The sequence below is a fragment of the Aulonocara sp. 'chitande type north' Nkhata Bay genome, linkage group LG10 (genome assembly GCF_057382095.1).
Source record: "Aulonocara sp. 'chitande type north' Nkhata Bay isolate Kocher_YH1m ecotype deep benthic linkage group LG10, A_spYH_male_GT1.1, whole genome shotgun sequence".
NCBI lineage: Eukaryota > Metazoa > Chordata > Actinopteri > Cichliformes > Cichlidae > Aulonocara > Aulonocara sp. 'chitande type north' Nkhata Bay.
The window spans coordinates 17256644-17536139 of NC_141353.1; the positions used below are offsets into that span (position 1 = coordinate 17256644).

At 41.1% G+C, this 279496-nt stretch overlaps 24 protein-coding genes, 1 long non-coding RNA gene and 3 other non-coding genes across 52 annotated transcripts in view; 8 read left to right on the forward strand and 20 right to left on the reverse strand.

Annotated features, from left to right (window-relative positions):
- LOC147320617 (transcriptional coactivator YAP1-like) overlaps positions 1-1480 on the forward strand; it is a 12459-nt gene extending 10979 nt beyond the window's left edge. For both annotated transcript variants that reach the window (XM_086308721.1, XM_086308722.1), the window contains one exon: positions 1-1480. This exon is cut by the window's left edge and continues 2603 nt beyond it. The gene's annotated coding sequence lies outside the window, so the exon portion shown is untranslated.
- Positions 1481-5390: 3910 nt separating this feature from the next.
- Positions 5391-13159, forward strand: birc2 (baculoviral IAP repeat containing 2). Of its 5 annotated transcripts, none has more exons than XM_086308725.1 (13): positions 5391-5450; positions 6813-7643; positions 7723-8003; positions 9018-9320; positions 9482-9770; positions 10520-10619; positions 10766-10844; positions 10941-10989; positions 11384-11626; positions 11737-11835; positions 12212-12367; positions 12474-12515; positions 12648-13159. In XM_086308725.1, the coding sequence occupies exons 2-13, from the start codon at positions 7550-7552 to the stop codon at positions 12839-12841; spliced, it is 1929 nt and encodes a 642-aa protein (XP_086164851.1). In that variant the 5' UTR covers positions 5391-5450; positions 6813-7549; the 3' UTR covers positions 12842-13159. The 5 variants fall into 5 exon arrangements, with proteins under 5 accessions (XP_086164851.1, XP_086164850.1, XP_086164849.1 ...); XM_086308724.1 differs by lacking the exon at positions 5391-5450 and adding an exon at positions 5872-5971; XM_086308723.1 differs by lacking the exon at positions 5391-5450 and adding an exon at positions 6035-6536.
- Positions 13160-15405: 2246 nt separating this feature from the next.
- rpl23a (ribosomal protein L23a) lies at positions 15406-17945 on the reverse strand. Its single transcript, XM_086308728.1, has 5 exons — positions 17837-17945; positions 16711-16891; positions 16288-16464; positions 15662-15731; positions 15406-15470 (listed from the first exon to the last, which is right to left on the reverse strand). Exons 1-5 carry the CDS (start codon positions 17904-17906, stop codon positions 15456-15458), a joined length of 513 nt encoding a protein of 170 aa, XP_086164854.1. The 5' UTR covers positions 17907-17945; the 3' UTR covers positions 15406-15455.
- On the reverse strand, positions 15547-15615 carry LOC147320620 (small nucleolar RNA SNORD42). Its single transcript, XR_015131347.1, has one exon. It is a non-coding gene; the product is annotated as a small nucleolar RNA SNORD42 (small nucleolar RNA).
- LOC147320621 (small nucleolar RNA Z17) lies at positions 15804-15875 on the reverse strand. Its single transcript, XR_015131348.1, has one exon. It is a non-coding gene; the product is annotated as a small nucleolar RNA Z17 (small nucleolar RNA).
- LOC147320622 (small nucleolar RNA Z17) lies at positions 16596-16668 on the reverse strand. Its single transcript, XR_015131349.1, has one exon. It is a non-coding gene; the product is annotated as a small nucleolar RNA Z17 (small nucleolar RNA).
- Positions 17946-18544: 599 nt separating the features above from the next.
- On the reverse strand, positions 18545-22842 carry ddx52 (DEAD (Asp-Glu-Ala-Asp) box polypeptide 52). The gene is made up of 15 exons (XM_086308730.1): positions 22695-22842; positions 22213-22459; positions 21932-22071; positions 21596-21781; positions 21354-21497; positions 21089-21200; positions 20937-21009; positions 20608-20811; positions 20426-20516; positions 20162-20284; positions 19918-20068; positions 19759-19834; positions 19402-19473; positions 18989-19285; positions 18545-18699 (listed from the first exon to the last, which is right to left on the reverse strand). The coding sequence occupies exons 1-15, from the start codon at positions 22779-22781 to the stop codon at positions 18663-18665; spliced, it is 2040 nt and encodes a 679-aa protein (XP_086164856.1). The 5' UTR covers positions 22782-22842; the 3' UTR covers positions 18545-18662.
- Positions 22843-24021: 1179 nt separating this feature from the next.
- Positions 24022-31919, reverse strand: heatr6 (HEAT repeat containing 6). The gene is made up of 20 exons (XM_086308729.1): positions 31610-31919; positions 31259-31366; positions 30384-30524; positions 30184-30299; positions 29871-29985; positions 29686-29787; positions 29426-29590; positions 29119-29336; positions 28830-29004; positions 28545-28751; positions 27667-27766; positions 27185-27573; positions 26981-27103; positions 26786-26872; positions 26036-26170; positions 25827-25949; positions 25588-25712; positions 25372-25468; positions 25051-25255; positions 24022-24898 (listed from the first exon to the last, which is right to left on the reverse strand). Exons 1-20 carry the CDS (start codon positions 31901-31903, stop codon positions 24288-24290), a joined length of 3636 nt encoding a protein of 1211 aa, XP_086164855.1. The 5' UTR covers positions 31904-31919; the 3' UTR covers positions 24022-24287.
- A 774-nt stretch (positions 31920-32693) lies between these two features.
- Positions 32694-34343, reverse strand: dynll2b (dynein, light chain, LC8-type 2b). Of its 2 annotated transcripts, none has more exons than XM_086308735.1 (3): positions 34206-34343; positions 33508-33652; positions 32694-33414 (listed from the first exon to the last, which is right to left on the reverse strand). In XM_086308735.1, exons 2-3 carry the CDS (start codon positions 33637-33639, stop codon positions 33277-33279), a joined length of 270 nt encoding a protein of 89 aa, XP_086164861.1. In that variant the 5' UTR covers positions 33640-33652; positions 34206-34343; the 3' UTR covers positions 32694-33276. The 2 variants fall into 2 exon arrangements, with proteins under 2 accessions (XP_086164861.1, XP_086164862.1); XM_086308736.1 differs by having other exon boundaries at positions 33508-33648; positions 34206-34339.
- Positions 34344-36031: 1688 nt separating this feature from the next.
- On the reverse strand, positions 36032-44927 carry LOC147320626 (serine/arginine-rich splicing factor 1B-like). 4 transcript variants are annotated; one of them, XR_015131279.1, is made up of 4 exons: positions 43017-44927; positions 38149-38324; positions 37886-38058; positions 36032-37601 (listed from the first exon to the last, which is right to left on the reverse strand). XR_015131279.1 is itself a non-coding variant. In XM_086308734.1 (4 exons), the coding sequence occupies exons 3-4, from the start codon at positions 38015-38017 to the stop codon at positions 37419-37421; spliced, it is 315 nt and encodes a 104-aa protein (XP_086164860.1). In that variant the 5' UTR covers positions 38018-38058; positions 38149-38324; positions 40614-40763; the 3' UTR covers positions 36032-37418. The 4 variants fall into 4 exon arrangements, 3 of the variants coding, with proteins under 3 accessions (XP_086164860.1, XP_086164858.1, XP_086164859.1); XM_086308734.1 differs by lacking the exon at positions 43017-44927 and adding an exon at positions 40614-40763; XM_086308732.1 differs by lacking the exon at positions 43017-44927 and adding an exon at positions 40552-40763.
- A 545-nt stretch (positions 44928-45472) lies between these two features.
- Positions 45473-48774, reverse strand: LOC147320627 (serine/arginine-rich splicing factor 1B-like). 2 transcript variants are annotated; one of them, XR_015131278.1, is made up of 5 exons: positions 48324-48774; positions 47652-47857; positions 47376-47548; positions 45831-46146; positions 45473-45509 (listed from the first exon to the last, which is right to left on the reverse strand). XR_015131278.1 is itself a non-coding variant. In XM_086308731.1 (4 exons), exons 1-4 carry the CDS (start codon positions 48512-48514, stop codon positions 45934-45936), a joined length of 783 nt encoding a protein of 260 aa, XP_086164857.1. In that variant the 5' UTR covers positions 48515-48773; the 3' UTR covers positions 45633-45933. The 2 variants fall into 2 exon arrangements, 1 of the variants encoding a protein (XP_086164857.1); XM_086308731.1 differs by lacking the exon at positions 45473-45509 and having other exon boundaries at positions 45633-46146; positions 48324-48773.
- Positions 48775-52173: 3399 nt separating this feature from the next.
- pigs (phosphatidylinositol glycan anchor biosynthesis, class S) lies at positions 52174-58117 on the reverse strand. The gene is made up of 12 exons (XM_086308737.1): positions 57957-58117; positions 56601-56740; positions 56393-56504; positions 56219-56308; positions 56019-56110; positions 55568-55808; positions 55348-55490; positions 55149-55263; positions 54902-55047; positions 54709-54809; positions 54419-54629; positions 52174-52697 (listed from the first exon to the last, which is right to left on the reverse strand). The coding sequence occupies exons 1-12, from the start codon at positions 57973-57975 to the stop codon at positions 52419-52421; spliced, it is 1689 nt and encodes a 562-aa protein (XP_086164863.1). The 5' UTR covers positions 57976-58117; the 3' UTR covers positions 52174-52418.
- A 2755-nt stretch (positions 58118-60872) lies between these two features.
- aldocb (aldolase C, fructose-bisphosphate, b) lies at positions 60873-70790 on the reverse strand. Of its 3 annotated transcripts, XM_086308738.1 has the most exons (10): positions 70658-70747; positions 69266-69378; positions 64517-64633; positions 63996-64207; positions 63488-63542; positions 63229-63389; positions 63021-63104; positions 62751-62925; positions 62146-62345; positions 60873-62035 (listed from the first exon to the last, which is right to left on the reverse strand). In XM_086308738.1, exons 2-10 carry the CDS (start codon positions 69342-69344, stop codon positions 61943-61945), a joined length of 1176 nt encoding a protein of 391 aa, XP_086164864.1. In that variant the 5' UTR covers positions 69345-69378; positions 70658-70747; the 3' UTR covers positions 60873-61942. The 3 variants fall into 3 exon arrangements, with proteins under 3 accessions (XP_086164864.1, XP_086164865.1, XP_086164866.1); XM_086308739.1 differs by lacking the exon at positions 69266-69378 and having other exon boundaries at positions 70658-70790; XM_086308740.1 differs by lacking the exons at positions 69266-69378; positions 70658-70747 and adding an exon at positions 68906-69258.
- A 1059-nt stretch (positions 70791-71849) lies between these two features.
- On the reverse strand, positions 71850-80175 carry rskrb (ribosomal protein S6 kinase related b). Of its 2 annotated transcripts, XM_086308741.1 has the most exons (14): positions 79893-80175; positions 77906-78196; positions 77681-77764; positions 77450-77518; positions 77018-77087; positions 76055-76162; positions 75740-75780; positions 74540-74590; positions 74438-74465; positions 74122-74211; positions 73876-73964; positions 73605-73715; positions 73413-73526; positions 71850-73320 (listed from the first exon to the last, which is right to left on the reverse strand). In XM_086308741.1, exons 1-14 carry the CDS (start codon positions 79920-79922, stop codon positions 73084-73086), a joined length of 1413 nt encoding a protein of 470 aa, XP_086164867.1. In that variant the 5' UTR covers positions 79923-80175; the 3' UTR covers positions 71850-73083. The 2 variants fall into 2 exon arrangements, with proteins under 2 accessions (XP_086164867.1, XP_086164868.1); XM_086308742.1 differs by lacking the exon at positions 74540-74590 and having other exon boundaries at positions 79893-80173.
- A 1005-nt stretch (positions 80176-81180) lies between these two features.
- Positions 81181-87972, reverse strand: cct8 (chaperonin containing TCP1, subunit 8 (theta)). 2 transcript variants are annotated; one of them, XM_086308744.1, is made up of 15 exons: positions 87807-87970; positions 87216-87306; positions 87049-87128; positions 86805-86954; positions 86525-86705; positions 86366-86427; positions 86151-86288; positions 85884-86062; positions 85460-85526; positions 85288-85375; positions 85092-85207; positions 84598-84669; positions 84324-84488; positions 83170-83289; positions 81181-81463 (listed from the first exon to the last, which is right to left on the reverse strand). In XM_086308744.1, exons 1-15 carry the CDS (start codon positions 87864-87866, stop codon positions 81392-81394), a joined length of 1641 nt encoding a protein of 546 aa, XP_086164870.1. In that variant the 5' UTR covers positions 87867-87970; the 3' UTR covers positions 81181-81391. The 2 variants fall into 2 exon arrangements, with proteins under 2 accessions (XP_086164870.1, XP_086164869.1); XM_086308743.1 differs by lacking the exon at positions 81181-81463 and adding an exon at positions 82596-82746 and having other exon boundaries at positions 87807-87972.
- Positions 87973-88820: 848 nt separating this feature from the next.
- Positions 88821-93536, reverse strand: pimreg (PICALM interacting mitotic regulator). 3 transcript variants are annotated; one of them, XM_086307477.1, is made up of 6 exons: positions 93418-93536; positions 92406-92723; positions 91965-92266; positions 91628-91723; positions 90919-90957; positions 90339-90468 (listed from the first exon to the last, which is right to left on the reverse strand). In XM_086307477.1, the coding sequence occupies exons 2-5, from the start codon at positions 92697-92699 to the stop codon at positions 90927-90929; spliced, it is 723 nt and encodes a 240-aa protein (XP_086163603.1). In that variant the 5' UTR covers positions 92700-92723; positions 93418-93536; the 3' UTR covers positions 90339-90468; positions 90919-90926. The 3 variants fall into 3 exon arrangements, with proteins under 3 accessions (XP_086163602.1, XP_086163601.1, XP_086163603.1); XM_086307476.1 differs by lacking the exons at positions 90919-90957; positions 93418-93536 and adding an exon at positions 93183-93321 and having other exon boundaries at positions 88821-90468; XM_086307475.1 differs by lacking the exon at positions 90919-90957 and having other exon boundaries at positions 88822-90468.
- Positions 93537-96719: 3183 nt separating this feature from the next.
- tmigd1 (transmembrane and immunoglobulin domain containing 1) lies at positions 96720-116770 on the reverse strand. Of its 2 annotated transcripts, XM_086308748.1 has the most exons (8): positions 116715-116770; positions 116442-116631; positions 115439-115573; positions 105290-105374; positions 104882-105160; positions 98140-98427; positions 97904-98007; positions 96720-97819 (listed from the first exon to the last, which is right to left on the reverse strand). In XM_086308748.1, the coding sequence occupies exons 4-8, from the start codon at positions 105351-105353 to the stop codon at positions 97808-97810; spliced, it is 747 nt and encodes a 248-aa protein (XP_086164874.1). In that variant the 5' UTR covers positions 105354-105374; positions 115439-115573; positions 116442-116631; positions 116715-116770; the 3' UTR covers positions 96720-97807. The 2 variants fall into 2 exon arrangements, with proteins under 2 accessions (XP_086164874.1, XP_086164873.1); XM_086308747.1 differs by lacking the exons at positions 115439-115573; positions 116442-116631; positions 116715-116770 and adding an exon at positions 106158-106251.
- Positions 105321-130166, forward strand: slc47a1 (solute carrier family 47 member 1). Of its 2 annotated transcripts, XM_086308746.1 has the most exons (18): positions 105321-105410; positions 108712-108915; positions 109271-109372; positions 119387-119455; positions 119573-119721; positions 120080-120122; positions 120372-120416; positions 122368-122465; positions 123028-123125; positions 123215-123328; positions 124313-124380; positions 124481-124589; positions 124684-124759; positions 124844-124913; positions 125043-125175; positions 127505-127599; positions 128933-129037; positions 129131-130166. In XM_086308746.1, the coding sequence occupies exons 1-18, from the start codon at positions 105321-105323 to the stop codon at positions 129494-129496; spliced, it is 2034 nt and encodes a 677-aa protein (XP_086164872.1). In that variant the 3' UTR covers positions 129497-130166. The 2 variants fall into 2 exon arrangements, with proteins under 2 accessions (XP_086164872.1, XP_086164871.1); XM_086308745.1 differs by lacking the exon at positions 105321-105410 and having other exon boundaries at positions 108634-108915; positions 129131-130164.
- A 4477-nt stretch (positions 130167-134643) lies between these two features.
- LOC147320635 (multidrug and toxin extrusion protein 1-like) lies at positions 134644-148134 on the reverse strand. Its single transcript, XM_086308749.1, has 17 exons — positions 147969-148134; positions 147666-147855; positions 142889-142990; positions 142647-142715; positions 142369-142517; positions 142206-142248; positions 142052-142096; positions 141776-141873; positions 141511-141608; positions 140549-140730; positions 139926-140034; positions 139661-139736; positions 138482-138551; positions 138249-138381; positions 138058-138152; positions 136851-136896; positions 134644-136777 (listed from the first exon to the last, which is right to left on the reverse strand). Exons 2-17 carry the CDS (start codon positions 147852-147854, stop codon positions 136539-136541), a joined length of 1743 nt encoding a protein of 580 aa, XP_086164875.1. The 5' UTR covers position 147855; positions 147969-148134; the 3' UTR covers positions 134644-136538.
- Positions 148135-186626: 38492 nt separating this feature from the next.
- On the forward strand, positions 186627-192792 carry LOC147320636 (uncharacterized). 2 transcript variants are annotated; one of them, XM_086308750.1, is made up of 2 exons: positions 186627-186919; positions 189092-192792. In XM_086308750.1, exon 2 carries the CDS (start codon positions 189121-189123, stop codon positions 191149-191151), a length of 2031 nt encoding a protein of 676 aa, XP_086164876.1. In that variant the 5' UTR covers positions 186627-186919; positions 189092-189120; the 3' UTR covers positions 191152-192792. The 2 variants fall into 2 exon arrangements, with proteins under 2 accessions (XP_086164876.1, XP_086164877.1); XM_086308751.1 differs by lacking the exon at positions 186627-186919 and adding an exon at positions 187676-188212.
- A 12201-nt stretch (positions 192793-204993) lies between these two features.
- On the forward strand, positions 204994-206697 carry LOC147320637 (uncharacterized). The gene is made up of 6 exons (XM_086308757.1): positions 204994-205174; positions 205343-205481; positions 205612-205771; positions 205917-205990; positions 206232-206462; positions 206554-206697. The coding sequence occupies exons 1-6, from the start codon at positions 205134-205136 to the stop codon at positions 206596-206598; spliced, it is 690 nt and encodes a 229-aa protein (XP_086164883.1). The 5' UTR covers positions 204994-205133; the 3' UTR covers positions 206599-206697.
- Positions 206698-206820: 123 nt separating this feature from the next.
- Positions 206821-212890, forward strand: LOC147320638 (F-box only protein 39-like). Its single transcript, XM_086308754.1, has 7 exons — positions 206821-207415; positions 209403-209939; positions 210061-210232; positions 210870-211178; positions 211392-211616; positions 212203-212382; positions 212474-212890. The coding sequence occupies exons 2-7, from the start codon at positions 209494-209496 to the stop codon at positions 212597-212599; spliced, it is 1458 nt and encodes a 485-aa protein (XP_086164880.1). The 5' UTR covers positions 206821-207415; positions 209403-209493; the 3' UTR covers positions 212600-212890.
- A 474-nt stretch (positions 212891-213364) lies between these two features.
- On the forward strand, positions 213365-218033 carry slc25a1a (solute carrier family 25 member 1a). Of its 2 annotated transcripts, XM_086308756.1 has the most exons (10): positions 213365-213767; positions 214160-214267; positions 214344-214443; positions 215151-215289; positions 215370-215454; positions 215553-215657; positions 215783-215898; positions 215979-216052; positions 216152-216275; positions 217612-218033. In XM_086308756.1, exons 1-9 carry the CDS (start codon positions 213536-213538, stop codon positions 216264-216266), a joined length of 1074 nt encoding a protein of 357 aa, XP_086164882.1. In that variant the 5' UTR covers positions 213365-213535; the 3' UTR covers positions 216267-216275; positions 217612-218033. The 2 variants fall into 2 exon arrangements, with proteins under 2 accessions (XP_086164882.1, XP_086164881.1); XM_086308755.1 differs by having other exon boundaries at positions 216152-218033.
- A 971-nt stretch (positions 218034-219004) lies between these two features.
- nle1 (notchless homolog 1 (Drosophila)) lies at positions 219005-225080 on the reverse strand. Of its 2 annotated transcripts, none has more exons than XM_086308752.1 (13): positions 224927-225080; positions 224228-224382; positions 223855-224075; positions 223600-223679; positions 223434-223510; positions 223250-223347; positions 222251-222443; positions 221366-221501; positions 220975-221021; positions 220688-220890; positions 220390-220549; positions 220236-220306; positions 219005-220124 (listed from the first exon to the last, which is right to left on the reverse strand). In XM_086308752.1, exons 1-13 carry the CDS (start codon positions 225078-225080, stop codon positions 220112-220114), a joined length of 1608 nt encoding a protein of 535 aa, XP_086164878.1. In that variant the 3' UTR covers positions 219005-220111. The 2 variants fall into 2 exon arrangements, with proteins under 2 accessions (XP_086164878.1, XP_086164879.1); XM_086308753.1 differs by lacking the exon at positions 224927-225080 and adding an exon at positions 224722-224854 and having other exon boundaries at positions 219006-220124.
- Positions 225081-229370: 4290 nt separating this feature from the next.
- Positions 229371-236163, reverse strand: inpp5kb (inositol polyphosphate-5-phosphatase Kb). Of its 2 annotated transcripts, XM_086308758.1 has the most exons (13): positions 235437-236163; positions 234964-235068; positions 234648-234756; positions 234157-234273; positions 233668-233843; positions 233467-233578; positions 233285-233394; positions 232883-232909; positions 231756-231969; positions 231536-231673; positions 231351-231434; positions 231159-231263; positions 229371-230942 (listed from the first exon to the last, which is right to left on the reverse strand). In XM_086308758.1, exons 1-13 carry the CDS (start codon positions 235655-235657, stop codon positions 230874-230876), a joined length of 1587 nt encoding a protein of 528 aa, XP_086164884.1. In that variant the 5' UTR covers positions 235658-236163; the 3' UTR covers positions 229371-230873. The 2 variants fall into 2 exon arrangements, with proteins under 2 accessions (XP_086164884.1, XP_086164885.1); XM_086308759.1 differs by lacking the exon at positions 232883-232909.
- Positions 236164-244622: 8459 nt separating this feature from the next.
- pitpnab (phosphatidylinositol transfer protein, alpha b) lies at positions 244623-269265 on the reverse strand. Its single transcript, XM_086308760.1, has 12 exons — positions 268736-269265; positions 263982-264012; positions 260783-260928; positions 259628-259719; positions 259020-259027; positions 258453-258527; positions 257979-258062; positions 257788-257865; positions 250076-250186; positions 249106-249228; positions 248143-248225; positions 244623-245077 (listed from the first exon to the last, which is right to left on the reverse strand). Exons 1-11 carry the CDS (start codon positions 268798-268800, stop codon positions 248178-248180), a joined length of 861 nt encoding a protein of 286 aa, XP_086164886.1. The 5' UTR covers positions 268801-269265; the 3' UTR covers positions 244623-245077; positions 248143-248177.
- Positions 269266-271568: 2303 nt separating this feature from the next.
- The window catches only part of slc43a2b (solute carrier family 43 member 2b), an 11108-nt gene continuing 3180 nt past the window's right edge, over positions 271569-279496 (reverse strand). The window contains exons 3-15 of one of the 2 annotated variants that reach the window (XM_086308763.1): positions 278889-279183; positions 278708-278763; positions 278524-278600; positions 276422-276514; positions 275945-276078; positions 275544-275740; positions 275304-275447; positions 275151-275168; positions 274468-274600; positions 274179-274311; positions 273621-273694; positions 273335-273458; positions 271569-273258 (exon numbers count right to left, since the gene is read on the reverse strand). In XM_086308763.1, coding sequence (XP_086164889.1) covers positions 273097-273258; positions 273335-273458; positions 273621-273694; positions 274179-274311; positions 274468-274600; positions 275151-275168; positions 275304-275447; positions 275544-275740; positions 275945-276078; positions 276422-276514; positions 278524-278600; positions 278708-278763; positions 278889-279183 — 1640 coding nt within the window. In that variant the 3' untranslated portion in view covers positions 271569-273096. The remainder of the gene's footprint in view (positions 273259-273334; positions 273459-273620; positions 273695-274178; positions 274312-274467; positions 274601-275150; positions 275169-275303; positions 275448-275543; positions 275741-275944; positions 276079-276421; positions 276515-278523; positions 278601-278707; positions 278764-278888; positions 279184-279496) is intronic. The other variant, XM_086308764.1, reaches the window with a different exon arrangement.
- LOC147320644 (uncharacterized) overlaps positions 276729-279496 on the forward strand; it is a 14515-nt gene continuing 11747 nt past the window's right edge. For both annotated transcript variants that reach the window (XR_015131280.1, XR_015131281.1), the window contains exon 1: positions 276729-279201. This is a non-coding gene — a long non-coding RNA (uncharacterized LOC147320644). The remainder of the gene's footprint in view (positions 279202-279496) is intronic.

Consider the following 279496-nt stretch of genomic DNA (forward strand, 5'->3'; position numbering starts at 1 on the left):
TTTATTCCCATGATTTTGTGCACACAGAACTGGATTGAAACTTCACAAGTATGTGTTAGAGATTTGTTATACTGGATTGCGTAGCGTGTGGCTGCTTTGTCCACTCCTTTTCTTTGTTGGGTTTTTTTTCTAACAAATTAAATCATCTGCCAGCATTCCTCCAGCTTTGATAATTAAACTGGTTTATTCCCTTTTTTGGCTTGAGGCAATCCTAATGATTCTCCTCGTATAACACCAAAGCACCACCTCCACACAGAAAAAACGTGCAAGCCAAGTTTGAACTTCTCAACTGCAAATCAGCTACAATTTTTATCATTGCTGTTTATTTTTCAGATGCACTTTTCTACTATTTCAGGCATCCAGTCTTACCCCTTAGTTTCCTAAATTGCAAATGCATCAAAATTAATGGGGAGGATGTCAAAGGCTAATTGATTTTCTCATATTCAATGAAACGATAAGTCATGTGTCTGATTTACATTATATTATTTTTAGAATATCTTGTAGAAGATGCAGTCTTTCATTTGGGCTTGTTGTTTATTAACCAGTAAAATTTACTGCAACAACTAACCTGTTTCACAGTCTACAGCTACTTGATGTAGATTAGATGGTTTTACAGGAAAGCAGCATCATACCAGCAGTTTTGCATGGATAGGAATGCATTAGATGCCTGGAATAGTAGGAAAAATACAATATTATCATAGAGAAATAATCTTTTTTTAGTGCTAATAAGATATTGATTTGCTGCCACACTGTAGAGTTAGAATTGTTTGTGGATCAAGCGAAACGTGTCGTGCTTCATAAAAGGACTTCAGCATAAATCAAAGATCCTGTTCTGACTTCTCCAAAAAGAAAAATACTAAATGCGGATGCTGTGTTTGTAGTATATATTGTACTCTAACTGAAAAGGCTATCTGAAGTTGCAATGCAGGAGGCAAACATCAGCTGGGGAGCAGTTTAATTCTCCCTTATTAGTAAAGCTATGTAAGAAGTGTATAATCTGTTTGGTTTTTTTGTTGTTTTTTTAACTGCTCGGTTGTTTCTGCAGTGTGTGTTTGTATATTTTATCTAAAGTTGAAGCTTTTAATTGTTGGTGAAAGAATTTCCTCTAACCAGCATTGTTAAATATATCTATTAGTATACAGTATAGAGTAAAAAGGTATAATTAACCCTCCCCCACAGTCAACGTTTTGTGATGTTTCCTAAAATTTAAGTACCAAACTTACTGAGCGGCTTACTGCTCGTACACATAGTGCAACACACTACCTAGCCTAATATTTATCTGAGGATGCATGACACTTGCTATGTATGTTACATATAATGACTTTTGTTATCCTATTTACAGAAAGTTTGGATGCAATCAGACTTATTTTATACCTTTTTATGCATGCGATTTATATAAATGTTCTTTGTAATCATTTTAAAGGAGTTTCTGTTTAACAAACTTTTATGTACCCCTAAATAAAAACATTGTTTCTTGTGATGTGCTGAGTTTGTATTGTACTTTTCGTACCAAACAAAATACTCTCCCTTACAGTTCTGAGGTTTTTATGTATTAAAAAACAATAAATGTAATAAACTTACTGCTTCCATAGGAATTAAGAGGGTATGAAATTCACTAGATTAACTGATCATCAGCAGGTGTGGGCACCTCTATAAAAGCAGACGTTTTGGAGCATTCAGGTGTGTATTAACACAATGCCTAGAAGGAAAGACATCAGCAACGATCTTAAAGAAGCGGTTGTTGCTGCGCATCCATCTTAGACCGCCTTTATTTCTTGTTTTCAGTAGCAACCAATGCCTATGATTGTCCCAGAGCACATTTTGAACAACACCATGGGCATTTCACATTTCACACAGGTGGCTAGTTGTTACACTCTGGAAATGAAATGAAATGAAGGTGAGTGTTATTAACTCTCTGGGGTTGTATAAGCGGTTATAAATCATTTTGTAATGACATTATGAAAAAAGAGAAAAAACCCTCCTTTCTATTGGTGGAAAAATGTACCATGTCAACCAGTTTAACATGGTTGTTTAGGAAGAGGGGAGATTTTTGGGAGTGATGGCAGAGACGCATAGAGAGAGCAAGTTTCGAGATGTGACAGATTTGTGACGTTTAGCATGGAGTGTACAGTTAGTGTGTTGTGTTGTCTTGTGTAGTTAATATATTCGTTGTTTCGTTTTGTGTGTCAGTAAGGCACTAATGAATGTCACAAAGGTAGATTGCAATGTAAACACTGTCCCCAGGTGGATGCTGGAGACAGTGTCTGCTGCTGCCTGCATGCCTGCTGCTGTCAGGCCTGCAGGTTTTAGGCCAGATGCATTTTTAGATAAATAATTGTATATACAGTGGGGCAAAAAAGTATTTAGTCAGCCACCGATTGTGCAAGTTCCCCCACCTAAAATGATGACAGAGGTCAGTAATTTGCACCAGAGGTACACTTCAACTGTGAGAGACAGAATGTGAAAAAAAAAAAATCCATGAATCCACATGGTAGGATTTGTAAAGAATTTATTCGTAAATCAGGGTGGAAAATAAGTATTTGGTCACCTCAAACATGGAAAATCTCTGGCTCTCACAGACCTGTAACGTCTTCTGTAAGAAGCTTTTCTGTCCCCCACTCGTTACCTGTATGAATGGCACCTGTTTGAACTCATCTGTATAAAAGACACCTGTCCACAGCCTCAAACAGTCAGACTCCAAACTCCGCCATGGCCAAGACCAAAGAGCTTTCGAAGGACACCAGGAAAAGTATTGTAGACCTGCACCAGACTGGGAAGAGTGAATCTACAATAGGCAAGCAGCTTGGTGTGAAAAAATCAACTGTGGGAGCAATCATCAGAAAATGGAAGACATACAAGACCACTGATAATCTCCCTCGATCTGGGGCTCCACGCAAGATCTCATCCCGTGGGGTCAAAATGATCATGAAAACGGTGAGCAAAGATCCCAGAACCACACGGGGGGACCTGGTGAATGACCTGCAGAGAGCTGGGACCAAAGTAACAAAGGTCACCATCAGTAACACACTACAACGGCAGGGAATCAAATCCCGCAGTGCCAGACGTGTTCCGCTGCTGAAGCCAGTGCATGTCCAGGCCCGTCTGAAGTTTGCCAGAGAGCACATGGATGATACAGCAGAGGATTGGGAGAATGTCATGTGGTCAGATGAAACCAAAGTAGAACTTTTTGGTATAAACTCAACTCGTCGTGTTTGGAGGAAGAAGAATACCGAGTTGCATCCCAAGAACACCATACCTACTGTGAAGCATGGGGGTGGAAACATCATGCTATGGGGCTGTTTTTCTGCCAAGGGGACAGGACGACTGATCCGTGTTAAGGACAGAATGAATGGGGCCATGTATCGTGAGATTTTGAGCCAAAACCTTCTTCCATCAGTGAGAACTTTGAAGATGAAACGAGGCTGGGTCTTCCAACATGACAATGATCCAAAACACACCGCCCGGGCAACAAAGGAGTGGCTCCGTAAGAAGCATTTGAAAGTCCTGGAGTGGCCTAGCCAGTCTCCAGACCTCAACCCCATAGAAAATCTGTGGCGGGAGTTGAAAGTCCGTGTTGCTCGGCGACAGCCCCAAAACATCACTGCTCTCGAGAAGATCTGCATGGAGGAATGGGCCAAAATACCAGCTACTGTGTGTGCAAACCTGGTAAAGACCTATAGTAAACGTTTGACCTCTGTTATTGCCAACAAAGGTTATGTTACAAAGTATTGAGTTGTATTTTTGTTATTGACCAAATAGTTATTTTCCACCCTAATTTACGAATAAATTCTTTACAAATCCTACCATGTGGATTCATGGATTTTTTTTTTTCACATTCTGTCTCTCACAGTTGAAGTGTACCTCTGGTGCAAATTACTGACCTCTGTCATCATTTTAGGTGGGGGAACTTGCACAATCGGTGGCTGACTAAATACTTTTTTGCCCCACTGTAACTTTGTTTACAAAATGTGTACATAGGTTTTCATAATTTATTATTTATTATTGCATTTCAAGTTATGAAAATAATTTGCTAACTATTACTAGGATTTGTTTTTTGTGTGATTTCAGATCAGTTGGGATAATACAGTATGTCAATGGAAAAATAACTGTAAATTCAGACATGTGAGATTGAGCTGAAAACAATGATACCAAGCAAGGCAAGGTAAAATAAATAAATAAATACATAAATAGAGAAAACAATTTGAAGATAAAAATACAAATGTAAAACCAAAAGTAGCCAAAAATCACCAATTATACCCTGGACCTCAGAAGGTTAACTCAAAAAAAATAAATCATCGGGTATAAATTGTTGTTCATGACTTGTGCAGGTTTCTGACATTTTGTGTAAAATTACACATGTAACAATCTGATTTTATTTTTTTTTAACAAACAAAGTATGAAACTTAAGTTAGAATTGTTTTTTGACTTGTATTTGTAAATGAACCGCCCCATGTTGTGGAGCTTTCTGGATTTTACATTTATTGGGCTACATATTTATTTATTATACAGGCTATACGATACATATCACATGTGAATTTGGATTTTATGTCACTGAAATGTTTAATTATGTGGGCTACAGAAAATAATTACATTATGGACTATATTTACCACCCAATTTGATTTCCATGCCATCCTCATGCCACACTAAGAACATTTCTCCAGGTCTGCCCTTGTGAAACATTGGAGTTGACAAAGGGTTTTGTTTCTTTCTTTCTTTTTTTAACCATAAAAGACACATTAATGGCAACTCATTCCACTTCATAACAACTGGCAACACAGATGCTATCAACCATCCAACCCACAGCCATGAGCATTGTGCATGCTCCTCTTGTGCTTACATGGGTGGGCACTCCAGCTTCTTCCTACAGCCTAAAGAGGTGTGTGTGTGTGTGTGTGTGTGTGTGTGTGTGTGTGTGTGTGTGTGTGTGTGTGTGTGTGTGTGTGTGTGTGTGTGAGAGAGAGAGAGAGAGAGAATATGTGTATGAAAGATTGCCTAACTGGCAACCTGTACAGGATGTTAAATACAATAAAAAAAGATTAGAAAACATTTTTTTTTTTATGTATAAATACTTAAATGGTGATTTTAAGCTGCTTGATCACTCAGTTATTGAATCAACACCACTGTCAAGTGTACTTGCTTTGTCTCAGACAGCATTTGGGGCTGTCTCGATTCTCGGTACATTAATGTGTTAAGCAAATTTCCCCCAAGGGGGGGGGGGGGGGATTTGCAGAACAGTGAAACCTTTATTCATACTGAAATTTTAAATTATTCAGAAAAACAAAGACTTTGCCGTTGAAGGGAAATTTGACGAAATTTTAAGAACTTCACGCTGTGACTTGTGGGGGCGTGGTGTGAAGGGAAAGCCCGACCCACATGCATTCAGTCATTCACGGGTTTAAAATGATTCACTGCATCGAAACGACTGCCTTGTGTTCACCAAGCCCTCTATGTAAGTATCTCATTTAATGGAATTTTTAAAAATGATTTTTATTTTAATCTAATAATCCTAAAATGTGACAAGATTTAAACTTGTGTCAGACTGTTGTTGGATTACGAATCTCCTGTAAATGTAAGAACATTTCTATATTTTTAATTCATCCACGAAGTCTTACATAAAAAGGTGAGTAGTATTAATAAACTAGCTCATGTAATGTGGCTCTTTTTGTGTTGTTTAATGTGAGCTGACACAAAAACTGATTACTGTAGGGTCTGTTAGTGTATCAGTGGATTTTTAGTGGATTTTATCAGTGAAATACGAGCGAGAACATTTTTGACACAAAACATGCCGTTTTTAGTTTGTTATCCATCCAACGTGGCGACCTTTGGGACCCCAAGCACGACTTTCGGATGTAGGGACTTACCTGTGGGATATCTTATCGATTCATTCATATTTTGGTTCGTTTTAACCGGAAGTAAACTCGTGGGGGCGTGACCATAATTTTCGGGACTTTCCGAGCATATTGGAAAGCGGTGAGTTAGCACAACAGTGGAAAGGACATATCACGCCACGTTGCTAATAACGTACCGTCTGGCGTTTTGCGTCACGGACATCAGCTAGTTTTTATTTCCCTTCCTCAGTGTTGTGGCCCCGCGCGTTAACGAAGCGGAAAGTGACTGCAATTCATGTTAGCAGCCGTTAGCATTAGCAAGCTAACGCCCGTTGCAAAGCTTATAATCATATCTTTCTTTAGCTGCTTGCTAACCGTGCGTTTTGGTTCATACTTTGATTGTGCGAAAAAAAAATGTAAATAAACCAAGTGCCCTCCTAACCTGACATGTTAATTGTTAGGACACATTAAATGGCTAAGACAGGAACTCTGTTGCGTAATTACAGACAGCTGGTGTGGAAAGTACCTGGCGGAAATACCGTACCTGCCACTGCAGTTTACAGCAAGTCTTATCCCTTTTCTCCAAGAATGAGAGCCCACGTTTGAATGCGGGCTCTCCTTGTCAATCTTCGCACTTTCAGTTTTGATTTATTAAGAAGTCAGTGTCAGGTGGGTTATAGGATCGCTCCAGCGATTTTCACATGAAGGTCAGTAGATCTGTCACAAGGTCTAGCTGCCATTTGTTGTGTAATGGTTTTGCTCCGAAACTGCTCTCGAAAGTGACAGGAATCGATCCTAATTTTATGTTTCAAATATATCACTTTGGAGACTTAAGCTTTAGCATCAAAACAGTTTGACATTTGTTTCTGTGACCTGCCGTGTAATTTTATATCAACTGAGCCTGCAAGATTTTCACTGCTGAAATGGCCATGAAACATAACTACAGCATGTCTTATGTATGTTTTTTTTCTTGTCATTTACAGATTCTGCTGATATAAAGGAGGCACTCGTGTTACCCCTGGAGGATTAATTTTTTTTAGTGTTTTGTTTTTATTGAATTATGAACCCTTAAACACCCCCAAAAAGGGATGTCCAAGATGGGGGGAGGGGTTTGAGAGCAGGAATTCCTTGGTCTGTGTGTGTGTGTGTGTGTGTACACATCTGCTAGAGGCAAATTTTTAACATGTTTTGTTTGTTCGCATAACCATATGCTATATGTTTGAGTTGGAGCGGTTTGGTGGCATGTCAGATATGTGTTTCCTAAGCGTGCATAACGATCCTGGGTGATGTCATGTTTACGTGTGCATTTTACTCACCCTGTGTCATTACTGCAGAGGATGGATTTTGTTTGACGTTCATCTGCGTTAACTGTGGCTAAAAGAGAGATGCTGACATTTAGGCAGTTAAATGTTTAGGTTCAGGTGTACCTCTTTGCTAGGCATAGGTAATATGCATGCAAGTAAAGATTGCATCATGGTTGTGGTGAAACTAAGATTTTTTTTTTTTTTTTTTTTTTTTTTTGCACAAGAGCTCTTAAGCTTTAATTATCTTGATCTCGCTAAGAGCTCCCTCCTCTTTTGCATCCTTATCCATTCGTCTGCTTACCTCTTCGGCATTACTGAGTGTGTTTGTGTGAGAGAGCAAGACCTTGGGTTTTCTCAAACCCCTCTCCCTCAGAGGGACATCTCTTTTTCCTTATCTACTGCACTAAATTCCCAAAATGGAAACTCTTCTTCAGCTTAAAAACAATCAGTTTTTAATGGGTCTGTTTCGCAATGGGCCTCCACCTGAACTGCAATATGATAACTCCTCAGGTATATATGTACATTTTTTTCTTTTGAATTTATTTGTATCTTACCTTTGAAACTCAAACAATTTGTTTTTAATCTCTAGAGCTCTTCCGCATCTCAACCTTTGCTCGATTCCCAACATCTGCGGTCACCGAACGAAGTCTGGCGAGAGCAGGTTGGTTCTACACCGGCGTGGGTGACCGCGTGCAGTGTTTCAGATGTAACGTGACAGCTGAGGGCTGGCAGCCCGGCGACTGTCCAACAGAGAAACACAGACAGCTCTCTCCTTCCTGCTCCTTCATCCAGAGCCTCCCATCTACAGCCAACCTCCTCTCCTCTTCTCATTCCGCCTTCTCCCCTCTCCGCATTGTCCCAGCGATACCAGTAAGATCATCAATGCATGCTTTTTCAAATAAGAGTTATTACCACTCAAATTTTGGAGTCACTTAGAAATGGCTTTTTTCAAACCTGTGGTCTAGAGCAGGGGTAGGGAACTCGAGAGCTGGTGGCCAGCAGGTTTTACATGTGTCCTTGATCCAACACAGCTGATTTAAATGGCTAAATTAGCTCCTCAACATGTCTTGAAGTTCTCCAGAGGCCTGGTAATGAATTAATCATTTGATTCAGGTGTGGTAGATCTAAAACCTGCAGGACACCGGCTCTCGAGGACTAACGTTTCATACCCCTGGTCTAGAGGATCATCCTTTGTGGATTTGATCAGTCTAAAAGTTTTCTATAAAAATATAAATTATAGTAAAGAACTTGCCAGAATATTCTTGAGTCAAGAAATTAGTTATTCCATCAAGTAATTTCCAAAAACATTGAGAACTTTAACACAACTCTGTGTACTGCTACTTTCACAAACGAGCTCAGTCAGCCTTTTAGCGGTATCATTTAATGAGACTCCAATGTGGGTGGTACACCATCTTCCACATTTTCCTATTCTAATTAGAGGTAGTTTTTGGTTTTCAGTTGGTGGTAGTGGTACGCATTATTAGAACAAGAACCTTTGAGGAAGTGGGAATTTTGAGGCTCAGCTGGGCAAATTTATTGTTCTATTATCAGAACAGTTCTCAGCTGTGCTAGTATAATTGACAAAGGGTTTTTCTAATAATCAGTCACCTTTTTAACATGATGACTCACAGGCAACACAATGCCTTGTTCAAAGATGGATAGATTAGATTAAATTAATCATTTACAAGTGTTATAATCCCTTTGATGTTAGATTAAAGTAACCAGCTTTTTTTTATTTTTAAAGTTTTTCTTATTGATATGTTACATTTCTCTCAATTTCTTTTAAACAGTTATTCTTAATAGTTCTTCACAGTAAGATTAATAGATTAGTGCCCAGAGGCACTGAGCTGTCTAAGTTTTTTTTATTTTATTTTTTTTATCTAGCTTTCTGGTCCCGGCCCAGCTGCTGCTAACACAGCAGTAAGCCAAGGTGAAGAGCCTGTTGGCTACCTGAATATGGCCTTCTCTGCTCCTCCGCCCTCCAGCCCACTGAGCTCGCGAGGTGTTGAGGACATGTCCCACCAGAGACCAACATGCCACAACCCAACCATGCGCAGAGAGCAAGACCGCCTGGACACCTTCCATTCCTGGACGCTCTCAATCATCATGCCTGCTGAACTCGCCAAAGCTGGCTTCTATTACCTAGGGCAGGGCGATCGAGTGGCCTGCTTCAGTTGTGGAGGACAGGTGTGTGTGTTGTTGTTTGTACTGGGTTTATTCTGCTTAAAGCCCTTTGTTAAAACAGTTATTTTACAATATAAAAATATGAGGCAGTATTATAAAGATGGGCAACATCATTCAGACACCAAACTGATGAAGTTTGGTTTTGTCTTTCTTCCCCTTTGCAGCTAAGTAACTGGGAGCCAGGGGACAGAGCATTATCTGAACACCAGAGGCATTATCCAAACTGTCGCTTTGTCCGAGGTGACAGGGCTGACAACGTGTCGCTAGCTGGTGCAGCAGCAACTGCATCCTTAGCTGCGAATTCCCAGATGTCTTCAGGAGCCACGGTCCTCACCAATGTGTCCAACCCTGCCATGCAGCAGAGTGAGGAGAGGCTGCTCACTTTTGTTAACTGGCCATCACGTATCCCCGTCCGCCCAGAGCAGCTGGCTAAAGCTGGCTTCTACTACGTAGGTATGGATGCTGTCAAAGAGGCACACCTGTTCAGTGACCTTGACTGATTTACCTTCATTAATTGACGTGTGGAACTTTTTATTGGGAGGTTATGCTACTCATTGGCTGCTGTCTGTAAATAAGGTGCTGTATTCTTCTAAAGTGGCCAAAAAGGCAGTTAATGCTAGTTTCAATATAAAAAATTAATATGGTTGAAAAACCATATTAATTTGTATGTTTTTAGTGCCAAAGTCAGACCCTTGCACGTGTAAATCACAGATGAAAAAGTTTCGTTTGACTTTGGTCATTATAAGAAATGCTTACTAGGTGATAATGTTCCTGGAAATTTACTCAGAATCTTTCCCTTACATGAAGTGGTTGTAATGCCAGTAACTTCGGAGGGTTTTCCTGCTGTTTTTGAGGGAGTTCCACAGAAGAGTTTTTCTTATAGAGTTTCTCTGATTTCACTGGAAAGTCCTCAAATAAAATATATCAAGGGGGACACCTGGTTATAAACTCAAGTGTCATAACGAAACTAAAGCATCTAAATGTGATGAGATCAGTGCTTTCGAGCTGAAAGCAAAATGAAAGAAGTGAAAAGAAGTGTGTGTGTGTGTGTGTGTGTGTGTGTGTGTGTGTGTGTGTGTGTGTGTGTGTGTGTGTGTGTGTGTGTGTGTGTGTGTGTTGTTTTTGTTTTTCTTCCCCCCTTTCTTAAATTTGCCCAAAGCTTCTTACTGAAACTGAAAGCTCTTTGTTTGCCCCTCCTGAAGGTCGTAATGATGACGTCAAGTGTTTCTGTTGCGATGGAGGCCTGCGATGCTGGGAGTCTGGAGATGATCCATGGGTGGAACATGCTAAGTGGTTTCCTCGGTAAATACTGCTGTTGTAAAGTCGATTTGTCGTCAGTTTTATCCAGAACACAGTGTGCTGTAGAAAAGCGCTGCTTAGGCAAATGGTGTGCGTACCTGCGGTGGTTCATGAATGTTTGTATTCTTGTACCTCTTTTTTAACTGCAGGTGTGAATATTTGCTCCAGGAGAAAGGACAAGACTTTGTTCACCAGATCCAAGCTCGATTTCCTCGGCTTTTTGAGCAAGTTAGTAAAGACAAACACATCTGAGATTTAGTTCAAACATGTGGTTTGGAATGAGTCATTAAAAAAATGCTGTTTTCTCCCTTTTTTCCACAATAGCTTTTAACAAATGGAGACAATAACTCCAGAGAGTTTGTGGATCCACCAGGTGAGTTTGGAAAATGAAATTCTTTACATTTTTGAAAGGTTTGTTAAAATCTCCCCAAAAAGAATATTTAAGAAAAGAATAAACTTTATTGTCCCACATAGGATCTTTAACCAGCAAAATAAGACAAGATAAAAATGAATTCTACCATAATATACTTGCAGCAAACATTCGAGTGCACAACAATGTGATTCCGGACCTTTTAAACTGAGCAGAGTCCTTATTTAAAAGTGAAATAGATGTTGGGAGGACTGAGAGCAGAGAAACGATATAGGATTGTTAACAATTTTATGAGTCTGATGAATAAAAATGTTCTCATATTCTGATCGGAGAGACTGGTGCTCTTTGTTTTCTGTTAAAACTGAAATCCATAAATGTCTGCTTTCTCTTCACTCAGTGGTTCACCTCGGTCCTGGAGAGGAGCGGTCTGAGGATGCCGTCATGATGAACACCCCCGTGATAAAGTCTGCTTTAGAGATGGGCTTTGAGCGAAGTCTAGTCAAGCAAACGGTCCAGAGCAAAATCCTGACCAGTGGAGAGAACTACAGGACAGTCCAGGAGCTGGTCTCAGACCTGCTGAGTGCAGAAGATCAGAAAAGAGAAGAGGAGCGAGAGATGCTGGCAGAGGCAATGGCATCAGGTGGAGTTGACATTGATACTGTTCTCACTCCCTTAATTTATGGAAATGTAAAATCAAATCGGTTTAGGTGTTCCGTTGCAGTGAAATGATAATCTTTCCTTTCCTTTCAGATGGCTTCACCTTTGTGAAGAGACACCAGGCAGCTTTGATCCAACGACTAAAGAGTGTAGAGCCACTGTTTGAGCATTTAAGAGATCAGAATGTGTTGAGTATGTACATTTTTCAGCCCTCATATCTCAACAAACACAATTTTTGTCTGAATTCACATCCGTTCTTGGTTAAATAACAAATGAAAATCGGAAACATAATTTTGTCAGCAAAACCCTAATCATAGAGCCAGGGTTACATTTTTGTGATTTAAAAACATGGAGACGAAAGACCTGCACCTGGTGCCGATGCACAAACCTAGAGTGTTTGGTGTCAGGGGCAAATACTGTTAAATCAGATGGTGGATTTCTGGGTAGCCTCTGTTCTCAGTTTTAAATAAAGGTACAACATAACTTGAGGTGCAACAGTGTAATATTTTGTTGCATCTTTTATTTCAGCTGCTTAAAGTGTTTCACGTGTGCCCTTCTTTACCTGCAGGTGCTGAGGAGTATAGCGGTCTTCTGGCTCAGACATCTGCTCAGCAGCAGACTGCCAGGTTGATAGAGCTCATCCTCACAAAGGGAAATGCGGCAGCTGAGGTCTTCCGCAACTGGATTCAGAAAAATGACGTCCACTTGCTCAGAGATCTCATGGGTATGTGTGTAAGCAGTTCAAATACAGACGGGTTTGCACTGGAAACCATGACGGTGATCAAACTGTAGCTCAGTGGTTAAGTGCGTGCTGTCTTTTCTGCTTGTAGCTCAGTCGAACGAAGCTGCATCGCCAAGCCAGGATCTTTCAGGTATGTAGCCTGAAGCAGAGCTCACTGTCCTGTTAAATTGTTTTGTGTTCAACTCACTTTACTGTTTAATTACCATCTCTTCATTTACCTAATTTTTTTTTTTCTTTTTTAAAAATCTCCTTTGTATTACAGACCTCCCAATGGAGGAGCAGCTGCGGCGCCTACAGGAGGAGCGTACATGCAAGGTGTGTATGGATAAAGAGGTCAACATCGTCTTCATCCCCTGTGGACACCTGGTGGTGTGTAAAGAGTGTGCGCCATCACTGCGAAAGTGCCCGATCTGCAGAGGCCTTGTTAAAGGCACAGTTCGAACCTTTCTCTCATAAGCAGGAGATCTGCTGTCACAGTTTTATCATGTAAATCTAATTAATAGGCTACAGTTTATATTTATTGGAAAGGGTGGCAGGGTAATTGCACACCTTTTCTTTTTCCAACTTGTATGACTCACAAGTTTGTAGATTTATCTACATAACGAGATGAAGCTCGCAGACTAACCGTATCTGAAAGTGATGTAGAGTTGTAATGCTCATGCTTTTACTTATACTTTACCCTAAACTTAACAAGTCAGAAAATAGATGAAAACACAATGTTCAGTGCAATCTGTCTACAAATGACATGCTTGAATTTTAATAAAACAATCACTTTCAGAGTTGCATCTGTTATTGTGGTCTTTTCATTCATGCAGTAGATGTGTTTGCTACTGAGATAAAAAGGCACCTTTCTTTTAAATCATGGATTCTATCAAGCCCGATGATGATAGCTGTTAAACAACGATCATGACTGTAGTGGCATTGCTTTCACTGCTGTTGATATATTAATTGTCCTAGTTTGTCAAACATTAACCTGCATGTGCCAAAGAAAGTGTCAGTGCAAGCTGAGTGCCATATGTTCACTCTTTAAATTAAGCCACAAAGAGAAACTGCATCAGATGATTACAGGGGAGTCATGTACAGTAGGTTGATGCTTTCAATACAGAAGTAAAGAAAGTACTGTGATTGTCTGGTGACAGGAACAATTACAGAGGGCATAGATCAAAATGTCCTCAGTCTCTTCAGCAGCATGACAAAACAATAACAAATAATGCAACAAATCAAATAATTGATTAAAAACTAAATACTGTCAAATTCATGGCTAAAGAAAGTGTAATTGTTCAAATAGCATATTGTCCTGTTTAGACATAGAAAGAAATTGTCACCATGATGTGTTTTTTCAAGTGTAACATTTCTGTATAGACCAGACACAGACTGATTCCCAGAGTGAGTCTGCAGCACTTTGGCTCTGCACACATGCTTCTGGGATTCATGGCGTTCACTGAGCGTGCTGCTCATGGTGAAGTTCACACTCCCAAGAATCCTGTCATCTGTAGTCAAATTTATTATTAAAAACAAGCACAGCTGTGACAGCAAGGTATAAATGATGAACCATTCAGCTAGCTACAATTAAAGATTTTCTACATAGTGTACATAACACTATGTACACTATATATGCGATGTTTGGGTTACAGGAAGCATTGTGGGGGTGTGTACAAGGGCATCGTAATAAAATATAATAAATAATTAAGGGTGGAAGGGCTATGGTCGTTGAATGATGGAAATTGCACATCTGCCAAAATATTGCACGGAAACAAAAAGAAACACCCACAAAACAACATAATAAATAGCAAGTAGCAGCAACAGAATGATTGTAAAAAAAACCTCTTAATTTGCATTTATGGTTCTGAGAGCCCATGGGTAAAAGTTGTACTTGAGTCTGTTGGTTTTGCACCTAATGAATCGGAACCTTTTTCCAGAGGGCAGGATGTTGAAGAAGTGGTGGTTAGGATGGAGGTGGTCTTTTATAATTGCCCAGGCTCTGGAGAGACATCTAGAGCCAACAATGGAGTCCAGGGTGGAGAGTGGACAGCCGATCATCTTCTCTGCAGTTCTGATGACCCTCTTTATTCTCTTTTTATCGGCTGTTGTACAAGCAGTGTACCACACGGGGATAGTGTGCACCAGCACACTTTCGATTGTGGCTCAATAGAAATACCGTATTAGGTCAGTCTGCAGCCTTTCAAATCTCAGAACCCTCAGGAAATGGGAAGCGCTGTTGGGCTTTCTTCACCAGGGCTGATGTGTTTGTGGTCCTCAAATATGTGGGTACCAAGGAACTTAAAAGAGGATACCCTCTCCATGCAGTCACCCTTTATGGATAGGGGAGGGAGATCGGCTTTTGGGATGCAGTCGCTGGTGCAGATGGTGTATAGGAGAGGACTCGGCACACATCCCTGTGGTGAGCCATTGCTGAGTGAAAGGGTGGTTGACTGATTGTGATACTTCTGTGTGTACCGCCACAATGTGCAACAATGCCTTGTCACACTCTTTTGCTGTGGAGTGAACCAGGAATGGGTGAGCACTGCTAATATTATGTATAACTGACAAATATTTAAACTGAAAATAGAGCAAGCAGATGTTTAAATCACAAATTTCCCCTCTTCTTACTGTTCTTTTGTGCTCCAAAAATATCATTAACATGTATAAACTTTTATAAAATGCGTAAATACAGTCAGTAATCTCAAACTCGCTATCAGGAGAGCTTAAACTAATAAATTTAGCAGGTTCTCATCGTCATCAAAGCAGATTTGTACTAAAAAAACTAAAATTAGAAACTGCTATCAAATGTAAGTGTTGGCATAAAAAAGGGATCACAGCCAATCGCTCACAGGTTGATAATTAAATGTAAGTGCTTAGATAAGCACTGATTATTTCCTATGCTGGAGAAAAGTGCATGCATTTCACTTTCAGGATGGAGCAGTATTTCCACAGCTTAACTGAATCATAATTACAATAACTCAAGTGTTTGTCAAAGGTGTAAATTACACTCCAAAAAACACACAAGATGACTGAAGAGCTTGTTTATACAAATATTTATTTTTATTCCACAAGTCTCTTCGACTGCTGTTTAGATGATGCCAATCTGCAAATAAAATAAAAAAGGATATTAATTACACAATGTTCATCAACAGAGTCGTCACATCTGTATCTGCACTGTTTTGCATCAGTGGTTCCTTTGAATGCATCACAGACATTCAGAGCAAATATAAAGTTTACATCACATGCACATGACTGATATGGCTTCAGAAAGTCAACAGCGGAATAAAGGCTCACCTTGTTTGCAACATCCAACGCATCGTAATCAGGTGCGAGACGGACGTACGCCTTCTTCTCACCATCAGGCCTGCACATAAAGGCATGTTTATTCACTACTGCTCACTACAAACATGTTTAGAATGTTTTTTGTTTTTAGATTGGTGCATCAGAAGTTTAAAAAACTGGAATCATGCTTTTTCATACTTTGATCGCTATTACCATCATGTGCACCAAATTGGCTGTTATTGGCTGTCAGATGTGGCAAATTCAAATTCATTACTGGGACATAGATGGACAGATATCAGGCAAATCATTTACCAGAAGGCTAAAACAAATTATACACACACACACACACACACACACACACACACACAGTCATTTCAATGCTATACAAAATTAATGGGTAAAAAAGGGTCCCATGACCCCCTCCACAATAACATCGGTTGGAAATCTTCCTGTAATATCCTGATGTGTTGGTTTGTCTTGTTTTCAGCACATCCACTTAAATGTCATATTTATCCAGATACTTGCACAGCGTATGATGAGTATATATGAAGTCAATGCTTCCTTCATGGGAAAGTGTAAAGGACTGAAAAGGTCTGTATGAAGTTGGCTTTCGGCTCAGCCTGTGTGAGGATTTCTACCTGATGAGTGTGTTGACTTTGGCGACGTCAATGTCGTACAGCTTCTTGACAGCGTGCTTGATCTGATGTTTGTTGGCCTTGACATCCACAATGAACACAAGTGTGTTGTTATCTTCAATTTTCTTCATAGCAGACTCTGTTGTCAAGGGGAACTTGATGATGGCATAGTGATCCAACCTATAAAATAAAATGCATAAGTTCTTTGGTCAGAGGTCCTCACTTAATTTCAAAGTCTCTACAATATAATTAAAGGTTAACTGCTTATTAACTATTGCTCACTACAAACATGTTATAAAAAATTTAAGATTGGTGCATCAGAAGTTTAAAAAAACTGGAATCATGCTTTTTCATGCTTTGATCGCTATTACCATCATGTGCACCAAGGTCCATGTTTGTGACCTGCGTGAACTGTTTGTAACTCACTTGTTCCTGCGAGGAGCACTCTTGCGGGGATATTTGGGCTGTCTGCGGAGACGGAGGGTTTTAGGGCGACGGAAGGTGGGAGAAGTCCTGACTTTCTTCTTCCTGTGGCTGTGTACGCCTTTCAGCACAGCCTTCTTGGCCTTCAGAGCCTTTGACTTGGCCTCAGTCTTGGCAGGGACAGCTATGATTGGGAGAAAAGAAAGTTACCACTATTAGACAGTGGTTCATTATTCTAGGCTTTGTCAATATGGCAAAGAACACTTTGGAAAATATCACAGCACTGTCAAGTCAACCTGTGGCCCACATACCACATACAATGTACACAGCAGGTCATCTACTGAATACTGTAATGATTTGTAGCTGATCCAGTGAAAGCCACATTTACACTGACACAAATACTAAAATAAGCATTATATACAAATGAAGCTGAATGGATCTGCCTCACAGCTATTTCAAAGTTAGACAGTACTTGCATTGAATCATGATCTTAAGATACATGTGCTTAAAAGACATGGGAGTTTACTTCTTACTGCTCAGTATGCACACAACCATATCTGCCGTCCACACAGTATTAACACCCAGAAGGCAGATTACTAGCACACCAACACGCTCTCAGGGTTTTTTACGTTACAGGAAGTATCGCTGACTACAACAGCTAAAACTTCAACAGTCAAATTTTCAATAATATCAAAGAAATTTAGAGATGCTCTCACGCGCTGCTAATGCAACGTTTTAAAGCCTGCTCAGGCCATTGCTAACATGAGCTAAAACACCTAATCCGCAGACATATCTGAGTTAATGAAGCCATAATGAGATGAACTAGCTAAGCCGTGTCCATAAGAGACAACTTAACAAGAAAACATTAGATAAATGTAACTGTAAACACATGCGATTTCATCAACAGCGGCTTGATTTAGCTTAGCTTAGCCAGCATCACGTTACAGTCTACATGCCGGACCCACACTCTTGAGATATCCACATATTTACAGCTCTGACAGCAATAACTTGAGCTCAAACAAAACAATTTCACTATATTCCTTTATACCGTACACATACGGTATAAATAGAGGCACCAAGTCAACTAAAATATACGATTTATTCATTCAAAACTGGTAGATTCACGAACCTTCCTTCTTCACCTTCGGTGCCATGTTGAGAAAGGAAGACTGAACGGGGTTTCCTGCGGTATATTGCATGGGCGAGATCTCATAGCAAATGTATCGCGATAGTTCGGAAATTTGCTTTTTTGCTATCACATTGATGAAAAGTTGCTCCGAAAATACTTTGTTTGCATGACTCTCAAATTTATTACAATAATCTTTTCTTTCTTTATATAAATTCATGAAAAAATAATTATGTAATTAGATAAACATATCTCCCCTCTCTTTAAGCACTAGACTGTTGTTACAGTGCTGTATGTGTAATTATTGAAGGAAAATAGGTTTCAGTTAGGTTTCAACAGTTTGGACTGGCAAGAAATATATTTCAAATTTTATATATAAAGACATTTATATTTATAAAGAAATTTCGCCTGATTTAATAACAGTTATTATATCTGTGTGTATGAATACCCATTTTTTTTAAAGTTACCCTTAAAGTATTAATCGAACACTAAAAAAAAGTCTGGTGAAGGGTTGAACAGAAATGGTACATTTTAGGGCACCGTCTGTTATAGCTGGCCCTCAAGAGTACAATAACTTACAGTTTATAGTTTATTTCTAATCAAAAATACCCAGTTGCTATTTAATGTACTTTCACAGTCATCATCTTTATTAACAAATATACAAAATTCTGTTCAGTCAGGTGAACAAATGTAATAAAATGCCAAAAAAAGTTTATACACATATAAAAGTTTATTTTATACTCTCATATTACAAAGCAGAAATGTAAAGGTTGGCAATAAATCAGACTGCAAATGCATCTTCTCATCAGTCCATCTGCATCGCACTCCTCTAGTCTGCCTTCAGCTTAGTTTTCTTCCCCTTTTTCCTGTTGAAGAAGAAAGAATGAATATTAGAAATATTTTTATTCAAGTGGGTTCAATTTCTGGCTCCATACAGGCCTCTGTGATATATTTGACAATAATGTTTCCTACTTTCAACTTTTCACAGATTTTCACTTTAATGGTATGCTAAGGAAATTGGTTTATGTTGTGTACAGAGTCATTTATCATATATGTATGGGTTTTGTTTTTGTTTTTTTTACATAACAGAGTTTGATAAGATTGCAGTTTGTAGTTTATTGGACTGGATAAATGTGCATGAAAGTCCTTCCCCACCTTTGTAACTTGGTTCCTGAAGTCTCTGTTGTTGTTTTCTGAGACACTTTCTTGTGTTTTTCTTTTCCTTCTTTCTGTGTTTTATTTCCTTTCTTCAGCCCCTGTCCTTTTGTCTTCTTTTCCTCTTTCTCCTGGTGTGATGTTGTTTGAGCTCCGTTTTCTCCTTTCTGCTCTCCTCTCGCTGCTCGCTTGTTTCCTTTTTTCTGATCTTTGCCTTTGGTCTTCATTAAGAAGCGAGGAGTTGTGCAAATGGTGCTTCTCTTGGGAGGTTTCTTCTCAAGTCTCCGCTTTACTTTGCTAAACAAAAAGATAACGACCAGACCGCTCTTACCAAAACTCAACAGGGAGCAATTAAGCATTAAATCAAAGGAAACATTTCTGTAAATGTGCAGGCAATCATGGAGCTTTCTTACCTGTGTATTTTCTTGAAACCAACCATGTAGTCTGGTACAGGACAGCCCGCTTGTTTTATAACATTAGCAATGCTGTTAAAGAGAAGCATAGGGGAAAAAAAGGAAAAACTACAGGCTCAGTATTTAAATTCAAGGTGCTTTAAAAATAAATTAATGGCAAGAAGTGACCTAAACTTGCAATCATTGTGCTGCAGTGAAATTATTTTATTAAAAAAAAGCAACACCAACGATAGAGACCAAGAACCAAATAGGATGGTCCATGGAAAATCCAGAAAATCCTTTTAAATTGTGTGTTAACAGCTGGATATGGGTTTGAATGAAGAAAAAAAAAACTAACTCAGTTTGCTCTTTTCCTACCTGCGCAACAGAGGTTTGTCATTCTCTGTGAAGAAGGTGACGGCCTTCCCCTGATGTCCAGCTCTCCCAGTACGACCTGACAGACACAGAGTGTGATATGCGTCAAAGACAAAGTGGAAACATCAGGCTGATTATTTGTGGATCACTGTCCAAACCAACCAATGCGATGGATGTACTCCACAGCGCTGGTAGGGAAGTCGTAGTTGAGTACGAGGTTTACGCCTTTGAAGTCGATTCCTCTGGCGAGCAGAGCGGTGCAGATCAACACCCAAATCTTCCCGGAGCGGAAACTGTTCACCACGTTGTCTCTCTGACACATAGGAGCAAACGATGAGGACGAGAGCACTCAATAAATAAACTGAAATGGAAATAAATGACAGGAGTGGTAGGTGTGTTGATGTACCTGCTGCTGTGTGCGGTCTGCGTGGATTACATCCACGTTGATGCCTTCATACACCAGCTCATGGAAAAGCTCCCGTGCCCTTTCTATAGTCTGAACAAACACCAGCATGGGCGGCAGGAAGCCCTGAAACACAGAAAAGAGGACTCTTTTATTTTATCTTAGCTTGTAAGATAAAATAATCAGAAATTAGAAATGATTTAAACGGGTGTTTATGCAATAACCACTAATAAATCTGTTCTATTTGAAATCAAGTAAGCTCCTTACTTTTTTGATGATATCCCTCATTGCCACAAGCTTGCCATTCTCTGTCCCGACAAACAGCAGCTGCTGATCTACTGTATCCACAGCTGTATTTCTAAAAAAGATGAAACACCCATGTTTCTATTGTGACAAAAAAAGAAGGCATGAATTTGCTGCAGTAAGCAGTTCTTCAGCTAGAGCCGTACCTGTGCCCGATGTTTACAGAAACCAGGTTGTCGAGGTTCAGGCGGCACCACTGTTCTACATCTGCCGTGCAAGTGGCGCTGAAGAAAGCCCTGCGCACCTTTGGACCGGAGCAGGCCAGAAAAATGGTGGCCAGCTGCTCTCTGAAGCCCGTCTTGCCGTCTTCAAACAGCTTATCGGACTCATCGACAATCAGCCACTCCACACTGAAAAGCAACACCCAGAACATCATCGATCTGTCTTCTTTTTTATTTTTTTTTAAGTAATAAAGAGACAAATAGAGTGGGTACGACACACAAAAACCATCAGATTTGAGCAGATCAAATGTCACCTGCTGAGATCGACAGCTGGAGGATCCTGCTTGAGAAGGAAGATGAGTCTGTTTGGAGTACTGACGAGTATATCTGCACACAGAAACGTCAGGAGTTAAAAGCCAGTGAGATTTACTTATTTTTCTTCCCCTATGAACCAACGATCTCTTACCGTATTTTTTGTTTGACTGTGGTCCGTATTTCTTAGCCGCTAGTGACGCTTTGTCTATGATGTGAACTCTAAACCCGACTCCCTCTGACAGACGGAGCAGCTCTCTGTAGGTCTGAACACAATTCAACAACAATGACCAAATACTGCTGAAAACACAGGAAGTCAGTCACTTATCATCCTTTATCTATCACCAGCTGCTGTTGTTCACATCAGGAAAGGCCTCCTTACTTTTTAAACAGATCACTTTCTAATTTATGGTGCATACCTGGCTGGCCAGCTCTCTGGTTGGGGAGATGATCACACCTCTGAAGCCCTGATTGGCTGGCTGCTGCAGCTGAGCGAGCAGTGGGAGGCAGAAAGCCAAAGTCTTCCCAGATCCCGTGGGAGCGCAGGCCAGCAGCTCCCGACCCTGACAGACAAACCAAACCAAGAGTGAAACCCTCAGAAAAATCACCGTCTGTGCACTAATCCCAAATCAAAGAAATGAGGACGAGCGTGCGTGCTTACATGCATCATGAGGGGCATCGCCTGCATCTGTATCGGCGTTGGGGAACTGAGCCCGGCGTCTCTGAGGTTCTGAAGGACACGCGGGTTGAGGCGATACTCGGACAGCAGCTCCTCGAATGTGCACACAGGGTCAGGTATGTCACAGCCGTGCACATTTATGCGGTTTTGGGCGCGAATACGATTGACCTAGAATGAAAGAGAAATACCTTTTTCGATGGCGGATAGGGGGACAGCAGTAGTTCTGCACAGCATTTCACCACTAAGAAGAAGTTTTAAAATGTATCAGAATCTCTTTATTTTACTTCTTTGTGCTATAAAATGTAGCCCAGTAAGGACCTTTTCCTGATGAAGATGCTTCAGCCTCTTCAACGAAGATTTCTCCTTCCCGTCACTCGGCAGGTTTTGGATCTTTCTGTCCAAAGAAGAGGTCCAGGTGATGCCAGTTCCCTGCGTCTCTTTCAGCAGTTCACCGCCAGCTTCAGCCAGACAGAAGACATCAAACAGGAGTGAACAGCTAGATCATGTTCATTCTAAACGTCACTCGAAATTTTTGTAATAACAAGGTTTCCATAGTGAACACTTTAAAACTGCAACCTTTACTACTACAACTTCTTTACCTTTCACCTCCGCTTGGTTGCTTTTGGTCTTTTTCTTCTTCTTTTTGGTCCTCACTTCTCTCTCCTCCTCTTTGCGCTTTCTTTTGCCTCCTATGTCGGAATCTCCGTCTTCACTTCCCTCATATTCTTCCCTGCCCTCCTCTTCCTCCTGTGCCTGGGTCCAGCTCTGGGCTCCATTGGCAGTGGCAAAATAATCAATCGCAGAGAGAGGATCGGGAGAAGCTTCTTCTGAGTGACTCCTCACGGGCTACAAAATAAAACGATACACAAGCGTGTGTGTACATGTATGTGTGAGTGTTACGGTTGTACAATTCTTCAAATACATGTATTAAGCACAACAACTTGCCTAAAACGTTATACTCCTACACAAGCAGGACAGCAAAACTCGAGGTTAGCTAAAATGCATTAAACCATAGCGATTCGTTAACAGCAGCATGAACTGTTTTCATCCAGTACGTCATCAGCTACACTATAAAGCTTACCTTAAACCGAGCGGCGTCCTGACCAAACCTCTTCAGGTCAAATCTAGCCCCAACTCCGAGTTTCCGAAACAACTCGAACGCGTCCATTTCTACAACAGCGTGGTGTGCCCCGATCAGGCATCACTAATCAACATCCGGATCATCCACCTCTCGCGCCCCCTATTGGGGGCTGTGAGTGTTACAGCGAGTGAGGCAACTTTACACTAATTATTCTCGTGTGTGTGTGTATATATATATATAAACCATATTATCCCAATTCTGGCCGATTTAGAAGAAAATTGTGTAAGAGTTGCTTCTTCAAGGATTTTCTTTATTTGTTACAATTCATAATCATACAATCACAGGTCAACCACGTGACCTGTGAAAGTGACACTAACAGATGAACATGATTCAACAATCTGAAAGTACTAACTTTACTGTTTTACTTCCATGGTGTTGTGAACAGCTGTTCAAAGCAACTGCCACTCATTCTGAGGACTATAATAAAGATGCTCTCCTGATATCTTGAAGTGGACTAAAAACTAACACTTCTGCACAGGACTGTATTTGATGAAACTTTAGAGTAGAGCGTATCTCATACATTCTGATTTTTGCAGTAGCAACCTTTAAGGTTGGATAGTGACCCAAAGTAGCAATTTTTTTTATTTTATTTTTTTTATGTAACATCAAATCACAATTTTTTTATACACTTTAAATTTTAAGGTATCAAATGGTAAGCTCTCAAAGGATGCCCCGATGAGTAAGCACTTGGCAACAGTAGGAAAAGCTCCCTTTTAACAGTAAGAAACCTCCAGCAGAATCAGGCTCAGGAAAGGGCAGCCATCTGCTGCAACAGGCTGGGGGTGAGGGGCAGGGAGACAAAACAAAAAGTACACTATGGAAGAGAGCCAGATTAATAATTAAATATACAGTGTGAAGAAGAAATGCTTAGTGCATCATGGTAAATCCCCCAGCAGCCTGATCCAGCCCGAATCTTAAAAGCAGAGAGGATGCCTGTCTCCTGAATCCAAACTGGGAGCTGGTTCCACAGAAGAGGGGCCTGAAAGCTGAAGACTGCCTCCCATTCTACTTTTAAATATCCTAAGAACCACAAGTAAGCCTGCATTCTCAGAACTAAGCGCTCTATTGGAGCATTATAGGTCTGTAAAATGGGCCCGATTATTTAAGACCTAGTATGTGAGGAGAAGAACTCTAAATTTGAATCTGGATTTAACAGGGAGCCAGTGAAGAGAAGCCAATATGGGAGAAATGTGCTCTCCCTCCCTCCCTCTCCGGAGCATTTTGGATCAACTGAAGGCTTCAGTTCAGTACATTTCTTGGCAACATGTTTCAAAAGAAAGTTTTTATAGTTTAACAAATCCAGACTGCAGGGAAGTACATGCTTACACTTAAAAATCTTTAATCATATTAGTAAAATTAAAAAGACACAATCATCCTCTAACTAAGAATGACCAAAGTGGTATAAATGCATGAGATCAATACATAGGATTCAATTTATTCTTTTTCTTCCTGAAAATATTTGTATTTTTTCAGATTTCAAATATCTTTGAACAGATGTTCAACATTATCAGTCATAAATCACTGCCCAGCAGTTCATACATGATCCGCTTTGCTTTCAGTCACCTCTCTGTTAGTTTGGGTGTTTTCCCAAGTCTCTTCACAAATCTTTATTAAATCCTCCAGGAAATGACTCACCATCTCCTTACCCCTCTCCTCCTCCCCTTCCACCTTTAACCCCTTTATCCTGATCAAAATCTGCTCCACACTTCCAATTCTCTCCCGAGGGTGCAAACTTTCCCCCCTTATATCCTTCTCTGCCTCCTCTCCTCCTCCTTCCTCTGCTCGGAGGTACTTCATCAAATGCTCTCTGATGCCCGTCCCCTCCTCGCTGGCCAGTGACGTGCCGAGCCCGAGCATGTCCTGTGACTGGCTTACGCTGAGCAGGTGTAAGAGAGCCTGAGAGAGTGTGTGTCGCAGGCTGGCGCTGTAGCGGTACTCCAAGAAGTCGTTGGTGTCTTCGCTGTTCTCAAGGGCTGTTGCGAGGGAGCACCACACACGGGTGAACCGCTCTGTGTCTCCATAGCAGCCGCGGTGGGCGGGAACTGCAAGGGCAGCGGCAGATTTGATCCGCACTTTAAAGTTCTTACAGGAAGTAACAACATGGCAGAGCGCAGAGAATGCTTCGTGAGACCAGGCAGCTGAGTCTGATGAAGAGATGGACATGAGCAGCTTTTCAAAAAAACTGAAATCCAAATGAATCACTGCTGGAGACATTTTGCACAACAGCCTCCTTCAAATGTAATGCATAACACTGACAATGTATGATGCTTTTACAGCCCTGTGGTTAAACACTTACCTAGCGGCAAGGCGGGGTTTCTGAAAGCATTTCCCAAAGCATAACAGGCGTTCCATCTGACCTTCATCGTAGCCTCTGATTGGACCGTTTTAACCAGAGCACGCACTGCATCTTCCAGTGGCTGCTGGAACGCGGGCCTGGTCATCTGACTCTGCCGCAGGAAATGAAGCAGATTCCCGAGAGCGCGCACTGCATTAGACTTCACCTGGTAGGGATCGAGGGAGGACGTAAGTACACTCTACAAGATCTAACAGATGAATTCGGGGGCGTTTTAAAATAACCTGCATGTTTGTGTGAGTGTGAAAGCGTAGCTGCTCGCACCCTGTCTTTGTCTGCTGCTGCTCGCGTGGCTGCCTGCAGCATCTTGAGCAGCAACATGTCTGATAACTCTTCCTGGAAGTCCACACCTACACTCTCCCTGGTTAAAGAGAAACAAGATCAACTGTTTATAGGCATTCGGTATATTTTATTCTACCCTTTTAATATGATTTCAGTCTGTTCTGAGATTATATGTGTGGTACATCCATGCTGTCTTACATATTAACAATAAGAGTGTCTGTGAGGTTCCCAAGGGACCAGGCAGCCTTGGCACGCACATTTGTAGATCGATCATCGAGCGCAGCTAGGATAGTGTTTGCAGTATCAGCCACAAACATGACATCCTGAAAAGAAGAACATAATTGTTCTATTTTTTTCCAGAGGTTTACATATCTTGGATTCAAAATATCTGATTTAAATTGTAAATTGTGGTCATAGCTGGTGATCAGCACACCTACCTCTCTCAAGCAGGGGAACAGTACGTAGATCCCCAAAGCCCTGACGGCTGCCGTCTTCACCAGGTAGTTTTCAATATAGGTGAGTCCCAGCAGCACAGTGATGCACATCAGCTGGGTCTTGTCCTTAAAAACAACAGTACACATACAGCGCCGTGAAGCTCGGCAGCACTAGTGCAGAAAAACAAGTCCAATAAAAGGGGATAACTCACAGGCAGCTGTGCAAAGGCCTGCGGCAGAATGGAGGAGAGCGTGTCACAGGCGCTCGCCTGCAGCGTGGGATGTTGCTCATTCTGCAGCGCTCGGTTTAACGGGCCGCTCAACACTTCTGACCAAAACTGCACCACCTGTATTGTACACACATTGATTAAATTACCACACATTAATGTGGATTAGAGAGATTTTTTTTTTTTAAATATAACCTGTTCTTAATGCCTCCTTTTACTGTTGCTAAAGCCTGCACAGAAATTATCTGTACCTCAGTGGCAGCAGCTTAACTCTCAGTCTGTGCTCGACCTGTAGCTCATATGAAATCATGCTCCTACCCCTGTAAGTATAAGTATTTCAGGAAACTGTGGTTATCTTTATAATTACAAAGAGATTTTCCATCTAAGATCTCTGGGCTCTTTGAACTCAGGTTTTACACTTCTGAAAAATTATTTTACAATCTCTTAGAAATGCACATCAGTGTGTGAGGACAGAAAACATGACATTAGTGTCAAAGTCTGAGAAAAGTTTGCTTAAATGCTCTAAAACGTTACATAAATATATACTTTAAACCTGTCTGTTACATATGGATATTAAGAATAGCACTTACACTTAGATTTTAACCCTAAATTTGCTGAACCCATCTTTGAAACAGGCGAATGAGGATTTGTCCAAAAAGAACGAAGTGCATTTGTTTAAACCTCTGTAATCGTATGCTGTGTGTAATGCACTGTGTAGAAATGATCTGCATTTACCTGGCTTATGGGGACCCTTGAGCTCTCAGGCACGTTGTTTTCTGCTCTGTACTGTTGAATTATTCCCGAACCAAACTCCTCTAGCAACTAAATAAAAGACAGATGTTATTTCTAAATATCTGATACTTGTTTTATTGTGTACTGTTGCAGGATCAGTATTCAATTCATACTACTATATTATATAGAGGGCATTACTTTTGCTCCGTGCAGCTGTATGGAGGTGTCCGTCTCCCCAAGACAGCGTGTGCTCACTTGCCCAATCTCACACAGGTAGTGTTGAGTTAGAGGGAAGTAGCCACGCACCAGGTGAGACAAGACCTGAAACACAAGAGATTAAAAACATCTTCAGACTTTAGAAATGCCTGTTTGGAGCTTCCTGTCTGGCTCATTATTGCTCACCTGCAGAGCTTCAAGTCGAACAGGAGGTGGCTCTAAAGCAGCACCCCCTCCCACTCCTTCGCTGTCTGATTGGTCCTCTCTGGGTTGAGTCACTAGTGTCACACAGAGCTGCAGCAGCCACAGTCGCCGGCTGTCCTCTTCCCCTGGTGTGTGAGGAATGTGTGGGGAGTGTGTGCTAGAGCTCCGCTGGGAATGTTTGACTGGTGTACGAGAGGGTGAGGACACCCCGTCTCTTTGTCTCCAGCTGAGGCCCGAGTCCTGTGGCGTGAACACACCCATGCTGCTGCTGTGATCTGGCTGCTGGAGGAGCAGCTGCACCTCAGGGAGAGGAGCCTGCGTGGTCACCAGAGCGCCATAAAGTGTCAGGACTGACACACGCACATTCACATCTAAAGAAGGACAGATAGTTGTGTGGACGGTAACAGACTTCAGTGTCTTACATCCTATTGGCAGTTATTTCAGCGTGCCGACAACATACAGACCTCTGTGGCGCACATACGGACGAATCTGCTTCCAGAGCTGAGTGAGCAGGCCAGGTCTGAGGCGGTGATAGGGAGCGTTGGCTACCAAGTAGGCCAGACACTAACAGACGGAGCAGACGGATATTTACAGTGTGGATAACAAAGATGCATGTCAGAATTTAGCACTCTCTCAGCTCATTTCACATGAAACTCATATTGTAATTTACATCCTGATAAACACCACAAAAAAGACAAACAGTGACTAATCCTCTTATTTATATGCACACACAGACTGCAAACATGTGACCTTACACAGTAAAGGTATGTGAAGTTATTCAAAGTGTTAGCAGGCAATATGCAACCATCTAGCTAAACTGCTAATTGTCACAACAAATTCTGTTTATTTTTCGCTTCAATACTGAAAAACAACAACAACACTAATACTGCCCAGACTTATTCTTAATTCTATTTTTATGTCCGAATTTGAAAAGCGCAACTTTTAAAGACTATTCCAGAGTCTTTTCAGAACTTTTTAACACTATAAAAATCACTTAGCATACTTGTTTACTTTTGCATTATAGCGCATTTCATTACTGGAACCTGAACATATCGCATGTAATGAAATAAATGTAATTAAACCCTAATGGATTCATTAAGTTATCAGTTTTCGTCATACTTTATGAGACTGAGGGTGTAATTCCGCTGAAATTAAATGGAGTTTAAATTTAATTATGTTTACCTAATGAGTTTTTACAGCAAAGAAAAAAAAATCATTATGCTATAGTCTGTAACATCCGGGTTTATATTAAAGTTCAACAAAGAAATATTGACAGTAGCTGTAACCCAAAAGAGAAAGAGATGAAAGATAAAAAGTGTTCGTGGAGAGCAAATAATCGTACCTTTATGACCTGTGTGAGAGTCTGAGGGGAGGTCTCGGCCAGCAGGGCCAGACTGAGGGTGCGGTGCAGCTCTCTGATAGCAGTCGCCAGCGTGAAGGAGAAAGGGGTGTAAGATGTTCGAGGAGACGCCGTATCTTCAGCCACAGCCAGGAACTGCCGGGAGCTATCCAGCATGGCTGACAACACCTGAAGTGCACACAACCTCACCTGGAAGGGGGGTCAAGAGAGAGATGTTACAATCGTATCGGTCCAGAACTGCACAGTGTGTGTGTGCGTGTGTTGTACCTTTGGAGAGAGGTCCTTCAGAATAATTGTGACGAGAGTAAGAGGCGGTGATCCCCCGATGGGAGAGTCGGGGATGAAGGAAGACCAGTAACCGTACAGAGTTCTCTTCTCTACTGCTTTCACCACAACTAACAAACAGTGCAGCGCCCCCTGACGCACACGACCGTGGTTCACTCTGAAAGAGTGTAAACAGTAAAAAAAATTAAAAAAAAATTAAAAACATCTATTGATACTTTTAAAAGATACACATGCATGGGAGAAAAATATTTAATTAAGGGTCTTTCTGTACCTTAATTTGCTCTGTGCGTTGCCCTCTAGGTCGGAAAATTCAGAATCAGAACTGTTTAGTTTCCAGGACGGGTAGAGAAATGAGGCAGGCTGTTTTTCCTCCGCCCTGCCTTTCAGAAGTGCAGGCACAGTCTCTGCATCTCCTTCCTCTCGTTCATCCCCTCTGCTCTCCTCAGTTTTCGTCTTCTTTCCCCTACCTTTAGATTTCCTCTTTTTACTCTTTGGAGAGAGAAATACATTCAATTAAAAATCAGAGTTTCCTCAGTGTTTTTAAATATGGCCATTGCTGGTATCAACACTCTTCTTACCCCTGAAGCTTTTCCTGGCACAGCGACATCCTTTGGTGGCTCTAATGATTTTGGTGATTCTGCAGTTTTTGCTGCGGAGAGACTCTCGTACTGCGGTAAAGGTGCTGGATAAAGTACAGCCGGCCACTCCACAATCACACCTGGAGCCCCCTGGAACATGAGTCGCTGCAGAATACATGAGCAGGACTCCATATTAATACTCAACTCAACAAAAATTAATCAATTAATAATAACTGTGCACATGTGGTGAGATTTTACACCTTAAGTGCAGCCAGTACAGACCCGAGCTCCTCCCCTCCACCAAATTTCCACTTCCCACCTGAGAGACAACACTGAAGTCCCTTTAGAGCTGCTTGGATCACCTGCGCAGATTACACAATTTTATATAAGCAGGATTGAATTAATCTGTTTCTCGTTTAAATGTTTGTTGTTGAGTATCCAGTACCATGCAGTAGAAGAGCTCATCAGTGTCGGGAGGTTTGGTTGACTGCAGCGTTTTCAGGAAGGCTTGGAAGCACACACTTCTGTACTGATCATCCAAAGGCGGCTGACCAGGTATCCTGCAGGGACAGATGCAGACGATTAGAGCGACAAATACAAGCTTAAAGATGGAGAAACTGGCACTGCGTCTCATTCGAGTTCCAGATTCGAAGCAGCTCTTCAGAAATCAGATTATAGACACTACATCCAGGCTTTCATATAGCCTGCAGTTTACACAGATAAAAATGGCTACTGGCTCAAGCATGTTGTAGCAGTACCTGAGACAGATGTTGGCCATGCAGGTAAGAGCAACGCGGCGCAACTCCATGTTTGACTGAGATGGAGAACTATACTGCAGGAGGAATCCCTCTTCACCCAGTAAGTCGCTGAGGTGCTACAAATATATATACAAAAAAAATCTTGACGTAAATAGTCAACAGTTAGGGCACACTTTTCGGAAAGTGCACTAAATATCTACCTGGTGGCACTGAGGTCCATTCCCATAGACTACAGTGGAGAGTGCCAGGAGGACGTCTGTGTGGGTCCACGTACTGCATACTTTCAGTGCACCTGCAGTATAGTTCACCAGTACATCCAGCGTGTGCTCATACATTATTACCTTAAAAATAAAAGACAAATGTGGCTGTAAGTGCAGTATATCCCAACAACTACACAAGCTTTTATGACATCCCATTCTGTTAGTATGGAGTTGGTTGTCGTGATATAAGAGTTTCCACTAAGAATCCTCTACAGGCTTGTAAATTTCGTCCTCTCATCCAGAAGAGCATTTATGAAGCCTGATGCTGATGCTGGAATCTCTGTTCTAGTTCATCCCAAAAGGTGTTTGACGGTTGGATCAGTTTGGCATATTCTTCCGCATCAAACTAATCCTAGCACATCTTTAAGGAGCTTGCTTTGTGCACTGGGGCAGACCCAAGTTGGCACAGTTTCCCTAAAGCATTAAGATATGCCTTTACTGGAACCATCAACCCAGACCAAACAAACTTTATAGATGGCCCACTGCTGTCCGATATTTGGTGATGCAAAGCTGCTTGGCCATAGAAACCATGCCACGAAGCTCTCTATATATGGTTTTAATGCCTATTGAGGTCTGGATGTCTGTGGTTATTGATTTATTGCTTCCACTTCGCAATAATACCATTTAGTTGGCATCGGTCATCCTGTTATAGTACCACACTCGACTTCACCGATTTTGTTCATCTGTGGCAACGAGACTGAACGAAACACCTCAGTTCAGTGACAACTCAGTACTTTTGTCCATATAGTGTAAATGCGACAAAAGCAGTCCTAACAATACATAAGTGTACATGTGGCACAAGCATGACCTGTTACCTTCAGCTGGTTGAGCAGATGATGGACAACCTGGCAGAGTTTGATGACTAGATGCTCCTGAGTCAGGGGCACAAGACAGCTGGCATGTTTCAGCAGAGAACACACGTCCTGAAATGGAAATAATACACCAATACAGAAAAGAAACAAAATGCTGATGTCACAGTTGTTGGTTTAGTTTAGAGCTAGTCTCTTATTGGTTATATGGTTATCCTCGGGGCTCTGAAGTGCGTGGGTTTATGGCTATTTCAGTGTTTATTCATCCCAGCTCTGCTTCTAAATACAGAGGCGGCAGACTTTTATAGAGTTTGTGTCGCTGAAAACAGACTACAGGTCCAAAGCGAGTGTCCGTACCTCTGGACGGATGTTGACAGCGGGCTCGAAGGTCCTGTTGTAGTTTTCGGACAAGAGTTGGTCAAAGAGCAGGTTGAGCTCCTCTTTGAGTTGGACCGAGTCTGCTCGCAGGGCTCTCAGTTTTATGGCGCAGTTGGAAAACAGTTTCTCGGCCTCCGACTGTGAGCCGGGCCCCCAACCGGACGGCTCCATGGGAGTGAACGGAGCGGCCTCAGCGGACAGAGGCACCGGGGGGAAAACAGACACACCACCGCGGACAAGAGCCGGGTGTGACAACCCGCTCTGAGCCGCCATTACTTCTACTATCTCCTCGGTGGTTATTGGGCTTTCTTTAAAGCATCATATCCAAGAGTTCAGCTCATTACCGCCCCCCTGCGGTGAAAACCAGAAAAACAAAACTATCCATTTTACAGCGTTTACCGCTGTTGTGCCAAAAAGTGATTGTCTGCCAAAAACTGTTTTCCAATGTTTCTGTGTGTTTTTTATGTGTAATATCTTTACGTATGTATGGAGGCTTGTTTCTTCCACTGAAAAAATACAATAAAATAATTAATTTATTTTTTCTGCTATCCAAAAGCAGAAAATTTCACATTAGGCAACTCAAAATTTTGAATTAGTTAAAGTAAACTTTTGCCTGCATGCGTAGTCAACTTTATTTCACTGGCAGACATTAGCTTCCACGTAGTTTGATTTGCCATTTATTTTTTCTAAAACTGTGCTTAGCTTTACTGTAATTTTTTTTCACAGGAAAGCAAACGGTGAGAAAAGGCTGCAGTACACCACATTACACAAGAACTTAAGTGTTGAATAAAGGTGTTCATACCAAATACTAGCTTTTAAGATCATTTGAAACTGTACAAATTCGGTTTTTGCCTTACACACCGCATTGTAAATGCACAAAAAAAATTTCTGCATTTCCAAACAAGAGGTACTCTATATCTGCCTATTTGCAGTTATGTCAGAGCACCTAAAGTTTAGATGCATCACAATGCTTCAGAATACACGGGAGATAAAGTGCTCGACAGCCCAATAGGGTGCCAAGCCATTAATAGCTCATGGAAGTGAAATGAATTTAAAGCACACAAAGCATTTTGAACCAATTTACTGTCGTCAAAGTTTTTTCTGGTCAATATGAAAATATCACAATGACTACTCACTGAATTACATTCCCAAAGATCTACAACAACACTACAAGTGTCAACAGGAATGTTTAGGCATGTACAAAACCCTTAAAATCTCAGTATTTTGCATCCTTTATTTCATGTAAGCAACAGTCTCAGCATGGTTTGTCAGTGAAAATCAAAAGGATAACAAAAAAGGCTGTTGCTCATTTTAATTCAATGAAAATAAATTATACAGTCATGTGAACTAACATACAAAGTCTGTGCCACCACAACACAGCAAATTACTGGGAAGTCATGAGCCACAATGAGTCTGTTAGAAGTGCAGAGGCTGACTGAGTGCTGTCACCATAAGTCATTTTATATTGGCATTTTCTATGAATGACACATCACCAGTCCAGGCATTACACAAGCTCAAAGCACCAGCCACTGTTGGTAGTGTTGCAGGAGACAAAAATAATAACAGGCTGAAGACGGCAAGAAATTAGGAGGTAGTCATGTAGCAAATGGGAGAAGAAATGCTGAAATAGTTTAGGAGCCCACGTCTCAGCCAGACTTGAACAGCAGAATAGCCACTTGACCCAGGTAGAAGTAGATGAAATGCTTCGTCTCATGTGTCACATAGCTGCCAAAGTTCCTCCCAACAATGCAGTGCCATGTGGGGTTGTACTTCTTGTCAAACTCCTGCAGGGGAAGACACAAGTTAGCATCTTCTTGGCAAAAATGCATGCAACAAGTTTGCGCTACTCATTTTACTTTGAAGCAACAGCAACATACCTTTTTGACATAGGCGGCGATATCCTTCTCAATGTTATACTTCTCCATGGCCTGCATGGCACAGTCCACTGCATCCTGCTGCATTTCATCAGACATGTCTGCGTTCTTGATCACAGCCTTCTTGTCACCCATGTTGGCTTTCTGACTGCAGGAGACAAAGCAATCTTTACCGTGTCCGCTCAGCTCTTACCTTCTCATGACATCACTGTTATCACACAATGTGCCTAAGGAAGCGGTCACTGGCTGCAGGGGTGCCTTTTATTTACTTTCATTTTGAATAGATGATTTACATGATTTGCAAGTGAGAGCTAAATGAAACCAGGACACTATCCAAAACAGCTGATGGAGATAGGCGTCCCTTTTATTGAGGTCCCTCGTGTAATTTAAGACATTAACATAAAGGGCCCTTTATGTTAGGATCACAAGAAATAGAAGCCATGCGTCGCTGGCATCATTATTTGGTAAATGTTGCTCGAATAGCCCAGTTTAACCATTGCAACACGCAGTATCGCTAATTTAACCCAACAACGGTGTAAGTGCTCCGATTACCAGGTTTGCAAATAATGTGCAGCAAGTAAGGTAAGAGCCTGAGAGCGTGGATGAGCACGCGGGGTACAGAAACCTCACCCCTCGCGCTGACCTGCTCACTGTGACAATTCGCAGCAAAGGTTAGAACCAAACGTGCATTTTACTCTTACCGTCTTTCAAGAAAGTCTTAACGTGCAACGGAGTGCGATGAAGGGACCGCGCAGGTTTTTCCTTTATTTATGCAAGGAAGTGTGCCCCCGTGCGTTCCGCCCTCCACTTCACATTCACCACGTGATTGGCTCGAGCGAAGCCTCCACCCTGCCAATGGCGTGGTTTTACTTGCGGACAGCACCCCGCATCTTATTTCCACCCAGAATGCAACGTTTCACCCGTTCCCTCCCCCAACTTGCCTCATTGATCCAGGTGATTGATGTGCAACCCCCCTCGGGCCCAAAATATGCACATTCATAACTAATAAAATAGTTATGAACAAGATTTTAGTTTTTTCAAATCATATAACAAACACAGGTTCAAATTGTCCTGGTTTGCTTTTTCTCTTTTTTCTCCCTTTTCCACAGTCCTCAGTACCTCACAGTAACATTAAATTATACCCGTTATGATCATTTTCAACTTCATATGTTTTATTCTTGGGCTCCCATTGCATGACTCATAATCATCCTTATTTATTCATGCTGGTATGACTGTAATTTTATTTGGTGTCCATTTCTACCCTCTTTCAGAAAGGTAGTGTAGATAACCAAGACCCTAAACTGAGGCATTGCAAATGTGCCCAGAAGTTTACTTTCACTTATCACAAGCATAAACATCACAGTCCTTTTGTGTGTTAATGATTTCTTTGAACTGTTCTTTTTCCACAGTGTAGTGATTTTACAGCATACATCTTTAATGATTTTAAAGAAACAAGTTGGAATTATTTTGGATTCTCTATAATCCACAGAGAGTCAATTTTGTGCACACACTCGCTTAAATCATTTAAGTTGTGCTGAAAGTTCTACAGTGTTTTTTTTAACTTGATAAGACCTATTAACTTCTCATTGATTGTCACAATTGACTATAAATGGTAGTTTCTTTGCCAACACATAAAGTATTTATTTGACAGCAGTTGGTGGATTGACCAATGGGGAAGTCCAATGGGAAAGTCCAAGGAACTCTTCGGTGAAGATCTAAGGAAGAGGATTGTAGATCTACACAAGTTGAGAAGGTCTCTTGGAGTGATTTCTAAACAACTGCAGGCTCCAAGATCATGAGTTCAAAGTACATAAGTACAAGTCATTCAGATGTGTCACCACTTTTCCAGTGTCTGGAAGAAGACCCAAACTGTCACTGAAATTGGTTAGTACGTTCAAGGGAACCTCCAAGGCTCAAGCAGGCCATTAACTGGAACTGCTGGAACACCATGGTGACCCTGCAGGGTCACTGTCCACTGTCACCATTAACTGAGATGTCAAGCTTGACTGAAATTTCCAGCCATGAACAAACCAAATGCCTGGAGATCCTTCATACCCCGTGAACATACCCCACGGTATGACACGGTATGGCCAACCATAGTGATGGTAGCATCATGTTCTGGGGTTGTTTAGCTGCCACTGGTACTGGTACACTGCACAAAGTGGATGGAATCATAACGAAAGAGGGCTACCTCCAGATTCTTTAACTTCACCTCAAATTAAGAGCTAGATATTTGGAACTTGGACCCAACTGGATGCTTCAACAAAAAAATGAACGCAAATACACATGAAAACAGGCTAACATTAATTTTCTGGACTAGCCTTCCAAAGTCATGACCTCAACCTCAGTGAAAATTTGTGGGATATGCTTAAAAGCTAAGTCCATGCCAGAAACCAACCAACAGAAGAGCAGTCAAATATCAGGCCAGAAATATGTCAGAAACTTGTAGACGTACTGTGTAATCTGATAAATCTGCAGAAATTGTACAAAAAAGAAAAACAGGAAAACAGGAAACTGTAAACTGATTTTTTATTGAAGCTTTTCAATGTACTGGAGATTATATTTATCCTAATGAATATGCATCTTCTGCAGAAAAGCGCTGACCTAAGAGAAATGTGACATACATAAAGTCACATTCTCCTGTAACCTCCCAGTCTCCCCACCCTCCGTAAGTGTGTTCATGTTTAGCTTTACCACTCTCCTTATGTGCGTGGATCCATCCTGCACCTCCCAGCCCTCCTCCTGGATTACACCAAGCTTTGATCATGTTAATTTAAAAAAGAAAAATAATTCTCATCAGGAAGCCTTCCCGTGTGGAAAGAAATTTTCTTTCTGCTGTTTGAAGGCCAATTTAAAGTTTGAATATTTCTACAAAATGTTTCCACTTTGATGGGGTTATGTGGACAGGGTCAGGGGTGGGGATCCTCTCCCGGTAAATTGCTCCCATGCTCCTGCTCCATGTATCCATCCTGAAGCCTAATCCTAATCCGGCTCCGGAATGGGGAGACAATGAGCCCAGTCCAGACCTTCAGAATACCAGCAGAACCAAAGAGAAGGAGGCAAGTTAGAATCACACCTTCAGGAAAATGCTTAAAGAAATGTCAACAAATACAGCTACCAGGGACAGAACCATCACAGGACTTTATAATGTTTTAGAAAAATCTGCAGGGACTACTGAGAAGAATCACTGGACTTTAGGGGCTTGTCTAACCTTGCCAGTATGAACTTTAGAATGTGAGCATGCAACAAACAAAACCTTTACTACAACCACAAACATCTCATTACAGTAATCAGCTATGTTCAAGCATATATTTATGGCTAAAATGGACTAAAGCCTTATCTTATGCAGATTTCAGATATAGAGACCACAGCCATTGGTGCCATATCTGACTCCTCCTCCTCCTGCTTATCCTAATATGAACAGTCTCCTCTGTTCCCATCCTATCCTGCTCCTCTGAACTCTGAACAGAGAAACACGGGAAAGGGTCAAAATACAATTTTATAAGCAATGCTGGTAACAAATATATGTATATTAATATATATACATCCATAACAACCCCAGTATAAAAACCAAAACACAAAGCATACAATCCACACACAGGTTGGAACTGGAAGAGGAGGAGTACACACATAGGAAGGGACAAGTTTGCAGGAAAAAGGTTTAGATCATTGTGCGTGAAAAGGGTGAGAAAAGGATATAAGTAAAGGGGACATACATAAACCAGGAAAATTCAGCTGGTCTAAAGCAAAATAAATCCCGCAACAGAAATCTGGGGGAAAAGAAACACACAAGAGATGCAGGAAACAGTTAACACAGCAAATGGTCCATGGAGATCTGTTCTGTGAAGTCTGTCGTCTCCACTCTGAGACGAGCTGGTGGGATGAGCTGGTGGTTTATGTCATAGGAGGGGCGTCTAGGTGCGAGAGCGAGAGCGGGAGCGTCGGGGAGAGTAGTGAGGAGATCCTCTGCTGCGATGTGGGGAGTAGCTGCGTGACCCGCTGTTGCTCCGGCTTCGACTATGGCTACGAGAACGTGAGCAACCGTAGCTGGGGCTGCGAGGGCCGTCCATCTTTATGCGAATGTAGGGCGTCTCACCCTGAACATACAAACAGAAGAGCGGGAATGGCAAAAGAGCTGCTTGATTACATTAATTGTGGTTAAAAACATTTGGAAAAGATTGCTGCCCTCTTACAAAGAATCTCCACGAAAGAAATTAAAAATGGTCTTAACATTGTACACCATCTGATTAGTGTCATTAATGTAGAATTTCACCATTTTCCTCACTCTCCCTGCTCGAAATTTTGTATCAGGACTTACCTTGGAAAATTTAAATCCTAAAATTTACTCCCAGAGCTATTCATTGCAGCGACCCTAACCTACCTCATGGGAGCAAAACTTGGTGTTATCCAATTTACGGATGGCGTAGGTCATGTCTTCCTTGCGTACAAACTCCACCACGCCAGTGCCATCACGGTACACGTCAGCATAACATACATCACCTGCCTCCCGCATGTGATCCTTCAGGTCCTGCCAACTCCCGCTGGGGGGAAGGCCTGACGTGAAGAATAGGGATGTTATAGGAAATGTAACACATTAAGGTGGGGAGGTAATAAGATGCGAGGTGACAAGATGCACGCGCCTACCTGAGACTATAACCCTGTACTCGGAGCGCCGTGACAGGGGACCATACCGTCCCCTTGGGGCTCCTAAAGCTCTGCCACCACCTCCCCTTCCACCTCCACTTCAAGGGAATTCAACACGCAGACGGTAGCCATCATAGTCGTAACCATCACGTCCATAAACAGCATCCTCTGCATCCCTGAAGAGTGATACTGACACTCACGCACTCCTCGGAACATGACAGAGGGTACCGACTTTTGACTTTTGGACTACTGAAGAGTCAACATATCACTTTAATGTGTTAACGTAAAACTGAGCCAATCTAACAACAAGCATACAACTTTTTCTTAAGATTCAGAGAGGCAATTTGATGGTCTGTTTTCATTATCTCATTTGTAGTGCAGACGAATTAGAGTAGTCTTGTTGTCCAGTTTACCCTCAATGATAAAAAAATGGTAAGGACAAAACAGTATGCAACCACAGACAGTATAAAATGTGTTGCCACCTACTGGCTTCTGAAGTCTGGGTTAAAAAGCTTGGAGGTGGGGATTTTTGCACAGTCAAGCTGGTGCTTTGAAATAGGATGTGAGGAAAGAAGCTTCTCTTTGTGAAACCACATGCTTAAGTGGTTAGCCAATGAGCATTACCTTTGTGAAACTTAGTATGAGAAAGATTTAAAACCGTGACTCAATTTTTTAAATTCGGTATTACCCCAAATGAGTGACTGAACCCATAAACTCAGCAAAAAATTGCTTAGAAAGGTTAAGTAAGAAAGCCAGTTTCCCGTAGATTTACATAGGAACCCAAGTATTTTGAAACTGCAGTTATTGCCCCCTAGTGGCAATCAAATAGAATGCAGATTTAATTGCTTTCACTTTTCAGACTTGCAAAGCACATCTGTGTTTTATATTAAACCCATAAATAACCGAAGGCATTAAAAATATTGCTTCACCCAAAATAAAATTGCAACATTGGTCTTAATTTACTTTTACAACATTATCTAAAATTGGCATAATTTTCTGAGGACACTTCTTACATGGAGAGACCAATACAGCTGTGTAAATAAATCACAGTGCACATTAATTAGACATGGGAAGTGTTTTTAGAGAAACGTCATTTCTTTATTAAAACACTCAGACCCCATCAGTCCCAGTGTCACTCTCCATGGTGCTGAAACAGCAAACTATGTTCTGTCTGTTCAATCATTTTTTAATTGAAACACACACTTTTACAGAAAAGCTGGAAATAGAGCTGACCGCCTACTTCCAGTGGTATGAAGGATTTCATTAAATACAAATGGGAAATATCAGGGGGACTTACAGGGACGTTTTCAATGAGGTTTCAAGATATCTTGCTCATCTTACTTCATAATAGCTTTATTTTACTTTTAATATAGTGTTTACTTAATTAAAAAAATTATTTAACTGTTTTAGCTAAATTCTAGTTACAGATGTTTATTTTTCTACTGATAAGTTCAAAGAACAACTCTCCTGTAAATCATTTTGAAGATAAATAGTTTAATTTGGTCAAACTTTGTGAAGCAAGTGCCAGGGATACTACTTTAAAAGGCTTTGCAAGGTTTACTGTTCAAATTAATCTGTTTATTATAATCTATATAATAGGGTCTTTGTGCAGACCTTTGAAAACATCTCTGGATAATACAGGTGGGAGTAGACCTGTGTACCTGAGATGACCATATTACAAATATCTGGTCACTATGGCATAATACAGAGCCAATAAAATGAAAACATCTGAAACCCAGCAGTCTGTATCCGGAACCTGTGAAACTAGTTGGTTAAAATCTATGGAAACTCATTTCTGCCACTTTCTAACTCATATTTTGGAGAAATAATACCAGAAACTGAAAAAGAATAAGGACATTTTGAGGTATTAAGTTGGAGTTTTGACTTATGAATGGCATATGTCAAAACTCTTTGTTTCTTCCTCCTTAGTGGTAGAAATAAGATTTCATAAAAAACTGAGCTTATAATTTAAAACCAATATTATCTTATTAACACCAGGGGCAAATCTACAGGGGGGGAGGGTTCAAATGTCCCCCTGGTGTAGAGCATTGCCCCTCAGCTTTTATATCCTTAAAATACTTGTAAAAACTAATTGCTTATTTATTTATTTATTGGGAGGGGGTTTTGTTGTCTCATTTATACCTAAAACTGTCTGTTTTCTTAGAAGAGATAATGATACAATATATAGTTTTAAAGTGTTTTTTGTGGATATTTTGTTGACTCCATACACATACATTGCCCCAAAAGTAATAAATACAAATAAAAAACAAAACATTTTTAAGCACAATTACCTACAATTGTCACCCAAATTAACAATGACAACCATTTCAATATACATGCTTATTCTGAAGTACAATTCTAAAGTGTGGGCATTAACATGAATCTCTTTGGCTTTAAAATCACCTTTAAAGTCTGTCCTGATATTTCGGTGTAAACATGAGTTAAAATGTGGCACTGCAGCCCACCTCGGGTCCTCAAATTCTACGAAGGCAAACGGCGGACCTCCTCTCCGGTTTTTCAGGTCAATATCGCGAATGATTCCGTATTTATAAAACACGTCCTAGCGTGCTAGCGCTAGCAGCGAGCTAGGGTGACAGTTAAACGTCTGCGGCCCGAACAAGGCAAGGCAAGGCAAGGCAAGGCAAGTTTATTTGTATAGCACAATTCAACAACAAGGTGATTCAAAGTGCTTTACAGAGACATTAGAAACAAGAACAAATAAAAAGCATGATTTAAAATTGATTAAAACAAGCAAATAAACTAATTAACAAACAAACAAACAAACAAACAAACAACAGTATATGAAATCAAAACAGATAAAATCAGAACAGTAGATAAAATCAGTAGTTAAATGTAAGTTTTGAAATTTAAGCTTAAAGTGTGGATTTGGTGCTTTATTCAAATGCAGCTGAGAACAGGTGAGTCTTTAACCTGGATTTAAATAAACTGAGTGTTTCAGCTGATCTGAGGCTTTCTGGGAGTTTGTTCCAGATATAAGGAGCGTAAAAGCTGAATGCAGCTTCTCCGTGTCTGGTTCTGACTCTGGGAACTGATAAAAGACCGGATCCAGATGACCTGAGGGATCTGGATGGTTCATACTGGGTCAGGAGGTCATTGATGTATTTTGGTCCTAAACCATTCAGAGCTTTATAGGCCAGCATCAGAACTTTAAAGTCTATCCTCTGACGGACAGGCAGCCAGTGTAAGGACCTCAGAGCTGGACTGATGTGGTCCACTTTTTTGGTCTTAGTGAGGACTCGAGCAGCAGAGTTCTGAATGAGCTGTAGTTGTCTGACTGATTTTTTAGGTAGACCTGTAAAGATGCTGTTACAGTAATCAAGCCTACTAAAGATGAATGCATGGACTAGTTTTTCCAGGTCCTGTTGAGACATCAGATCTTTTATCCTTGATATATTCTTGAGGTGATAGTAAGCTGACTTTGTTATTGTCTTAATGTGTTTTTCCAAGTTTAGGTCTGCATCCATCACTACACCCAAATTTCTCGCCTGGTTTGTGGTTTTTAGATGTATAGATTGAAGTTCTCTGGTGACCTGTAATCGTTTTTCTTTGGCGCCAAAGACTATTACCTCAGTTTTGTTTTTGTTTAGGTCTGCATCCATCACTACACCCAAATTTCTCGCCTGGTTTGTGGTTTTTAGATGTATAGATTGAAGTTCTCTGGTGACCTGTAATCGTTTTTCTTTGGCGCCAAAGACTATTACCTCAGTTTTGTTTTTGTTTAGCTGGAGAAAATTGTGGCACAACCAGTCATTGATTTCCTCAATGCATTTACCAAGAGCCTGTACAGGGCCTCGGTCTCCTGGTGACATTGTGATATATATTTGTGTGTCATCTGCATAGCTGTGATAGTTTATTTTGTTGTTGTTTATAATCTGTGCCAGTGGGAGCATGTAGATGTTAAACAGAAGGGGTCCCAAGATGGAACCTTGGGGAACTCCACATGTGATACTTGTCTGCTCAGATGTGAAGTTACCTATTGATACAAAGTATTTCCTGTTTTCTACGTATGTTTTGAACCAGTTTAGTACAGTTCCTGAAAGACCTGTCCAGTTCTCCAGTCGTTTGAGTAATATGTTGTGGTCAACTGTATCAAATGCTGCACTGAGATCCAGTAAAACTAGGACTGACATTTTTCCACTGTCTGTATTCAGACATATGTCATTAAACACTTTGGTCAGAGCGGTTTCAGTGCTGTGGTTCTGTCTAAAACCTGACTGGAAGGCATCGTAGCAATTATTCTGTTTTAAGAAGTAACTGAGCTGTTGAGAAACTGCTTTTTCAATGATCTTACTTAAAAACGGGAGATTTGAGATCGGCCTGTAGTTGTTCATTTGTGTCTTGTCAAGATTGTCCTTTTTCAGTATAGGTTTGATTACAGCAGTTTTTAGTGATTCTGGAAACACACCTGATAATAAAGAAAAGTTGACGATCTGCAACAGGTCTGACTCTAAAGTCTTTGAGACCTTTTTGAAAAAACTTGTTGGCAGGACATCTAAACAGCAGGAGGAGGAGTTCAGTTGACCTAAGATGTCCTCCAGGTCTTTGCTGTTAATAGGTTGAAACTGTTTCATGGTGTTTAAACAGTTTTTTGGTGGACACAGTACATATCCTGGATCTGCTGTTGATGTACCAATTGCTTGTCTAATTTTTTGGATTTTTTCAGTGAAGAATTTGGCAAAGTCATTGCAGGCCATGGTCGAATGAAGTTCAGCTGCCACTGACACAGGGGGGTTTGTTAGCCTGTCAACTGTAGAAAATAAGACCCGAGCATTACGAACAAGCAGTTAGGGGGAAAATAGATAAATAAAGACACAGCTTTTATCTGTAAAAACAAAATATGTGCTCACAGTTTGACTGGACTGGTGACATGAGTGCCAATACTGAGGAAGACCATCATGACGCTACTGAATGGAGACCAGGGACAGCGTACGTCACACGCACACGTAATAAAGCGGCAGACCGCTTCTACAAGTGCGAGACAAAACGTGATCTTAGATAAGAGAGCGAGAGACAAAATAGTTCTAGTATTTATACAAGTCGTGTTTCAGCACCCACTAGATTTTCAGCCATCACAGTTTAAACGTGCTGGCACAGACACAATCAAATACTTGCATTTTTTTTCTTTTAAAGAAATGCCTTTATTTAAATAGGTATGTGATGATGAGACAAGAAAGCAGGAAAGACTGAAGCTGAATACGAACCCAGTTGCTATAAATGACCCTGAGGCTCAACTACTTAAGTAAACCAACACCTGAGGAAGTTATTGAATAATAATGAATATCGTTAACCCCACTCTCAGACCTGGACAAACGGGAAGAGTTCTGTCAGGAAAGCCATTTGGCATAAAATCTGTCCAAGACCAGATTACCAACAACTGCCTCCAGAGCTGTTGCACAATAATGTGCCTGAAGATGACAGAAGAGTGGGGGAAGATGTTAATCTTTTCTTCTCTCACTGCCTCCTAACACTAACAAGAGACAGCACAAGCAAAGAAGACAGAAGGCAAAGATGGAGGTGGCAAAGTTGAAGTTAAGAATGTCATTGAAAATTACCAGAATGGACAAAATTAGAAAGTAGTAGATCAGAGGGACGGCTTAATTTGAAGACAAAGTTAGGGAGACAAGGCAGAGATGGTTTGGACATGTGCAGAGGATGCATAGTGGGACGATTGTAGTTCAGGGGGTTGAGAAGCTTATCTGTAACCGGAAGGTTGCCAGTTCGATCCCCAGCTCTCTGTCCTGGTTGTTGTGTCCTTGGGCAAGACACTTTACCCTACCACCTACTGGTATTGGCCAGAGGGGCCGAGGGCACGATATGGCAACCTCGCCATTCAGTGACTGAATTGAGAAGCGCTTTGGGTGCCTAGAAAAGCGCTATATAAATGCAATCCATTATTATACTAGACAAATGAAGATGGAGTTGCCAGGCAGGAGTAAAAGAAGACCTCAGAGAAGATTCATGGATGTAGTGTAGGATATACAGAGGACTGATGTCATAGAGGACAGGGTGAGATGGAGGCAGATGATCCATTGTGGAGACGTCAAAGTGGACCAGGCAAGAGGAAGAAGAATGAGGCAAATCTGGCTTCATCATAAGAGACAAAGAAGTGTAGAGTGCGGGACTGAAAGATCTGAAAGAGGTAGCACCTTGGCAAACAGTGCTCCTGCTAAGCTATGAGATTTTTAAGACAATGAAATTAACAGCAGCCACCTAGAGGAATATGTTCAAATACTCTGTACACACCATTTTTAATGCAGTGAAAGAAAAAAGTCAGTTCATCTAATGTTGTAGAACGTTTTATTAAAAGAGAATAAAGCTTTGAGATAATCGAGATCATGTGTAAGAAAACCAGAAGTCAGCCACCGCTAGAAAAAAAAAAAAAAAAAAAAACTGGACCAAAAAGAAAAACAAAACAAAAGAAAAAAAAAAGATACAAACCACATTAAAGTTACGATCCCTTGTCTCCTCCCAGACTTCCCTCTTCACCCCTCCCTCCCTCCTCCACTGGTAACGGTTTTCCACTATTTACCACTCCTTACGCGTGTGGATCCATCCTGCACCTCCCAGCCCTCCTCCTGGATTTGATCCATGCTTTTCTCTTCTTTTTAATTATTTAAAAAATAAAAATAAACGGTGCGGCACTGTGTAGCCAGTAAGTCTGTCTGTGAGGTCCCACACAAAAAGGGAAATTTTGGAAAATTCGAAAGCCAATTTTCTCTGAATATCGCACTACAATGGTTCCGGTTTGATGGGTTTATGTGGACAGGGCCAGGGGGTCGGGATCTTCTCCCGGTAAAAACGCTCCTATGATCCTGCTCCATGTATCCATCCTGAAGCCTAATCCTAAACTGATCCTGAATCCTGATCCAGCTCCGGAATGGTGAGACAATGAGCCCAGTCCAAACCTTCAGAATACCAGCAGAACCAAAGAGAAGGAGGCGAGTTAGAATCACACCTTCAGGAAAATGCTTGAAGTAATGTAAATAAATGCAGCTACCAGGGAGTTTACTTTGAGAAAAAGGAGAAAACCATCTATAATCAAGCCCAAAATACAAAGATTTACTTTGTATGATAAAGGATGATAAAAAGCACCAAACCCCCCCCCCAAAAAAAAAACCACCAAAAAAAAAAAAAAAAACTTAACTACTGAAAACATTCAAACTGGGCCCTATTGTCAGATTTATGCTTTTTGAAAAAAGAAAAAATGAACAGCCTTATAATTTCACAGTTGACAAGGCACAGCCATCATACCATTGGTGCCACATTTGACTCCTCCTCCTCCTGTTTATCCTAATATGAACTGTTTCCTCTGTTCCCATCCTATCCTGTTCCTCTGAACTCTGAACAGAGAAACACAAGAAGGTCAAAAAGACAGCAGTATTTCGCCTGAAGGAAGGAAAAAAAATAAAAAAAAATAAAATAAAAAAAAGAATCTTTGCAAATGAAGCAAAAAACATTCAACACTCAACCAGGACAATCAGGAGAAGAGAGGTACACAGATGAATTAGAGATGACACAGCAGAAGCAGAACACGTTTTGAGAGAAGAGAAGAAATAATGGAGCAAAACTCGGTCATGTGCACGCTCAACTGGTCTGCAAAAATTAGAATGGAAAATAAAACTGCAGGTGGGTTGGTGTCGGTTAGGGAAGGAAGCACACACCATGACAGCATACATAGGTGACACACGAGATGATCCTTGATGAATACACAGGATTCGTTGAGTAATGTGAAGATTTCCACTCTGGCTCTTAGGTCAGGCTTGCCTAGGTGCGAGAGCGGGAGCGAGAGCGGGAATGGGACCGGGAGCGGGAGCGAGAGCGGCGGGGAGAATATCGGGGAGATCCTCTGTTGCGGCGTGGGGAGTAGCTGCGTGATCCACTCTTGCTCCTGCTTCGACTGCGGCTACGAGAGCGAGAGCGACCGTAGCTGGGGCTCCGAGGGCCGTCCATCTTCACACGGATATAAGCCGTCTCACCCTGAACACAAACATGAGCACACATCACCGACCATTCCTTTTCCTGTTATATGAAACCCACATACAGAAATAGCTAACCACATTTTTTCCTGGTTGATGTATTAGTCATAAATAAACAGACATACTGCTGCACAACAACCCCAATCCACACATCAGAATTTTAAATTGCATTCATAATCAGCCAATTCATCATTCAGTAAGATCGTTTCTGTTAATATAAAACAGATAAGCCAATTATTGATTCTTATCACCAGGAAATCTTTACAGTTGAGCATTTTGCTTTACTTACTGCAAATTAACTGTCACATTCCTTACAATGTTTAAGTAAGCTTTTCAATGTCTGTGTTGGCTCTCAGTCATCTGGGTAATGGTAGTCTTAACAGCTTTAAGAGATTGGAGATAAAGGAGGAAGAAAAAAAAAAAAAGGCATCAAGACTTCTTTAGGTTTGCAAAGACGTTTCACTTCGCAGCCAACAGGCTCCTTCAGTTCTAAGTGATCCTGAAGGTCTCCTACCCATCTGTGGTAGCAATAAGGAGCAAGAAAAAGCATCAGTGCCAACTGATTCACAAGGTTGGAACGATGATTGGCCAGAATTTGGAGGACGCTCAAATTGCTCTCCATCTTGGACAATCCATCTCACCCACTCCACAATTCCTGACATTTTCTGTGAAACTGTAACTAACTGTCTTTCTGTAACAGGCTAATTTTTATTCTTTATCCTGCCGCTGTAACAAAACAATTTCCCTTGTGAGATCAATAAATGATATAAAACAAATGGTGGAGAGTCCCGGGTAATTAAAGTGTAGCAGCATTTGTTCCCTTTGGCAGTGGCTCCAAGTATCATTGACCCATTACTGATCATGTGAGTCAGCACATGAGCCAAGGTGGGTTAATGCTACATTTTGTTGTCAAGGTATGCTGCCTATGAATTATTTAGTTCCTGGGTCTGGTCTGACTTTACAAGTGGCACATCCAAGTTCAGGGGGTGTTCCAGATTAAATTTCTGACTGGAAAACAGAAATTCTGACTTATTCAGGAACACACCATAAATATCTAACTATTTGTTTTCCGTTTGATTAAAGGTGAAACCTCTTTGCAAGCCTCATTCACTGCCAGCCATTGGCAGTGAATGAGTTAAACCCATTGACTCATTCACTGCAATTGACGGCTATAGACGTCAATGGCAGTGAATGAGTTAAGAGAGTCTGACAATGTGAGGATTTACATACCTCATGGGAGCGAAACTTTGTGTTGTCCAGTTTACGGACGGCGTAGGTCATGTCTTCTTTGCGTACAAACTCCACCACACCAGTGCCATCACGGAACACATCAGCATAACATACATCACCTGCTTCCCGCATGTGATCCTTCAGGTCCTGCCAGCTCCCGCTGGGGGGAAGGCCTAACAAGTAAATAACAACAAAAGTTTTGTAAGCTTTACACATACAACTACACACTTTTAAACTAGAGACCACAACCTTCAGATAGAAAAATACACCACTCACCTGAGACAACCACCCTGTTCTCCGAGCGTCGGGATGGGGGACCATACCTTCCCCTTGGGGGTCCCATTCCCCCTCCTCCTCCTCCCCCTCCTCCAGCACCACCACCACCACCACCTCCTCCTCTTCCACTTCTAGGGAACTCCACACGCAGACGGTAGCCATCGTAGTCATATCCATCACGCCCATAAACAGCATCTTCAGCATCCCTGTGAAATCGAACAGTGAAATGAATAATCTAATACCAATAATGCAAACAAACATGCAGTTTTACTCGCATCTCAGTCTTTGTCATAGACCATTTAAAAATGGGGAGGAAATTAGCCTCTTATAGTGGACTTATAGATGATAGATATTTTGTTAAATCGTTTAATTGGTATGTTGATCATTACCCATCAGCTAAAAAGTGGTTTGGTAGTAGCCCATTTGCAAGCACATTCACAGGTACTTAACGGGGTAAACCGCCAATTAACGTGGCCTCCTGCAGGCCTCAACAACACACATTTCACGACAATCCAAAAAGAGCTCCAATTACTCGACTCAAACCTTCTCCTAAACCAAATTCTTGCTACAGGTTATATCCCGTCAACTCGCACGTTGTGTCCCCTTATTTGGGTGTAGCTGGCTAACTGTGGAGATAACAGGCAGACGTGGCGGCGGGACAATGCGGCTCACCTCGGGTCGTCGAACTGCACGAAAGCAAACGGTGGTCCTCCTCTTCGGTTCTTCAGATCTATATCACGAATACTTCCGTACTTGTAAAATAAGTCTTCCACGTCTTTTGAACGTATGTCGGGAGGGAGATTTCCCACATATATCCGACAGTCGTTACTCCCCGCGGGTCCTCGAATAAGACCGCCAGACATGATGGCGCAACGCGAGGGAAGTTAGCAAGCCGGCTAATAGATCAACTTTTGGTAAAAAGATGACTAGAGTGGCGCCTAGATAGTAAGCGGCATGTACGAACTACGCGTTAGAGATTCGGTTTAAGCTACACCTTAATAAAAATTGAAACACTTCGAAGCGGAATTCAAACAGCGAGATAAGCAAGGGCTAAAAGTTGCGAGCAGAAGCTACCGATAACGGATTCTTCTTCACAGGGTACGTCTAGCTTTAAAAGGCGTATACCGCCACCTATCGGAGAGTGGGGTTACAGTTTAAAGCGTAACCCGTAACCTGAGCCACTATGGAACGCCAGGACTGCCATAATGAATTAATTAAATACACCATTAAATAATTAATTAAATGTGGCAATAATTAATTAAAATTGGAATTAATTAATTAAATAAATAGTTATGACACATGTAATTAATTAATTATTGACACATTTAATTAATTAATTATTGACACATTTAATTAATTATTTGTGTATTTCACATTTTAATTAATTATTGACACATTTAATTAATTATTTAATGATATATTTATTTATTTCATTTTGGCAGTCCTGGCGCCTGGCTCTCATCATGAAATAATTTTATCTGTCAGCCTCACCCATCAAACTCAGGGGGCGGGGTTAACGCTGATCGAGTCAAAACCATTGCTTTGGCCTGGTGGCCATTGTTTCTAGCACACAACAACCGGCATGTGGAAGCTAACAGAACTGAGCTTTGAAAAACCCTGTTTGTGTGTCACCAAATACCGTTTTAATATTTTTTTAGCCGAGAATGTAGTGGTTTAATCTTCATGTGTCTGGTCGGTTTGTCAAGATACAGCCTCTTTGCAAAAGTGTTTCGATGATTTCGGAGATGTCTGCCCAGTCTCACGGCAAAGCGTGGGATAGACCCGCTCGCCTCGCAAGCAATCCCACCGACAAAGCGCAGGCCCCGGTACACAGCTGTAGTAACCCCCGCTGACTTCTTTTACTGAGGTTATATTTATCGGTGTTTTATTTCCTGAAGTTCTTATGTGTCCTACGTGTTTCAGTCGCCAATTCTGAATTATAACTAACATTAAAAACATGTTTAAGGAGGAGAGAGAGCAAATAAATCTGTTTAACATCTGATCTTTGGGTTTTTGTTCAGTAATCAGCGTGACCTGTGTATAAACACATAAAAGAGATAAAGTTGGTGTTTCCGTCATGTAGTAACTGCTGGCTTTAACTGTACAAAGGTTGTTCGACACTATGAAACACATACAGACTTCATGATGTTCGGCTAATATTTTTATTGTGAATATTAATCATGAGGTTAAACGGCCCTGTACACCACGGAGCGAGGTCAGCATATCCACGATATCCTCAGCTCCATGAGTTAACACAAAGTTTCCCAGCTGACTATCTAACTGCCAACTATTCCAGAGACGTGAAAATATACAGCATAAAGAAAAGTGTTAGAGACTCAGCAGCAGATTAGAATAACAGTTATACATTTAATAAATCACCAAATGAATCCAAGAAACGAGCAAACCTGTTCCGACAGTTTGAGTTTGTATTCCCTCAGCTGCAGACTCGCTGCTGTTTAAATGTTTGAAAAGGAAGATTAGATATAAACAAACGTATAGTGGCCTCAGCAGGCTATTACTGAAATACACGTGCTATATCATAAACTATGATATAAATAGGGAGGTCCTATTAACATGTTTTAAAGGACACCTTCCTGCCTTTAGTCTCATTCATGAGCAGTATTAGTTTTCTTCTAACATCCAGAAGTCTGCACGATGTGTTTCATAGTTTGTAACAAGCCTTTGCCAGGTAAACATAACATGACCGAAAAAGCAAAAAAAAAAAAAAAAAAAGGAGAGAGAGAGAGAGTATTGACGTAAGAAGAGAAAATGCTCTCAATTATGGAGACAGGCAAATGGTTCATTTATGTTTGATGTGTGTTTATTCCTCCCTAAATATCGTCGCTGAAGTTTGCCATGCACGTCAGATTTTCCTGCGCATTTTTATACCTCTGCCAACAGAGAGAGAGAAAAAAATCACATTCTAACAGACAGGTGCTTAGAATACAGTTGAATAACTATTAAAAAACAGATGATATTTAGATGATAGTTCAGTCTAACACATGTGCCAGTGAACCATTAAACGTCTGTGAAACTATGCAGTTATGAAACATAACTTTAACCTCAGCCAAACCGATTTGCTCAGTTGTAAATAAAACAGCGAAGTAAACGTGACCCGACAGACAGAACCTGAGTGAATGAAGTCCAGCGTTTAACCACTGAGAGCTAAAACTCAGCTGAGGTTTCAAAGCTGTGTGCCGGTGATTGGACATCAGCCGCCGATGAAGCTGTTCGCCTATAAAGTGCTCTGTAAGGAAACAAGCTCCAGCAGCTCTGCGCTCGGGGAAAACACTATATTTACTTATCTTGTGCAGAAAAATGCGCTGACATTGCGTTATATTGAGCACCGGCTGCCCAGTTAAACTGTGACTATCACCAGGTAACTAGGCGTGTTTCTTGAATTAGCAGCAGGTGTTAAACAGCTGACAGATGAGGAGGAGGATGCATGCAGGTAAACTGAGGGTCTGTTGAGCTGATCGCTGGTTTCGTGAGAAAAATGTCAGCTCGTTCTTTATGTTACAGAAGCACAGAGACACAAGACCAGGCGGAAAGAGACGATCGTTCGGTGAAAATGAGAATCTGCGAATGCAACATGTGGAACACGGAGAGTGGAATATGTAAACAAACCGGTTAACGTAACCCCCTCGGTGCACTCTGCATGCTAATTGTTAGCAGAGCTAGTGAAATCTCTGAAAACATCTGAGCACTTTTGCAAACATGTTCTATGTTGACAACCTGACCAGACATACGGCGCGACATTCGCGGCTAAAACACTGTTAAAAGTGTAGCTGGTGACAGAAAAACGGGGTATTTTAAAACTACACCACCACCATTGCTGCCTGTGATTTGATCTGCATTCTGGGATACCTGGCTGCCCCAAGTCTACACAAGCAATCGATTATCTAGGATCGACCTGTTTTGACTTACTTTGCACGGCAACCAATCAAATGTTAGAGAAGCTGCATGGGCAGCGTTAACCCCGCCTCCTGAGTTTGATGGGTGAGGCTGACAGATAAAATTATTTCATGATGAGAGCCAGGCGTCAGGACTGCCAAAATGAAATAAATAAATATATCATTAAATAATTAATTAAATGTGTCAATAATTAATTAAAAAGTGAAATACATAAATAATTAATTAAATGTGTCAATAATTAATTAATTACATGTGTCATAACTATTTATTTAATTAATTAATTCCAATTTTAATTAATTATTGCCACATTTAATTAATTATTTAATGGTGTATTTAATTAATTCATTATGGCAGTCCTGGCATTCCATAAGCCACAGCTGTTCAGATGGTAGGGTTATCTACCAGTCTGAAGCTCAGTGGATTGATCTATAAATCCTCGAGGAAGATCCTAAACCCAATTGATTAGAGTGTGAGTGAACGTGTTAATGTTAGAAGGCGTTTAGGTATAAATACCGAGTGTATGAACAACTGTATAATTGGTAAATGTGCTCTGATTGCTCAGGCGCCCAGCCCATTGTACCAGCCCATTAGGTATTGTGCAACAACAAAAGACGGAACTTTAGTTTTTATTTCTTAATAACATGAGAAATAAAATAAATAAACTGAAGCTTTCAGCCATGCAGTGTCAAACAGTCGCTGCAATCACTCAGTACATCAGGCATAAATCCTTGTACAAAACAATAGGAGTTGTAAACCCCAAACCACAATGGTTCACATGAGCCTTTTCAGGCCACTAACGAAATGGTTTGTTCATACAGTTTCTTTGTTCTTCTTCTCCTGCTTGAGTGCCTCTTATTCCTTTTTGGCTTGCTTTTCTCTGCGTCTCTGCCTGGCCTCCGACACTATTTTCAGCATTGAGAGCAGAATAGGCACGCACATGGGCAAGAAGAGTGGTATGTAGATAGCAAACTTCTGATCGTCTGGAAAGTAGAGCAGGTGAAGGAGCGAAGGGTCGAAGAATGCTTTCTCCGAAGCCAAGATGGCCTCTTTGCTGTACTGCAGAGCAAAGCCGAGGTTTCCGACCTCCAGCTCAGCCATGGCCAGCTGCAGGGACGTGACAGCACTGGACACCTGCATATTAGCAAATTAGATCACAGGTTATGTATTATTATTGTTATTATTATGAAATTAGAGGAGACTACCTAATTGTTAGCCGTAAGATACCACTCTGATACCGAGACTGAAATGGCCTTTTGTTTTATTTGGGTTCATTCGGTTTGTCTTTGTGTTCATATATGCAGTCTTCGTGTGATATGAAAGTGTTATTTTTTGGTTTTCCATAGGGCGATTTTTTTGTGTATCTTTTCTTTAAAAAAAAAAAGAGGCATTGACAAAATTTAGAGTCAGAATTTCTAGGTGTGCACCCAAGTGGCAAAAAGCTTCTAATTTTGTGGCTTCAGGTCCTCATCTTTGGTTTTTGCATATGATGTGGTTCATCAGGTGGTCGCCTCCAGTTCACTTTGGAGCAGTTCACAGCTGCATGTGATGCAGCAAGAATGAGAACTAGCACTTCTATGTCTGAGACCACAGATCTATGCCAGGTGGAGTGCCCAGTCAGGGTTAAGCTCAAGTTGCTGCCCCAAATGGGGGATTTTTCAGTATATCGGGCTCTTGTTGAGTGAGATGCAGACAGAGGCAGACAGAGGGACAGGTCTGCAACTTTGTCCACTAGCTTCTCGGTACTAACTCAAAAGAATGAGAGCATGGATATAAGCAATATAAATGAGCTTTCTCCGAATGTTGGCTGACCTCTCCCTAGAGACAGGCAAGGGTTTCAGTCATCTAGGAGGGGCTCAGAGTAGAGGAGCTGCTCCTCCACATTGCAAAGAGCCAGCCAAGGTGGCTCAGCCATCTGACTAGGATCCCTCCTGGGCATGTCCTGTTCCTGGCCTGTCCTTCTGGGAGGATGCACCAGGGCAAACCCAAGACATGCTGTAGAGATTACATTTCTTGGATGGCCGAGAGACCGAGGGTATGCCTCTGTGTTCCCCGGGCTGCTGCAATGGCGATCTGGACACGGATAAGTGGCAGAAGATGCATGAATGGGTTTTATTATTCTATTAGTTTAGGGAGAGAGGTTCTGGGTCCCACAGCCTCCTGTGTGGCTGGCCTGGACTCCTTCCATGTTTATCTTACCGTCTTCCAGGCCTCCAGACCTTCATTCTGTTTAAATAAAATAAGTATTGCTGACAAATTCAAACTCTGGTGTGGCATCCTCTTTATATGTTGCAGTCACTGAGATTAATTGAGCTTTTTGGGGTTTTTTTTACTTTTTGAGCTGGCTGTGACAACAGAAATAGTTTCTGATTTTGTTTTTTATGTTTCTAATTTCAGCTTATGTAGTAAGATTGCTGATGTTGTTCCTGACTTCCCCCAGCTAGGATCTGATTGTACTACATTAAACAGATGCTCTTCTGGCCAATCTTTGTTACCTGCCAGTGCAAATGAACCAGAAGCCCCTCAGAGTAGAAGCTTACTAACTAACTTTAGTTTGCGTCCTCACTACTATGTCGCTAGTACAATAATACAATTATTAAAAGAAGGATGAATTTTGGATTTTTGTCTTCAGGTGATGAGCAGGAAGTAGCTTGTTTATTGTTGATTAACTGACAATAACAAAGTATTTAACAACAAAATAAAGTCACATATGACAGTTTTAAATTTAAACTGAGAAACCAAAACAATGACATAAATCTCCAGAATCAAAGTTAAGATGTGTTAAGAAATCTACGCACATGCACAATTTTGCTACATGGAGCAAACGCATAACTACTAAAACACCTTCACCTTACCTGCTGTGCAATGTTGTCATTGATAACAATGTTGCCTATCTGGTCCAGCAACTGCGCCAGAGAGGTGATGGTGGTGGTTGCTGTTGCAATGTTTTCCACACTACGACTCCACATGAGGCGATCCAGCTCCCAGTCAGCTAGTCCTGTGCTACCACACGGTGCCACGAGGAAGCCAGGTGGGGGGCTTAATGACTGCACGCCCAGCAACAACCTGACAGGACACGGCACATGAAGGTTACTTTGTGTCGAGAGGAAAGAAAACGACTGCCGCACTGCGGGTTAACACTTACCGAAGCTGGGCGAGGAAGACTCCCATCACTTTAGCCATGTTAATGTTGACGTGAACAGGGAACTCCGTCTCCGACCCATAGAAACCATTCACGTTATAAACCTGCAAAAACATGGATAAATATAGGTTACAATACCCAACATAACAAAATAAACATGCAGCTCTCCCTCAGCGTTGCTCTTCGTTCTTCTTACCATGATTCCACCCCACCGTGGAGAGTGAAACGCATTGGAAGGGACTTCCTGTTTCCTGTGATCGTGGATGTAAAGGGGTGAATGACGAATATCCGGGACATACAGCAAAAAATTTAACACAGGGTTAGAAGATGCCGCATTAGAGCCTGGAAGTCAAACGCAAAAAAAAAAAAAGAATTAAAACATACTGTATTTAAATACAGCAGAAAAAGCTAAACCATGATCATTTAAAAAAGCAGACTTTTACCAAGTCTAGCCTCCACCGGGTTGATGACATGTGCAAGGCTGTCAGCATTGAGCGTGTAAGCCTCGAAGCTGCTGTCAAAGCGTGGGGTCACTCCGAGCATGGTGTAGTACAAGGTCTATAAAAAAGGAAAGGTAAACCTTAACTTCCAATAATTGAGCATCTTTTCTTTGTCATAATAGGGACTGTGCATTAACAGCACCTGAGAGTCCATGCTAAAGTTAGCCAGAGGGGACAGTTTTGTAAGCAAAGGCTGGATGTATGTCTGCACGGCACCCTCAATGTCCCAGTGCAGCTGGTGTGACTTTGGATCAGGGTTTAGCAGACTGAATGTGATCTCATAACCTGACAGGAAGATAAGAACAATCAAAGAAAAGACACAAACGTGTTCTCAGAGTTAAACCTGGAGCCAAATTACCAACCTGGGCTAGATTTGAAGGCTCTCATGCTGTCAGCAATGCTCTCTTTGTTGCCAGGTCTAAAACGGACTCTGTCGCTGAGTGCAACAGTGATGTCAGTGTGGCTAAAAGACATCACTTGGAGCACCTGCTTGATCTGGGGCTCCAACTGAGCCAGCAATTGCTCTAGTGTCTTGCCCACTCTCATCTGGGCGCTGATACGCACCAGGGCTGTCCTTCGCTGACCGATATACACATTCACATCCTGAAAGGCATGAAGGTGCAATGCATACTTTATTATCTTTGTCTTACCTGGAATATAACAAATAATTAATTGTGTTTCAAGCTCTGCAGAAGGTACTCTATTTACAATCTGTGACAGTAAATTATATTTTCTTCATTATCCTTTTTTCTAATAGTAATTAGCATGGAGTGATCACACTCATGAAATACAATAAAAAAGCTTCAGTTTTACCTCAGGCAGCAAAGAAGAGGACTCCGGGATCACATACACAACTAAAGAACCGCACGGACTCTCACTGAGCATGTGCAGAGACAGATCTGCTTCTAAAGCAGAAAAATTATCGTGATTATCAGCTGTGCTTTCTTTGAGAAAAAATGTCAAATGTCAACATCTGAAGTACCACAAGTTGGATTTGACAGGCTGCTGCTCACCTGCAGCAGTCGGCTTTTTCAGGGCATCTTCCTCCATGATTGTAGCTGTGCGGTACTTTGTTTCATACCTGTACCTCAATGTTGTGTCCTCTGGAAAGAAAGTTTGAGAGTCAAACGACCTTGCAGGCTTCATATTCTGTGACCGCAGAATCATAAACTGCATGAGCAAATCACCATCCACTGTATGTTCCTCATCCTGCGTCTGCGTCAACGGGACCTTTTTCTGCTGTTCTGGCGTGACGGTGCCGCGTGCAAACACAACCTCGACATCAGCGCTCAAGTGCAGCTGCAAAATAAGAAATAACGTAGAGATAAGAATGTATTACACAAGGAAGATCAATCAACTACAAGGCATGAGAGATAAATGGAAACACTAAAAAACCTGCAGTTTAGCCAGATCTTTGATCTGACTGACAGGTAACCAGGCACGGTATGTCTCAGTTGTTCGCCACCACAAAGGGACTCCCACAATGATGACAACGGCTGCTATGGATAGAGCAGCAAGCTGACCTCGTCGACGCTCTGGGAGACAAACACACAGTATTGTTGTTTGAAAGATTTTCACTGATGATAAATCTGCTAATTATCTATCAATTAAAAATGGAGTACAGTAGAAATTAAAGTATACATTTGAAATACACCCATTTTAAATTAAATAACAGCTTAGTTAAAATAAACACTGTTTCACATTAAAATGACTAACTGTAACAATCGATCTATTACCAAAATAACTGCAGTAAAACTTCATTTAAACAGATAACTGACCAATTATTTCAGCTCTAAATGCCGACATTCAAACCTAACTTGGGATTCAGGCTAAAACAAAATCAGATCATTTATATAAGCACCAGCAAACATAATCAGAGTTTACCATGGTGTTTAAACTAAAAATACTCAATTGTTAAAAAATGAAATAGTTTTGGGGTTGTTTTTTTTTTTGCTTCTGGAAATCATTGAACAATATGTTAAATATAATATTTTAAAATAGGTTACACGCACTCACTGGCCACTTTTTTAGTCACAATTTGACATCAACAGCATAAAGGTAGGGATCCACCTTGTCTTGTATCAACAGTACAGGCATCTGGTGGTGTAACTGGTGTGGGGGATATGCTCTTGGCCCCTTAGCACCAACTGAGCCTCGTTTAAATACCATACTTGAGTTTTCTTGCTGACCATGTCCACCCCTTTGTGACTACAGTGTGGGATCGAACTCAGTAGTCTCACGGTGTACCTAATAAAATATCCGGTGACTGTATATTATGACAGAGGATTTTATCCCAATCCTTGACCCCTACGTACCCTCGATATGTCCAGACTGGTGACCACTGACTGAGTAAGACATTTGTGTCTATCATGCTGCATCAACTACAGTGTCTTACATGGTTGTAAACGAGGCTCAGTGTAAACATTAGGCATATTACTGCCCTTTGTGGAAGCTTTACTATCGTAAGTATTCCTTTAATTAAAAAAATATATTTAAAAACACAAAACAAAAACAAATCATGTAGTAAACAGCAGGTGTTCTTGCAGTGGCAGGGCATCACCCCTGCAACTGGGGCTAGCTAGCCATTAGCTTCAAAGGGTCATAACATGGAGAAAACGGCTCCTGTTAGTCCGCTATGGTTGCACTCTGTACAAAGGTTCATGTTTAATAAATCTAACGTAAACCAATGAAAATGAAACACTTAATAAGAATTAAATCATTTACACTCATTTCAGTTACGAATCTACTCACCCACTTCCGTGATAGCCATTTCTTCCAATGAACTGGGAGGGAGCACTCGTGGATGCCAAGCAGCCAGCAGCACCGATCACATGACCAATTTTTAAACGTATCTAAGCGGTTCTTCGCGTGAGGACGAAAACAGAACCGTGGTTCATACAGATAGCTTACATTAAATTAAATAGGATCAAATATTTGCATAGACATCTGTCTGCCCGTATAGTTCTAAAAAGGTGTTAGGGCTGTACGTTGTTGTGCAAAGGATTGCAGGAGTGAAAATGACCGTCGGCGCAACCTGTAAAAGAATTAAACGCACAAACACACTGTGATAAATGTGGGTATTCAGCGCCATCTGTGGTAGCTTTAATTACGACAGGCTCAATTCATCTTTGTGAATGCATAAATTCCTTGAGCAACCAACAAAAGTGAGTATGCTTAGTGTTATTTACACAATTAACACATATGATCCTTAGTCTGCTGCCCCAGCAGCATGCCCGCAACATGTGGAAAAACAAGTCCACCACAGCCCTGTACTCTATCTCATCACTCTCGCTATTGCATCCAACCACCACAGACTCATTATAAAACTGATGAAGATACCAGGTCTCTGTGCAGTGGCTGAAGTCCGTGGTGTAGAGGGTGAATAGAAAAAGGGAGAGGACAGTTCCTTGTGGTGCCCTGGTGTTGATGACCACTTGTCAGACACCGAAGATGCACATATTGTGGTCGTTCTGTCAGGTAAGGACACTAGAGGGACATCCACCTGCATCACTGCCATCTTCCTCAAGCTGTCCAGTAAAACCCAAATCTGATCTGATAACCCTGGGATGATATATGGAAGTTAGCCAGGGTGCTCAAGGACACCCAGAATAGGCAATAAGGGAGGAAACAGCTGCTCTCTCAGTTATGTATTTACCCTGCTCTGATTTGTCCAGCTGGTCCTGGTGTTAAACAGGTGACCTCATTACTTTTAGGTCAGCTTTGTTAAATTTGGGTGATTTGTGTGGTGACCCTTGGACTCTACTGGACACCACAGATACCCTTTCATAAAGTGCATATTTCATCTAAATAATTTTAAGAAACTGGTAGCATCAGTAATGCTAGTGAAAATGGTGATACACAGCTTGGACCCAACATAAGGTACACTTTAGACCTCATGTTAGCACACGACTGAATGCTCTGTCCTGCCTCTCCATGACGGCCTTATTGACATCAGGAGATGGATGGTGATAAATCACTTGAATTTTAATGAGAACAAGATAGAAGTCACGTTGTTTAGATTCAGCGGCACCAGCAGCAGCCCCTGTATTGACCTTTCCTCATTGGCCCCAAATGAGAAATCCATTATCACTAATTTAGGAGTGAAAATGGATCCTTCTCTAAAGCTCAAAGCTTATGTGAACACTGTAGCAAAAGCCTGCTTTTTCCAGTTGAGATGACTGCCAAAGGTCAAGCCACTCTAGTCCAACCTTGAAACATTAATACTTCTGTTTTAAAACCTCTTGTGTCAATTACTGCAATGCACTTTTCATTGGAATTGGCCAGGCCAGTTGGTCACCTACAGCGCCGCTCGATTTTTTTCTGGTGCAAGGATGCAAGAGCACATCACTCCAATTTTAGCTTCCAGTTAGTTTACGAATCCATTTTAAAAATCCTTTTATTTGTCTTTAAGTCTCTTAATGATTCTACATAATTTTATCTGTCTGAGCTATTGCACTCTTATGTCCCACCTCGTTCTCAGGTCAGCAGACCAGAGACTTTTGCTGGTTCCAAAGACACAACATAAACTCAAGAGGTGACGGGGCTTTCGAAGTTGCAGCTGCAAAATTGTGGAGCGATTTTCTATATTTTTTACCTTTTGGCCCAAGTTTGTCTTTTACATTTGGTGAAGCAGACCCCGTAGTTGTTTTTAAAAAGGCTTTATAAATTCACACAGACTCACTGTCCACTGAAAGAAATTTTAGCTGGTGTGGTCTTCTGCTGCGGTAGCACATCTCCTTTAAGCCACATGATGTGTAGTGCATTCATAGATGCTCTTCTGCATATCTTAGTCAATGGTGCAATAGACCTCAATACTTGAAATGTGCAATTCACTTGTATTTTTATTTTTATTCCTATTTATTCTATTTATCCCCTTCGTATATTTTATTTATATTTGTCTCTGTATTTATATGTGTGTGTATGTATATATACATATATATATATATATATATATATATATATATATATATATATATATATATATATATATATATAATATTCTGTAACTGTAACTTCTGTCGGTGCTGTGCTTTTGGAAACCGAATTTCCCAGAGGAACCCACCCGAGGGATTAATAAAGTTTTATCTTATCTTAGCTATTGAGTGGTTATTTGAGTTACTGCTGCCTCTCTATCAGCTCAAAGCAGTCTGGCCAGTCACCTCTGCCATCAAAGCATTATCATCCAGAGAAATACTGCTCACTGGATATTTTTTCCCTTTTTTTGGACCAGTTTCCGTAAACCCTGACCAAAGTAATATCCTACGTGTTACATTCTGATCTTTAGCTTTAACTTCAGCAGGTCATGCCTACACACCCTGAGCTGCTTCCATGCGACTGTCTATCCAATCTGCAAGATTGAGCGCAAAACACATGACTTTGACTCAGAAAGGGGGTGCATGTAGGCATATATACACCTCCAGGAAACTGAAAATAAAGTTTAAATATGCAGATTAGTGTTGGCCATTTAATTTCAAATCACAATAAGCTGATTGTGTAAAGGTAATGATATCAGCCAACTAAATATAATTAAATACTCAACATTGATTTCTAAAATGTAGAGGCAGTAAAGATTCTAAATAATAAAGTAGCAATATTTGACTAACATGTATAACTCTGTCATCACCAGTATCAGGACAGGTGTAGAAAATTCCATCACACAAAAGCATCTGATGTTTTAAGGTTTTAGTTTATTTTTCTCCACTATTTGACACACCAAGTGCTTAAAGAACAATATTAAGACCACAAACGGCACAGTACTCCAACACAGCAGCGACCGTTTCCCCGCTGCTGACCCCACGCCATTGGTCCATTGGATGTGAATGTCGATAGAAACTAGTCTGGTCGTTCGGTAGGGCAGGCAGGGGGGAAATCAGGTGGGAGGATGACACACTAGCATCACATAATATTGACACCTTCACACAACTGAATACATCGATTACTGCATGTAATGTTAAGCTAATGAACAGACACACAAGATGGTTGTTTGTTTTAAAATTCAATAATGGTGATAAGGAGCACAAGAACAAAAAAAAAAAGAAAAAAAAAAAAAAAAAAAAAAAAAAAGGAAGAATCCTGGTGTGTAGTGGCTTATTACAGTATAATGTGCCTGCTAACATCTACTAGATATACATCTGTCTGAAAGCACAACAGAGCACTCCACACTTTTGTTCAAAAGATCAACTCGGCTCAACATTTTCACCTCGTCTGCCATCTTGCTCCTTAACGCATGTTCTGATGCCACTAATAAGCAGTTGGTCCCACTTGGTGTCAGTGCGGATGTTAGTAGAGCGTTTCAACAATGAACAAATGCCGTTCTGACAGAAGCGAAACACTGACACAAACATGCTGATCTGGCCTGCTTGGGAGTGATTTGATATTTTGTGTGAAGTGGGCAGAGACAGCTGCGTGAAAGAAGGAATGTGGAATGAATACTGACTAAACATTTTTGATTATCCTCCAACTGTTTAACTTCAAATTGTCTCAAAACTAACCATTTGTTGAAACTGGGGGGAATTAAAAAAAAAAAAAAAAAAAAAAAGACAGATGACCCATGTCTGTTTCCTTTTGTACTGTGATGTCACATGATGGTTTCAAATACACATATCTAATAATGTAAATTTAAGAACTCTAAAGTAAAGCAGACAGCACAGGCCTGTGATTGATGGAGGAGTGAAGAGGGGAGACAGAGCAGATAGAAGACTATAACTATGCCACAGCTCAACGTGGTAGTTTGCTGTTTAATAGGCGTGATTAGCCACGTAGAGGGACTGGGCTGCGGCGGTGCCACTTCCGGAAGACTCGTACTTGCCGAGTGCAGCCAGACCGTTAGCCTGGAGAAGAAAAAAAACAAAACAGACATAAGCAAAAGAGCAAAGAAAGTTTTGCTTTTTTAAATTAGCAGTACAAAGGACACATCTGATGTCCCTTCCTGTGGTCTGACCTCGGCGCGCTTGACGAACTCCTCGGTGGCGGCCTTCTCGTTGTTCAGCTGTCCTTTCCAGGCGTTAAGAGCTGAGGCCTGCAGGGCACGGCCGTAGGAGAAAGTCAGGGCCCAGGGCTTGGGGAGTGGGCAGTTGTTAATGGCATTAAGGTTCACGCTGGCCTCTTCCTCAGACTGGCCACCAGACAAGAATGTCACCCCTGTTTATACAAAAGAAACACGAGTTACCGATCTGCTCATACCTGATGTCGAGGAAGATTTTAAAGGTTTTCGAAAGCATCTTTTCCTGCATGTTTGCACTCTGCAGGTAGATATAAACGAGTGAAAGAATCTAGAGATTTAAGTATTACTATTAGGAAATCAAAGCAATCTGAAAAATGCCAAGACTGCCAATTTACTAGTCAACTCATCCAAATTCCAAGGGATGATCTAACTGATTTTATACATTCACAAAAGCATGTTTCAGCTAGCAGTTTATCCATGATAACATATAATGGTTTAACTTTTAAATATGCTGCTCTATTAAGTCACTTGGAGCCCTGCTGTTGCACACAGATACTGTCCCACTCCCTGAATTTTTCCTATTATATACACAAGTATCTTGCCTGGGACAGCAGGAGGCACTGTGCGGCGCAGAGCAGTAACAGTAGCCATGGCGATTTCTTCACTGCTGTACTTAGTTGGGCAGGAGTGTCCAGCTGTGACCATGTTGGGCTTCAGCAGTGTCCCCTCGAGGTACACGTGGTGGTCCGACAGAGCCTTGTACACTGCAGCAAGGACCTAACAGCAGGAGACAAACGATAGCACGCAAGTCCAAACTTGAACTCTCCAGAACAGATAAAGGTGGCAGAGTTCCACATTCTGCAACATGTTACCTTCTCGGTGACGTACTGGCAACGCTTCAGGTCATGATCTCCATCGGGAAGGATCTCAGGCTCCACAATTGGAACAATACCATTCTGAAAGAGATTACAGAGTGTAAATTTAACACCAGTATTTTAGAAATATACAATACTATCATTTGATGATCACTAGTGTCCTTTCCAAAAAAAGGAAAGGAATCCTCTATAGTACCACACTAACCTGTTGGCAGATGCTAGCATATCGTGCCAGCACGTTGGCGTTCTCAAAGATGGCCAGCTCAGACGGCGTGGTTTCGCTGATCTTCAGCACACAACGCCACTTGGCGAAATCTGCGCCGTCCTTCTTATACTGCGCGCATCGCTCGGACAGCCCATCCAGACCTGCACTCAAACAACGCACAGAACCAGCCATGAGAAACACACAGGGCTTCCGTGAAGTTCATTTCAGTTCTCAAACTTGTGTGTCTACTGTCTCCTACCCTGAGTGGTGGTCTCTCCATTTGTTCCAGCGAGGGGTACAACACCCTTGTCAACCTGTAAAGACAAACAGAAAATGTTCTGAATTTGACCTGAAATAACTTTAGCCCAGTTGGTCCTAACAACATGATCTGCTGTTATGTGTGGGTCTGAGTGTATGTAAACACACTGAAAGCGTGGTTTTTTTTGGTTTAAGAAAAAAAAGGAACACCTTTCAGGTTTTACCTGCTAAACGATGAGGGTTTACACTGCCTGCTAAGCTGAGTCACTTGACTGCATTATATCAACAGCGAAGTGATGATGACATTCAAAACAAAAGGAGGTTGAGATTTTCAGCACTCAGGCTCTTGTGTTTTAAGGTAGACTCTGAGCACAACAAACTATGTAAACTAACACGTAATGGCACAAACCAGGCAATGCAGCAGAAGCATAATGAAACTGAGCTAAAACTAATTTTCAAGAATGCACCAGGGTAAACTGATTACCCAGCAACGGCAATCCCCTGCCTACCTTGATGCCAACGACAATGCCGCGGTCTTTGATGAGCTTGGCGAAGTTGACGCCATCGTCAGTGTTCTGGTAGAGGGTTTCATGGAAGAAGATCACACCTCCGATACAGCTGTCGATGCGCTGGTCGGCTGTGAAGAGCAACTGGCGGTAGCGGCGCCTGTTCTCCTCAGTGTTCTCGACCCCAATGGGGTTCAAACGCTTTGCCATGCTGCCTAAAGAGCAAAAAACAAGGACATGGATTTAATAAAATACACACAGACGATACAAATGCCATTTATTTAGCATCATTTACAGTATAAAATGGCCTACAGCAGAAGACTAAAACTGCTTGTTTGCAGTAATCTTATAGAAACAATAACATGCATCTTTATTTTATGATCTCTTTAAATAAACGCACAGCAATTCTAATTTCACATGCAACTCACTGCATGTTCAGTGTACTGTATGTTGGTATTCAACCATGTTTAATGTTGCGTTTCAATCAGCCACCTTTGCTGAAACACCGACACACCAACACATACCGGTGGACTCATCAGCTGCGAGGATGCCTTTGCCTGGAGCTACTATCCTGTGAGCAATGTCCTGCAGCTCCTTCTTCTGCTCAGGGGTCAGTGCGGGATACTGGTGAGTCATGGTGGCTGAAAGAGAGCGAAACACACATACTGCTTCACTATGTGCAAACCTGGATGACTGCCCAGGGCTGGCCTCATTTAATGTCTCCATTGTCTGCAGCTCAACTATACTGTTATACCAATGAGCTTTTCTAAGTTAAGTGCAGCCAGATTGGTGAAAATGGGCAAACTCCTACACGATGGCACTTAATCACACCATACAAGAACATGACATGTGTGCAAGATGCGAGCAGTACATTTCCTGTTTCCTGAGAGTTGAAGGGGGGGGGGGGAGAAAAAAGAAAAGGAAATAGAAAAAAAGTAATTCAGTAAAATCACTTATTGTGACTAGAAGCAAACACCCCATCTTGTTGACATTCATTTTCATGCATCATCTGGTGTCAGTCATTAAAAACAGAAAGCTTGGTGGCAGTGACCAAACTCCATAAACAGCCTTCAAACCAGATTATTTAATTCCCCTTTCCCTTCCTCACTCTTCCATAAATTAGCAGTTACGTAACCCCTCACCTCCCCCATGTGAACCACACCAGACGGATGGAGGGAGGGGGAAGGGGTTGTGTAATAACGCTCCTATAGACTCTGCTGCCAGTCCTCATTATAGCTGCAGGCCTGGATGCAACACGGCTCGTTTCCCCCTCCTCAGCAACACTCTTTGTTTTCCTCTGTCATTATACACCTCTCTGCCAGTTACACCTTTAGTTCTTCGCCTGGAGTGACACGTCACGCATCCATTTAAGCGCTGCTGTTCTCAGACTACAAATTATTTCTACTGGAGCCATGCGATATGAGTGCATCAAGGATTTGTAAATTTCCGTTCTCACTCCAGCTAATGCACTGTGTGCCTGAGAACAAGCTGTGACTTGTCTGTTTGGCTATATTGGTATCCGAGGCGCTCCCGCTGAACACAAGGCTGTAGCTTTGTGCACAACGCTGCCGGGTGTGGGCCACAATAGCAGGTCATCCATTGGAGAATTCGATAGACTATTCATTTATTCTACTAAATGTTCCTCCACAGCAAGCAGTGTCAACTAAAAGCTGGAATTGTCAGTATATTGTAAAGGCACACATTCATAGGAGGCTGTAATACAGCTTAATGATAAAGTCAGGGAGGCTGGTTTATTGTGAGAGCACACCGTCTGATATACTCCCTGTACCCTCTGTGTTAATCCTCAGCTTAAAGCTATGATATAACCTTTACAGTACACACAGGCCTCTCAATGAAATCAGTGTGCAACTCTTATCACACACACTCACACGGCCAGGCCTGCAGGGCATATCGTGTCCCCGAGGAGAATAGCTTCAGCAGGGGTACAAGCTGCATACTTCACATCTCCAGTGAATAAAAGGAAGTATTTACACGTGATAAAAGCCAACCTAAGGGCACAGGCATGTGTGCCCTCAGCTCTGCTCCACTGTCTGTACCAGCCAAAAACCATGCTCAGCAAATACCTGCCCTCCTTTGTGAAGCAGTACGACTCCACCGTGGTGGAGTTTCGCTAAGGAAACATTGCACAACAAGCTAACTCAATAGGAAATCTACAGTTTATGCAACAACTGGACAAAAAAAAAAAAAAAAAAAAAAAAATATAACGGAAAATTACTAAAGATGACAACTTTACATTGACTGGAGGCTTACGCTGAAATCACGGCTCAGCCCCAGCAGCCTATGGAGGCCTGCTTACCCACAGAGAGCGTCGGTGGAGGGAGTGTACCAGTATACTACACAACTATGTAGTATAACTGGTCTGCGGGCTACTCCTGGTTATTCTGTTATTGGTCCATCAGCTCAGGACAGAGTAGAGGGAAGTTACAACATGAAAAGAGCTGAAGTGAAACAAAGTGTCAAACACATTGAGAAGTGACCACCACAGTCACTGCCTGTGCTTCTCCCAGTCCCTGTGAATGTCGCCACGTGTCAACCAATCGGCATTAAACTGACACATAGGTCATCCGCAACCAGGGACATGCATCCGGGATTTTGGACGAGTGCACAGGAGCACGTTTGCAATGGGTGAAACCCTGTCTTTTTACACCGTCCATAGGGAATTGCATACACAAATTAATACAACCCCCTTAAAAGAACAATATGAGGCAGGACTCTAGCACATTATCAGCTGGGGCAAGTTTGGTAGTAGTGCACTAGAGTTTATGCTTGGAGGGTTATTAGCTTTAAAAAAAAAAAAAAAAAAAAAAAGATATTGGCTAAATGTGCAAGTATAAAGTTTTAGAATCACTACTATGCATCAATGCAACAACCACAGAGAGAGAGTGTGTGGTGTCAAGGACATTTCTCTCTTTGGTAAAGTAACCTGGGAAAATATTTGTCACATAGGATTATCCTTCTGTCTCTCTTAATCTACGATGGCTCCCAAATCAAAAAATGGGAGATTGTCAGAAGGCTGTGGCTGAACTGCTTTAGACATAATCAGGTGATGACAACTCAGCTTATGTTACTCACAGCCAAAGGAGGTACTAATCTTATGTTTTCCATTTTTGGGTTTGCTTCTTGAACGTCTCCAGGAAACAGTCCCAGAGGAGGCCATTAGAACAAAGACAACTACCTCACTCTGTGCCACACAAGCACCACTGCAGGGCCTTGCACCACAGATGTGACACACTTAAAACAAACAAGCCCAAAAGGTTAAAAAGACAAAAAAAAAAAAAAAAAAAAAAAGTCCATTATTCAGAGCATAGGATGTTAGGGAAATGGCCTGATCAAGAGAATTAAAAGGAAGGCTTTTCATTGGTGTTTGAGTTTAAATATTTCTGCTTTGCATATTCCTTTAGCTTCATGATCTATTCATGAAGTCAAGTGATTATTTGAAACCATTTTGTTTTGTTTTTTGAGTTAATATTAAAATACAGAAATTTTTTTGAGTTCGGTAGAAGCCTCAACTACCCAACTGTAGCAGATTTAAAGAAACTATAGCACATCCTATAAAAACTGCAGGACATTACAATTGGGTGAACCTGCGTCTTCATTTGTATTGACTACCCTGAGCTACAGTATTAGGCTAAGAACTCTTTAACCCTGGAGAACCCATGGAGTCAGATCCGTCCCCATTGGTTTACTAGGGAAACCATGGGGTCAAATTTGACCCCATGGGTTCTCCAGGGTTAAAAAGATCTTCCTGTGTTTCCAAAAAAAAAAAAAAAAAAAAAAAAAAAAAAAATAGGAAGCTAAAACTAGAGCAGCGTAAGCGCTATCAGAATCAAGTAGAGACCTTCCAGTAGCGTTATCATCAACACTGGTGATAACCGTTATCTTCCAGACAGTCACATACACATAAAGTTACCAATAACATACACTGTTCAGTGATCATGTTGCCCCAGTGGCCAAGGACATTTATCTAATGCGGCTTTCAAATATTTTATAAATTATGTGCACAAGGTTCTAAGGCTGTTTGTGTGTGTTCGTGTTCCTGTTTAGCCATCTTTGTGAGGACCGAAAGCTGCATTCTACTATACTTGTAAGAACCAACAGTCACTTGTGAGGACACACACACTGGTCCTCACAAGTTTGAAGGCCTTTTTGAGGCTCAAAATGTGGTTTTAGTGTCAGGGTTACAATTAGGTTATGGTTAGGTTTAGGATAAGGGTTCGGTTGAGGCATTCATTTTTAACGGTTAGGGAAACCATTATGTCAATGAAGGTCCTCAATAAGATAGTTGAACGGGCGTGTGTGTAGTAAATTCGAGTGCATCCTATTGATTGTCATTCGTGAGATTTATTGATTTGGTAACTGCAATTAGAAATTCTGCTTGGAGGTCAGATTCTTCATCGATTCCTGATCAATTTCCTGTGTGGCTAAAGCAGCTCAAAAGAATAAAAAACAAAAAATAAACAAAAAAACCCAAAAACCCCCAAAACAAAACCATACCATCACTAAAAACTGATAAGCCTGAAGTGATATGACTGAACAGTTTAAAGCTGGTTCACTGTTGTGAGTAGACTGCATATGCAGGCTTTCATGACACGTAGCCCAGCTCTCTATATTTTCTGATCTTTGATCCAGCCTGTTGAAGTGGTCTGCTTCAACAACACTTCTGCAATGCGACATGAAGATCAACTCCCTGCTGAGTCACAGAGAACCACTTGAAAAAACAAGAAGACCGGACTCACACACACACACGCTCTTTAGTTGTTGTTAGATGGAAAATGACACATCTAGATTTGTACCAGGCTGATTTAACTGTGATGCTGTCTGATTTCGATTGAATTTCAGGTTAACAGAAGAAAAAACAAAAACAAACAGAGGGGCCATCCAATGCTTCTCACCTTAAAACAGGAGCAGCCCGGCATGCAGTGAGAAATCACAAATACAAGAAAAACATCAGAGTCCACATTTACAGCCATCACGCTGCAGCTGGTCTTCTTTTAAGCATTGCTGCAAGCATTCAACTACAAGGTCTTGAGCTTGCATGCTAGATTTACTGCCTATGTTCATAAGCATGTAGGGGGAGGATGAGGATTTTTTTGCCGTTTTGTCTAGATCATCAGAACCCTCTGGAGGGTGCCACTTTTTTTTTTTTTTTTTTTTTTAATTCTATTTTCAAGTTGCATGAGCTTTGCGATGAAATGGCTCCTGCAGGACAGCACTAAAATAAAAAGCCTGCTTTCAGTGCTGTGCTTTGTTACCAGACGGGCCTCTGGCCTTGGCGTCGCATCTATCTTCAGGCCTTGATGCTGCAGCGGTAGCAGGAGCACTGTTACCCATGCAGCTCAATGGGAGCCTATTACAGACCTCGAGGCTGCGAGGGTGTTGCAGTTCAAAGAAAGGTGGACATTGATGAAAATGTGCAGGTTAGACTTCAGAAACATGTCCATAACAAACGTCAGTAAGGAAACCACTCATAATTAAGAACACCTGGTGTATGATTGTAAAAATACTTTCTGGACTGGAAACTATTAGTTTATCAATGGAGAATTATTTAGCAACAGCAGTTATTGATTAAGGGTTTCGATTTGTTCATTGATCCATTGCCTCATTTGTTTTTTTTTTAAAATTCATTTTACACGTGAAGTAGTAGCGTACAAATCAACAATGAAAACACTTATTTAAGAATTACACTCGTTAATAATGCAAGAGAATAGTAAAAAATATAATTACTAAGTGGAAACTGCCGTTTGTTTTGTTTTTTTAATTATAAACACTTCTGCAATCCAACCCTCATCAATTACATCCCCACGTGATAAGGGCTAAAACATATTTGTTATATATTATCATGATTATTGTTGATATTAGTATTTATTTTACATTCTGAACTAATTTGCTTAAGTTGGTTAATTTTACGCCACTTTTCTACAAAACTAGCATATATATATATATATATATATATATATATATATATATATATATATATATATATATATATATATATATATATATATATATATATATATATATATATATATTTTTTTTTTTTTTTTTTTTTTTTTTTTTTTTTCAGGCCGCTATATGACTTCATTAACACGTGTAGCTTTTTCACGTACTCTGCGGCTCCGCCTCTCGATGTCTACGTGCTTCGGGACAGCTACACCCTGACGGGAAACAACCTCGTCACAGCCCTCACCCATCACCGCTGCCACCCACGTTTGTACCCGACAAATCACGCATAATCAAGCACATGTAAAAACTGATAGCGTCGATCTGAAGCGAAGGAAGGCGCAACAGGCTCGTCTCCTCCACTTCCATCCTTGAAGGTCATCACTTCTGCGCCCTTCCTGTTGCGTACTTCGATGATGGGGCCGAAATGCGCAACTCTAAAACGACTGTTTTTGAGAAGGTGATAGACTTTTAGGAGTTGTCTGTCAAATTGAGATGACATAGCATCAGTGATACAGCTAATGACGCTGTTTGTTCATTTATGGCTAACAGGCTAGCTTTTGGAAGATACAGCTAGCTGTAGGTTCAGTCAACAGCATCACATCCGCATCACCATCAGAATGACAGCCATCATGGCTGACGCGCTCAGTAACACACAATAAACGTTTAAAATTTAAACAATTTTTGGATGAGGTGACTCTTACCTGCTGATAGAGATCAAGTGAGGTGTGCGCAGAGGATGCGGAACGGTCTCCTGTTTCACTGCTGCAGCGCGACGTGACCTTTTAGAAAGCCTGGGCGGAGCTTAAACCAGGCGTCACGGCACGAAGCGACGGGGCGCATGCGCCGCAGAGCTCCAGAGTGATTGTGCATCTTTTTTTCTTCTTTGTGGAGACAGTTTGTCCTCTGTTTTCTAAAAGTACCAAGGTATTTATAGATGATGATGGTAAAATTGACAAAGCGATTGTGAACAAAGGCGGAACTTCGCCTCCTACAGTGCAAACTGTTCAATAAGATAAAAATAATTTACTTTAATTAAATATACTCTGTATTTGGTAAGTCTTTTTTCGTCCTAGTGCTAAATAACCTCTGAAAATGATTAATACTCATGTTTTGCGGCCTAGTTATAGACAAAGCTGAGTGAACTTTTATGACTTTCACATATGTTAGATTTCAATTCATATTATTGTTTATGGTATGTTCTGATACTTCGGTAATGTAATTTGTTGAGAGGTTTCTGTAAGGCATTTGAATTGAGCATTAACAATAATATGACCTTAAAAGGAATTTGTTTTCATAAGTTTTTCTGAGATGCTGAGCTCCCCCTGGTCAAATGCAGATCTGCACTTGGTGATTTGCCCGCATACCTCTATTTTAGTTGTGGCCTAATATACATGCTCCATTTATAGTGCATTTTGTACATGTGTGTTGTTTCTTTCTTCTCACTTTGTGTAAAGATGACACTGTTGGTGCTAATGCCAACTTTCTATTTTGTGGTCATAGAGGGATGGACACTGTCAGAGTCAATGCTCAGCTAGGCTGGGCTGTTTAAATGATGCTCAGTTGGTACTAATTTTTCTTTTGCTAGCACATGGTGTGTCTTCTGCCCATCCGCTTCAAGGTTCAGTGTGTTGTGCGTTCAGAGATGCTCTTCTGCATACTTTGGTTGTAATGAGTGGTTATTTGAGTTGCCAATGCCATCCCGTCAGGTCTGATGTCAACACTGCATTTTTACCCCAGAGAAGTGCCGCTCATTGGATATTTTCTCATTTTTCTGTAAAACGTAGAGATGGCTGTGTGGAAAAGTCCCAGCAGATCAGCAGTTTCCAAATTACTCAGACCAGCACGTCTAGCACCACCAACCACACCACGTTCAAAGTCACTTTAATAACTTTCTTCCTCATTTTGATGCTTGGTTTGAACTTCAACAGGTTCCACCCTGACAGAACAAACCAGCAGAACTTTGTACAGTCAGAGTTTAATATTCCATCTGTGCTACATGGCAATTACAAAAATACATCATAACATAACATATCAAACATCAAAGAGTATTAAAAAAAAAGTCATATAAACTTTATAAACAGGAATATATACACATCAGCATTCGGTGACCAGAAATAAAGAAAGGTCAAGGATCACACACGAGGCATTCTGGGCACACATTAGGGCATACTTTACAAAAATAAATAAATAAATAAATTACACTATAATCAGATGAGCAGGTAAGTGCATAAAGGTGAGATCACTGGCAAGGGCTTACCACATCCACAGACCGTAGAAAAAGCCCTGTATCGATCAAAATGTTAAGTGGAGGTAAACGGTACTGCTGTTCCAGTCCCAGCTCTGATCTGCACACTTTTGTACAGCTCTTGGAGTCAAAAATCAAGGCTGAATGGGAAAACCACCAAGCGCTCCCCTGAGACGTAGGTTATAAATGATGAAGCTAAATAAGGTGTTGAAGGCATACACATTTGAACCTGATACTGTGTCACTTGCTCGAGGAGATGATGTAGCCAAGGTCAGGTTTGGGAAAGGTCAGATCGTGGCATGAGCAAAGGTACAGACTATGTTTCAAAGTAAAAGTTGCACAGATTGAGGCAACGAGTCTTCCATCCGCTTCTGCTAAAATAACTGCAACATCTTGCAACATGAAAATAACAGCAGAGATTTTGAAATCAACTAACCTAGCTGAAAGGATAACTATGGTTTGCACACTTAAAACAAAAAAGAAAAAAATATTATGATCTATAATATTATGATCAACAAGCATGACATTTCCACAAGGGGTAAATTTCACAGCATTTGTCCACTATGTATTAACACGGCAGCCATGATGGTTTACTGGAAAGTGGATGCACAACAGTGCAATCTTTCTTGCACAACTGTTGGGCAAACAAGTGTGCAAGAAACTGTGCAGCGGAGAAAGGCAAACACATAAAGGAAGAATAACTTGTATTAAGCACGTCACAAAACATAAAAGTCATTGAAATATGTGTGGAGAAAAAAAAAAAAAAAAGGTGATTTCCATTAAGTCAGTAATTTTAAAGTTTAGAAAATTTTTAAAGGCGCACCAATTCAAGGGTGAACAAATGTGCACAAGTGTGCCTTTACACTGTAAACTCAGTGTCTGTCAAACAAACACTTCTCTGCGTGGACCTTTTTCCTGAGCAGGATGCAGTGGGAGTGCTGGGCCAGGCAGCGGTACAGCTGTGTGAGTGTTTGCGCTGGGATCCTGCTGCGAGTGTGGCGTGGCGGGTGGGCTGAGGAGCGAGTCGTAGTCGAAGCCTTTGAGAGGCTGTAGGGACAAAGTGAGGCCTCGTCGAGCTTTGGCCGCTCGGTCCGGTCTCTCCCGCAGCTCCAGAATCACCTGACAGCAACAGAGAGGAGAAGTCAAGACTCATGCTTCAGCTTACAGAGGAAACAACCAAACCGAGGACATTCAGACGTCTCGTCTGTTACCTCCATGGGCTGACGCTGCAGTAGGTCGAGGTCAAAGGTTGATCCGCGGAAGAAGGTTTGCCGCTGGAAACGATCAAGCGTCCTCAAGCGACGCGAGGGAGTCTTGCATAAAAGCTGGACAGGAAAATGTGCAGATGATGATCTGACCGTTCAACTGGCTCGCTGCTTAGCAGATATACAATAAATGATTACCTCTGTTATTAGCAAGGCCAGTGGGGAGCTGAGGCTGAGGGGCATCTCATAGGGGAAGCTCCTCACTTTCCTCAACATGCTGCAGTGGTCTGGTTCAGGAGCCACGGGGAACTGACAGAGGGAAAATTCAGGGGATGATTCATCTTTTGCTACTTTGATAGATTAATACTTCAGCATGCCAGAACATTAAATGAACACAGTCTTTCATGCTCATGTGTCACTGAGAGATTAATCGAACTGCTGACCGTGCAAACAGGCAACAATAGCTAACCTTCCCAGTAGCCAGTGAGAAAAGCAGAATTCCCAGTGACCACCAATCAGCTGCATGGTTGTAGGGCCCACCACTCAGCACCTCAGGAGCTGCAGAGGACAGAGAACCCTCACAATGTTTTTCCATTCATAAATTCACCTCCCAGTAAAACATAATTAGATACGCTCTAAATGCTTCCAAATCCCAGCATCTGCAGCTGTGGTGGGATGAGCTGCAGGGGAGGTTAAGAGTGGATGTTTTCCTCACCCATATATTGGATGGTTCCACAGATGGTAAAGGCTCTTCCCCCTCTCTCCAGGCGACGAGACAAACCAAAGTCAGCTAGCCGGATGTGTCCTAGAAAAGATCATTTTCTCTATGTTATGATGAGTATGAAATCCCAGGCTATTTTTTTTTTTAACTGACACAGGCTGGATTTTTATTTGTATCATAATGCTCCCTCATAGTTTGCAGTGATAGGTATTGATTGATAGACGTGCACAGCTCTGTTTTCTAGAAGCTTCTGTGCTTTTCCCTCATACCAAAGCTATGCTGCTCTCTGCTGGGGACAAGATTTACTTACCATTGTCTGTCAGCAGGATATTTTCCATCTGCAACAACAGAGCAAAATAAATAAATAGGTGGATGAGATTACACTCTTGCACTGAATTCTTATGCCACACACCGTGTCTGCCATCGGATTACTGCGAAACACTGATGAAAGGAAACCTGTAGCCTGTAACAAAATATTAAAACAAAACAAAACTCTAAATACGGTATCTGATAAAAACACAAAGTATCAAACAAATTCTACTTCAATAAAATATTTTGTGGCAATTTAAACATTTTTAATGCATTGTACACATTGTTGTGTTCATGCATTGACTAAAAAACAGGAATGAGCAGTTTAGAAACTTTTTAGTAAGTATTCAGTATTCAGCCTTACAAAACCAAAAACAGCCTTTGTACGTGTGCATGATGGAAAAGGAAGCTGAGCTTGCTGTTCTTATATGAGACGCAAAAGTAGGACATCCAGCTGGAAAGGTTTCAGAGTTAAGACAAAAACTCTTCATGATAAATGTTAGGCTTGCAGCATTTGATATCCTTTATTCTAGCCTATGGTATTCCTATGGATACCTTACTCCATCCATGGGAATGAAGCAGCTAAGTAACAGCCTGATAATCAAGTGCACTTGATTAGCTGATATGCAATGCTCGGAGAATTTCCCAAAAACCCATTTCAGACTCTACAGGCCTCAGTTAGTATGTTAAATGTTAAAGTTAATGACAGCACACTTAGAAAATAACTGAACAAGTATTTGGAAGGATTGCTAGGAAAAAGCTTCTTCTCTAAAATAAAGAAGCATTGCTTAGTTTTGCAAAATTCCATCAAAACAACGCTTTCTCAGCTTTCAAGATTTCTCAAACAATGCCTGGAGTGACCGAAGTGGAATATCAGCTGTAAAATATCAACTGTCAAACACTGCGGTGACAGAGGGCTGATTTGGGCTTGTTTTGTAGTTATTGAATCAATAATGAATTCATCTGTATACCAAAGTATTCTAGACACAAATGTGAGACCACATGTCTTACAGCAAATCTACAGCAGAATGGCTGAAAAAAAAAGAACCAATGAGCAATGTCAATGTCCAAGGTGGTGGGACCTTAAGAGAGCTGCTGTGAACAACTTCCCACAAACATCATTAAACTCAAACAAAGTTGTAAAGAACAGTGGGACAAATTTCCTTTCACAATGATGTAAAAGACTGAGGACTGCAGAGAGTCCTGTGAAAAACCTTGATATGAATATGTGTTGCCTGAAATGATCTAGATGCCTGTGCTTAACATAGGTTTTGTGTCATTGTACAATTTTTTTGGTTTTTACCTTCACATCTCTGTGGATCACCCCAAAATCGTGCAGAAAGCCTGTAAAAAAACAACAACTAGTAAGCAAACAGGTTTCAAATCCATGTCTTCGTACTGGCAAACTGAACCATCCTGACTTTGCTGTGTTGCTGGTGGAGATCCTTAGAGAGCTCATCTGTTTTTAATAAGACCACCTCTGATAATTACTTCCAGTTAAATAACTATGGAAACGACGCTTTGAGCTAATTAAGATTTCTGAAGGGAAAAGTTAGGCTTACAGTACGGATGAGGGTTCACATCTTTCATTTAATTAGTAATGTAATAGCATACACACCAAGCGCACATCCCAACTCTGCAGCAAACACTCGCACCGTGTCCTCTGGGAACTGACCAATCATCTGCCAGTAGGTGTAGAGGTCTCCTGTGCTGCAGTAGTCGCACACTGTTGGAGAAGAAACAGGATCAAAGCATGCCTCTGTGCAGCGGTGCGAGATGTGACTGGGAAGTGAAGGTCAGCGGGAGGTGGAACACAACATTGCTCAAGTTAGGGAAGAGACAAGAGTGAAAACTGTCTTTCTCTAGGAAGCAAGCAAGGTGGAATTTTAAGGCTGGCTGCCTTAATGGAGCATGACTTTAAACTGCATGTGTGTGCGTTTGTAATAATGAATCACCACACTGTAACTGAGGATAGCCATATTTATTTAACACTGTTACATAAGGCAACATAACAATTAAGCAACTGTTTAACCTTAATTGCTTTAAAATATCTGCAGAGATCTTCATCGGTTTGTTGTGGTGACTTCCATGTACTCTACATTTCAGGCTCAAAAAATATGTGACTCAGTGATGATTCACAGTATGTTCAGCATCTGGTTTTCGGGGGCTAACTCGTTCTCTTTTTGCAGGGGGTGGAGAGGCAAACAAAGTGGGTCACACTTTCTGAGTCAGTGGCTAATTTGGAAAAAGAGGGTAAATGCTCAGGAGGAAAGAGGAAAGAAGTCGAAGAAGCTACACGATGCAGAGGGAGTGGTAGACTGGGGTTGCAGGGCTGGAGGGTGTTTGATAAAGGTGCGATTAAACGTGGGGTACAAGCTCAAAAGACCCTGAATTTTAAAGTCTCGACGGGAACCTCTTTGCCTTTTTTTTTTTTGTTCATCGTGTTGTAGGAGCTGGGTTTGGGTGGGGCTGTGGGTAGATCTTGGACCTAGCTGCCAGTTTTGAGGTGAGAAAAGGTGAGGTGAAGTAAAGGGAGAGTGGATCTGGGTTGGATTGGGTCACCGGTCTCTGTCTGACTCACTAATGTAGACGTGGCGCTGTGTCTGCCAGCAGTCCTGGAGGTCATGGACAAATGGGTGGCGCACCTGACGCTGCAGGCAAAGGTCAAAGGTCAGCCTGGAAAAGCTCAACCGACCATTGTTTCTGAGAGATCACGTCACTCAGAATCGCATTAACTTCAGACTTTACAGGCACACGCCATTTTTGTGAGAAGGCAAATAAACATAAATGGTTCATCACCATCACAGCAGATTTTTTCTACCTTCTATCAACATTTCTAAAGTTAAGAAATCAAAGAATAGCACAATATTTACATGAGATCTTATCACTTATTAACTGTTAGCAGTAATTATCACTCACTGACTATTATGTGTACTTTAGAAAGCCTTGGTTTGTTGAGTGCTAACTGTATGAAATGCAAATATAGTGCCTTCGAAGTTAACACAAAACCCACCTGGACTACAACTTCTTCCTTTGACTGCTCCAAAACCCCGAGTCTTAAAATCTCTGCTTTAGGTATGACCTGTGGGCAGACACAAGATGAAATCAGGCCACTGTAATTATAAATGAACCATGAACACAATTATCTCACAGCTTCAGTTTCCTGCAACAGCCTGATTGGTATTTATGTTAGAATTTAAACGCAGAAAACCTATATGTTAAAACCCAGATAATCAACACTCACTTTAACAGCATATGTCTTCTGTTTGACCTTGTCCTTCACTTTCAGGATGGGTCCAAATGAACCTTTGGCGATGTAGCCCAACACCTAGTGAGGCGAGAACAATGCAGACACAGATACAATGGGATGGTGTCTAGTTAAAAAAAAAAAAGTAAAAGCAGAACATGAGAAAGCTTTGTTCAATCATAAGACGCATGATGTGGCGCTGGCGTTCAAAATGACCCTCACCTGAAAGTGTTCGTGGCCAGGCACAGTTCTGTGGGGGAATTCGGGGAGGAACATGGTAATAAACCCCGGCAGGCTCCACTCCGCTCTCAGCTTGTGGGGGCCAACTCCTGCCAGCCTCAAGACGTGGTCAGGGATCTCGGGGGCTTTGCCCTGGAGCATTCGACGCTGGCCCAGATGAAGGGCAGACGGGGCAAGGCGACACAGGCCTGCTGGGACAGACAGGCCAATGTTTGAGAGGAAGCCACGCCATCCAGAAGATAAGTGCTCATTCTCCTGCCCTTCGGAAGGCCTCTGTTGGGGAAACAAAAGATAAAGACACAGTTTTGTAGATGCTACAGAAGAAACAGGATAAAAAAAACATTTAGATTGTCTGTTTTTATTACACAAACTCCTGGAGAACAAAAATGAATAGACTGTTCATTCAGAGAGTGTTTTACGCAAGGTTAAGTACCAACACTTATCAAGGCAGGCGTGCACTGCTGAAAGTGCCCTTCTGCTTTCACTTGACCTTTTGGAAACTAGAACACACAAAGAAAGTTGGCACAGGACAACCTGTACTGAAAAATGCTTTGTAAAAATACAGAAGAGAATTGCCTAAATGCTGCTCTAAATTTACAGACTAAGTCCAAACACAACTTACTGTAGCAATAACTTGAATTAGTCGTATTCTGTATGACTTTATCAGTCTCACACGTTGCTGTGGAGGAATTTTTGCGACTTTTTCTTTGTATCGTTGCTTCAGTTCATTGAGATTTGCAGGCATTCATTTATGAACAGCACTTTTAAGGTCCCACCAAAGCATTTCAATCAGGTTAAAGTCTGGATTTTGACTGGGTATTGACACCTTGACCTCAAATTAGACTGTAATAAACTTGGGTATAAGAGGACTTTGTGGTCAACTCAGCGACTGCAAAACAAGCTCAAATCATCACCCCTCCACCGACGTGTTTGGCAGTCGGTATGACGTGTTTGTGATGTTACGCTGGGTTTGGTTTTCATCTGTCTAAAGGACATTGTTCTAGAAGTCTTGTGGTTTACTGAGATTCAGCTTTGCGAGCCTTAGCCATACTTGCAAAAATGTTTTTTGTAGAGAAGTTTTTTTTTCTTAGTAACCCTCGCAACAACTTCGTTCAGTCTTTTTTTCTAACTTTTCCTCCTTTATTTGTACTCTTTGTTTAACATCTACAGCTCTTTTGTGATTCTGTATCTTTTATAGTCTCTCTCTCTCTCTCTCTCTCTCTCAAACACACACACACACAGCACTTGTGAATTTTATCTTAGTGTTTGTTAAAAAAAACAAAAACAATGACACATGTATCTGGGGTTGTATTTAAATAATTTTACAACCTGCCATAGATTTGAAAGACAGTACACAGTATATACTTGATTTAATTTATAAAAGGTTGCTTTCCTAACGATTGTGGCTTACTGTACAAGACATCAGACTTTGCTATAATACAGCCCCATCTTCATCCCTCAAATGCCTAAGTGGAGCCGAGTGGTACAGCATTTTCATGTAACCATTCCTGCTCTCATATATAAAAACACTCCCTGGTCTGCATCCAAAGTGCAGTCACCGGGTCAACAAGCCCCCTCCCCGTGGGGCTCCTGCTGCACATCTCTGCAGCTATGTAATGCAAGATGCGCGTAATCAGCCATGCAGAGTGTCATTATCATCCGAGCAAAATAAAGGGGCACATCTACTCCGCTGTCACTCTGCTAAACAGCTTCGACCAGTGACCGCAATCTGGGGAGTGTCAGACTTTTGTTTGAAAAGTGACGAATTTGCATTCAAAGTGAATGGTCTCACCCCATATATCGTAACGTGGGAATAACACATTGTAATACTAATTGGCGACTTTTCACCGTTACGCAACTTCAGCACACTTTTCAGGTCCCAAGAGATTGCGGAACCCCGTCACACAGGGAACCCCCACCCCCACCAAAGCACGTGCCTTACACCTTAGCAACCAGATATCCAACTCACCTTCCTGTTCTTACTGCCGTCGGCCCCCATCTGTGTGACAGGACATCAGCGCAGTGTCCTCATACCGACGTCTGCTCTTCATTTAGCCATCCGCGCTGTTCCGCAACCTCTCCACGAACAACGGTGTCGGGCTGCACGAACACAACGCTTACCTTTCGCTAACAATCTGCAGCTGATCGGGCTACGCGGTGTAAAATGTGACAGATATGGCGATATAAAGAAAACAAGTTAATCCCGCGTATGGGCAACGTCAGCGTAAATCCGCCCCCATCACTACCGTCCAATGAGAGGCACGCTTCAGATCCCTGTGCTGCTGCTTGCGGTAATCAGAGCCGCACACATCAATTATACACGTCGGTGACAGTTTCTGTTAGGTTTGCATCGGCGTGACTTGTGTGCACAAAAGCAAACGTGTAACAGAAAAGCTTCCTGTATCTCCCGATACATTTTTCAACCCCCCATTCACTTGTTCTAAAAATAAACCCATGCATGCATAATATGTGCTGTCTTAGCATGTTTGGAGGAAATGTGAATGCTGAATGCAATTCATTTAATTAAAAATGCTACAGCGGGAGCACTGATACAGAAAAGGAGTGCATCTTTCTCCCATACTGACTTCTCTTCACTGATTCCCTGTTAAATCCAGAATCAAATTTAAAAGCTGTATCCTCACAAACTAGAACCTCACAGTAAGATCTCACAGTATCTTATCACCCCAATTTCTTCCAGTGTGTTTTTTGCCGTGTTCCTCTCCTACCCTGCAACCCATTACAGCAGATGGCGACCACTTCCTCAGCCTGGTTCTGATGGAGGGTTTTTCTTTCCCACTGTCACCAAGTGCTTGCTCTTTGGGGATCCTTTATTTCTGTTCATATTTTGAGTTTGTTTTTAGGAATTTTGTAATGTTCTTTAAACACTTGGAAGCATCTGGTAGGTTAATTAATTGTGCATGTCCTATATTAGATTAGATGCTGATCTGACTACAACACATGGGGTTTTCTCTTATTATATCTTTAGTGTAGAATATGAAGCCCTTGAGGAGACTGTTGTGATTTGGCACTATATAAGTAAAACTGAATTTAATGCATGTTTGTATCATATCAAGAAGCAATGTACAATGTTGGCCATTAAATATCATGGGAAACACACAGCAATTTGAAGCGTGGTAACAGTACATTTTCTCGTTCTTTTTGAGTCTCAATATGTGATGAAACAAAGTTAGTGATCATATGAAGTACCAAAGAAGTTTATAAAGCAACGCTGGGCAAAAAGTAAAAAACAAACCAAATAGTGACAGCACAGGTGCCTTTTATTTGGGACTGAGAACATAAAAAGCAAAACAGAGCCATTGGTATGATTTTTTTTTTTTTAACTTCTGTTACCAATGTATGGTCATTTCTACAAAATAAACCAATAAACAGGTAAGCTTTAAATAAGTAGAAAAGTTTGGGAATCCATGTCAGAGCGTTCAGGGTTAAAAGGAGCATCTGCTGGACATTTTAGTCGTCCTCATCAAAGTCTTTCTTTCCCTGGGGAGGTTTGGGTCCTCCTGCTGGTTTGGCCATGATGATCTATAAAGGAAGAAAACAATCATTTCATCATAAGATCCATGCAGCTGAGTGAGTGGGCTTTATGGCAGAGTGGAAGCACATCACCTCTGACCTTCATAAAATAATTGATAGACAAACATTAACCACAGCATCCAAAATGTGTTCAATCTTAAACTGCTGTGCTTATTTATAAATGAGGGGACTATATTTTCAAAGTAAAAAAAAGACCATTTAAATCCCTACAGATATTCCAGAAGTCCATTTATAGTGATTAAACATTCATGAGCACACGTGGGAGTACCGTATGTTGTGCTTTAAGAGAAATTCTCTACACAGGAAAATGTACTTGTGCACAAAACGTGAACACTTAAAATCAAATAAATAATTAAAGAAAAAAAATGAGCTGAAGAAATAATAATTAAACTCTGGGTCAGTTACTTAAGGCACTTCATGTTTCACAAAACATCTTCAACTACATCTAAACTGAATTAATCTTCTCTTAAAATAGATTAAAAAACAAAACAGTGTTTGATTTGGTACTTGCACTCACAAACTGCTTGCGCATGCAGCATGCTATCACACCACACACACTATCTGCTCTGTGCAGGTTTAGGCAGTGGCACATCTGGGTTTGTGTAATGGTAAATGGTAAATGGCCTGTATTTATATAGCGCTTTTCTAGTCCCTAAGGACCCCAAAGCGCTTTACATATCCAGTCATCCACCCATTCACACACATTCACACACTGGTGATGGTAAGCTACATTGTAGCCACAGCCACCCTGGGGCGCACTGACAGAGGCGAGGCTGCCGGACACTGGCGCCACCAGGCCCTCTGACCACCACCAGTAGGCAACAGGTGAAGTGTCTTGCCCAAGGACACAACGACCGAGACTGTCCAAGCTGGGGCTCGAACCGGCAACCTTCCGATTACAAGGCGAACTCCCAACTCTTGAGCCACGATCGCCCTGTGATGTGGCTTCCAGTTAACTACATCACAGGTGTTTTACACCTGTGATGTGGTTGAATCCAGTCAGTAACGCAACATTTCTCCAGTGTTAGTAGTGACAGGTAACACATACATATTTCAACCTCCTGTGAGTGACTGAGCACACCGGTGCAGATTTTTGTTTTGTTTTTAGTTAAAAGCGCACACACATTCCAAAACCTACTGACTGAGCGTTTTGTGTGTGCCCTCTAATGGTGAGTTTCAAAATTATCAGGCTCTTCATCCCAACCGTCCTTGTCCCAATGGCCTCTCTGCTTGGGAGCCTTGGGTCCCCCTGCAGCCTTAGCCATGATGATCTGGATCGTACATATATGCACACTTAATTTATCCACCAGTTGCTTTAAAGAACATAAAAAAAAAATCCTAAAAAGAATAATACAAAACTCAAAATATAAACAGAAAGCAAACATCTGTGAGATGTGATTTGATGCGGTCTGTCGGATCTCTGGAGTGTGGCATTAAGTTTGTTGATTTGCCTCAAAGCCTAAATTATTCAGTTAAAAACCAAACCGATACATTAAAAGCCGTTTAATAGATGAAGTTTTGTAAACAGGTGAAAAATAGTCCTAAAGGCTCTTACTGTCTGACTGATTGAAGCAGTTTTCTGTCTCAATCAAAAACAAAAAACACAATTTCAAAAGTTCATAAAATATTCTGTATGAGGCTGGCTTTCATTACATATAGAGCTTGTGTGTTAAGAATGTTTTGTTTGTACCCACCTGGTCCACCCTCAGTACTGTGATAGCGGAATTGGTAGCCAGTTTTATGCCCCAGTATTTGACCAGGTAGGGATCCAGAATGCCGGCTTCGAGCATGTCCTTCACAGCAGGACCATCACTCTGCAAACGACATGACAACCGCACCGTCAGTCAAGAATATGAGACGCTTCAATAGAAACGGGTATTAAAAAAATAATTTCAAATTTTGGATTTAAGGGGGAAAAAAGGATGCCACAACACAAATTTTAAGATGTCTTTTATAGACCTAGTCTGCTCAACTTAACTCGACTGTTTCTAGGGTTTCCCATACTCAGAAAACGAGACGTCAACAGACTGCATCCCACCGATTGGCTAGTCAGTGGCGTTCCTCAATTAGTCATGAGGGCGTCTCCTTCACAAAAATCAAAAGCATAATTTTTGAAACCCGGAAATTAGGGACCTGGCTATGCAAAAAAAAAAAAAAAAAAAAAAAGGAGGCAGCAGGTATAGCATCACCTCAACCTCCTCCATCGTCGTGGTGTTTGAGTCGCCATTACTTCGTACTCGACTGTAAAAGAAACCGTCCGAAACCGAGTTGAGCCAAGATGAGTAGGTACAGGTGGGAAAAAGGACTGTTAGTGTTAAGCTGTGTACCCTAATCTAAAAAGTGGTGTGCATCTACCCAAGTTAACTGGAAGCCAAAAAAAAAAAAAAAAAAAAATCTAAACTGTGATTCGCCTGCTTGGTAATTACATACGATGTGAACATCATATTATTTAGCTTAAAGATCATGTGGAACAGGCTGTATCTGTCTCCATAGCGCAGACAACACAAATGGACTCGGTGGGAGCTCAAGTCCTTCCAGCATTTCAGTCAAGGTAACTGTTTTTCTCTCAAAGGCCAACACATGAGCCAAGTTTCTCTTGTGATGACAGAATGATGTAGTGCATGTTTTTAGTGCAAACAGCAGTGTTAGCTCCTCTGGCATTCACTGTCACGTTTTGGACACCACTGGTAATGCGTTAAGGACCAGTGTGTAAGGTTTAGGTGCCTCTTGCAGTGCCGTTGTAGATTGTAACCAAGGAAAACACAGGCTGAATATTTTAAACGATTCACATCTGAAATCAAACTATATCAAAGCCATCCACACATTCTTCTCATGCATCCATACATACCTCAATGTCAAAGCCCATGTTTTTGTTTCCCTCATGATGCGCAGAATACAGCTTTGAAATAAGCTCGCTCCCCTTCACGCCGGAGTTCTCAGCGAGGGCACGTGGCAACGCCTCGAAAGCTTCGGCAAACTTTTTAATGGCATACTGCTCGAGACCAGGGCAGGACTGCAGAAAGGCAGGAAAATGGTGTATCAGTCAAAATAGGACAAAACGAAGACGAGAGATAAGTGTGTGGACTTGGAATATGTTAATTAATTCACTTGAATGTGCATACCTCTCCATATGAGGTGATCTGTTTGGCCAGCTCAATCTCAGTGGCTCCTCCTCCAGGTACCAGCCTGTTGTCCTAAAGATAATGAATGACAGAGAGACTGTAGCTGTTGTGCAAACTAAGTAGTACATAAAAAGAAAACCCCTTGAAATTTGTGAACTGTAAGATTCTCAATAACAATGTTTAAAGGGAAAGTTTTGCTCATAGTGAACACTGATAGCATAGTTTTAGTTTTTCAGTTCCTAATTCTATTTTAATATTATTATTATTATTATTATTATTATTATTATTATTATTATTATTATTAAGTAAACAGGTGCTCAACACCGATGAGAAAAAAGATAAACATCAGCCTGAGTTTCTTTACAATAAAGACAATAATAATCTTTAAAATATAATTTGTGCATCCATTTGTTAAAACTTGTGATTCATCTAAAAGTAAGAAAAAAATCCCAACAACAACAAAATAACCCCAGTGACTTATAATGTCTACTTACCCTGACCAGAACTTTAAAGGTGTTGACTCCATCATCTACAGCCCTCTCAATATCATCCATCAGGTTGTCAGTGGAGCCTCTGATCACCACGGTTGAGATGGCACCATCCTCTTTATCTGTGTCAACACCAACCAACATGTTAACTCAGAAAGGTTTAAAATTAAGATTCACAAGCCTGAAGAACGGAGTCATTTACCATGTTTGAAGACCACCACCTGAGTGTCTCCCACCTCAGTCAGATATACATCATCACAGTGACCCATCTCATCCGGAGTCGGAGCCGTCTAAGGATGACAAAAATGTATTTATAGTTAAAAATGGACGGCTCTTTCGAATACCTGATCTGATAAAAACAAGTGTACACTCACCATCTTGGGCAGAGCTACAGCTCCCACAGTCTTGCATAATCTCCTGAGGTCCCACTTGGAGTTAAGCCTGACGAGAAGGAAAAAAAGAACGTTTACGGCTGGGAAGCACACAATGCCAAAGATATACTATTATATATCATGTAATATTTAACATACGGCCATCATATATTTATTTAAATGTCCCAAAAAATGCAGACACAGTTACATCTTGCAACTTCAAAATAAAAGTTTTAGTCCTAGGCCATGAAAGGACCATCTGTATTAGCAAAAAGATCAATCTTTACTTGGGAGAAATGTGATCTCTTAAGCGAGTTACATGAAACAGTAAGCTCAACTAGAAGAAACTCAGGCTGAATTTGCCGTAAATGTCTAGCTCTTTGTATATGATACGTTCCCTGCTCACTTAAGGTTTTGTAGTTCTTACCTGACCACCATGAGTTTGTACTTGTTGGCGTAGTGCAGCGCCATGTCAGCCACTTTCCCCCCAGTTACCACCACAGTGGCACCAGCCTCCTTGATAGCCTTCACGTTAGCTTCCATCAAATCCTCCTCTCCTTTACTGAAGTCCATGAGCTCCTGTGCATTATTTATCAACACTGTGCCCTGTGGAACAGACGGGACTATTGTCAGCACCGAGAGCAATGTCAGCATCATCTTCATTAAACTTAATATATCGGTCACCTCCACTTACCTTAGTCTCTGTCACCATGCAGTCGAAGGGGCAGGAGAAAACGGCGATCTTGGCGTCTTTCACTGATGAGATGTCTCCCTCTGCCTCCTTCTTAAAAACCATGCCATGAAGCATAGAGGATGCCGTCACCCCACAACCCTAAAATGACCACAAATGTTAATAGAGGCCAAACTGCATACGCACACAAAATAAAACCAACAGAAGATGCTGCTTACCAAAATCTTGCATACTCTGACGTTATCAACATTGAAATTGCCGGTCTCTGGGAAGATCGATACTGCACGAAGAGGGGAGAAAAAGGAAGTCAGAAAAATACCAAGGCAATGCTAAAATCGAGACAATCAACTCTGAGATAGTGTGCACTTCTGACTCACCACAGGCCTCTGCAATGAGGTTCGCAAGGAAGTCTTCATTGCCGTACTGTTTACTCATGACTGCTGTACGGATGAGCGACTTGGCTTCATTAATGTCATGGAGGTTCTTGGCTGAGGAGCAAACGCAGTCTGACAGGATCTCCAGAGTCTTCTTACAAGCCTTCTCGTAGCCTTCAATCACCTGTGGCAAAGAAGAAAAAGCAGGCACTGAGAAAATGCACCAATCATAGCACATGTTTGACATCAAGCCATGCTACTTTACCAATATTATCTTGTTTACCTCTGAAACAGACAAGCCCATTCTAAGGAGCTCTTCAGCCAGCTCCAGCAGAGCTCCAGCAAAGACCAGGACAAAGTTGGTACCATCGCCGACTTCCTGTTCTTGCATGTGGGACGCCATTACAATCATTTTGGCTGCGGGATGCTGCACCTATAAAACAAACAATTTACATAAATAGTTAAATTCATACATTTATTATGCACTCAGCTGAATTTCAGTGAGGTGCACAACAACATCTCCTCACCTCAAGCTCTCTGAGAATTGTTGCAGCGTCATTGGTGACAAACAGCTTCTCTAAATGGTTGATGACCATTTTGTTCATGCCTAAAAGAAAACACTTCATTTAACGGGTGCTGCTTTGATATCTTTACAGAGCACAACCCTAATAGGCTGTAGGCAGACCAAACTTACCGTTGGGCCCATAGGCAGTGCGGGTGGTTTGAGAAAGTTCCTTACAAGCTCTGATATTACGGAAGACAGCCTCTTCAAGACCTGAAAAGTGCTGTAACAGACAAGAAATCAACTTTTCAAGACAGGTGCATTACCGTTCATTTCCATGTCAGACTAATATATTTAGCTTACTACCTAACAATGAATATGTTAAAAGCAAATAACTGGATATAATATGGATAGTCTGAGAATGTAAACATTTCATTAAGCATCAGCATCACTTTAAGCTGACAGTACTGTTAGCTGAATGCTAGCTGGGTGTGACTGCAGTATGGCATCCCGTTATAACAGCAGCTCAACTTCTGCTGCTGCTATATTTAGCACGGTTTAGACTGAAGGGAGACAGTGAAATATCAAGAATAAGCATTTCATCTTCCCTAACAGACCTTCGTCCAGCAGCCGGCTGGGCGGCCTGGCTGCTGCTTTCTAGAACTATCCCTCATGACTCTGAATGAACATGCTAACTTAGCGGCTAACGTTAGCTAGCACGCTTCTTCACAACTACTCAGTCAAAGCTCATCTACGAGCCCAATATTCCTAATTTAACCCCACCTTGGCGCCATCCTTTAACATCTGGGCAAAGCCCGGAGCTTTTGGGACGTGGAGGGCCATTTTCAAATTTTTAGCAGCCCCGGTATCCTAGAGAAGGTAGCCGCGGCGTGGGTTCAGCTCTGGGTACAAAGCCGGAGAGGCAGAGGTGGAGCGACTTCAGCGAGGCAGCGAGCTACAGACGGGTGACAACAAAGGACAAACAGAGCAATTCTCGTTTCACCGCGCAGTGATCGTAAAACACCACGCGGGGGCAGTCTTACCGACGTGTTACTATAACGAAATCCAAGTCTATACTAAGTGACTGACTTTTCAGTGAATTCCAAATAATTTAAGCTACCTCACCAAAGAAACACAAGTAAAGTACGACAGATGGCATTTCTGATTTCCTGTTGTTTACTTGCTTTGTCAAATTTCTATCATTAGTCATGAAATATTACAAATATAATGAATTATTGTCTTAAATGTGTAGTTGTTTTAAATTAAAAATGTATTGCCTTTACCAGTTAGTTTTCTATAGACTGTGCCTTGCATATTATACAAATATAATATATACAAATATAACCATGCTATCCCAAATGATTTACCCACTAAAAGAATTACACAAATTTTCTACATACAAATTAAAGTAGTACTAATCTCATATAAAGTACTTAATCACAAATGTGTAACATAATTTAATTTTAGGTCAGCGGTTTGGCAACCTATCCAGGGTGTGCCCTCCACTTGCCCTATGTTAGCTGGGATAGCCCCCCCACCCCATAACAATAAGCAGAAGAGTACAGATGTATGAATATTACAATTATTCTAAGTTAAAACACAAATTATAGTACCAGAAGAAGTTCAAACTGAGCATCAGAAAGAGGAAGAAAGGAGATTTAAATGACTTTGAACATGACATGGTGGTTGATGTGAATATTTCAGAAACTGCTGATCTACTAAAATTTTCCCACATAACCATCACTGTGATCTGAAAGAGGCATGAGTTGCAGTGTCGCACAGATAAAATTGGGCTGGAAAAATGTTGCCTGGTTTTTATTAATCTCAATTTCTGCTGCAACATTCAAGTGATAGGGTCAAAATTTAATGCAAACAGCATCAAAGCATGGATCAATCCTTCCTTGGACTGATCACTGGTTCAGGTTTGACGGTGTTCATTTAATGGCATGGGAGTGTTTTATTGCCATAAATTGGGCCTCTTATTACAAACTGAGTGCCTTCCAGCACCATGGTGGATCTGTGCCATTAGGCAAGCATTAAGGCAGTACTAGCAAGGTATACCTAATGAAGTGGGAAGTTAGTATACTGGCATATATAGATTTCAATACCTGAAAATGATCTGAACAGAAAGAAAAAAACAAAAAACCCAAAATAGTGATATAAACACATTTTTCCACTCCGTTTCTAAAATCTTCAGTTAGTTTAATGAACAAATGTGCTGTAAAACTGACACCAAATGATAACCACCATCATCAACATCATGATGTTGAGGAAAATATTATTTTAACCCCCCCCCCCAAAAAATGAAGAAAAGAAAAAGAAAACACCCAACAAAAATGATGTGAAGAGAAAACATGAAACGGATATATATATGCATTAAAAAGGGCAAAGTTTTATTTTTTCACATTTGGACAGTTGTTCTCCTTTAAAAAAAATAATAATGCAGAAAAAGAAAGTATCAAAAACAGAAAAACAAAACAACAACAACAACACACCCACAGAAGAGCTTTGCTTAATTTGAGGCTGGTAACTTGAGAGTCACTAATAAGACTCGGGATATCTCTTTATAACATCATCATTATAGCCATCAACTGGTAATGAGCCACTAAATCTTTTTCCCCATCACATTATCAGATGATTTGTGTGTACAATATCAATGCATGAATCATCCACAGGCCATTAGAAGTGCCAACCTCTGCCTCAAGGAATGTTCACATTTAAATACTGTTTTAGAAAATACACTTGATAATTTGGTATAATCAAATGATATTTAAAAATAGTGTAACAAGTGTTAGAAACATTATTGCATACATATAAAAATAGTGGAAAAAAAAAAAAAGATTTCCCCTCTGTCAGAAAATTTAGTGTTCGTTCAGCAGATAACTGCAGCTCTTGTTCGCGATCCCTTTAGAGTACATTTCATTAACTTTCTATGCAGAGAATGAGAACACAAAGTACAATATTAGTATTTTGAAAATGTAACTAAATGTAACATTTTGGTTGTAACAGCTACGACAGATGCAAAGAAAATTCCTCTGGAAGCTACAGTGAGGATATTTTACCCACAACAAGCTAACCTGAGACATGTAAACACACAAGAGTCACACAGATGCTCACAAAGATGCAGAGCACACATAAAAAAAGACAAGCTGTAGCATAATAGTCTCCCAGTATCATAACGCCACTGTGAATATGTAACAGTGACACCACAATAATAATGAGTATAATAAGTGTAAAACATGGCTACAATAGGTCCTGCATTATACACACAGACATGCATGTAGTTCAGTTGGGTTTGCGAATAGTGTTCACAGCTGTGTGGGCCCAACTGCCCAGCGTGTCTGAGACGCGTGTGGCTCTGCGTGTGACATTTGAGCGGCTGAGTTTACCGCTGGGATCCAGCTTTCTCATCATCGCTCCCCCAGAACGTTCCTTTGGGCCAGATCTGCAGAGACAGAGAGACACTACTCAGTGCAAAAAGAGACTGCCATTAAAACCATATAGGTTTACAACTGTAACATCAGTTAGTTATTTAAAAAGAAAAAGGCAAGTGTTAAGCCATCAGGCAACAAATGAAAATTTTCAGTAACTCATTTCCTGATCTACAATTTGAATTTTATTACTTATCATTTTAATGTGTAAATGGCCTTGTAGACATTCAGGTAATATCAGAAAAGGTATTTGGGAAAGTTTGGTGTCAAGGAAAATTTAAAGCAGGAGCTGTAAAGTCAGCAAGAAAAAGTGTGAGCAACATTTGTTCAGACAGCGAGTTATTAATCTGTTTTTCTTCCAGATTGCATGCATCCGAGAAGCTCTGCCATGCACCTTTGTGTTTACACTGAAAGCTATGTTCTCAAAACTCAACTAGTTTTACTCTTTGGAAAGGGGATTTTACCTTCTGTATTACTCCACAATTTGGGAATAGTTGAACTGCCTGTTGCAAGTAAAAAACAAAACAAAAAACTGATCTCAATTAAATAAGAAGACGTCTATACTCCGTGAGGAAAGCCTCTGGGAGCATGTAATGTGCGCAAATAACAGGCAAGATCACCATTACCGAGTGCTCGCTTTCCGCACTGAATATCATCGTTTACAGGACACAAATATTTTAAATGACAACACAGGAAGTGACGCAAATTTTCAAATGCATTCTGTCATGTCATCTGGCTCCAATTCCCACATCCACCTCCTTTCCCCCTTACTCCCTCCTTATCTGAATACCAGAAACACAGGCCCTGTTTCAAACTGAGGCGGGAGGAATGTCTGGAGGGAGGGGGAGGAAGTCTGGGGACCCACAAGCTGGGATTCTTTGGGTGAGAGGGCAAGGAGGACAGAGACTCCCTTCCTCAATACAGAATATGCATGAATACAAGGAAATGGACTAATGGCTTCTTCAGTTACACAAAACTTTAATTTACCAACAAAACACTTCTTTAGTTGTGATTATAGAAAAAGGTAACAAAACATGTCCTTTTTCTGTTAATTACCCAATCTGGGAGAAACTAATAACACGCATAATGCAAACACTTTTTACAATTTTAGAATTTACCACCCAGTCAATGATCAAGATATCAAAAGAATTCACTAAAATAAAAAAATGTTACCTGCTGTCTCTCCCAATGATGTCATCAAAAGCCTTCGACAGATGTTTGAGCCTCCTGAGTCCACTGGAAACTGACTCCAAATCTTGGTCAAATTTCCTATTATAGATCATAAAAACAAAATATTTGGCAGAAAAAGATAACCACCAAAATTCAAGTGAGCTACTCTCAGCTGCTCCACATATTTGGTTGAGTTTTTTTTTTTTTTTTTTAAATAAATAAATGGTGTATGATCGTCCTGACACATCCTCAGAGGGATCCAATGAAATAAAAGCACTCAAACTTATAAACTAACAAAGTCCTAAAAAGCAAAGTTGCATAAAGAGTGAATCAAACTCACTTCCTCTGGTTTTGCGTATTTGGAGAGGCAAAGGGACTTCGTACAGCAGCCATGCGGACCAGTTGCCTCCTGCCACCTCCTGTTTTCACTCCTCTTACGGATGCTTCAGGAGTCCTGCGTCCTCTGGAGCCTGGAGTACGCCCAGGTGTACCTGTTGCTCTGAGTGTGCGTCTGGGTGTTGCAGCCCGATGAGGTGTACATCCTGGGGTGCAAGAATTCGATGCTCCAGCATTTTCTCCATCACGACCCGGGGTCGCTACCAAACACTCTTCACGGGAAAATTCTCTGGTCCTCTGCAACCTCTGAGAGAGAGAGAGAGAGAGAGAGAGAGAGAGAGAGAGAGAGAGAGAGAGAAATAACTCTAGAATAACTGACTGGTGGCTTTTGTTGAGACTGATAATAATAAAAAATAGGCAATTTCACACATAACAGTTAATCTACCTGATACACTCCGGTGATAGAGTTACGAGCACTACGAGTAAGTTTGTGGACTGTGCTGGTCTTTGGTTGCTCCTTCATGGTTTCCCAGGTCGGATTCTCAGGGAGGGAGTTGGTCTGGACAGATCGCAGTGGGAGTCGCTTCCTCAGTGACATTCTCAGAGAGTTGAGTGAAGATGAGGACCGAAGTTTGCGGAAACGGTCCGGGGCTTCTGGGGAGCTCTCTGCTCCATCAGACTCATCCAGGACTGTGTGTGCCCGCCAGACTCCAACCACGGCTTTACCAACACCATCCATGACTAAACAGGCTATATGACCGAGCTGAGAAAAAAAGTGATCTGTATGAATAAGTTTTATGAAAATAACATTTTTAATACTACAGTTTCAAAATCTCACAATATAAAAAAAACCTATATTCTAATCTGGCTCAGCATGCTATGAAATTTGAATATTTCTTTGGACTGATAGACCAAAATAAGAAAAAGTTACAAGTTAAGACAAATCTTTCTTTTTTTAATCCTCGAATTTGAGGAAATTATTTCAGAGTCCCTTTGTCACTGTCAAAAAATTTGAAAAATGTCAATGAACAAAGGACGGAAAAAGTGAAAAATGAGCCGTAACAACCATACAATCAAGCAGCAGTAATCGTGTTAGTAAAAGCTCCGTGGCTTTTGTTAGATAGGGACAATGCTCCTGGTCAAGTGTCCAACTTAACCCAGGAATGGCTTGCCCTGAGGAGGGAATAACAGCCTTAAGCAACAAATGAGAATTAAAGTTTACCTTTCACTTGCCGTTATATAAAAACGCTGTCAAATTGTGCCATTGTTGTCAAATGCTGCCTTTTCCCATAAAATTCAGTGAATATCATTAACAAAACAAAAGAGGGCTGTGCCCCCGAAGCCACGGTTAGCTAGGAAAAAAAATTACTATTTACACGACAAAACATCTACTCAAATAAGTATAAAAACTTAAAAGAAGAACGTCTGCTGGGACACCTGCTGTACAGAGAGCTTACCTAAAAGTATCAGTTGTAAAAGTAGCCGATTCTCTGTGGCTTTTAGGCGGCTGTAGCTCCCGTTTCTTCTTTCGCTGTTTGAATTTGGCGGCGGACCACAGAATCCACAAAGGCACGCGTCACCACGCCCTACGCAGTGTTACGTGACGTAAAACGATGCGTCACTACGTACAGTTTTACGTTAATGGGATTCACGTTGAAATGTGACTAGGATTATCGTGTCCGAATAAGATTCCAAGTTGTTTCTTCTTGAAATATATATTTTAAAATGATCTGTTAAGGTCTGTATTTTCAAAATAGTTGTAAAAAATACTTAGGATCACAAGTTTGTAATACTAGATTCCTCTATGGCTTGTTGATGCCTACCAAAAGTCGTGTTGTGACTTGCAAAGGGACATTTAGCTAAGTATTATTGGGGGTCTATGTTTATATTTGAGCCTGTATGTGTAATTGTGATCCTGTGTGGATTAGGGAAAATCCAAAATAAATTTAACATGTGCACCTAATTCTTTTTTTAAAAAGTCATTAAAGATTTATGTTGCACAATCATTTCACCCTGGAAAAATAACAGCTTAAAGAAATCATCAAAAGCCCCAAATTACCATGGCATTTATGCCCATGATGAGTGTTTGTAAACTGTCTCTCAAACACCGTCACATTTTCTAGTAAAGAAAAATTACGAAATGTTTAGCAATAAACCTTATCTTTTCCAGGTAATATGTCCAGTTTTTATTGACTTGGCATGAGATTGGTGTTGAAGCAACTAACAGGGGTGTTAGTAACGCTCTTCTATTGCAATACTGTTTTACCACCCAATTTACAGATAAAGGAATACATACAAATACACGTAAGAAACACTTTACAAAGCTAAGTATAACAGTGCCTTTGGACTTGGTGATGTATATCAAATATATTTAGCTGCTGGGAAATGCTAGATAGTTTGCACAGTTTTTTCCACCAACAGCACAATTATAACAGGTCACTAAATACTGTTGCTCATTTATCAAACACCATAAGGTTTTTCTTTGCTTTTGGTTGCACGTGTACACAAAAATCCACCATTGTGGCTACAAAGGGCTTGGTGACCAGCAGATGTCACTGCACACCTGCACATGAAATGCTTTCAGTATTTTGAAATCTTTGTCTTGTCCACCTCTGTAGTGATTTAGTAAAGGCATTAACAAGGCTGTAGAATAATTTATCTTTAACTTTGAATCCATTTGTCCTTCACTGATATCACTCTGTTTTATGTGTTTTAAAGTGTTTCTTTCTTTATTGGAAAGAACATAAAGAGGAGACCTTGACCCTAACAACCTAGCAGCCACTGTCCTTTTGTCTCATTAAAAGTAAATGTATAACATCATTTTAATGAGCTATGGCTGTATAGTTGAGTCAGGAGGTAAAGTTCAGAGCAAATGCAAGAATTAGATTCTGAAGCATTTATAAACATTTCACAGACATGTTTATTTCTCTGGTTTGACAGCAGTATGATAGTTTTACACTGGGTATTATCAAAGCATCAGCTTCAGCATTGAGTTACTCTCTTTTAAGCAGCTTTTTGGTTTTTAACACAATTAGTCTGACAATTATCTGTCTCTTTATTGTTTTAAAAAGCACACTGATTAATATGCAGAAGCCAGCATGAGCTATATATCAGAGTAAGTGCATGCATTTCTCATACAATAGCAGTTAAATGTGACAGTGTGAATGGTGGTTTCTGTCTGTGTCTGGTAATATATATACAGTGGGGCAAAAAAGTATTTAGTCAGCCACCGATTGTGCAAGTTCCCCCACTTAAAATGATGACAGAGGTCAGTAATTTGCACCAGAGGTACACTTCAACTGTGAGAGACAGAATGTGAAAAAAAAATCCATGAATCCACATGGTAGGATTTGTAAAGAATTTATTCGTAAATCAGGGTGGAAAATAACTATTTGGTCACCTCAAACATGGAAAATCTCTGGCTCTCACAGACCTGTAACGTCTTCTGTAAGAAGCTTTTCTGTCCCCCACTCGTTACCTGTATGAATGGCACCTGTTTGAACTCATCATCTGTATAAAAGACACCTGTCCACAGCCTCAAACAGTCAGACTCCAAACCCCGCCTTGGCCAAGACCAAAGAGCTTTCGAAGGACACCAGGAAAAGTATTGTAGACCTGCACCAGACTGGGAAGAGTGAATCTACAATAGGCAAGCAGCTTGGTGTGAAAAAATCAACTGTGGGAGCAATCATCAGAAAATGGAAGACATACAAGACCACTGATAATCTCCCTCGATCTGGGGCTCCACGCAAGATCTCATCCCGTGGGGTCAAAATGATCATGAGAACGGTGAGCAAAGATCCCAGAACCACACGGGGGGACCTGGTGAATGACCTGCAGAGAGCTGGGACCAACGTAACAAAAGTCACCATCAGTAACACACTACAACGGCAGGGAATCAAATCCCGCAGTGCCAGACGTGTTCCGCTGCTGAAGCCAGTGCATGTCCAGGCCCGTCTGAAGTTTGCCAGAGAGCACATGGATGATACAGCAGAGGATTGGGAGAATGTCATGTGGTCAGATGAAACCAAAGTAGAACTTTTTGGTATAAACTCAACTCGTCGTGTTTGGAAGAAGAAGAATACTGAGTTGCATCCCAAGAACACCATACCTACTGTGAAGCATGGGGGTGGAAACATCATGCTATGGGGCTGTTTTTCTGCCAGGGGGACAGGACGACTGATCCGTGTTAAGGACAGAATGAATGGGGCCATGTATCGTGAGATTTTGAGCCAAAACCTCCTTCCATCAGTGAGAACTTTGAAGATGAAACGAGGCTGGGTCTTCCAACATGACAATGATCCAAAACACACCGCCCGGGCAACAAAGGAGTGGCTCCGTAAGAAGCATTTGAAAGTCCTGGAGTGGCCTAGCCAGTCTCCAGACCTCAACCCCATAGAAAATCTGTGGCGGGAGTTGAAAGTCCGTGTTGCTCGGCGACAGCCCCAAAACATCACTGCTCTCGAGAAGATCTGCATGGAGGAATGGGCCAAAATACCAGCTACTGTGTGTGCAAACCTGGTAAAGACCTATAGTAAACGTTTGACCTCTGTTATTGCCAACAAAGGTTATGTTACAAAGTATTGAGTTGTATTTTTGTTATTGACCAAATACTTATTTTCCACCCTAATTTACGAATAAATTCTTTACAAATCCTACCATGTGGATTCATGGATTTTTTTTTCACATTCTGTCTCTCACAGTTGAAGTGTACCTCTGGTGCAAATTACTGACCTCTGTCATCATTTTAAGTGGGGGAACTTGCACAATCGGTGGCTGACTAAATACTTTTTTGCCCCACTGTATCTATATTTTATAATAACCAATAAAAATGATCTTACACACAAAGACAGTTTATATTGCATTGATTACATTGGAAAGATGAGCTTTACTAGCTGCATCATTATTGTTATTAATGTTTCTGAACATATGCAGCTACCATTACCAGACAGTTAGCACAGTGTAAGACAGGAAACATGGGAAACACACTAGTCTGGTTTTAACCAAAGGTAACAGGACATTTAACTGATAAGTTATACCCTGATTGTATAACACATAGAAAAACTAACATACTGTGAGTTTTATGAGTTGATTACAGTTAGACTAACACTACCTAAGTGTTTCACTGAAGTTTCACTCTAAGCTAAACTAGCTAGCTGTTTACATAACAGAAATACACTATATGGACAAAAGCTTTAGGCCACACCTATTAATCTTTAAATTCAGGTGTTTTCAGCCCTGCTGTCACAGGTGTATAACATCAAGCACCTAGCCATGCTGTCTCCCATTACAAATATTTGGGAATGAACATGTTGTGCTAAAGAGCTGAATGTGAGTTTGATCGGATATTTCTATTACAGGAAGTCACTTCCTGAAGTTGTTCTCCATCTAGATAGTACACAGTCAGCTGTAGTATTATTGTACAGTGGAAGTGTTCAGGAGCCACACAATGTAGCAGATCATATGAAGTTACAGTGTAGTGCATGAAAGTCGGCAGTGCTCTGCTCGCTCAGTAACTGCAGAGGTCCAAATGTCCTCTGGCATTAACATCAGCACAAGCTGGGAGCTACATAACGTGAGTTTCCATGGCTGTGCAGCTCCTGTAGGTGTAATGTATATGTAGCCCTGCACTTTTGTCCATATAGTATATATGTATATATATTCATTGTTTATACATTGGGAAGAAAACTTAAATGTAGAATAGATGTATCTCTCATCACATCACAAAATTAAATAGAAGGACACAATAATGGATAATCAGAGTCTTTTACACACAGAGTAGTGGCGTTATCTTCATGGCTTGTCTCGTTTGGTGATGTAGAGAAGACTGGTTATTTTGAGCACAACTTACTTGCAGCACTGTTAAAAGAGATTTAAAATATTAGAAGGTCTGGGTTGTAATCAGTCAGTCTCTGTACTCCACACGTGTATTCTGTGCGTTACCTTTACGATTTTCCTCCACCTTGAAACAACAGCAAGAAGAGCAGTGAGGCCCACAACCACCAGCCCAGCTATCATGGGCCCCAGTGGGAACTTCAGGGTTTTGTCTGTAAAAATGAAGATTAAAACATTAATAACCAAGCCATAATATCATGCACTGATTTTTATAATCCACTTAACAACTTAATGTGGAGATGTGGCTTGGGTAGCATTGCAGAGTGCTGATCTAGTGAGCTCACCTGTTATTGTGACTTGGAAATGCCTGCTGCTACTTCCATACATAGGAGAGTCCACTGTGCATGTGTACATGCCTCCATGCAAGGTTTTCTTCACTTTGCTGGATGTCAGCTGACTTGTTAAGCCATTATTGATCACAGAGAGGCCATCTGCTAGTAGATCCACCAGGCTTCCATTTAGTGACCATGTCACAGAGGAGACAAGTGGATTGGCCCTTGTGTCACACTCCAAGACAAGGTCATCCTCTTCTTCAACTGTAACTTCCACTGTTTCAGAGATATTTGGGGCGACTGAAAAATGATCAGTGCAAATATTAATGCTTGTGAGATTATTGAAGTAATTTTTTCCAGATAGATGCACATCAACGTAACCAACCTAGCAGCTACACTGATTCAAACCGGAATATTCCATGACCAGCCTGCCATTAAAATTTGCACAGGTATGTTGGGTGTGTTTGTATGATTCCATCCCTCCCTCCTCTTAAAATGGAAATTCCCTGTTAAAGTGCTGTTGTCATGCAGGAATGTGACCACAGAACAACTAGTTCAAATCTTTTCAAAAACCCAGATGTCAGTTTACTATAAAAACCCAAACGTTGTACTCATGATCACTGATAATCGTGGACAAATCAGGGCTAGAATAAAGATGGGATCGGGGTCAGTTCCTTCCAGTCACGCTTCCTGCAAGTCCACTTGAATGGTCCATGCGTAGTTTGGTGTTCTCCATGGTCGAGACTAGTCACTCCACTCCGAGTGGGCACGAGGACTACTAGTATAATATGTTAAAGATCTACATATTGTGGTGCTGTACTTTTTCCCTGAGATCAGTGAAAAATATATGAACTAACAGGTAACGAACCCTACTTTGGTTGGTCCTTTAGTTTAAAACCTGTTAAATGCTAATGACCCCAGTACTGGGGGCAAGATGGAAAACATCAGGTTTCACGAGATGTGCCGCCACATTTGTTTTTTAAAATATAAACATCTGTGGCATCCACAGAAAAATCAAAATGTTTTGTGAGCTCAAGGCTCAAAAACATTTTCTACGATCACCAAACACAGCTAAAACATATAATTAAAGAGCAAGTAGACATGTAGCAAAACTGCATGTTTCATCACGCTCCAACCAAAGTTCTCTGAACCAGCAGCAAAACAAGACCAAAATTATGCATCCCACTTGAAAAACATGATGAATTTTGTCCTACCTTTGCTTTCTTTCTTTCAAAACAAATCCACATAAAAATGCATTTCCTGAATACTTCCATCTTTCAATGTGCTTTGTGTTCTGTCTTATTTGCTTGTTTACACACAGATAAATTACAGCCTATGGCAGCATATTTTCTTCTATATTCTGTTTTATAGAATATAACCCCTCCGTGTCCAGGATGTGCACATCAGCATCACTGACAGGGTGGCTGCTGGCCTGTAGGTCTAAACAGACTGCAGAGTCCTGGCCTGATGAGGTAGCTTTTCTGTGTTGTGTCATCAGCTTAGAGGTTGTTTGATTTCACTGATGTATAATTTTACAAAAATGCTCCTTGTACTTAAACACATAGACTAGATCCTTGGGGTGGAGCAATTTTCTGACGTAGCATGTTTTTTGGTTTGAAAGCCACAGAGACGCATTGTTTAGAGAAAATGTGTCTCAGGATCACCAAAAGGTTTTCGTTTAGGCATGGGTTGTAATTCTCTCCTCAAGTATTCTTTAGGTGGCTTCCTGGCTGGTCAAATGTCCAACTGGGAATGTCACATCTACCCAGGGCCATTTTGATATGATGTTCTTCTGCTGCCCTACCCGGCATGTTTGCGAGGATGTCGTTCGCTCTGTGTTGTAGTGTCCTGATGACAACCTGTTTATGCTCCAGAGTATGATGACAATCCAACCTTGAATACTGATACATATTAAAGATAGTGGTGCAACGGATCCAAAATCTCACGGTTCGGATCGGATCACAGTTTTAAGTCATGGATCGGATAAATTTTCGGATCAGCAAAAAAAGACAAAAAGACAAAACTCGCCATTTACTTATTTAAGTATTTTTTGGCTATTAAAAAACATTCAACTCAAGACTCATTCCACGCAATTATATAAAAACAAATTAAGGTGCAATATAGGGCAGTACAGGGCTTTGTATTTACCACTCCACTGTGATATAATGAGCAGTCACGGTCACGAAGCTTTCCGTTGCCCTGGAGGTCCACCCATTTGTAGTTAGGGCAACAGAAGATGCCTGGAACAGTTCAGGCATAACTTTAGACTTTTCCTGCTCATACATGCTTGGAACGATCTTGTCACTGAAGTGGACGCGCAACGGGATATCATAGCGTGGCTCAAGCATGTTCATCATAGTTTAAACCCCCTTTTTTGCACAACGGAATACGGCCTTATAATAGTTTTAGCCCGGTCGGACTGGGCAGCAAAGGGCTGCTTAAATGCTGGAAACTCCTCTGCTCCTCCACTTGGACTGCTAGCGCTGGCCATAACTATGGCTTGACAGACTGACCACGCACACCATACACATACAGTGATCCGTTGCCCCACTATTTAAAGATCATAAAACTGAACTCAGTCAGTCAGTGTGATAGTTTTGGTCATTATGCAGTTATATTGTTTCTGATTCCTAACTTGGCTAAATAATTTCAAATTCATCTAAAAGTGATTCAGTATTGGCTGGGAGTATTAATATATAAATACAATAAACAGATCAGATCAGAATTCTTTTTTTTTTTTTTTTGTGTCCCGTTTGGATCTTTAGCCATCAGAATTGTTGTCTTAATGCCAAGAAAGATGCCAAGCGGATTTATTTTGCCAAGTGGATCATCATGACCTTGCCATATTGGTCCATTTGATTGACCTTTATTATAATTATGAATTTATTTTATTTTCGGATGCTACAAACAGGACAGACATGACTGGGGGATAGGACAGGGAGAAAGAATGAAAGAAAGAGAGGGAGAGAAACAAAAAAAGAGGGGAGAAGAGAGGGTGAGAAGGGGGGGAAGAAAGAAAGAAAAACAAACAAAACACCTGGATCACCTGTATGGAGAAAAAAAAACAGAAGAGAAAGCAAACAAAAAAAAGAGCAACATCACCATCACAATAAACTAGCTAGCAGTAGATAACAGTAGATACTGAATATTAAACGCTATTGTGCAGCACGCAAGAAAGGCAGCGCACAATGTGCTTTGAGGCAGCAGCCAAGAAGGGTGTAGTCCGCGTCTGTGAACACCCGTGTGTACACCTGTGTGCACACCTGTGTGGATCAGCATGCTTGTATTACAAAGGTTTCTCCATGTAACGATCTGCTAGGGAGTGTGGGGAGCCATAGCCCCGTCCCCCAGGGTATGAAGCAGGTATGGAGGAGATCCAGGCCCCAGATATCCAGAGGCCCCAGAGTACAAGGACCCGAGGAGGACCACCAAAAGGGGGGGAACCGTGCCACCGTCCTGGGAAGAGCTGAGTAGAGCCCCAAACGAGAGGTCACCCAGCAGCTACGGAGCAGAGGCCAGAGGGGGTTGCAGTGGCGTGCCCGCGGGCTCTGCCGGCAGCCAGCTGTGCCAAAGAGGACCGAGCTTCAGGCCCAGAGGCCAGAGGCCTGAGGGCACCCCACCCCCCGGAAGGGGCTCAGCCCAGCCCCAGTTGACAAGAACCACCAACACACCAACGTCTGAGGGCATCAGCCACCGGCAGGGAGTGTGGTGAGGGGAGATAGGCCTCCGTACTTAGGAGGGCCTGAGATGTACCCAGAGAGGTTGAGTCTAAGACCCAACCTGACATATAGACACAGACGAACAGGCGCACGCGGACACAAACGTGCATTCCCAGCCCCATATACACAACCAAATACTCGGCACTCACCCACGTGTAGACAGACACAAATAGACACTGCACAGATAGTCACACTCCCCAAACATACTCTATATCCCAGGTCCAGGTACCCCCGCCCCCAGAGGGGCAAGCCGCACCTAGACCCAGGAGATGTTACCCTTCTCTCTGGGGTGGAGGCAAGTGGACCACCTCCTTATCTGCAGTAGCCGGGAGGCCCCGCATCCCGGACCCCAATCTGATGGCCAGCACCTCCTCCCAGCCCCCCAGCCCTGACGGCTAACAGAACCGGGCTGAGTGAAGACCCCAAACCTCCCTACGCCCGCTCATATGTAGTGTTGCTGTGTGCTGTTCTAAAGTGCATTTAAAACATCAGAGAGCAGCACGGCTCCTCCCGAAAACCTTTAGTGTCTATATGCATTTAAAATTGAGGGTAGGGCACCAGCGCCAGAGGTGGGTTGGAGTACACCGACCATCCTCTGGATGCAGTAAAACGTGCCCACCCCCAAGGCCCTATATGTATGTGTTATGTGAGAGTGTGAGTAATGTGGATGTCTAGGTTGCAGAATAAAATTGAGGCACAGGCGGCCAGAAGGGGACAGAGGGGGAATGCCTCCCCTGCACCCTGGTGACATACCTGCACCCCAAGCCCTACGTGTGTGGGTGGGTGTGGTAGAGCGGGAATAGGGAGGCAGCTGAGGATGGGGAGGGAAGAAAGGGAGGGGCAAGCGGCCCCTCCCTGGGGCCAGCTCCCCTGCTGACCCCAGTAGGCACCCCCACACTCTGGAACCCACCAGGGCAAGGGGGCCCAGGCCCATCCGGACTGGGGCCCGCAGCAGCAGCACCGCCCAGCCCCAAGACAATAGACACCCAGGCTGAGTTCATTCTCTACCTCTCCTATATCTCTCCCCCACCTGCAGTGAGGTGGGGTGCAGTGAGCTCCTGTAGAGAGGAGACCACCTGCAAAGATATAACAACCTCCCCACCAGTTAGAGAGCCCCCTAGTTGGGCCGATGCACCAGAGGTCCCCTGCACTGGGGCTGAGCCCCCCTGCACCCACCCGCCCACAGCTCCGGCAACACAACAGCCAGGACTCAAGCCCCCAAGGCCCAGCCAGCACCCCAGACCGGGGGCGGAGCACCCCCAGACCCCCAAGCCTCCGCGCGCGTCCCGGACCTACCCAGGGGCAGCCAGGCTACCAGGCCAGTAACCAACGTCCGCCAGCACAGACCCTCCCCCATCTCCGCTGTACGCAGCCACAAGGAAAACACCATCTAAGAGCCATCAGGGCCCCTACCCAGGTCATGGCCACATCGCCCGGGTTAGGCCCTCCAGGGAAAACGTCCCTAGGGACTCCCCAGACGCCGTAAGGCCGTCCCTACCCCCATATCAACCACAATAGTGAAGGCAGGACCAAACCATGACCCCCCACCCCAACTAGGTGATTAAGTCGATCAAATGAGCCCAAAGGGATTGATCAAATGTGATGGCAGAGGCTGTATCAAGATTAATGTGATCTATTAGATGGTTTTTATATTGGTTAGAATTAAGATTATTTTTATTTTTCCAGTTAATGAGGACCATTTTCTTGGTAATGCATAGGGCCGTAAAAACAACGTGGGCTGTGTTTATTTCTGCAGTGACCTCATCCAAGTTGCCCAGCAAGCATACTAAAGGGGAGGCTGGAATGTTACATTTCAGACACTTTGATAAGTCTTCACATATCTCACGCCAAAACTTCTGAACTGGTGGACAGAACCAAAGAGCGTGGATGTAATTGTCCGGTGTGTTTGCTGTGCAGTGTGAGCAGTTGTTGGAAGGCGTATTCATAATTTACCGTGTTCATAATTTTGCAGGCGAAGTCTTTGTACTGAGAATGTATTCTTTTTATTAATAATTTCATTTAATTCTAGTTTTGTCTTGCATATTTTGTTTAATATTTCTTGATCTTGTTGTGACACATAGGCTTTTTCTAAGAATTTGATGTTTTTTTCTAGTTCCTGAATATTTTTGTTTTCTTCTTTCTTCTTATGTGATGAGAAAGAGATTATTTTACTTCTCATCACGGCTTTCCCTGCTTCCCAGAGGACAGATGCTGATGTTCCTGGAATGTCATTAAAGCCTAAGTATAGAGTCCATTCTTTTTTAAAGTATTTGATAAACTCTTCGTCTTTGGGCAGTGATGTATTAAATCTCCAGTTTTTACTTGGTGTAGTATTATTCTTCTGTATTAGTGTTAAAGATACAGGAGCATGATCACTGACAGCTATAGGATGAATCTCATTGTCTGAAATGTTACTTAGCAGTGAGCTGCTGACCAGAAAACAATCCAGACGAGAGTAGGAGTGATGGACATGTGAGAAGAAAGAATATTCCTTACTGTTGGGGTGAAGGGAGCGCCATGCATCGCAAAGACCAAAGTCGCTCATATACTGTTTGATTATATTTGTGGACTGCCAATTACGCTGAGTTCCTGCTGTATTGAGCCTATACATTTCTTCATTTAGTCCCAGGTTGAGGTCTCCCCCAAGAACAATTGTGCAGTCTAGGTGTTCGGAGAGTGTACTAAAAAAACCATGGAAGAATGAGGGGTCATCAACATTTGGACCATATATACTTACAATACATAGCTTTTGGTTAAGTATAGATAGTTTGACGATTAGGAATCTGCCCTCTGGATCTATAACTGTATCGAGTACTGTGAAATTAATATTTTTATGTATTAGAATTGCTACTCCTCTTTGTCTAGAATTATAACAGGCTGAGAACACATTAGGAAACTCAGGTGTTTTAAGTTTATTCAAACCTGTGACAGGCATGTGGCTCTCTTGTAATAAAACAACGTCTGCCTGTAATTTTTTAAGAATTCTGATCTGTATAAAAAAAAATTACAGATTAGAATTCTTTAAGGGGACTTACATGTGACATTCAGGGTGACAGAGACTTGATCTGTGGAATTGCCTTTTTGGTGGCAAGTGAACTTGGCACCATTATCTTCATAGGTTGGTGTGACACACAGACTGCTGCGATTCTTGTTGTTCCCTTCCTTCAGAAGAACTGCTGCATCATTCCTCAGCCAGACCAGCTCTTCTTCAGCTTTAGTAACACCAAGCGTACAAACCAGCGATACAGGGTCATTGAGCTTTACCTGTATAACACCCTCATCGTTGAATGCAGGTTTAGACTGGATATTAATGCCTTTAGGATGGGGAAGAAAAGGAAGTTGAGTAAGATCGGGGGAGTAAATCTTGACAATATAAATAGTGACAAGAAAACTGATTGAGATACATTCCCTGTGACCAGGTCTTTCTAAAACAACAAACTTACCTAAAACGTGCACTGCATAGAGGACGAGGAAATGGAAAACTGCGGCTCTGAGGATAAACTTCATTTTGCTTTGCCTTCAATGAACCTGGAGGAAAGGAAGAGATCATTAGAAAAAGCACTGGTATGCAATTCATTTACAATTTTAAGCTAAAGCATTACAAGTTTTTTCAGATGTGGCATACCACCAGACACCGCATTCTGTTGTGTTCTTCATCGAGAGCTAGTAAGACCTCTAACCATTTACTTAACAGGACAAACAACAAACCAAAAATACGTTAAACATTAGTCTCTCGGAATTTTAGCCTCAGATTAAATTTACATTCCAGACAAAAGTGCAAACATTTTCTCCTCTGCACTTCTAAAAAAAGAGAAAGCCATCAAAAAACATTCAACTTATTTATCCTTCTGTAACCTTAAAAAAAAAATAACTACCTGATCTGAATGACCTGAAAATGTCTGTGTTACACAGGTTTTAAGCAGATGAGCTGCTGTGTTAAACTGTTGACTGGCTGTACATTTACAAACCTGGTTTAAAAATCAGCTAGCATCAAAATATCTCAAAATCCGTCTACAGAAAAAAAAAGGGATTTTTCTGATTTAAGTTTAAATCAGACTATTTCCAACTCTGGCAACCAGAACTTTATGACTCAGAAAGGAAACACATTTGTTTAAAAATACTTTTTTTTCAGCATTTGTTAGATATTAAGGACAGCATTAAAAATCCTAAAAAAACCTCTCCAGATTTAAAACTATAAGAAAGATTTTAGGAATTATACTATATATATATATATATATATATATATATATATATATATATATATATATATATATAATGTTTCGCATTCTGAGATGAGTTAGACGAATTTACCTGATGAAGCTCGTATCTTGTCTGTGTTACATGAGGGTATGAATGACTGTTTTAACCTGGATCAGCTCCTAGTCCGTACTTCGCAGGTCCCTTTTTATAACTACCGTCTCGTTCAAAATGCCTTTCTTATAATAGTATTTGCCTTCATGTCAACACCCTTTAAATCCTCCCACCCATGACTTTTTTCCATCTTTTATTGTGGACACTTTTAACACAAGGAAAACCTTTATTGGCTGTAGCCATTACAATGGCACTAAAAGTAAACTGGGTGTGTGTGCCAAGTTAAAAAACACCCTTTTTAATAGTTAAATTTTTATTTTATCACAAACCCTTAAAATCAATGGTTGGAGGGATTCAAAATTAAATTAAAATTCTTTAAAATCAGTGTACTTCTACACATTTATTTATGAAGCAAGTTACAATGGAAGCCCATTAATTATTTCTAATACTATAAAATAATACAAAATATATAAATTACTTATACATTAAATTTGTGTGTGTCCTTGAAAAGGAGCGGAAGGCATTGTTATTTTGCTGTGGGAAAAGGGATAAATGTAACTATAGTGTTTGTGGATTTACTTCCTTGTCAATTTTCCTGCCTTTCCCGTTAATGTCAGATGAGTGACGGTAAACGCAGATCAGTGCAATGGAAGTTTGTGAGTATATAAAAACATGTAAGAATTTTTTTTTTTCTAAAAACCTAACAAATGTTAATGAGACGTGACGTGAAATTTGAACTGTAACAGAAATTTCAAAGACATGGGTTTACTGCTCTGTAACATGCTAATAATTCAGGGTTGCCCTAAGTTTTTTTTTTAAAATCAGCATTTCTGAACCAACTGCTGGACCGACAACAACAAAAATGTGCTAATTTAATGAGCATTTGTGAGGAATGCAAATAATGTTACTACCCTTACTGATAGCTTGTGAAATATGCTTGGCTAAACTTTGCTTCAAAATTTTCCACTGTTTGCTGAGGCATAGATTCTGATGCTTCAGCAATTAAATTTGTTAAGTCACAGTGCTGTGCATGCAATGTTTGACTCCAGGTGGAGTAGACGTCTAAAAGTAGCTTTAAAGCAAGACCTGCAGCGGACACACTACGCCTAGTTATTACTTTACATCAGAAATAAATCAGAAATCAAATTTGAAGCAGGAAAAAGGCCAGCTTCCTCTCCCTTTTATTCTTGCGACTTAGCACATATGCTAAAGTGCAAGTTGTAATAATAACCATCGCCTTCACGGTTGGACCGTCTTCATTCATCTATTTCACCACTGCCAGTGCTGTACTTTTTAATCTATGACAGATTTCTGCGCTCGCTCTTTAAGAAAGCCTTATGTGATCACACAAAGATCAAAGGTTAGCTGCAATTGCAACACAAACAGAGGTGTAAAAAGACACTCTTTATGATGCTGTTGCACAATTGACTGGATCGCACACTATGGACAGGAAACTCTTTCTATCCATGTGCAGGCACACACACACACACACACACACACACACACACACACACACACACACACACACACACACACACACACACACACACACACACACACACACACACTTTTCAGCTCTACTGTGTAAACTAATTCTTTAACTTCTGACTGAGCCCATGGCCAGGTTAAAATCAGTTTGATCAAGTGGACATGATATGTATTAGGTGTTCACACTGTGCCTTTTTGGAGTTTCAGTGATTAAATCACCATCAGTCGTCAGGCAATTCATTAACATATAAATGTAAGTTTATAGGATTTACAGGTCCCCATGTGTTGTGAGAGGTGGTCTATTCTTTATAAAGACTATAAAGTCAAGTTATCTGTAAATGCTTGTGAGTAAATGTTTGAGTTGTAGAGCGGTCGGGTTTTTGTGCTCATGTGACTTTGTTGATTTATGTGACACGAGGAAGGACAACTCCAAAAATCATTAGTCAAAGTCCATTCAGAGGGAGCTACAATCAATGGCTAATACCAGCACACACAAACACAAACAGCATGACTGCCCTGCACCAATTACTCAAAGCCTGCAGATCAGATGCCATCAAAATTCCTTGTATACACTGAAAAACAAGGCATTCCTCATCAGATTACCACTGAGCCCTGCAAGACCACTCAAACGCGCAAGTAAACCCACACGACAAAATATGCCATGTAACATATTCACAAAGCACGCAGTCGTACACTGCACACAGAGCAAATACTCAAACACGTTGCATTCCCTCCCCCAACTTCAAGACACGTTTGTCAGCCCTGTTTTGATCCTTGTATCAGAAAGGTCTTCTGTTCTTTTCCAAAACCTCTCCAGCCGTCACCTCCCATGTTTATTTTCTCTATTTTGTTTAATCTGTTGTTTCCACCACCACATCCCAAAACCACATAATTTAATCAATAACTTCTAAGAAGTGCATGTGTCGCACTTCTAAACCCAGATAGGCCAATTGCCTCTCTTACCCCACTCCCTCCCTGCCACTCTCGCTCCCTCCCACCAGTGCTTTCTAACTTTTCTCTCTCCTCTCTCCCGTCTGTATTCTCTTTCTGGGTTTGAATGGAGAAGCTGGATTCACCGGAACCAGCACACCCCTTGCCCGGTGCAGGGCCCGTTGCTGAGGTTTCTGTTGCTAAGACGGCAGGGGCTGTGGAAGACGAGGGTGCATCATGGGTGAGATCCAAACTCTTTGAGTGTAGTTGCATGAAACGCTTGTTGCCGCAGGCTTACAGAGAAGAACTCTACCAAGTGTTACAACTCACAGGCCCACTGGTAAGTAGCAGAAAGTGGTCTTCTTTTTCTTCTTTTCCTTTTTAGTTGGGGGATCCCATGATTATAATACGCACAGTCAGCACACTCCTGCAGTGCAGAATTACTGTTTTTAGTGCAGGTTTACATAATGTAGTGAAACTAGTCACTATTTCTCAAATAAAACTGAATATACTGCATGCCTAAGAAAAAATGTTGTCTATACTGACTGAATATTAATGCAGACAAGTCTGTGCCTTGTGATTTCACAACACTGCTTTGCCAAGTACTGACAAGTCCCCTGGACACAGTTAATGGCAATAAATCACTGTGCTTTCACCGTACCAGCAAATTATTAAAGTCCTGCTTGTTTCTACAGCTGCTGTCGCGGATTCTGAACTTCCTCCTGTCATTTGTTATCACCATATTCTGTGGTCACATTAGCAATGCAGCACTGGCTGGATATGCACTGGCCTCAGCGGTACGTACTGTACTCCTTTTCAGAACAGTTTATTTTAGCACCACTGCTTTGTCTGCTTCTTGTGGGTTGTTATGGTAGCGCAATAAGACCACTTTCTCTCTAAATTGTTTGTCTTTTTGCATACTGGAGGTGATGCAGGTTTGCCTGAATGTACTGGTATGTGTAAAATACAGTGCAGGTCTACATCTCAGCTGAGTGACATAGCCAAGCAGCAACCTCTGTGGATGAGTAGCCACTATGGATGGCTCCATAAGCAATTCAATTCACCAAAATTAACCAAATTTAAAAACAATATGGTAAAAAAAAACAAAAACAAAACTTTGTAGCTTATGCATCTTTTCAGAACAACTATACAGGAACTTTATTATAACTTATTTGCAAAGCAGAAATTCAACTACTATTTTGTTCATTGAGTGCAACAGAAGAGACAAATCCACGTGGTGAAACAAAGAGCAGCAACATAGCTAATAACTCTTATTACTATAGTGGTTTCTATAGTTAGTTATATGAGAAGTGAGAAAAGAAAAGGAAAATCAGAACCACTGATGCATGCAGTGAAGGGATCCAGTGGCTCTGTTACGCTGTGAGGTCCTGTTACAGGTATGAGTTGGGTCCAGTTGTCACCTCAGAGGGAAGGGACACTGCAAATTAATTTAAAAACAAACAACAAAAAACAAACAAACTGGCAGTTGCCAAGGCTACCCCTCAGCCTCCTAGTAGATGTGACAAGTGGTCTAAATGGTATAAATCTGAAAATCCTAGGAAAGGACCTATAACCTTGAGGTCGAGGTCACCAGGATTCAAAATCATCCAAGATTTTTCGTAGATACGTCTAAGATATGAATTTGAAACTCCTGGTCACCTCATTCTCGAGTTATTGTATTTACAAACTTGGGTGTTGACGCTGCCTTCCCACCTGCCCAGCGAGTGGATAAAAATATCTCATCAGCCTTTTACAGCTGAGGGGTAAAAAATACTGAGTTACTGGGTTTAGCCTGTTAAGCAACATTTCTAGCCTGTTCCTACGTACACAAGGCATGAAGGGTTGATGAATGGTTCCTTAAGGCAAAACTTTAATTTGTGATAGGCTTTAATTGTACTTATTCATAATGTTAATGAACAGCCTACTTACAGTTCTGACTGCACTTAGAGGGCAAACACTTCACTTTAAGCTTTTTGGGGTTCACTTTTTTTTTTTTTTTTTGCCTGTCCTGTTTGGCTCTTTTGCCATCAGAATTATTGTCTAAAGGTGAAGAAAGATGCCCAATGGATTTACTTTACCAAATAGACCATCCCAGCCTTGCCGTAATGGTCTATTTGATTCACCTTTTATTATTTATTTTATTTTATTTTCACTTGCTAAATACAGGACAGACTTGACTGGGGAAAAGAAAGGGGAGAAAGAAAGAGGGAAAGAAAAACAGTGGAGAAGAGGGACGGGGATAAAGTGCAAAAAACAAAAACCAACAAAATAAGCAGACAAAAAATACATATATCAATCACCTGGATCACCTGTTGAGAAAGAAAAAAGAGAAAACAAGCAGAAGAAAAAAAGAAGAGCAACACAATAAACAACATCACGATGATCTATGGGAATATAACAGTAAATACTAAATATTAAACACTACTGTGTAGCACGTAAGATCGACAGCGCACAGTGTGCTTAGAGGTAGGAGCCAAAAAGGGTGTAGTTTGTGTGGGTGAGCACCTGTGTGTACACCTGTGAGCATGAGCGCGCTTGTATTTAAAAGGTTCCTACATGTAATGATCTGTTAGAGCAGCGGTCCCCAACCCCCGGGCCTCGGGCCGCGAGAGTTGAGGCTCAGGTGTGAAATGTATGGTTTTCAGGGTTTTTATCGGTTTTCAGCGTTATTTTGTTATCGTTTTTATCGTTTACTCGGTTTTCCTGGGTCTTTTCACGTGTGTTATGAATAAATCTTCTTTTTTTCAGTACCGGTACTAGTTTTGTTTTGTTGTATTTATCTGCGACACCTGAAAATATTGTTGGTCATAAACCGGTCCGTGGCGCAAAAAAGGTTGGGGACCGCTGTGTTAGAGGGTGTGGGGAGCCACAGCCCCGTCCTCCAGGGCATGAAGCAGGTATGGAGGAGATCAAAACTCCAGACATCCAGAGGCCCTCAGAACACAAGAGACCAAGGAAGACCAACAGAGGGGCAGCCGCGCCACTGTCCCAGAAAGAGCTGAGGAGAGCCCCAGATGAGGGCTCACTCAGCAGCCGCGGAGCAGAAGCCAGGGGGGGGGGGGGTTGCAGTGACATGCCCGTGAGCTCTGTCGGCAGCCAGCTGTGCCAGAGTGACCGGGCCCCAGGCTGAGAGGCTGAGGGCACCCCACCCCGGAAGTGGCCGAGCGAGCCCCAGGCTCCAGGCCCCGACAAGCAGCCACCCGGAGTGAGCCAGTGTGTACCTGGACGCCCATCCTTGGACACAAACAACCACCAATGCACCGATGTCTGAGGGAGTCCGCCACTGGCAGGGGAAGTGGTGGGGGGAGATAGGCCTCCATACCTTGGAGGTCCTGAGATGTCCCCAGAGAGGTTTCATCTGATACCCAACCTGACATATAGACACAGACATACAGGCACACACAGATACAAACATCCATTCCCACCCTCATGCTCTCATATGCAATTACTCAACACTCACCCAACGTGGAGACAGACATAAAGAGACGCTGTACACACGATCACACTCCCCAAGCGTACTCTATACCCCAGGTCTAGGTACCCTTGCCCCTGGAGGGGGAAACTGCACCCAGACCCAGGTAGTGTTACCCTTTTCCCTGGGGTGGAGAGAAGCAGACTGCCCCGACTCGGCAGCAGCAGGGAGGCCCCACATTCCAGACCCCAATTGGATGACCAGCTCCTCCTCCTAGCCCCCCCGCTCCAGCAGGCTGCAGAGAACGGGGGTGTGTGAAGACTCCAAACCTCCCTCCACCCGCTCATATGTAGTGTTGATGCATGTGTGTTCTAAGGTGCATTTAAAACGCAGGAGGACATGGAGCTACCTGCTAGAGAGCAGCAGGTAAGCGCATAGCCCCTCCTGATAGCCCTCAATGTCTACATGTATTTAAAATTGAGAGGTGTGCAACGACGCCAGGGGTGGGGTGTACACCCTGATGGTAATTTGGAGTCCGTGTAGCGTGCCCACCTCTAAGATCCTATATGTATGTGTAATGAGAGTGTGAGTAATGTGAATGTCTAAGTTGTTGGATAAAACTGAGGCACAGGCAGCCAGAAGGGGACAGATGGGGGGGGGGTGCCTCCCCTGCACCCTGGTGACACACCTTTACCCCAAGGCCCTGCATGTGTGGGTGATTGTGGTGGAGCGGGAAGAGGGAGGCAGCTGGAGATGGGGAGGGAAGGAAGGGAGGGGTAAGTGACCCCTCCCTGGGGCCAGCTCCCCCGCTGACCCCAGTAGGCACCCCCATTGTCTGCAACCTGCCAGGGAAAGGGGGCCCAGGCCCATCCGGACCGGGGCCCAGTTCAGCAGCACCGCCTGGCCCCACAGAGCCCGGGACAGCCCACCCGACCCCACCACAGAGAAAACTGCACCCACCCCGTCATCCACTCATCTTCCAGACTACACAAGACAATAGACGCCCAGGCTGAGAGCTTCCTCACCTCTCCTATATCTCCCCCTCCTGCAGAGTGAGTTCCTGAAGAGAGGAGACCTCCTGCAAGATGTAACAGCCTCCCCCACCAGTTGAAGAGCCCCCCAGATGGCTTGATGCACTGGCGGCACCCTGCGCCAGGGCTGGGCCCCCATACACCCACCCGCCCACAACCCCGGCAACACACCAACCAGGACCCAAGCCCCCAAGGCCCAGCCAGGGCCCCAGCCCAGAGACGGGGTTCACTTTAACATGTTAACCATTTTGTAATTTAGAGCACTACCCTGGGCTAAAAGTTGATGTTGGGTTGTTTTGGCTGTCGTGTGCACAACCTTTCTGACTGTAATTGAAACCTTTTCAGTTTGAGATGGCGAGGCACTAGTTGGATATTGAGTTTCTGAATGTGGCTTGTTGCACATTTAACCCTTGTGTGGTGTTCATATTTTTGTTACTCAGCCAGTGTTCATGGGTCTGGTGGACCCGCTAGAGTTTTGGCTTTCCAAATTAACACTATCAAACAATTTTATGTTAAATTACTGAACAGATGTTTACTTCATCCCAATTACAAGACATGTGAACAGCAAACATGGTTAATTTTTTCCCTTTACCTTTGTTAGATCACATTTATGAATTAATGTGCTCCTCGTTTTTTTTTAGTTTTTTTTTTTATAAAATGTTATAAAAAAAATAAATCAGTTATAATCAAGTGGAGTGAGTGGAAAGACAACACATTTACACGTGAAGCAATATGTTCCACAACTAAATGGGATCAGCTGCTCATCAATGGTGACATTAGGCCCAGGGTTGTAAAACAGGGGAGGTGGTGCACACACTTATCCCACACTGTCCTGATGGCAGCTAGCTTGTCTCTTTGCCGTCGAGCTGGTCTGTCATCTCGGTTATCAAAACGGATAATCCTGGAGATTTTGTGGAAGTTTTCCAGAGTCATTGATGCACGGAAAGGTTCTTGCTGGTTTCTGCATCCCACAGGGATTCTGTCGATTCCCCTTTGGACCTGAAAACTCCTGCAAGGATAAGAACCCCAAAGTAGGCCTTTGGGGTTCTTAGATGAATTTGGTCCATCTCCTTCGACCTCTCTCCAAAAAAACACCTTCCTTCTAGATTACTGCAATCCAGAATAATTTTCTGGATGGAATCTGGGATGAAAAGCTCAAATGAAGACTTGATGTCCTGCACATGAGTAACTGTCAGCCGTGTTGGCCCTGGCTTATCCCAGTAACAGCTCTGCAGGGTGGCTCATTTCTTGGGCAAGAAGACCATTCAATTTCACCAGTTATTGACATCCATGTTTCTTCACTTGCTGTCTGGTGGGCTTGTTCTGGTCCTGGAGCTGGCTGCAGATGGGGTACTCGTCTTCGTTTTGTTACTAAATGGTGCTCAACCTCATCCTCTTCTTCAAAGTCACTGTCAGACTCTGAATTTTCAGAAATGTGAAATATTCTGAAACCTCTTTGTCAACATCATCATCCGAAGCCCCTCTCTCTTCCAAAATCAATTGGATGGCCCTCGCAGCAGATAATCTTTTGCCATCTTGATCAGTTGGGATAAGGAACCACACTGGCAAAGTCTTATTTATAGTATTATGCCCCTAATTTGCAGGTGGGACAGGGTATGAGAAAATAAAATTTGGATCCCTCAAGAAAGAGGGTAAAATGTGCGGGAATGTCAGAGCAGACGGTGTTGATAGTTGAATTTTCAACAATGTTGCAACTTTGTGCGGGAGCAGGAGGGGAAGAAAACACTATCAGCAGCACCAGAAAGGAGGAAGACAGAGTGTGGGAACACAGGACCTACACTTTCAACACTTTTATTAGACCTGGGTCCAGTGGACCCAAACACCTTGTATGTAATGTAAATGCGTGGGGGGAGGTACAGTATGAGGTCATTGAAAATTAGTTTGGATTTGTGTTCTTCACAGAAAATAAGCCAAAGCCAATGAATTTCAGGTTGAAAAAATAATTAATTGTTTAATTTTTCTTTTGAAAAAAACTGAAAATGGGTCTCACAGACCAGAACACCATACAAGGGTTAAAACACAACTGAATGAAATATTTAGAAAATTCAAACTTCTACTAAGCACTGGTTAATATCAACTAATGAATCATGTACATTCTCTTAGGAGGGGCTGTCGCCTGTACTCTAACTGAAAAACAACGTTGTTAAGGAAACAAGCACAATAGCATACCAAATCTAGTTATTATCAAAAACAAAATCTCATGCGTTTATGAATTTTAAGAATGCACATAAAAGTGATACTGTAAAATATTAGATTGATCTTATTAAAAAAGTGTTTTAAAGTCGACTAACTGCGCTACAAAAACAAAACCCCAGTAGGTCATGTCACTGTCCGAGGTGCTGAAGCGGCAAGGAGATGGGCAAAGAGTAACCAGCCAAGAAAAATATCTACTTACTCACCTGTCCTTGCAGAAGAAGGACTTTGCCTTATCCTTCATTGTAGCTCCAGCTCTCGTGTAACAGAGGATGCCTTTATCAAGTGGACAGGAGACAGGTGTTTCCTTTCTAGCTTTTCGTGCAGGAACAAGTTGTTATCTGGTCCAAAGCAGAAGCAAAACTCAATCATCCACCTCAGTGATAGTGCTGTCCTTTCAGCTCAAATGCTAAAGCTTGTTGAACTTGCTTCGATGAATTAATGAATACTTCCTTGTATTCTCAGGGATGTCAAACTCATTTTACATCATAGGCCAAATACACCACACTTTGATTTTAAGTAGGTCAAACCAGTGACGCTGCACTTTCTTTCAGTGTAAAGACATTTAACTATACATTTAATCCCTGAGATATCCTAATGTAAGAAAAAGAAGTGCAATTTCAACAGTATGTGTCAGTTTTCCTACATAACAGAGAAATGCTGGTGTAGTAAATGAAAGCACAAATTTTTGGATTGAAATTGAAAAAAACAAATGTGTAAAGTTACAGAGAAAGTTCAGGCAGCTTATTGCCCAGGCTGTCCTATAATTATAAAACAGAAATTTCATAGAAAATATTTAAATGTAGAACCACTGTAAAAACTACAGTATACTCTTAAAAAACAGAATCTTTTCTGTCATTTATTTGCTTATCTTCTACTGAATTACTTTGGTGTAGCATGAATGGCAGTAGAGGAGGTCTTTCTCAGTAAGAAATTTTTAAATATTATGTAAAGATAGTTAAAAGTACAAAATCTATAACCTCTAGCTGTCCAGTGGGCCGGATTGGAGCCTGTAATTATGTTTGAGACTTGTGGTTTAGTGTTTAAAAGTGAATGAACTGTAGTTGCTCCATCATATCTTTGATATGGTGTTAGCCACTTTAACAGCTCTGAAATGACCCTACACATTTCTCAATATGCCAGGAATGTAGTCGTTAATGCTAAGTGTTCTGTTAGCATTATTTTTAACTTGGTAAAAGTTTACACTACCTGCATAGTAGTCCACCTCCTGCACGGCATGCCTGCTTCTGGCCTGCTATCCCTCTCCTTCACTCGATTATACTGTACCTTGCTGATTGCAACTTGATCCATCCTTGATCCTGCAACATTTCAGTCGGAGCTCCTGTTTATAAATGACTTCCAGACTCCAGACTGGGTGTGCAAGCATCCAGGTAGCTGCCTGACCGGTACAACAAGAGGCAAGTCCGGTTTAGCTTAGTGCTTGAAAGTTTCCATCTAAAAATGACAGAGCTTCTCCTTTACCTTTGCCTGTGAGTGCGGTCCAGTCTCAGGATTTGGTTTTGGTTGAGTTTCAGTTCTTCAGTTGGTTATAAAGCAGTTTAATCTTTTCTTTTCTTTTCTTTTTTGTTCGTTAACATTAAGCCTAAAAAGTAAACAAGCAAACAAAAACAACAACAACAAAAAAAAACTGGTTGAATGATCTATTGCTGCTTGCTTACTAGGTTGTAAGCCTTAGAGCTGTTAAGAAACACCCAAAAGGATCATTTCACTGACTATCAGACAGATCAGAGGAGATCAGCTAAGCACTAGTACAGTGCACTGTGTGAATTGTTTTTTGTCCCTTGCCGCCAGCAAAATCAACTCAAAATGTCAAAGGAACAATTAGCAAGGGGACTGCAAAACTCAGTAAGAATTAATATATTGTGTTTTCTGTTAATGGGAGATTAGGTTTCCTTTCCTTTCCAGTAAGAAAAAATCAAACTATATTTTATTGTTTAAAAAAAAAATCAAGATTATTATTATTATTATTATTATTATTATTATTATTATTGTTTAACTGAAATGCAACCAGAGGCTGTAGTTACTAGGATCTGCTCCTTTTAGGGGTTGTCTGAGCATATCATCTGCCACTATATTACCTGGTCACTAGCATCCTCTTCTGCACACCAACCCTCTGCATGGCCTCCTTCATTGCATCCATGAATCCTATTTGTGATATTTCTCTTTTCCTCATGCTTTGTCCAGTAGAGTCAATTTTCAATTTTTTAACTATGTCTCTAAACTACTCAGTCTCAGCTCTCCCTCTGATAGATTAATTTCTAATCTTGTCCTGGCCACTCCCTGTGAAAATCGTAGCATCTTCTTTGTCTTTTCTTTTCTGTTGGTATCCCTTTCATTTTTGATAACTAAGTACTGACTTCCTGTTAAATTTAGAGTCGATTTTAAGATCCTGGTCTTGACCTACAGAGCTGTGCACGGACTGGCTCCTGCCTACATCTTTGATCTGTTACAGCCCTATGTCCCTAGCAGGTCTTTGAGGTCATCTGATCAGGGCTTACTTGCTATAAAAAATACTAAGAGGAGGACTAAGGGTGACAGAGCTTTTGCCACTGTGGCCCCTAGACTGTGGAACTCTCTCCCCCAAGCATTAAGAACTGTGGACTCAGTAGCTGTTTTTAAAAAACAACTCAAAACTTACCTTTTTAAAACTGCTTTTGGTTAATTTTTTGCCTGTTTTATTTTCTCTTTTTAAATCTTTTATGACTTGTAATCTTATGTGCAGCACTTTGTGATTCTGTCTTGAAAGGTGATATATAAATAAAAATGTATTTATTTATTATTTATTTATTTATTTATTACTCTGCATGATCTTTTATGTTTGGATTGCTGAACAAATTCAAAGAAATTTCATTCTCCAGGGACAATTTTTTTTTAGCACGATTTTAGTACACCTCGTCTGATTCATTTAAAACAATTTGGAAGTAAACAGAACTTTATCTATCAACGCTTTAACGACCTTTGTTTTCATCTGAAAATCACTCCACTGACACGAGGTTGCTCACTGTTGTTTCTGGCCTGTAACTTGAAATTAGGATCATTGAAGTGCAATGTATCAGAGATGAAAACAGCTCTTATTTTCTCTATGTATGGCAGAAAATCTACAAACATTTTTGCTTTTTCATTTGATCAGTAAGAAAGTTTTTAAGCTCTGAGCATATACTCCGAAAACGGTCCAGTGCTCTGTGTTTGCTGAATCACCCTACATCTTTGTGAGGAGCAAATCAAGTTGCACTAACCTCAGTGATGGATGTTTATAATAATAATAATAATAATGGATTGCATTTATATAGCGCTTTTCGGGGCCCTCAAAGCGCTTTACAATTTCACTACTCATTCACTCTCACACACTGGTGGAGGCAAGCTACAGTTGTAGCCACAGCTGCCCTGGGGCAAACTGACAGAGGCGAGGCTGCCATATTGCACCACCGGGCCCTGTGGCCATCACCAGTAGGCGGCAGGTGAAGTGTCTTGCCCAAAGACACAACGACCGAGACTGTCCGAGCCGGGGCTCGAACCGGCAACCTTCCGGTTACAAGACGAACTGCCAACTCTTTGAGCCACGATTCGCCCCTATTGTTTTTATATTGTGAGTCTGTCTCTCTCTCTTTCTGTGTTCGTATGTGTCACCATTTTAAAATAGTGGGAACAGCTCTTGGGTGCTTTTCAGTACCTTTCCAGGTGTTTTCTGTCTGTGGACCAATTTGTCCACTCAGTAGCTTCACAATCATTTAAGACTACTGTATAATGTAAGTAAGCTCAAAGTGAAGTCTGTGTTTGAAGACGGGTGTTGCCAGAATGGATGGTGTGACTCCATCTCAAGATCTGGTCTCATTTTATATTTTATGCTGCTTTGTGGCATAAAATATACAAAGGAATGGAGTACATGACACATTTCAGTTTGATGCAACATTAACCCAACTTTCATCTTGGTGTGCAAAACTGCCTCTCTTTGACTTGATACGTATTTTGATTGTCAAAGGTTGAAGTGTAATACATTTTTAATTTAAGAATAATTTGAAGGTGACAGCAACCCATGATCTTAAATTTATTTATAATACAACTTCAAGTTTTGGACATAATGAATGTATGAACTGTTTACTAAAGTGTGGCTTTTTTTATTCTTCACCTCTCAGACCGTTAATTCGACCACAGTTGCAACAGGCCATGGCCTTGCCTTGGCTTGTGATACACTCATCTCTCAGGTGAGCAAACCACACTGTGCGTGTGTATTATTGTTGCAGCGGTTTTATCCACGGGAAGGTTATAATTTCACTATGGAGTCAAATCCAGTTCCCATTAGCATTGTTTGTGTTTTGCAGACTTTTGGCAGTAAAAACATGAAACGTGTTGGAGTGATTCTTCAAAGGAGTTCACTGATCCTACTGGCGTTTTGCTTGCCATGTTGGGCTATTATCATGAACTCTTACAGCCTACTGATCCTCATGCACCAAGAGGAAGAGGTGGCGAGGTAAAATCATGGTTTTTAAAGCTGATGTAGCATCTTTGAATATATAACTGGAAAAAAAGGAATACAAATCTATATTTTTAGTTCTGTTGTTGGCATTTTTATCAGCAGTACTAATACTATTCTGTGCTTAGAAAACTTCAGCTTTATATGTGTTTTCAGAGTTTCTGAGTAAATTTGTATGAGATTAAATTAAATTTGATTTCAAGGGACTACGATTGAAAACTGATGTAATGTGAAGACAGTGCTGATGCACTTTCCCACAATGAATGAATTTACAGATGCACTTTTTGCAAACTTGAATGATTGTCTTTATGTTTGCTTCACTAAATGAATATCATTTTGTTTGCTTCCCTTTCAGAATTGCCCAGATATATGTGATGGCATTTCTACCAGCTGTTCCAGTGAGTTTAATGAACTGAGACTGAGACTTAGTTCACTTACTTCCTAACCTTGACTGAGATTATTAGTTATTGTGTACTTATCAGCTGCAGTGTTTCAACATCTGCATTTAGTAACACACATGCAGCAGTTTAGTAAGCGCACTAGTATTGAGTTGTTTAACCCTCATGTTTGAGAATTATTACTGCCAATTTAATTTAGTAAAAAACAAACAAACAACTAAATTCATGTTGTCTTTCTTTCTGCTACAGGCTATGTTTCTGTACCAGCTGCAGGTTGCCTACCTGCAAAACCAGGTAGGTTCATGAGATGAAACAAGTATGCTTCTGGTGTGTAGGAGTCAGACACCTTCCAGGGGAAACTAAAACAGAAAGGTCATGTTGTTATGTTGTTAAGTGTGGTATCTACGAAGGAGATATCCTCCTTCTCCTTTTACTAAGAAGTACAGCAAGCACTTGAAGAGGTATACCAGGAGAATAAACCAGAGGTTGCAGACCACAGCAACCTCTCTGAACAGGGGCCAATAACCATCATAGTGCAAACATCCAAGAATGAATCTCCAGTCTGAATAACTGGCAGCACAAATAAATCAGCTGCGAATGAACAAGAGACACCCGTAATGGCTAACTGAAGGCCAGACAGTCCTGATTCCCAAGGATCCCCAAAAGGGACCAATCCCATCCAACTACCGGCCAATAACCTGCCTCAGTACCAAATGGAAGCTCCTGTCAGCCATCATAGCCACGAAGATGAACAGGCATCTTCGTGTTAGAAAAAAAAGGTAGGATTATTATTATTGCACATTTACCAAGATATTGCGCAGGAAATTGTCAATAGCAAAAACAGAATGACTGTATGGGAGAGGTCTGCTTGCACGTGCATACCCACGTCCACACACACCCACCCTCCCATGCACACGTACACACACTCAAGGTTACCATAAGTAAACAAAGGGGAAGACTGCAGAAGTGTGTCAGTGTGGTGTCAGTGTTCTGGTGCATTGAGACTTCTGTCAGCCCACGGGAAGAAGCTGATCTTTAGTCTGTTGGTGTTGCATCTGATGGATCTGAACCTTTCTCCAGAGGGCATGATGTTAAATAGGTGGTGGTTAGGATGGAAGTGGTCTTTTAAAATTGCCCAGGCCCTGGAGCGACATCCAGAGCTGGCAATGCACTCCAGGGAGGGGAGTGGACAACCGATTACCTTCTCTGCAATTCTGGTGACATTTTGGAGTCTCTTCTTATCAGCTGTTGTTCAACCAGCGTACCACATGGCGATGGCGTGCACCAGCACACTCTCAATTGTGGCTCAGTAGGACACTAGTAGGTCAGTCTGCAGCCGGTTCCATCTCAGAATCCTCAAGAAATGGAGGTGCTGCTGGGCTTTCCACCATGATGTACAGCAACAAGATCGGAGTGTCATTCGGACTGGAGAAGTGTAGTCGGATGGAAACAAAGAGAGGGAAAGTAGTTAGAACTGAGGGGTTGGAACTACCAGAAGGGAACACCACATCTTCCTGAGAAGAACTTGAGACAATGTGGATCGTGAAAGTTTCCGTGGTCCCAGTGATTGCCGGAGCACTCGGTGCAGGGACTCAAGCTAGGCAAGTGGCTCCAGCAGTTCCCAGTAACAACATCTGAGATTGATGTGTAGAAGAGTGCAGTCCTAAGAACAGCAAATATACTGTGCAGGAACTTCCAGCTCCCAGGCCTCTGCTAGAGGACCCGAGCTTGAAAAATAAAGACTGCCCACAGGAGCAAGAGGGGAATAATATATAAATATTCAGATATTTATATGTATATTTGTATATATATGCATATATAGACACTGTGCCATGTTGTGCCATTCCAGCTGTTTACCCACACTATCAGCTAATGTTAGCACAATATTATATATAACATCGTAAAGCGCCCTTTTAAGGTTCAGACTTGTGATTTTCTGTGACAGAAATGTAATCATGCACATACTATGAAATTTTTTTGAAATCCTACATTGTCCCCCTTTTGTCTAGTTCAACTGTCAGGTCTATTTTTTTTTTTTTTTAGCACCAAATACATCATAAGCAGCTAATGTGCAGTTTCAGTGAGATAATGTCTTATTCTAGTTTCCACCAGTGTGCTACACTTACCTGAATTTGTCTTTGGGAAAATAGTAAAGTAATTTAAGTAAATAAATACTCTTGCCGAAGGAATGGTGGCTCTGCATACTGGATTGCTAATCATGTCTTTTAAAAAAAAAATCTTTCAGGGGATCATATTGCCACAGATGTACACAGCGGGAATAGCGAATGTTTTAAACTTGGGCTTCAACTACGTCTTGATCTTCACCCTCAATTTGGGCATCATGTAAGTGTGTCACACTGCCTCATTTTGCCTTTTCATTTTTTATGTACTTTTTGATGGTGGAATAACAGATACAATCTATGAATAAAACAGAAAAAAGCCCTCTGTCACTGCCATGTTCACTACACTGTTGTCCAAAGAGGGGACTGAGAGGAGAAGAAAATTTGTTTTCTGTTAAATGTGAGTCAGCAGTGCACTGATGTTTATTATTTTTGAAATTTATTTAAGTGAGGGGGGCAGTGTAGGGCAAAGGAAGAAGAAAGTTCTCTGACAGGAGTTATTCCAGCTGGAAAAACATTTGATTCATCAGGCAGATGACTCAACCCAGGCCTCAGTCTGGGCCCTGTTTCTCCTATCCCTCACATTTACCAAGCACTCACTCCTACTAATTGTGAAAAGTCTTTCCTCAGCTCATGAGAAACCTAGTGTGCCAAACCACAGTCTTTCTGTTAGTTTTTTGGTCCATGCCTCCTCAGCGTATTCCTGTGTTTGTTAATGTTGTTTGTTAGTGGTCATTCCTCTGGCAACCACAGGTATAAATACGTTTTATCATCTGTGTTTTCAGTGGATCAGCAATCGCTAACAGCCTCGCTCAGATCACCCTATGCCTGCTGCTGTACGGCTACATCAGAATAAGGAAGCTCCATCAGAAGACATGGGGAGGTGAGTGCTACACATGAATAACACAAAGTGAATGATACAGCTTTTCAGACATTAGTTTTACTGAATTGAGTTTTCTGTAAACCTTACAGGTTGGTCCACTGAATGTCTGCAGGAATGGGGCTCTTACATGAAGCTGGCTGTTCCAAGTTTACTTATGGTCTACTTTGAATGGTGGCTCTGGGAGATTGGCAGTTTTCTCGCTGGTCAGTGTTATTTGCCAGACAAACAAACATGCACGTAAACGGCCGATTACACACACACTCATTTTACACTTATTTTCTCAAGAAGAAAACAAAAATCAAGCTATTTTTTTCCTTTTAACCTAGCAGTTATCACTATGACAGAACATCTCTGCTGTGCACAAGTCACAAAAATACAGTGATCATGTCTCAAAAACCCAGATTCAGACTTCCAGGGTTTCATATGGAACAAATCTAAAGAAAGAGTGCATAATCTTGCTGGTTTAGGCTAAGTTGTTATAACTGGTTTCTAGGAAAAAGATTTATCTATCATTAGCAGCATATCATTAACTGTGTGATAACTTGACCTTGATATTACTGTTGGTGCTTCTGGTTGTTTTTGTTCTTCTATTAATCCAATATTACACTATGCAGCATAGATTAGAATTAGGGTGACTGAACAGAGATGAGCATGCTCATGCTGGAGGTGAGCAGAGTTGGGGAGGAGTGCATATGCAATACTGATAGATCTACATGTAAAGGAAGCAAAGGGTTAAATATGATAAAATAGTAAATTCTGATGAAGGGGTTATGTTTCAGTGATTTAATAATAACGATTAAATCTTAAACCTTTCTCAAAAATGCACTAAAATGTTTACCAGGGTTGTCTTATCTTTCTGTAAACAAAAATCTATACTCTAATCAGTGGCCTGATATTTCCGGTTAGAATCTGTTCAGTATCAGCGATATTGTAAATTATTACAGTCGAAATGCTGTTAAAATATATTTACTACTTTGCAATTCTCCCATCTTCTTTGAGGTTATCTCCCCAGATAATGTCCTGGTTTTCACTTTTTTTTTTTGCAAAAAAATCATCATGGAAAATGGAAAAGTTTAATTCACAAGATCTTACCTCACTGTAAAATCTTTGTCTCAAAAGTTTGTGTAAAAATGTCGCATTCGTGCACAGCAGCAAAACCTTTCATGAATCTCTCTAAATCATGTCAGGTTTACTTGGTGAGGTGGATCTTGCTGCTCAGCATGTGCTGAATGAAATAGGAACCATTGCATACATGGTACGGATCAGCCATTTACTTAGTTGAACACAGTCATCTTATTATTTAACAGCACTTCTGCAATTTGGGAAAAATGCTTACTCTGGTCTGGACCTTGTAGATTCCTTTAGGTATCCATGCAGCTGCTTGTGTGCGTGTTGGGAATGCTCTGGGGGCCGGGGACACCACCAGAGCTTTGCTCACCTGCAAAGTGACCCTATTTCTGTCGGGTATTAGGATATTTAAACATTTCTTTGAAAATTCAAACATATGTAATACATGATAAAATAAGGACACATGGACTTATATGCATTTTCTCTATAGGAACGCTTGCTGTTTGCCAGGGTATTGGTTTTGCAAGCTGTAAGTCAGTTGTTGCCTTCATATTTACCTCTGATGTGTGAGTATTACAGCAACACACACATTCAAGCCTGTAAAATATTATCATAACACTGTTTTAATACTCTTTTTCTGCTCTCTGCAGTGAAATTGTGGCGACCGTGTCTGAAAACCTCACAGTGCACATTTTTGTACAGTTCTTTGATTCACTTCTGGTATGCCTTTACACAACAAAAAACTATGTTCTCATCTCACTTTACAAAGACTAGTTCCGAGAGCTGGTTGTCTGCTTGATCAAATCAAACCCTCAACTTTGTTTCCTTTTATTCTGTGTTCCATTTCAGTGTGTCTGCTCAGGAATTCTTGTAGGATCTGGGATGCAGAAAATTGCTGCCATCTCCAACCTGTTGGGTTACTACCTCATCGGCCTGCCAGTAGGAATAGCTTTGATGTTTTATGCCAACCTGAGGATATTAGGTAATACTTTTATTCTATTGTAGGCATCTTTCTACAGACAAGCTATAAGTTGCTGTAGTGGTGCACACGTTTTCACTTTTGCCTCACAGCAAGAAGGTTTGGTAGTCATAGCTCTTTTTTTTAAATTTTTTTTTTTACAAGTTTGCATGTTCCCTCTTTGCCTGTGAGGGCTTTCGGCTGCCACAGCCTAAAATCTTTCATGTTAGGTCAAGGGTATAGGTGTGGATGTGACTGTTAGCCCTGTGTTAGCCAGGGTGTACTCAAGCCCCTTTAACAAAGTCACCTGGGATAAGGTGCAGACTCCTGGTGACTGTAGTTGGATAAATGATTAAGAAAATAGATGGGTGGACTGATAAGTCAAAATCAAAGGACTCAACGGCATAACATGAAAAAAAGTTTTGAAATAGGCTTCAAAGCCCCGAGATGCAGTCTTTACTTCAGGCAAGAGACAGTCAGGTGCACTCAGGAAGTTGATCAGAACAGGCAAACCAAGTCTGACAGGGAAGAGCAAGGACAAAAACCAGGATACCAGGTAGGTTCAGACTCACAGATAGAGCTTCATGGAGAAGAAAAGGCAGGAATTCTCAATGCAAAGATAATTTGGCACAGAGACAAGGAACACAAAATACACAGTGGAGAATGCACAATTTGACAGAGGTCATATGACATTAGGGTGAGACAAGTAATAAAACAGCCGATAACAATGTCTGATACCAAGATTTATCACCAGTGGCACTTAAGCCGGCACATAAGAGCCTGTAGGCAGCAACACTGGGTTTCTAAATGTAACTACATGTAACTGGATTTCAATTATTTACGATTAGTTTTGCAGTCTGATAATTTTTAATACTAAGATATCCCATTACCCACAATGCACTTCAGCTGCTGTTGATTTAGGATTTAGTTGTATAACCCAGCCTTTAGTATCAGTCTGATAAAGAGCCAGCTATAGGTCACACTCTTCACCTCAACAGCTGTTTTGTAACATTTTCCACAAGAGCTGAAAAACCTTGATGTGTAAAACTGGATGGATATAGATATGATTAACTTTCAAAAAATATTATTAATTATTTATGTTTCTTTTTTTTAATCCAAGCTGATTAAATTAAATTCTCATTCACTTAAAAACAGTTGCACACAACACACAATTAAATATTATACAGTATTGTGCAAATTTCTCATTTCTTAATTTTTGCTTTCAAGGAGTGAGACTTGTAATTTTTAAAGTGTTCTTAAACACATCTGATCAAAATTAATGGAATTATGAACGCAAAAAAATGCCATCAGATTATGATTCACAGTGCAGTGCCATCTTGCCAGCAGCTTAATTTTTCAACACGACAATGATCCCAAACACTCTGACAATGCAGTAAAAGGATATCTGGACAGAAAAGTACACAGTGAAGCACTATCAGCCCGCAATATTATTAAAGCAGTGTGGGACTCATGACTTTTGCACAGTATTGTAAATAAATCTGATTATCCTAATGTACATCAGGGATGTGAACTTTTAATCAAGTGTGTCTGTTTGTGTACACTAACACTTTTTCACTTTTTTGTGCAGTCTGTAGGATTTTTAAAATTTTTGAAGGAGACTTTTTTTGACCCCAAAAAGTTGATTCTGTTCATCTGGACATAGTGTTTTCAGTGGGAGAAACATTTTGTCACTCAACCAAGTGACTTCTTCAGTCTCAGCTGACTGCAGGTTTCCCCAACCTTATAAACAGTATCTTTGCATACTGACTGAAACTAGCACCACTGAGTGAACAATGAGCTGTGAGGTCAGTTCCTGGATCCTTAATGTGCAAATTGTCATGACCATTAATCAAAGACACTCTTGACACTCCTGCAATGATGAGGATGTACGCATCCTGGACAGGGAGGAACGCTGGTTTGAGCGCAGAGTCAAGGAGGCCATTTACGTGAAAAGGGAAAGACCATCTCTGAATCGAGGAGGGGGCCTAAGGGTACATCTTTCACCATCTTACAATGCTGTGATTGCAGCCATTCCCCAACTCTCTGTGAATGGTACTCATGGCTTTCATAGTGGTTGTCACAAAAATAAAATAAAACAATTCAAGTACCATGGGATTGCAAAGATAGTTGGAAATTCTGTACACAGGCACAGCATCCGAACATGGAAGCACAGTCTAGGTGTGCTGTCTCTACTTTATACGAGCATATGGACTCATAGTCTACAGCTGTGAATAAGCAGAGTCGACTGTCAGCTTGGCTGTGTCTTTAAAGACCATTGGTATAAGCAGTTTGATAGCTTGATAGCTAGACTACTTCTTGATGTGTTTGTTTGAATTTCTGTTCCTCCTTTCAGGTTTGTGGCTGGGCCTACTTGTATGCCTTTCCCTCGAGACAGTGTTATTTCTGGTTCTGATCTTTAAAATTAACTGGAAAAAAGTCACTCAGAAGGTAAGACGCTCATATCTTTCTCTAAAAGCATAGATATTATTTCAATCTTCCAAAAAAAAAGTATGAATGTAACAGGTGACATTTCTGAGTTAAATCTTTGGAGGTCTGTCAGTAAGTTTTTTATCTGTATATCGTTATTTTAGTTTTATTCTTAGAACTTTTTCTTTTTTTTGTTTAGCTTTAATTTTTTCTTACTTTCAAAAAAATAGATAAGACATAAAAGACAATATGTACTCTCACATATCCCACATACTAATACATTTAATTATTTGTGTATAAGCTTGCCACAGTGGACTGAGCGGATTCAAGCGCAGACAGGGAGAAAGGTGCAAAAGGTTTATTTACAACAAACCGGGTGACTATATACAAGTACTGAGGGGAGGAAAGGGGAAGGGCAGCCACAGGGAATGGTGAGGGAAATTCCACACACGCTCCTCTTCTGCCACGCCACTCAACACACTCCTCTTCACTTCTCTCCATGCTTGTAATTAACACTCACACTCAGGTAGTCCAGGGACGCGAAATAAGGATGGAACCAGGGAATCTAGGTACGGAGACAGATGAGAGAATCAACACCAGGAAAGATACGCAGGAAACACTGGAGATCATTTTACAGCTGGGCAACGCTAACGATAGTCGTTTAACGTTCCAGCGACAAGAAACTCCGAGCCACCATCTTGAACGGTGGCTGGGAGAGGCAGGAATAATGAGACACAGGTGAGCAGTCGCTTGCAGGTGTTTTGGCTCACCACACATTGAGCTCCGCCCAGGCGAGCGAGACAGAAGAGAGAGCGAGCTAGGGAGAAAACAACAAACAACAACAAATACCTGTAGCCTGTTTGAGCCGGCTAGGGAGACAAACCTGCCACATCCGGCTGCTTTAGCGAGCAGAGTAAAGATCTTAATGCCCGGTTGTGCCAAACACATTTGTTTGTCAAGAGTAGCTCTATAAACTCTATATAATCTCCTTGTTTTTGTCAGTTTCTTTTTATTTACATTTTTTGCTTTTTTTATTATTATTTTGTTACTTATAACATGTATGTAACTTTGTAATTTTAACATGTTGTCGCCTCTTGGCCAGGACTCCCTTGAAAAAGAGGTTTTTAATCTCAATGAGACTTTTCCTGGTAAAATAAAGGTTAATAATAATTATTATTCATATTATTGTATAACGATGCCAGAGCTGACAGGTGAGTAGTAATGTGTTTGAAAACAGCAGGAAGAAAGCAGAGGACTATATCTGTTTTTAGATTGTGGTTTACTTTTGTGGATTTATACCCAAGAGTTACCAGATTTTTATTTGCTTCTTGAACCTCGCTCTGACATGTTTTAGGCTCAACTGCGAGCTGGGAAGAAGTTATTGGTAGGACCTGGACACCTTCCTGGTACAGGGCTCAATGAAGCGATGCTGCTGGATGGTCCTGTCTGCCCAGACTCAGTAAGTCTTTCAACACAGCGTGTTTTTTTGTATCTTGTCATATCATAATGGAGCCACTCACACATCCATTAACTGCATCTTTGCACTGTGAAGGCCCAGTCGGATGGTGGAGAAGCTCCAAAAACAGATGGCTACAGTCCTGTCAACACCCTGGATCAGGAGATGAAAGCTGCTCAAGAGCCAGGCATCATCAATACTAATGCAACACCATCTGAGAGGGACACTGAACATAACGAAACCACCAAACCCAAAGTGGTGCTTTCTACAACACAGCTGATTTTCCGTCGGGGAACCACCTTACTGGTTTCGCTTCTTATTTTGATTATAGGTGTTGCTTGTCATATTGCTTTCCCTGTACCAGAGGAGAGTGCACAGAGCAAGGCCAACTTTACTCTGAACTGGGCCAATGACTCCACTCCCACGCCACTGGCTCCTCTGAACTTTACACCACACTTCTGAGATATTTTTAACTTCCAAATATTGACTTGTCATGGCTGCATATAGTAAGTGTTAAATTCCTTCCTAGTTGCACATCTTCTCATAAACCAGGGGTCTTATTTTCTAAAACTGGTGCTACCTTGTGTAGAGAGAAAAAAACCCCGTCTCAGTGCTGCACTGCTGAGCAAATCCACAGAAAGCTGGAAGCAATATCAAATGAGAGGGAATCTGGCAGGATTAACAAAGGTCTTGTTACAAAGATCGTGTTTTAACCAGCTCAGAGCTGAGATTTCTTAACTGGAGCAACAAGGTAGGTTACAAATCCTCACAGGAAAATCATGTGGGCATCAAGCAACAGATGTTTTCCCACAGATAGCTTTTTGTTTTTCAACCTGTTCTTGACTTAATTTACATGTTGCACTGTGAGGTGTATATCGCAGCTTACTGACCTCAAATCATTCTCTCATTTTTTTAACTTGAAGATTGACTGTAAATATGTGATGCTAAATTTGACATGTCTGTAAGTGAAATATCATCGTCACATAGTCTTTTACTGTTGCTCTGGCTCTGTTTATTTTCAGGACAGAAGTGAATAATAAATAATAAGCTATGTGTCACTGGAATACATCACAGCCTCTAGTCTGAACTCTTTTTTTTCTTTACAAACAAAACACGAAGACTCATATACTAATATGCAAAAGAACCATAGTTCCTTCTGTTATAGATGCTCTACTAATACCTGCAAAGTGACTATCATCACATGAAAAACAGTGTGGAAATAAATCCTTTAAATAATACACTATATTGCCAAAAGTATTTACTCACCCATTCAAATGATTGAATTCTTGTGTTACAATCACTTTCATGGCCACAGGTGTATAACATCAAGCACCTAGGCATGCAGACTGCTTCTACAAACATTTGTGAAAGAACGGGTCACTCTCAGGAGTTCAATGAATTCCAGCGCGATACCATTATAGGATGCCACTTGTGCAACATGTCCAGTTGTAAAAATATTCAGTCACCAACAGCTGACTGTTGGTTATAATATCACCAACAGCTGATATTATATGGTGATATTATAACAAAGGGTCAATGATTGGGAACAGCAACTCAGTCATGTAAAATCACAGTGGATACTGAAGCGCAGAGGTCTTTCTGCAGAGTCAATCCAAACTTCCTGTGGCCTTCAGGGTAGCTCAAAAACAGTGTGTAGAAAGCTTAATGGAATGGGTTTCCATGGCTGAGCAGCTGCATCCAAGCCCTACATCACCAAGTGTAATGCAAAACGTCAGATGGACTTATATAAAGCACACTGCTACTGGACTGGAGTGATGAAATACACTTCTCTTTCTGGCATTTCAATGAGTCTGGGTTTGGCAGTTTGCCAGGAGGACAGTACTTTTTTGACTGCATTGTGCCAAGTGTGAATTTTGGTGGAGGGAGGATTATAGTGTCGGGTTGTTTTTCAAGAGTTGGGCTCTGCCCTTCATTTCCAGAGAGAGGAATTCTGAATGAAAAACAGTTTTTACCACCAAGCCATATGACACTTCAACCACAACACTTAAACACACACAACACACAGGACGCACTCAGAAGCTACCTTGCAGCTTCACAAGTACTCTGTTTAATCTGCACTGGTCACTTTATTGTTATTGATATTTATATTTAAAAAGTGCAATACTGTAATTTTCTGCTGCTCATTCCTGTGCAATATCCCATCTGCCCCCCCATCATATTTCTTTTCAAGATTTTCTTATTTAATCACTAGTGTACATATATTTATATTTATAGATACATATATATTTAGTTATCTTTTCTCTTTTACCACGTCTCTCTAATATTTTGCTCTTTACTAATTTTCTATTTTTTTTAATTATTTTATTTTATTCTATTATATTTTCTTCTACTGTACCATGCTGCTGAGTGACTGCTGCTCGTCAAACACATTTCATTGCAATGTTGACCCTGTGCTAACTTGCATATGACAGATAAAACTGAATGCTTAATCACACCAAGACATATTGCACAATTTAAATGCTCCCAACTTTGGTGGAACAGTTTGGAGATGGCTTGTTCCTGTTCCAACACGACTGCGCACCAGTGCACAAAGAAAGATCCATAAAGATGTGGAGGAGCGAATTTGGTGTGGAGGAACTTGACTGATGCAGGTAAGACTGAAACAAAGCTCACACCCCAATCAATAACCGCTAATGTCTATTACATATTAAAAAGAAGCTACAATTGTTTCTGGGCCTAACATACCCATTCAACCTCTTAGCACACAGATACTGCACAAGCAGCACAAATGAAGTATTCAAAAGAGTGGCAGTATCGAATAGAGCTTATATGATATGCACTCTACACAAAATAAGACTAGAAAATTGTGTAATCATGGGGACAAATCGCACAGGTAATCAGGTTAATTAGTGACAGGACTGGGTATGAAAAGAGAATCCCAGAGAAAAAGCCTAGAAATAACACAGCAAAAAAAAAAAAAAAAGTCATTGTCACTGATTATGGTTTGTTTGGAAATAAAAGAAAATAAGAAAAAAGAAAATAGAAGAGTATCAATATCCAGGAGGGCATCAGGGTGAATGAATGCTCATAACTGCAGTACTGTGCAAAAGTCCCTAGACACTCATTTCATTAAATTTTGTTAGGAATATTGGAAACAGGTGCAGAGATTTACTGACATATCCAAACACACATTGAAAGACAGTATATAAAAAACCGAGTTTATACAAGTCAATGTGGTAATCCGGTTGTTCAGTGATGACGCGACGAATCCTACTTCCGGGTCTAAAGTAGTCTGCGTTTAATATGGCTTTTGTGTTGTTAACATGTTTAATGCTATGTATTTTCTTCTATTTGATCTCAAAAAGCTCCTAAAACAGTCAGTGATCACTGTTGACCTCCCTCGGCTTTTATTACCGCTAATCATTTATTTAAGCTCAGTTTTTAAAACCTTAGGATGTAACTACAGCCCAGCCCATGCAGCAGTATATGAATGACTAACTTTGTATTGTGGATGGATTATCTCAGTTGTTCTCCTGGCTGAAGTTTGGTCCTTTTACAGCATCCTGCCATGCGATTACATTTGTTTCTGACCACCGAGAAAACTCACGTTAACTTTTATCGAGTGGAAAAAAAGTTAGCTTGTTTATATTATGCTAACATAGCTGTGTCGCCAGCGGTCACGTAGCACATCATTATATACCAGCTAGCCAAACTTCAGTAACCCTACAAACGTCACTGCTGTTTAGTTTTCTGTCTTCATTTATGCTGGAAGTGATAAGAAAGCTGTATGTTTTAATTTGTTTCCAAAACCCCGCAGTCAGGACATGCTTTATTGTATTTAGATAGAAGCTAGCGAGCTAACTCCCTGCTAACTTCTAACTCTGTTAAATGTCATAAATTCCGTTTTCATGGATGCCTGGATGTTAAACTCAATTGTTACACCTGGTAGAGCAGAACGCTGATCATTTTATTAAAGATGAAAGACTTTAGACAGTTTTTCAACTCTCAGTAATGCCACAGTGATCGTTTGATATATGGACCTGCAACGGAGTTTAGACCCAGACACGGCTAGTGACGTCAGACTGAACAACCGGATATTTGGTATGACTACCTGTATTCTTCAAGATAGCCTGAACTCTCTTAGCAAAACTTTCTTGTAATTTCTTTAAGTAGTATTCAGGAATACTTCCAGGTTTCTTGAAGGACATTCAAAGTTCTTCGTTGGTTGTTGGCTGCCTTTTATTTCATTCTCTGCCACGATGACACCACACTGCTTCAATAACATTGAGTTTCAGGCTCTGGGGAGGCCAATCCATGACTCTTCCAGTGTGTAGTTCAATGCAGTATGCTTTTACTGCATTTGGGATCATTGTCATACTGAAAAATTAAGCTGCTGCCAATCAGATGCTTTCCAGATTCTTGTATCCTGACTTCATAAGCATTTGAAATTTCAAATTTGGATTTATCACTCCATCAAACCTGTTTCTCCTGATTTTCAGTCAAGTTCTTATGAAATTTGGCATATCAGAGGACATGACTATCAGGTGCTGTTCATCTGCTGTGATAGTTTTTCTATATTGGCCACTACTTATTTTTTCCTCCACTTTTTCACATTACTCAAATATTTTAAGTACAACAAACCGTGCTTTTTACCTCTTTGAGAATCACCTTGTTAGTGCACATAAAATACTTACTGTTATCTTTGTGTTATCCTTGGCATTTGTCATACCGTTGTTCGAACATACAAGAACAAATTATGTGTTTTTTTTGAGAGGCTGCTTGTAACAAAGTGCCAATTTAAATGGTTCTCTTTGCTAAGTTGTCCAATGTACCAGTTTGTCCCTTGATATATGCCTTTCTTGTTAGTTTTTGTGCTTGAATGATTCATAGTGTTAAGTGCCTTAAGAAAAACAAACAAAACCTCTGAAAATGGTGAACATAAGGTCTGGAATGAAAATGAATGAAAAGCAGACAATATCCAAAGAAAAATAGTAAAAGACTTTCATAAAGCCTGGGAAACGATTTATATTTAAACACCACAAATTAGGAGAACGTTTGGTTCCTTGAAAACAAAATATAAAGTAATGAGAGGTGCTTCAAGACTTATGCACAGCACTGTACTGTTTTTGCAGGTTTTGGAACAGCACTTGTTGTCCTGCAGATGATGTCTTTTTTTAAGAAAGCCTTGCTTGTGTCTGTGAGATAGTGCCAGACAACATTATGCAGGTAGACCAAGGAGACCACTATGGCAAACTAGTGCAGGTAATAAATGGCCCTGCCTGCAGTCCAAAGCTGTCTCCCCTTGAAACATTTTGTACATTATGAAATGAAAAATACAACAAAGGAGTCCCCGAATTGCTGTGGAGATGAAATTCCAAGCAACAACACAAAATCATTTTGCTTTCAAAGCTACAGCTGCTGGCTTCCTCAGTTATCAAAAGTGTAGTTTAAAAGTACATGTATAGCCACATAATGGGATACATGCCCCCATCCCAACTATTTTAAAGCATGCGAACTGGCATCGCGTTTAAAACGAGAATGTATTTCTTAAAAAACAAAAAACAAGCAAGAAAATGTGTTCGTTTCAACATTTATTACTATTTCTATTTATTTCCATTTAAATTTGAACATTTAAACTCAGTCCCGGCTTTATATTGTTGCATTAATTGGAGTCATAATTTAACTGAGGTTCAAGAATATTATTGTGCTTTGTGGTTACAACACCTGAAAAGTTATTATGAGACTCGTAAAGAGACTAAGTTGCAGTCTAAAGATACTAACAGCAAATCTTTAGACAGTCACTTTTCACTTGTTAATGACGCCGCAGCGTGTTACTGATTGCAGTCTCTGGAGGTGAGCAGACCAAGATTATGGTCTCTGTGAGGAGCCTGTGGCAATACCTCCACTGATGAGCAAGACTGAAGCTCAGATGACGATGTAACCTTGTATGAATCAAACCTGATTTACATGTTGAATAACGATAAATTAATATGCAAGTTTTTTTTTAACCGTACTGTTGCAAACATCAAGCTGTAGCAAGTGCAGGGCCTTGTGTGACCATCCATTAGCTGCTTAACATCAAGGTTTAGCATTAGCACAAGTAAAATAAAAGTAATGTAGTAGGGGAATACGCTTGATGAGAAAAAGCAAAAATAAAGCTAGAGCAACCAAAACCTGTTCCCCTGTTTTCTATTTACTTAACATGTTATGAGCGTAATTTGGGAACTTCTCATGCTGGTTGAGTTCAGATTAAAATCAAATAAAAATCAGATTTCTTATTTACTTGTTCTTGACTTGCTCCAAAAAAAGAATTAATTGAAATCTGGCCCAAACACAATAGCATGTCTTTGCTTTAGGACAGACTGTACAAGGAGGAGCCAGGCTCTGGTATAGTCACTGGTCACAATTGAGTAGATAGTGAGCTTTAGAGGTATTTAAATGCAGATTGTTAGGGGTTGTTATCTTTGAGCAGTGATTCCTCTTTCTAGCCTTTGCGCTAACTGATTCCAGGCTAACCTTAGATATTACAGACAAACAGTCAATTTATTTAATTAATAGCTGTGTACAAACACCACATATACATGCCAAAATCCCACATGGTTGACTGTTCATTGTTAAGCAGGTTGAATCCTTTATTTATGAGCAGGCTTCAGCTGTGAGCTGGTTATCTGCTCGGGCAGAGGGAACAGGTGGTTGATTTGCTCAGGGTGACATGTCTTTATCCAGCCAGCATGTTACAGTGAGCACATACAGGCCTTTCATTATCATCAAATTTGGCAACACAGATCAAAGGAACGCAAGATAAACCAAGCAAGAGAGTAGCATTTCTGCCTTTTGATGATGAAAGCACCCTTCCACAGATGTGCTGTAGCCTAAATATAACCTTTAATCATGTTAGGTTCTAATTGCGGCACCAATTCAGGCTATGAATTGTAGGATGGGAAATTTTATTTATTTCACAGTCTCGATTGGTGCTCAGCTTACACAGCATGTTCCTATAAAAAAGAACGTCTTGTCTATACAGTAACTATTTTCAGTTTGGCTTTTCATTTACTATATTTTTCCGACTATGGATTAAATTAGATCTAGAAAGAGCTAGAAAACTGACCTCAAATACTACTACTGAAATGGCAAGCAGATAATATTCTGTGGCTTTAAAGACATTTTGATTGTGCAGTAATGTCAGGAAATGAAGCTATAATTCAGCCCCAAGAAGCGTGTTTGACTTTTAGAAAGCTCAGTAATTACTGCTCATTCTAATGCTGCTATTTGCCATCTCATGCACTAAGTGCAGAAAACAAAATGGCCTAAAATTGTGTAAAAGTTGGACTGAATATTTTAAATGATGAATTAGTTGAGATGGGGCAATTCACAGTCTTCACAGTCATCCTAATTACTTCATATTATGGGTGCAGACAGAACTTCACAGCATCCTGTGATAAATATTAAGCTGGTTTATAAGATATGCTTTACTATGATACATGTCACATATACTCCTAAAGGCAGACTTGTTTGTTTGTTTTGTACTGCACACATTATTCAATCACTTTTCAAGGCGTCTGATGAGAATCTCGCTGATGATAACTCCAGCAGCAAGGATGACGAACATTAGCAGCACAGTGGCACCACGTCGTAACACCAGCTGCCTGGTGGATAAGGCCATGGCGCCCAAGGCCCTCTCATCTGAATTGAGTGGCTCTGGCCTTTCTTCTACTGGAATCACAGAACTGGATTGGCTGGTCGTTATGCATTTTTCCCTTGGGTCCAGGGTGCTCAGGGAAACTTTAAAATCACGGTAATCTTATTTCCCAGAAAAATGACCAAAAGCTACTGAAGGAAATTTTTTTTTGCTTACCATTAGTATTCCTCTCTGTAATTTGGACTCCTGCTCTTACAAGTGCCTATTCAGAGATATTAAAAAACAAGAAAAAAAATAAGTATTTTAAAAATAACACAGATCCCAGATTTTACATAGATCGTGTTAACATTACAATAACTACATTTCTTACATTCACACGAAAGAGAAAATGCCCAAAACGCATAAGCTAGGTCTCTGACTACACAGGCCTCAGAACACTGAGAAAAACGCTGAACAAACATGGCTTCTTTGGAAAGGTTCTCAGAAGAATCTCTGTAATAACAACATAGCAGCACAGCTTAGGTTTGTAAAGCTGTATCTGAACAAAGCACAAAAACGTCTCTCTTTTGGAGAAAAATGCTCTTATCTCATCTTGAAAGCAGAGGAACATCATATCAGAAAGGCCCTGAGTGAAAGTGGTTATTCCAGCTGGACATGTTGTGAAAGCTGGGAAGTCCCCTAAAGAATGCTCCACACATTCCAGAAGAGAAGAAGGACAACCGCTGCCTAAGCAAAGAACTTTGGTCATCCTTTGTGTCAGGCTATTTCAGAATCTTACAATGCTGTTTTTCTAGTCATTCCCTAATTCTCTGTGAATGGCCATTAAGCAATGGTCTTGACAATTTGCATGTTAATGATTAGGAAACTGTGCTCATGGCCCAGTGTTGGTCAGTGGTGTTAGTTGGGGAAACCTGCAGCCACGTGAGGTTGAAGGGGTCATTTGGATGACTAACAAAATGGCTTCTCCCACTTAAAACACTACATCCAGATGAAAAGGATCAACTTTCTGGGACCTCATACCAACTGTCACGCACTTGTCACTGTCACTTGATCCCAAGCACAGCAGCAGATCTACAACAGAAAGGGTAAAAAACAACAACAAAAAACTAAATCCGAATCAAGGTGTTGGAGTGACCCAGTCAAAGTCCAGACCTCAGACTGATTGAAAATGAAATTTGGTGGGACCCTAAGAGAACTGTGCATAAACAAATACCAGCAAGTCTCAAGAAACTGGAGTGCTGTTGTAAAAAAAATCCTCCACAACAACATGAGAGACTGAAACTCCTTCTGATAAAGTCACATTGAAATATATTACTTCTAGTTCTTGCTACTAAAAGTGGCTCTGGAAGCTTTTTTCACAGGACTTAACATGTTCTTTTTTACATGACTGTATCTTCCTCTTCCTCACCCAGGACTTACTCACCTCCTCAGTGGCTTTCGTCCAGTTTAGTTTACACAGGAAAGTTATAAAAAACATGGACTGTAAAGAAGTACTAACTAAAAACCCAGTCCAAAGCCCTGCAACAGAGATAGAAAGTCATCAGTTAGTTGTTAGTGTAAATATAATTTAACTATCTTTTGTATATGCTGCAAAAATATATTGTTGACATTAACCAAAAATTCCCATTTTCACAGGGAACATTAAAGATACTCCAATCGGGAACCCAATGAGGTAGTATCCCACCAAGCTGCACAGCGCACCAATCTTCTGCTTCCCTGCCCCCCTGACAATGCTTCCTGACACACCCTGTGAAGGTAAAAAAGCAAATAAAAGTTTTCTGTCGACACATCAGGCTGGTTTTGCTCAGCAGAGGGAAAAAGTGTTTTTGAACTGGGAAGGATCTCACCGCAATAGTCTCAGCAACATGGATGAAACTGTATATCTTCATGATATTAGCCACCCTCTGTATAATGTCTCTGAAATAGAGGAGTAAGTAGGAGTAAGCCAATTTAATTAGATTCAGTTTCATTTATATAGTGCCAATTCACAACAACAGTCTCCTCAAGGTATTTCATATTGGAACGTAAATATCCCACAACAGTAGAAAAAAACTCCAACCCCAATCACGTGACCCATTATGAGCAAGCAAGTGGCTGAAGCTGGGAAGGGAACAAACTCCCATTTAACAGGAAGAAACCTCCAGCAGAACTGTCTGCTGTGACCGGTCGAGGGTGAAGAGAATGAGAAGACAGCAGAGAGAATCAGGACAAGACACGCATCTAAAAAAAGCCAGAGTTCCATAATTATTATTGATTGAATGCAGAGTGGTATATAAGCACAAAGCACATGGTCAGTGCATCACGGGAACCCCCCAGTAGCCTAGTCGTATTGCAGTGTAATTAATGGATAGCTCAGGGTCATCTGATCCAAACTGGGAGCTGGTTCCACAGAACAGGACTCTGAAAGCAGAAGGCTCTGCCTCCCATTTTACCTTATTTTACCTTCAGCCACAAGTAACCCAATAAAGAGAAGCTAATATGGGAGAAATATTGTCCCCCTTTCTAGTATCAGTTAGTATTCTTGCTGGAACATTTTTTACCAACTGAAGGTTATTCAGGGAGCTTTTAAAGCAAGCTGATAATAATGAATTAAAATAGTCCAGCCTAGAAGTAATACATTCATGAAGTAGCTTTTCAGTATCATTGAGGTAAGCCAAAGAAACGCCTTCTAAAATAAATATCAGGTTATAACCTTAGTTATGTCTGAATTTAGAAGTATGAAATGAGAGGTCACCCAGGCCTTTATGCCATTAAGCTGGATGTCAGCTGCATAGCAATGAAAATGTTATTCAGTGTCAAATAATATAATTCAAATAATATTATATAAGGGGAACATGTATAATGTAAAGTATTGGTTACCACTACAGACCCCTGTGGAACTCCATGACTTACTTTTGTGTATTAAGAAGCACAGATGGATTAGTACTGAAGTTAATACATGATGAATTACTCATGACTGACATATACTCATAGTTTCTGCACCAAGGATAAACACACAAGTTTATTCACCTCTCTGTATTACTCACCTCTCTGTGGTAAATATGTAACCAATCACATCCTTGGCTATACCAATACCGGCTCCAAGGAAACATGAGACAATCACTGGATTGGATATAAGAAAGGCGTTTTTTAAAATGCGAGCAATAAATTAACTAGGCATATAATTATTTTCTTGCTCTCATTTTTGAGATATTTTTCATTTGACAACAGCATACTAAAACAGGAAATTCTGATTTTGGTGTGACATCCCAATATAATATAATGTAATGTGCATGTAATATAATTTCATACATGCACAGAGAAGGGAGACCTTGCTGGACAGCTTAGCTTGTTCTGTGTTCCCACCACCAAGAGCCTTTCCAACCCTAACACTGGCAGCAGCAGAAAAGCCTACAGGAAACTGTGGAAGAGCAAATGTTAGCAATTACTTCACAGTAACAGAGTAACATTTTGCTCATGAAAATCATTTAGTTACTTTAGAATTTATCAATAACTTTATGTAATGTGTGTAAAATAAACTCAATATACAGGCTCGCCAATGTGGCAAAAGATCTTTTTTTTCACAATTATTCACCACATGAATAAACATGAATCAATAATTTTAAGTAAAATGAAACTGAAATATATAAAAATATTTAAATAATTAATCATTAAGCAAAAAAAGAAGAAGCTTAAATTGAATTTATACCAATCAAGTACATTTCATTTGACACTGCAATAATGTAACAAAACTATGTGGAGAATTTACATGTAATCAAATAACTTATATCAGCATTTTGGGCATAAATATATTTTGAGTGTGTGTGGATTAGTGACACAGTGTTACAGTTATTATCAATAAGCTACTCAGTTATGAGCCCTCTTGCACATACCTTTAAAAAATGTTTAAATAACTATATCAAAAAACGAGTTACCATGAAAACGACAGCAGACACTTCATAAGCTACAGACTGAGCCGCCAACTCTGTTTCACTGATGACACCAGCCAGGAACCCTGCAATCTCATACAACCACCACTCCAGACAGTACATCAGCATACTGGGGAGGGCCAAGTGGAGGAAGGAACCCCATTCTTGCAGGCAATCTCTAGACCAGCCTGAAAGATAACAGAAGGTATGAAAGGTTTAGCTAAATGCTCACATTTGCCTTCTTTACACTGTGCTGCCATTTAAATTACACTTCTTTCAGTATCTACTATGCTACAAGGCGTTTCTAGCAGTGTGTTAGCATGCTAGCATTCCTTAATTTTTAGGAACTTTATGTATCACACTTGCTTTGAAGGACAAAAATATGCCTAAATTATTTAAAATTGTAATTCTTCTACCTCAGCTATGTTGCTCTTTAGCTAGCTTAAGCACGTTAGCTAAACACTGAAACCCAAATGTCAAAAAATTTGACTTTTACATATATAGACAAGTTTTCAACTCAGCACATATTAAGGAATAAAAACTAAATAAAGTAATGATTTAAAAAACAAACAGCTTGTACATGTTCACCGACAGCAAAGCTGATGTAATTTAATGTAACGATCATGCCACAAATTAATAACAAATCTATAATTAAGGTGTAAATGTGCTTTTTAAAAAAAATAGGTTTTTCAAAAGTATTTGCTGGCTTGTCTTTTAGTATTTTTCGTGTACACTCTGAGGACAATTTAAAAATATAATAGCATCACAAACTAAATCCTCCATAATGATTGTAATGTGGAGTCCAGTCAGTTTAAATAGCAACACCCTTAAAGAGTTTATGCACAACTGATTACTATAATTGTAATGAGGAGCAAAGTATTAGTTCCAAGAGAGTGGCTTTGCCCTTTCTCTGATATCCTGTCACTTAATTTGAAAATTTGAAGAAAAAGTATATCTAGTAAACTTGCCATCCCATGTAGGTATGTGCAGCCCTTTGATGTAGATGCATAAAAACAGGAACACAGCCAGGGAGTACTGTGAGATGGCATTGGCAGCTGCGGATCCGCTTGAATGTTAAGCAATAGAAAAGTAGAAAAGGAAAGTTGCACATACAAAGACGTTCCCAGATTAAGCATTCAGCTGACTATCAGTAATCAACATTATATTGCTTTCCAAAGCTGATTAGTGTAAAATATTAACTAAGGGGAGCAGGGAGTGATGGTGTGTACTTACGCAATCCCCAGATCCAGAACACTGAGGAGGATGTAATTGATAACAGCATTTAAAACATTTCCTATGGCTCCGGATATCACCTGGGGCCACATGATGCCCTGTGAGCCAAAGCAAACTGTATGAAAAACACAGGGTTTTGGTGCACCTGCTGTTATTTTTGCTATTTTTCCCCAAAAAATGTCTCTCTAGCAACACACAAAACAATGTCATTGCATACTCCAAGACATCTCATTAATATTTTGTTTCACACCAGTGTTTTGCAGTCATCAAATGCACCTGATTCTGAAGATACCTCCCCTGCAGATAGTACATGAAGGCAGCCTGCCGAACCCAACGTGTTGAATGGGGGTTAATTAGACTGATAATGCAACACATTATGGAAGGAGATACAAAAGACATTTGGGAAAAGCGTGGTGGCAGCTGAACTCACTGGCAGAGCCGGCATAAAGATCTTCACATACAGCTGTGACAGTCTTTATGGCAGAGAGAAAAGGGGAGATTGTAAGTAAGTGCAGAACCCATACTGAATAACTTTGTGAGTAATAAGTGTATATGTGCCATTGATGTCAGTTTGATTTGTGTAAGAAGGTCACCTTGCAACCTGCGTGCTCTGCTTGACAGCCAGTAAAATGGACTGAGTGTTAATAAGGAGAGCCCAGCAGGGGAAACAGGCTAAGAGGAGGATCAAAACTCCTCTTTGGAGTATCACTCCTACACGCTTCAGGTTACCACTTCCATAAGTCTGAAAGCAAAATGGTAAAAAGGAAAATCTCATAGTATTTGCTGAGGTGCAAGAAAAAGGTAACCACAAGTCTGAAAAAGCAGACTGTGTTTAAGACTGACCCGATTAGATGAATAAAGTGAATTGTACCTGGGTTATGAGAGTATCAAATGTTGATATCAAACCATAGCCGATGGAAATACTTGTGATATTTATGACCTGCATTGAAATTAAACTTTATTACATTACAGAAGAACCTCAGGCTCACAAATGAAAAGCTGAATGCGTGAGTATAATACTTATTTAAAGGCAAAAAAGGCTATTGAAGCGATTTTCAACATTTCACAATAGCAAAAAAAGTAGAAACAAAAAAACGCATCGAGATAGCTTACTGCCATTGCTAACATCATCCCTGCCAGCTCCGTCTTTCCCAGGTGACCGCAGAACACCGCGCTGACGAAGCCGATCAGGAAGCTCATCAACTGTGAAATGAACTGAAAAACAAAATCAAGTGCTTTCGTTTTTATAACAATAAAAAGATAAATGAACGTCGCCAAAAATGAATGAAATGTTACACTTAATATTCAACACATAAAGTTGCTGGCTGGGTTCTTATTCATAAAAGAAACATTAATTCAAGAGGCCCTGAGATAAGAAAAAAAAAGTTCTTATTTGCTCTGGCAGCTGACATGTGTCATGCTTTGATTTTGCTGCAGTTCCTTTGTATTTCTAAATGTCTTTTACGACTTCTCCTTTCTTTAGAAAGTAGTTCTTATGATTGCTGGTGTAGGTTTTTGACAGGTTTTTGGCATCAAAAGGTTTGCACAAAGGAAACTAAATGCCCTCATCTATCAAGTTCTGGCTTTGTGCAATGAACAGCACTCAGTGAAAAGTGGATACATGTTGGGGTTATAACAGTTATAATTTTCTGTTGAGGGGGCACTTGTAAATGTGCCTTATTTTCTGTGGAGACTATTGTTTGAAAAATATCTGTGATTCCACATTTGCTATCGTATTGCATTGAATTTGATGGTAGATGCATTGCAAGGTGTTCAGGGTAGTGTTTTAATTTAGATTCATTTACATTTTGTGCATGACCTGGAACTTCTAGAACATTTTTATATACCCGGCCAATGCATCCAAGAAATGTTGCTGTGTTTGTTTTCTACTACAGTGCTAAAAATAAATAAAGGGAACACTTTAGCAGACAAAATCAGTTAGACTTTAGGGATATCAGCAGTGTTGGGACTAACGCGTTATTAAGTAACGCGTTACAGTAACTACGTTATTATTGTGGTAACGAGCACGGTAACTAGTTATTATGCCAAAATCAGGAATGCGTTACTCGTTACTGGGATTTAGATAGGCTCGTTATTCGTGGCTTCCACAGATTCAGTAACATTAGCAAGTGGTGGAGGCCAGCAGGTGGAGGAGAGAAAGGGGAGGCAAGAGGAGAGACCCGAAGCGGCCGCCGGTCCGAGTGTCAGGTGAACTGAACTTCAGGTAAGAAGTTATGACCTGCAGTCTATCTGGGTCAGATATAAACCAAGTTTAGTTGGAGTTTATTTTCGTTGTGCTGACTTTTTCGTACTGCGTGCTAGCTAGCATGACGGGGTTTCTATACAGCTGGGTGGTGCTATGTTACTGATGTTGAACTTCATTTTGTTCATACGGTTAATTATTAGAGTTGCCAACCGTTCCCTAAAAAACGGGATCGTCTCATATTCAGAGAAATTATTATGCGATTTGTATTGAGGTGAAAAGGAACAGTTTGTCCCGGACTTCAGCTACAATGAAAAAGACACAAAGCTGGAGTTATTCTGTCTTTGCTGCACAGCTGCCTCTTCTTCTCTCATTCTCTCCCCTCCCTCTCCTGTTGCTACTTCAATCATGAAACTGTTCAATGATCAGCTGATCGGCTTTTCCCTCTTGTTTATTTATCGTCCACTTTGCGCCAGAAAGAGGAAACCACCGGATGTTGCGTTAAACAACAGCAGCACGTTTGATCAGCTGTTGTTAGAATTTATTTAATATTAATTTCTAGTATCAGCTGATGTTTGCTGGAGCCACAGCTGTAAAGCTGCTGGTCATGATATTGGTTTGTATATCTGGTGAGTGGGAAACATGAAGATGAAACCAGGAGATGTCCTTACTGAATCATCAGAGCTGAACAGGTGATGGAAAAACAGGTTCACCTTTTAGGTGACATGAATGAGTTGAAGGGAAGTTATGAACTGTTTCTGAGAGACAAATAACACCAGGATCCTTTTCTAAGTAGCTGACAGCTGGTAACTGTGCAGGGGCGGATCTAGCAAAGTGTTGCCAGGGGGCCAGGTAGGGCATTAACAGGGAAAGGGGGGCACAAAGAAATACTTTCTTATTCTCATTTCAAATGTCTAGCTTTTAATAAATAATTATCTGAGTCTTACAACAAATGATTGAAAGATTGATACATATATACCATCAAGACAGTGTACATCACTGTCACAACAGTGTTTGTTTTCATTCAAAGGCTTTATGATTTTTGCTATAATGGCGGGCCAGTCTCTAGTCAAAATGCCCGGGCTGATTTTTTGTCCCAGTCCAGCCCTGTATGCAGCTCATCTACAGTCTGGTGTTGCCTACATCTTCCTATTCAGAAGGCAGAATTTCTGAGTACAATCAAAAGCACCACGACTGCAGTTTTTGTGTTGGATGTAAAAAGCGCACATGACGCTGTAACGTAGGCTAGAATCATGGCGGCGGTCAACGACGGTCCAGGCGTGGGATTTCTCTCGTGGAAATATGCACATAATTTTTTCCTTTGGTAGGTGGCACAGTGCACTTGTGGCAAGTAAGCAAGCTAGAAGACTGGCAATCTTGCTGGGTATCCAGTTAGCAACACATTAACAAGAGAAGTCTGAGTAAAACCAAAGTTACTTTCCCTAGTAACTAGTTACTTTGAAAGTAACGAGTATCTTGAAGTAACTGGGTTACTTTTGATGGAAGTAACTAGTAATGTAACTAAGTTACTAATTTAAAGTAACTTACCCAACACTGGATATCAGTTATCAGATTAGGAAGCACAAACCAATGTGAAGGAGTTTCACCTGTTTTGATGCAAATTAAAATGCAGATGCACTACAGAGGTAACAATAAGACCTCTGAATCGTTTCAAGAAACCATTCCTCTCTCCTTATTCAATTTGTCTCCAGTGTTGCTTTTTTTAGTGTCCTTGTGACTACTGCTAGCAGGGGACAGTAGCTGCAGCTCATTCAGGTTGCACAAGTAGTCCAGCTCCTCCAGGATGACTCATCCATATGTCAAAAACAGGTTTGCTGTGTCTCCCAGGACAGTTTCTATTGTGTGAACGAGATATCAGGAAAGGCCATAGAAAGGCGTCAACCCTGCAATAAGACTGGTTTCTGCTCCTTTGTGTGAAGGGGAACAGCAGGAGCACTGCCAGTGCCCTACAACATCACCATCACAGGGCTATTCATGTGCATTCTTTCTGACTAAACTGTCAGAAAATGAACCATGAGCATGGCACAAGATCCTGATATCCTTTAGTGGGGCAAGCACCATGCAGATTGATTGGCATGTGCCACAGATCCACAGAACTGGCAGGTCCACCAGTGGTACCCATTTTCTTCATCGATGGGAGCAAGCTCACACAAGAGTCAATGCTTTGGCAAGCATTATGATGCATGCATCTTGGAAGAGAACAGGGCGCCAGAGGTGAACCCTCTGTGGCTGCTAATTGAGCTACTTGATTGTGAATGTGTCCCACTAAAAAACATCAAGTCCTCACGACAGTCTAATGGAGGCTATTTCTGACAGTTTTATCAGAAAGATGTACATGAGTAACCTACTGGAGGTTATTTTAGGGCTTTAATAGTGCTACCCTTTCTCCTTCTTGCCCAGAGGAGCAGATACTTGTCCTGCTGGTTCCTTCTGTCCAGCTCTTCTGGCGTAACAACCCAACTCCAGATATCTCTTCCACACTCTTGAGACAGTGTTGAGACATAGCCAGCCTTCTTGTGATGCCACATTAGATGTGCTATCTGGAGGAGCTGGACTACTTGTCCAGCCTGAATGGGGTCCGGTTAGCGTGTTATGCTGTATTGAAAAAGATCCTAACAGAAAGTGAATGTAGAGAGAAATCAGTCAGCAGGGATAAGGAGACAGCACCTGCTTTTTGAGGGTTGTCTTGTTGTTGCCTCTCTGGTGCACCTGCTTTTTGAGCAGCCTATTTATCTGTCTTGTGTTTAAAGTGATCAGTGTAAGACTGCACAAGTTTGAAATAAAACATTTAAATAAAATAAAAAATACATTACTGTGCTGTATATTGCTGCAAGGAGCTTGGAAAGAAAAGCGTTTGGACTTCTTTAAGTTCCCTGAAGCACCAGTTGCTCTTAGAACTGAAGAATCAATCAGATGAGGGTTGAAAGATCTTCAAGAAACTTAAAGAAGTCCAGAAGCTTTTCTTTCCAAGCTCTTTAGACTACGATGACCTGGATGACTGACAAACTTCACAGACATATACAGCATAGCTTCTTTCTAATACCACACAATTTCCATTAGTCATCAACAATAAGAAAAGATCAGTTTAGTAAAATAAAGGTCAACATAATAACAGGAAGGTATTTTTTGGTTTATTTTCCCTAAATAATTCATATTAATTCAACTTAGTTTAACTCCATATTTTATCCCAAGTCTTCTACATCCACCCTGCAGTGATTGTATCCTCCACCAGGGGGCCCACCACACAGCCTGAGAGCCACTTCTCTAAAGCATACAGTATACTATATCTTAGGTCAGTAAAAGGGTGAAATTAGTTTTAGTTAAAGTGCTATCATGATCATACTTTTATCACCATTGGATAATTATTTATCAGTGAGCCTCAGTGGTTTGAAGCAATTAACCTGTTCATTACTGTTTTAATAAAACAGGTGTCACATTAAAAATAATTACTGGTCTAAAACGAACCCCAAGTTAAAGTAACAAACTTCATTCATGACAACTTGTGATCTACACTGCAAACTGCTCAGTATACACTAATAATAACTAGAGAGCTGTTCCAGCATTTACAAAGATTCACATTCAAATTGGAGTACCTTAGTACCGTTAGATTCAGTCATACAGACAGGGTAAAACTTTGTCAGCTGCTTCAGCTAAACACAGTCTTACCACAGGACCTGCAAGTTTTAAAAGCTGAACCATTTCATGCTTGTAGTCCAAAGGCACCCAGCGCTTGATGCTTTTCAGGCAGGATCCGCAGGATGAGTCAACACTGAGAGCAGCAGAAGGAGGCAATTCGTCTGTTCTGGACTGACCAATTACCCCTCTACATCTACTTTCAGATACTAAATCTTCCATCCTGAAATGAGATTTGGCAGAAAACAAAACTCAGTCCCAAACTAAATGATGTTCGCACAGTGCATTCCCTTCAGACAATGTGAAGGAGGCTGAAAGCAATCAATAACCAATTACCAGAGTATTAATCAATAACCAAGGCTCTTCTTGCCCACGTTGCTCCTTGTCTCTGAAAGTGGACATGCACTGTAAATGGCAGCAGGGATCTCACCACCTCTGTCCCACCAAAAAAGCCAGGACACTGCAAGCTGCATCACAAATAAGGTTGATCATTGAAGAATCACTGGTCTTCACCGCATCAACAAAGCAAAAATATTTCTTCAGTCAAAGTGCAAGTTCACAGTTCTATGGTTAAACACTAACAGGTCAAAACAGTGTTCATCCTGTTTCTCCCTGTGCCTTATTGGTTATTACAGGGGTGGATTTCACAACTTGCTATATAGAAGAAGTTAAATCTCCAAGGTGTTACGATTTAGTCTAAAAATAAATGCAGATCAAATAAAGAGAGAGCTTTATTAAAATCTCATAAAGTCTAACAGTTTCAACATAAAAATACAAGAAATGAAAAAAACAAAAACACCCCCCCCCCCAAAAAAAACCCCAGACATAACAAAACAGAGGACCTAGGAATCCTGATAACTCACACTAGGGCACACTAGGGAAAGGAAATAACAGGGAGGATTGGACTATTTATACACATGGGATTGATAAGGGAAGTGGAAACAGGTGGGGAAAGTAGACACAAATGCAATCAAGACAGCCGTAGACAAAGAGGTAAAACTCAAAACAAGATACAAGAAACAATTAGCAACAACCATAATTTAAACATATATGAAGTAATACATTGGGTAACATCGGAAGAGGAGAAAGAGTGAGTAGTAGAAAAGGAACTCAAAATATGAACTGAAGCCTAGTAGGAAAAAAACAAGGATTCAAAACTTACACTGGAACAGTAAATCATATTAACACGATTTCGATTCTGTAAACACTAAACAATAACAAGACAACAATGGGAACTAATGCATAAAGTGAAATCAAAACCTTAGCCTGACTATAATCAAAAACCAAAAGCACAAGAACAACGAAGAAAGCCAACAAAAACACAATAATCCAAAAATGCAATAGAAACTGAATCAGGACAAAGGGAGCATTTTGAACACCATCAAAGAAGAATTAAACAGTGCAGGTAAATGACACATTATCCTTGGTGCTAGATATGTATTGAGGGATTAAAAAGACACTGTCACTGGTTCCAAAGATTTAGCCTGCTCTGGATTTGGTCTCTTTTTCTTTTAGGATCCAATGCTGCCATTTGATATAAGCTTTTCTTTTTCTGTTTTCTGTTTTGGCATTGATAAAGCCAATAATAATAATAATAATAATAATGGATTGGATTTATATAGCGCTTTTCAAGGCACCCAAAGCGCTTTACAATGCCACTATTCATTCACTCTCGCATTCACACACTGGTGGAGGCAAGCTACAGTTGTAGCCACAGCTGCCCTGGGGCAAACTGACAGAAGCGAGGCTGCCATATTGCGCCATCGGCCCCTCTGGCCAACACCAGTAGGCAGTAGGGTAAAGTGTCTTGCCCAAGGACACAACGACCAGGACAGAGAGCCCAGGGATCGAACCGGCGACCTTCCGGTTACAGATGCGCTTCCCAACTCCCTGAGCCAAAACAACTAACGGCAAAATACTATTATATTAAGATGCTGATTTTACCATAAAGCTGGGTGATAATATACAGTCACGTGAAAATGAAAGTTATCACATGTGTGAGCAATTTTATAAAAAATGAAGTTTGGGTAGTTTGCAGGACTGGAGCATTCAAGTGTGTTAACATGACACTACAGTCTTCCTAGGAATGGAAATCGTACCACATTCACAAGATCACACTGTCGGATGCTCAGAAAAAATGCAAACATGCAAATATTTCAGTTAGCATATTAAATGTTATATGTATCAGCACAAATACCTCATACCAACTGTCAAGCGCAATGGCGGAGGGGTGATGATTTGGGCTTGTTTTCCACAGTACTTGGGCATCTTACAGTTGTTGATTAAACTTGAAGTTTATATACCAAAGTATTCTAGAGTCAAATGTGAGGCCATCTGCCTGACAGCTAAAGGCTGGCCAAAACTGGATCACGCAAAATGACAATGACAATGACAGCATGAAATCTACACCAGAGAGGAGGCTGATAAAGAGAATCCAGGTGATCCAGTCAAAGTCCAAACCCTTATCTGTTTGAAATTTTGTGGCGGACTTTATTCCTGCCAGAGAATTTGCCCACAAAGCTCAATGAAGCAACATTATAGAGTAACATTTCCTCCACAGTGATATGAAAAACCGATAAAGTTACACTGCATAGTGTCCTGTGAAAATGTTTTTTATACATAACATCTGAGAGATTAAAAACCAATCTCGCCTAGCAATATACCACATTATCTCAATATGTGTGTTTACCAATGTAGCTAAAAGTTTAAAATCAAGACTTTGCTATATTTTTGTGTCTGATGCAATCATGAGACCAATGGTCTTTGAGTGGAAGTTGCTGGACAACAGTGTAAGGTTGCATTGACAACCATGCTGACATTTGCCAATTTGTTCATGAATCTGACCTGAATTACAGTTTTTAAACCTTCTCACTATAGGCTCAACATCTGTGAATCACCATGTTCACTATCAGCTAAGGGCAATAATTGAAAAATCAGCTCACCAATAAAAACTGCACTGTAAAAACTATGTGCCTTTTAGTCAAAGGAGAGACATAAAAAGAACTGGGTCTGTGCTTTTCAGAGACAGACTACATTTTGTTTCCCCCCTCACTGAAGTAAATCACTGAGTCACTGCTGCTGTAAAGCGTCGTGCATGCTTGTATCCTGTCAATTTTGCAGCTCATTGCGTAGTATGTTCATGTTCTTTTCTGCCCTAGTAACACCTCTCAGTGAGGCGTTCCTCTCTCCAGCTGTGGCTATGAAAACCTCCCATTGGGTGGTGCTGTTTTGCTCTTGTGAAAATTCAAATGCACAAAATTTCTGGCACCAGCACCAGACTGCTTAACTGAACTTTGAATGGATTTCTTACCATATAATAAATGTAAAAAAACGCCCATTTGTTTATTCTTCAGCTGCTTTAAATAACTGAATACAGTTAAAGAACCCTGTAACATACTGTCGAACATACCGTCAAACACTTGGATAGTTTTTGCAGTTTTAACTGTTTTTCTTCACCTTGGGGGCCAAAAGGAGATGTGAATTAGAGGAAAAAGGAATGAAAATTAGCGGAGACCAATGAGAGAGGAAGGGGTGACATCTAATGTAGGTTCTCATTCATTTTCCTGGTTCAGTGATGCAGCAAGGCCCAACGGGTCCACCCACTCACCAAATTGTATTCCTCTGTCTCCCCCATCCCATCCACATGCACAGAATCACACACACGTAAATATTCTCCACCAACCAGCGGGGCCGGCGTCCGCCATGACGTCACACTGCAGTTCTTCTCGGGCTCCACTGGATGACAGTGGCAATTCGCCGCTTACACGCGATGAGCCGTCATTCTTAATGGCGACCGCTCAGAGTGTGTGTACGTGAGTCCATTCGTGTATGTGTTTGTGTGCAGTTTGGGTGGGGTTTGTATCGGATGGGTAGCGATGGGGTATTGAGGAGGTGGAGAGGGTTTATTGGAAGGGGGTAGGTGGGTTGATGAAGGTGTAGGAGGCGGGGGGCGGGCCGTAAAAATCGCAAATGAGAGGAAATTGTTTTGAGTCAGAGCAGATTTGGTGGAGGGAGATAAGGGCTGATGACGGTGGCGGTGGTGTGATTAGGATTAGGGTGGGGGGTAGGGGTTTGAAAAGAGTAGAAGGTTGTGGAGGTGGTCGTGGTGGTGTGGGAGGAGGAGGAGGGGGAAGAGGAGGACGGTGGGGTTGGTGGGTGAGAGCATTTGCACGCACGCCCTACGACTGTGTGTGTCTATCTACGTCTAGGTTGTGAAATTTTTCCTCCTGAGCGTCAGCGAGTAGAATTGGGGGGAAAGATGAGGAGATGGGTGGTTTAGATAATGGCCGCCACGGAGAACGGACGAGGGCAGAGGGTGTCACGCTGAAAGATAGAGTGTGATGGAACAAGAAAGCGTGGACGAGACAAACGTGAACATTCGATAATAGAGAGGTGAAAACCCCCCAATAAACAAAAAACAAAAAACAATAAACACAGAAAGATAGAGTGGAGAGGGTGTATGGGAAGTAGGGTGGTGGTGGTGGGGGGCTTGGAGGCCTGGATGAGAGGAGAGACATTGAAAGAGTGCCAGAGTGATTTTTGTCATGTTCTCCACCCTCCCTCCCTCCCTCCCTTCCATTTGTTGGCTATGTTGTGGGTAGCTTTGGCGGCAAGAGCTTTAGGGGCTTTGGAGTGAACAATGACGTAGAGGGACCCGCTGCGTCTGCTCCAGGTGATAATGATGATGCCTAAAAACGATAACGATAATAAGTAGCTTCTTGTGGAACCCTAAAACCGCCGGCACGTGACGCTATACGTCACAGGCTATCACACGCGACGCGCCGGACACGCAGACATGACTATCTCATGTTGGCAGAGTGTGTGAGGGTGGTCAGAGGGAGCGAGGGAGACACAAAGAGAGACAGAGGTGGAAACAGAGAGAGAGAGGGAGAAAAAAAGGGGCACGAGGAGGGAAAGAGATTAGAGCCTGTCACCTGCATATACTTGACATTCGCGTATGGGACGAACGTGTAGGAGCTGAAATGAAAAAACAAAATGAAAGCATTTATAGCTCCCTCTATTGTATGTGGGCAATCTTGTGTAATTTTGCTTTTATCAGTACAGAGAGAGAAAGAGAAAAAAAACACTCAAAGGCAGCCACTCAGAGAAAGCTGAACCCTACTGGGAAGCATTATTTTGAAACATGGTAAAAGCTGAATGAGATGGTGGGAGGTGTCGGGTGGGTCCGAGGGAGGTGGGGTGTCGGGAGGTGGTAGTGGTGGTAGAGGGGGTTGTCTGACATCACTTTGACCACATTTTCAGTTTAAATCCACACGATGTCAAGCACGTCATTTGAATTTTGGACTTTGCTAAAAATAAAAAAAAGGGAACCCATAATTGAAGCGTGGACTCATCTGACTGAAAAATGACGATACAGATGAAAAGTAATTCAGCCATGACTAAAGCAGAAAAGAAATTTTGCTGTCTGCCTTTTGATGATGTACGAGCCATTGAGTTTCTTTGGTGAGTCATATAGAAATTACTTGAAACAGTCACAGCAATCAAACTGTAAAGTAGGCGCTATAAATACGCTCGGATGTTTTGGGAATTTAAACTCCCGTCAGCTCGGTGAGGACGGACGGCAGAGGATGGCGGAGGATGGCGGTGGTATTCTTCAAAAACAAATTACACTCATGACATGTAACTGCGGAGCCTCTCAGGTAATTAGATTAGACTATGCCTTAATCAATTCCATGTCTGACCCGCTGCAACAGGCATCAAAAGACCACATTATAATTCCGCTCTTGATTTAGCAGTGCTGTCTTAACGCAACGGACGAGCCTTCTCAAAATGCCACCAACCCTGATTTTTCTTCCATGACTCATCCAGCCTCTGAAACAATGCGACACCATGCCACACACTCCCTCATGACACACTGTCCTTTCCGTAGCACCCCTGATGAAGCTGCAAGGTTTGTCCGCAGGGATAAACGCAAACCGACAGCTCCAAAGGGTATCTCAGGGACTTCTCACATGGGGATGGTCAAGAGCAGGAAAACAACCCAAACCTCCCCCAAAACAAAAAGAAAACACAGGAAGTGATAAGAGGTAAACATGTTTTTGCGGACATCTTGCATTAGTCAGTCAAAAACCTCTCACTGAGCCCACATGTGACTATGTGCATGACAGGGTCGGCATTATTGATGACACATTTATAATAGGAAGTGATTCGGTGCTTTGTGGACTCACAGTCTGAAGAGGCTCATTGACTGTGGCAGCTGGTTGACCTTGGTGAGAAAGCAACCTGTTTCTCTCACTTTCAGTTTGAACCTCTGGAGCTTTCTTGTGCGTGCCTTGTCTGAAGGAGGGAAACAGAAGATATTCGTTCTGACGTGAGAGTCGGAGGTGAGAGGCACCTGGCCTCACCCTACGGTGCATTATATCTAATGCACAGAAGTGATGCCTTACTGATGATCTCAAAGTCTTTCAGCTCTTTAGACTCATGGTAAAGTATGAAGTATGTTTTGTTGAAGAGGGGGGCATTGTCCTTATACTGGCATGGTCCTGATTACCCAGAAAGATAGTCTTTGATTCGGGCTGAATCATAGCACATGTGCAACCTTTAAGCTTGAAACCTTCACTTGTACACTCACATCACACCTGTGAAACAAAGAGTAGGGAGGGCAAACACACTCCACTTTTTGCTTGAGTTTTCGACATTATATCCTGTAACATTTGTTTGCTGCAAAAAACAAAAAACAAAAACAAAAAACAGACAGTGGTACGTCTTGAAGTTTCCTGAATGTTACATTTGAAATGCGTCACTAGAATTAAGCAGATGGCAAACAAAATGTGCTCCATAAAAAATAATAATAATATGGAAACTGAAAACGTAATGTGGCCATGCAACATGAAGAGCTCAAAGAAAGGAGATCAGTGACTTGAAAGACGAGCTTTATAGCTCCAACATCATCCATTTCACCCAATAGCTTAAACTTACGTCATAAAAATACATTTCAATTAAACTTAATTGAAACACTAAGTGTCCAGTGCCTTTTTTTAAACATTCCCTGCCTTCTAAGACTATCTACGGTGCAACTACCATCTGTAGGTTACAATTATTTGAGGAAAAGGCGGCTTATAGAACATAATTTATGACAGCATTATCATTACTGTTATTGTTTAGCAAGTTAAACCAAGAACTTTCTAAAAATATCGCCTCGCCTTCGTCTTCATATTCAGACAAAGTTACTCATATAGGAAGCGTGGACACAAACAAACATACTGTGCAGTTCATTGAAGAGGGTGAATCAGAGTCTTCCTTTCTTCCTTTTTTGTGCTTTCATCTTGATCATCTTCATTCTCAGTGACTTTATGTAACACGTTTTTGCATATGACACAAAATTTCAAATCTAAGATGTAATCACATCAATTTTTATTTATTTATTAATCCTTTATTTATCCAGGTAAAAAATCTAATTGAGATTAAAAATCTCATTTCCAAGAGAGACCTGGCAATTACAAATGATGCGCTAAGAAACCAGAGAATAATTCACGTCATTTTAAACCTCTTTTTGTTTCCACACAATTACATTAGAGCGAAGACTAAGAGTTGACATTCAGCAAGTTAAGTATTTCAGTTTTTCAGCGATTTGTCTCTTTTTAGACTTGACTGATTAGGTTTTGGACTAAATCTGTGTGATGAATCTGCTCTCCGGCTTGGGTGAATCTCAGATTTGGTCCAGTGTGGATGTTTGTCCATGTACGCATTGTGTTTGAACAGGGTTCAGCCAAATATGTGGTCAGACTCTAGAGTTAAAGGTCACCACAGACTATAAATAAGAGCCTGCTGCACACAGGTGCAGGACCCGGTGTGTCTTAAGTTTGAAGAGATAGCAAAATAGTAATAATCAATATGTTCGTCTTTGACATTGTATGGTACTGAAAAAGCTAAATCACTGCACTAATGATTACTGTTGTCTTTCTCATCTGAATGTCTCCTGTCTCCTGGAAGCTGCAGAAAGCATGTAACTAAAACATTTCAGAAATGGAAGATGCATTTTTACAAGAGGATAAATTGTGCAAACTGGAGCACAGGCTTTTAGCTGCATGCATGTTTATATATCAGAGTGAGACCACAGCACTGAGGTAATGCTGTGTGAGCGTACAGCAGACAAGGAGCATGAATTTATAATTTTTTTTCCACTGCTGTTAGGGAACCTAAAGGAGCATAAACAGCTCCTGCTAATACAAATGGTCTGAATTAGTCTCATTCTTGTTCAGGAACATGAGTGTGGATGGAGGAAATTGGGGAGGGGAGGGAGGTGGCAGGGCGGAGCGGGGGAAGTGCTGCGTGTTGGTGATGAGGCTTGAAAAGAGATGAAGCCGTGCGGGGGGAGGACTAGAGAGTGAGAGTTAAACGCAAAGAGAATTGGAATGAATGATGACAAGATCTACTCCTTTTTCCCCCACATCTGTTTTGTCCTCATTGTCGGAATTCGATGGGCATCGCCTCACGACCCAAACTTTGCAGCAGTCAGACGTTTCACATTCAAATAACAAGGAAATTTTAACATCTGATGATGGATTGGCAGTTTGGAAATTAGCTAATGTTGCTGGTGAAAGCTCACCTGATTTTCTGTCAGGCAGCAGTATGAATGAATAATGAGCCAGCTCAACATACAGAGTCGTTTAGAACGGAAGGAGACACAGTTCAGAAGATGAAGCGAATATTTGTGATAATCAAACCAAAGCAAATCCAGTGTTGGGCTCCACAAGATTTGATAAAACTGTAGCAGGAATTTAATCAAATCTACAGTGAAAGTCAAATGTTTTTCCCCCCTCTGTTGTTGTCATTTTTTATGAGGATTTTTCCTTTTTGATTATTTGCCATGAAATGTGCTTTCCAGTTTGCCCCGATTTGCTATCACACAGGAGGGCTGAGATATTCTATTAACCCTTTTAAAAGTGTCAAAGTGAGGTTGTCTTTAATTTTAGCAGTGCAGATGGTTACTGTATCATTCTAAAAATAATAACAATAACACTAAATTAATTCTTTTAGTTGACTTTTTTAAAAAAAAGCTAATATCTCCAGATCCTTTAAACAAGATAATCAAATGCTTTTTAAAGCCTTCCATTATCTATTTTTGAGTTTTAGGCATTTTCTAGGGTCACCTTGTGTCGTAGGATGTTGCGTTGGTTTTATAGTTTATTATAGACCAAATGATTCATTGAGAAAATAATGGAAAGATTAGTCATTAATGAAAACCATAATTAGCTGCAGCTTTAGTAATTGTCTTTAGTGCATATGTGGTGTGTCTGTAGGTTTGATTATGAGTGAAAAAAAAAAAGAATGGATTAATCACACTGATGACAGCATATTTGATGCAGTTTTTTGTTTCACGCCCTACTCACAAGAAGAGGAGCAGAAGGGGTGCAGAAGGAAATATGTATACAAGATGCAGATGGCTGATTTAATCCACAGATTTGTATTTTAACTAATTACAAGAGCAACAACATCGTTGCTGCAAGTAAACCATGTCTTTTTTTGCTGCCTTTCATTAACATTTTGTTCGGCGGTTGACGTTAATTATCGGGGCGAGATCTCGAATTCGCCAGCAAGGCTGTAAAAGGTCGAATCATTTTGCAGTTTGATTCCATCGTTTCACTTTGGTTCTCACTCTCAGCAGAAGATTGCATTCCAGATTTGACAATGCAAAGCTCTCAGTAGATGCAGCTCATGAAACAATATGGCATTATAAGTACAGAGATGTGGGCTGTGATTGCAAAGCCTGTCTCTTTTGGGTTAGTGCGCATTTGTGTGTGTGTGTATGTGTGTGTGCATGTTGCCTACAGGTGACTCATCGCACTGCAGATGACCACAATGTTTTTCTGCTGCTTGAGTGTTCGTGGCTCTCTTTCTACCTTTGCCTCTCCTATGATTCTTAGTCCCTTTCTTTACTCTATTTTTGTAGCTTCAGACCTCTTGCTATCTCCTTCCCTTTGGTGCTTTTAAGCAGCTTACAAGCCTCCAGATTACACAATGCGGGATCCCATACAGTTCTGTGTGTGGATACTACAGACATGAAATGCAAATAAAAGAGATAAATAAAAGAAACATTTACATGTTGAGCTAAAGATCTTTGTTTTTTTTTGTGTGTGTCTCTGAGAAGGCTGGCCACTTGCAGCAGACGGTGCAGCCCAGGTATAATGAGCCATAATGTCACGTTACGATCTGATTGGCATGGTGAGCGTCACAGAGAGGGGTGGGACAAGGGGACTGTTGACAGAGCTCGAAAAAAAGGAGCGAGGGAAATAATTATGATGGTGATGATGATGATGAGGGTAATGATGAGGGGCGATGAGCCGAAACAAAGGCAGAGTGAAAAAAAAGAGGTGTATATCTCTTTCTCTCTCTCTGTCTAACCCTCCTAGTGTCAAACTCGCATCAATCATACATTCATTTACCCCGTTCCTCTCTCTGCCTCTCAATAATACTCTCCCCTCCATTTTTTGGTCACCCAATATCACAGATTTCAAGCGCTGAAAATAATTTAAAATGTCTATTCTCTCTTGCAGTCTAAACTGTTATGCCTCTGTGATGCCAAATCTGAATGCTTACTGAGCAGAAAAGTAGCTGAGCCTCATTTGGACGGTAAAAAGGCCATCAGAAAGCCAGCATGTGCCCGTATTGACGTTTCCAAACATGACATGTAGCCATTGCTAAACTTTATTGGAAACTTATACTTTGGTAAAAGAGGAATTATCTAAAAAATCTTCTTAAAACCTTTCAAAACAAACCAAATATAGCAGCAGGATTCAAATATACAGTGTACATCTGATATGTTTAAGAAAAGAAATGCACAGAAAGTGAAACTGTCCACACACATGCATGTAAAAAGGTTCAAATAAGTGGCTTTCCCCCCCTTTTTATAAAAAGTGTGATTTTTACCATCAAAATCAAAATGTACAACTATAGATTAGCCTAATCTTGAAAATACAGGCAGGAGGCCCCTCCTTACACACACACTCGCACACACACACCCAAAAGGAGCATTTACATTGTAATTACCCCTGAGCCTCTCTCCAGGTCCCTGTGGGACCTCAGGCTGAAGACGGTCTCAGAAGAGTCCCAGTTGTCCCATTGAGGAGATCATTAGCCTGGTTAGAGTAATCCACAACAGCCTGTGTGTGTGTGTGTGTGTGTGTGTGTGTGTGTGTGTGTGTGTGTGTGTGTGTGTGTGTGTGTGTCACGTGTGTGTCACATGTGTGTCACATGTGTGCCCATGCGTTAAGTGGTTGTTAAATGGACTCCATAGCCTTTAATGTCCGTGGACATTAGCTTTATTGGTGTGATCTGAAAAGTTATTTAGTGACAGCTGGGATTTCCCTCCCTCGGGATGTAGCTGCTGACAACTCATGATAGGAGACATGAATGAAAGGGGAAATAGGCGTTAAATTGAAAGACCTGGAAAACTGCCGGGAAGAAAAACACCCTGAATTAATTAAAAACAAAACAAAACCCAAAAAACACACACACAGTAACAGTAAAAAATATTTTTTACAAAAGTTATTTGTGTCAGAGTGCTTTTCTTCTGCAGAACAATAAAAATAGTCTGGTTTACCTAAAAATGTGATGATTTTATTATTGTTAATAAAAAATAACATTTTAATAAATGTTTGCTAGATTTAAGCAATTGCAAACCCACATTTTTTCAGACATTGCAGACAAAAGACAGAAATGAAACGCTGGAGAAATACACGTGCATATTTACTAGTATGCAAATGTAAGCTGTTATCTTCTTCCGGTTCTTTGTCCTGGGATCATTTTAGTAGATGTGATTGTAGCTGTGTCTTTGTATATTTTAGGCTTTATAGACTCTGTGTCAGGGGTTATAGAGCAGCTGTGCATTTGCCTGTCTTGGCTTAGGACAGCAAACATCTGTATGCGTCGTTGTATTGTCAGATGTGCCTCTAGACTCTTTGAACCAACGTGACCTGGCCGATCAGCAGTCCCTCTCTCTGCCTTTATCTCTTTCTACCTCTCCTTTCTCTTCCCTCTGCCATTCTACTCTCACCGCAGTTGTTTGGAAAAAATTATCCTCCCTTTGCACTCGTTGCTGGAAAAGAGAGTGAGTAAAGGGGCACAGAGGGGGAGAGGGAGTGAGGGCAACTGATTGCTCCTATTGTTTAAGAGTGAGGCTTGCTGCCTCTTAGGGGATAATTGGCACACAAGGAGGGTAATGTGTTTGGACAGGAAAGAGGAGTCAAAAAAAAAAAGGAAAAAAAGAGTGGGGAAATTAAAAGGAACGTGGCCCTTATGCCACAATGAGAGGATGCAGTGGATCAGTTAAATCTGAAACATTTGAAATTAAATTTGAACCAGTGAAAGCAGCATATTCTGAAATCGGTATTTCATTTATTCTTTTTTTGCCCTGGAGCTCTTTTCTCTTTCACATGTTTTTTTCTTTAATTTCTTTTTTTTTTACTGCCACATCAAAGTACAAAGAGGCCTTGGAATCAAATTTCCCCACAGTTTCCTGTTGGATGAAATATAACAGAGAAGGAAAATAGTATATTTAATATGTTTAAACCCATGACAAACACAGGAAACCTGGAAATGATAGCTGATAGCAGGATGTTGAAATACAAAAATAACTTCTGCTGCTTTGAGTTGCCTTTGTATTTCTGTGCAAGTCATGGCAATTTTGAAACATTATTTGTTTTTATCTGTAGACACAGAAACTGAAATCATCAGCAGATATTATCTTTATTATCTTATCTTTTTATTTCTTATTAGCCTAGTTGTTGAACATATAAAAATCACTACTATTTACATTAATTACAATTTTTTATGTTTTTTTTTAACCTGCTTTAAGTCTGTAATAGAGAATCCCTGTAAATCCCTGTAAATCTACTGTATTAATGCTTTATTTACATTTAGCTTCCTCTCTTCTGATGCTTCAACAACACAAAACAAATATTACCAGAAATACATGCAGTGAACGCTGCACGAAGCAGCTGTTGCATTTTCTTCTGTTGCCAACAGCACGCTCTGCACCCATTTCCTAATATTCATGATGTTCTTGTTCTGTGTCTTGCTTCCATTTCTATCTACATGTGTCCTTTGTTTCTCAAAGTGGCTGATGGAAAGCAGGTGTTAAAACTTGACTCGACTATGCAGCAGGGAACTGTGCAAACAGCTCCTTCGATGTAAAGAATGTGATATTTGGAGGGGTTTTTTTCCTCCACAGTTTTATCCTTTTAAAAAATCTCTCAGGTGTGGCATTTAAAAATAACAAGCTCTCCATGTCTTTGTCAAAACCACACAACCATGTATAATACAATGAATAAATAACAGATGATGCAGAAATCCTGCTCTTACGGGGCTGACCTTTAACCAGCAGGACAACTTGTATATCACGCTGCAGCGGCTGTGTGGTGAAAACTCTCAAGCGTGCAGGATTTTTCTGAGAGAAGAGTTTGCTTTACTGCGTCATCAAAGCCAGTCCTGCACGTCCCTCTGTATGTCTCTGTCTCTATTTCATATTCCAGTCACAGGCTGTGTGGTGCAACTGCTCAAAGGGTACGATTTTGTATTTTGGAATTCTTTATTTTTTTGGTGGTGGTGGTGGGGGTGGGATTGATAAGTTTTGTGCCTCAAGGTCTGTCTGGGATGGGGTGGCTGCACACAGTGAACGTGCATGCTCAACACGCCCATGACTGTAATCGTTTTAGCTCGATACCGCTGACAACAAAAAAGGGAATGCAGAAAAAAAGGGAAGGGATGTAAACATTTTTACATCCAGCTTGCAAGTAAAACCCAACGATGTCATGTTTGAGGCGCTCACAGTGCGCCCTCCATCCACGTATTCCTACGTGTTTGTGTGTCACCAATTAGGGTACTTGCAAGACTATTATTTGTGATATTATTTTGTGCAAGTGTGTGTGTGTGTGTGTAGGTGCGTGTGTGTACAGTGTGTCTAAATTGGAAGGCTGTAATTAAATGCGTAGACCTCTCCACTATCTCCTCCTCCAGCCAGCGCCAGTGACGCACAAACCGCAGCACAGCCATGAGTCATCAGGCCCCCAGGATCACCACCCCTCCTTCTATCTCTCTATCCCTGCCTCCATCCACCTCTACACAGCTCTCTATAACCCTCTCTGCCTCTCACTACACATTCCTATGTCCCACTCTTTCTAAATTACCCACCACCCTCTACTCCCTCCGGCACATGCACGAAACCAGCCGCTTTTTTCCATGAGCACTCCTTGAGATTCGTGCTCAAAATCCACCTTGATCCGACACGCTCCCGTTTATCTCTCCACATCGGGCCATCGATCTCCCTACTGCACCCCCACCACCGTCCCCTCTTCACTCGATCTGTCTTTGCCCTCTTTATCTCCCCTGTTAACCTCTCCACGCCCACCCCTGAACCGATGGGTTATTAAGTTTGCCACAGTTGCAGGCGGTGAGGGGACAGAAGGCGACATTGGGAGGAACAAGAGCGAGAGGGACTTAAACGGGGGTAGACAAAAGAGATGGGCTCAAATTTTGAGGAGAAAGGAGTGGGAATTGGTGAGCAGAAAAGAGCAGCAGCGACAGTTCGTGCGGCGCAGAGAGCAGGGACGGCAAGTGAACAAGTAAAAGGAAACGAGGGAGCGAAAAGGGGGAGAGCGTGATTTGAGGCATTTGCCACCTGGCGTCCTGAATCATTATCTGACTCATGCTAATCTCTTATCTTCTCAGCCAAACACACGCACACAGACACACACAGACGCGCAGATTATTTAAAAAAAAATAAAATAGTGCAAGGAGAGTCAAAGCAGCACTTTTGTGTGTCAGACAGCGAAGAAGAGAAGAGTCAGGGGGCACCGGCGCGTACGGACGAGAAACACTCAAAGGACAGAGAGGAGAGGATCTCTCTCAGCTGTCTGACGAAGTCTCCCGACGCGGGTAAAGAGGAAAAAAAGGGGATGTTTCATTTCCATCCCTCTGAGTGTTTATGATATGGGTAGGAAGGGAGAGCATATTAAATGTATGACTCATAAATGTGCGCGCCTCTGTGCCCCACCAACGCCCTGCAGAGAGGGTTTGCATCCACTGCTGCACGAGGGATAAAAAAAAGGCAATTTCGTGCTTTAGTTGGTGTGGTTATCCAATTAGTTACACAAAACATGTGGCTAAGCGGATGTATGCCAACATGCTTCTGTTCCTGATAGATGTTTTATCCCCAAGAGAAACCTTCACGAATACGTAGCAAAGCTGTCTGATGAAATATTACATTTTGAGTGCAATAGTTTTGTATTCGGCATTAGTTGTTTCAGTTTGACAGAGGGGATCCTGCACTGTTATCCTCTGAGCTGGTTATTCCGCACACGGATGCCGTAAGCTGTGTGTTCATTAACAAAGCCAAGCGGCTTGACTGTATAAGGGTTTCCCACAGACCAGTGTTATTTATTATCTTGCTCCAGCATGTGCACATTAATCTTCTGCACATCCTGGACACTCCTGATAAAGACACCGTCTTTTTTTCACCGTGTGAATGAACCACAAAAATGATGTGTGGAAATCTTCATTTAGAATAGACCTTATCTGCCAAACATGCTCTAATATGGAATAATCCAGGAGTATTTCCTTTAAGAGACAAAAATAACTTGTATGCCACAAAAATCTTCCTGTCAGTTTTCAAAGTTTGGGGATAATACTAGTTGCATATATGTATATATACATGCAGGCAACACTCTCTCCTCAGCATTTATTATTCAGAATCCAAGAGCCAATGACTCAGTGTTATGGCACTACATACTACTCCATCAGAGCATCCCACATTTATTTCAAACATTTGAAATATTTATGACTTGAATTGGAAGTTGCTGAAAGCGTATTTTGAACAATGCAGACTTTTAATAGCCTATGACTGTGGAGATGACAAAAAAAAAAAAGAAAAGAAAAAGGAAAAGCTTAGCAAATACTGTGGTGTAGTGATACGATCACTGTGAGTAGGATTTAAAAGATTGCCTCTAGTCTAATTTCTGGCTATATCCCACTGCCAAAGCTACACAAACAAAATGATATACTTGATATAAAGAAAACTATTAAGATTTGCAGGAGCTAAAATAAAATTTTTATACTGAGAAATTCACCATTTCACTCCTGCTAAAGGTTGTTTTGAGGCACAAAGGAACAACATAAATCTGAGTTAGTTTAACTTTAACTGCTTTATACTAGAGTAGATCCAAGATTCTTATTACTACTACTCATCTACTCTATGTAATACTATGATATAGCAGCTCTGAACAAGACCAAGAAGGAATGCAATGTAATTTAACCTCTTCTGTTCTAGTTATATATGATATATAACATTTCTACAATGTTCCTAATGCCAACAAGCTAGAAATATGACCTCACTAAAATGAAAACTGTAACATCAAAGCACAATTCTAAATACCACGTTCAAGACACTAAAAGTGTTGAGATGTGCAAATGTTTTAGACATTTAAAACAGGAATAGGATACCCTGTTATAGGTGCCTATGTCTTAATTGTAAACCAATGACAGCATAAAAGATGGACGCTACCCTGACGTCCTGATTTGAAGCCTTGAGATGAGCATAAACTTGGGCAAAGAAAATACAATGAATCATAATTTTATGATTGAAAACTTAGAACAGAGCATAGCCCAAAATTGTAAAGACTTGATTTTTAAAGATTTCCTTTTATTTGTTTAATATGACCCAAAACGAATGACTGAATCCAGCAAAGTTGGAAAGTGTTTACAGAGGTGATGTCAGAAACATGCTATATTATAAACTTCCATAGGACTCGAAGTCTTTTTTTGCAACCACAGCTATCACCTGATGTATACGCCCATGTTGTATACTGTCTTTGATGGAAACATGATGTGGTGTCACTCATTGGTTTGTGGAACGCTTTTTAAAGACATAAGTTTTCAGCTAACGCTAACAAATTTGGAAAGGAAATGTAATGACTAAACTGGTGCCCAGACTTCGTGATTGACCTGTTTTTACAATTAATCACACACTGTGTCTCTTCATTTCTCAGGTAATAGCCTTAAAATGACAAAGTATCCAGTTTGTCACTCAAAATGGCCAAACCTGCATAACTTAAAGCCTTAAAACCTTAATGCAACCTAAGCAGGGTTTGCGAGTATTTTGGAGTTATTACTACATTATTGCATGAGTATTTAGTCCACATTTGTCAGATAAGCCGACAAAATCTATCCACAGACTAACAAACATACAAAGAGCGGCTACAATACTTAAAATGATGGTTCCTGCAGCAGTGGGTGTCTCTAGCACCATTTCTTTGCCATGATAACACACATACACACAAACACAAAGGTTTTTGTTAGCTTGCTGATAAAGACACGTGTCATAAAACAGCAATATCTGCAGTTTGAATCCAGTTCGAGAACTTTGCTGCAAGTCATTCACATCACTCTTCTAATGTTTCTTTATTCCTCTCCGCTGTCAATAAACTCTCAGATGCTTTCAAAGTTGCATAAGAAAGTATAAAAAAGGCCATTTGATTCATGTGAAAATAAAGCACTAAAACCGAAGTGTTGCATCACCGTTTTTGCTTCTTTTTTTTAAAAAAATCAGCTTTTATTTATAATAATAGATGTGGAACACATGAAAAAGTGGTTATTATTGTGATAGCTGGGTTTCACTAAGTGTGTACAACAACTGCTTTGCAAATTCTTAACCAACAATACATAATGAGCCACATTATGTCCATCTTGTCCTCCTGCTGTTTCCCAATTTGTGCTGTTTAGCAGATCCTATTCTACTCCACATGTTGCTGAGCATCCTTGGATCCCATGATGATAGCTACTTATCTACCTGCAGTCAAAATGAAAGCTGCAGGTTTCCCAACTGGTTGTTATTGTCTTTTTAATAGCTGCATGTTTTCCAAGTAGTCTCCAAGGTAGACTCAACTTGTCAAATGTGCCAAATGTTTTGGAAATCATTCCTAAAGCCTCAAAGCTAAACCATTCCTATTTAACCTAATGCTCCATTTTTCTCCACAATACATGTTCATCTGAGAGTTTTTGCCCAATATCATAATTCGTGTCCTATCAGGACATTATACCAGATCATGGAGGCAGGTGGGCATTTGTACCCTTTGTGTCAGGCGGTTGCTGAAGCATTGTGAATTCTGATGTTCCAGCAGTCTTTACAATAGTCTACCGCCTTAAAAACAAGCGTGCATCACCGTTTGCTGGTTTTAGTGTCTAAATGCAGGCTAAAACAACCCTCTGATTGTGTATTAAGTGTGTTTGCCAGTTACAGATTATGGCATCTCTCATTAGAGTGGTGACTTGAATTCACGACCCTGACTGACAAACACCCTGTCCTTGTCGGTCAGGGCAAAGCAGTGTGTTCCTGTCATGACCCAGGGTGTCGGTCATGTGCCGTTGCTTGTTGTTTTCCTGTCCGGAGCTCTAGCCTCACCTCCGGGTGGAGTTCAGGGTTTCCACTTCCACCTGTCTCCACCTGCAGCTCATCATCAGCAATCAGCATGGCAGTCTTAAGGACCGGTTCAGGCCTTAATTCTTCCCCAGATCGTCAGCTAAACCATAGCTGTAAATTGGACTCCATGCTTTGTCTGTTCAAGTTTTTCTTCGTGTAAACTCATGGTCTCATTTCTCCGGTTGCTTGCACCCCTGGTTCATTCTCCACTTACTGCTGTAACTACCTGGATTTCCCCTGACACTGTTCCTTCGCTCCAGTTTACTTCCACCCCGATTCTTCCTCCCAGCTGCCTCCACACCTCCTGTGGAAAATCAGGAAACTCACTGGCCTGCCCTCTTGCTCATTGCAACCATCCACAACTTCTAGTGCCTGGGCATTCTCGTTTCACTCCCTGCTAACTTTGCCATCACCCCCAGTGAACCACCCTACCCTCAATAGCTTCTTTCCTCTACCTGCCAAGTAAGCACTCTTCTTTTATCCACCTCATCATTAAACTCTCCTGTAGTCCACTGCACTGGAAATAATGCCTCTCTCCTCCCGTTGCAGTGGATCCAGCCCCTGTGAAGTTTCCTCTGAGCCCTGCTCTGCCTTTGATAATCCCTGTGTTAAATAAAATCTGTTTAAGTTTGAATTCTTCGTGTATTGAGTCTGCTTTTGGGGCCACCTTCATACCAGCCTCTTAGCCTTTTGACAGTGCATTTTCATGCCAGAAAATGCCAGACTGACGGAACTACCATTGCAGAGGTTTTTTTCAGGAATTCAACAAGTGATTAACAAAAGTGATAGGATTCTTCTGCCTCTTTTCTGTGGTTACAACTGAATATAACTGCAATGAACTCCTCCAACAACAGAAAGATTAGACAAACCTGCTATTCAGCCGTGTTGTTTACTTTTAAAGAGACTTGTTCTGTCAGTAAGCAGTCCGTCCAGATCAGGACAGGCACAGGATATAATGTTTCAATTACAGATAACACTCTCTGTACGAACATAACATTAAATACATCCCTGAAGTAGCTCGGCTCTCTAAGTCTTTGACCAAGACAGCTGAGCAAAGGTCTTTTAATGCCAAGTTACAAAAATATTTATCAGCCTTGTGCATACCAAGTGCAGTGCATTTTGTCTTTTAAGAAACAACACGCGTAGCAGAAAGAAAATATAAAATATTTACGGCTCTTTGATTTATTTATAACAGGTGGAGATTATTACATATTGTGTTAATTGACATGTAAACTTTCAAGTCTGAAATTAAGAGTATGATAAGTATAATAATATGAATTTTAGAATGTTAAAAGTAATGAGATTTAACAAATAAAGGCCAGAATTATTCCATATCTTTGTGCTTAGACCATCTTCATTTTCTGCTGCAAATGCTGCCTCATGGATGCAGGCAGGCACTCAGAACGTATAGAGAAACACTCTTGGAAAACTGAAATCATAAAAATAAAATGCATGCAGCCAGAATAGAGGAGGTGATGAGCTCAAATGATAAAGGAGAAATGAGTTTATGACAATCAGTTACATACAGAAAGCAGAGCTTTGTTTCAGGAAGATCAGTGTCTGGATTAGCAGAAGTGACAGATAAAGAAATGGAAAATTTCATTGTACACTGCTATCTGGAAAATGGATTTTGTGAATACTGAGCTAGCTGAATATAAGCTTTATTCAGTCCCTCTCTGGCTGAATCCTTTTACACTGACAAGCTCAGGTTTTACCCCTGGCTACAATGAGGCCCTTTTTTCTGTGACACGCTCTACAGCTTGTAAAATAAAGTATGTGTACAAAGTTTAACATGGACCTGCAAAACGTGTTATTTGTCTTTTTCCCAAAGTGTTCCGAGTGGGAGCCAGTGAAATAAATGCCACCTGCTCATGAGGAGGTGCGCTTTGCCAAGATTTCATAATTTACAATGACATTTCGTGTCAAGTAAATAGTCTTTCCGCCTGTGGAGAGAAGCAAACTTTTTCTATAAGACTTCTAGTAAAGGTCTGGGCTGCTCCTGAGTTTTAGAAATTGTCGAATGCCACAAATTTTCTTGAATCAGATGCACACACCACAGAAATGTAATTGTATCTATGTATTGTATGAATGAAGTAAAACAGTGCGGTGGCCACATTGGCGAAGTTGTGTTGTTTAAGGTACCAGTCCAGTTTCATTCAGTTCTCTAACCGGATCAGGCGCCATATGTCTAGAAGTTGTGAGGGCGTTAGCACACCTATAGTTTGTTTACTCTGGTCCAAATCAGTTGAGAAGTTTGAAAAACTGGAGCTTTTTCCTGTGGTTTGGTTTGTCTACATACAGAGAAACGTCCAAGTGAACTGAAAGTAAAACAAAAAGTGTCTCTACAAAGCACATGACAATGTTCACTCTGCTCATTGGCCAGATGTGTCTGGGGCGGGAGCAACAAGAGTAAATGCAGGAAGAATATCCTGAGTTCTGGGCTATTGGAGAAATAAGGAATCTACAGACTAGAGATGGCACGATACCACTTTTTTATGTCCGATACCGATACCGATATCATAAATTTGGATATCTGCCGATACCGATATGAATCCGATGTAGTGTTTTTTAATCAACAACTGTTTTTTTTAAATATCTTGCTGCATTTTGTATATAAGTTCATACTCAAGTTTAAAACAACAACTACACTAAAGCTATTCTGTTATACCTGTATGCAAAAAAAAATATTTCATAGTTCAGCAATACTGATCAATCTAATAAACTTAAACCTACACCATCCTCCCTATTCTGGTATTTTAAAGAGTACTTAGCATAAATATTAAGCAACCTAACTAATAGGGTTCCAACTCCCAGCAACAACAAAAATAAAAAAATAAAAAATAGGGAACCACCCCTCACGCTCCACCTCATGATGCTTAATCGACGTAATCAACCTTAATTTGATGCAGTGTGAAAAAAAATGCACAGAAATCAATTATTTTTCAAGAAATATTAAATAGATTCAACATCTTTCTTCAACAAAATTGCAGACTGCACAGATGGTACCTTCCCAAAGGAAAAAGTACTATAGCTTACTAGGGTATATACAGTATATATATATATATTAGACTTAATAGTCACTATATACAGTAATTGACTTCTATTCATTTTACATCAAATTAAAACTTTGGGTGTCAGATAATTAATTATTAAAAGCTAGACATTTTAAATGAGAATAAGAAAGAAAAGTATGTCTTTGTGCCCCCTTTTCCCTGTTCATGCCCTATCAGCCCCCCTGGCTAAACTTTGCTAGATCCGCCCCTGCACAGTTACCAGCCGTCAGCTACATAGAAAAAGATCCTCGAGTAGAAAGTAATATTAAATAAATTCTAACAACAGCTGATCAAGCTTAAACGTGCTGCTGTTGTTTATCCACTGGTTTCCTCTTTCTGGTGCAAAGTGGGCCAAAAACAAACAAGAGAGACGGACTCGTGACAGAAAAGCCGATCAGCTGATCATTAACCAGTTTCATGATTGAAGTAGCAGCAAGAAGAGGCAGTCGCTTGTTAAGCTTAACGCAGGAATGCTTTACAAACATTCAGAGATGGACTTACACACTTTTTTTACTTCTCTCGGGGATAACTTTGTCGGAGATGAAATGCCGGGTTGCTAGTGAAGCTCCAAATGCTATCCAGAGCACCGACAGGTCCCGCATGCCACAGCCGCTCTATCACGTGATGCATACTACTCCGACGTGCTAACATTCTGAGGTGAGTTACGGCGTGTTGCAAGTTTTGTGAGGTGCTTTCGTGATATTTAATGGATCGGATTACATTTTTTATTTTTCTCCGATATCCAATCCAGTAATTTAGGTCAGTATCGGACCGATACCGATACGTAATATCGGATCGGTCCATCTCTACTACAGACCTTGAACATCTATAGCATAGGTGTAAAACTCTGGCCCGCGGGCCAAATTTGGCCCGCAGCCTAATTACATTTGGCCCGCAAAGCCATACCAAATTACTATTAGAGCTGGCCTACTGGTATTATACAGCTAATATATATATTGTTTAGTATTAAGCTTTGCTTGTTCCATATTCAGTTTTTCAGCAAAACGTGTTTGAGTCCATAAGAAAAGATTCATTCTTATATCTGGAGGAATAAATATATTTCAATAAATATTAATGTTAGCCTGCGACTTTGTTACAGTTTTGAATTTTGGCCCACTGTGTATTTGAGTTTGACACCCCTGATCTATAGTAACTTCCTGCATTGAGAATACACAGCATACATAACTATGAGACATTTTTTAGTTCATACTTGTAAAGCACACCCAGTAGTTGGTTCGGATCAGGGTCGGATTATGTTCACACCATAAACGAACCACTCATTAGTTCATTTGGGACCGTACCACCACCTCCAAAGGGTCTTGGTGTGGGTGTTTTGGTCCACACTCAAATCTGATTTCTGTCTTCAATCCTGCACAAATGAGGGGAAAACGAACTGAGTTCAATTTAAACTGACTAAACATCCTAAGTGAAAGTAAACAGTTCCACTAAAGACATACACGAGGAGACACAAATATTAGCAACATCATAAAATGTTTGAAAAGCTTGATTAAGACAAGAGGACAAAATAAAAGTGCTGATATAGAGAGTTACTTGGGAACTGGACACAGGTGAAACAAATTCAACACAGGTGAAACTGAAGAAGGTGGGAAGGAGGGAAAACTGACAAAGACAGGAAGTGAAACAACCAGCTGTGGTGCACGCTGTGGGGCACACTGAGGCGTGAACAACAGACCGTGTGCAGAGGATGCCCGGCATTGTTCATAATGTCCATCAGTTTCTTTAAGGTCCTCTTCTCTGCCATTGTCACCAGAGTGTCCAGCTTCATGCCGACCACAGAGCCCGCCTTCCTGATTAGTTTCTCCAGCCTGGATGAGTCCTTCTTTGCTGTGCTGCTCCCCCATTGAAATTGAAACAACTCTTAAGCTGAAACAGGCTGTTTTACAGCTGATCAAAAGTTTAGGACCGCATGCCTTTAAAAGGCCAAATCTGTGCAAAAATGTGGATTCATTGTAATTTTCTGTCAGGTAGTCAGACTGTCATGACGTTCTGATAGCAAAGGCAAAAAGCCATCCCTTTTTGAACATGGTTGGGTTGTTGAACTGCATACGCAGGAAGCAGGGTCTCTTGCAGTGCGCCATCAGTGCTGAGGTGGGACGTGGTCAGACAGTAACTTGGAATTTCTTAAATGATCCTGAGGGTTATTGAACAAAAAAGTCAAGTGGAAGACTCAAAAGAATTGCCCAGCACTGAGCCGGATCTACTTGACTGTCCAACGGCTGCTGGCTGTGTCCAGATGTTGCAGAGAGCATTCTTTATGACTGAGGTCTCTTGTCTGTGTGGTAACGAGTGGGTTTTCTAACAGGACAACGCTATAGTACACAATGCCCGAAGGACAAGGGACTTCTTCCAGGAGAATAACATCATTCTTTTGGACCATCCTGCATGTTCCGCTGATCTAAATCCAATTGAGAACCTTTGGGGATGGATGGCAAGTAAAGTTTAAAAAAATGGACATCCGTTCCAGACAGTAGATGCCCTTCGTGTGGACATCTTCACCACTTGGAGAAATGTTACTACTCACTTCATGGAAAGGCTTGCATCAAGCACACAGCAACTAATTTCTGAAGTTATCAACAGTGACGGTGGAGCCACTCATTTCTGAGAACTTTTATTTCTGTTTTTTTTTTTTTTGGGGGGGGTTACATTGTTTTGGAAGTGTGGTCCTAAACCTTTGATCAGCTACAATATGGGCTGTTTCAGTTTGAACATTGTTTTAAATAAATTGCATGCTCAAAGCAATGTTTTGTCTCTCTCCCATTTCTTCATGTTCTGTGTTGAAGCTCTACTTGGAACCTTGGTTAAGATCCAACCATGCAAAATGTGATTTTACCCCATTTTTCAAGTGGTCTTAAAGTTTTGATCAGGACTGTATATCCCTCTCATCCTTGCAGCTGTTAAAACAGTTTGTAGGAGATGGTAGAACTATGAAGATAAGCTTAGCTATATTGTAAAAATATCCTTATTTTGCACTGAAATGAACAAATAAATCTTAATAGAGATACAAGAAACACCTTTCATTAATGAATTGTGATTTACAGCTTGTCCTCAACATTGTCCTTTGTGCATGAAAGGGCTCCGGCTTTCCAGCCTACCACACTTTTGGCAGTTCAAATAAATAATATGTACTTTTATTCTTTCTTCTTAAGCAAATGAAAGCAAATTTGAATTTATTACAGAAACAGTAAATTTTTTCTTAATAACTCTGATGGTAACTACTGGAAAAACCAAAGTCTGAGCTTCATCAGCTCACAGGGATTACCTATACAAACAACAGTGATATTATCCTAAACTTTTGTCTTGTTTAATATGAGAATTCACTATGATAACCACATAAGGAAAGGAATATTGCCTCCACTTACAAAAATAAAAGGTTGCATATGTGCCTGAACATGATCGCATTACTGATATTGCCCTATAAATCCTTATCGGAGCTTTTGAAGGTGTCCAACCCTGTGGAAGTCATTAATTTCACAGTTTAATTCAGTGATTTAAAAACAAACACAGGTTGGGATGTGAGGATTAAGGTTCCACACTTCAATGCGATTATCAAAGTCAGGCATAAATGAAGAAAAAAAAAAAAAAAAAAAAAAAAAAAAAAATATATATATATATATATATATATATATATATATATATATATATATATATATATATATATATATATATATATATATACATACATACATACATACATACATACTTGTACATAAACAATGTATACTTACCCATTTGTCGACTTTTTGCACCAAATTTGGCATTTCACGAGTGCATCATTATTACGTTGTGATATTTTTATCTTTAAATCTCACTCCCACATGTTTCTGAACCATAAATGTTATGCACACTTTTAAGACCCTTATCAGATGAAGATGTTTAACAGTTTGCAGGCTTATCAGATCTCTGAAAACTCTAAAGCCCTTGATACAGCAAGATAATCTAATGCTAATCTCATGGTGTGCAAAATAGAAAGGTTGTTGTGAGAGTGTGTTTAATTTAATTTTTTCATGCACAGCACACTTTTTTGCAAAAAGCCTTCAAGAGTTTCCTTGAGTCACTGAGTGCATTTTCACCACCTTCAGAGAAAACGCCTCTGTTAAACTGCAATCAGCAAGCAGGTGATAATGATTATACTGATTACCTATAATTGGCAGCTTGTACCAGCAGCATTTTGTGGTATCTTCACTGGGTAATGTTAACCTTTTCTTACGCACGGCAACATTTCAGAGACATGTTATAGCATGTCGCCTGTTGCTCTCACTCCTCAGTGATGATCCTTACAGATGTAACAGCAGGGTTGGTTAGCATTAGCCTAGCCAAAAATGCTAACAAAGAGAAACAAATAGAGAAATAAAAACTTAATCCTCTTAAGCTTTCTTCTTTAAAAAGACTAATTTTATTTTCTTTTTGTCATCCAAACCTTGCAGTGTGTTCTGCTTTAGAGCGGTGGATAAATATAAATCAAACAGAGCAGGTGGAGGGGAGCGCTGCACAGCAAGAGCTGAGATGACCGTCAACTGTTGTTAATGTCACACAGATCCATGAGTAGAGAACCAGCTGTTTGAGCTTTTGGCTCAAAGGGATGACTTAAATGTGCAGATTTTTGTTTTATTTAACAGTTTAACAACAAATATACAGGCAGAATTTAATATGCAGAAAAAGGACAAGCACAACAGTTGCTCTCACTTACAACGAAATGTAAATTCTCTAATTTTGTGGTATATTCAATTTAATGGAGAGAGGCACAATACCAACCAAAAATCCTGAGGAAACACATTACATAAAAGTTATAAATTGATTTATATGTCATTGAGTGAAATATGACTTAGACCTTGGTGGAGATAGGAGGTGGGATGTGTTTAATATTACAGTTGACAGATGACAGGAGTAGTACCCAGTGTGGGCTTCTGCTGCTGTGTAGAGAGATGTTCTTCTGCATACCTTGGTTGGAATTTGGTTATTTGAGTTACAGCTCAAAGCAATCTGGTCATTCTCCTCTGAACTTTTAGACAACTGTATGTAAACCCTAGGGATGGTTGTGCAATAAATTCACAGTAGATCAGCAGTTTACTTAAACTAGCAGGTCAAGTGGTAACAACCATGAGACATTCAAAGTCGTTTTAATAACCTCTAATCATAATGTACATGCACTGAGTTGCTACCATCCAATGAGGTGATCTGATATTTCTTGTAATCAGCAGTTGACAGGCTAACCCAGGGGTGGGCAATCTCAGTCCACGAGGGCCGGTGTCCCTGCAGGTTTTAGATGTGTCCTCCAACCAACACAGCTGATTTAAATGGCTAAATTAGCTCCTCAACATGTCCTGGAGTTCTCCAGAGGCCTGGTAACAAACTAATCATGTGATTCAGGTGTGTTGACCCAAGGTGAGATCTAAAACCTGCAGGGACACCGGCCCTCGTGTCCCTGCAGGTTTTAGAGATTGCGCACCCCTGGGCTAACCTAGCAAAGTGTTTGGCGAGTGTAGAATAGAAGTACATGTAATACTGTTGGGAATAACACTGCTCATTGTGTGATTTTCTTCATGCCACCGTGGCACTCAGACATACAATAACAGTATATGAGTTACTCTGTGCTTGATAACTCACTGTTAAAAAATGAGAGAGTGTTGTCAAACCTTTGCAGTGCCTTAGCAATCTTTGAAAAACTTTTATTCTACATGGATCATGCAGTAGAATAAAAGTGGATCATTAGCTGACAAGCTGGCCACAAATCACCTGGCTTTGTTAGGACTTGAAGTGTTTTTGAACCCGATGGCTTCACAGTGGATACTCGATGCAGTACCTGGGGCTATGCTTACTGTTGATGACAAGTATACTGTATACCTCCTAACTGTAGGCTTTCTATGGTATTAAAGTGTCTCGCTTTTGATTTCAGCACATGTTAAATGCAGGAGACGTGTTCGTATGATTATTAATATTATTACGAGTCGCAAAGTCTAGTGCTTCATGCAGTGAAAGCCTTGTTTAAGGCCTTCGCCCAACACAATGAAGCATGATATCTTATTTTAAATCTTGAGCCAAAATTAATCAGGGAGAGATAATGATTAACAAGTGAGAGACTGATTACATTCTTGCCTAGTCATAACCCAACATTAATCATGATAATTTCCGTCACCCTGACACCTCGAGTGAGCGTGCCCTATTTTCTTTGATGCCATCAGGTTGTCATCAAAATCATATTAACTGGACCCCGGCTTCCTGCCTGATATGGAAATGTAGGCAGTTTATTTTATATCTCAGCCTTGTGATATCATTTAATACCCACAGCAAGCTTGTTCTCCTTTAATGGAAAGTCCCTAAATATTCACAGGACATTTATAAATAGAAAGACGTGTTGACTGTCGGAACAATAAAAGGGTTCGTGATCCTTTTTTGCAGTTGCAGACACAGGAGCTCAAGTGCATTTAATCAATGAAAATCAAAACAAAATAAAACAAAACTTCATGTTTTAATTGCATCAATTAAAGGTTAGCAAGTGGAGCTTGGAGCCGGACATAAAAGATATTTTTTACAATGATGCAGGAAATATGATCCATAATTATTATGATTGAAGGTACATATCTTCTTATAGCTTTCTATCTATTAACCTCAAATGCCAGCTTGCTGGTTTATAACACACACGCACACACACAGTTATGTTACCCCCATTCTTCCTTTAGAGGATCAGAGGTTTTTGTCGCTGTAGGTGTCAGCGATGAGTCACACTGGCAAATTACTGCATTTCAAACGGCTTTCAAATTACTTCCCTTCCAGTCGGGTGGTGCGCTGATAACTGATAACAGTTTTCACTTCAACAAGGAGTTTTGGAGGACTCATCCTTCCTTCTGTTTGTTTGCCTCAAGGTATAGCAGTGGTACAGCTTGTGCCTGTTTGCGTTTGGTCTAGACCAGCAACACACGCAGGCAAGCAGTGAGCTGATGGGAAATGACCGTGTTTCTTTCCCGATCAGTTAGGATTCACAAAGGAGGGGTTTTTTTTTACTTTATAATCTAAAATTTGTTGGCCCTGCAGCCGAAACAAAAAAATATCTGTTGTACTATCATAAATGAGATAAGAAAGACAATATTAAAGCTACAGTGGGTAGAAACCTAATGTTACAGCCAGACGGTTGGTGATCTGTGAAAAATGTTTCGCAACGAGATGACGAGGGGTTGCTGGCAGTTTAAAAAGAGTTTTATTGATTGCAAAGAAAATGCTACACCAAGAAACTCCTTGAGATTTCATCAGTCACTGAAGAGGTTGCTATGGTTGCCAATAGTTTGCATGGCTGACTTGTCTGTAAACACTCGCCATTTACTCTTTCAGCTGTAATGAAACTTGAAAAGGTGTGACACAAACTGGAAACAGTGAACGTTTGACTTCAAAGTAAACGTTGTAAAAATTTCGAAAGGCACAACTTTTACTGCAGTCAAGTTGGCAATCTTCTAGCAACTAAAGTAATCTCAAATAAGATTTTGGCTCAGCACTTTATACCCCTTAGTGACCAATTTCACACTAGCGACTGCTAGCATTTTTGAAAAACACACTTTTCTCTATCGACTGCTGGTTGCCAGGACATCAATGACCAAATTTAAAACTGTAAAATGACCGTAAAATTTAATCAATACTACATTTTAGTGTTACAGTTGGGTTGAGAAGTCAACACTTTAAATGGTCAAATAAGAAAAGCATCTTCACAATCAGTGACAACACTAACAAGGTCACTTAAAAATGAGCAGTCTAAACAAAACACGAGGAAAGTAAAGACACAAGCACCAGTCTGATAGCTGAAATGCACTTGGTGTATATATGTGTGTATATATGTGCAGTATTAGCAGAGATTATATCAGCATTTTTAAGTAAAGTTAAAAAAAAAAGAGCCAACATAGCTTTAGCTATGCCTTTCACCATTACTAGTAGCCTGAAGTCTAATGCTCTATTTTAATACCAATAGAATGAATAATGTAAAATCGTGCAAACAAACAAATAAACATCTACTGTTTACTAAGCTTCAGAATTCAGTAAAATGACAACTGCAATGGCATCTTTTTTTTCATGAATGTAAATGAGGAACTTCTATGCATCAATATAGCTACAGTAAAAAAATAAAAGCTGCATTTTTAACATTGCATTTTCTTGTTTGTATATTTAAACACAGTGTTTCATTGTTTGACTATTTTGGATCAATGCATAAGGATAAAATTGACCACATGTTATAGAGAAGTTCTGCAAAACTGCAACTTGCCTGCCTTTAAGACTTCAATTCGTGGCTTTGCCATCTGTGCTTTCTGGTGCAGTGATTACAAATGACGTGGATGCTAGCTATTACTCTAATAAAGTCTCAGGTTCTACTGTATTACATTAGAGGCATTTGGCTGCAGGCCGAGCATCTTGTCATCAGGCTTTGCATTGCCCTGTGTCTGCATGTGTTTTTGTCAGGGTTGGGTTCAATTCACTTTCAGTAGTGTGTTTGCTGATGCATGTGCCAGATGTCTACAGGGAAGAGGCGAAGAGATTGATGGCGAGCACTGATGTCGCGCGCTCCGATATGAGTCGCCTCATCAACCTCAAATTCATTGCCTGCTTCTGGCCTCCAACACCATCCGTCACTGACGCCACCAGTTTCTCAAAGGTTGCAATGCACATTTTACAGCTAATATTCAAGTGGGTAAATGATTTCTGGGTAGCAGACAGTGAGAGAGTAGGACAACAATCACCACAATACGCACACATTATTCACACAGAATCCACTTCCCGAGGGGTCCATGGAGTCCCACCATAACTCTTTTGAAAGGTCTAATAGGTATTTGGCATTCAGTGGCTGCTCGAACTATCATTAATATTGGTTTATAGATTCCAATATTACCCTTAACACATATTCATCAGGGTAGATGCGTTAACCTGTCATGGATTACTTATGGAAGGATGGTGTTCATTCACAGGGCTGCACAGTGTGAACAGAAAGACATTATTCTTTGCAGGGCTGACAGAACCGATTTAGGCACCTGGGAGGATAGATGCAATACAAATATTAGTAATATTTGATTTTTTAAAAAATCCTTTTAAGGTATTTTCTTAAAAGCCACTAACATGACCATATTGATTTTGCTGATTGCTCCATTTCTATTTTATTTATTTACTTTAATATCAGCGTGACATGTCATGTGACAACCAACATCCTTGAGTGCACCCAAATGCAGGACGCCAGAGGCAGATAAAAGTTCAAATATCCAAATCTTTAATACTAGGCTTAGGGCAATGGACATTAAGGCAGTCAGTGAGGCAAGTAAAAGAGGCAAGGGATGGCGAGGTCCAAAAAAACAAAGCAGCCCAGGAATCCAAAAGCACACCATGCATGAAACATTCTGAGTTAAAGGTCAGTAAAACAGTACAAAAAGATATAATAAAAAATAAACAGTCAAAAGAGAAGTGAAGAAAATTCCAGAAATACAAACTTAAGTAAGTCAAAGTTTTGGGTTTGAGGAGTAAGGAACTGGTGCAACTGGATAAAAGACAAATAGGAAGGAGTGCTAACAGAGAGACACAAATTTCACCTATGGGCAAATTAGAATCACCACAATTAACCTAACCCCACTAACTGCACATCTTTGAACTGTGAGAGGAAGCCAAAATATTCAAAGAGAACCCACGCAAACACGGGGAGAACATGCAAGCTCCTCACAGAAAGACCCAGCCAGATGGTACATTTGAACTCAGGACCGTCTTGCTGTGAGGCAACAGTGCTAATACTGATGCATTTTTTCCCAGCATGCATTAGCAGATAAAAAGCAGCATGACACAAGCTGACCAGAAACGTTGGATATTAGCTGCTGTGCCCACTTTGGAAAGGTAAATTCAAAGATGTGCATACTGTAAGAAAACGTAACGCTACAATTACATATGACTACATATGACTTCCTGCATAACATGTTTGCTATGTTGCATGTGCAGTCTCCACAAGCATTTCTGTAACAATGCAAAGGGAAAAGTTGCATCATGTATTACGATGACATTAAGTCTGCAATACGGCAAAAACCAGGCTTGACATCGGTGTTGTTTAACGCTCGTTAAAGCCGGATTTGGTTGTAATATCACCAATTAATCTGGAGGCTTTTGAGGGCTACCGATGGGACAGGGGTTTTAAAAAATTCCGCTGTCAGGCTCTTCTACCACGTTACTTTCCATATGTAAACACAGCTGCTTAGCTATAAAAGCCAACAATAACAATGCAGCATAACAGCAGTGTGTCACCCAGCCCCAGTAGAACAGATGTTGTTGTGCGACGCTGCGTTGAACCTTCTGACGCGAACGGTATTTGACTCACAGAGAACAACGTGGGAACGACAGGGAGTGATTCAGCTCGGTGGCTGGAAATGGCTGCTTTCTATGAAACTGGGCCATAAAGTGACAGCATCTACTTTCCGTATCCTGAGCACTGACAGAAAACTTTTGATCAATGGATGTAAAAGATTAACCTAATAATCCGCATTATTGTAAGAAGTGTCATCATATGAGTCTCCTGTGACTAAGACACGCAACATGCATATGCAGATATGTGTGTAGGTTAGCATAGCTCGCATAAAATGTTAACTTTAAAGCACATGTGAAAAAAACAAAAAGCCTCTGCCTCGATGAAACGGAAGATTATAGTGTGGGCGCCGGGGTCCTGCACACATCATCGAGTCCCAACTAAGCATTGTGTTGTAGGAACCTTATGGTGCAATTACTTGTCCTTCCCTCCCCTGACAAAATGGCGTGGGCAGAAAAGCTTCTGTTAATCAGGAGCTCTATTTTATCACTTCCAGGTAGAGACCCTTTGCTGTGCGAGGTAGCTGCATTAGCACACTTGCCGAAAGATCCCCAGCCAGCCATTACTATAATTGTGGCCATAATGTCAGCAAAACCTGGGGAATTCACCAATCCGTGTCTGCGACTGTTTGAAGCGTGTCGATTTTTCAGCTCTGCCTCGCAACCCTGCAGCTCTCCTCAGTCCAATACCAACAGTGGAAAGAAAAAGTTAATTAAATGGAACAAAAGGCCAGCCACGTGTTGTCATTGCCTCTTGTCTTAGCGGTTTGTACTGGGAACCATCAGTGACAGCACGCCCCAACCTCCTCCAAAGGTTCGTTTGTCTGTAATGTACATTACAGTAAGAGAGGGGCGAGTGTGTTTGTTTCCCTGCGTGTGTGTGTGTGTGTCTGTGCGAGCGAAAAAGACCACATAAATGGAACTATTACTGCGAGGTGTATGTGTGTGTTCTCCAGTGTGTGTATTCCATTAAATGCAAGCACGGTGTACCAGTGTTAAACTATGTGAGTGGCCAAGCAGGCGGTAGAGTGTGAGTCAGTGCGGGGGTGCGGACATGGAGTGAGGGTAAGGGGCCAACTAATGCTGAGTGGCAGTTGATAATGCCAGACCGTTATATCAGCATCTGCCCTCCGGCTCCATGCTTACCTCTCTGAGCCTGCTGCTGCCGTCAAGCATTTCAACAAAGACACACACACACAGACACACACACGCAGGCGCAACGACACGGCTGCCTTGCGAATGCTTCACATTCTGCAGCAAACAGTCGCTCGCGCAGAATCTAATCAAACAGAGGTTATGTGGTGCCTCAAGCCATTGTAACAAATTACATTTTCATTTGATGTGTGCATATCTCATCTGCAAACACAAAACATATTTCCACACAAAGATGAGTCAAACCTCACTTTAAAACAGAAACAAAGCTCCATTTTATTTTCCAGGTAGGCTGCGCGGGCTATGCGGTTGATGAAAGAGGTTTGTGAATTACCAGATTGAGTCCATCAGTTTCACTGATTTACTCATGCAGCGGGGATCTGATTTTCATCTAAGACACAGTCACGAAACACAATCTGGCTAAACTAATAACACACAAACACTTGTACTTTTCATGCCTTTAATGAATACACTGAGCAATAACTCTCGGTGCAGGCGGGAAAAGATAAGTGAACCTCTGTGCTAATGACTTCTGTCTGGAGTCAGATGTTTCAGTTAGGGAGATGGGATTGGAACTGTGTTTTTCTTGTTAATGAAGACACAAATTGTGATTACTGACAAACTCAAAAAAAAAGATAGGTTGGTGTGAGCGCATCTCAATTTCACCAACTTTTACAGGACATTAGAAAAATCATTATAGACTGCAGCAGCATTTTTTATGGCTGGATGTTCATCACAATAGAAATCTCACTTGGAGTGGGTAACATAGAATAAACAGACTAGGCAGCTGCTTGGGGCCTCCAAACACCCAAAGTGAGTGCATCTTTTTGTGCATGTGATATATTAATCATACAAGTAATCATACAGTAATCATACAAGAGAAAGGGAAATGTTTTAATAAATATGTTCACTGACTGACAAATTGTTGCTACTGGTTTAATCGTCTTCACTGTGAGAGCTGAGCTGGGGTCACGTTCACGCAAACTGTAAATGTTTGCAAGTAGATTGTAGCAAGTGTGTCTTGAAAAAGGATTTGTCCTTCTGAGGCTTAAAAGAAAATAAAAACAAAAAAGAGCGCAAAGAATAAAGGTCCATGAATAAAGGTCCATGTTAGGTGTTTATCATGAACTTTCACTAACAATAATGTTAAATGAGAAGCTCCAAACAAGCGTTCAGCTCAGGTGAGGTGTGGTGATGTTGATGGAAACCAGAAGCAAACTATTGTTAGCTCTCTAGTTAGTTAGATTCCATTCAAATTAATTAATATTGTCTGTTTTTACATTTGCATTTGTTATGTTAAAAAAAGAAAAATATTCAAGCCTATGTTAAATTCTTTGTGGTCGTTCTGCTCTTTAAATGGACTGATTCTTATAACGTGCTTTCCTGTTCTACCTGAGCGCTCAAAGTGCTTGATACAACATGTCTAACATTCACACACCAACGGATGCATCGGAGAGCAACTTAGGGGTTAGTATTTTGCCCAAGTATGTTTAGGATGCAGTCTGGAGCCTCCAGGGATTGAACCATCAACTTTAATATTAGCAGATGACCTGCTTTACCTTTCAACCCTATTGAACCTGCTTTTAACTTGTTTGTAAGTTCCACTGTCTCCTGGTTTATTGGACACCTTTTCAACACACACACAAATAATCAAGCGTGCTAGTATAGTTGATGTGGCCAACGGGTTTAGCTGGGGGTGGAGGCCCAAAATCAAATTCTGCCCAAGGCCCCATAAAACCATGGGCTGGCCCTGCATGTGAGGAAGCAAAGAAAGACTTGCTGCACAAATTTCATAAATTTCATAAAACACTGCACTTTATACCAGCACCAAAACCTCATCCCAACTGTGAGCATGGTGGTAGCATAATGATCTGGACCTTACTGACTGCCAGGTGTTTGCTACCTTAGGGAAAAAACTCAAAGTGTAACCAAACTGCTTGATATTGTTTTATATAACCTGACCAGAGATGTTTAATGAAGAGATGCTGGGAATATTCAGGAAGTGAAACAGGCTTCTTTTTTTTTTTTTAGTGACGAGTGATTCAAAAGCCCTACTCATAAGTCCCCCTAAGCACATGCAGGAAATGTCAGAGGTTTGGCAAGTTACTAAATTCAAGCGCTGACTTTATTTTTTCCAGCCTTCCCTGTGAGTAATTACTCAGTTAAAAAAAGACATGAAAAGTAAAAATGTTTGTGCTGTATTAGTTTAGATATCTGGAGGAGATCAGGACTAATTTCTGAGTAAGAGCAGAAAATTCAGCTAATTACAGGACTGAAGACTTTCAAGACTCTAAATAATATTTGCAATTCTCTGTCTGTAAAAATAACGAAGACATTTTGAATCAGGAAGCTCGATAATTGCTCGATAAAGTTGGCCACATGTGACATCTGCTGCTAATATCCAATTAACCTCAAAACATCAGTGAAAATACCAAACCCCTGTCTGTGATTAACTGAACGTACAGCGCGAGGATGAATCAGACACACATACAAAGAAAACACACCCATAAACACATGCACAAGCCTTAATGCAGTGAAAACCCAACCTGTACGAGGACTGACAGCTGAATTTAGTGGCGCACAAGGCCAGAGCAGGGGCTTGTCAGAGACAAATGAAGTGTATGGAAATGAGGTTGGCTTAACGTTGTGAATCAACTTGTTTCCACGTTATCCGGCACATAAATGCTAGTAATAGCAGTGCAGTGTCTTCCTTTACCTTCAAAACAACAGGAAAACTGAATGCCAGAAATAACTTTATATTTATCTGCCCTTGAGTCATTATGTACAAAAATGCCCCATTACGGCAGACCTTGGGAATGACTGGTTGACAGTGGAAGTGGAAGCTGTTTCTGTAATAAATAAAGTCGAATGGAAGCTGGAAAAAAAGAACAAACATTTCCTCTACCACCTGGAGTTGTTTACCCTAACAGAGCTTTGATTCTTATCCTCATGTTTCAGGCAGAGGTAGTGAGGTTTAAACCTTTTGAGGGACAGTGCTGCTGCAATGCTACGCCTCTTCTTGTTTTAGTATTGATAATGGAAAGCTTTTTTGCTAAGAGTGCAGTGTGCTTAACTAATGCATGAGTCATTATCGTTTAATAAGTCGTGCATTAATGCAGGTTGTCTCATGACACCCTGTTGGTCACTTTTGAGAGGTTTATGTGATTAGTTAACCTTGAATGGTAAATGGTAAATGGCCTGTATTTATATAGCGCTTTACTAGTCCCTAAGGACCCCAAAGCGCTTTACATAACCAGTCATCCACCCATTCACACACACATTCACACACTGAATGAATGAATCATCAGTTAATGAATGTTGCTTTATACATATGCCACCAAATTAGCCCGGATCCAGTTACACTTTGAAAAGGCCCCTGTCAGATCTGTGCTCTCGCCTATAGTAGGAAGAGCCCTAAACTGTTTTGGCGCAGAGGCCAAACTGCATCAGTGTAACTTCTGCAGACTTCACATGATTCACAGTGGCCCAAAAAACAAAACAAGTGAGAGTCCTTCAAAGTGTACATCTTTTCAGCTACGTGCGGTCAGTTACCCAGAGTAGGGTGGTCCTCTTCACACCACTTCCTTGTGATTGCCTTCTTGATTGCTGCTAATAGAGTGCGGTATCAGTCCTCGTGTTGTGCATTTTTGTGCCGCAGGTCATCTAAATATAGCAGCGCACACATCTCGAGTTACATTTTTCTCACCACAAGTCCTCCACAATGACAGTTGTGTGGATGAAAATTGTTGCTAGTGGTAAAAAAAAGATGTTTATTTTCTGTAGTGTTTAAACTTACTCTGTTTTGACATGATCTTGAGATTTCTGTTGTATGCACAGTGGTTTGGCTTTCTGATTTCTTAGTGTATGTGCATATTTGTCACACTTACAAGTTTCAGATCATCAAACTAATTTTAGGCAGCAAGAACTGCAACCAAGCATTTGCAGTAACTGTGAATGAGTCTATCACATCGCTGTGGAGGAGTCTTTGCTCAGTGTTCTCGGCAGAATTGTTTTAATTCAGCCACACTGGGCCATTTTAGCCTTGTGCATTTCTTACTGTTGAATCATGAACTGTGACCTTAACTGAGGCAAGTCAGGTCTGCAGTCCCTTGGATGTTGTTCTGGGTTCTTTTGTGACCTCCTGGATGTGTCATGGATGCACCCTTGGAGTAATTCTGGTAGGCTGGACACTCTTGGGAATATTCACCATGAATCAGAATCAGAATACATTATTGATCCCGAAGGAAAAGGCTCTCATTACAGATTGCTGAATTCCTAATGGGTTAGAAATGGTTTTGTAACCCTTTCTATACTGATTGGAATGGGAAGTTCCCCAGTTTCTTTCGACCTTGATGTGCTGCTTTCTTGACATCTTTTAGTCTTCTTCACTTTGTCAGAAATGTTCTATTTAAGTGATTTCTTAATTCAGCAGGGCTGGCAGTAATCAGGCCTGGGTGTGGTTAGTAAAAGTGGAAAAAAAAAGAGAGGGAAAAGTGGTTCATCACAGTTAATTCTTGGTTTAACAAGTATGGAGATGGAATTACTTTTTCGCACAAATCTCTTTCTCTTAAGAAATAAAATCATCATTTAAAAACTGCATTTTGTATTTTCTCACAAACGGAGCACTATGTATTGTCATGGGGTGTTGTGCTAGTGAGAAATTTGCACATTTATATCTTGCGAATGCCACGAGAAAAACATGCCCATGCAGGACACATCGAGTATAGAAATATCTGTTCTTCTTTTCATCTTTGTCAAACTGCTCTTGTCTTTGTGACGGCTGCACTTTGTAGCCATTTCTGAACTGTACTGAATTCCTGGGACTAAGCAATTTCCTTCCATTCTTTGTAAGATATTGGTCCATCTCACTGAATCATCATCCCAAAAACCAAGTCTGTCCATTCTACAGCGATTTGTCCACTGGCACTAGCTGTATGTGCTGGAGCAAGCTCCACTTCAACAACAGAAACATATCACGTTAAAACACCTCAGCATCCTGTGACGTGAACAAAGACTGCCGGATCTTACAGCAACGTGTAGGTGTCTTCGCTTCTCAGTGTCACAAAATAGCCTTGTGTTTTTATGAGAATGCATATGGGCTCCACTTTCAGAGGCCCATTGGACGCGTGGGTCTGAAATGCACTTTTTTTGTTGCATGTGACTGCATTCCAGCTAATTTAACGGTATCAACTAAATTAATGTATGAAGTTAATTGCCTGATCACATAAACACACAGCCACTTAATCATTCCTGAAATGGTGAACATCAGGAATTCATGATACATCCCGCATTCATTCATGCACATAATCATGACATATTGCTTCAGCACGTGTTTGCCCTTATCGTGAAATGTTACTGATTTATGTACAAATGGTCATTGGCTCGTGTCTCCGTGGCGCAAAACAATGCTGATGAGAGGCCACATTAAGAGCACACTGAGCCGCTGACAGATGGAGAGCGGCTAGAAATGACGGGGTGGGTAGAAAATTGTGCAATCCCTGAAAATTGAGAAGAAATCAAGCAGCAAAGTGCGGCTGCTCCCGCCGTAGCCCATGAGCTACAGATGATCCGGGGCCACCTAAGACCAAAACCAACAAGCAAACTGCGGCGAGACATCGGCCTCTTGTCATTGATTCTTGGGAGAATGTCACCAAATGACCCTAATTGATAGCCTGTGAAAGAGGTCACTCTATTTTTTCCCCTCCCACTCTTCTCCTGATTCTGAAACAAGCCAGAGCAAAGGAAGGAAGCAACAAGGGAGGAAGATGCAACACACCACCCTTTAATATGTGAGAAGGAAAATGGCTGTGTACCAGCTCTATCTCTACAATTTGCTCCTTTCATTGAGGAAAAGTACTATTTCATTCATGCCATTTCCGTTCATTCATCAGCTGGGGCCAGCCTAGACTCACAGTGCCATCTCCACACCAACATTCTTATCAATGGAAGTGACGTCAGCACTGCCTGCAGCTGGGGGGTGGCGGTGGGGAGGATCACGTGGTCCGCCGAGGGTATATACAATAAAGTTGCGCTGACCGTGGTGCTGAAAACATTCACTCAATTGTACATTAGCACCAGTGCTGCCGCCATACAAACACCTCACAAATAAATAAAGAGACGTTAGATTCTTTTTTGATTGTTATTTTTTTTTCCTTGATGCTGGTCACAGGCTGAAGAGAGAGAGAGAGAGAGAGAGAGAGAGAGAAAGAGAGAGGGAGGAAAGCCGAAATTCTCTCAGGTGCTTTCACTATTCATGAAATAATCTTGGCTTTATCCGTGCGTTGCGAGTTTCACCACTTCCCCACCCCCCAGTGGGACTTCAGGTAAGTGGAACGAAATCTGTCTCTGCATCATTCACAAACCATACTAACCAGGTAGATTAGGACAATTTCTGACTGTTATTCAGTTCGTTATAATTCTCTGTTCATAATTACGTTTTTTTTTTTGTTAAAAAATAACGAGAAATAGTTCGTGTTTTTTTCTTTTAAATTTGCATCTTCATCGTTAGAATTAATCTTTGTGCGACTGTTGCTCGTCTGATTATGAAGTAGACATGAACTGTGGCCGTTTCTATATGGTGCTTAAATTTAGACTAAACTGTGTATGATTTCAATTCTAGGGAATCGAGTAATACATATATATATATATATATATATATATATATATATATATATATATATATATATATATATATATACATTCTAATTTTCTTTCTTTTTTTTTAACAATGTTATTATTGTGACATTTACGAACAAACCCAGTTCTTATGAACGTATAGGCATGATAATAATTATTAAATGCAGTGTAAAAAAATCCCCAGTAAAATATCAAATTTTGTATGTTGTTTATTTCACTCACTCAGTATAAATTAAGAATGAATCTCTGCAATGTGAAGACAATAATATTTAATAAACATTTCTAGCTGCCTCTCAGAAGATCTTGGGAAAATTTTCACGCAAAAACCTTTGAAGAATTCGCACATTTGAAAAAATGTGCACATTTTTACGATTTCAGTATTTTTTCTTTTAACAAGCACGATTTAAACAGACGGTTTTCAGCTATTAATTCGAAATAATTTAGAATCCCAACCATTTGTGAGTAGGTAGTTGGCCCTGATAAGTCGAATAATTTCGTTTCTCTTGATTTAATAAAATGAAAAAAAAAATCAAATTGGGTTGTGCTGCCAAAAAATTTGCGCTTATCTGCATTCCACCGCTGCCAGTGAGGAGAAACATGCTCACGCCACACAAGGACAAAGCCCTGCATCCTCACTGGCTGCGCCCTCCTGTCTTTGCGCAAAAAGGCTTTATCCTCTCAAACTTAATGCCCGGTTAATTTACAATTTGGATGGACCACTCAGGAACCGTAGGGTTAAATAACTCAACCGTGGCCACCGGCTTTACGCATGACTTCCCCGAGCTTGCAGCTTTCTGTGCCAGTGTCTTGGTGACATCGCTTTGACGCATGGAATACCAAAATCACAGCAATTACGGACACGCGAGCTCGGACCAGTTTTTGTTCTCAGTATTTCCTTTCTTTCTTTCTTTTTTTTTAAGAACTAGACGTTAGAAAATGGGAGGTGCGCGCGATTTGGATGGGTTGGCTTGGAGGAAGAGGTGAGGCATTTTTAACATATACCAGAAAAAAGACGCAAATCAGTTACCGAATGCGCATTTTCGTTGCTGTTGCAAACAGTTTGCTCAGTTAAATCAAAATGCGCCAGGGAATGTATTATTCCCAACCAGGTGATTCGTGCGGCTTAAAGATAATGAGTAGGTAATGAGTGGGTTAACGCGCGACTCGAGACAAAAAAAAAGGCACGATGTTTAGAATCGAAACGCAGTTTCTTTGTGCGGATTATCCCCCATCCCTTCAAAGAAATGCGCAATTTTTTTTTCTTTTTCTCGGTTTTTATAGGTTAATTCAACGACTCACGACCTGGTTTCTCAGAGCTTCATCTTCATGTTTTCAGTTGTATCCAAGCTGCACAGCAGTGACACAACTGGAGCTGGAAATGTTAGAAACCACTTTTTTTTTCAGTCAAAAACGCTCTATATCGAAAATAAAAGAGAGGAGAATTTGTTGCATTTTGCTGCTACGTCTGCCTGCTTTTGTCCTCAATGGTTTCTACAATAACTGGAAAACGGTTTTTTGTTTTTTGTTTTTATATGGTGGCCTCTTTGTGGTAAAAATGTTTTGTTTGAAAAACTGGTCATTTTTCCAGGTACATTTTCTTTGAAACTTTATGGCAGGCTGTGGACTTAATGAAATATTTCTTACCAGTCAGTCCTCTCTACATTTTGGCTTTTTCACCAAAGCTGTATGTTATTTAAATGACACCAATGCTCACATTGCCACTGGGAGAAAACAATAAAGAAAATAAAGTAACAACAACACAAAAAAGCAAATTTGTGATTCCAGAGATAAGAAATGATATGTGAATAAATTCTCATCCTTCTTCTGTCCTTCTCTCTCTGCCTTCTCTCCTTCTTCAGGTGCTTAACCTCCCTCCTGCCAGTTCTGCATGGTCATGACCTGTCATCACGCCCCTTCCACAGCCCACCTCATCCTATTGGTCCTGCTCATTGTCATTCCACAGTTAGCTGACACCGCCCCTGTGTGGGGTGAGGCAGGGGAGGGTGGGGTGGAGGGGCGCACCCGGACAGATCGTAAAGAGGACAACCTTGCCCCCTTTCACTCGCCCCAGCCCCAGAGCCTCTCCAGCCCTGACAACGTGTCCCTAGACTGGGGTCGGGGCCCGGGTCAAGACAGCCAATTAGATAAAGTGACGGACCCTGCGCAGGTGCTTGCAGTTCTGCTTGAGGCCCTGGACCACCTGGGGGACAGTGAAAAACAGGCTAGCAAAAACAGAGACTGGGAAGGGGATCGGAGTCCGGAGCTGCCCTCTGCTGAAGGCTCTGAGGGTGGTGAGATAAGGAGAACAGAGCAGCCACAGGGAGAGAGGGGGGTGGAGGCGGAGAAGGAGGGGCGAGGGGCCGATAAGGCTATTGAACAGCTAAATGTAGGCCATTTGGCAGCTGCTCAGGGGGATGACTTGAAGGAGAGGGAGGGGGAGGAGGATGACAACACAAGGTCGGAGGATCAAGGGTGGTCTGTGAAGAATGTGGGAACAGATAGCGTAAGGGAGGACGAAAAGAAAGACGAAGGAGAGGGGCAGGAGGAGGGAAAATACTCAGAAAGTTTCTTAGATGAGGCCATGCCAGGCTCCACCTCAGAGGGAGATGACCCTTCCCTGCAGCGCAAAATAAGAGGCTACTTCCAGAACATTGACTTGGGTCTCCAAGATAATGAGATCCTGCCTCCTCTGAAGGGCTACAAAGCATACAACACTCAGTTAGCACGTGCAGGAAAGAAGCAGCACTGGCAGGAGAACCCGTCCCGCAACAGACCTGTGAAGGGGGGCAACTTCATGGATGACTTTGAGGATGAAGGAGAGGAGCTGGAGGAGGAGGTTGAGGAAGAAGAGGAGAGCCTCTCCCACATGGAGGAAGAGGCGAGAGCGCGGGCGGAGAAACAGGAGGTGCTCCGGCAGCAGGAGGAGGCCGAGCGAGCCAGAGAGGAAGAGCAGAGGCTGGCAGACATCGCCTCTGACATGTTGCTGCAGTACATGGGGAGGAAGCAGCAGTCCTACATGAAGCCCCGGCAGAAAAGCAGCATGGGGGCCGCCGGCAACACGGCTGAGGACAAACGCTCAGAGGAGATCCTTCCTGATGAAGATGACCTGGACCAGCAGATGATTGACAGGCTTATTGAGATCAGCAGCAAGCTGCACCTGCCTGCCGATGATGTGATTGAGATTATTAGTGATGTGGAGGAGAAGAAGAAAAAAAGGAAAGAGTTACAACAGCTGCCAACCAACAGCAACCCTGTTGCCCCACGCTTTAGGCCTCTGGTACCTCCTCCTCTGGTTGCCCCACCTGTTTATCACTACACAGCCTCAAAAAACCCCAAGAAAGCCCCTTATAGGTACAACAAGTCCAACAAGAAATGGCACAAGGATAAAGTCAAGTCATACAAGCAGGACTATTGGTATAAGCCTCAGAAGCAGCTTGACTACTGGTATAAGCCCCAGAAACAGTTTTTAGCCTTCCCCTCTTATCCATATTACCAAAAGCCATATCGAGCATACTACCCAGTTTATTTCCCATATCCCAAACCACAATATTATGGGAAGCCCGTCCCCTCCAGAGACCAGACCTTCGGCCCCCAGGAACTTGACCTCCAGGCCCCGAGACGCAGACACAGGGGCGGGGTTAAGAACCGCGGACAAGGCTGGAAGCAGCAGCCACCACCACGCCTGCCTCTTACCCCTTATATCTCTAACTATATCCTTCCTCACCCACGGACCTACCAACCCCTGCTCCCTCCCAAACCGATAACCACACCCAGGAGAGGCAGGCGACCCCCCTACTACTATCCACAAGTCACACCGGGAGATGACTATGAGGAAGATGGGCTGGTGCCTCAGCTGGACAGTGAGGAGGAACTAGAAAACTTTATTGAGAGGATCTACATGAAGCGCAGAATGTATTGAGAGACTTTTTTGGACACTGTCCGCTCAGAGGGACTCACAGATGTGGGATAGTTATACAGTAGTGGGAGAAAAGCTAAAGCAGAGGTGGGGAAAAAAAAAGATTCAGAGAAGGTGTGTTTTGAGCCTGATGAGAAATTTCAGAAGTAAAAAGTTAGATTTATGTTGGTTTAATCACTGTATTTTTGTTGATTTTCTCAGTCAGGGAGAGGATGAAGGTGTCCTAGTTTAAGCTCCCTGTAACCATGTTCAGCCTCTTGCTCAGTTTACATTTTGAAACAGAACATACCATGGTGTATGTCTGCCTCCATTCAGGTCAATCTCTGATGTTCTTGCATATTTCAGAGATCTATAGAGGACACACGCAAACACACACACTACACACACACACACACTTACATAGAATCACATTGTGACACATTCACAAGCAGATGCGGCCATTGTAAGAGAATCATGTTTACAACATCACTTTGTATCTTTTGTTTTATATTCTGCACGTCACATTACAAAACTAAAGTAGTTCAATTACTTCTTATCCACACACACACACACACACACACACACACACACACACACACACACACATGCGTGCACACAGAGAAAAAGAGAAAGAACACGGATATTGTCAAATGTTGACAGTATACTTTTTGTTGTATTTGATGTGTGTAGTTGCCTTTCTCATTTCTGATTGGATCAACCTTAAACAGCTGCAACTTGCAAAGGTGCCAAATACACACATTTCAGTTCGTTTTTTGTTTTTTTTTCAAACTCAAGATTCAGATTTTTGCCTTACAAAGCACCATGGTTCTATAAGGGAAATATCATATTGCATAATTCCCTCATCATCCCAATGTAGAAACCCTGTGGACTCCAAAAGCACAAAGTTAAACACTAAACACTTCCAACCTGGTGGACTAAGGGGTTTCAAGCATTCTGGGATCCAGAAGTTATTGTGTCAACATATTTACGGCAGATCCACCGTCGCCACATCCATGCAGCGCTCCGTGACTCTGCAGGAGTGCTTCATGTTTTGGATCATTTTCTCATTGTCCATCTCCAGTTCACATTTACTTTGTTTTACGCACACGCGTCATATGTATTGTATCTATTTTTTTCCTTTATTTTAAAAAGAAAAAAAAAATACTTGAAATCACGCTATCTGTTCTGCAGCCTTTTTTTTTAAAAACAAAACAAAAAAAACAACTGATTTCCACCAAGAGGCTACAAAACATTTTGTTCATTTTTCAGAAGAAATTCATTGAAAAGTTTCAGGCCGGGGAGTCAGGGATTGTGCTTAAACCGTTAAATGCACGTCTTTCTACTTGCATCTTAAAAAATGAACAAAAAAAAAGAACAAAAAAAGAGGAAAAAAATAAAACAGTATGGAGAATTCAAAATGGTTGTCTTCTCTGAATAAACTGTGAACATAAAAAAAAAAAGAAATCTCAAAGGAAGAGGGCCACTGTGTCCACAGTGAAGCCATCTGTCTTGTAAAAGGAGAGTGTTGTTGTTGATGTCACTTTAGCATTGTAAGATGTACAGTGTGAAATAAATATGCCCGTGCAATGTGTAAATAACAGCATGATGATTACTAGTTTTGCTATATGATAAAAAATAAAAGCAATTATTTTATTAAAGTTCAGTTTTTTCATGGCTTTTTGGCGAGTGCTCTGTTGTATTTGTGCCGAAGCAAAAACAGCACGAACACTTGGTTCTTTAGCTTAAAACAAAAAATAAAACACTAAAGAGAAAGACAGTAAATCTCAGTGACAGCCACATCAATCAAGTAAAGAAAAACCCATAGAGGGACTTTATTCTATCTCAAAAAAATCAAAATGAAGAGTAAAAAACAGGGAGGGAAAAGGCAACAACAGCCAGACGGGAATGAAAGAGAACTAAAGAAAAGGAAAATTTCAGAAGAAGGCAGGGAAATGGTAACTGCAGTGATTGATGAGTCACATGATTGGTGGATGAGTCATCCATCTGTACACTTTACTGCGCAGGACCACACACACATACACACACACACACATACATATTCTCTTTGAGCTGTATAGTAATTTAGCTGCTGGCATTTAAGATAAAGATTGAGTCATGTTGGCTTCTGCCTCGAGGCTGCCAGTCGGCCGGTGGAAAGGTGTTTGGTAGATAGGTTTCCTGCCATATCTTGTTTCCACACCTCCCCCTCACTCTCACATCACACAGGCAATATACCCTTCTGGTATAATCCCTTGAAGTGCTTCTGGTCGCCCGCTTTTTTGGCATCAAAACAAACTTTATGCATGCTGTCAGCGGTACAAACAGTGACAGTGATTAGCAGGTTGTCAATATGTTTTAATCACGTGTTATCTTGTGAGCTTGCGCCTCGGTTTATTTGAACAGTGCCTTTCATGGTGTTTCTTGGACACCATTTCATGAATGCAGACATTGGGTTACAGCTTGTAGTTTCTATCTAGATATTCACAGAATGATTGCAGGAATTATGTTTTCATTTGTCACTTAGCCACTTGCCTTTAGGCAGCAGTGCTAGAGAGACAAAAACCCTTGGACCCTCGATCCTAGCAGTGAGGTGATTTGGTGATCCCGGTGGTGGCGAGAGCGATGTGGGCATGCTGGTTGGTTGGGATGATGTGGGAGGATCAGTGAGTCACTTAATTCTTTGGCAAATATGACAATGAGATTGTAAACCAGTATGTTAGCCAGGCCCTCCACCACCACCACCACTACCACCAAAACAGCAGATGAGAAAACATCTGACTCTTAAAGACTGAAAATCAGGAGTCCCGGAGAATCAATGGCGAGGGCCACTGAAACTGTTCAGCACCTCACTAATGGGCTTCATGGTGCTTTAAGAATATCAAAAGAATAGTTTCACATTTTAAAGAGTTTATTGCCTTTCTAATTTTGGCTAAACATAAAGAAGAAATCACAGTCACTTTTTTTATGATGCATTTTACACGCTATATTTTTATTTACGGGTCACGGGGAATAAAACAAAGCTGTGTGAGATCTGCTATGTCTCTCACCATTTCAGTCAGTTTCTGTTTAGACACATGTGAAAAACATTATTATAGCGATGCTGGTGAAGAATACAAGGAAAAATGACAGTTTGTTTGTTGAGTGCTCTTTTAAGCAACTTTAAGATGGATTAGTTTTATTTAAATGTAAAATGTGATTTGAATGAGTTTAACTCATAGTTTAAAGCAACATGGAAGGAAGTCTGAGATGGTTTTGACAGGGGGGGCGGGGTAGGTGACAAAGGATGATGAATATGGAGCTGCCAGGCACGAGGAAAAGAGCAAGTCCATCAAAGAAGATTCATGGATGTTGGGAAGGAGGATGGTTGGTATGACATAGTCAGGATAGGATAAGATGGAGACAGCCGAAAGAAGAAGAAGCAGGTAGTTTAAGCAGTAAACTACCTGCTTCTTGGAGGCAGCAGAAACAAACACTAAACACAACCTTGACATATTGTCTTTTAAACTGATATTTCCCTATTTATAAGCCCAGATAAACACAATGCAACTCTATTATTCAGTTGATGCTTCTGGCCACCCGGCATTTAAACTGGTTTCTAACCTGAGGGTGTCACAGTTAGCGGAGAAGCCGACTGTGTGGAGAGAGGAGGTGGACCCAATTGCAGACACACGAAAACTAAACTTGATCTTAAATAAGGGTTATTTTTTACTGGAAAGGACTTTATAATAAAGTAGGATTGAATTGGATTGGATTGAAACTGTGAGTCGTTTATTGTAGGCTGGTAAAACAGTACAAAAACAAAAGGCAGAGACAAAACGAAACAATAGACTAAACTGGGAGAACGAAGTCTAAACATAAAAACCTCTGGAACGTGAACATAGAAACCTGACGTTTGGCATCAATTCATAGACCTTGAAAGATGGAATCACACAGCAGGATGAACAGACAAGGAATGAATGAAAACACACAGACTAAATATACACAGGAGGTGATATGGGGAAGTGGAAACACATGAGAAAACAGCTGATTAGAATGAACATAATGACACCACAGGGGAAGTGAAACTAAACACACTAAACATGGAACACCAGACCTCTTCAAAATAAAACAGGAAACATGATGAGACGCAGACATGACAACACAAACTTGACAACATAGGACACGCAGACATGAAACATATAACAGATTGTCTGTGAAGGGCCTTGTAGTCTAAGGAGGTTGGAAAGAAAAGCGTCTGGACTTCTTTAAGATTCCTTGAAGACGTTTCACCTCTCAGCTGAGAAGCTTCTTCAGTTCTAAGAGCAACTGGTGGAGAATCCCAGATTTAAGCCCTATGGGAGTGTCCCCAAGAGGGTCATGGACCCCCTATTGATCCTCTACCTAATCACATGAGCCAAGGTGTGAAAATGGGTGTGGGTCACAATCAGCCAAGGTTTCAGGTGAACCGATTGTGAAACTTAGCCTCACCTTACCATGTGATTTCCTGAGGTCAAATGGCCCAGGATGTGAGTGGGCGTTAAGGCGTCTGGGAAGGGATCTCAAAACTGGATTATAGATGACAGACAGTTGGTGTCGTAAACCACCGCCTGTGTTCAAAGATGGCCGTTCACAGTGAACATAGATGGCTTCTTTCACTCCTCTTTCAAACCATCTGTCCTCTCTGTTCAATATGTGAACAATGGCATTGTCGAAAGAGTGACCTTTGCCCTTTAGATGCATGTCAAGGTGGCTCTTCTATATATGACAGATTAAGACATGCAGACTTAACATGGCGAACCAACGAGGAACATGCACACTATAAATACATACAGAGGGAAAAGGGGACTGGGGAGGAGCCACTGACACAACTAAGCACAAACAGAGCATGATGGCTAGGGGGAAACACACGTGACAGAAGTAATGGGTCACAAAGGGAAAACATGTAAACGAGTAGGAGACAGGATGAAGGGTGAGGGAGACCTAAACACTGGGGTCGAAGACACAAGGGGAATCTAATAAACACTGAACTAAAATGGCAACCTAGGCAAAATAGAATGAGCTGAAGATAACTACATGATCTTAAACATAAACCATAAACATCAAAATATAAGAAAACTCAAAACACTGGGTCAGACGGCCCTCGCAGGGCCCAGTGGACAAAAACAGTACACAGAAATATGGATGACAGCTGGGCCTGTCTCCCTTCTGCTATTAGATTGCTATTTTCAAATGCTATTTGTCATAATTTTCTTATAACTGCCAGAAGCAGACATCCCGGTTCTACTTTCAAGGGTGATTAGACTCTCAAAGGAAGACTCCAAAGCTTGTAAGTAGTTTGAAGAAACCCCTAAAATTGTGGCACATGACATCTTAACTAACTCCTTTCAGTCATAAAGCATTTAGGCAATAGAAGTAGGCCCTAAGTGTTTCACTCATACTAATGGGCAGTATATGGGGACTGGCAGGACACATGACACCCCCTCGCTGTAATTTCTCTCCACAGTTACCTAGACCATGGGCTTGACTGGCCACTGCACTGACTTTGCACCAAGATGCTGGAGGGGCAAAGTCTGTTTAATATCCCATCTGACTGATTTGGACATTTTAAAAAAATTCCCGGCCATCGTTTGAATGTGAAAGATGATTGAAAGATGCTCAGAGGCTGTACTGAGGCTGTACTGAGGCCTCAGTGAGATCAGTAAAAAAGGTCAAATTTGCAGTGCAAGTTTGAGTTAATTTTTAAAAAATGTTATGTCAAATATTAAATTCAAATACATCATTTTTTCAGTATGATCACTGATGCATGCTGGTCACCTCATAACCAGCACAGTAAGTAAATTAATTCAGAAAGATGACATCATCATGACACTCGGGGTCGATCTGACCCCAGAGCCCTGCCCTTTAAATGATCGATTTGATGACATCTAGCAAAGAACCAAGAGGGATGTCCTGTCCTCTGTATAGTGTTTTTTTTAAGTACATGTTTTTATGGACGGCACTTTAAGATGTCATTAGGACATTTTTTAAAAAACATCAGCATGTAGCATTTTTAAATTGGGAACTGTGGCCCAAGTCCAGCAAGATCGTTCCACAAATCAAATTTAATCTAACCTGATAAAGGCAGCTAATCCTCTCAGTGATTTTCTTCTGTGTTCCCATTTGTTTTACACTGCTCTATCAGAATTCAAGGCTCTGTGAGTTAGCAACGCTACACGCATGGCCTATAATAACTGCCACACATGCTGGCCCGTATTAGAATAATTGCCTAATACAGACAAACAGCTGTATAAAGTCGGTGTGATAATGTATAATTTACAATGTCTGAGTGAATCCAGTTCAGTGTTTCTCAGAACTGACACATGACGACGTGACTAAGCATGACCGCTCTGATCACGCGTCAAGTCTGTGCAGAGGATGCAGCTTATGAAAAAAAGGAAGCTTCCATGAAGTCCTCTTCTCCCACCTTGTTGCCAAGCGGCGGACAAAAAGAGAATTGTTGGGATGTGGCTATTTACATTCCCTCATTCATGTTTCTGTGACATACTACACAATCGCGATTTACATTTTTTTTTCCAGCACAAAGGGATAATTGTGTGTCAAGCTTTAGATCACATTACGTCCTTATAGTAATCATTTATATGTTGCCTGGTGGGTGTGCTATAATTAAAATGCTATTTGAATCTTTCAAAAGGCTCCAACTCTCACAGGCACAAAATTTGGTATACATCCAGCTCCTGGCACGGAAGAGTCTGACAGCACAACAATTCATCAGCAATGGCCCCAAGAAGCCCATGCATTCACAGAAGCAGAAATGTGAGGAAAAATGTCAGCCACTGTGATATAAATATTGAGTAGCCTTCAAAATCTGATTAAATAACGCTCCTGGAATTTCTATAACAGTCGGACTTTGATCCCACCTTTAACTTAAGATGTCAGCATGGTATTAGCTAAACAGAATTCACGATATGTATGTATGTGAGGTGCAGGGCTTAAACTCTATAGTGTTTTAATGACCAAATCCCCTTTACAACCACTGATATTAAGCTGCTAACAGGACATGGTTTGTGTTTTCTTCTTGGGCCAATTAAATATTTCTATGCCTTATTTTGATGTATTTTTCTTCTCCCGTTGCTCATACTCATGCTGGGGCTGTACTTACAGTGAGGTCCATAATTTGTTAAACAAACACACAGTTGTTTTGTAGTTTTGCCTCTGTACACACCACCAGAAATCAAAAGATCAATGAGTGACTGAAGTGCCGACTTTCAGCTTTAATTCAAGGGGTTTTAATTAACTGTTTAAGAATTACAACAATGCCGGCTCTTTTAGGTATCTAATCTTGCCAAAGTGTTCTTGAGTGTAACCAGTGGTTTGCACCATGTTGTAAAACCATCTGTATTTCTATTCACCGAGATTTCCCTGGATTGTAGAGCTGAAAAAGGACATCAACAAAGGTAATAATTCTATCACTGTGCACTTTAGTTGTTTTCTGTGTTTTTTAGGGTATTTTGGTGTTGCTGAGCTAGCCACTGCATTCCTTCATTTTTAAAAATGTTGTCGATTGTTTAGTCAGCCGTGCCTTAAGTTTGCTTTTGTCTGTCTAATGTGTTTATTTCATTTTATTTAGTCTAATGATGGCCTCCCTCACTTGCACAGACATCTCTTCGGGTCTCATATTTAAAACTACAGTTAAAAAAAAGGCTCTAAAACTCAATTTCAACACTGTGAATCAACTCCATATATTATGTCTGCTTCATTTGACATTAAATAAGGAGGGACCAGACCTAATTATCCAATTAATTCTGAGCCTCTGAAAATGGGGCACTATGTATGAAATTGGCTGCAAATCCAAAAACATCTCATGCAAAAACTTTGTTAAACGCCTTGAATTAAAGCTGAAATTCTGCACTTCCATCACATCTTGATTATCCGATTTAAGAGCCACTGTGGTTGTAGAGAGGCTGAATTATAAAGCTATAAACATTTCATTAGCCATCAAACTGTGGCCCTAATTATAAAAAACAAATTAAGGATTTTAGCTGATTATATTCCGCTTTAACTAAGTTAAAAGGCACAAAAGCTGCAGGTTGTACCAGCATTCCCATTGAACATCTATTTCACCTTTCTCAATATGACTTCACGGTCTTCTTTGGCTCTCGGAGGAGGCGGACGCATCTTTCCCACCCTCCCTCCCTTATCTTCCCTGCTCCTGCTTCTATGTGTTTGTCTAGTCTTGTCTAACTCTAACCCTCAAAGAGTTTCTCAGTCTTGTTCTCTAAAACCTAAAGATTTGATCAACTGGTCCCGTAACGGAATTGACACCCTGCTGGGCTTGGGAGAGCCCGATTGTCCTGCAGAGACGTTTGCTGCCAGATACTCGATGGTCGGTTGCGTCGTGTGTCTGGCGACACTCTCGATGCAGGACATTGAACGACATCTACCAATCTGGAACCACGATAACAGAGTTCGGGCTGATTGGAGCTGGCTTGGACCTTATCGAAGAACAAGAAGCGGCTACAGCTGTTCAAAATCCTATAAGGCTGGCTGACATGATAGACAATTGGCAGGGCTGTGAGTACTCAGACTGTGTTTTGAACGAAGTATGGAAAAGATCTTGGAGAAGAACAACGGGAATTGAGATAATTGGTGACCAGTGATGGACATTAGACCAACTGTAAAAATTGGATGCAGTTGTTCCACTAAACCCAAACATTCACCATCTTCACTCATGCGGCCCCCCTGGCGCCAGCTGAAGGCCTGCAAAAGGTTGAAGCTGACTGGAACAACAAATTCTTCCCATGATAACAGGACTGTTATCAGAACTCTTTGTACCTCCTTCAAGGCCACCTTGGTCCGCTGGAGACTGTTGACCTTTGCTTAACCGGGCGTGGTGACACTTTCTCTCAGCTGAACACGGGATACACACACACACACACACGCACTAAACATGTACACAGATACTGATACGCCCTCACTCCCCCGAATCCAACGCTTCCTCCCATGCTTACCTTCCATCCGATGTGGACACTGGATCAGCTGGAGGCGCAATCGAAGACTGCAGCGGTCCCAGATCAGCTGTACACACTAGAATACTCTCCCATGCGGCTTGTCTGTGTTTTATTGTGTTATGGTGTGTTGATATCTGTGCATTCCTGTATTATCCTTTTGTGCTACACATTTCGATGTTTTTTTTTTCCCTTGCTACCTAGCCTGACCTGTGTCCCCAATGTGATGTTTGTGCATTGTATGTACGGTCGGCAAGGTCTGTCATCTCAGTTGTGGGCAACAGCAACTGACAAATAAAGGCTATCTCATCTCTCATCATCGTCACATTCGAACATGGGATGATGTGAAATTGCTGGAGGTCTGTGAGCTGCCTCATGTTGCTTTTTAAACTCCTATTAAGCTGCTGATTTCCACAACTCTTTTGAAACTGAGAAATGCCGCTAATTAGAGTTTATCCTGTTACATGACACCTTTGTCGCTGCGTTTGTAACTGTGAATGGCTGCAGAGTTTGAGAGAACAAAGGCCTAATGGGATGCCTCTTCTGACCTGGTGAGGTCTGCAGCCTTTTATATTTGACGGGTTGTTACTGAAAACCTGCGCAGCAGCACGAGGGAAATATGGGATGGTGACTCAATCAGGGCATTGCTGCAGAAATGGTACATTTAATGCGTTACCATTAAGCACCTTCTAACAGAACTATAATTATGGGGTGTGTGTGTGTTTTTTTTTTTAATGTATTGGTTACCACCACACTCACGGATCTGATCATCAACCTGTTGCATTAAATGGTCTCTAGCTGAACATTTACATCACGGAGCTCTAAACATCTTGAGCTTAAAATTCAATAAGCAGGCCTTTTAGGTCCTGAGGATCCAAACACTGCAATAAAAAGCAGAAGAAAAACAAAAAAATATATAAACTTACTGCTATCATAAATTAGCTTAAAATGCTGTGAATACAAATCAACATGCACAATAAATTTTCATGACTTTCATTTGTGTTTGACAGAATTATTTCCAAGTAGGCAAGCTGCCGATAAATAAGTAAAGGTAGGCAGATATTCAGGAAAGCTGCTCAAAGGGTTAACACACTCCTGACCTGAATGCTTTTTCCAAATTAAATCTGAATCTTGTCACTGTGACCCCCTTTTATTTTGTTGATTCATCTGTTACTACCTACGCTGAACACAATATGGCCCATCAACAATGCTTTCACCAGCCATTAGGACAACAAAGGCAGAGCTGCCAGTGCCTCTCCCGTGAAACGGCATCCTTTGTTTATGATCTTTGCAACCCTAGTCTTTTTTTTTTTTGCTCACTCCTTTCATCTTTTCTTCGCTTCTCTTTGTCCAGCTCTCTACACTCATTTGCCATCTTCTCCCAGTTTTTTTTCCTTCAATTATCCCCCCCCCCTCCCCCAAATCCCCCCTAATGCTTCCTAACACCCAATCTTCCTCTCCTTTTCTTCTTTACCCTCTCTCCATTTCTTGTTTTGTATGCAAGCCCCAAGGGAGAGAAATGGGTGAAAAGCACTCTCTCTGCACCACTGTCACAAAAGACTGGTGAGTCATCTCCACTTATGTTCCTGTCTCCCTCCTCCCACAAACACACAGACACACACACATAAGTGAGAGTGCTGGCATACAAGAAGCAAAATTGAGAGATACAAGTATGCATACAGGCACACACACACACACACACACACACACACACACACAGGAAATACACTCACATTACCTGCCGTGCATTTACAGGAAGACGCGCACAGACACACACACATAAGTGAGAGTGCTGGCATACAAGAAGCAAAATTGAGAGATACAAGTATGCATACAGGCACACACACACACACACACACACACACACACACACACACACACACACACACACACACACACACACACACACACACACTTTACAAAAAGGCCTGAAATTAAAACCCAAGTCACATAGTGTAGTTAATAAGGGTGGTTGGAAATGGCTTTCACCCATGTGTGCTGCTTTTTATACCTTACCGGATTACTTTGAATTTCTAAAAGGAGAATTCATGTCAAATGAAGACGCCAGCCCACAGAATCTGAAAGCTAAAAAGACAGAGGCTCATGCAAGAGATACTCCAGGACCGGGGGACACAAAATTAAATATGGATAAAAATGGATAAAATTGAAGGCAAACATGTGTAGGAGAAATTCCAAGATTTAGTATAATGTGGTTTTGGTCTACCTGTGGTTTATGAACCACAGATGAAATTCTCTTCCTCCATCTGCTGGTGGACTGAGTGCTTTACAATGCAGTCATGGTGCTGCTGTGTGAAAATACTCTATTACCAGAATGAATCCTTCTTAATTACTCATGAATGACCAGAGTGGCTGCTTTCAAATGGCATGGGAAAATGTTTCTGTCTGAAATGTGATATTATAGAAGTACAGTACTGTGCAAAATTCTTGAGCCACACTTCAGTTTTCTTTATATTTTGCTAGGAAAATAGGAAATAGGTACGACAGTTTGTAGAAAACACCGTTTGTACAATTCTAATGAGCTTTAACGCCAGTATTTGGCATGACCACCTTTATTCTTCAACGCAACCTGAACTCTCTTTTAATTTAAGGAATGTCATGGTCCTGGGTCGTGCGACCCAGTGTTTTGTGTTTTAGCCTATTTTGATGTTTATTCTTTGTTTAGGGTCACTAAGGCAGTCCAGCCATTTGTACATATTACCCGTGTATTAAGTCTCCCTTGCCCTTCGTGTGTTTATGTCTGCGTGTCTTATATTGTCAAGTCCATGCTGTCGGTTATGTCATCTCCCCTGTACTACGTCTCCCCGGTTCATGTGTCTTGTCTAATCTCCATGTTTCCTGTTTTACTTTGAAAGTCTATATTCACGGTCAGTGTATTCAGTTTCACTCCTTCTGTCCTGTCGTTAAGTTCATGTGTGTCAGCTGTGTTCCCATGTGTGGCCACTTCCCCTGATCATCCCTCATGTGTATTTAGTCTCTGTGTTTTTTACAGTCTGTCTCGCGTCGTCTGTGTTACCACCTCCTGTGTTCTGTACCTCCAGCCATAGTCTTTCCTTAGTTTTGTCCAGTTTAGGTTTTCTGTTGAGTACTACACGTATGCTGCCCTCATTCTGTTTTTGTTCTTTTCATCAGCCATAATAAAAGGCTCGTTTTGGTTGGAATCCACTCCTGCATCCTCGTTTGTGTTCGCACCTGGGTCCACCACACACCTTTCCGCACGGTCTGCCTCCGCAGACCTTGACAAGGAATAGTACTCCAAGGCTTCTTGAGGATATTCACAGATCTTCTTTGGATGTTGCTTGTCTTTTTCTCTATTAAGATGATCCCACACTGCTTAAATAATGATAAGGTCTTGGCTCTGGGGAGGCCAATCCTTGAGTTCGGCTGTATGCTTTTACTGCATTGGCAGTGTGTTTGGGATCACCGAAAAATGAATGGTGTTTCATGGTGGATCCGCATCTGACGAAACCAAAAATTCCGCCTTTGGATTCATCACTCAATAAGTCCTGTTACCACAGATTTTTGATCCAATTCTTGTGGAATTTGGTTTTATTCCTTAATAATGTCTTCTTGAAAGCCATCCTTCCACTGTGGCCATTTCTGATAAAGCTTCATTGAACAGTAGATGGATCAACTGAAGGGTCAGATGCATCTCTCAGATCCTCTGTCAGGTATGTCTCACAGAGGATCTGAATTTTTTAGCATTTCTTAAGCACATGTCTTCCAGATACTGTTCATCTGTAGACAGTATATTAGGCTGACCACCTATTTTGATTAGCCCTGCCACAGACTGGCGACCTGTCTAGAGTGTACCCCGCCTCCCGCCCTAAGACAACTGGGATAGGCTCCAGCCGCCCTCCGACAGTGACAAAGATAAGCAGAAGAGAATAGATGGATGGGGACTTTGTCCAGTTTCCTCAAAATTGTTTAGGATACACTGCACTCCATCCTGAGATGTGTCATGTTTTCAGCTAATAGCTCTTCTCTCACCTTGTGGGTGCAGATATACTATTTTATGTCTGTCAAACATATCTTTGACATTTTTCATAGATTCAAACAAATGTCTATATTTTTGCAACAGGCATCCAGTGACAAAGTGCCTATAGATATTATTTAAAATTGGTTATATGCTAAATTGTCTGGTTCGTCCCTTGAGTTAAATTCCATTTTTATGCTTGAATGATTCATAGGTCAGTGTTCAGAGACAGGCAATGTCCAAGGGAAAGCTCTGAAATACTTTCAGAAAGCCTGGAGAACTATTGGTCAAGACCACTTTAAAAAGTCTGGCTCCTTGGAAATAAAATATATAAAAAATGAGCAGTTGCTTGAGACTTTTGCACAGTACTGTATAACAGGCTATCATAGGGAAGGAACCCAAGTGGATTACAAGTACCTTGCTCAGTAGAAAGTAAGGTAGGGAATGACCTGTTCATCTCCCAATGATGTTTCCCACTCACCTGCACCATCTTTCTACACGTTCACCAGGTCTCAGTCTAATTAGCCACACGCCAATCTGAAACCTGAATATGTGAATATTTAACCTGATATTTCATCAGCCGTCAACTGTCAAATCTGAGAAGCATAGTGAATAATTTATCAAAGCAGAAATCATACAGACGGACAAAGATCAAATAGCAGCTAATTTATTCATTGATAGTGACCTTGTGTTTGAAAATAAACTTATTTTGTGTTGTTTACTCGTGGGGAATAGTGGAATTACAATATGATGATGATGTTGGGGCAAAGCCGACTCCAACACTCAGAGAATCACCTGATCATGCTTTACAGAAACCTGCTTGTGAGCTATTCAGACACATCAAATATTGAAAGCCTGGAGTTTCCGTTTCACACACAGTGAGGGAGGGATGAGAGCAGTGAGAGAGCAGGCAGACAGAGCGGTGGAAGAGAGGGAAAAGCTAAAACAAATAAATAAATAAAATAGACCAAGTGGGATTAAGAAGAAAAACCCAGCAGTCACCCTGGGAGGGTCACACGTGAGGTGGGATGGAGGGAGAGAATGAGGAAAAGGGCCAGAGCATCGAAAGGTAAGGCGAGGGGAGAATGAATGTTTACGACTAATCAGGTCGCCCTGACTGTAACAATAGAGGCTGATCCCTTGTAAGGCAGCTGGTGACTGATTGGCTGATAACCTTGTAGTCAGGCGGTTAGGAGGGCATGTTTTTTAATTCTTCTGTCTCTCTTTCAAACTTCAGTGGGATAACTTTTACTCAGGCCGAAACAGTGACTCAGAGTTGTGGCAAGGACAGCGATGAGTCACAAAGCCTCCAGGAACCAGATGAGGAAGACCAGACTGATGGAGGACACTATGATGGAGATGGAGAGCCAAGCCAGGTCAGATGAGACAAAACCACATAAATGAAATATAATATAAACAAAACCTCTATCGATCACAGTCAGTGCAACTCATATGAAACAGCAAATGAGCATTTAGCGTGTCATTTTGTTTGTGTGCTTGATAAAGGGTGCAGACGATCAGTGCAGCGGTGCAGAAGTGTTACCAGACAGCACCCTGGTAGCCACAGACACCCAGGACGATACTGGGTGCCTCCCATCGTCCTCCCTGCAGACAGAAGAAGAGTTGTCCCCCATTTCTGTGTTATCTCATCCCTCTAACACACAGAGTAGGTCACACTCACAGCTGACAGATGCATGGGGCCAGCAGGGTGCATTTATTGAAAGCACTTGCTTGTGTGAGACTATTTAAATGTAAATGGGTTAGAGCCAATGCTGCTTAAGTGCTTTTCTTTGCCATTTGTGTTTTTATAGATCACCCACCTGAACCCTGCTGGTACTGCTTGAGGTCTCTTGACTCGGAGTATCGCCCTGAAACTACAAAACAGGTTTTTAAATTCATGACAAAATATATTTTCCATTAGAGGGAGTGTTGAGAAAATGCTTCATGCATTCCCCATTCATTTAGTTTTCTCTAATGTAACACACACATATAAAATAATAGAGGATTTGTTATTGCTGTGCATTTTTTTGTGTAATTTTTAAAGACTCGAATTAAATTTAAGCCTGAAGTCACTGTGCACAGCTCTTTTCTCTACTGTAATGCAGACCTCTGCTTTTCTTGAACAGCAGGACGACTCTGATTCGTCACCGCTGCCCTCTAGTGGTCAAAAAGTGAGCTACCAAACAGACCCTCGGCCACACTTTGGTGTAGCTTGGTCGTCCCACTCGCCGTGTCACCCACTGTGGGGAAGCGAGGGGCCCTGCAGGGGACAGAGAAACCAGGAAGTGCACTATCAGACACACACCTGTCCACACTGCCATCTGGACTTGCCCCCTGACACACTACGCTGGCATGAGGTTTGGCTAAGCTAAGCCCACGTAGACATAAATAGATCATCACTAAAGATACCGCAGTTTATGTCACTCTGCTTTCTTTCTGTCTGCACAGGCAAAGTGTCTGCTGTTTGAAGATCTGAGGAAGTCAAACAAATAGATGAAGAAAACGTTTCTTTTTTGTTATTAAAAATAGTGTCTGCTGTCTAAATTAGAATATTCTCAGGAAGCCTTTAGCGTGTTAGTGTTGTGCAGTATCTGCTTGTGCTATTAAATATCTATCTATTTATTACACTTAAGCTTTGTCATCACTATTCCTCACTTATTATTATATTATTATTTTTACTCAATGTTGAACTTCTGTGACTTTAACTGAGCAAGGTGAAGTCATCCTCTTCCTTTTCCTGGTCTACATCCCTATGTTAAAAATGACCATGTGCACGTTAGCATATGCTACTTCCGGTGCGGAAACTCCTGTGGGGAGCTTTGTTTCCGGTGTCCTATTCACGCCCTGTTTACGGTCCAAAACAAGTTAAGCAAATGAATGAATCAAGCGGCGATTTACATTTCTATAGATGTCTTGGGCATTTACCCAATATATCTGTAAATGATGTTCATCGACTTGTCGATATTTTTTCCCTGTGCCTCAGAACAAAAGAGAAAAGGGATTCAAATGTTATATTTCTCAGCTGTCCCTCGTTTATCGCGGGTGTTATGTTGTAAAAATAACCAGCGATAGGTGAAATCAAGTAGCCAATTGTATTTTTTGACGGTGCAAAACGTTTGGTGGACATCGTGGACATACAGTACTGCACTTCAGAGTCACACTGCTAGCAATCGTCACGGAGGAGATCTTCTGCAGTGGCAGGACACAATGTGACGTAAAAAAACGTGCAAACTTGCACTAAAAAAATCTGTGAAACAGCGAGGTGAAAGGTGAACCACGTTATTAGCGAGGGACCACTGTAATTTTGAAGGTAAGTCACAGCATACCCTTCGTAAATACTAATGTATAGAAACTCTTACCATTCATTTTTTGTGTGGCTTTTTTCACGGTTTGTTAACATGCTGTGTAGGTGTGTACTTGACTAGCTGATATCGACATAACGGGAAAGATCTGGTTTGACTATTCTTCACCTGTAGTTTGAATGCTGAACATTTGCCTGTTTAAGTCATAAGACCAGTCACTATACAGAGATGTGCTTCTGAATGTGGACGATGTGTCTTCTGCTGCAGTAATGCGGTTCTGCTTGTGTTGAGCGATGTAAACAACTGATCGATCTAAACTCTTTAAACTTCAAAATTGATCATTAGATTTTTTATGACACAACAGTGGTGAGTGTTCCCACCTTCTGCTCTTTGTAACTTAACGCGATCTTTCCGTTTTCGAGTTTTGGACATGATTTTGGAGTATATCTTCGCAGTAGCGATTGACCGCAAAGTAAAGCTACCGGAAATGTACAACCCCACGTCCGGTCTCAAACCAGGAAGTTAGCATTTTCTCGTGCACAGGGTCAATTAAGATTTTTTAGATCTTTTAATTGTATTTTTTCAATAAATAATGTTAGAAATGGACTAAATGGCGCAAATATGCACTCACATTCTTATTTTATTTTAAGAAATTTTTTTTAACTTAAGATCTTTAGGCAGAACATTCTTATTGGATATTCATCAGGGGCATTATCATATACATGTCTTGTCTGTTGGATACACTGACAATAAATTCACCATTAGCACTGGACAGGTTTATACGTGACTTAATGAGTTAATAAGTGTTTATAAGTAGGGTATATCTCAGTATGTTCTGTCTTTCCACTTCTCTATTTTTTAAATTTCATCTTTACTACAAATCCCCTTTTGTTTATTTCCCCTAATTCCTTTTTTTCTTTGATTTATCACACTCATTTGAGGTTTTTGACCTCATGCAGTCCAATCTGATGTCAAGGGAGCCTAAAAAGTAAAACTGATCAATAACAACCCATAAAAAAGTTTCAAAAACAGCTCAAAATCCCCCCTATTGTGAAAAAATAACATAGTTTCCGTTTTTCCACATTCAGTTTATCTGCTGTCATGTAAATGTTAAATCATAAGAAAAAACTGCACTGGCTCAGCTCTTCAACTTCCATCTTAGCTTTACTCCCTTGTCTTTGTGAACTGCTGTCACAATGTGACCTATTGGCTTGTTTTTTGGTGCAAAGTCCATCTTTTATGCAATTTTATCTTAGTTTACTTTACAAACCAAGACACTAAAGAGAAGCTATCTGTGTCAGTCAGCCTGTGACATGGTCCGGTGTGAAATTCAGGCAGATAAGGGAGTACCCGAAGAAAACCCAAGCAAACAGACTCAAACAGACTCAAGGAGGGGCAGCCATCTGACTGGTTGGTGGGTGAGGAGAGAAAACACAGACTTAGAAAGAGAGGATATAAAGTTTAATGGCATGCTGCAGTGTATGGAACGCCAGGACTGCCATAATGAATTAATTAAATACACCATTAAATAATTAATTAAATGTGGCAATAATTAATTAAAATTGGAATTAATTAATTAAATAAATAGTTATAACACATGTAATTAATTAATTATTGCCACATTTAATTAATTATTTAATGGTGTATTTAATTCATTCATTATGGCAGTCCTGGCGTTCCATAGCAGTGGTATATACATGTGGGGAGTGAAAAGAGGCCATATACTAATGTTAAAATGAAAATGAGTCAATTACTATTCATTATAACGTGATTAGTTACAATTTATAAACCCTTCATAAAAGCAGCCTGTTTTAAAGGGAGTGAATGGAATGTCTTGAACAGAAAACTGAGCTGGTTCCTTGTGATGTCACAATATTCTGTGCCAAATTCCTCTAGAATCTCATTGGCTGTTGGACTCCTTGTGGCTGTAGGTAGTCTCCCTGTCATTCCTTACATATTGATGTAACATTTTTCAATGTTTTCTTTAAACTACAGTGGGATTAGCCTGTGTCCCACACATCTACTTTCACTGAAGTCCACTGTGAGAGTACAAGCTGCAGAAACCTTGTGATCCAAATATTAAAACATGGAAAACCTAGAGGAGAGCATTGGGGAAGAAGAGAATTATGGCATTGATCAGGAATACAGTGATCCAGAGACAGGAGAATATTTCACTGATGACAGCTGTGACTGCATCTTAGACAGGAAAATCACGTGGCTGTCACTTCCTCGTCTGTGCTTGGAGCGTGTATTCAGTTTTCTGCCAGACTGGGATCGCAAAACAGCAGCTCTTGTTTGTCGTCAGTGGCACAACGTCATGCGCTCACCTTCTCTCTGGCGCCACCGCCGTTTTCACTTCAGTGGTCGGATTTCCAAATTCAGGAAGCCAGATTACTCCTCTACCATTGCCTATGTGAGCCACCTGGGCGCCTACTTGGAGAGGTTGGAGGTGACTGTGTGTCCTCCAAGGAAAACCCAGGCAGCCCTGAGACTGAAGGGAGCGATCACTCAACTGTTTTCTGAGCTCATCAGGTAAAAGAGGCCTGTCTGAACCAACTCGTGGTTTTACACAAATTAGGGCCCCACTCTGTTACCCTGTGCAATATAAGTAAAAACTCACACTGCAACCTTATTATCATTGCGACCTCCACAGGGTGAGGGCCCCACTGCGCTCGCTAGCCGTCATGAACCTGGAGTTGGACAGAAGCGCTTGGACTTCAAGCCTCAGAGCCTCAGTGGTGGGCTGCCTGATTTCATTCCTCCAGAGAGGCAGCTCAAAACTCAACTCCATTTGTCTGAGCGGGATGCGAAACTGCATCCATCAGGTGACTACAGCACACATCCTAAGATAATGTTTCAGCAGCTATATATCACCACCCAACTTCCAGCTCTTCACTACAGTGCTAGAGTTATTTAAAACACAGAACAGATCTCATCAGCTGAGAACTGGAGCCGAAGTATTGTGTGTGTCAATTAATCAGTCTTCATATGGAATAGTAACTTAAATTTTGGTGAAAAGTTACTAAAAGATGTTCAAATTCAGCGACATAAGACTACATTACTGAACTGAATTGAAGCTAAGTAGTTTAATATTCTAATTTAAATCAAATATCTTCTTTGTGATGCTTGATTCTTCCCTTAATGTTTTATAATAAATGCCACAATTTTAGTTACCAGTTTGCAGGTCTCCATATAAAGCTGCAGTAAGTTTGTGTTTAAAGCCTCTCCTGCCAGACAACCACAAGCTAGAAATGTTGACTTTTGGGTTCACATCAATCACAAACTCCTAAATATCAAGCCCAGTGGAGCTGTAACACTCCTTATTACTTCATAAATGGATTTCTGATAGTTTAAAGTCTAAGACCTCTCACTGGGCAATGTTTGCTTTCTAGGCTAGATTGATTATTATACTGATTGTGGTCTTCTTAATCTTTATATGGTTTCTGAACCTTTAACTTCAAGGGTTTGGAGCTGCTTTCTGCCTTATTACATTATGAGACGCGCTTCTACCCCCGGTGCTATATTTCCTCTTTGGATTTGGAAGCATTCTTTTCTGGTTCGGTGAACGTCTACCTCAACTCCAGCGTGCCCGACAACCTGAGCCAGTTGCAGTGTCTCACCGATCTGAGGCTGAGTTACTCCTGTTTGTCAGATGAGCTTCTAATGGCACTCCAGCAAAGACACGGAGGAGGGAGGCGAAAGTCCAGCAGAGATGGCAATACCCTGCAAACATTTTTACTGCACTGCTGTCTTAAAGAACCACATCAACAGGTAAGCATGAAACGAACCTTTCAAGTGGCCTTATTTTATTATTGTGTGGGGATGTGTGAATGATGTAGCTGTGATCCCCAACAAAAACTGGATTCACTGCTTCTGTGGTTGGACACAATGTAATGGCAGATGTATAGATCCTGGGTAGGAAGACAGGGTTTAAAATACCCCCACAGGTCTAATTTCCATCTCCGCTTCTTTTTGTCTGTCAAGCTGATTTGTGGAAGCTCATGGGCAACTTTGGCATCAAGCTGCCCAGACCTCAAAGTCAAGATTTCAGTGAACCAAGTTGTTAACAATGATCGCCTCGCCAGGATGCTGCTGCCCGAGATTCCCCTGAGTGAATACTGCATGTCTGCTTTCTACTCGCCCAACGAAGACTGGAGTCCCAAGCCTCTCCTCAGCGACATACTGCCTCAGTACAGACACACCATTCAGGTCAGGGTGCTGAGCAGGCAGCATTACAGAGTTCAGAGTGTAGATATGATATGTTAAAATGAATGCCTGCTCATTACAATCAGCACATTACTGTATGCTATATATATTACATCAGCCCATTTGAATTTGATCTGCAGAGGCTCTGAAGTTGAAATTAACAGACGTTCTCTCAACTTATGTCCACAAGCTTGGTTAGTCACAAGCAATGTCATTACATCTGCAACCAGGAATAACATTGCCTATTGGTCATTGTTTATGGCATTTATTGTGGATTATTGATGGGATTGTTACTAGATTTTTAAACAATCCCCAAGAAGGTTCAAATCCACTGGCTGGCTGGTGCCTTTCTTTGCGAAATCATTTAATGTGATACAACACATGAGTACTGTGTAAATGATGCTTCAAGAAGAGGGAACTGAAGGGCATGTGGCCTCGTCCCACAAACTTTACAAGAGATTGGCTGAGACAGTCTTTAGTAACACACTATGTTTAAAGAACTAAGCGTTGAATTAAAGAACAGCAGTTGCCTGATGGAGAACTGGCTTAACATGAACCTAGTTACTGAATCAAAATCATTATCCTGCAGCATCTAAACCTGGACTTCGGTGCAAACAACTTCGGTGAATCTTTGGATGAGGAGCTGTTGGAGCTGGTTAAAGTGTGTGAGCGTCTGGTGGAGCTGAGCATCTGCGCATTCTTGGAAATCCGAACTGTTGCGAGGCTGCTAGACATGAGTTTAACTCAAAGCTCCCTCAAAGAGATCCACGTAAGACGAAACAGCAATGTCAACCTGACTGCACACACAATAAAGATACACACACCCTCACAATAATGCTTTTAAACATTTTATCTTGCAGGTAAGAATCTGCAGCTTTAATGAAGCTGCTGGAGAGGAGGAAGAAGCACTGGAGGAAATGCTGTCTTCCTACCTTCATCTTCCTCCTGATCTGTGTTTTTCTGCCATAATTTACCCGTTTGAATAACACTTTCACGGGGATTTGTCGACCAGCAAAGGACAAACAAAAAAACAAATAAATGAGTGAAGCATAAAAAGCATCTTTTTTGAAAATAATCAAACCAAAAGAGTAATAACTGGCCATTTTTATGTGGATTGCCCGCCCACTAGCTGTCTCTCACTCGCTCTCTCTGTCTCTTGCCTGTTTTTCTCTGGGGTGGTGTGAGTGGCAGTGGGGGGTGTGCATGGAAACACTGACCTAGTTTCTCAGCGAAGGGTGATGAGGGAAGCAGAGTGTGCACGTGTGTGCATGCATGCATATGTGTGTGTGGGAGAGCTCTATTTAAGGGAACAGGAGGCAACAGCAACATACCAAACTCTTGCTTACACAGCTCACGCCTAACTGCACATGAAGTCAAGTGTATTGTGGGCTTTCAGTCATATTCGTTTAATTTTTTTCTGTTATTATCATTATCTGTGCCACTACACCTCACCTCATTATTATTACGTATAGAGCTCGTACATAAAAAAGGATGTGGGCTAATGTAACATTTATCTAAATGCTGGGGTATTTTAATTTGGTTACTTGAAACATCAAGCACCATATCTGTATTTATCTGTACAGTAATGTTAATTCACCCCTCTTTCAGATTCTTATATTATATTCAATAATTTATTCAGTAAAGGCTTATAGTCGGATGATATAAATTTATCTCCGCACATCAGGCAAACATCATCCTTCACCTGATTGGTCGCCAAAAGCCTCCGCCCCCTGTAGATCACGTGACCAAATAATGACATTAGGCAGCGCGGCGGATCAGCCGATGGTATGTCCAATCACCTGACCGCTGTTTGAATATTGATGCTCTGCCTGCCGCCACATTGCTACGCCTTTCCCATGCTGCTGCTGTTGTTGTTGTCTGATATTGTTTGAGTGGGACCGTCGTAAAATCGAGAAAGAAAAATGTCCTCGCTGCTTAAGCCATTTTCGGTGTGTGAGGGGCCTTGCGAGAGCTGCGGTGTGAGGAGAGGATGCCAGAGCTCGGCTCCGGATCGGCAGCCTCCATCCCAGCGTCCGGCGGCGGGCCTGGGCGCTGTGCCGGCACACCAGCGGTCGTACGCGGCGAGGAGGAGCCTTGCGGCTGCCGCGATCGGAGGGAGGAAAATAACACATCCCGGAAAGGCCATCCTCGCAGGTTGATTTTACGACCTATTCAGCCGGCAGATCCCCACCCCTGCTCTCATAGCCGCTTAGTGCTTGCCACACACAACCAGCGCAGACTAATCTCAATCTGTCGCCCATTAAGGCTGACCATGCAGAACTGGGTCAAAGCTGCAGTGATGCTACTGCATGATGTAGCTGCACGTTAGTGTTAGTCTTTAATGCACCTCTGAGGTAATCTAAAAATGATGTAAGGGATGCTGAAGGGATTGTGCTGCAGAACCATCTCATCTTTTTGTTTTTTTCTTTCATGCGGAAGTAGAAAATGCTGGCAAGGTCTCTTTCCCCCCTTTGCTGCCCTAAGAACATTCAAGAAGAGTTGTGCACAGTGAGCGATTCTCCCTCTCCCCTTGTCTCCTCATTCAGGTGGCATCGCAGGAGGAATCGAGATCTGTATCACCTTCCCTACAGAGTATGTCAAGACCCAGCTGCAGCTAGATGCAAGAGTAAACCCGCCGCGATACAGAGGGATTGGTAGGTCACTGGGACATACATGTGAAGTTGGTCTTGTGCTGGTCTACTCACTCGTGGGCATGCTGTGTACTTACAGGTGACTGCGTGAAGCTGACTGTGCAAGACCATGGGCTCAGGGGGTTGTATAGAGGTCTCAGCTCCCTGCTGTATGGCTCAATACCCAAGTCTGCAGTCAGGTGAAGATGCATGTATCATATAGAGTAGTTTAATATAAAGATTATGTGAGAACCCCCCCACACACACACACACACACGCACACACTCGAAACAATTCAAAAGGAACAAAAGAAGCGTGGCTGTGATAGGGAAGCACTTGGGCCTCTTGCATCCTTTTGTTTTGCAGAATCACAGATGAGCTGGGTTGCAAACTTGAAACTGATGAAGCAGCCGACTGATGTTGAATCAGTGACACAGCATTTCTTAGTACTTAGCTAACCAGCATCTATGTTTTTCAAACTGGGCTTTTAAACATGAAAAGAGACCATAAAGAAAAAGCAGCAGTGTACACTCACTCTAGATAACGTTTTTGTCCTGTCTCCCCCCTCACCCCCAACCAATAGCAGCAGATGACTGCCTCTCTCTAATCCTGGTTCTGCCGGATGTTTATTCCTGTTAAAAGAAAGTTTTTCCTTCCCACTGTCACCAAAGTGGTTGCTCACAGGGATCACCTGATAGTTGGGCTTTTCTCTGTAACTGTAGGGTCTTTACCTTACAATAATAAATGCCTTGAGGCAGCTGTTGTTGTGATTTGGCACTGTATAAATGGAATGGAATTGAACTGAATAGATAAATTGCATTTCAAACCAGCCGCTTTATTTGTTTTGATAACTTTTGCCAGTATTGCTCTGGTGGTGACCCGGTCAAGCAACCAATCTTTCTTACAGGTTTGGCATGTTTGAAATGCTCAGCAATCCAATGCGAGATGCGACAGGGCGGCTAGACAACACACGGAGCCTCTTGTGTGGTTTGGGCGCCGGAATAACAGAGGCAATAATAGTGGTCTGCCCCATGGAGACGCTCAAGGTTCGTTGGAGGAGCGTGTGTGTGACTACACGGGTCTGTCGTGTCATCAGTGAGTAAACTGGTCTTATGAAATCTTGCAGGTGAAGCTGATCCACGACCAGTGCTCCCTCCGGCCTCGCTACAGAGGCTTCTTTCACGGAGTCAGCGAAATTATCAGAGAGCAAGGTAAGAGAGGGAAATCTAAAGCAGCCGAGTGGTTGTAACTACAGATGTGCACGTGTGCTTGCGTTTCACAATGAGTCAAACTGTTTTAACCCGTTCAGGCGTGAGGGGGACGTATCAAGGCCTAACGGCAACCGTGCTTAAACAAGGAACGAATCAGGCCATCCGATTTTATGTCATGAACGCACTTCGCAATTGGTACAAAGGTGAGAAAGTGTGCTTTGCTCCAATATCATGCAAGCGTACTGCCTGTTAGAGCAGTCACAGTTGACTGATGGGCTTCCCTCCCCATGGGTTGGACATTAATGCATGTTTGGATTTGACCTCTAAGGGGATGATTCCAGGAAAGAAATGCACCCAATCGTCACAGCCATGTTTGGAGCAACAGCGGGAGCGGCTAGCGTTTTTGGAAATACACCTCTGGATGTCGTTAAGACCAGGATGCAGGTAGGGAAGCATAAGTTCTAATGAATTTCTTGCTGTCGTCTGGTTATCTTTTTGGAAACCATTGTTTTACTGGTTTGTAGGGTTTGGAGGCTCACCGCTACAAAAACACAATGGACTGTGCCTTCCAGATCTTGAAACAAGAAGGACCGCAAGCGTCAGTAACTGATATCCTCCTTTTCTAGCTTGTCTTCGTGTTTGTTTTTTTAAAATCTTACATCTAACCTCATCTCGCCTTGTTGTCGTCCTCCTGCAGGTTTTATAAAGGGACAGTTCCCAGGCTTGGCCGCGTGTGCTTGGATGTGGCCATAGTCTTCGTCATCTATGAGGAGGTGGTCAAACTGCTTAACAACGTGTGGAAGACCCAGTAGTCGGGAGAGGTGGGGGGAGCACAGACCAGTGCCTCATGCTATGCACAACTGAACACCTCTAATCTCGTTCTTGATCAATTTGATGGCCACGAGCAGATGACATGTCGTCTCGGCCAGTCTCCACACTGTTACACATTCTAAATAAATTAAAAGACTCTAAACAAAGTGACTGAAAAGGAAAAGCAGAGACGTTAGTTGCACCAAATAGTTCAATGTCAGACTAACAGGAGATGATTTGATTTTGAAGGGCGAGACGAGGGGAGGACGTGTTCGGTGCACCTGACCTAACTTGTAAGCTCTGTTTTGTAAATCTCATCATCACAAACATGATATAACAAATGGAAACGTTTTGACTCAAAGGTCCAAATTTAGAAGGGGAACAAAAGGGAAGAAAACACATGACCACTGTTTTAGCTTTTGATGGCTGTTGTGACCTTACATGTTGTAGAGTGAACACTTTGTAACGAAACCATTAATGTGTCTTTTGACTCACTGAGTACTTACTATACTGAGCAGAGAACGACAGAGAGGGCGATGCTTTAACACATCTGTGCAGTGTTTCAACACATCATAGCGTTGCCGTTGCTTACCCTGCTGTGCTTGTGGCATCATCGCACTGTAACATTCACAGGATATCTTTTCTGTGTCTCTATGATGAACTCTGAGATGAACATTTTACAGCCGCTGCTGTGTACAAAGTATTGCTGCATGTATGTTACTGTGGCATCAGTCTAACACACTGACAGTGGCTCGCAGGCTGCTCAAGGCTACACAAACTGGTCTGGAGCCTGTGCCTCTCCAGCGGATCATTTCAGGGTCTCAACCTGTCAGAAGTGATGATTAATCTAGTGATGTAGGAAGCAAATCTGCATGTAGCGCAGTCTTTACACGGGGATTTGGTGAGCTTTTGGTTGCTAATCTGGTAAGATTCTTAAAGCTTTGAATTCTCTACAGCAGCACATGAAGGCTTCATTTGGGAATATTTGATCCGTATTGCTTTATTCTGACCCTCAGTCTGAACCATTTAAGCAAATGCAGGCGTGAAGCATGGGGGGAAGAAAGGTTGTGCCAAGCTGAAAATAAGCCATATTACTTTAATAATCTTCAATCTTCAGCTGTTCTGCTTATGGATTCACTCATCAAAAGGACTAATTGGACATTAAGCAATTTTAAGATTCTTTAACTGAAGGTCAAGCATCTCAAAAGCTAAAGATTGCTAAAATTGCTAATTAGCTCCTCTAATTTACTTCAGTACTACAAGTTTTCAAAATATTGGCACAATTTATAATTTTTAATCTGCAACATGTAGTAAACATTTTTTTTTTCCTCCATATCACATCTACAGCGCCTGAAACTTCCACAGTACCATGTCAGAAGCTCAATCAATGGGGGAGGCTCAGATTTGATTGACCTGGTGGCACCACAGAAGCCTTTGTCCTCTTTGCCAAACTGCTTCAGCAGGATCTCTAGCATAACGTCCTCAATAGCAGAAAATCTTTAAACCATGAGCAGCAAAATATTGTTTGTTTAGGTCTCTACCACCGTTTTCACTTATTAATGCACTTTTTTTTTTTTTTTTAAACTGTTTGGACTTTGTGTTTAAGGTTTACTGCTTTTCATACGTAGGGGAAACAGCATTTGAGATTTGGCAGTCACTGTTGATCCCTGCTGGGCACATTAAAGGTTTGGTGTTTTTGTTGAAAACCATCAATGCTCATGTATGATGCATATAACCAGATATTACTAATAAACTTGTGATTATTATGAGTGAGTGAGTTTGATTACTCTGGTCTACCAAAAAAAAAAAAAAAAAAAAAAAAAGAAACGTTTGCTACTGGGAACTTCAGACCAGATCTTCGTCTACTTATTTTAAATAATTACAGAAAGCTTGTCCAATTTATGTTTCGACAGTTCAAAATAGCACAATATCTGGGTTTCAATTTCCCACTAAAGATGCTTTGATCCATTTGTTTTGAAAACAAACCACAAGATGATACCAGAGTCGTGTTTAAGCAGATTTCTGCTGATTTAGCTCAAAATAATATGAGGTCAGAGTGCTAAAACATGTTTGAGGCACTTGCTTTTCCGTTTGTACTGCACATCAATCTCACTTTGCAAGAACCAACAGCAGTTACCAATCATGCTCAGGATTAAAAATTTCCCTGATATCAGCTTCCATCACTGTTATATCTTGATGAAATCTTTCCCCGTGCTGATCACAGAGATTTGGTGGAAAAGTGGAGAATGTAAAAAGTGCCCCTTCAGTAAACTGGCACTCATTAGCTGATAAGCTTTCAGGATGTTATCCACCAGCTCAGTATAAACCTCTGCTCAGTGATTGCCAAGAAAATTCTGGAAAACCTGCTGCTGATTCAGTTGGCTTTAGTTTCCTTTTGAACTCATCCTCAAACATTTATTCACAGATTTCAGGACCAACAAAAAACACCTTCCTTAAATTTGGCCTCACTTGAGAATAAACATTTCTTAAATGCCAAAAAGAATCACTGCTTCTGTCCGGTCATCATTGTCGTCCAATACTTCAATGTGCCACACAAAAATGGTTTTCAGATGTGGAGCTGGCACGTGTTAAAGTTCAGGTGAAAGAATCCAAGCAGCAAAATGCTTGTTAACCAGGTTAACATCCTTCACTGCTGAATCCCAACAATATCCAACTGTTTATATTTTTATCAACAGTCATAATGTAAACAGTGAGTCACTGCACAGTAGTTTGAATAAGTTCAAGTTCCAGCAAACAACCAACAGCCTAATTACATCAGAGGACAGTTTGAAGTGGCTTTAAAACCTGACAAGGTTCTGTTGAAGGCACAAAACTGCTGCTTTCACTGATTAGTTAAAAATATTTATTTATACAGTAAGAACTGCCATTACATATTTCTGGAAATCTTGCTTTTATAAACAAATCCGATGATTGGTGGTGGAGTTCATACCTAACAGAGCTCAATACACTTCCCATTTAGGTAAATAATGAATATATTTCACATGCTGGTTTCCACCAGTGCTTTTATAATAAACGATCACTTAAAGTGGATGAACACTTTAAGCTGATTCTTGAGTGTGATCAGGAAACTAATATAAACATGCTGATTTATACTTACATTCCTGTAACAAAAATGGTCAACCTGGCATTTCCAGTGCAGGCTGTGACTCAAACAGAGTTGGTGACACTTGGCTTCACCACAGAGGCAGAAAAATCAGCAGATTGCAGCTTTGCTGACAGGAGATTAAAGGCTGAAGGAGCACGGCGAGCACCATCTGCATTTACATCACAGAGGAAGGCTTCACTGCCCCCACCCGATACTCACAGTTTATCTAGTGAGGCCTAAGGTGACAAAGTAGCAAACATGGTCCTGAAAATATGCAGTTCCTTGCTCCAAAATAGGAAACCATAAACATGTGTCAGGATCGGTTTCAATAGATGCACAACCTTGTTTGGCTTTTAACCACATGTGCATGGCAACCGAGTATGTTTCTGAAGCCATGTCAGAGCGCCTGATCTAAAATTGAATTGTATACCAAGATGAGACGATAATAGGAGAAGGTATACTACACCTTACAATCTACTTGCAATAAATTTAAGAGGCAGATGATTTTACATTCTGGTTCATCTGATTGCTTTTAAGCTCTTGCACTGTTAATATTCCCACATGGGCATTTGTATTGTGACTGCATTTGCATTCTCTGACACTCCCACTAGTGACAGATACTTATGAAGTCAAATGGGTAATTAGATAAAGTCTAGCTGCCCTTGTTCCAGCTGTCAGCTGTTTGGAAGGAAATGATGTGACAATCCTTTGTCAAAGTCCAGAAATAGAAGAGAACTGTGGTTATCTTCTCCATCTAAAGAAAGAAAGAAAAAAAAACGCAAGGTAGATGTTTTAGGTGTGCGGAAATGCTGAAACTCTGATAAACAGATGGATGGATGGACAGGTTGACTGGAATCATACTCACATTCTGAGACACTTGTCTTTTCCGCCACTGGCCACTCTCTGCCCATCAGGACTCCAGTCCACAGCGTAAACCTGCACGGATAAGACTTAAGGTAATTCAGGAACAGTAATCAGCATTTAGAAGGAAGTATTTATATCAAATTTCCTTCCCCCACCTCATCAGCATGACCTGGCAGGTCCATGTTGAGCTTCCCACTCTTAATATCCCACACTTTAAGCGTGCTGTCGCTGCTGCCGCTGACCAGCAGCCTGCTGTCTGCTGACCATGCTATTTGATACACTGATGCCACATGGCCACGCAGGGACATTAAGTACCTGTGGGCAAAAGGACACAACCAGGTAGAGTCATAATCTCTACGATGTACATCTTTGGCTGTACAGCACCATCGCCTGGACAAAAGTTGTATTACTTGCAAATTAATTTATTATTCCTTGTGATGGTGATTCTCTTACTTTCCAGTGCGTCCGTCCCAGATTTTAACAGACTTATCGAAGGAGGCAGAAGCAAGAAGCCTGGTGTCTGGGGAGAAGAGCACTTCATTGACCAGAGCGCTGTGGCCCGTCATCCTGGCCAAAGGCTTTTTGTCTTGTGCAGGATTCCACAAGAACAAAGTGAAATCATCTGAGCCGGAAACCAAGCGCTCTGGAGCTGAGCCCTGCAGCAGAAGATAAAGGTCAGGGCGCTAAAACAGGGAGGAAGGACATGTGACTTTTTACAAATCTCAACAAAGGGTACCTACCCTGACTTTATTATATCTCTCTAAGGCTTTCTCCTTCAGCTCTTCCACTGGAGAGAAGAAGAAAAACTTGTTATATGAAAACAACCCCCTTTAACTTTGTGAGACCAGAAAGGTGACCGAACACACAGCAGCCATGCTAGCTGTATCTGTGCTGCCAAAACACTCTAATATCACACATTTTTTGCTACTAAAAAAACCTGTCTAAATGGTAAAATGTCAGACCGTGTGGTGCATATGTGACACTTTGTTTTCTGGAGTCAAACCTATTAAAAAGTAAATGCTAAAAAACCCCCAAAACAAAACAAAAACAAACAAAAACTCACCATACATGGCAATGATCAGTTACTAAAAATCAGAATGTTAAAGAACATGCAAGTGTTTTGGGTCTTACATGATCCAGTGAGATCCTGAGGGTTGACAGTGGCATTTGCGGGTTCAAAAGCTCCTGTACGCAGGACATGGTCAGTGCTGAGAGCCAGGGTGTTGACCCAGTGGGCGTGGCCCTGCAGAGTCCTGCATTGGACACCCTGCATCAAAGAGATTAAACTAAACACACGTTTCATCCAAACACTTCACGGATTTCTCTTTGCTCTTATCCTCATCCTCTCTGTGGCCATTAAGATTTTAGTGTCTCAGCCACACATGAACATGCTGTTAATAAGTCTAATCATAAAACCTTTCAACTAACCTGCACAAGGGCTCTCTAAGAGCAACAATTTTTTTATGTTAACAGTATGTATATACTTGAAATTTAATAACCAGCCATTTTGTTAGGTACACATGCTCAACTGCATGTTACCACAAATATCTCATCAACTTCACAGCAGAAGCTCAATGGGTTTAGGCATTTAGATGTGAAGTCATGGCCAGAACGACCTGCTGAAGTTAAAAACAAACATCATAAAGGGGAAGAAAGGTGAGTTTGAAGGTGGTCGTTGGCGCCAAATGAGCTGATATAAGTATTTCAGAAACTGCAGATCTGCTGGGATTTTCCCCACACAGCTGGCAGCAGCAGCTCTCTGGGTGAAAATGCCTTTCTGATGCCATAACATTTGTCTATATTAGCATTATTAGCCTACATTCTTTATGCACAAGGAACAAAAAACAAACAAAAGAAAAACAATAACTAAATAAAAACAGTGAACTGGATTACTCATGTTTCATGCACAAGAATACACACCAATATTGTTTAACATATTAATGAAAAAAAACAAACAACCCATACCATATCACTCTTATAACCCTTTAAAACCATATATTTCACACACAGACTTACATCTTTTGCTCTCCACACTTTGACAGTCCTGTCCTGGGACGAAGTGTACAGAAGTCCATCTCCTCCCCATTTCACGCATGTCACTGATTGAGTGTGCCCAGTCAGGATCTTCTCACATCGTCCCAACACTGTGTCCCAGATACGTATTGAGCCGTCCTTAGAGCTGCTGGCCAAGTACCGACACTCTGGATCACTGAAAGGGATAAGAATAAAGACAACTATAAGACCACAAAGTTTAAGTTAGTCCAACATGATAATCAAATTATAATCAATACCTGCACAGTTGCAATGTAGTGACTTCACATTTAAGGGAAACTAACTTCTTGTGTCTGTAACTTTAAGGCATTTCTGAAACCTTGTGTTTATTTGTTTGCCAAAACTACTCTGACAATTACAGCACATTTCCAACACAGTATTGTTTTTCCAACAGCCTAAAAAACAGACACTCTCTCCATCCTGCTGTTGAATAAGTAGTTTAGATATATCTGAACATATATTGGCTGCCTGACTCAAAGGATGTGCCTCTTCCTGAATAACTTAAGAGTCCAAGTCTGATCTACAATATCATTTGTATAACTGTAAATTACAAAATGCTTTTAAATTAAGTTTGGCTTCTTATGAAACAGAATTCATGTGTTACAGTTTCATTTCACAGTGCAATATTTCAGTGGAGTGTTTCTGTAATTGCTATGCAACTAACTGCCATCTCTATAAACACATTCATACAGATTATCAGGCAAGGGAAGAGATTTTTGGTAGCTCAAGTCGTTTTGCTTTTATTTGTAGTCCAGCTGTAGTTCACAAATCACAGGATTTATCTGCATGCAGATCCATGTGAAGCGCAAAAGACTATTTTTTCCCTAAAAAACTCAATTTTTAGAAAGGAGTAAAAGTACTGTACATTTTTTAAAGTTTCGTATATAAAATGGGTCTGAATGAGAGGTCTGCAGTCAAATAACAGAGAAATTCAGGGAAGTGAAAAATAGATCGAGTGCTCACAGATGAAGAGGTTCCCAGCAGAGCCAAGTGATCCATTTGGTGTGTCCTGTCAAAGTCCTCCCTATCTGCGCACCAGTCACTGGATCCCACAGACATATCTAGAGAAAGAGAAAAATAGAAAGGTTTAATGAATGCATCTTTGAAACCTAATTATGGATCACATGTGTTTGTTTTTGAAGCACACCTGACTGTTCTTGCATCCTGAAGCCAGCTTCTTTCCATCAGGTGACCAGGCGATGCTCAATACCCAGTGTGTGTGTCCTAAAATGAACAATGGTGTATTAAAGCAATCAGTCACTTGAAGTTCAATGATTATCAGATCATGCTGCCTTGTAGATGTTATTTTATACCCCTGGATGTGTGGTGGGGCGTCTCAGTTGTCAAGTCCCAGAAGCGCACCGTGGTGTCACCTGAACCACTGGCCAGATATCTGAAATAAAAACAGACAAATGGATCAATGTTTAAATCTAATTAGAGGTGTGATGTCACAACATAATTCCATTTTCATATACTGTTACACAACTCCAACCCAAAAGGTACAAGAGATTATGACAAACTGGCAGAGAAAAGCTGACATCTGTTCACTTTGTGTCAAAGGTACCCACTTGCCAGTGGGGCTGAAAGCGACTGAGATGACGGCCTCAGTGTGTCCCTGCAGTGTGCTGGTGCAGCGTGTCACAGCCCGAACCCTGAACAGAGCTTGAGGCTGGTACACCACAGGCAGAACTTGTTCAGTTTCAACCCCAAGAGCCTTAACGCATGTCCCCAGGCTGGACACCACCTCCATCTCCCCTTGCACAAAGAATGCCAGCGGGACTGGCTCCTCCTAGAGTGGATGACAGCAGGAAAAAAAAGAAAAGAAAAAGCATGTTTACTAGATATTCAATTCAAAATTGATATCATGACCATCATATTTGATTATTTCAATCTGGGCTATACATTTACACAAAACACTGTATACTTATGCTGTATAATTACCTTCTGAAGCAATGCATTGCAGACGAGCTGTAGTTTGTCTTGGGTAATGTCTAAAGGCACATCGAAAGGTGAACCCAGAATCTCCCCATTCTCGTCCTGAAACTGTATCAAAAGCCGCTCCACGTCCTCACTCGACATGTCTGCTTCAGGTCCACCTGTTAAGAGACCATATTTTAAAAATGTTTAACATTTCTACAAAAATACAATAACATTTCAGAAGAAATACCAAATGCAGATAGACAACGCGCAAACAATGTTTCAAAATGTGGAAGTCTTAGTGGTGCTGCATTACTAACATACACTGATATCGCTGTGCATCGCCCTAAACGTAGTTTAATTACAAAGCACTCCTCAGTTTTTCAGCTAGCTAAAGTCAACGAGACAATGTTTAACATCAGTTCATTCAAGCTAATTTAAACAAACGAAGCAACAGGGAGCATGTTGCAGAGCCATTTAAAAAAGTTATTACGAAAACTTCAACTGAATTGTCCTACCTGAATATTTGCTTTGGTTTACTGTTTTGCTAGCTGACTACAGTCTGTCAAGCTAACCGAGCTAGCTTGCCGTTAGCCAACAGTTTAACAATCTATATCCTTTCATAGCCGAGCCCAGGCCAGTACGATAACTGTAACTTGTTTGGACAACTGCGTCCGGGTTTATACGACATTACACTGTAAAATAACTGTGCTAAAGCCTTACCTTTAGAGCGGTAGCGGCGAGATAAAGATTCCCACGTGTGTACCACCACAGAGCCTTTAAATGAAAGATATGTAAAGAAGTCGTCGAAGATCACGTCAGTTAACGGGTTCACGCAATGAATTATGGGAAGTAGCCGTGCTACTTCCTTCTCCATAGACGGAGTCCAGTCATCTTTACTTTCATAACGTCTCTGTAAGATCGAGCTTTCTTAAATGTCCTATTTTATGAACTGGACAGGAAACTAATTTTCACAGGGGGGCATTTACTCAAATGTTCTCAAACTTTTTATTCCATATTTTATTCCATATTTATTTAGATATATAAAAAATGGATAGAAAAATATCCATATTTATTCAGTTTAAATAAATAAATAAATAAATAAATACATGAAAAAATATGCTTGCACCCTCACACCTTATGCATAATTACAACTATACACGTAGTGTAGACTCGGAGAAATGTAGCCAGGATTTGAGACAGTAGAAAAGCATCTGCGTGTTAAACTGCAAATGCAAAGCAGGAGACAAACAGGAGAGACATTATCTCCAGGTGCAGAAGTGGATCAATGAACTCACCACACACTAAGGGAGCTGACTGTAAGTGCAGGATGTCCTCAACAGATTTCCATTTGTTGTACACTTTTCGAGTAGGCTCATGCTTTTAAAACTAGCTGCACAGTTTGATGAATGACCTCTTTTCAGTTTTGCAAGGCAAGATGGGTACCTCCCAAATTCTGACCTGAATAAGACTATCCAAAGACTGTCCACTCACTGGCCTCCCAAGAAATGCTGGTTTACCATGGCAGTCAAATTGCAGAATCACTAAAGCAAGGTGATCCTAGTAGTTAAACTGAGCTTGCACTGTAATAACTTAAGAGAGATATGGGTGTTTCAGTTTTTCAGTACCAAACTATGTGAATTAGTGTAACTTATAGTTGGAAAAGTGTATCAGTATAATTCAGCTGGTGAGGCACATTATTATTATTATTATTATTATTATTATTATTATTATTATTATTATTAATACTAATAATAATATATTTATGATGTGACTCTTCTGTATCCAAAGTTGTGCTGCTGGATTGAGATCTGGTGGCTGTGGAGGCCTTTTGAGTACACTGAACTCATCATCAAGTTCAAGAAACCAGTCTGACTTTCCAATTTTGGTCAGGCTGTGCAAACTGCAGCTTTAGTTTTCCAGTGTGGTCTTCTGCTGCTGTAGCCTGTCTGTTTCAAGATTTGACGTGTGTTCAGAGATGCTATTATGTATACATTGGTTTTAACTAGGGTTTGTTGTTTTTTTTTTTTTAATTACTAGTTTCTGGTCATTCTCCTCTGACATCTGCCATCAACAAGACATTTTCACACAAACAATTGCTGCTCACTGGATATTTTCTCTTGTCTGGACCATTTTCTGTAAACCCTAGAGAAGGTTTTGTGGGAAAATTGCACTAGATAAATATTTTTGGACAGACTATCAGCAAGTCTTGCACCAACAATCATGCCACATTCGAAGTCACTTAAATCACCTTTCCTCTCCATTCTGATGATCAGTTTGAAATTCAAAAGGCTATCTTGATTAATTCCACATGCCTAAATGCACTGAGTTGCTGCCTTGTGATTGGCTTATTAGATACTAAGAGAAACTTAGCAGAGCTTATCCAATTTTACTACCTATGATGTATATATAAAATCTTTAATAACACTCAGATGGCATAAATGGGTATCCTACAGTTCTATATGTTATCTATCAATGCAGAGAGTAGACAGTTCCATGTTTTCTTTGGAGTACACTCGGGACAATATCACCATAATCAGTGTTGTGCTTATTACTATTGCTTTGTTGGTTAAAGCAAATTTGACTTTGCATATGAGTTAGTGCAAAATAATGCGATCACTCTCAGATTACAAGCCTCCAGGCCTTTAATCACTGATAATTAAAGTGACCCACTGCCCATCTTTTTTCACTGATTAGTCACACATCCATATCCTGAAAACATACTGGATCTTTTTAAATAAACAAATTCACAAAAAACATTTAGTTTGTCTTGCAGTATATTTTTAGTGTGCTGATACGATTCATGTATGCAGTGTGGGAGATATAACATATTTTCATCAAGAGGAAAACAGACAACCTGCATTTACATTTTAAAGATAATCCACTGCGATGACACATACATTTTCCCAGGATGATATTTTTCTGACCAATCGGAGTCTGCGCTGCGGGACTGTTTTGATCACGCGGACTGGGAAATGTTTCACGTGGCCGCCAGAGACATTGATGAATACACAGACTCAGTCTGTGGATTTATCAGGAAATGCGTGGAAGATGTCGTCCCATCCAGAACAGTCAAATCCTTCCCAAATCAAAAACCCTGGATTAACGGAGATGTTCGCGCGGCACTGGCGGCACGGAACACCGCCTTTGCCTCCGTGAACACATCGGACTACAAACACGCACATTACCAACTCCGGAAGACGATCAAAGCAGCCAAACGTGAGTACAGGGACAGGGTGGAGCAACAGTTTGACAACCCTCGGAGTATGTGGCAGGGACTAAACACGATCGCAGACTTTAGAGGGAAAACCAGCACACCGCAGACCACGGCCTCTCTGTGTGAGGATCTAAACGTATTCTACGCTAGATTCGACACAGCGAACACCATGAGACCGGACAGTGTGCGCACCGCGGATGACGTCAGTGCGCACACTGTGTCTGAGGAGGATGTGCGGAAGTGCTTCAGGAAGGTGAACGCACGCAAAGCTACTGGTCCGGACGGGATTCCCGGCCGCGTCCTCAGGTCATGCGCGGCTCAGCTGGCTGGAGTGTTCACGCACATCTTCAACCTTTCCCTCTCTCTGTCTGTAGTCCCAGCCTGCTTCAAAATGGCCACCATCGTCCCTGTACCCAAATCCTCCACCATCTCCTCATTGAACGACTGGCGACCTGTAGCCCTGACCCCCATCGTAAGCAAATGCTTCGAGAAGCTGGTCAGGGACTTCATCTGCTCTGCACTACCCGACTCACTGGACCCTCTACAGTTTGCATACCGCCACAACAGGTCCACTGATGATGCCATAGCCCTGACACTACACACTGCCCTGTCACACCTGGAGAAGAGAGACACGTATGTGAGGATGCTGTTTGTAGATTACAGCTCAGCATTCAATACCATCGTTCCCTCGAAGCTGGACAGGAAACTGCAGGATCTAGGACTGAGCAGCTCCCTCTGCAGCTGGATCCTTAGCTTCCTGTCTGACAGACGCCAGGTGGTCAGACTGGGCAGCATCACCTCATCCCCCATCACACTGAACACTGGTGCTCCACAGGGGTGTGTACTGAGCCCTCTCCTGTACTCACTCTACACCTACGACTGCACAGCCACTAACAGCTCCAACATCATTGTGAAGTTTGCGGACGACACTACAGTGGTGGGTCTTATCACCAACGGTGATGAGACGGCTTACAGGGAGGAGGTCAGCGCCCTGACCCACTGGTGTCAAGACAACCATCTCACCCTCAACGTCGCAAAGACAAAGGAGTTGATAGTGGACTTCCGGAGGTGCAGAGAAGTACACACCCCCATCACCATCAACGGCGCTGCTGTGGAGAGAGTGAGCAGCTTCCGGTTCCTTGGCGTACACCTGGCTGAGGATCTTACGTGGTCAGTACACACAAACAAAACAGTGAAGAAGGCGCAGCAGCGCCTCTTCTTTCTCAGGAGACTGAAAAGATTCGGCATGAGCCCCCGCATCCTCAGGACCTTCTATCACTGTGCCATTGAGAGCATCCTCACTGGATGCATCACCACCTGGTATGGCAACAGCACCGCCTACAACTGCAAAGCTCTCCAGCGAGTAGTGCGGTGCTCTGAACGGATAATTGGAGGTGAGCTTCCCTCCCTCCAAGACATCTACAGGAAGCGCTGCCTGAGGAAAGCGGGGAGGATCATCAAGGACTCCAGTCACCCCAGCCATAAACTGTTCAGACTGCTTCCATCAGGAAGGAGGTTCTGCAGCATCCGGTCCCGTACCAGCAGACTGAGAGACAGCTTCTTCCACCAGGCCATCAGACTGCTGAACACGTCATAGACACCTCACCTCCACTACTGGAACTTCAACATTATGCACTCCACACTGTATATAAATGCCACTTGTTTTGCACATATTCAACTCTGTATATTTTATATATTTTATTATTATTATTATTATTTTTTTTTTTTACTATTTAATTTGTAAAAATGTGTACACACACACACACACACACACACACACACACACACACACACACACACGTAGGAAAATATTTAGTATACACATCCAGAAATGCATACACTATTATATATTGTACATATATTTATTCGTTTCAGGTTGGCCATTCTTGTATTTTGCTCGTTTGTGTTGTGTTTGCACATCTCTGTTGCTTGTGGGGCTCGCACACAAGAATTTCACTCGCATGTGCTGTGCCAGTGTGCCTGAACATGTGATGTGACAATAAAAGTGATTTGATTTGATTTGATTTGATTCTGTGTCATGTTTAGGGATGGGTACCGGTTCTGACATAAACGGTAGTAACCAGACCGAAAAGCAGCGCACATTTCGGTGCTTTATATGCAAACTCAACAGCCTGCAACAAGTGCTTTAAGCTGATACTGTGATACTGTCAAAGAAGGTAACACCTCAAATCCGATGAAACACCTGGCGACGCATAGCGTTTTTTTTTAAAAAGGTGAGAAATGCACTGTATTTGATAGCTTGCTGAGAGACCTCACACCGTGCACATCTACTGCGGGTGGGTTGCCAGTTATCGGACCCGGAGTTAGCAACATCCCCCAAAAACCCGAAGAATAGAGTCCTGGCCCCTAGCCCTGCCAGTGTAGCAGAAATGATGATGGATGATGATGCAGCAGCAGCAGCCGTTCTTCTCTGCGTGAGTAGCTTAATGTTGTTTGTGTGTAATTTACGTTGAGTAGGTTAACCACGTTATTACATTAATGCATGTAAGGTGAACTAGCAAACATCATCATAGCTACATGCGGCTGTCTCCTTGTTTGATGGCAGATACTCCCTTCACCCTGGACAAAAAGGCTAAAATGACCAAAGAAAAAGTGGAAAACAGTTAAACATGAGAGGTTTTTAGACAAAGTTTGTGTTTTTTCCATTGTTTAAGCACTGCTTCCAGCCGAGAGTGATACCATAAATCCCCTATAGCTGCAGAAAAGACTAACATTGTTATCTTTTTACAAAAAAACAGCTGAACATGGGAGGTTTTTGGACCAATTTTGTGTTCTCCATTCTTTAAGCACCGGTTTGAGCACCGTTTAAGCACCGGCACCGTTTCAAAAGTACCGGTTTGGCACCGGTATCGGATAAAACCTAAACGATACCCATCCCTAGTCATGTTCCTCTCTAAGATTCTCATATTCAACAGTTTCTGCAGACAACCCATTGCAAGAAATTTCAGTTGCAGGGTGCATGTTTCTTCACTGAGACAGCACATATAAAACAAAAGAGCACACTCTTCTACACAATGATGTTTTCCACCTTTTGTATTAATCTGCACTGGCTACTATGAGCTGCCAAAACAAAAAACTTTGAAACAAAACTCAAATGCAGTTTCTGTTTTCAAGCTGCTGTGCAGTTTGACATGTGTTCTCCGTATATCTGCTCTAACAGGGTCTGTGGATAGACTGAGGCTACTCATTAAAGTTTTTTTTTTTTATTAGAGATCTTGTTTCAGCAAGAGTGAGCCTGAACCTTAAAGGCAAAGTAGGAAATAACAAACTGGAGTTAACATGATGACAAATTGTGGGGGCCAACATGAATGACAGAGTCTGCTCATCCAGTAGATTAAGGAGTTAACCTTGGGGCAATTTTATAGCCTGATTTAGATCTGTGTGACTTTGCAGCGGAGAGGAATAAGACGTGGCACTGCAGAGAATCTGTTCTTATTTGTTGACTCCATTGATATCCTCGGGAACCAGGCCTTCCATGACAGCACGCTTAGACTCCAGGATCTGTAAGAACCAAAGAGAGAGCAAAATAAAGCACACTGCCATGCTTGCTTCCTTCTCCAAACACAGCATGCACTCAGTAATCTCTTATGTAGGTACACCTGTATTAACAAAATTCTACATTTAAATAGTCTTTCGTGGATGCATTAAATTGTATGTTTAAGAGTTTAAAAAAAATATCTAACTATAAAACTACAGATATGATAGTGAAGCAGTTACCTGGAAGCTATCACTGAGGCCAGTGATGCTTTGCATGTTTGTGCTGTAGTACCCCAAAACGTACTGTCCACCTAACAGAGGAATCTGACCTTTATCCACAGAAATCTGCAACAACACATATGTGCATGTTAATGAATAATGCATTCATAAAGAATCTGTTAATATGACATAAACGCTGCACTTCTACTTTACCTGTATGACTTCATTTATCTCTGGCAGTTCATTTTCTCGAACCCAAACAAAGGTTTCATAGTCAGACGCAGTCTTAAATCCCACCTGAAGCGTAAGACAGTCAGTCTAAATCCACACAATTATAATATATAAGGTTTAAATGATTTATTTATTGATTTTTGTTGTTTTTACATGAGTCCTAGTACCTTGTACAGGCCAATCCAGTCCCACGTAGAAGACATAAAGTCCTCCAGGACAGAGTAGGTCAAAAGTGCATCCTGGCCTGCGCTCCATATGCCCACAGGAGACACTCGCACCAGTGGTGTGTCAAAGACTTTTCTCAGCTGCGGGAAAGATAAGAGAAAAGAAAATATTTTTAAAGAACATTTGAAAAAGCAGAGGTCTATGCAGTGCATCTGCTCTCACCTCCAGGCTGAAGGTTGCAATGACAGGCTTGTGGTCACTGACTCCATAGCTCATGTCACTGGCGTATTTATCCTGGGTGACCAGGACTGGATACTCATCCTGTTCTTCATCTGTGGAAGTTGATGCCTTCTCATCATCTTCCTCTGATGGCAGGGGCTTGGGTTTGATGCGCCAGAGGATCCGGTCTGTCCATGCCGGCTTCCTCTTCTTTCCACTGAGAATAGAATAGAAGAACAGAATAAAATAGTTCTTTATTGTCATTGTATATCTACATCGAAATTATGGGTGCGCCACGCCGAGCATAATGAACATGGCTGTTGATTTTACAACTTCTATCTAAAAAATTTTTTTTTCTCTATTGCTTACCCTTTAACACATTTACATTTGTCTATCCATACAAATCTACATACTAATTCTTATGAAAAAACAAGTGCTGTTAAAGAATGCAAACCAAACACATACACATGCAGTACAAGGCTATACCTATAGTGTAGCATGCGCATGAGAAATGATGTAGGTTACATGCTAAGTAGCAGATAGTACCATTAACAGGGTATTACAGCTTATGCACACACTAATTTGCTGTGAAAAGCAAAATGTGGATTACACCGGAACAAAAAGAGGAAGGAGTGCAAACAGTGGGGTGCTGGGTGCAGAAGGGAGTTCTGGTCTAATGAATATGCAGAACATGTCTGCCATTTATCAGTCATATTATGCTTACAAAACCCATTTGAATCCTGTTGCTTATGCCAGTGTCTCCATACACTTTGTGAATGTGGGTTATATCTAAGTAACCCTCAAGGTGCCTATCCTATACACAGGACCGAGACACCCACCTAGGCAGATCTAGCATCCAGAACCAGGTCCCCAACCATTCAGAGAGGAGCACCCAGGTGAGAGACGTGAGGAGCAAGAAGAGGGTGGTGCCACAGAGCTGCAGGGGCCTTGTTTGTGTCAAGAATGGATATGAGTCGGAGAAAGAGCTGCTACCTTGTTCATCTATAAATCAGGTTTATAGATGCCATGGCTGCTTTGAGCTTCCATTTAGCGTTTTGCTACAACTAAAGATGTGGTGGCAAAAGCTGATAAAGGAATGTGGGGGATGCAAAACACAAAATAATTCTTACTTTAAACCCAACCATGTCTTTGGAGTGCTGTGCAAAATTAAAATGGAAACGAAGACAATGTGCAATAATCCTTTCTGTCATCGTTGTATTTTTACTCAGTTGTATATAGTATTTGTATTTGTATTCTATTTTTATCTTATTGTATATTTATTTTATTTTATTCTACTGTATATAGTATTTTATTTTATTCTATTCTGTACAGTTGTGTACTGTATTTATTCTTATTGTATTCTAATTTTTGCCTCATAACTTTTGCACTGTCCACTTCCTGCTGTGACAAAACAAATTTCCCACGTGTGGGACTAATAAAGGTTATCTTATCTTATCTTATCTTAAGACACAAATAAGGCTTACAAAATTTGCCGATCATGTGTGTATAATACAGATTTTTTAGCATGTTACCTGGTGTCATAGGTGTCGGAGTTACGGTCAAACTTGTAGGTGGGTTTAAAATTTAACGGTCCCTCCTCAAATTCCTGCAGGAAAGCTTCCTTCTTCTTCATCATGATGAGCTGCAGGAAAATGAAAATAATGAGCAAGCGTGTGTTATTATGTGTGTGTGTGTCCTCACACTAGTACAATACCTGGTCTTTGCCCCACAGCAAATTTAGCCGGCCGCTGTTGATGGATGAGCGGAGAAAGTGCAAACCGTGATCTGCGATGCGGAAGTTCAGATCACCAAACCAGAACACCACCCTGTGAAAAAGCCGCAGAGCCACATTTTACTTGCAGCCCATGTTGCGTATATGCATAGTATTTGTGTGCCTCTGTGAAGGAATCCTGACTTGTGGTCCCGGATTTGTGGGGTGTCATAGATGTCAAAGTCTTGCGTCTCCAGTATGTACTCAAACTCGTCAACGCGCTGCAAAGCGTTGTTCATGTGAGCAGCTAGGTGGCAGTTGAGGAAGCAAATCATGTGTCCATAGAAGGAAAAGCGCACAGACACTCCTCCTTTGTTACCCTAACACAGACACACACAGGAGAACAAATACAGTCTGTGAAGAAGACTAATTATAAAAAAAAGTATCTCTTTTAACTTGGATTATGGATTAGACACAAGTTTTCTATCCCAGTGTTCTGACTGCTTTCAGTGTTCTTTGTTTGTGATTTCTTTCTGTCAAAGCTGCTGCACATTTCACTAAACAAACACAATGGACCTTTCATGGTGCGTTTAAACCCTACAGCATCTGATGCCAATGGGATTCCTGGTGTGCACACAGTGTGGTTGTCTACAAGGTTCAGGGATAACCAGAGCTCCCATTCTAATTTCCTACCCAGTAGCCAAACACGCCGGTCCGAGTGTACGTGGTCTGGATGTTTCTGATGTAGGGAAGATGAATCTGTTTGGCAAACAGCAGCAACAGCAAACCCTGCATCCTCACTGACGTGACCTAGACACAGATGGAGACAGTAAGATTGTATTAAAGTCAAAGTCAAAGTCCAAATTATTTATATAGCACATTTAAAACAACAACTGTTGACCAAGGTGCTGTACAATTAGGATAATTAAAAGAAATAAAAACATAGGGAGATACGATAAGAGTTAAGAAAAAGAATCATAAAATTATTAAATGTTGTAGATTATGCAGCGTTTCTTTTCTTTTTCTTTTCCTCTTTGAATCTCAAACAGTTTAACTGCAACAGCATAAAAATGTATGCAATAATATATTTTATGTCTCTTTTATGGATGAAAGAAAAATACAGGAGACTAAAGAGACACATGAAGACAAATATTTCTCCTTTTCCTTCTTTTGTCTTCTCCGACCTTGACAAAGCCTCTGGGTGCCAGTGAGTTCGTGAAGACATGGCTCCAGGAGTCTTCTGATATCAGATCTGTGATGAACCTCACTGGGGTGGCGTTTACCTCCTGAAGGCTAACACACAGAAAAATAAAAAGAGACAAGTAATGACAGCCTAATGTCTTTGATTCCACTCCTGTGATTCATTATGAATATATATATATATATATATATATATATATATATATATATATATATATATATATATATATATATATATATATATATAAATAGATTATTAGCAACATTTGAAACTCAACTGTCAAAAATGTTATTTCTTACCCAATCACATAGAGATCTGGAGGCGGCTGGGCATCTAGTTGGAGCAAAGAGGTGGCATCTTCAGAAGGCTCTGCTGTGGCCACATTCCAGGTCACAATGTGGATCCTTGTGAGAAAAAACTCCCAAATATTATTTACAACGCTACAAAGCTATACACTGTGCATGCTCAACAGTTTGTGTCCTCAAAAAGAGCAACACTTATACCATAAAAATACAAAAAAAAAAAAAAACCTTGATAACATTTACTTTTCCAAAATACACACTTTTGTAATCTTACAAGTTAAGTGGAACCCACTAAGAACCACAGATATTATTTTCACAAATACCACTTTAAGAGCCTATTGATCATTTCTGCACTTTTTGATATGAACTATATTAGTTGCTATGGTATGCCTGTTTCTTCATGATAAATCAAAGTTTGAAGTGATTTTTCTTTTACAAGCTTTTTAAAAGCCCAAAGTGTTAAAGTCAACCTGAATGCATCTGTGGGAATGAAGCGTCCACAGAGCTGAAATGCTTCTTCCAGCGTGCGTGACACCTCTTCACTGGCTTCGTCGTCAGAGCTCATGTCCTCGATGCAGGTCAGCAGCTGGGACAAACGCTGGCGAAGAACCGTCTTCGACTTTGAGCCCTGAGATGCCGAGCTGCTCGTGCTGTCCGAGCGCACACGTGGACTGTCTGTTAAAAGTTCCATCTTTGAAGTTATGCCTTAAAAAAGGGTCTTCCCAGTGTATGTGACGTAGTAAAGTTCAGGAGGTTCTTCAGTGCACAGCAGTATTGAAAGTAACTACTTAAAATAAACATAAAGAAAGAGGGAAAATCCTACGGAAGACAGACCTTTGGCTTGACTTCTCCTCAGACTTCTGTGGTTGGGATAGTTGTAGCCATCTGATGCGAGAGGCCACCGGTCCCTTTGTCCACTCGACTGAGAGTAATATGAACTGATTCCTAGTTAGTCAAATCTCTCTCTGCATGTGCTTCAGTCAGTTCTTCTTTAAAGTCCTCCAAAATAGCCAAGTTGAACAACTGAAACGCCGAGGGTGAAGGTTGCTGGTGGAGTCCTTTCTCTGGCAGAGTCTTGTGTGATCTGGCTCCGATGGAGCAGCGACTGACAAAGCAGTAGGGTTGACTCGGGAAAGCAGGCAAGAGTGAGTCAGATTTGGAGTATAATCGCAGGCAGGAGACAGGCATGTGAACTTGTGCGTGTGTTTTGCTGTGAGTGTGTGCAGCCAAAGAAAGTGTAAGAGGAGGCTGATCCTCCATCAGTATTGCTGCAAGACCTGGGCAAACCTTCAGCTTTTCTAAGAGGTTTATCACCGCTATTCTTCATCAGCGGAGCACATAGAACAATGCATGTGACCCACAATTACACCCATGCACTGGTGACGAGAGAAAATATCAGCTTTGGCTTCTTCTGGCGTAAATCTGGGCTCTTATTATATAGACAAAAGTTTATCTTTGTAAACTGGATAGAGGTCGGAGAGGAGTTACAAGCAGCTTTAGACTGACACACAGTTTTATGACAAAAACGCAAATCATTCTGATTATCAAGTGTTACAGCACACCTAATAGATGTGGAGCAAATTAAGCAATCATTAAGCAATCTGCAGCTGCGGCGCTTTTTGCCTAATACTTAAATGGATTAAAGATTTAAAAAGTGAGATAATTATTTAATTCCTAAAATTTTAACATCTAATTAGCCACTAAAACACTTTTCTTTGCAAAACGACTCGATTAGAAACCACTGGATATTTCCTTACACAGGACTTAAAATGATCCTGAACTAGACAAACAAGTTTTTACTTTTCTGAAGCTAAAAGTGAAACTCAATTTGCTATTAAATTCTAAAAAATAACATGCTGATTGTTGTGTGTTACTGAATAAGTGTATGTAGCTGAATGGTTTATTAATGGCTGTAAAGCAAAAATAATAAAATATTTGGATGCCTGTGGAAAATACGAAGAAATGGGGACAGGAATAAAGAAAAGTATTTATAATCCTTGGTGTCCCAATCCTCCCTTTCAGTTCATGTAACAGTGTCACATGCAAAGACTTAGGGCAAATTCTTTAGCAAGCAGAGGTGTTAAGTAGATAATCAAGGGGCCCACTGGTCAGAAATGATGAATAGAATACTATTTAAGTTTTCTCGCAGATCTATTAATACTCAGATCCAGCAGCCACAAGTTACTTATAAAGATTATGAAACTGATTATGAAATGCAAGCTGGGAGGGTTACTTTCTTTTGTTTTACTATCTCTACATGTGATCTGTGCTTTCCCTCACATTTATTTCCATCTCTGACTTTGTTCCTACCTACTTTGTATCCTTTCATTTACATTAGGAGACAAAGACAGAATTGTGCTGGTCTTACCTGCACTTGTCTGTTCCACCCCTGCCGGTGTTCATTTTCTCCCCTGTAGGCACACATACACACAGGCTTGGGAAAAATGTAAGCAAACAGAAATGCCATACGCTTTATCCTTACTACATTCAGTTTGCTGGGAGCATAGACCAGAGCCGGGCAAAAATAACTAAACAGACAAAGCCAAACCTGACAGGGATGCCCCGGAGTCATTTCTCAAATTGCTTTTTAATCACGTCTAATCATGGTTAGCCTCGGCCGTGTTAAAGTGACAGTGCCCTGAAGATCACATGTAAACACAGGAAGACTTGAGAGTCATTTTTGGACATATTTTAAATAAAACTTTATCAAAAATGCTGTAGAAATTATTTGACTTTTTAAAGCTAATTATAAATAGTGGGTGCAATGCATATTTGTTGCCGTTGGCTGCTCTGGCCTTTGAACTAGTTTTAAAGTAAGTAAAGAAAACAACAACAATGTCCTGGACTTGTGACTAGACTGTAACAGCAACACCTTGTCCTGTTTGTGTCAAAATTGTCTAATAACTGTGGCTTTGTTATGATAGCTTAGATTATTTGTTTTTCTGGGTTTCTTCCTCACCACCAACCCTTGCTGATGGCTGTGATTGGACACATTAAAATTAAATTCAACTGAATTTCATTTGGCCACCTGGGGGCAACAATGTGCACAACAAGCTGCACGCTAACATATTTGTTATGGCTAACACTCTTTTAGCAAAGTAGTTGATGGTAGTTCATATAGATATAGATATTAGTCTGCTGTTAAACTGGCAATATGACTACCCACATAACATATGTAAGTCCAGTGTCTTTACATTTTATCTCTTTTATTGTTGTTGTGCTCTTAATTTAGATCCACAGCAAAATATGTAATTTCTTACCTAGCTAACTGTTTAGAACATTAGCCAAATTAGCTAGTGAGGTCAATTTCATCGTATATCAGTGTAGATATTAACTACAATAACAACTTGTCACAATATAATAATCGAGGCTATGACAATATGCAAATTTTTATCAAAGAAGAAAAAAATACAATTTAAAAGGCAGAAATTATTTAATTTAGTCTTCTATTCTAGTGTCAACTTTTGTTATCGATATTATTTAATTTTAATTATGCATCAATTAAGTTAGTTGTTTTTCACTGACAAGTTTTTTGTTCTTTATAACAATGTTACTAACTTCTGTTTTCTTTACCCTTATTATAAGCCCCTCCTTGAAAAAGTAACGAAGTCCTAACTTTGGTATTTTAAATTGACCAGTGATTGCAAGAGAAACAGATTGTTGTGCCGTATTCATACTTGCCAACTGCTAGTGTGCTGTAACAAAAACCCAAAAAACAAAAAACCCCACGCAAACAAGTTACTGAGATCGTTTTGCCTTATGAGAACAAAAGCATCCCTCTGTCTAACTAAACCATTACCTTTGTCTGTGTGTCTGTCTTGTGGTATCCGGAAAAGCAGTAGACGCTGTGTGCACAGATGACAGAGATGTCCAAAGGGAATCTGTTTTCCTGTGGTGAGGCTGGTTTGACTGTTTGATACTGTTTTTGGTTTCCTCACTTTGTTCTCAGCTGCTCCCCTCCTGGGTGCAAATTCCCACACACAGCCCACGCTGGACTTAAGCGTAACATCGGATCAAGCTATTATCCCAGGTTGGTTAACAACCCAGTGAGAAAGTGTTTATGAATAGACATGTCTGTTTATTGACATGGCATTTGCTTCACTAAAGCCTGCTTTGTATGAAACAATCCTTCATTTTCTTAACAGTATGGAATGTGAAAGGTGCTCTGCATTACACATTAAAATGCTACTTTATAAGGATTTTATTGACTGCGTAATGCTTTAATTACGGGGATTCATTCTGTTATTTTTGTGGTCTTGCAGGATGGTTGTGCATGATATAAATAAGCCATCTATAGGAAGAAAGAAGAAAGGTTATCAACAGAACAGACACAAAGATTAAAACAAACAAAATCACAACATAAAACTTGATTAATACTTTCTGATCTTTAGATTCAAGAACCAAAATAAATTTTTCATTCATATTTCAACTAGTAAGCTCAGTTTTCTTTTTACTGATAAGCTAAAATATCCTCAGTGGTTCATTAGTAAAGTCAAATATTCCCTCTCAAACATCCATACACTGTGTAGTTTCATCACCATCTAACAAAATATGTAGCAGCTCTCAGCCCCAGCCCATCCTCTGCCTCATAATCAGGATTTAAAGTAATCTTTGCCACAAAAAGCCTGATTAATTCTACCCTGCCTACAGTGTTTGTGTCTGTATGTGTGTGGTGTCTGCTGTCTGTGTGTTTTATAGGTCCACCAGGGGCACCAAAGAATAATATTCAAAAGTCATACTTTGTAGCTTTAATTAACATTTGATGATTTCAACAACTGTTTTGATTTATTTTGCCAAGGCAAGTCAATGTTCATTTTTTAGCTTATATTTGAACCGTTTTTTGACTGTCTGTCTGTCTGTCACTTTTCCCTTGCATTTAGGAAACATACATTGTCTTCCATGTTTAAATAATCTCACACCGATGACATCCATTAAAATAATTTTAAAAAAAGCATTCACATCAAACTTATGTACAGTTGCTTTGTTTCTTTTTATTTAGTTCTTTATGTCTCCAATGTACAGTAGTGTTATTAGAAGATAAAATGACAAAAAGGCACAAATTCACAATAAAAGAAAGAAAAACAGGAGACGAGTTAACAGGAGTGAGAGAGAGAGAGAAAGTAAGAGAGAGAAAGAGAGATTTAACGATTTAAAAACAGTTTGGGATTATTATGGAATCATTTGGTTTCATACTCTGATTATAAATCGAGGAATCTAACAACAGATAACTATGAGATTGTCTCTGTTAAACCACGTTCTCTCACAAGTTTGTAGGTTCAGACTTTTAAAAACATCAGTATCTGTTCTCAAACAACCACATATTTTTGTCCTTTCTCATGTGTAGCTTTAAGCTCCAACACTCCAGCACCCAGTTGAAGCTGCTCCGAAATGTAGAATAATTTCCCCTCGATTCCCCCACTGCTAACCACAGGAGGGCAAAGTCTAACTCGTGCCCCGGCGTCACGAAGGGCCGACGCCATCAGCTAATTATGTGGATCAATGAAGTGACCCAAGCTGCCGTTCCTTTGCAGAGAGAAGTCAGTGTAGTTCAGAGACTGACAACAGAGGTACAACATTCAGAACAAAAATATATATTTATACACTGTCCTGCCAATGAGATGTGGTACCTGTGAGGGAATAATGAAAGACAGGAAATAGTAAACAGGCTCTTTTCTTATTTTTTCCTCCAAATGTGAAGTGCTGCTTCACTTGAGCAGCCTAAACATCTATAACAATATGTAAGAATGCCTTTTTATGACTACAGTTGACAATATTCCTCAAAATGTCTTACCACTACTAAATTCAGCAACTAGAACTCAACATTTTCTGATCCTGTGGCCAGCGTGGGGTGTGTAATGCTGAGTAGATAGCGATTAATTAAGAGGATCAAGTGTTAAGAGGTGTGCTGTAGGCTTTGGCAGGACAGTCTGATCTATATATATATGTGTTCATCTACAATAATTTATTTACTATTTACAAAGTCAGTACATACAGTACATCCACAAACCTCCATGAATCAGTTGGTAGCCCCATCACAGACACTGAGTGAGACACTTGATGGACACAGAGGTGCAGGGATTGAATATCCAGGGCCAGTGTTTTGGAGTCAAAGAGGAGGCAACAGAAAAATGTTTGCCACGATGGCCTTATTCAAGTAATCTGGCATATGCAAACATAAAAAGATCAAACATTATCCTTTTAAAATTTATAGTTCACAAGGTTGATAATGATCCTCAGAACAGTCCCTTTTAATAATTCATCAGTAATGTGTGTGCACATTAGATTAGGCTCAAAGACAATGCTCAAATGTCTGTCAATCATTTACCTTTCTTGTTAATTAGGGTTAGGGCTGAGCCAATTCAGCTCCACGTTTCCCTGTAAACTGAAAACCTGAATCTAACCAGATTCAGCGTAATAGTCCTTTAGATTAATGTAGCTTAACATGAGAGTAACTTCTGGAAGTCTTCCAGAAAACTTTTGCATTTTTAAGAATTTCTGCAAATAACTTATCCTAATTAAAGAGTCAATGGAAGAAATAATTCTTGCAATGCTTGGGACAGACGTCATTTTGACTGATGACAGTACTTGATCGATACCATGTTTATTTAGTAATTGCAAATGAAAAACCCAATAGTGAAATTGATATTTATACTACAAAATTCAGTAAGTATGCATTATTATACTTTAGTAATGATTGTGCATAAACTACAAAAAATAGGCTTTATTTATCTATTATTTTAAAGTTTCTAAATTATTTTACATGAACTAATATTAGCTTGTTAGTGCAAAATGTCCATAATCATTTTCTTGTCTCGTTACCTGTTGCTTTCTCTTTAAGCTTTCCATACTGTTAAAACATGTGCAGGATGTGAAGTAGATGACAGGACGGAAGGAAGGCAAAGGAGGCCAAACAAACACCAGCAAGAAGAAAAACAAAATAGTGCCCGCTGTAGCTTAATTTGTTCCTTGTTTGTAACTAGGATCAACTTTCTACAAAGACACTCACTACCCTGCATGACACATTCACACTCATGCATACACCCAGAAAAATCCCCTCCAAAACAAAACACAAATTTAAATAGCAACCTTTAGATCCCACAAGAGAAATCAACCCATGCAAAGACAATAAACATGGAATTTAATGATGAGTAAGCAACTTGAGCCCTCTTGAGTTGAGGCGCTCCAGTTTACTAAAACTGCAATGACCAAGGAGAGACCAGTGTGTCATGATAGTTATTGCTATTGCTGGATAACACCATTTATCCACTGAAGATGACACAACGGATGACAAGGCAAGACCTGATGCAGAATGACAGCACAGGTCACCAACAGAAGAATAAAAAAAGACACAGGCCTACACTTGTTTATGACTGTTCCAGTTGTCTGCTCTATATTTTTTATTTTGCAGGGTGACACATTTTACCAGCACCCCTCTCAGCTTTTGCTCTCTCTGTATTTCTATTTATATGCATTACTCTATACTTATTCAGACACAATCTTCAATTACGGCAATTTCGAGCACCCCGAACAGCCAAATGAAACTGGGGAGGATCTGCTGAAAGAGGCATGAAAAATACAGCTGAAAAACTTGGTGACCTAGCAATGTTACAAAGACACACACCACTAAGCCCTGCCACAACCACACACACACACATACAGTTGTGGTCAAAAGTTTACATACACTTGTAAAGAATATAATATAATGGCTCTACCGAGTGTCCCGTTATTTCTAAAACTCTGATTTTTCTCTGATAGAGTGATTGGAACAGATACTTCTTTGTCACAAAAAACATTCATGAAGTTTGGTTCTTTAATGACTTTATTATGGGTTAACAGAAAAAAGTGATCACATTTGCTGGGTCAAAAATATACATACAGCAACATGAATTAGCAATTTTGGTGACTTACAAAGTTGTCAGTGAACTGAGCTTCATAGCATGGCCTCTTAACTTCTTGTGAGTGATTATGAGTGACTACAGCTGCTGACTTCTCTTAGGCCAGTTAAATAGGGCTCATTGGATACAAACGCCCACAAACGCTACAATGGGAAAGTCAAAGGAGCTTAGCATGGATCTGAAAAAGCGAATTATTAACTTGAACAAGTCAGGAAAGTCACTTGGGGCCATTTCAAAGCAGCTGCATGTCCCAAGAGCAACAGTGCAAACAATTGTTTGTAAGTATAAAGTGCATGGCACTGTTTCGTCACTGCCAAGATCAGGAAGAAAACGCAAGCTATCACCTGCTGCTGAGAGAAAATTGGTCAGGAGGGTGAAGAGTCAACCAAGAATCACCAAAAAGCAGATCTGCCAAGAATTAGAAGCTGCTGGAACACAGGTGTTATTGTCCACAGTCATACGTGTTTTGCATCTCCATGGACTGAGAGGCTGCCGTGCAAGAAGGAAGCCCTAGTTCCAAAAGCGGCACCTTAAGGTTCGACTGAAGTTTGCTGCTGATCACATGGACAAAGATAAGACCTTCTGGAGGAAAGTTCTGTGGTCAGACGAAACAAAAATCGAGCTTTTTGGCCACAATGCCCAGCGATATGTTTGGAGGAGAAAAGGTGAGGCCTTTAACCCCAAGAACACCATGCCTACAATCAAGCATGGTGGTGGGAGTATTATGCTGTGGGGCTGTTTTGCTGCCAATGGAACTGGTGCTTTACAGAGAGTAAATGGGACAATGAAGAAGGAGGATTACCTTCACATTCTTCAACATAACCTAAAATCATCAGCACGAAGGTTGGGTCTGGGGCACAGTTGGGTGTTCCAACAGGACAATGATCCCAAACACACATCAAAAGTGGTAAAGGAATGGCTAAGTCAGGCTAGAATAAGGGTTTTAGAATGGCCTTCCCAAAGTCCTGACTTAAACCCCATTGAAAACATGTGGACAATGCTGAAGAAACAAGTCCATGTCAGAAAGCCATCAAATTTAACTGAACTGCACTAATTCTGTCAAGAGGAGTGGTCAAAGATTCAACCAGAAGCTTGTGGATGGCTACCAAAAGCGCCTAATTGAAGTGAAAATGGCTAAGGGACATGTAACCAAATATTAGCACTGCTGTATGTATATTTTTGACCCAGCAGATGTGATCACTTTTTTCTGTTAACCCATAATAAAGTCATAAAAGAACCAAACTTCATGAATGTTTTTTGTGACAAAGAAGTATCTGTTCCAATCACTCTATCAGAGAAAAATTAGAGTTTTAGAAATAACGGGACACTCGGTAGAGCCATTATATTATATTCTTTACAAGTGTATGTAAACTTTTGACCACAACTGTATATATATATATATATATATGCAAACACACATTCACAAAGCAGCAGAAAAGCTAATGAACTTGTCAACATCTTTACGGGGGCAAAAATCGTATCTGTTAGGTCAGATTTATAGCAGAGATAACACAAAACTCTTAGCACAATCCCAACCTTGCAGCTGGGATTTGTAGATTTGCAAATCGATTTCAATAAGAAAGGGAAACACTGCATGACACAAATGGAGAAAAGGAGATACAATGACAAAAAAAGAAGAAATTAAAGGATCAAACAAGCAACACAGCACTGAGCATACAGCTTGGCTTGATCTGGAAAAAAATAAACATCCACTCAGAAAATGTACTGAATCATTTTAAAAATCTTGTTTTTTTTTAATATATATATATATATATATATATATATATATGTATATACACATATATATGTACTTCAGTACAATTATTCAACTCTCCGATATACTTTATATATACACTACTGGGATATCCTAAATAGAAATAAATCCTAAATTGCAGAGATAAATGACACTATTCTCTGTAGTTTAGAACAATTTAGACAGAAAGAGAGGACTGACTGACAAGATCTATAATTTTGCTACTGGAGGCCTCAGAGCAATTAACATGGGGACACTAGATCAAAAAAAGAAACCAAAAGTACAGATGAGTGTGAGAGGAGGGAAGGACGGAGAACATCAGCTGAAAACTGGAAGTTTACTGGGTCCAGGTCCCTGAAACCAAATTGGACTGCAAGAGGTGGGCTTTGGACCGGCCGGTCGGATGTTGCGTCAGTTGAGACAAAAGGAGGATGTGAATCCGCTGGTGTCTGGATATTCTGATCTAAAAGAGAAGACAGAAAGACAGTCATCACTTACATTGTCTGCTTTTTTTAATTGCCTAAAAAACAATTAATTTCCTTTATTGCAGAGGTGGGACCAAGTCATTGTTTTGCAAGTCTCAAGTAAGTCTCAAGTCTTTATCCTCAAGTCACAAGTCAAGTCTCAAGTAATGTCAGGCAAGTCAGAGTCAAGTCTCAAGTCACTGGTGTAAAAGTCCGAGTAAAGTCACAAGTCTGAAACTTTGAATTTCAAGTCCTTTTGAGTCTTTAAAAAAAAAAAGAAGTTGTTCCATCTCTGTCTGTGATTCTGTGATTCTGTTCTTGCATGTTTTGCATATTGCATTTCGGTTTTGTGTTGACTACTTCATAATTTATGTACCTGAAAAAAAATAACTCCTTGCAGCATTTTTGAGCGTTTTTTTTTCCTTCTTAAAAAAAATCTGGTTAATTTGATTGGCTGTGCTACAGCTCATGCACACATACGTATGGAGTGTGGTTTGAATAAATGAATGAATGAACTGAATTAATGGCGCACACTTTCTACATAATATGCGTGTTAAATTTTAGATTTGGGGTGAAATATCAAGCCTTTTCAAGTAAACCGGTTCAAGTCCAATTCAAGTCCCAGGTCACTGGTGTAAAAGTCCAAGTCAAGTCACAAGTCTTAGAACATTTTTTCAAGTCAAGTCTAAAGTCATAAAATTAATGACTCGAGTCTGACTCAAGTCCAAGTCATGTGACTGGAGTCCACACCTCTGCTTTATTGTTTATTGCATGCTAAAATAAATTGCATGCAGTTAGTGGCATGCTAAAAGCATACTATTTAGCAGAGGTGTGGACTCGAGTCACATGACTTGGACTCGAGTCAGACTCGAGTCATTAATTTTATGACTTTAGACTTGACTTGAAAAAATGTTCTAAGACTTGTGACTTGACTTGGACTTTTACACCAATGACTTGGGACTTGAATTGGACTTGAACCGGTTTACTTGAAAAGACTTGATATTTTACCCCAAATACAAAATTTAACATGCATATTATATAGAGATTGAAAATGTGACGTCATTCACGGGTAGAACCGCAAAGGATTCTGGGAACTCGTGGCAAGCGGTACTAGCGCACGCAGGCTTTCAATTAAAATCAGTTATACAGCAATAAAAAGAAACACAAGAAGCCGTTGTATTATTAACTGCAATAGCCGGTCGCATGACAGCCACGGGAAGCCGACGGGTAAAGAGATCGGTTGTTATCGGATTACCTCGTTGAAGAGAAATTGTTCGAGCCATGTTTCCGAAGTAACAAAGAGGCGACGGGTGGCCTGGATTGCAGCCATTCAAAGGTCAAATATAACGTCCCAGAACCCTCCAGCTCACAGGTTAGTCTGCTCCAAGCATTTACACGAAGGTCAGTGTTTTTTAGTAGTTAATACGTCACTTTCATAACATAACTGGTGATATAGGTTACAAGCAAGTCTGGCGCTGAACAGAAATTGTCGCGCTATGCTCCTTTATTTATTGTGCATAAATAGTGAATTATCCTGACACAATATTGCGTTTCGCTTCTGTTATTATGGTACATTGACAAAAACATATACTTTTATTCACAGGATAAAACAGGTTTTTTGTATCACTAATTGCCCAGTACGATTACAGCATACAGTATTATTGTCACTGCTACATTTCTGTGATGCTACCAGAAATTATTTCCACTACTAATTAATTACCGTTGAGCTCAAAGGTCCTATTAATAAACGGTTAACGAATGTGTATTTATGACGACGATTTGTGAGACTGGTAAACTTATGATACGTACGATGGTCTTTCGTTCTACACGGTGCATTTCAAGGTCCTGCACCCATCCGTCGGTAAACTGTACCTGGGCTTGTTGCAGTGACCTGAAGTTACTAAACTTCATGAGTGTATGCACTCACTCCAAGAACCGTATGATTATAAATATGCATATAAATATGCTACGATGAGATAGCTGACTTCATCTAACTAGCAAATGTTGTCCAGGCTACGTTGGTGATACAGTTTTTTTAATGTGTATGATATTTTTGTCATGCGATTTTAAAGCCGGTCCTACAACCGCATCCAAGAATGACATGCAGCTTATCTCAGAACTGTCGGTGAAAACTATTCTTGGAGCTAGGTTTAATTGAGCTGCATTTTAAAGAGGTGCAATTTCACAATTTGTGTATATTTTCTAAGTTCACTATTTTGTCATGTGTTGAGAAAAACACAGATTTTAAAATTACATGGTCTAACATTTACATTTAGCATAACTGCAACATTATTTTTTCGTTGTTTTTTTTTTTTAAAGACTCGAAAGGACTTGAAATTCAAAGTTTCAGACTTGTGACTTGACTCGGACTTTTACACCAGTGACTTGAGACTCGACTCTGACTTGCCTGACATTACTTGAGACTTGACTTGAGACTTGAGGATAAAGACTTGAGACTTACTTGAGACTTGCAAAACAATGACTTGGTCCCACCTCTGCTATTTAGTTAGCATGTAACTAAATATATATGTAAATTTAGTTGGATGCTTTTCTCAAATGTACTCAGAATTCAAGCGTGCCTGCTCTTGTGAACCTCATTTCCAGCAACAACATGCATGTGAACTAGCCGATAATCAGAGTGAAGAATTTAGCAACAAAAAAGCCTGTTAAATGTGTTAATTGGCGACTTATTAAGGTCACATTCTGCTGTTTTAGATTCAATAATCCAACATTTGTGATCCCTAATAACCATATAACTTCATTCACTGGCTGCAATTTCTTGTTACTTATACACTGTAACTGATATCTGAGATCATTTAAAGGGCTCTTGGACACTAAGGTTTAGCTTAAAACAAGACAAAGGTTTTGCTAATTGATTAATTTCTTAACTACGGAAGAAAAAAAACACTGAGGTTTCTGGTCAAACAACGCAAACAATTTGAACACATCACCTTGGATTTGGGAAATTACAATGAGCAGCTAGACTGGGGAAAAAAATTCAGTATTCCAATTAACATGTCATGGCACTAATTTACAATCACACAAAGGACAAAAATAACTTCACCTGATGAGCAGCAGCATTCACGGTCCAATACAGCCTCAGTCCTCTAGAGCGACCATCCCTTTCACAGGGTCCTTCACTCTCATCTGACAAAAGAGAAAAATCACACAATAAATTTTTAATTGTTTGCTTTAGTGTCTAGTAATCACAACATTTCAAGGCAACGAAATATGTGTGTGAAATACGCAGAAGTTGAGCTGCTGCATATGAAAGAACTGCATCTTCCAAGCAGACAGAAGTAGTATAATAAAGTATGTCTGTCTGCTCCACAGCTGTCTGTGTGTGTGTCTGCAAAGGACTACAATCATAGCCTTACTTATAACAAGGTGTTTACATGGTGTTGGCTTCATCAAACTGTGGCATGGCCTTGACCTGGTCTGTACTAAGTGTTAAATAGCAGGGAATAAGCACTTTTAAGACTGAGGTCATGGTTTTCAGCCTGAAAAGATTGGGTTTCCTGTTCTAGATTGGGATTAAGGTGTCATCTTAAGTGGAGGGGTTCAAGTACCTCTTGGGCTTGTTCATGAGTGAGACAGAATGACAGGCAAATCTGGTACAGCACCAGTACAACAGCTGAGTGCTGTACAGGTCTGTTGTTTTGATGACGGATGCAAAGCTACATATCTACTGGTTGATCCTGGTCAAAAGAATAATACACAAGCAGCATAAACTAGCTTGCTTTAAGGGCTGTCTGTGATCATCCTATGAGAGGGACTAAGAGAGACTACATGTAGAGGAACTCTACATCGAAAAGAGACAGTCAAGGTCTTTTCCCAATTAGAAGAAAACTGTGCAGCAGACCCAGAACACGCCAGATCGACCATGTCTCATGGCTGCCCTAAGAACGCTTCTGTGTCCCCACAGAAGAATTGCAGGAGGTGATAGGGGAAAACGAACTGTTGGTATGTGGTAGAAAACATTAAAAGATACACTGTATCAAGTTCAATTTAATCTTGCCTGGCTTACCTCATCCAGCTCCCTACGTGTCTGCTCCTCCATGCGACGTATGTCTTCCATGTTCAGTTCAATCCATTTGTCAATCCAGCAGAACAGCTGGCGGTGAAAATTAGTGAACAAACGCTTCTCTTGCTGTGAGACAACAGAAACAATAAAGAGAAAAGTTATGGATTAGTTAAAGGAGCTGGATTTCTTAACGTAAGAGATGTGTAATTTCATCCTGTTTCCAATCTTTTACCCCGTTTATCGCGGAGAGCCTGGCAGCTTACATGTGGAACATGATAGTTAGTCCCAAAAGGTTGATTCTGTTCATCTGGATGTAGAGTTTTCATTGGGAGAAACATTTCATCACTCATTCAAGTGACTTCTTCAGTCTGAGCTGACTGCAGGTTTCCCTGATCTTATAAACAGTACATTTGCATAACGACTGAAACCAGCACCACTGAAGGAACAATGGGCTGTGAGGTCAGTTTCTTGATCATTAATAAGCAAATTGTAATGACCATTGATCAACAACCACTGATCAACCTTCTGACTGAGAACCTTCACAGACAACCACTGATCAAATTCCACTGATCAATGACCATGGATCAATGGCCATAAGTACAATTCACGGAGTACCATTCCTCCCACTAAAAATGCTTCATCAAGGTGAACAGAATCAGTCTTTTGGTATTTATTTACCTGGATGAATGAGCATGCGTCAAGACATGATAGTGAGTGGTGCCTTTTTCCATTACTACCTCAAGCGGTCAGGATTTACTGTATGTGTGCAAAGGATAACACACCGTGGTGCAACAGCCATTAACAGATATTGTCAAGGAAGGAAAAAAAGGATATGTCCCGCAGGATAAACAATGTAAATGACTTTTTTATCAATAAACCCTCCTCAGTAGCAGGCCATCACCTGTAGCTTCCTGGTTGTGTCAAAATGATAATAAGGTAAAAAGCAAATAAAACAAAAAACCTCTCAACAAACCTTTTGAATGAAATTCTCCACTTTATTTTGCAGGCCCCACCACTTGAATTTGACAGTGACCAGCTTGTAGGCACACATGTGTGGGCAGTCTTTCTTGTTAGGCAGTTCCTTCTGCAAGTACATAAACACATTCTTTTTTTACGTTACCAAATGTTCCTCAGGCATAACACATCTGTATCAAAGTCAAAGTCAAGTCAAAGTCAAAGTCAACTTTATTTGTCGATTCTGCCACATGTACAGGACATACGGAGAATAGAAATTGCGTTACTCTTCACTCCCTAGATAAATAGCAAATGAACATTTAAATATATTTAAATATAAAAGTGATTAAAAAATGCAAGTAAAATAATTAAAAAGTAAAAATTTAAATAAATACAATTTTACATATAACAAGAAAGCTATATAATATACAATATAATGGGTAAGTGACATTGAGTGTAAACCAGGCAGAGTAGTGCAAATAGGCAAATAGTGCAAATGGAGATTTGGTAATGTATGGTAAGAGAAAGTGTAACAAAGTCTTATGAGGTAATGGCAGTCCAATGCTCCACAAAGTGACTGGTAACTGGTGCAGGCCAGTGAGTGAGTCAGAGAGTGTGTGTGTTTGTGTGTGTGTGACAGAGTTCAGTGAGACCGTGGAGGAGAGAGGGGAGAGGGGGCAGAATCGGGAGGGAGTTAAGCTTCCTGACAGCCTGATGGATGAAGCTGTCCTTCAGCCTGCTGGTCCTGGCCTGGAGACTCCGCAGTCTCCTCCCCGACGGCAGCAGCTTGAAGAAGCTTTGCATTGGGTGTGTGGGATCAGCCGCTATGCAAAGGGCTTTTTTAGTGAGACGGGTGCTGTAAATGTCCTGGAGGGAGGGGAGAGAGACACCAATGATCCTCTCTGCAGCTCTCACTATGCGTTGGAGGGTTCTATGACAGGACGCATTGCAGGCTCCAAACCACACAGTGATGCAGCTCGACAGGATGCTCTCGATGGTGCCTCTGTAGAAAGTGTACATGATGGGGGCTGGTGCTCCTGCTCTTCTTAGTTTGCGGAGAAAGAAGAGACGCTGCTGTGATTTCTTGGCCAGTGCTGTGGTGTTGTACGTCCAGGAGAGATCCTCTGTGATGTGCACACCCAAGAACTTGGTGCTGCTCACTCTCTCCACAGACGCTCCGTCAATGGTCAGAGGAGCATGTTGGGTGTGCATTCTCCTGAAGTCCACAACAATCTCCTTCGTCTTCTCCACATTCAGAGAGAGATTGTTGTCAGCACACCACGTGGCCAGGCGTCTCACCTCACTTCTGTAGTCGGTCTCATCCCTGTTGCTAATGAGACCCACCACCGTTGTGTCGTCCGCAAACTTGATGAAGAGGTTGGAGCTGTATGATGGGGTGCAGTCATGGGTCAGCAGAGTGAAGAGGAGGGGGCTCAGCACACATCCCTGCGGGGCCCCCGTGTTTAAAATGATGGTGCTGGATGTATTACTGCCAACCCGTACTGCTTGAGGTCTTCCGGTGAGGAAATCCAACAGCCAGTTGCACAGTGAGGTGTTGAGCCCCAGCTGGACCAGTTTTTGAATGAGCTGTTGGGGGATTATGGTGTTGAATGCTGAACTGAAATCTATGAACAGCATTCGAACATATGAGTCATTTTTGTCCAGGTGTGTGAGTGCCGAGTGGAGTGCAGTGGAGATGGCATCATCGGTTGAGCGGTTGGGCCGATAGGCAAACTGGAAGGGATCCAGGGAGGGGGGCAGGACAGTCTTGATGTGTTGCATGACTAGTCGTTCGAAGCACTTCATCAGGATGGGAGTAAGTGCAACAGGACGGTAGTCATTAAAGCAGGAGGGAGATGACTTTTTTGGAACCGGAATGATTGTGGTGGCTTTAAAACATGTGGGGACGACAGCCTGGATGAGTGATATGTTGAAGATGTCTGTGAAGACATCAGTGAGTTCCACTGCACAGTCTCTCAGTGCACGACCAGGAATGTTGTCAGGACCCGGAGCTTTATGTGCATTGATCCTGCTGAGGGATCTCCTCACGCTGTCCGGTGACAGAGTCATCACCTGGTCACCAGGAGGGGGTGGGGTCTTCTGTGCAGTGGTGCTGTTTTGGACTTCAAAGCGAGCAAAGAAAGTGTTCAGCTCGTTCAGCAGGGGGATAGTGCTATCACAGGTCTGTGGTGGGGGCTTGTAATCCGTGATGGTCTGAATGCCCCGCCACAGGCTCCGTGAGTCTCTGCTGTCTTTGAAGTGATGAGATATTTTCCTGGAGTACTGTCTCTTAGCCTCTCTGATGCCACGGGAAAGGTTGGCCCTAGCTGTCCTCAGGCTTGCCTCGTCTCCAACTCTGAAGGCAACATTCCGAGCTTTCAGCAGCCTGTAGACCTCTCCTGTCATCCATGGTTTTTGATTGGCCCGGACAGTTATGGTTTTCGTGACTGGACCTTTGCCTCTATTCAACTAATATTTAATCAATAAAGATACACTGAGTGTTATGTATGAACCAAGAATTATTGTGTGCTATGCAAGCCATCGCCAGTAGGGGGCACCACGCCCAGTTATGTGTGTGTGTTACTTCTGTGTGATCCCAATAAAGAAGAAGTCAACTTGTAAACAAACTGTTGTATGTGCAGTCTGACTCGGCATAATCTTTAATAGTGTATTGACACTACAGTGGACATATAACATAAATTGGCGACGAGTTGTGACGTCTGGAAGACTTGGCTGTCTACTGAGCATGAACTGACTGCGTGGCCGAGTTCGGACGGAAAACGGACGATCGCGTGGTGAATTAGCATCGGAGCTAGCTGCTAGCTGCTTTTCGCCGACGAGTCAAAAACGACAGTGTTGGCTGTGGACAGCGGATACATCATGGCTGGAATGATTGGGCAGATGGACCCCTTTGATGATGCTGGTGAGCAATGGGCGACGTATATTGAACGTTTTGAGCATTACATCCTTGCTAATGACATTCAGCCTGAGAAACGGGTCCCAGTGCTGCTGAGTGTGATGGGTCCCAAGACGTACGGTCTGCTGCGTAATCTAGTGGCGCCAAGCAAGCCTGGGAGAATGCAGTATGACAATATTGTGGGTGTTTTGCAAGCTCATTTTGCTCCCAAACCGCTGGTAATAGCTGAAAGGTTCCGGTTCCACAAGAGGAATCAGGGGGAAGAAGAAACGGTCGCACAGTATGTGGCGGTGCTGAAAAGACTGTCAGAACATTGCGAGTTTGGTGCGTATCTGGAAGATGCTCTACGAGACAGATTTGTCTGTGGATTAAAGTGTGAAACTGTGCAGAAGCGTCTTTTGACTGAGAAGGATCTCACGTTTCGCAAAGCAGTTGATTATGCTGTGTCGGCAGAGACAGCAACACGTGAAGTGCAGCAGTTGAGTGGTTCCCTTAAAGTGAATGCAGTGCTGTCACAAAGAGGTGAAAAATGCCGCCGCTGCGGGAAAATGAATCATACTGATGATAACTGCTGGTACAAAGACCGTGACTGTCACCAGTGTGGAAGGAAGGGCCACACGAAACGCATGTGCAAAGGTAGAGCCAGAAGCAGCCAAGATTGGAACAGGAAAGAGAAAGAGGGGAAACATGAGCTGAAAGGCAATGCAGTTAAAAACAGAGCAAAGGACAAAAAGAGGAGAATTCATCATGTTGCCGCAGAGGAGAGTGAAAGTGAAGGAACCAGACCCGACATTGATAGTGAGTTGGAGCTGTATTCTTTGTCACGAAAAGAGAAATATTCACGTATCTCCCTAATGCCTGTAGTTAACGGGAAGAAAATGGAGATGGAGCTGGATACAGGGGCTGCTGTGTCTTTGATTCCATGGGAACAATATAAAAGTATGCTGAGTCAGTTGCCGCTGCAACCCACTGACATCATGCTGAAAACGTACACTGGGGAGCCGCTGGCACCAGAAGGGGTCATCAAGGTGCAAGTTGAACTGAATAAGCAGCGTGCAACTCTACCCTTGTACGTGGTAAAGGTGGATGCTCCACCACTGTTTGGTAGGGAGTGGCTGAGAGTGATTAAGCTGAACTGGAAAGACTTAAAGATGGTCCATGCCAGAGAGCAAAGCGGAAATGACAATCTGGAGGCTGTGCTAAAGAAACACTCTGCCGTTTTCTCTAAGGAGCTGGGCACAATGAAAGGAATTAAAGCCAGATTGACTCTTAGGCCTGATAGTGTCCCCAAATTCTGTCCACCACGTAACGTGCCTTATGCTCTCCGCCCTCGGGTGGAGGCAGAACTGAAACGCCTGACTGAGCTTGGGGTGATCACACCAGTGGAGCATAGTGATTGGGCTACGCCCGTGGTCCCTGTCAACAAGAAGGATGGTTCAGTGAGACTCTGTGGTGATTTCAAGGTCACTCTTAATTCGCAGCTCTGTGTGGATAAGTACCCACTTCCACGCATTGAGGACCTGTTTGCTTCTCTAGCAGGAGGTCAGCATTTCAGTAAGCTAGACTTAGCAAATGCCTACTTACAGATGGAGGTAGAAGAGGAGTCTAAGAAGCTGCTGACTATTTCGACACAAAAAGGGCTGTTCCGTTTCAATCGCTTGCCTTTTGGAGTGGCGTCTTCACCTGCATTGTTTCAGAAGGCTATGGATCAAGTGCTTCTCGGCCTACCATACACCCATTGTTATCTGGATGACATCCTCGTCAGTGGTCCAGATAAAGAGACACACCTGAGATCCCTTAAGGCAGTTTTGGGCAGGCTGGAGGACTATGGCCTGCGTCTCAAACAGGAGAAGTGCCTGTTTTTCCAAGAATCGGTGGAATACCTGGGCCACATAATTGATGCGGCAGGGTTACACAAATCACCAGAAAAGGTGCGTGCCGTTATGGAAGCTCCAGCACCAGCTGATGTCAGCCAGTTACGTTCTTTTCTGGGAATGCTCAACTATTATGGACGTTTCATACCTGATTTAGCTACAGTCCTGAAGCCGCTGAATGAGCTACTCAGTAAAGAGAAGAAATGGCAGTGGACATCAGCCTGCGAGTCAGCTTTCCAGAATGCTAAAGAACGTCTGGCCTCACCAAAAATACTCACCCACTACAATCCTGAACTGCCTCTCCATTTGGCATGTGACGCTTCACCATATGGCGTTGGAGCCGTGCTCTCACATGTCATGCCTGATGGCCAAGAACGGCCAATTGCTTATGCTTCACGAACCCTCAGCAAAGCAGAACGAAACTATGCTCAGATCGAGAGGGAGGCGTTGGCAATTGTTTTTGGAGTGCGCAAGTTTCACCAGTATCTCCATGGTAACAAGTTCACCTTGCTCACTGATCATCGCCCACTGACCTCAATTCTGAGTCCAGTAAAAGGTACACCATCAATGGCAGCTGCGCGAATGCAGCGTTGGGCGCTCCTTCTGTCAGCACATAATTACACCTTACAGTATCGGAAGGGGGCACATCACGCCAATGCTGACGGTCTGTCACGTTTACCTCTGCCCCTTGCACAGAAAGAGAAACAGGGAGCAGTTGAGGTATTCTACGCATCTCAGCTGGACACATTACCAGTCAGTGTCGCCGAGATCAGACGTGACACTTTGTCTGATGTCACTTTGTCTCGTGTGCTGGAAATGGTAATAACTGGACGTTTTCCAGCAACAAAGGACACAGATCAAGAGCTGTCACCCTATCTGATGCGCAGACATGAACTCACAATACAGCAGGGATGCCTCATGTGGGGCTTGAGGGTGGTTGTGCCACCTAAGCTGCGCTCTCATGTACTGAAAGAGCTCCACACTGCACATCCAGGGATGGTGAGGATGAAGAGCTTAGCTCGCAGCTATGTTTGGTGGCCTGGCATTGATTCTCAAATTGAGCTTCAAGCTAAAGCCTGCCACTCTTGTCAGCGTGTGCAAAAAGAGCCTGGGTTAGCGCCTTTACACCCTTGGCTGTGGCCTTCCTGTCCATGGGAACGGATCCATGTGGATTTTGCGGGTCCATTTGAAAGTCACATGTACCTGGTGGTGGTAGATGCACATTCCAAGTGGCCTGAAGTGCATATTATGGATAGCACCACAGCTGGTAAAACCATACAAGTGCTACGGGGTCTCTTTAGTCGCCATGGCATTCCCCACGTCCTGGTGAGTGATAACGGACCGCAGTTCTGTTCTGAGGAATTCAGGGTGTTCCTGAAAGCTAATGGAGTCAAACACATCCGCTCTGCGCCGTACCATCCTGCCACTAATGGTTTGGCTGAGCGTTTTGTGCAGACATTCAAGCATGCACTGAAAGCCTCCAGGGGTACAGCACCTGTGCAACAACGCCTTGACACGTTCCTCTTGACATATCGCAACACTCCGCATGCAACAACTAGAGAAACGCCAGCTATATTGTTCATTGGACGCAAGCTGCGCTCTCGACTGGATTTTTTGAAGCCCAGTGTGGCCGGAGCTGTGCGTCGGTCACAGGATGCGCAACAACAATGCCGACAGCAACACTCCAGGGACAGACGGTTCACTGTGGGCGAGCCTGTCCTGGTGCGCGATTATAGGAAGGGAGAGGACAAGTGGACGCACGGTGTCGTACTGGAGAAGACTGGGCCAGTGTCATACAAGGTGAATGTGGGAGCCCAAGGGGTGTGGAAACGTCATGTGGATCAGATGCTGACACGACCTGAGTCAGTATCTCAGCAGGTCACAGTGGATCCTCCGACAAGCTCTCAGATGTCACCAGCCCAGAGTGGTAGTGACACCATGCTTTACCCTTGTACAACTCTGCAGGAAGAGACTGTTGAACAAGTTATGGGGACCACCGTACCTCCAGATACACCCCAGTCTCTTAAATCATCACCGACTGACTGTACACAGGTTACAGAGCCTGTAAGACGTTACCCAGTGAGAGTCACCAAGCCACCCGCTCGTTATTGTGATGGGTGAGCGTATTAAGTAGTTCGGTGAGAGTGTTGGCGTTCAGAGACATTATTCTCAACTAAAAAGAAATTCATACAGAAAGCAACATTAGTTCCAGTTTTCATGAATGTTGTAATATAAAAAAGAAAAAAGGTGCTACTTTGGTTATGGGAAATGTTTCTGTGGGTGGTGCCACGGTCGCATAGCTTAGTGGGGAGGAGATGTTATGTATGAACCAAGAATTATTGTGTGCTATGCAAGCCATCGCCAGTAGGGGGCACCACGCCCAGTTATGTGTGTGTGTTACTTCTGTGTGATCCCAATAAAGAAGAAGTCAACTTGTAAACAAACTGTTGTATGTGCAGTCTGACTCGGCATAATCTTTAATAGTGTATTGACACTACAGTGGACATATAACACTGAGGGCTATAAATAATGTTTTAGAAATCCAGAGGTCATCACTTCTCCTGATTTTCTCCAACACCTTTTGACAATAATAAAAAGGCTCTAAAACTAAAAGTATTGATTAAAAAATCCACTATAATATATACTAACTGTAAATAAGGGCTGGCTTCTAAAACCATTCAACTAAATAAAACCACTCAGGAAAAACTGATAAAAGACAGGACCCTAATGTCCTTAGAAGCAGCTGTGGCTACATTATATTGCTGCATATGACCAAATTTTGTTCTGCACAGATCAGGCATCACTGGCTAAACATCATAGTTGCTAAGCAACAAGTATCAGTGCAAATATATTTTGTATTTTGCACATCAGTGATTAACATTAAAGTGGTTGAAAAATGTGCCTCTGCCTACTGAGATGTTTACAACAAAAAAGCTGCACCTTCCAGTCTGGTCCTAGAGGTCCTCGTCCTGTCTTCACTGACTTGAACTTGCAAGGATCTTCTTCAGGCTTGTAATCCTGAAGAAAAATGGCAAAAGCCCCCCAACAATAAACAACATGTATAAGGTGACACGTAAGTATGAAAGCTAGATGCTGTGATGGTCTCATTGATTTTAAGGTGATGTTTTCACCTTTGGTTCCACTTGGCTTCTGTCTGCAATATCAATATAGACTACATCCACTTTCTTCCAGGTTTCGGCATCCAAACCGTGTACCTGAAACAGAGACAGAGAGAACAAAACTAGATACTGTGTCTGAAGGCAAGTTTCTCCAGGCAATAAAATAGCTTTTTAATAACATAACATTTACATTTATGCATGTATAGTAGCACTGTCCCAGTAAATATGAGCACCTACAAAAGGGGGATGCAATTTGGATTTCAAATAAGAATTATGAAGCAGATTTTGATTAGGAAACCACTAAACAACAGAAAACACAACCACAAGGAGAGGAAAATAGACTATAAACCTCACCATCGATAAATTAAACATTTTGTAAAAAAAAACCCAACCACATTTGTGCCATCTGCATTGTTTCCACTCAAAATATGGACATTCAACTTGCTGCATGTAGCACCAAAGGTCATTATTGCCATTAATAATTACATTTTCAAGGTGTCCCATGTCAGGTTTGTGCCATGTCTCAATCTTGATCAAGAAGTTATCTTTCATATACTCATTCTGCAGAGAAAACACAAGTAAAATTGAGTGAAACAGGAAGAGTAAGCAAAGGATCTTAAAATATCACCTAACTCCTGTTCTCATACACACACACACCAGCGCATACAGCTGTGTATCCAGGACTTAAGAGGACATTACATTAACTTACTGTAACCCTAATCACCTTAATCATAATTAAACATTTCTAAACTTAACCTTAACAAAAATGTCCTCATCAAAGTTTTTAATGATTTCTGTAATAGGGAGCCCCCCGCCCCAATAGAAGAACACATCTCCATATTGTGTGAACAGATTTAGGTCCCCATAGCTTGAGTAATACATGAAGCACACACAAAGTAATGGTGTCTGACTACGCCTGCTGCTTCACCACTGAAATAGATCACATGTCTTTCTCAACTTTCAGGTTAACTCGCTCTCTCTCTCTCAGCATCAAGGTTTGAGGTGTCTTTTGTGTCAACGCACACGATTTCCAAAGTAAACACGCATACTTACAGTGATGACTGCAGAGCCCGATGGCAGACAGCGCAGGAGCAGACAGAGAGAAACACAAGAATAGTTGAGTTGAGGAACATTTGAAAACACTACGAAACACTACCAATACGCATTAACAGTATTGGACAATGTACAGATGTCACGAGGAATTGTTAAACACCAGTTGTCAGTGTGTGTGTGTGTAGGTACAGGTTGTGCCTTTGCCTGTTCTGTGTGTTTGTGTGACAGATGGCTGTCTGGCAACTGGCAGGCTGTGTGTGATCTCAGCCTGAAAGGCTCGAGTGATTGCACGGCTCTTCTCTCTGGGCATACAGTAAATTATTCAGCTACTCTTTCAAGGTGACAAAGACCCAGAGACACACAGTTAGCAAGAGTATGCGCCATTATTTAAATCAGTTATCTTAAACCCCTATTAAACAAAAAAAAAGGTATATTTCTTTCACAAATAAAATCCACTGAGCGAGGCATCCCTGAGCTACAAAAACACGTGATTCTGATAAATGTCACAAATCAAATCTGTATTTTATGTGATGAATATTACCAAAAGCACAGAGATTAAGCATTTTGTGTGCTGGTATAAAGTGTCTCTGCGTGTATGTGTGTCGTACCTGTGCGACAGTATGGGTACGCGTTCCAGGCTTTCTCGTGGATATTGAGAGCTGAAGCTGGAGCCAACATTCTGACGAATGATGGCACTTTACTGCAGGGCAGAGGAGTGAAGAGAAAACAAGCCTAGTTAATTTTAAAGCATTTTTATTTCAGTTATTTAACTTCATTATAAGTTCTCATATTGGAGGTCTTAAGCATCACAGCAAAACCTTCCTTTACCTGACCAAGTCCTTTATATTAAGCTTTAGATTTAGCTTTGCAATATAAACATGAATAGCTATAATACATATGAATGCCCACTATAAAGATCTAAAGCAACAAAAGCACTAAAACCTTGATAGGCAGAAACTACATGTGGTTGCTTCTGGTAGCTTACTTACATGCATCAGTGTGCTATCAGCATATTTAGATCTTTGTAGGTTAACAAACAGTCCAGAACCCCAACCTTACTATCAGGTTTTCCTAAAAGCTTCTTGGAAAGCCTTCAGCTGATCCAAAACACTGCAGTGACAGTGCTAACATGGACTGGAATGAGAGATCAAATTTCTCCTTCTAAACAAACTAAGTTCCGAATGATCATGCCAAATGTTAAAGACCTCATAGTAAAACATTATCCCAGTAAAGCATCCCACTGTCAGAGTGCAGGCTTACTATGGTAGAATAAGAAGCAGAGCCTTCAGCTATCAGGCTTCTCTCCTGTGAAACCAGCTCCCACTTGGGATTCACGAGAAATATTCTCTGGGGTGGGAAGTGCTAAGTGTTGCTATAATTGACTGATTATGTCTCCACTGCCCAAGTGTTTATTTGCCAGTTTGCATGCTATGCTGTGTTACTATTTTATGCACTCTCTTTCCCCTCCAATCGATCCCTAAGTCTGGTTCTGCCAGACAGCTCTTCCTTCTAAAAGGGAATTTTTCCTCTCCACTGTCACCAAGAGTTTGCTCATAGGGTATCATCAGATTATTAGGGCTCTTGATGGTGTCCTTGTTGTTAACTGCTGCTTTATATAATGAAGCTGAAGTAAATATAATTAAGACTTTGAAGTAACGGGATAATAGACGTACAAATATATGAAATAGAAAAATGAATGAATCGAATGCAAGATTCTTCTGCTGCATCGTCTGACACTGCAAACCTGTTGTACAAATACTTACCTCTGCAAATGGTATATTTTGTGTGTGTACTGTCCCTTCTCTCCATCTTTCTCATAGGGTTCATTTTTTAGCACCTCCACTCCTTCTCCTCCACCCGTCTCATTCTTACTGGCCTCAGCCACAGAGTACAGCTGGCCAACCTGGTACTGGAAAAAACAAAAATATATAAAAATTGTTGGATTGATGTAAAAACATGGCTTAAAGGGACAAATAAAAAGCTACTTCCTCTCAAGTCTACCTTAAAAGAACACATGCTGAAGTTACAATGTATTATTACCCAGATGAGAGCGCTTTCGCAGTGAAACACAGGTATATTTTTTCATGTGCATTTCATCTTTTTCTTTGGCTCTTTTCCTTGATTGCTCCATATTCCTCTCCTTCTTCCTGAATTCTCATAATCTCCCATATACTTATGCTTGCTCTCCACATTTTATTTTCATCCTGTCTACTTTTATGTCGCACCCGACTGTTTTTCTCTTTCACGACTTCTCAGTCTCACGCCTCTGTCTTCATCTCACCCCCCTCTCCCTGATCCCAAGTATGCATGTGATTGTTTAAGCACAGGACAATGGCTCTTTCATTTTTTAATCACCTCTAATCCACATATAACCTCTGCACAAAGCTGGACCAGAACGCAGACACGCTTACAACATCGCAACGATGGGACAAGTTGATTTATTATGTATTCTGACCTTTTAACAGGAGACATATAAAAGTTATTCTTTGTATTCAGACGTTGCCAGGTATGACTTCCTGCACTTCTGTGTCATTCACTAAATTCAAATGATGAAAACGCTGATTATGTGTTTACACACAATGCAAGTTTCTCTTGCGGTCAGCAAAACCTGGCAAGCAGGAAACAAAGAGGATTTGACAATCTGCGGTAATCTCAACAAAAACTCATGCTTAGGCTGAAGAAATATGCTGCGCCTGCCACGGCACGTTTGTATACATATACATACATTTATAGGGCACAGAAATAACTAAGCTTGACAGAACATCTCACGATGGAGTCAAGTGGTAATCTAATGCTCTCCTGTCACTCCATGAACCTTAAGTGAGCATGGTAGACAAGATCTCACTTCACTTTCAGGCAGTGAATGTTGGTGTACAGTAAATCAACAGCAAAATTCCTGCCTCTGCCTGGCTCTAAAGCTAGTAAATAGTAAATTTAGTAAATTGACTTTTTAACATTAAAACATTGCACTTTATATTACATTTTTATGTAGTCAACAACTTTCAGTTTTCTCCCTTATCAAATGATTTGTCTGTCTTCGGTACATTTTGTAGCTCAAAGATGAGCCTTCTCTGAAATTTGGTGTTGGTAGTCCAGTGAGGGGCCTTAGGCAAGTCATGACTTAGGTAGTAATTTTAGATACCTCGTATAATTAGAGCAGGAGCTATGAAATGAATGGGGATGGTGAATGGAAGCCAAATGTTTAAAGATAAGTTTGGTTCATCTCGCAGCACTAGTTCTGCTGAGTGTAACAAGACCAGCATGTGGGGGTGGATTCATCTTTAGGTACCCACAGATCACTGTTCAGTGCAAAAACATAGTGATGAGTTGTGACTGCCAGATGTTTTAGATTTCAGAAAGTTGGTTTTGTTCATCTGGAAAAAAAGGATTACTCTGCAACAGCAGCCGCAATAAAAAAAAAAGATGAAATGAGCCACAGAGGTTTAATTGACCTTCTTGAAATATGCAAACTATTACATTTTCTAAATAAGCAGTGAGTGTGACCATGATTGCTTCTTAGAGTTTATTCAATGACTAGACACATCTGCTGAGAAAAAAACAAACAAACCAAAAAAACTGGAAAGCCAAATGGACACTGGAGACGGTTCCCTCTGAACAGGCATGGATACTGTAGCTACCCACTGAAAAACAGCAAAGCCTCCTGGGTAACAGCGTTGGACAATTATAACTCGACCTTGCCTTGTGGGATCAGTCTTTGTCCAGTTACGCCAGAACTTTCTACTTTTCATGCAAATAAAGTACTGATAAGCTTTATCTTAAACGGTGGCCCTTGGCAAGAAGTTAGCAGACAGGAAATTCAATTTCAGCAAAACTCTTCAGGGAGGTTTTACCACCACCAGGCTCTGACGGTCAGTAGTCTCACTGAAAAAAAAAAACACTGTTTCACTCAGTGAAATGGCAAATAACTGAAGACTGCTGTTTCAGAGAGTCTGAATTTAGAGAAGGAAACAGACATGCTCGAGGGATGTGATTCAGTTGGTTAACTGTCTTTAGGATTAGGTTTGTCACATTTAACTCAAATATTTCCTTTTCAGTACTTTTTCAGCATCTGCTTGTGACACAGTGTCCACTTCTTGTGCTTTAGAGGAAATCTGCCTGATTATTAAGAGATATAATTGGAGATAATAAGATAATGTCTACAAACAGACACAGTTAAGAGAAGAAACATTTAAATCTGAAAACGCCTTCGGAGGAAATCAGCATTACTTATTTCTCATTCCACTGCTTCGTGGTTTTGATTTTAAACGAAAATATGAAACAGTATGATTTGGTCAAGTCTCCGATTTGAATTCTTGAATTCCTGTGACTGATCTGGCGTTTATGTGGCACACTGCAGCGTCTGAGCACGCACTGGTGCTTCACACCGATGCTTTAAGCTACAGTAAGATTAAGTGATTTAAATGTATTTAAATATTTTGTAATAAATGCGCAGTATTAGTCATAGGTCTCTAGCAAAAGTAGATTAGACTGCTTTAATTTTCCAAAAATATAAAGGCAGAGGAAAAAGGAGGTGGGGGGTAAGCGTGATGTCATGGAAGCAGTTTCAGGTGACTCATTTACAATGCAGGCCTGAATAGACAGGCAGACTGCAATGGAAGTGATGACAAGACACGACAGATGGACACAGACACAGAGTGTAAGGACAGTGAAATACTGTGTGGATTCAATGGTCTATCTAAGATAAGAGATTCTCTTAAGCTGGATTTTCCTATGCAGGCTGGATGTGTGTGGATATATGAAAAATGTGTTAGAACATGTGGGCATCAAAAATGTAAACACACAAAACAATCCAAAGAAGAGGAGCTTTACTGACACAGCTTCTGAGGAAACAGAGCTAAAAAAAAAAAAAAAAAATCAGATAACATAGGCTGAGCCTTGAGCAAATCTCGCTAACACACAGAGACACTTACACACATTGAAATATACTGAGATAGCACTTACCTCTTCCACGGAAATAGGAAGAATCACTCGACTGGAAAAGAGGGAAGAATACGTGAAATTACTCAAAATGTTACACTAAAACTCCTGAACTCGTGCTTGTAATGTATACTGAACAATGGGCAGACATGCAGCACAGTTCCATTCACACCAAATATGATGAACAAAAAAAGACATGAAAATCCAGATGATTCTGTTTAAACTGTTTAAGATGCTTCTTTTAATGCGCTAAAAACTCAAAATGTTTTTGGTTGTGATGTAACAGTTGAAGCTTAAGTCTCCAACATGCCCCTGACAGACTCAGGGGCATGTTGGAGACTTGGGCTCATTCTTTTAAAAGTGAGTTCTTCCTCCCCACTGTCACCACAGGTTTCCTCATAGGGTTTTCTCATAGGAAATGGACAATTTTGCTATTGTGAAGTCAGATCTTTTGCTGTTTTCATGCTACATTGGAACAATTCAAGTTTCTCAGAATCTCTGTTGAGTTTTTTTTAACTGCCCTTGTAAAGCACACTGAACTTGTCTGAGTACAAATCCCCAGAAAGGTGTTTTCTTGTGCCTTTGGCGGGAAATGAACTTCCTCTGTGAAAATGTCAAGCTGACAACATGAGAAGCCATGTTTAACTATTCAACTTAATATTTATTGGAATACCAATTTTTCTCATATACACACCCTTTTTGCTGTGCCGTGTGAGCAAAGGATAATAGTCTTTATCTGGATGTGCAGTACTGAACTATACAAAGTATGTGACAGCAGCTAAACTTCAATTCATCGTATAACACAAGTTGTTCAGAAGTTATTCTTTAAGATGAAGTAAATGACAAATCTAACAAATCTATCCTTGTGTGGATGGATATGAGACATTTGGAAAAAAATAAAATATTAAAAGTCCCATTTAGTATAAATTTAATGTATTTAAATGTGACCCTCGTATCACTGAACCATTAAAAAAACAGAAGGCATGATCTTTTTGCTGTTGCTTAGTTACAAATAAATCCCCGAATGTTTATATGGGCTATGTGAACGAAAACAGTCAAATTCACTTGAATTCACATAAACAGACATCAGATTTCTCTCATACAAGCAGCATTTGTTGGTTCATCTGCTGTTTTTGTTTTGCCTTTTCCAATAACTGCTGTGTCTAATTTTTTTCTGTTGTATCACTGTGTTTTAAAACAAGCACTGGGGAAATGCAGAAGCCCAACACACGGCCACATACACACATCACCAACAAACTTGTCCTGCAAAATCTGCATTTCACTCATATTGATAAAATGACACATTAAAAAAATAATGATAAGACATCCAACTAGGAGTGCTGAGATAGCATGTTGCATTATACAAGCTACAATAATATTTGTATACATACAAATATTATACTGAAAAATCTACTATTTTTATTATAGTAATCTATTAATGAGTTCATAGTTTTATGCTAATTTATTAATCAACATGTAACTTTGCACTGTTGTTTTGATTAAATAACCCCATTCTTGGATTTTATATTGATTTTTTTTAAAAAGATCGCGTACAATGAAGAATAATGAATAAAGTCACAATTAGAGAACTCTGGCACATCGATGTGTATGGAGAAATAAAACTTTACAGTCCATCAACGCTAACAGTTACACAGATGCCCACACACATTCAGAATTCAACATCTTAGCAAAAACTCATTCTGCACAAACATGCAAGCACACACACACACAACATCTGGGCTCTGTTACATTGCACACAATAAAGCAGCAGCTTAAACATGCTGCACCGCCTCCTGCATCCCAGACCACAGAATGCACATGTACAGTATGCAGCTTTGTTGATTGTTCTGCGAGTGTGTGAGGTATGCCCAAATTCACTTAATCCTACATCCCATTCGCCACTGAGTGTAATCTGGCTCTGAGTCCCAGCCAAACACTGACCGGTAGACCAGATGCTGCAAAGAAGGCAGGGACTGGCCCTAATGTCAAATGACAACATTTGAGATTTGAATTTACCAATATAAGTTCTGTTTTTGTTTACAAGGGTTGCAGTTACATTGTTTTGTTTTTTTCTGATGCATTAAAATTATTACTGCTCATCTCTTTTTAAATGGTGAAAGAAATATCTGCGTGCCTAAGGCAAATATTAAAATTTAACTGTCGGTGTAAAAAACTGAAAATGTAGTAGTCATAATGCTTCTTCTACACTCACTGACCATTTTGTTAGATACACCTTTTCAGCTGTTTGTTAATGCAAATATCTCATCACCCAGGCACAGGGCGATTATCGATGCATTTAAGCATGTGGACGCATTTAAGGCGATCTGTTGAAGATCAAATTAAAAGGTAAAGAAGTAAGTTAGAATGTGGCGTTGTTGTTAGTGTCAGAGGGGCTGGTCCGAGTACTTCAGAAAGTACTATATAATGGGAATTTGCCCTACTACCATCTCCTGGGGTTTACAGAGAGTAGTCCAAAAAAAGAGAAAATGCAGTGAGCAGCAGTTCTCTGTGTGTGTGTGTGTGTGTGTGTGGGGGGGGGGGGGGGGGGGGGGGGGGGTAGTAATGCCAGAGGTCAAAGGAATATGGCCAGACTGCTTTGAGCTGATGGGAAGGCAACACTGACTCAAATAACCATTTGTAACCATGTCTAATACTAAAGGGCTACAGCCGCTCAAATTAAGAAAAATTCACACAGGCTAATCAAAATTGGACAATATAAGCTTGTAAAAATGTTGCCTGGTCTAATGAATCTCAATTTCTGCTGCAACATTTGGATGGGATGGTCAGAATTTGGCGTAAACAAAATAATAGCATGGATCCATCCATCTAATGCTTCAAACGAGTGGTGTAATGTTGTGAGGGATGTTTCATTAGCACATTTGAATACAATCTGAACATTATTCAAACACCACAGCCAACCTGACCATCTGACAAATCTCCAGCAACTCTATGATGCTATTACAGGCTGGACTCACCAGACACCCCATAGTACAATATTGTCATAATACTTCACTTGCAACAAGATATAACTGTGATTTTTAACATTTTGTCATACGCTGAGTATCCCAATAACATATGCCATGATTTGTCACCTTTTTAAATGAAAATTATGTCCTCAAAGTTAAACCTTGTCAACATTTGTTTTATCCAGTAAGATAAGCTTATCTCTCTTCAGTTATGTTTTTCTGCAAAATGAGACTGTCAAGCACATCAACGCTGTCACTAAAACCGACCATAAGATGGAGTCAGTCTGCTACCAGTCAAAGATTGAATGGAGACAAGTTGGCAACTAAATTCAATTTGATTCTGACAATACAGCAATTAGGTGTGATCAATAATAGAAGGTCACATATCTGTTGATATCTATAATTGATACTCTAATGTATCAATTTTCCCTAGATGCTAGCTTGCCCATTTGGACCAAATATCTGAGAAAATTTTCTAGCACCTTGATCTAACAGCAAAAAGGGAGTCCAGCCTGGTACTAGCAATGTGTACCTAACAAAATGGCCGGTGATTGTATATTTCTCTTACTCTCTGCAAGTCTCCTTGGTCTAATGGTCTTGACAGGAAGATCAGGTGTCACTTTGTTGCTTTAGAAAACAAACACCCATCCTGCATTGCTCGTCTTTTCTTCTTTTCCTCTTTATCTATTTTCCCTCCGTCTTCCTCTTTTTCCTGCTTCTATTCCTTTGATCAAATCAGGTTTTTAAAATCTAAAGCAGGTGCTACATGCATGTACACCTGCCAAAGTGCTTAAGCTGAAGAAAAGTGGATCATGAGTGATGTAGGTCAGTGGTTCAGGTGAGGAGCACTACAGAAACTGGACATGGATCTGTTCTTTTTCTCCTGACCCTCATGATGGTATCTTGGCGTGCGTAACTCTGTGTGTGGATGTGCGTGTACAAGCATCTTTGAGTGTTGACAGTGCGTAAATACATTTAGAATTTAATCGTGACTGATTTAATTAATTTCCAGGCTGGCTGTTGAGGCCCAGAGTCTCCCTAATCACTTCAGATCTTTAGGATGCCATCACTCTGATCCTGTGCTTTTTGTGCTGGGCCATTTATTGATTAAATGTAGAGGATGTGATGGCAAATCAAGACAATAACCAGTGACAGAGAGACTCTGATCAGAATTTTTTTTTTTTTTTTAGATATTTCTGCCACACAGTTCAGGTTTGACCTTGCCACAAAATTGCAACAAACATGCTTATAATAAAAAATGTGAAAAAAGCCCAAATGTATTTGGATTATTTTTTTTTTATTTAAAAGGCGATGCATATCATTGAAACTACTAAAACACAGAACACCTAAAGGAAGCACACATCGTTCTTTTTTGTGTCTTTTTTTTAAACAGGTGAACATCAGCTTCCTGGAACAAAAAACCTAATATACACACTGCACACTGACACCAGCAAAGAAATAAAGGAACAACATTCTGTCTGTGTGACAATGATGATTAAAACGTGCAGGATTTTCTCCATTTGAAGGACAATATCAGCCCAGTTCATCTGCCATTCATCGGCCTTGCCCTTATTTTAACCACCAGCTATAGTGAGCAGGCCTCAGTCAGTTACACAGAGGCCCTCAAAAACGCATTCAAACAATTTGTCAATTTAATTTTTTTCCCCATTTCAAGCCACAAAACCACACTGTGTGCCATTGCATCCTTTCGGCCCAGCAGCCAAATTCTCTAACATCTAACTGGTGCATTAAAACCTCGCCATTTGCCCTTTTCTCCCCCAAGCTTTGCGCCCACCTCCTCTACCTGCCCACTCCCACCGCTCCTGCTCCTTAATCAACCATCCACCCTGGGTCATTCTCCATCTCACTGTCTCCATTCCTCTAGATGCAAATGCTGGAATGCTTCATCGGTCGTTTCACCTTCACCGCGCATCAATAACATGGCCACAGCGGCTAACAGGGATGGACGCTGGCACGACGCGGCTTACGCCAGCCATTTGTCCCTCAGCTCCTCTCGAGCATCCGTCATTTTAGCACTACAGCGGAGGGAATTACTCTGTTCGCCACCACAGTGAAAGCCTCCCGATTTCAGCTGATGGCTTGTGATGCAGGATGTGAAGGGCACAGCCACGCCGGCTGCTGATGCAACTACAGCTGCCGCTAAATTTCCCTCTCAGTTTATTCCGCGAATACTTCAGGGTGGCGAGAGTGTTGCATGCATGAAAAATGATCACGGACACCGAGCAGGTGCGGGGTTTCGACATCACCCTGGCCGCGCTATTGCAATTTCCCGGTCGGGCGACTGGCCACAATGTCAGCGGTGCGAAAGGAGACGGGGGAGACAGGCAAACGCGCACACGTTACCTTTTCGAACACTCTCTCACTTGCACACACACCTACTTACTATTCCTTTATAAGCATTTTTTGTGTGCAGTATATCCCGGGATAACAGCCCAATACAGGTCCAGAAAGCAGGTCGATTCTTCCCTCTGTTAGTCGCTTCTTTTTCCGCTTGCTTCTCTTCCACCTCCCGCTCCCTATGTCATTCTACCTCCACAGTCGCTTATTTTCTTCAAATTCACTTCCTGATCGGGGCCGCGGAGCGGCGTTGCTGTTACGCGCAGAGCACCGAGGCCTGTGCAGAGAACACAACACACAGAAAGCGATGGTTCGTCATGGGAGTGGTCTGCGGTGGTGCCACAGAGCCACAACTCCACAGAACACATCTCACAGACACCAACATATTATAGGGTAGTGTTTGAAACAAAAAAAACACAAAAGTAAGTCAACCCTCAGGAAACCAGCTGCACGGTCATTTAAGCGGTCTAAAAGCCATAAAACGTCGCTCATTAAACGTTTAGAGACTTTTTCAACAAATATTATTAACAAACATCACTCGGGACCCGTGCCAAGTTTATTCACACAAACCAGTAAAGCATCGCTGACCTCTGAGTAGGGTTTTGACTGGTGTTCCCAGAAGACAACATGCCCCACCCCTCACACCTGTCTTTATTCGGCTCTCCTCCCTGTCCTGTAAGTGCGCACTGCACAAACAGCGGAAATTCACCAGGTGCGAGTCGTTACGTATGTATGAGTAAAATAACACATATTCGACTTTATTGGGTGGAAATGTGTTTTGTGCTAGCAACCAAGGCAGCAGACCCCAAAGCAGTTAAAAAAAAAACCCTCATGTTGGCATTCGGGCAAAATGAGGTTCCCTGAACCGTTTTTCTAAAGGGTGTGCAACACTCTGCGTCATCGCTGTCACGATGACGTAGAAGCGTAGTTATTCACCATCATCAGAGTATGACACGGAGATCACCGCTGGCACAGACGCACGGTGCGTCAGCTCTAAACCCTTTCCAACAGAGTCCTTGCATCTGATGTGATTATCCTCTTCCACACCCACTCGATGACAACTCACATGAATTACAGGCTGATCTGTAATTCACTCAAGGACCCCGGAGGCGTTCGGACCACACGTTTCAAGCAAGGCATTACAGATCCCTAATCCATGCAGTCCCTCATCCCGAAGACCGGGATGTGATTGCGAATGTGTGAGTCTAAAATTATGTAACGATGGAGTCTGTATTTATGGCGCATCTGTAACAGTCTGCCAGCATCCACTCATTCCTGTGTCATCTTGGGATCGCCTTTACCTCCTATCTATCTATCTATCTATCTGTCCACCGCCTTTTTTACACCGAGTTCCCAGATGTGAGTGACGTGCAGGTGACGAGAGGAGCTGAGGTGTCAAGTGACAACCATCTGCTAGAGTGTAGTATCAGGTGGCAGTGCTGCCAGGCCTGGTTAAGGGAAACATTTAGTGAGAGTATGCTAGGAACATCTGGTGAGAAAACTGCTCAGAACTCCTCTGTTTGGAAATGTTTGGCCACTTTTCTGCACAAAGGCTTATTTAAAACATTAAATTATGGTAAATAGCCTGTATTTATATATTTATCACTTTTACTAGTCCCTAAGGACCCCAAAGCACTTTACACATCCAGTCATCCACACACTGGTGATGGCAAGCTACATTGTAGCCACAGCCACCCTGGGGCACACTGACAGAGGTGAGGCTGCCGGACACTGGCGCCACCGGGCCCTCTGACCACCACCAGTAGGCAACAGGTGAAGTGTCTTGCCCAAGGACACAACGACTGAGACGGTCCAAGCCGGGTTCGAACCGGCAACCTTCCGATTACAAGGCAAACTCCCAACTCTTGAGCCACGATCACCCACAAATTATGTCACCTGCTTTGTGGAACTGTATCTATGTTTTGATTTGGTTTAAATATTTAAGATAGTCTATTTACTTTTAAATCTTAGGCTGTATATCCAAATTTAATACAACATAACTGTAATTAAGGGTTTACAAGAACTATGAGCCAAAATCTACCCAGCCTTCTTCCTCTGGTGCTGGCTCCAGTGCAGGAATATGCTCCTAATGCTGACCCCTGCTGTGGTTGCAGAACAATCAAAAGCCAATCTCCAACCAGTCTCAATAAATATTTTTTGGAATAGCAATTGATTGCAAGGCTGTACGTTTGATGAAAGGTGCTGATGAAAGTACTTCATCGGATGACTTTCATCTTGCATTTAAAGATTCCTCAAACCAATCAACCAAACAAATTGCCTCAGAAAAAAATCTCAAAATTGACCACAGTGGTCATTTAATTTCTCATCCAGTGGATGGAACAGATTTCAAGGTAGAAAGGAACACTTTTGCAACTTGATGAGAATTACATGCAGACACTGAGTGCAGTCTGATAAAAAGTGAAAAAAGCAAGAGTCTTTATTAACCTCGGCAGATTTTTTTCATATTAAACAAACTTGCACAACAAAACATCCCTACATCATGACAGGAGGAGCTCTATGCTAACAGCACAGTATACAATCAGACACAGAAGTAGTTGTCAGCAGAGAGCAACTTAAATATGCCAAGAAATTTGAGTGTAAAATAAAATAAATAGAAATAAGAAGGCAGAAAATTCTAAGGCTAAGCAGAACTATTGCTGAAGAGATGAAGGGGAACTGTCAAACTGAGCTTTTTTTGTGTGAAAGAAGGGTAAAAGTGCTGTATTTCTCTCAAGAGTAGGCGGACAGACTGGACCAAATACTGACTTTAAGGTGAGGCATCTGAACTGTAAGTAATTTACTCGTTTTTTTATTTTATTTGTATTGACATCGATGTGTAAATGGTAATGTCAAAAGCTGTTTTCACTGATATGTGTGATGAACTTTCAGTTAGATTCGACATCGAAATGCACCCTAAATTTAAATTATAAATAGAAAAACTAAAGTCAAAGAGTAAAATAAATAGTCTACAAACACACCACAGAGTGGCTCATTGAATGGATTGGAACCTTCAAAATACTGACATTCATCAATACTACACGATGCGCTAAGCTACAGTTGTACTGTAATCAGATGTTAGCTTTAAGAAAAAAAAAAATCCACCTCTGTAATTACTGTCCTGACTGTCTTTACTACTCGCTTGAGAAACATCAGCAAAAAGGCTCTTCTCCCCTTTCTGTTTCTCCTTAACAACACTGAATCAAAATCTACTGTACAGCAAAAACCCAGCAGGTGAACAGAAAGGTGGTACTTTGCTGATTTTAAGTCAAAGTATGACAAAAACAAAAGAAAAGAAAAACAGATTCTGGTTTTCTGAATGACGTGGGATTCACAGAGGAAGAATCATCCTTTTTATGGTCGTGGGAGAAATACTGAAAGCAGCCTTAGGAGTGAGCTGCACTAGCGTGCGGCTCATTGGGGAGGGGATACAAAAAGACGTCAGAGGAGGATTTGGGGGAATACAGAGGCTGTTGCCTCTTTCCTTTCACAGTCTTTTCTCTCTCTTGTTCTTCTTTTCGCCCTCTGTGTTTATACAAATTTCCCACGTGTGGGACTAATAAAGGTTATCTTATCTTATCTTATCTTATCTTATCTTATCTTATCTTAGGTTTATTTATCTTTGTAGCATTTGGAAAATGGGCATATAGGTCCGTTGGTTTGTGTAATGTATAGAGAAGTACAAAAACATTATGTTTCATTGTGATATTTAACATTTCAGTTTTCCTTTTACAACCAGCTCCTTGTGTTCACGTGATTGCCCATGTTTCTCAAAATCTTCTTCATCCCTTCTTTTGTTTTCCTATGTTTGCTTTTCTCTAGACAAAGGCCTCTGGGATTTCAGAGCCGTTGATTTTGATGTAGATCTTAGCATTGTCATCCTTCAGCTGCTGCTCTTTGTAGAGAGTCCGTCGGTACCAGATTAGGTAGAGAGGCAGCAAGAAGCCCAGCATGCTTAGTACAAGGAGTCCAACATTGACCTAGAGGACAGTACAAGAATTAGCCACGCCCGAGGGCCTAATCTCTGATTGTGTTCATGTGTATGCATATCCATACCCAGAGTGGATCTCCACCCAGTGGTCCCATCATAGCCAAAAACAGTGGCTGCTGCAGCAGAGCAAACACAGCACTGACCAGAGACTGCATCCCTGTTAGACTTCCAAACAGTGACGAGGGATACCTGAGGACACACGAGACACGGCAGGTATCTTTAGCGTCTTAGTGTGAAGCTGCATCCACATATAGAAGAGTAAGATAATGTGTGTGTGTGTGTGTGTGTGTGTGTGTGTGTGTGTGTGTGTGTGTGTGTGTGTGTGTGTGTGTATGCATGTGTGAGACTTACACAGCAGCATAAAGGCCACCAACAGCAGAGTGGATGAATCCTCTCACAACCGTGTGTAAGATAAATGACACAATCTAGGGAAAGATAAAAGTATAAGAAATTATTATTCATTATCATTTCAGAAGATCAATCATCAAGTCTATTAGATTAAAAGATTAGCTACTCTTATCTATTTACTCTTACTTAGCTAACAGCTAAAACTGGTTAATCTTAGCTGTTAGCTAGTCTTAGTTATTAACACTTAGCTAACAACTAAGTATGGCTGATCTTGGCTAGCTGGTCTCAGCTATTAAAAATCAAATTAGCAGCTATGAAATAGCTGCTAATTTGATTTTATCATTCAGGATAACTTTTCCATCTATTTCTAGAATTTCTGCTAAGCTAAGCAAAACAGTAAAAGTGTTTTGTTTTCACTTTGTCTTGCAAGAAAGTAAACATAAACACCTAAAAGTCTAACTGTACTGTGCAGTGTAGTATAAACTGCAGTCAACAGAGATTGCAATTTACATCTAGTGTTAAGTGTGAAAAATGTTGGTAAACTCAAGCTGGACTACTCACCTGCAGGGGGAGATTAGGCACTAAGCACGTAATCCCAAATCCAACCAAAAGCAAGTTTGTGAGCAAGAATGCTCGCAGTGCATTGGTCACCTTCTGAATCTTTCTGTCTCTGCGCTTGGTCTTTGTTTCTCCTCTTCAGGTTTGAAATAGAAAGAAGGAGAGGTCATTTTTCAGTCACAATAACCTTTTATTTTTGGCTCTATTAATCACATTCTGTGTCTAGAAATGTTGAGAATTTAACAAAGTGGGTTTGTCCTGCATTGCAAAGGATTGCTAGTATTTGACATACTTGTTTAAGGGTTCCTTGTCTTCTTGTCCGTCATCACAGTCCTTCAGCTTCCAGTCCATAATCTGACCAATCACAGGGGTGGTCATCAGGCAAAGTAGCTGCAGCACCCCGAAGATGGAAGAGTACAAACTCACTGAAAAAGAGATCAGGGTGAGCATACAATATAAAAGGATAAGGAGAAAGTTTAAAATACAGTGACAGTGTTTGAAAGAATATACCTATACTGACTTGGTTAATAGGACAGTATAGTTAATATTTAGCACCTAGTATTAGTGCTATATTGAGTGGAACAATGGTTGATGCAGGAGGGGGTAAGGTTGTGTGGGTTATTTCTATGGGCTAAGGGAGTAATGATACACGGAAACTGCATCACGTGAAACTGCTCATATGGTGTGCACCCTTTGCTGCTAACGGGCAAAGTTAGTTAATAAGTACAGTAAATAGTCATTCCGTGCAGATTAAAGCAGAATGAAAGATCAAAACAACAGCCAAGGTCAACTGATGAAATAAAATAACTAGCTATTAAAAAAGGTGCTATTCAATGCTGTGAATGGTACTATTCACAGCATTGAATAGTACTAATCACTGCTGTGATGCGTTTCTAAATTGTAAGTGTTTTCACCTTGAAATGTAACAGTCGAATGATTTAGTAATCTACTGATACAGAAGACTTCTTATCTTACCAACTTCCATTCTTTCCACTGAAAATCCAATTAAAACAAGTAAGCCAAACTGCTTTCAAGTTATGATTCATATTTGTTGAGAAAGAAACAGCAAAAGCATTCATGTTTAAGTATGCGTGCAAACTTCAAGCAAAGAGAAGTCGAGAAAGTGACCTTTATTGAGGTCTCCATCGGTGAGTGACTCCAGGACGCTGTTCATGGCTCCCATGTAGAACAAAAGACGAAGCTGAGTCATAGACATGGTCACTAGACTGAGCAGGAAAACTGGAGTGATGATAGTTTTAAAGAATGACTGGGCTGCAGAGGAGAAACGAAAAACGAAGAAGGGTAAATTCAGTGGATTTAAGTAAAAAGTGCATACATGGGTTCAGGTTTATAATACTGCAGTCTTACATTCTTCTTGTGGCTTGCACTCCATTTCCAGGTCCATGGTAGAGAGACAAAGATTGTTTCCATCTTTGGTAGTCAGCTCCTTTTGCTTTGTGTTGGTGCCCACGCTCAGACGACGGCCCACTGTGGTCACTTGCTTGTAGAACTGCTGACCTGTGATTTTATGGTCGAAGCCAAGCCAGCTGAACTTGATCTTCACACTGAGGAAGCAAAGGATGAGAGAGGGATTAGAAGACTGGATAACAAGAATGGGAGTAGAGGGGATTATGTTAAGGGTAACAGAGAAAAGTGGAAAGAGATGGGACCATGGGGGAATTGAACAATTAAAAAAAACTAACTGTTGGTGTGAATTGGCGCTATATAAATAAAATTGAATTTAATCAATTTGCATGTGTGTTACTAACGTGTAGTCCATATCTTCTGGGCCTGGGAATGGTTCCAGTGGCCAGTTGAAGAAGCAGTTCGTGAAGACCAGTCCTGCACAGGCGGCCCACACCACCAGAATCGTGATGAATGGTACGCCAAAGTCATAGATCACCTGTGTCCAAAACAAGGGCCCATAAATACAAAGTACAGTGCAAAAAAAGACATAGAGAAGACAGTTATAGTCACAGTTCTTGGACTAAACCGGTCTGGGAATTCTAAGTTCTCACATGATTCTTATGGTGCACTTTGTTAATTGGGTTAGACAAAATCAAAGTTATCCTGTACTAATTGGCAGGAAAACCCACTCCTTGCATTTAACCCATCCTGAGAATTAGAACCAGTTCTCCTAATACTTCTGATAATCCATCTGTGGACCAGTTCTAGATTTTGGCAAGTGCCTTGATTGCCAAGATTAAGGTGCCAGGAGAAAATACGTAGCCTTCAGTGTTTGTTACCTTGACACCGGGAAAAGTGACAGCAGAGGATGCGTAGGAGCCGATCATCAGGGCGATGAAGGTTGAACGAAGGTCCCCAAACATGTTTGGTAGCTAGAAGAGAAACGAATGAAGAAACAGGGAAAGAGGCCGTGAGCTTTACAGTGTTTTTGTTCTCTAGATTTTTGCATTAGATTGCACAGCAACTGAGATTAGATATATTCAGTTATCTAAAGGAAAAAATGGGGAGGTCAACTGTTGTGCAGCTGCACTTAGTTTAGTTTGGGAGGGGGTGGAGGTAGAGGGTGTGGGTGCAGATTGGGGCACTGTGAGGCTGGTACCTACTGACAATGGGGTCACAGTTTACAGTAAGACCCAATTAGTAAGCAGACTTGGCACCATGGCGCGAACATCAGGGAAAACAAAAATGCAACAGAGTGACATGAAACCAGCCCACCTCGGTGTATGTAAATATAAAACAGCATCACATAACACACACAGCTGTCCAACATACGACACTACTGATGAGTTCTTTCCAGCTGAAACAATCGGACGGGTCGGCTGAGGCGAGGTGACATTTGAGGACATAAAGATGTCTTTAATATACTTTTCTTTAAGAAAAAAAAATGGATTTGGAAGCCAAAACGGGAGACAGTGGGTGACAACAAAACATCCGAATACAAAGGCATTCACAAGCTGTTCTGTTTTCAGGAGACTGAACAACAACAAGCTCATTCAATTACATAAGAGTGGGGAAAGCTAAGGAAGAGGTATGTGAGTGCTAAATTGAGAAGGCGTGTGCACCCAGGTTACCAGGATTTCCCAACACTTTAATCAGGAATAACTTGAAAACTCATCTCATTGAGTTTAAATGACTAAAGGTGCTGTGCACAAGCAACTGCTGGATGAAACCTAGAACGCGGAAGGTGAGCTGACATTAGCACTGAGCCAGTAGTGGCCACTGAGGGCAGCTGACTGTTACCCAACATCCCTCAGCTGAGAATGAATGCTTTAAGGTCTGCGGAGAAGTCACGGACAAGCAGTCAAGCAACAGGGTTGTGTCTAATGATTAACCCGACACTGAGGCTTTCTTGTAAATTGAGCTGCTGAGGAGATGAAGTGAAACTTGGTGCGAGGGAAACATCTTTTTATGCACCACCTCTGGAGACTGACAGTAAAGGGAGCAAACAATTCTTTAAATCAAGGTTTTACTATAACACTGATATGAATGGCCATGGCAGCAAGTAATGAGAGACACGACAAATACAACAGGAGAAATAAAGGATGTAACAGCAAGAGTCAGTGCTGGTATAGAATCGGGATGTTTCACTGGGAGATTTAGTGGAGCAGAGGCCCTCTCCAGTGAACAGCATCACCATGGTAGAGAACTGGACTCCCATGTGAGTCACTGCAGGCTGAACTGATGTCAAGGCCAGAGAAGAAGCGGGGTGGATAATTGCAGGACAAGAATGCAAATAAATGATGATCTTTAGACTGTTTATCTCGGCTTTTGTATCCTTGCCTGTAGGGCTGATTACATTTAAACTGTTTCAGGTATAAAGGCTTTTTCTTTGCTCCAAAGAATCTGTGAAATTTGATGAACTGAATCGAAGGATATGACTTCAGGAATTAGGCTCTTAACTGAAATTTTAGACTTCCAAGAGTGATGCTGCTTGGTTGTTTTTTTTAAGTGGGAATTTCTGTGTTTAGGGACTGTGCAGCAAGTCCATTAAGTCTTTGCGAGAACAGAGAAAAACGAGGGATAAGTAGGAGAAATTCTTGATTCCTCCTTCATGTCCTTTGTGAAGCACAATAATATCCCTCTAATCAACTCCCTTACCTGCTATCTGACACTTGGCAGGGTAATCCCTAGGAACGTGTAGTTCAACATTAGAAAAAAGGCAAAGTTAAAAAAAAGAAGATTAAACAGGAGACAGGGTGGAACGTCAGACAAGAAGGGAGGGAGAAGGCGAGCAGGCAGGGAGCCAACAGGCTATTATAACAGAGCGAGTGAGACAAAGAGCTGTGTAGATAGAAACATACATCTGGACAAACATATTGCAGCAGGTGCAAGGACTCTATGGAACAAGGATTATAAAGCACACATCAGTGTGCACACTTACTGTGAGAGAGGTGAAGGTCATGCACATGCCCCCGAAGCCATTGAAAGTAAGAGCAATGAAGATAAGGACGGAGAGTTCTGCAAAAAAACCCAAACAACTATATATAAATATATATAAAAGTCAAAATCCATACAGTGCTCCAAATGTTACAGTGCAAAAAAGACATTTGTTCATATGAACTCACCATTTGGTTTGTAGGCTCCATAAGCAATGAGTAGACAGGACAATCCAAAGCAGGTGCTGAAAATATATGATTGTGTCACACTTCTGATAACAAGCTAACTAAAGCTCTATTTATGACTACACGTGTATTTTTCTCCATACATCACAGTAAGTCTGGATAATTTCTTCCCTTCTTTGCTTACCTTCCCAGCAGTCTCAGTTTGCGAGGCCCATATTTATCCATGACAATCCCCAATGGCAGCGTGATGGCTGAGAGGAGGAAGGAGCCCACTGTGAAAGCCAAGTTCAGCATCTCATCCTGTTCTTTACAGATCAGCCAGCCGTTCATCCTCAGGGGCCCATCCATAGGGACCAGGGGCCTCATCTCGACACCGTCTCCCAAACCCACCACACCAGCCTCACTTTCATAGTCATAAGTGTACTCATCAGACGCCTGTGCTGAATGAGACTGGGACAGATTGTAGTTGGAGCTGTTACCTAAGGACCGAGATAAAGGTTGGTAGAATATAAGAAGTTTTATAGGAATTATGCAAGTGGAAGATATTCAGGCTGACTTAATGTGCCCTTTTCACTTAGAAGGTTTTTTTTTTATAATGCTGCGAAAAAACAAACACCACCCAACTAAGATGCAGTGTTGTGGATAATCAGGAATTTTTTAGGTTCTCTTCTGTGGCTGAAGAATATAGCTCTGAATAGTTTACTTATATCTCTAATACATCAATACATACCAATCAAATGTGCACAGCCAGTTAGATTAATTGTGAACCTCAGCATAAAATAAAAAAAGTGC

What these genes read in the sequence shown, in the direction of transcription:
- birc2 (XM_086308725.1), top strand. Translation starts at nt 7,550, where the DNA reads ATGGAAACTCTTCTTCAGCTTAAAAACAATCAGTTTTTAATGGGTCTG. An exon ending in TTCCTCGGCTTTTTGAGCAA is followed by an intron (nt 10,845 to 10,940) that starts GTTAGTAAAGAC and finishes TTTCCACAATAG; the next exon opens with CTTTTAACAAATGGAGACAA. An exon ending in AGAGTTTGTGGATCCACCAG is followed by an intron (nt 10,990 to 11,383) that starts GTGAGTTTGGAA and finishes CTCTTCACTCAG; the next exon opens with TGGTTCACCTCGGTCCTGGA.
- rpl23a (XM_086308728.1), bottom strand. Translation starts at nt 17,906, where the DNA reads ATGCAATATACCGCAGGAAACCCCGTTCAGTCTTCCTTTCTCAACATG. An exon ending in ACCGAAGGTGAAGAAGGAAG is followed by an intron (nt 16,892 to 17,836) that starts GTTCGTGAATCT and finishes TCCCAATCATAG; the next exon opens with CTGTCCCTGCCAAGACTGAG. An exon ending in AAAGTCAACACACTCATCAG is followed by an intron (nt 15,732 to 16,287) that starts GTAGAAATCCTC and finishes CTTTATGTGCAG; the next exon opens with GCCTGATGGTGAGAAGAAGG.
- ddx52 (XM_086308730.1), bottom strand. Translation starts at nt 22,781, where the DNA reads ATGGACGCGTTCGAGTTGTTTCGGAAACTCGGAGTTGGGGCTAGATTT. An exon ending in TGAGGGATATCATCAAAAAA is followed by an intron (nt 20,285 to 20,425) that starts GTAAGGAGCTTA and finishes TCTGTGTTTCAG; the next exon opens with GGCTTCCTGCCGCCCATGCT. An exon ending in CAGACCGCACACAGCAGCAG is followed by an intron (nt 20,069 to 20,161) that starts GTACATCAACAC and finishes CCTATGTGTCAG; the next exon opens with AGAGACAACGTGGTGAACAG.
- heatr6 (XM_086308729.1), bottom strand. Translation starts at nt 31,903, where the DNA reads ATGGCGGCTCAGAGCGGGTTGTCACACCCGGCTCTTGTCCGCGGTGGT. An exon ending in TGTTCCCCTGCTTGAGAGAG is followed by an intron (nt 25,713 to 25,826) that starts GTAGGTGTGCTG and finishes TCTTCTTTTCAG; the next exon opens with GATGTCATGTTTGTGGCTGA. An exon ending in AAACCCCGCCTTGCCGCTAG is followed by an intron (nt 24,899 to 25,050) that starts GTAAGTGTTTAA and finishes TCTCTTCATCAG; the next exon opens with ACTCAGCTGCCTGGTCTCAC.
- dynll2b (XM_086308735.1), bottom strand. Translation starts at nt 33,639, where the DNA reads ATGGGTGACAAGAAGGCTGTGATCAAGAACGCAGACATGTCTGATGAA. An exon ending in TCGCCGCCTATGTCAAAAAG is followed by an intron (nt 33,415 to 33,507) that starts GTATGTTGCTGT and finishes CTTCCCCTGCAG; the next exon opens with GAGTTTGACAAGAAGTACAA.
- LOC147320626 (XM_086308734.1), bottom strand. Translation starts at nt 38,017, where the DNA reads ATGCGGGAGGCAGGTGATGTATGTTATGCTGACGTGTACCGTGATGGC. An exon ending in CCAAGTTTTGCTCCCATGAG is followed by an intron (nt 37,602 to 37,885) that starts GTAGGTTAGGGT and finishes TTGTATGTTCAG; the next exon opens with GGTGAGACGCCCTACATTCG.
- LOC147320627 (XM_086308731.1), bottom strand. Translation starts at nt 48,514, where the DNA reads ATGTCTGGCGGTCTTATTCGAGGACCCGCGGGGAGTAACGACTGTCGG. An exon ending in GTGCAGTTCGACGACCCGAG is followed by an intron (nt 47,858 to 48,323) that starts GTGAGCCGCATT and finishes TCGATTTCACAG; the next exon opens with GGATGCTGAAGATGCTGTTT. An exon ending in GAACAGGGTGGTTGTCTCAG is followed by an intron (nt 47,549 to 47,651) that starts GTGAGTGGTGTA and finishes TTTACTTGTTAG; the next exon opens with GCCTTCCCCCCAGCGGGAGC.
- pigs (XM_086308737.1), bottom strand. An exon ending in AGCCTTCAAATCTAGCCCAG is followed by an intron (nt 55,491 to 55,567) that starts GTTGGTAATTTG and finishes TCTTCCTGTCAG; the next exon opens with GTTATGAGATCACATTCAGT. An exon ending in GTCTTCCTCGCCCAGCTTCG is followed by an intron (nt 54,630 to 54,708) that starts GTAAGTGTTAAC and finishes GTGTCCTGTCAG; the next exon opens with GTTGTTGCTGGGCGTGCAGT.
- aldocb (XM_086308738.1), bottom strand. Translation starts at nt 69,344, where the DNA reads ATGGGTAACAGTGCTCCTGCTACCGCTGCAGCATCAAGGCCTGAAGAT. An exon ending in CGCAGCTGATGAGTCCACCG is followed by an intron (nt 64,208 to 64,516) that starts GTATGTGTTGGT and finishes TTTGCTCTTTAG; the next exon opens with GCAGCATGGCAAAGCGTTTG. An exon ending in ATGCTAGCATCTGCCAACAG is followed by an intron (nt 63,105 to 63,228) that starts GTTAGTGTGGTA and finishes AATCTCTTTCAG; the next exon opens with AATGGTATTGTTCCAATTGT.
- rskrb (XM_086308741.1), bottom strand. Translation starts at nt 79,922, where the DNA reads ATGGGGGCCGACGGCAGTAAGAACAGGAAG. An exon ending in CTGGCCACGAACACTTTCAG is followed by an intron (nt 77,765 to 77,905) that starts GTGAGGGTCATT and finishes TCGCCTCACTAG; the next exon opens with GTGTTGGGCTACATCGCCAA. An exon ending in TGGAACCATCCAATATATGG is followed by an intron (nt 73,965 to 74,121) that starts GTGAGGAAAACA and finishes TGTCCTCTGCAG; the next exon opens with CTCCTGAGGTGCTGAGTGGT.
- cct8 (XM_086308743.1), bottom strand. Translation starts at nt 87,866, where the DNA reads ATGGCCCTCCACGTCCCAAAAGCTCCGGGCTTTGCCCAGATGTTAAAG. An exon ending in GGTGGTGGTCTTCAAACATG is followed by an intron (nt 85,208 to 85,287) that starts GTAAATGACTCC and finishes GTGTTGACACAG; the next exon opens with ATAAAGAGGATGGTGCCATC. An exon ending in CAGTACTGAGGGTGGACCAG is followed by an intron (nt 82,747 to 83,169) that starts GTGGGTACAAAC and finishes TGTACGATCCAG; the next exon opens with ATCATCATGGCTAAGGCTGC.
- pimreg (XM_086307476.1), bottom strand. Translation starts at nt 92,699, where the DNA reads ATGGATGGTGTTGGTAAAGCCGTGGTTGGAGTCTGGCGGGCACACACA. An exon ending in AATACGCAAAACCAGAGGAA is followed by an intron (nt 91,724 to 91,964) that starts GTGAGTTTGATT and finishes GATCTATAATAG; the next exon opens with GAAATTTGACCAAGATTTGG. An exon ending in ATCATTGGGAGAGACAGCAG is followed by an intron (nt 90,469 to 91,627) that starts GTAACATTTTTT and finishes CTGTCTCTGCAG; the next exon opens with ATCTGGCCCAAAGGAACGTT.
- slc47a1 (XM_086308746.1), top strand. Translation starts at nt 105,321, where the DNA reads ATGGAAAACTGCGGCTCTGAGGATAAACTTCATTTTGCTTTGCCTTCA. An exon ending in TACAACTCACAGGCCCACTG is followed by an intron (nt 108,916 to 109,270) that starts GTAAGTAGCAGA and finishes TTGTTTCTACAG; the next exon opens with CTGCTGTCGCGGATTCTGAA. An exon ending in GGAAAAAAGTCACTCAGAAG is followed by an intron (nt 127,600 to 128,932) that starts GTAAGACGCTCA and finishes GACATGTTTTAG; the next exon opens with GCTCAACTGCGAGCTGGGAA.
- tmigd1 (XM_086308748.1), bottom strand. Translation starts at nt 105,353, where the DNA reads ATGAAGTTTATCCTCAGAGCCGCAGTTTTCCATTTCCTCGTCCTCTAT. An exon ending in CTATGCAGTGCACGTTTTAG is followed by an intron (nt 105,161 to 105,289) that starts GTAAGTTTGTTG and finishes CCCATCCTAAAG; the next exon opens with GCATTAATATCCAGTCTAAA. An exon ending in TTTCCAAGTCACAATAACAG is followed by an intron (nt 98,008 to 98,139) that starts GTGAGCTCACTA and finishes TCATTTTTACAG; the next exon opens with ACAAAACCCTGAAGTTCCCA.
- LOC147320635 (XM_086308749.1), bottom strand. Translation starts at nt 147,854, where the DNA reads ATGGAAGATTTAGTATCTGAAAGTAGATGTAGAGGGGTAATTGGTCAG. An exon ending in GGTCTCCCTTCTCTGTGCAT is followed by an intron (nt 139,737 to 139,925) that starts GTATGAAATTAT and finishes TATCCAATCCAG; the next exon opens with TGATTGTCTCATGTTTCCTT. An exon ending in ATGTTGCTGAGACTATTGCG is followed by an intron (nt 138,382 to 138,481) that starts GTGAGATCCTTC and finishes TTACCTTCACAG; the next exon opens with GGTGTGTCAGGAAGCATTGT.
- LOC147320636 (XM_086308750.1), top strand. Translation starts at nt 189,121, where the DNA reads ATGGTCATGACCTGTCATCACGCCCCTTCCACAGCCCACCTCATCCTA.
- LOC147320637 (XM_086308757.1), top strand. Translation starts at nt 205,134, where the DNA reads ATGGAGGGAGAGAATGAGGAAAAGGGCCAGAGCATCGAAAG. An exon ending in GAGATGGAGAGCCAAGCCAG is followed by an intron (nt 205,482 to 205,611) that starts GTCAGATGAGAC and finishes TGCTTGATAAAG; the next exon opens with GGTGCAGACGATCAGTGCAG. An exon ending in ACACACTACGCTGGCATGAG is followed by an intron (nt 206,463 to 206,553) that starts GTTTGGCTAAGC and finishes CTGTCTGCACAG; the next exon opens with GCAAAGTGTCTGCTGTTTGA.
- LOC147320638 (XM_086308754.1), top strand. Translation starts at nt 209,494, where the DNA reads ATGGAAAACCTAGAGGAGAGCATTGGGGAAGAAGAGAATTATGGCATT. An exon ending in AGTACAGACACACCATTCAG is followed by an intron (nt 211,617 to 212,202) that starts GTCAGGGTGCTG and finishes ATTATCCTGCAG; the next exon opens with CATCTAAACCTGGACTTCGG. An exon ending in GCTCCCTCAAAGAGATCCAC is followed by an intron (nt 212,383 to 212,473) that starts GTAAGACGAAAC and finishes TTTATCTTGCAG; the next exon opens with GTAAGAATCTGCAGCTTTAA.
- slc25a1a (XM_086308755.1), top strand. Translation starts at nt 213,536, where the DNA reads ATGTCCTCGCTGCTTAAGCCATTTTCGGTGTGTGAGGGGCCTTGCGAG. An exon ending in ATACCCAAGTCTGCAGTCAG is followed by an intron (nt 214,444 to 215,150) that starts GTGAAGATGCAT and finishes TCTTTCTTACAG; the next exon opens with GTTTGGCATGTTTGAAATGC. An exon ending in GCCCCATGGAGACGCTCAAG is followed by an intron (nt 215,290 to 215,369) that starts GTTCGTTGGAGG and finishes GAAATCTTGCAG; the next exon opens with GTGAAGCTGATCCACGACCA.
- nle1 (XM_086308752.1), bottom strand. Translation starts at nt 225,080, where the DNA reads ATGGAGAAGGAAGTAGCACGGCTACTTCCCATAATTCATTGCGTGAAC. An exon ending in AGAGATATAATAAAGTCAGG is followed by an intron (nt 220,891 to 220,974) that starts GTAGGTACCCTT and finishes CTTCTGCTGCAG; the next exon opens with GGCTCAGCTCCAGAGCGCTT. An exon ending in TGCCAGGTCATGCTGATGAG is followed by an intron (nt 220,307 to 220,389) that starts GTGGGGGAAGGA and finishes TTATCCGTGCAG; the next exon opens with GTTTACGCTGTGGACTGGAG.
- inpp5kb (XM_086308758.1), bottom strand. Translation starts at nt 235,657, where the DNA reads ATGGAACTTTTAACAGACAGTCCACGTGTGCGCTCGGACAGCACGAGC. An exon ending in CACCCAGAGGCTTTGTCAAG is followed by an intron (nt 234,274 to 234,647) that starts GTCGGAGAAGAC and finishes ATCTGTGTCTAG; the next exon opens with GTCACGTCAGTGAGGATGCA. An exon ending in AAGACATGGTTGGGTTTAAA is followed by an intron (nt 231,970 to 232,882) that starts GTAAGAATTATT and finishes TTCTATTCTCAG; the next exon opens with TGGAAAGAAGAGGAAGCCGG.
- pitpnab (XM_086308760.1), bottom strand. Translation starts at nt 268,800, where the DNA reads ATGGAGACAGTGAGATGGAGAATGACCCAGGGTGGATGGTTGATTAAG. An exon ending in AAAATATACCATTTGCAGAG is followed by an intron (nt 259,720 to 260,782) that starts GTAAGTATTTGT and finishes TCTGCCCTGCAG; the next exon opens with TAAAGTGCCATCATTCGTCA. An exon ending in TGGAGAATTTCATTCAAAAG is followed by an intron (nt 249,229 to 250,075) that starts GTTTGTTGAGAG and finishes GTTGTCTCACAG; the next exon opens with CAAGAGAAGCGTTTGTTCAC.